We start from the raw sequence: 288,358 nt of genomic DNA on the forward strand, positions 1-288,358 counted from the left end.
AACAATACCTTTCCTACGCAGGCACTTAAGTGTGACAAAAATAAGGGCCTTTTTCCAGAAAATCCATTTTTAATTAACAGGAGGATTAGATGAATGGAGGTTGATGGTTTACCATTTCACCATAGTACTTCCTAAAACCACAGATAAACCACGAACTTAAGTCCTCCACCCCCATCCCGGCATTAAACAGGTAAATACACTACAATACATCTGCTACAAACTTACTGTGACAAGTAAACAAATCAATTGCCTATGGACTTAAATGACTGCAAACTATAGAGAAGTAATGTGGTTTCTGAAAGACATTTATGACAGCCAAACAAGTTTCAGATATCAAATAATATTTTAATTTCTGAATACTTTCAATTTTCCTTGGAATATAACACACAAAGACTCGACCAAACAGTTCAGTTATTATAACTTTTACAGTATACAGAAATGTTGCACTTAAAAAAAAAACCTTCAGTTTTTTTAAACACAAAACTGTAAACTCTAAGATACTGAATCAATCACGTTATCTATAAGTGCCAACAGTGTTATTTTGTCATGCTGATTTCAATGGTATTTTTTAAAAAGGGAAAATATCAACAATTATTATAATACAAAGGGCTTGCAAATATACAAACAGATAGAGGAGTTTAATAACAATTCATGAAGAACTATGTGGAACCCAATTCAAATTACAAAAGTTCACTTTGCTTGTTTGTTTGTTTTTAAATCAAAACCGTAGTGTGTCTTGGACACAATTCCTTCTACCTATAATAAATCCCCACAGTTCATTTTCTGTCTGAAATATCAAAAACCTAGATTTGGGGGTAGTTATATGACACGTGTGGTTCATTCGGGTCTATATAATTATAGCTCTCTCAGCTTCAAGCTAGATTTTGGGTCACCACCTTAAGTGCGCTTCCATCATTGTGTTGTTGAGGGTTTTTTTCTCTTTTCCTTTCTTCCTATGATACTTTCGTGGACTCAGTTTTAATTCTTTCAGAACATATATTTTAAGGATACACAGTTTTTTTTTTAAAGAAGCCAAGATTATATCAAAAATTATTATAGAACCACAGAATAAACTGGTTTGAAACCAGAAAAATACAAAAAAGAACAGCTATAGGTACATAGACACATAGGACAATTAATAATTTGGAAAAAAAAGACTTACTTTCTTCCATTCTGCTAATTTTCTCCAAATTTCCTTTAAATGCACTTTAAGCGAGATTTTTTTTTAAAAAGTTTACCCCAAAAAAGAAAAAAGGAAGAAAAAAGAAAAAAAGAAAAAAAACCACCCTCGTTTCTTTTCTTCTTCTTTCTCTTTTTTCTTTCTTTCTTTCTTTTTTCTTTCTTTCTTTTTAATTTTTTTACAAAAAATGATAAGTAGCAAGTTTTTTTTTCTGAACGACACGGGAGTTTTTAATGCATTCTGTAAAAGTTCATTTGACAGTCTCTTTTTTAATTCACAGTCCATTAATTTTTTCCTGTCTTCTCTTAGCAAACTTGTAACATCCTTTTACATCCTTTCTTAGCAGAAGGAAATTTAAGAAACAACCAGAACCCAAACGTCATTTGCTTTCCTTTCACTCTCTTTCATCTCCCTTCTCAATTTTTAAATTTTTTTTTTTCTCTCTCCAATATTTTATTGAATGGACATATAAGGCCAGTTAAAACTGCTGCCAGACAGTAACATATCCCTGATTAGGGTTTCTATGGGGGTTTTACCTACCAAACGGACGAAAAACAATTGCTCTATGACAGAAGAGGAGACAGTGCGAAGGGAGGGGAGACGTAGTAATAGCTTCCCGAATCGTGTTGGCTGGTTGGGATACTGGCTCCTAACATACTCTTCCAAAGCACACTGTGACTTCTCCTGTAAACTTTCAACATGGGCTACATCAGAGAGACCACAGGCATCTAGAAGAAAGTGTATTAAAAAAAAAAAAAGAAAAAGAAAGAAAAGAAAAAAAGAAAACAATCATCAGATTAAAAAGTTGTTTTTAAATTTAATTTGTTTTTTTTTTTATTATTGCTAGAATTAAGTGTAGAGCGTGCGCCATCACCTTGCCCCCCAGAGTTTAAGTAGGTTTTACCAAAAGGGACAATGTGTGTGTGTGAGTGTGTGTGTGTGCGCGTGTGTGTGTGTTTGTATTTCTCTCTTCCGGAGGGTCTCCTTTAGGACTGAACACAGCTCCAAGATTCGAGATTTCTAATCGCACTACAGACCTGAGGGGTTGACAGCGAGGTGCTGGCCGAGCCTAATTTTGTATATCTATATTTTTAGGGGGAAAGGCTGGCAGGGGGAGGGAAGGCTTGAGTAGAAAGGGGGGATAGGAAGCCACTGTTTCTCCCCCACTTGGAAAATAATTGCGCAGAGCCTAACCATGTGCTGAGAAGGAATACTAATAACAGTGGTAGAAATAATAATAATAAAAAACTGGCCAAGCCAAAGATAATGGCGCCCCGGATCCAGCAACAGATTCTCCCCCAAAGAAGACAACGCGTTTTTCTCCAGTCTTTGAAACTGATTTAAGTGGCCCTTTAAAACTGATCTTGTCAGTTTAGCCTATTCAGAGGCAGCCATGCAAACTGTGATCTCTCTGTTCATTTGAGCTGTTTCTTTTCCCCCCTCTTTTCTTTTCTCTTTCTTTCTTCCCCCCCCTCCACTCCCCCCTCTTTTTTTCCTCTTCTTCTTCTTTTTAAACCTAAAGGCCCTTACAAGAAGAAAACTCCCTGATAGGGTCTGGACATTTTTTTTTTTCTGATACGCTAAAATACAATAAGTTCCCTTTAAATCAGAGACGTCTGTGCTGAAAGAGCACAGGTTGTGACCTGACCTCCCTGTGGCTTTCCTAGGCACAGGGCTAACACATGCATATTCTGCGAGTCATTAGAACCCAGATTTTTTTTTTTCTCTTAAAAGAGGCAGCAGCAAACATCATATGCATCTACGTGTGTCTGCTTTACATCAGTGGCTCTTATTGGGGTGCTGCAGCAGCTGCATGCATAAACCCTGTTTTTTTGCATGTGGCTATCTGCCCCGAATCAGATAACAAGAAACATTTATCTAGTTGGGAGGCAATTTACACGCCAGGCCTCACATTTTGAAAATAGTAATAAATTAAGCGGTTACGACAGGATCGGACGATTGTTTTCTCAGAAGGCTAAAAAGTGATTTGGGAGAGAGGCAGGGTTTGCAATGAGCTCCTCGGTGCGGGTGTGGGTGTGTGTTGGCCAGGGGCTGGGGACGGATGTGCGCGTGTGTGGGATCCTAGCTGAGCACTTGAGCAAGGGAGAGGAAAATGCATCCTAGAAAAACGACAGAAAATAAAATAAGCACCCCTCAGCCACACGGTCCCACTCAGGCTCCCTGTCCCCCTATGGCTAGATGCGCCCTGCTAATTGATCACCTTAGGACTTGAGCACAAGTAATTTGGGGGAGAAAAAAAGAAGGGTTTTTTATGTGTAAAGCAATAATATATAAAAGGAAGTTTAGGTCACGACCCAGAACCTGGACAAAGTCCAGAAAATGACTTCGTTCCCCAGACCCCCTTTAACACAACAAGGAACGGATTGTGAGCCCTTCTTTTCCCACATAAACTACATTTTTTTCCTGTTTCCTGATATCAGGCTTTAAAAAACTCCGATGAGTAATTATTTTACAGGTCCTGCTTCCATTCATATGTTTATCGCGTGGCCACTTTCCCAAGCTTTCAAATGAGTTACAGAATAAATATATATGTATTTAAACTGAATCCCAAAACTTCTAGGGCTCCAGCACAGTGGGCTGTCGATGCAGCCTTAAAGTTAGCAATCTGAGATAACGTATTGCACAAATTGGCAAGCAGATTTTTTTTTTTTTCAGAAAAAAAAATATTTAGCCTCCAGAGTTAATATCAGGTTTATTACTCACTCAGGTTAAACCGTAGTGCAAGCTAATTAGATTTCACAACGCACTCAATTATTGCTTTATAACTCATGCACTATTTCTAGGCAGCAAAAGTTGACACATATATTCCTCCCCCCCACCCCCCCTTTGATTATCTAAGAAACACCTCGAGCTCTTTTCTTCGGGAGAGGCATGGTCGTGCCACCCCGGAACTACACTGCGGAGCAGCAGCTTCAGTGTCCTCTCCGCTTACTTTTTCATACTATCTCTGTCTACTTATGGTAATGATCTTTTCGCACCCGCTACTCGCTTTGGACTATCCAGTTCCTGCTGGGTGCAAATGCAAACTTTCCCCCTTAGCTTAAATGACACAGAACTGCTCACTGCCACATTCTGTTTAAATCAGAGACAGCTCTTTGGGAAGTTGATTTATTTTATTTTACAGGATGGCAGGGAACATATTTTAAACTCAGCTTCGCACATTTAACTTTCTTTTTTAATTCAATTTTTTTAATCCTGCAGGGCTTTTTTTCTCCCCCTTCCTGGCTGCCCATAAAAAAAAAAAAAACCAACAAACTCTTTTTGTTTTTTTTAAGTGGTTCCACTGATAGGACGACTCGTATTTAACACCACCAAAGCGATTTAGCTGCTGCTCGGATGCGTGTCACTAAATGCAACAACCCAGAGCTCTAGTGTTAAATAAAATACATATATATATATTTTTTGGCCGGGGGACGGGGGGGTGGGGGGGCGCAGGCTGGCGTGGCGGAGGGGCGCCCCCGCCGCCCGTGTGCGCGGGGGGGTGGCGGTGTTTGGGGCTTGGCCGTGCCCGCAGCCGGGCGGGCGGGATGCGCAGCCCAGGCCCGACGGGGAGGCCGGGGAGAGGCGGCTGCCGGGGCCGGGGTCGGGGGCGCAGGCACCGACCCTCGCCCCAGCAAAGCAGCGCGCAAAGGGGCCGGGGGTGGGAGGAGAGGAAAAGCAAAGAAAGGTTGCCTACCTGAGGTGAAGAGGACTATGGCCTTTAAACAGCTATACTCTGCGGAGTCGACGTGCAAGGCTTTCAGTTTTTCGACCTGCTCTTGGAAGATTCGTATGTGGTCCATAAAGGCGACCACTCGGTCAGCGGACATGGGCGAGGCGTGGAGACCGGCGGCCGCCAGGAGCGGGGCGACGTGGAGGGGCATGGAGCACTGGGCAGCGTTGAGCACAAACAACTCGCTCCAGGTCAGCCTCAGCAGGGCCACCTGGTCTGTGATCTGGAGGTCTGGGAAGAAGGGGATATTCCTGGCCCACTCCACGGCGCTGAAGAGCATCCGAGCTGCCAGTTCGCAAATGTTCTCGATGCCCATGATGTTGTTGGGTTGCATGCACTGGCTGCCAAAGCGGGAGGTGGGGTAGGGCTCTGCTCTCAGAAGAAGGGAGATATATCCGGATAGGTAGGAATGGCAGTTGAGAGGGTCCCCGTTTGTCAAGGCGAACTGCCCGTGAGTTGGCTGTGTGGGTGGCATTCTGCCCCTCTGGACCGCTGCAGTGAATAAAGAAGAAACTACAGCTATTAATATCTGAATTGCTACGATCCGCTCGAACCAAGCCTGCTTTGTGTGTCTGTGCGTGCGTGTGTGACACCGCAGCCAGGCAGCTTAAGGGGCAACGTGCCTCTCCCGGCCGGAGTTGAGCCCGGCTCTGCTCTCCAGGCTTGCAGCTCCCGGCTCGAGGCAAAGCCACAATAAAAGCCGAGCACTACCGTCCCCCCGGCCAGGGGCTGCTGGAGCAGCCCCAGATCCTCACTTCCCAAACACGCCAGAGTCCAGTTATTTCACCAACTCCCCCCCCCCCCCAACACACATACACCCTCCTTTGGATATGCAGGATACGTCTTTGTATGCCTGGGTATTTTTCTTCATTACAACTAAAAATATATATATATGTATATATATAAACCAACCCCTAAACCCCAGAGTATTGATTCGAGGCCGGGGCAGCGGGATGGGGGGGGAGGGAGGGAAGAAACACTTCAGTTCAAAATCCCCGGCGCCGGTCCCGCACGCCTCGCTGGCCCACTGAAGACATGGTTGCCGCCGTTATTATTTTTTCTCCCCTTTCAGAAAAAAAAAGATCAACTAAAATAAAATAAAAGGAGGCGAGAGGGCCCCACGACAGCGGCGGCGGGTCCCCACGCGAGGGCCGCGGGCTCCTTCGCCGGCCGCCGGGCCGAGCGTGGGCCTGGCATTTTGCTCCTGAATTTCCCCGCTGACAGCGAGAGCAAAGAGGGGCAGAACAAGGGCTGGGAGGCAGAGGGACGCCTCGAAACGCGCTCGGCTTATCGGTGTTATCGCAGGGCGAGTTACTCTTGCAGAGACACAAAGAGGAGCCCGAGGAAGCCGGCGGCGCCCGGCCGCGCTCCCACGCCGCTGCCGGCCGCCGCTCGCCGCTGCCGGCTCCTCCGGCCCCGGCTCGCAGCGCCCGGCGCTGCTCTGCCCCGCGGGGACGAGCAAGCACCCGGAGGAAAAGTGTGCAAGGAGCATAATCGAGAGAGACAGGCACCCTGCGATATATACACACACACACATATTTATGCATATATATATATATTTATATACATATACACATATATATATATATATATATTTTTTTTAAGGAGCACAATCCGGCTGGGAATCCACAGTGGAGTGCTGTGGAGCCTCGGCAGGGTGAGCTTCATTGTAATAGTAATTTGAACCGCCTGTGTAAAATTGCAGTCTAAAGGCAGGGTGTTGGGGGATACATGTGTGTGAGCGTGTCTGTGTGGTGAGGCTCTGTGTGCGTATCCACACGCACACAGAGCTGCTCCAGGCACGGGGGGTAAGGCTGGACAGGCAGGGGGGAAGCAGTGGAAAAGAAGTCAGCACACGTCAGAACCGTCATCTCCCTGCTAAGCGGCGTGAAACTAAAAATCCACTTCCAGCAAACCTCCATCAGCAAAATCAAAACAAACACAAATCAATTAGGAGTGCAGGGGGAAGCATGCAAGAGCCCCTGCCTCCCCTTCCCAGCCCACCCTCTCCAACACCTCTTTCTTTCATTAAGAGAAAGTTTCTCTCTGTTTATTCAGGGAAGGGGGGGGAGGTTCTAGTTGGGTTTGGGGTTCGGGAGGGGGGGGTTGAAAATAATAATGATAGTAATAATTAAAAAAAAAAAACGCAGTGAGTGAGAATTGGAAAACAAATGAAATCCCAATACCTTCCCGTCTCATGCCAACTTTGAGGCATTTTTTGAGGCGGCAGTACTGACACTGATTGCGGTGGTGCTGGTCAATGGGACAGTTCCTGTTGGCACGACAAGTGTAGCTGAGATTCCTCCTGACGCTGCGCTTGAAGAAACTCTTGCACCCCTCGCAGGTAAACTGGCCGTAGTGCTTGCCGCTCGACTTGTCGCCGCAAACCACGCACTCGATGTGCTGCTGCTGCTGTTGCTGTTGCTGCTGTTGCTTGTCGCCCTGGCCCGGTTGGCTGGGGGCGGCGGGCTGCGCGGGTGCGCTGGGGGCGCCGCCGGGTCCCGGCGTCTGCGGCGTGTGCGGCGCCCCGGTCGGCGGCCCCTGGCCCGGCGGCGCGGCGGCGGGCGGCGCGCCCTGCGCTCCGGCCACCTCGTCCTGGGGGTCTCGCCAGGCGCCGACTACCATTGCCATATCTAGGGGACCGCGTCGCGCAAACTTCCTGCTCCCCCTCGGATGCGCCAAGTTTGCCGGGTCGGGGCTGTGCGGAGCAGCTTCGCGGCGCGCTGAGAGTTATTGTGTTGCTCTCCCCTCTCTCTCTCTTTTGTTGTTTTGCCTCTCTCTGCTTTTTTTTTTTTTGGTTGTTGTTGCTGGTTGCTTTTCTCTCTCTCTTTTTTTTTTTCTTTTTTTTTTTTTTTTGGGGGGGGGGAAGGGAGGGTGGGGTGGGGGCCGGCGGAGCGGCGGCCGGGGCTCCGCGGGCGCGGAGGGGGTGGGGGGGAGAGAGAGGGGGAGAGAGGCGAGAGGAGACAAATCTCTTCGGGGATCGGCCGCCCTCGCTCGCTCGCTCGCTCGCTCTCAGCGCCGGGCTGCGGCCGCGGAGTTGCAGGAGGCGAGGCGGGTGTCGGGGGGCCAGGTCCAGGGAAGCTCGCCGTCAGCCATTCAGGAAAGCCATCAAAAATAAGGACGAATAAAAGGTTAAAGATTTACACGCGCGGCGGAAAAAAAGCACGCGGCGCGCGGCAGACTTTTCTCGGCGCCGGGAGCGGACGGTCTCGCCGTAGTTTGGGGAAGTCCAGCTTGCGGCAGCCACATCAACTGCGATCGCTTTGTTTTTGTGGGCTTTTTTTTTTTTTTTCCTCTCTCCTCCTCCTCCTCTCCTCCTTTTTTTTTTTTTTTTGCCTTTCCTCCTCCGCTCGCTCTCTCTCAGTCTCTCCTCCCTCCTTCTCTCGCTTTAATTCTTCCTTTCCGCCGCTTCGCCGGGGCGCTGCTTTTATTATTATTATTTTTATGTGCGTGTGTGTGTGTGTGTGTGCGCGGAGGGGGCAGAGCTCTCTCTCTCTCTCTCTCTCTCTCTCTCCCCGCGTTTCGGGGGTCGCCGCCGCCGCTGTGTCCTCGGCGCTCCCCGCCGCTCCCTGCCCCGCTGGCGGGCTGCTCCGCTGCCGCCGCCGCCGCCGCCGCCGCCGCCGCTCGGGTGCCGCCGCCGCCGCCGCCGCCGCCGCCGCCGCCGCGCGCTGCCTTATGCTGCTTGTGCCGCCTCGCAAGTGGGCTCGCGCCTCCGCGCCGCCGGTGCTCACGGCGCGCGGGGCGGGCGGGCGGGGGGGAGGGGGCCGCGGGAGGGGGGGGGGGGGAGGGAAGGAGTCAACTCGCCAGCGCAGCGCCCAGCCGGCCGGGATGATAAAAGAGGGGGAGCGGGAGGAGGAGGAGGGAGGAGGAGGGAGGAGGAGGGAGGAGGGAGGAGGAGGAGGAGGAGGGAGCGGGAAGGATCACAACCCAGCGCGCAGCATCGCTCCTCAGCCGGGGCGGGGAGAGGGGGGGGGGGATCACCACAGAGGAAGGGGGGGGGGAGCGAGCGCTGCCCCCCGCCCCCCCCCGGCAGCGCCCCCCGAAAGCGCGGGCAGCGGCGGGAGCGCGCGCGCGCGCGCCGGGCGGGCGGGCGGAGGGGGGGGGGGCGGGCGGCGGGGTTGGGGGGGAGGCGGCGGCGGCGGCGCGTTATCGGCGGAGCGGCGCGCGCGCTCCCCGCCAGCAGCCGCTCGCCCCGCTCGCTACGGAGTGAACTTTGACACGAACTGCTGCAACTTAGCACACGTTGCCATGGCGACCGCTCGCCTTATAAGGCAACCGACGGCGTTTGACTGGTCAAAAGCTCGCGGACCGCCCCTCGGCCCTCATTGGGCCGCGCCGCCCTGCGCGGCCTGCTCATGGCCGCCGCCGCCCGCGCGGTCCTAGAGGCAGCGCCGCGCCGCCCCGCGCTCAGGCGGGGGCCAGCCCGGCCCCCCGCCCCGCCGCCGCCTCCGCACCGCTTCGCGGCTTTTTTTCTCTTTTTTTTTTCCCCCTTTCTTAAATTTTTTTGCCCCTTCCCGCGCCCTTCCTCTCCCCCCCCCCCCCCCGCTCAAGCTCCGCGTTGCGGCGGCGGCGGGGCCGCCTCACCTGAGCGCGGGGCCGGGCGGCGGTCGGGGACGCGGGGCCGGCGGGTCGGGTCGGGCCGGGGCCCGGCCTGGCCGCGCCTCAGCGGCCGGTAGCGGCGCGGCGCCGCCGGGCAGGGCCCTGGGCGGGCTCCCGCCGCGCGGGGCTCCTGCCGCCCGGGCGCCGCCGCCTGCCGCAGGCACCTGAGCGCGGCCCGGCGGCAACGGGTGACCGGGAGCCGGCGGGGAGAGGGGGGGGGCGGTCAGGCCGGCCTGGCCCGGCCGGGCCGTGCCCCGGGCCCGCTGCCGGTGACCGCCGTCAGGGCAGCCCCCCCGGACCCCCCCGCCGGCGGGCACAGCCGCTGCCCCAGCCAAGCTTCACGGATCGTGCCGCCCCCCTCCTTCCCCCCACGAACGTCTCGCTGTGACGCCTCAATCCCTTTAACTTTATATACATAAATAAATATACATATACATATATATATTATATATATATATGTATTTGCTTCCCGGGCAGCACCACGTATTGCTAGAGCAGCGCCGCGGCGCGCTAACGAGCGCTGCGCCCTAAGGAGGGCACGGCCGCATCGGTGACCGAGCCCAGCCCAGCCCTGCGCTCCGTTTTATTTCCCGCTGCGTGCAGCTCGCCGGACTATTTTAGTTTAATGCCGAGCGCAAACGGCCAATAGGCGCGGGAGCCGCCGAAGGGACAGAGAGGTGAGAAGGAAAACACGTGAAAAACAGGCGCCGAAACGGCCGGGCTGGTGGCCGGGTCCCGAGCTGGGGGCACGGGCTGCACCGAGCGCCGCGAGCCCCCGCCGCCTCGCACGCACTTCTTCAGGCTGCCACATGCACCCCCCCCCGCCTTCCGCCGCGGAGATTATGTCTCTGACCGAAGCCGCAGGTGCTGCGATGATTGGAAAGTTGGAAAAAAAGCACCTAGACTTGACCCAGGTCCTGTTTTATAAACCTGGTTGTGTTGAGACCCCCGCAAAACGAAGATGCGCTGCTGCTCGGTTTCCAAGACCAGGCTGCAGCCCTTCCCGCTGATCCTAAAGGAGCAAAATAACCTTTCCCTGCAACAAGGACCTGGAGGGGATGGGAAGACAGAAAGGGGTAAAGGAATCTCTCCCCGCCGAAACGTGGGGACCTGCCTTAAGATTTCCAAATAACCCACACGCGAGGAGGTCACGTTTTGGAAGCGGGGGGGTGTTCAAAATGCGGGATAGTCACAGATTGTTGCTGATGTTGAATTTCCTGGGGAAAGATAGCTTTCCTGTCTCAAATCTGACAACGTAAACAGGATTAATTCACCATACGAAAACACATTAATACCTTCTCCACAAATGCAGAAATCAGAACAGAAAGCGGTTTTAACAGTGCCTACAATATTAATAGTTTGAACGTATGATCGTAAAAATGAAAAGCCATTGATATACACTTAAAAGCCGCCGTATACGCTGATTGCTCAAGCATTAATGAAGAATGCCCCAGATTAACTATTTGCTCTTCGAGGGATGCAACTATATAACTATCTATTAGCACCATTAGATGCTTTGCTGTTTATTTCAAAACACCCTTGCGAGTGGGCTGAGGCAGAAGAGATGAATGTAAAAATGCACTGTAGCTAATTTCGCTACATAATATCTGAAACCTGAGCGCCTCGCGAAGAAGGGGGAGATTCTCAACTGTCCTTCCCCGAGCCCAATCACAATGGCATTGCTCTGTTTTAAAAGTAAGGCTGCGTTGGTTTTCCAAATAGAGAAATACATCCCTCCTGCCATTTTACCGCAGATGTAAATTTATTTTAATGAGAGAGAGTGGAAGGATTTATTTTGCTAAAATAGAGTTTAGGATAGAGCCGGTGTAAATCTTCAGGGCTTAAAAAAAAAAAAAAAGGAGGAAGGAAAGGGAAGCTGCTTTCCTGGCAGAAAGCTGCCTAACAGTCCTCTAATTCTTTCTAGATTAAATCGCAATATGAATACAGCATCGAACAAATACCGAGTTTCGCTCTGAACTCAGTGGAAAGCAGTTACGTCTAACAGAATTCAATGAATTCCTCTTCTCCCTCAATGTAGTATGTGTGTGTTTTTCTCTTCCACCACACTGAAGTTCCATGAATAGGGAAAGTGGCTCCTATTGTGTGCCTCTGAACTTCCAAGTCAATGCAATTTTTAACCACTGGCTTGTGGTACTTTGAAAATCACCAGGGGCTGTCAGAGTTGGGTCCTCTGAAAAATTTACAGTGCTAAATCAGAGCATATGCTGTGAGAGAGGAAAAAAAATTGCTTAAGATTGGAGCAAGTACAGTATCTGTCTGCCCCCTAGTGTAAGTCTCTTATCTGCCTAAAATTCAACTTTAAAAGAAAAGGATCTCTTAAAGGGAAACGACTTTTGGCTCACGTATGCATTCGAGAATGAAACTTCTGTACATTTTAATCTGATTAATTCCTAAGGATTTAAAGTTAATTGGCTTGGGCACTCCTAGACCGGACTGTAAGATTTCTGCATCAGGGTTTCTGCGAGCCCTGTGCCTAATAGGTATTTTTAAGGAACAGCGGTAAGGGGGGGGGGGGATCCTGTTCTGTGATTTTTTTTTTTTTTTAATGAGGAGCCGTGCCTCGCATGCTGTTGTCAGAGCAAAACACTTTTGCTGCCTAAAGTCAGATCTACGTCTTTTGCAATAATAATAATTAAATAAAGAGGATAAATAATTGCCTTAAAGCCTCCGCCGAAGTGCCAACCACACCTCCGGAGGGTGAGTATATTCCAGCTTCTTTCCATTGTACTCGCTTCAGCCGGGGAAGGGATGGCAGGGGGAGAGGGGCTCTCGGCGCGATACCTTCCCCACCGACCTCTTTTTTTTTTTTTTTTTATGAAAGAAATGCTACCCGCGGCCGCGGAGAGCCCGGTGCAGCTCTAACACCCATCACCTGAATTACGAGCCGTGCGCTGCCGCGGCTCGGAGCGGCGGCGCGGAGCGGCGGCGCGGCGCTCGGGCAGCGGCAGCGGCAGGAGGCTGCGCCCGGCGCGGCTGGCCGAGGCGCTCCCTGCCCCGCACCGCCGCCCGCCCGCCCGCCGCCGCCGCCGGCTTTGCTCCCCTGTTTGTTTGTTTGCTGATTTCTTTATTTAGCGAAAGGACGTGCTAACTGATGGTGCTGCAATTACACACACTCGGGTCTCTCTCTCTCTCTCGCTCTCTCCCCCCCCCGCCTCCCCTCTTCCCCTCCTTAGAGCAACCCACGTAACCTTAGAAACGATCGTTTAAGACGCACGTTAGCTAACATTTGCTTTTTTGGATTTTTTGTTTTCCTTAAAAGAGAAACACAAGAATCACAACACATTGCCCGAAAAAAATAAAAGTGTCAAAGAAGAAGGAAAAAAACTATAAGTAAACATACCAAAACCATATTTGCCTTGTTCAAGGTCCCAAATCGCTTGCATCTTCCTTTTTCTACCTCTCCTTTAGTTTGGCAGGTGAAACAAACAAACAAAAAAAATAATCAAACCGCTGTTTGCCCCCCAGAAAGATGTGCGTTGGGTGATTAAAGAGAAGTCTCCTTCTTGGTGTTTATCTAAGCGATTGTGCAAACTGATAAAAAAAAAAAAAGTAAAGTTACAGCCTTCGGGAGGGGGGGGGAAGGAGGCAAGGTGAAGGGAATAGATTTCCCACAACCTAAAGGGAAGTGCTTTCGATGTATTATTAGCGATCAGCCTTGGGAGAGAGGAAAAAAAAAATCCTGAACACACTCTAACTTTACACAGACAAGATTTCAGGGGGGGCTTTGTACATAGCTGCTTAGGAATGTGCGCCTCGCCTTTAAGAAAAAATCCCCAAGCCCAAGGTAGGAGATGTCTTTGAGTGATCCTTGTCTCTCATTTCATTCCTTAGAAGGAAGAGCGTCTCGCTACACCTTGTTTGGAGCTGGAAAGGCGAGACTTAAAAAAAAAAAATCACAACCCACCCTTCCAATTGAGGAGGAAAAAAAAAAAGAGGAAAATCTCCTAACTTAATGACTGTGGGGGTAGGATGGATGCGACCGATTTCAGCCCCCCCTCCCCACTTCCCCCCCTTCCCCGGCAAGGGAAAAAAAGAAAAAAAAAAAGCCAACCGCAAACAACTACAGGCTGAACTATCAACACATGCACCGAAGGGGAAAAAATATATAGTGTCCTGTGCAGGGTCGGCAGGGAACGCAAGCACACGCTAAAGCAAGTTGGGAAGGAATCCGAGCTAATCAGCAATCTCTTTCTCTCTCTCTTTCTCTCTCTTTCTCTCCCTCTCTCTCCCTCTCCCTCTCTTTCACTGCCCCTGAGATCCCAGCTAGAAAGAGGTACTCCACATTTTTTCATTACCAAAAATCCGTTGCAATAATCATTTGTTGCTAATTGAAACCCTTAGAGACATTTTCCCCACCCCCTCACAAACATGGCAACTTTTAGGCATGGCAAGCACGTTTATTTTATTTTATTAAAAAACACGGCTAGGAGGAGGCTCAATCTTTTGCCCACAAGAAATATCAGCTCTTCAGTCCCCTTCCCCAGGGGGGTAACGGGACCCCAGTACAGTGAGGGCTTGGGAAAATTTGGAATACATTATACTGCCTTTGGCAGGAGAATACTCTCTAACTAATGGATTCCTGCTTCTTTTTGTGGTGTGTGTGTGTGTGTGGGTGTGTGTGTGTGTCAGTGTGGGGGGTTTCGGGGAAGAGGGGTGGTGGTCGTGGTGGTGGGGAGCCGAGCTTTTCTTGTAAGGGACTGTTATGGTGAGGAGTGTGTCATACTTGACAAATGGAACAAACGCTCTTCCATTTCTTGCTTGTCCTTGCCTTACAGCAGGAATTAAGTTAACCACAGTGCTGCATGTTAATTGCATGTTTACTGGGCTAATGAAAATTACAATGGGGCTTCGCCACCTCGAACCGGGCTGCAAAAGTAGCGAGGCAATTGTCATCCCGGCCTTCGGGGAGGGCCGGCCCGGGCCGGGGGCCGGGGGCTGCCCACCAGCGGTATTGATCAGGAGAAGGATAAATCTTTTAACTGCTCGTTAATACCATAAATATGGTCTACACAAGTTTCCACTCTTGTTAAGACTAATCAGTACATGGAAGATGGAGACATCGCCCAGCTGAATGAATTTTTATTGTTGCCAGAGGGATACTTGCATCTGTGGGCTCCCCCTCTCCTCGCTGAGTGCCCCCTCCCCAAATAGCCCCTAACGGGGGATCGTGAAGGTGTGCAAAAGGCACAGGAGACAAATTGGAGCTTTTCTTCCCTTTTCCAAATGCTCCTTTTCTGTAATGCTGAACGGGTCGTGGTGGTGGTGGGGAAAGCCTAAAGGGGAGAGATGTCCCCCTTTCCCCCTCCTTTATTCTTGAGATCGGTGGATGAAAGGATGACCTAGTAATTCAGTTTGATGATAACCATTTTCATGCTTGAAAACAAACTGCCAAATTAAACATAAATGGAAAGCGCAAGGGGAAAGGTAGCAGGAGCAGGGCTTTTCGAGATTCCCCCCAGCTCTCCAAAAGGTATTATCTGGAAAGAGGAGGAGGGAAATGCAATTTAAATATGATTTAAATCCAAACCAAAAACAATTCCAGGGAGAAGTTAACCCCCCCGGTGTTGCACAGCCCTGCATTTGAAAACTTTGGCCCAACTTGTGGCGATAGCTACAACTTTGCTCTGCAGAGGTCAGAGGTGAGGGCTATTTTAACCCTAAAAGCCTGCGAGTGGCCAGGGCTGAGGCTGGGCTCGCAGCCCTAATAGCCGTAATTACCTCCTCCCATTCCAGGGACATTCCTCGCAGCAGAAATTTTAGATCCCGAATTTAAGAAAATCCTGGCGTTGATCATATCTTGGGGGGAAATAGCAGCAATATGAAGGAATTTCAGAGCTCACCCCTTTGCTGAGGGGGATTGAAGCCCTTCTTTTTTTCCTCCCTTTTTTCCCCCTTGCCAGCATTCCCAAGGCGCTGGGTCTTTGTCTTAGAAGGAATGGAGTGTCTGAATGGTGTGAAAGGGACAGAGAGGGTCGCTTCAAATCGATTTTACTTGTCCTCTCTGTCTTTTCGGATCAACGCCCTTCAATGGACACATAGGTGCTCTTTCAACCAAAAACTTGTGCAACATTTTCTGCCTGTATTGGTGCTAAATACAATAAATGCTGGGCAGATTTTTTTTCTTTCTTTCCAAAGCAGAAAGCACCCTAATTAAATTGTTTTATATGGACAGTCAAGACAGACCAATTAAGTATGCATTAGTATAAAGATATATTCGAGAGATAAGCGCTCTATAGGAGCCCTGCCTAGGCAAGGTGTGTAAAGTGTCCTCTGGAAGAGAGGTTGAAGCAGGTTTTCATATGGATTTTTCCCCTCCATTGCCTCCTATACTCGAGTAACGGACTGAATAAGTTAGCGAAAAGCCATTAGTGAGAGTGGTTTCTAAACAAAGTTAACAGGTGGATGTAGCTGGCTTTAGATTTGAATAACAGTCGCACATCTATAACACACAGCCACATAGTTGCGTACCATGTATGCACGCAACGCACATTTGCAGCAACAAATGCCTTCGCCCTACAGCTTGCGTGCAAAAGCGCACACGGGGAAATGAAATAAAGAGCTGGGCACTTCGGCAGGCTGCAGCGCACGGCGTGTGCCAGCGCACCCGCACAGCGCCGAGGCAGCGAGGCACCTCGTGTGTGCGCGCACCTTGCTCGGCTCCGGGCGCCCGCAGCCGCGCAGCCCCGCGCTGCCGCGCAGCCCCGCGCCGGCGAGCGGCGGGGACGCGCTGCTTAATCCTGGGCTAATTACACCTGGAAATATTTCCTGTTCGAGGCGCAGGCTTTCCCAAGAGTGAAAGAGCAGATCAGGAGAAAGCATCGCACGCACACCCACACACACGCACGAACTTCTCTTTCTGCCCGTGTTAGCACCCTGGCAAAGCTCTCGCGGACGGCTCAGCGCAGGAACCGGGCTTCAAGCTCTTCTCCCTTTCCATTTCTTTCTTCTGCAGAATTTCCATATCGTTAAAAAGCAGGAACAAACAGACAAACAAGCCAACCAAAAAAACCCTACCAACCCTCAGTCTTGACTCAGCCTGAAACTGTTTCAGGCGGAGCTCCAGGGTGCTACGAGGAGAAACAGGGAGAAGTTGCTGGTGCGCCCTGTGGTCCTGGGCACTTTCGTTAACCCCCACGACGAGAAAAGCAGTGTGAGCCCGGCCAGTGCCCAGGGATGCTGCCAAGGGGGGCTGAGCATCAGACCCTCACGGTAATCGCCCCTTTAATGTGACACTGCATCATAGAGGCAGGACGGTTTTGTAACTCGAGGGGCCAGGGACTAGGGAATAGAGGGGTACAGGGAAGCAAAGCAACTGCCTGGTTTGATATCCATTTTCTAGCTGCGTTTTAGAAGTGCTGGAACATCAGAGAGAGATGGGAGAGAGGGAAGAATAAGCCATCCTTCGCGTAGGTGGGTTAATGTCAAAGTAGGCAGGTTAGAAACAGATGTTTTTAAAGGCTCTCTTTCTCTCTTTACGGGTTACCTTCGAGGATAAATCCTAGCAGTCCGTATGGGGGGCAAAGTATTCATCTAAAGGAGATCTCAGCAAGCCACTCCCGGACAATAGTCCACCTCCTGTTGGGTTGCGTATTGATCAGGAGAGGAGCTGAAGATGTCGCCACACTAAATATTTACTGATCACACACAAATAGCCGGGACTTGAACGATTTTCTCCTGTGAGGAGAGCAGAGAGAGAAGGGTAAATCATTTTATTAGTGTGTATAAAGCAAAGAGCACACTCTGGCTTGGAGTGTTTTAAGATGTGTCTTCAGCTGGATGAAAAGAGTTAGGGAAATCGATCTGGAGTGATTAGACGAGCCAGTCGTGTCAAAGAGAGAGGCTGTGAATTTCATGGATTTGGTTATACCGGGAGGGGGAAAATGTATCGAGAGATTAAAGGGAGGAACCCATTGTAGCAGAGCCAATGAAAAAATAATATCTAATCAGATCCGGCAAAGGTAGGGACGGGATAAGACCCACATTTCTAAAGAATCACACCAGCTAGAGGGGAACCAGGGACACACATGACAGAGGCAAACGGGGGGAGAGCAGGCAAGGAGGAGGCTAGAAATGCTACAGAGTAGATACAGGGGAGGCAGGGAAAAATCCGCCTCCCCTGTAGAGCAATGCCTGAGACACTACGAAAATGGGGACAAAAGACATGGGAGCGAGAGGAAGGAGCGGAAGGGGTAAGCGGCCGCCTGACTTTGAGATCAAGTTGAGGGGACTCCAGAGCTGGGTGTCCACCAGGCAGGGATGTCTGTAACAGCAGGAGCGAGGGCAGATGCTCCTCTGACGCGAGGGTTTCAAATCCTTCTCGTCCAAGTTTGTTCTCCCCTCTCCTCCTCCCCCCACCCCGCCCCAAGCAAATGTGGTGAGTAAAATGGATTTTAGCGTTTAACCACCTCATTTTATCCACGTAATGACAAGTCTCGTAATATGTAATCTGCAGATTACTGCCATTCGAGGGAGACCACAAGTGGCATCAAAAATCAGCATTTCTGAAAATGACAAAATAGCTAAACTCAGCCCGTGCTTAAAAGTATTTCGGCTGGGGAGCTGCTGCTACAGGGTCTCGTCCGCAGGGAAACCTTCAGCGGCGTCTCAGGTGCAACAGCCTCCACCGAGGGGTCCGGGCACACTAAAGAAAACTCTCCTTGAGGCACACGAGTGTGTCAGTGCCCAAGGGCACAAGGCTAGGAGCAGGGCAGGGCTCTGCCAATCGACATTAAAATAGGTTCTTTAGGGAAGCTCGGGAAATTTTGCCTCGAAATCATTGCTATCTGGGCCGTGTCCAAACGCTACCTTCTCTGCGCCTATTTCTCTTCCTAAGAAATAGGATGTGACTGCAGAGGACTGAGTTACAGGAGCGAGGGAAAGTTTGAGCCGCAGTTTAAGCGATGCTGTTCGCTGGGAGGGAGGAAAAACATCTAAAGCTAGGAACCGAAGAGGAAAACTGATGTGAAAACAGCTTTTCATTTCTCCTCCAAGTGCTAATTTTGCTACTGTAAACAAACACTGAAGTTAGAAACAGCTGCAAATAGCCTGCCGGTCACTCGGCGAGGGGATGAAGGGGAAAAAATGACTTTTGTTCATTTCTGGGGGTGCATTTCATCCAAACTCTGCTTTCTCCCGAAATCAGTGGCTGCTGCTGTTTTCAGTTGTGGAGAGGGAAAATATAGGCATATTAACCGCATTTCGTGTTAGCCTATAGAGCTCAGGCAGCTCTGCTGGATCACTAATGCAACAGGAAACCTCGGGATAGACACAGCCTAATTAACAGTTTTCCATAGCTGAAGCGATTTTTAAGAATCCCAGTGGATTAGACCAATATGTTCAGGTGTGAGGCTACGAGGGCCTATAACTCCTTTCACTATAATCTTATAACCTCCTTACCTAATTCCTTAGATTGCAGATAGGAAGAGTCTGACCCTGGAGGTCGTAAAGAGCTCGGTTTCATTAACCCTTCCTTCTCCAGCGCAGAGCCAGGGTTAACTGCGCTAATCTAAAGTGTGTGTGTGTGCGTGTGTGCCTGGGGGAGGGAGAGAGAGAGAAAGGGATCTGCAATAGTGGGAGATTCAACGGGGGTGCAAGGTTGAAAATGATTTCTGCTCCCTTCTATTGCATTCCCCTCCCCTGATCCAAAGGAAAATGGAAATGAAAGGGAACTTTTCTTTCCCATGCACCAGGAGGTGCCCAAATATACGGACGTTTGTGAGACAATTCATTCCCTTTACAACATTTCAGATTTTTTTTTTTTCAAATCGTTTTTCAAATGTGGAGGAAATGAAACATTCTAGAAACGTCAGATATCGCAAAAAGCAAAGCAGTCTCCATCTTTAGGACCAGCAGCAATCTCTTTAGCTTCTCGTCCACACTAGAGCTATAATCTTTAAAGAAAAAAAAAAATCTAGAGAAGATTCTCAGCCTGTATTTGTCTGGTAACACACCTGGTTTATATTTTAATAGGTAGTTACATTGTATTGATTCAGGATACCTCTTTGATGTTGAAAGTTAATAACTCTCAAATTATATCTATCTGCCTACATACATAATTGCATACACAGTATAACACTGTAAAAATTTGCATTTTGCTGCACATTCTTTGTTCTTAAATCTTTTAACACATTGAATTGTTCCTTTGAAGAAAATGCTATTGAAACACATGTTTAAGGAAAAGATGCCTCTAAACTATATGTTTAAGCAATGAAATTGTTGAGTGAAATACAGGTTTCTTTGTATTTCACACAAACCTTGCCATACGCCAATCTTAACCTATGCATCTGAACTGCTTTTTTCTTCCAGTCAGAAGGCAGAAACATGTGAGCTGCTGAGAGAGGTGGGTACTTTTTGGTAAGTTTGTTTAGCTATGATCTTCAGATACATTTATTGTACTTTCAAATTCTTTGGATACTAATTGAGCTAGCAAACAATATCCCAGCTGAATGTCTCAACTCCTTCCCTATTTAACAAGCTCTGAATATAGAATTATGTTGTAGCCATCATTCTACTAAATAATATAGCTTAGAATTCAGCACAAATAAAAAGAAAGTTAAAGCCAAATTATACTTGCTGCCTTATATCTGACTCCTTTTCCTTTCAGCAGTTCTAATAATGAACTCTTTAAATTTTTTTTGATTTCTGAGTGACATTATCAAAAATAATTAGCAGAATCAGAAGCAATTAGAAAGTTTGAAATAATGTGTCTAAATATTTCATATTCCTACTTATAATACTAAGTCATTAGTTGTAAAAAGGAACCTTTATTTATTTATTCTGTGATAGTTTAAAAATACAGAAAGATAGATTATTTACGCTAGCAGTTCCTATTTTCCAGGGCCTGCCTGAGATATGACATAAATAGAGACCGAACTACCGGAAAAAAACAAAACAATAGTATTAAAAAAAGCCCCTAAACCCTGGACAGGGATACATTCAGACAGAGAGATATGCAACTGCATCTGAATATTATTACGTATTACATCAGGGGATTGTTAAAAAATTGCATATTTATAACCTCATAATTAAAATACATTCTTATCTCTCTCCTCTGAGAGGTTGCAGCTTTCTTGGAAGTATTTTGAGTGCATATTTTAAACTCCATGTCCTGAATTAAATTAAGATGAGCTGTTTTATCCAATAGTAAACTACTTGCCTGCTTTCAAGGTTTACGTTTAAACTGCCTATCAATCTCTACATCATTTTCTTTATATTTCCCCTCCTTATGTTTGCAGACTATACTTAAAATGCTATGGAAGTAGTTTATATCAAATTCTAATTTCTACCTGTAAGCAATTAATCAACCTTGCCCAAAATAATCCAGTGCATTTGACTGAGGGAAATTTGTACGAAGAATTTTCACATTAAAGAGTTAAAGCTAAACTGAAAACTTAAAAGCAAAGGGATACCAGCAAACAGTGAAAAATGGCACGTCTGCTCTCTCCTGACAAGCTTGCATTATATCACATGTTAGGAAGCAAAAATTTTTGAATCTAAGACCGGTTTTAGTTTTTAATAGGAAATAATTACATAGAATTTTATTTCCAGAGAGAATGTTCCTTCCAGCTACAGTGTTTTGCTTTGATCTAAGTATTAACTGGTAATAAAATAACCGTATTTTGGATCCTAAGCATATTGATGCTTAAAGGAATGTTATGCTTTCAATCAAATTCTAACTTTGGATTATCCAAAGGTATTCATCCTTCTGTCAGAAACCAATTTGTTCTTTTACTCTCGTACTCACTCACTTCTGTTTTGGTATATTTTGTTGTTTTATATCAGAATTTGCACTATCGAGGTGGAAAGCTTTTACATGGACTGAGATCAAGTTCCACTCGTGCAATTTGTGCTATTTGTCATACAGATCCCCAGTTCAGCCACTCTTTACGCTTGTTGTACACCACCAACATCACCCCTCTCTGAGAGTGACTACTGCGAACATCTTCTAAGCAGTATTTTGTTTTATATCTTTTTCTTCTTTTTTTTTTAACCTGGAAATCAATCATTTGGACCCATCCTGAACAACTAACCTCCCCCCACCCCCTTAATATTAGAGACCCAAGCGCAGTACTTCGTAAAGACACGGAAAGGACATCCCAGACACCAGAACCTGAGCCCAAGCTTGTGATGGAGTAAAAAAAGGAGGGAGAAGAGTTTTTATCTCTTCCCCCTGCAAACTCTTAATAGTTCTAAGTTTCAATGTGACAATAAAACAGTTTTGATAACAAAGCTCACGGGTTTCTCTGCCACGTAAAGTTTTCTTAATAATAAAAAAGAAGAAACTTTATCCCTGCTAAATTAAAATAGGGCAGATGTTGGATATGGTTCATATTAGCCAGCCTTTCACCCCTTTGCCCCTGGCACTAAAGTTCTGACTTTTTCTTTATACTATGTCTGTTTCTAACTGAAAGGTATTATTCCTGCCCTAGCTCTCTTCTCGTATTTATTTTTTCAGTGTCTAAAATTAAACCTATTCATTTAGTAACACACATTTTATTTCGGATTGCTAAACCTGGCCAGAGAGGGGAAACATTTTCCAAAAAGTGATGCACCACTGACCTTAAAAGAAAACACAAGGCAGGGAAAGCTGTTCTTAAAAGGTTTATTTCTAGATAGGTTTCTAGCTCTGTTGACATTATAGGGATAATGGCTGTATTGCAACTGGCTTTCAAGGCCCAAGAGGTTTATGTTTTCTTCTGACCATAAGTGTAATAAAATTTTAAAGGCGCACAAAGTCTCATCACTTTAGATATTTAAAGCTAGATTGAAAAAACCCTCAGGAAACATACATTATAGTGGGAAGCCTTGCCGAGAAAGCGGGGGATAGACCAAAAAAAAAAGAAAAACAAGAAAAAAAAAAGCTTTTCCAAACTAGCTATATGAAAATCCTGACTATTAAACTCCTAGGATAGCACAGTTCTTTTTTCTAGGGCTGAGAAGATAGAATTTATTGTCCATTTGGAACGACCAAGTTTAGGCTAATAAAAGGCCCTCTGTAAGCAGAAATGCCAAAGTTGATGTTTGGCGTAGTTTTCCGTGGTAGAGTTTATATAGGATGGGGCTCCGCACTATTTGAAATTACTCATATCTCCGCAGCTGAAGATGATTTGACATACAGAAGTAAACGCTAGTAGGCAACGGCTGAAGGTTAATCAGCATTGCTTTCTGAACTGGACGTTTGAAAGCAGGAAAAAGTGAAAGCTGCTCCCTCTACCCCTTCCCTTTTCTGAGGCACTGCTAACTTTTATGATTTTTTTTTTTTCTCTTCCTCTTTTACTATCTGTCTTTGTGCCTGAGGGCCGGTGAAAGAACACTGCAGATTCTAGGTTGCTTTCAGAGTTTCCCTTTGCTGATGATGGATTACCATGTCAATTTAAACGGCATAGGATTAATTTGTTTCAATGATTTCTCTTTAGGCTGAATGCCAGTCTTTTTTTCTATCTCTCTCCTTGCTCTTCAGAATAATAATAATAATAATAATAATAATAATAATAATAATAATAATAATAATAATAATAAATCCTTAAAAACCCCAAATGCTTTTGAAATCCCACGTTAAAAAGACAATAATAAAAACAGACAAGTTAGGTGTAATGTTGCAACACAGTTACAGGTTTGAGTGTTTTTATCTTATTCTAAGGGGCTGAAGCATACAGTCAGTCACATTAAAATGAAATTGGATCCAACGTTTATTCAATAAATACTTGTCTTGTAGGTAATCCAGAGCAGAGTGCTTTTGACACATAAGGACTTAATTTGTCTTGGATAACAAGTTATTAATATGGCACATTTAAACTTGCCACCTACAATCAGGTCATTTAGATCTATAATATGACTCACAGGAGAACTTCAGGAAGCGAGCAACAAAAGTTTGCAACCGAGTTCTAGAGCGCTGCTCGCCGTGCGGAGGCACAGCTCATTGTTTGCATCTGTTCGGAAGACAGTTCAGAGCAGCAGGAGCCACCCAAACCAAAACGGTATACATGTGCTCTTCCTTTAAAGCAAAACAGAAGATGAGAAAAAGAACCAAACCAAAGATTTTTCAATGAGTAATCTTTAAAGTTGTGCTGCTTCTGCTGGCAAACTCACCCCAGCTCTGAAAGTGAGAAAACAACATTTGGTTCTGAGTGGAAATTCACTTGCTTTTGCACCATACCTCGTCCGTGTGCTTTGCAATTCACTTACTTTTAAAAAGGAAGTTGGAACATAATCCCCCCACGAATGTTTTTGCTGTAATTTGATTGTGCTGTTTGTTCATGCATTAGCTGTATATGTAAAGAGAAGTGGGGATGCGTGGTGGTGATCTGTGCACAGTCTGAACAAACAGGGATGTTTCAGTACATACTGGATTTCAAAAGCAAAAATACTCTGCAATTCTTTCAAAATTTGGAAAGCTGGAGATAGGGCACTTATTTTCAGACCTGTGCTGTCCTGACCTAACCCAGCAGTGCCTGCAAGAGCTGCATCAGGACAGGACATGCTACACAGGACGTATTTTGTGGCTGGCAATTCAGCCTCTACGCTGTACGTGTCAGCTTTACTATGCTGTTTCTATGTACTGAGCTCTTGGTTGCTCTTACCCAGGCAGATATGTCTCTTTAAGCAACTAAATCTCATTTTTAAGCTCTTCCTGGGAAAAGGATGTTATACATGGGTAGAAAAATTCAGGCAAGAGCAGCTAATTGAATGAAAAGGGAGAATTAGGTTAAAAATAGAGTACAATCTAGTATCACATTTTCACTAGTGTAACCTGAAATGAAGGTGTCTCCAAGTCCCTAGTGATGCCAGAGTGTTTAGATGTTGGGCACAGATGGAGACACCTATTGAAATGTGTCTGAAGAAGATTAATAGGACTTGTCAGTGTTGGGAAAGCACTGCTTTGCTGTAAATTTCTACTAGCACAAGATGAATTACCGATGAATGCTCAGTTATCAACCCCATCACTATCATTGGACACTAAATCAAATTGAGCAGTTATCTACAATCAGAAAATTTCTTTTAAAAATAGGCATGCACCTTTAGGCTTAAACTCTTTAGTAAGACAATATCCTCTGTGGTGTGTGTGTGTTCACTAAAGGATATATTTTATAGCTTTTACGCAAAAAGCTTGTTTTCTGTAACAAACTCCAAGTTACGCGAGAAAGTGGGCTTGCCAAACAATAGAAGATATTCAGAAAATACTAGTTGTACAATATAACATTCTGCTGCAGGTCTGATGCAAAACCAATTTTCATTCATTTCATTAGACTTTGGATCAGGCCCTACTTGCGAGAGGTTTATTGTCATCACTCTCTCCCTTTATTTTTGGTGAAAATAATAAACTTCCCCCTACCATAAAGACTGAGCATCCGAATCCCATGTTAATGCAACATAGCTGTCAAGACTGAGGGTATACATATAATAATAATACTCCCCCAAACATATTTAGGAAATGACAGCTTAATATCATGAAATATGCAATGAAAGAATCTATGAATAATATTTTAGGTAACAATATTTCCTTCTCTCCTTTATAAAAGAGCTTGCAAAACTATCACAAGCATTTACCAGCCCAGTGAAAAAAGTGTATTAGCTATATTTACCATGTGCTGATGGCAATGATTTAATATTAAATAAGGACTACGAAATTTTAGTTTCTAAGATTTCTCTCCCTCTCACCCAGGCACCTGCTTCATCTGAGGAGATTTGTTGCGGCATGTTCTTGGAAGTCAGTTGTTCCCTTTTGTTACAGACAGCGCAGTCGTTTATGTTTAGGGAGGGAGACAGGTACAGTGCCTTTATCTAATCCGTATCCTCAGCCACATCCACATTCTTAATCGACGGCAAATTCCCGTTGTCCAGGATCAGGCCCCATCTGGGCTACTTCTCAGCCAAGGGATACATCCTTCCCTTCACCTCCGCATATCTTACCTGTGATTGCGTACTACTTTTAGAGAAAGGAATAATATGCTATTTACCACAACGCACAGCTTCAAAGCCTTTCCGTGTTTCTCATCTCCAGACAAAGCTTATTATTTATCACCCCAAAAAATTAGCTGCGTAAGGGATAGTAGCAGTTACCGCCTTCCTTTCTACATCCTAATATTCAGAAGAAAATATCCTGCGTTAGGGCCAGATTCTCAGTCCGATGGAAGTTATTAACTTGAAGTAGAACTGAGCCGATTTCCGCCAGCCACTGTCCGTGCCCTTCCAGCACAGCTCCTTTACAGCATCCCCTTGTTTATTTTTTTCTTTGGAGGGCATGATTCTGTAAACATGTTTGCTTTACAGACAGCAGCAGCGGATTCTTAACTTTTTCTCTGCAAACATGTAAAGAGAATGTTAATATAGGATATTAATGGAGTTGAGTGCAGCGAAACGCTTGTTATACTGTAGTAGCTGAGAAATATGAACTAGGGAACATAATCCATAAACTCCATTTGGTTACTATAATACTCCAATCTGTATTTATTACAACCCCACTCTGATGCTTATACAACTGGAATTGCTAGATTTATACACTCTAATGGTTTCACAATAGGAAAAACCTGTGTTCTTTATCTTTCTTTTCCTGTCCAAAATAACCCCTTCCACATATACTTCAGGCTTCTCCGGACCTTGTCTGGGTTTAATCACAGCCTGTGGGACAAAATGTGCATTATTAAGAAATATAAATATTTTCAGAAGCAATCAAAGGGTTGAAAGATTGATTCGGCATGTAGATTGGATTTAATTCGAAGCAGCTTTGTTCTAATGAGGACTACTGGGATACAAAGACAGCAGCCGCTTATGGCCACCAGTTGGGAACTTCAATTCATTGCAGCAACCTGTCAAGAATTTCAAGAAACTGCTAGGTATTAAGCAACGGAGTGGTGGGCAAGCTGGCAGTCTTTTGTTTTCTGCCTCCTCCTTCACAGGATAGATTTGTATTCCACACTCCCTGTCTTACCGAAATGACAATTATGGCTAATTTCTTACCACACACAGGGCCAAATTCTGCAGTCCCTCGCTCAGGCAAAACTCCTACCGGCTTCAGTGGGGGCTTTCCCTAAAGGAAAGGTGGCAAAACTTGGCCGAGCCATAACTGGAGTAAAATCCAAGAGATCTGTAGCAATTTGCAGTGCATCCAGACCTGGTACAGTTGCTTTCATGGTGCCTTTCTGTGTTAGACTTTGCTACCTGCACTCACAGATGTGATGAGATTTTTTTGCTCTGGATGGTGTTTTTCAGTGCAAAGACATATAGAGAAATGCAGCTCTGTGTTGGCTGGCAAGGTCTTGTCTTGTTGTCGGATGCCCCAGCAGAACTGCTGGACGCTACCCACTTCACAGGGAAAAACCCGCAACGTCCAATAAAACATCCTCAGCGATGAATCTGAACAAAACAGGACACCTGACTGCTTTCCCTTCAGACTTAGAAAATCTGCTAGCAACACTTCTGTGTGCGCTGGGGGTGGGGGCATCCCAGGTACTTGGGGAACGCAAGACTCCGTCAGCTTTCCTAAACGTCGAGCATACAGTCACAATCACAATATCTGCAGGATCAAACACTGACTAGTTTCTCTGCCCCCTTAGCGCTCTCCCCCCGCCTTGCCTACTTTTGTCCATAAAAGCAAAAGAGAGAAAGCTGGAATTTTCTGAACTGTTTCACCCATCCACAGCTGGAATTCCAAAGTGAAATGAAAATGCCTTTAAAATCAACCCTACATGGGAGCCTGAGAGAACAAGTTTTCCTTTGTTGTAGGGTATAGTATTATTTGCTGTAGGTTTTTGATATACATTCTAAATTAGGCCTGCAAAGGAATGCTTCATCTTTAATTCATCACTCTCAGCTGAAAGAGATTAGCAATGTCTAGCACGCACCCTTCGTATGGTGCTGACCTCATCAAGTATGGCCTGAAATTAATTAGCCTCATTCATTCCAAATGGAAAAGGATAATGGAGCTGCATTTTAGAGATGACCATCACAAATTGTATGCAGCATATTTAAAATCCCCCCCGCCCCACTCCCCTCCCCATTTAAAAACTATGTAGATTAAAATTCTTTCCAGAACTCGCAATATGTCAGAGTTATCAAGGCATTAAGAGCAGAAACCATTCAGTTTTTATTTGTGGAACTGGGAGCCACATTTCGTGTGTGCGGCTGTAAAAGCAGCGAGTCTGTCTTAATGGCAGAACACCTGGAATTAATTTGGTATTTCCAGGTGCTCTGGCATACTGGGGCATCAAGGCACTTGATATTTAAACATTTTTCCGCTCGCTCACTTAAATCAATATGAAAGTGGTGTCCCTTTGTCATTCATACATGCAAAGTGCTAGCACAAACTCCAGCTTGGCTTTAGAGTCCTACATCACTCATAATCTAATTAGAAATCAGAGCAGAGCTGAAGCAGCATTCTTTGTGGATTCTTGGGCAGCAAATAGGGATACTTCTCTTTTGTTTCCCTTCTCGATTGCATCGTTCACAAGCGTTCACGCCAGACCTCTGAAGGTGGTTAGGTGCCTCAAGATGTTGACAGGCATGAAGGACGAGATTATTAAAGGTATTTAGGTGCCTACTCTGGCTGATTTCAAATGGAATTAAGCAACTGGACATTACTAGGGGAAAAAAAAAAAGCTTTCGCTGTGTATGAAAAGGTCTAAGCTGGCATCCCAAACCCTAGCAACACAGCTGATATTTTTCCAGGATAAAACTGTCTGCAGGGTAATTTCACTGAAGTCTGCTAATTTTTACTGATGTCTGTGGGCACTTAGCTCCTCAACTTTGAGCCATGTACTGCAGCCCAGTCCGCCAGGTCAGCGAGCTCATTTGCGGCTGGGAACTGTGGTGGCATGTGCTCTGGTTGTTTCCCTAGAGATAAGGAGAATAATAAAGAACGTGGGATTTCCCAAAGGAATTTGGAAGATACCTATGTTTAAGACAACAGGGAGGATTGGGCCAAAATCCAGATCTGGCCTGGACTCCTCTGTTTGAGTGTTTCAGCCTCAGACTGTGACTGCTGTCACAGTTCATCATAACGACATGGACATTTCTCCCTCCTTGCTCCCCGGCATTAGACAACAAAGAAAGTTTGAGATAATACTTTGAACAAGAGACATGCTTTTCCTCACACCAAATAACTCATCGTGACACTGGATTTTGAAATGACAAGGTCAAGATGGCCTATATCTGTTATTCTAGGGATCGGAGAATATTTGTGTGGTTTTTATGCCCAAGGGTGGATACACAGGGAAAATGTGTTGTGATATCTGCTACAATCACCTGGAAAACTGAAATTTAATTATTTTTCTTGAACCCAAACAAATGTTAGCCCTCCAAAGACTCCACTCACTAAGACTGCCATTGAACCTGGACTGAACACACTATTATTACTAAATGAATTTACATTTGTCTACCATGAGTAAAGCTGCTCACCATCTGATAATCCAAATTTGCTCAGGAAAAAAGAATAAGCAAATGTTAGAAGCAGCGGGTGAACTCATACCATAGCTATTAAGCCTGCTTTCAGGGGAAGCACAGGATAGATTAAATTGTTACGTTAGGCCATGTTGTGAGTCCATATCAATTTTGTTGGAGATCTTATCTTAGCTCATAACTGTTTCCTCCTAAATTAAACTAAATGCTGAAGACACCAGCAGCATATTGACCCAAAGATTCAAAAGTTTGGACTCAGCAGCCTTCTGGTCTTTTGTCCACAGAATATTGATTTATAAAACTTTAGATATTAAAATAATCATGATTATCTTCAGCTTGCCTAAGTTCATTTGTCAGGCCGAAACACTGGCATGGATTTCCCTTATTGTTTTTTTAGAACAAGACCTTGATTCTGCTAGAAAACTGGTTTGAGTTGCCACAAGTCTTACAGACTGTTGTCCTCTACTTATATTGAGTCTCAGGTACTGATCAGATTTGGTCACAAATTCAACCTCTGCTGCTCTTAATCTCTCTTTTCCAAATATCATTGTCCAATAAAAAAACAACCTCCCCTCCCCCCAACCAAAACAATGACAACCAAAAAACTCCCACCAACCAATCAAACACAGAAAAATCCCAAACCCCAAACCTGACAGGCAAAATAACCAAAAAATTCTAGTACTTTGTTCAGTTGTTATCATGCACAAACAGTTCTTGAGATTCAGAAATGCCATGTAATTCACCTGCGATAAGAAATCAAATTTAAAAATGAGCCGAATGGACATTTTTAGGGATAAGTACGTTTCTAAATAGACTAGCTTTTTAATTGCACCTTTTCTATATTAGTACTAAAAAACAACACACACTGCACTTGGAGGAACTCAGATGAGTTTGAATTGTTGTAATTAAATATCACGTTATTTCTTGCAGCAGAGTCAAACATGGAGTTTTACTCCCAACACAAGACTTTTCTCAAGTAGGGACAACTTAGTACAGCAACAATTTTGGCTCCAAGTGGTTCCATAATTTTTTAGAAAAAATGTCATTACCAAAATGCATGGCACAGTTCATTCCTGGTGTCAGAGCACTGAATAAATGGAGCTCTAGAAGAAATAATATTATTTAGTTGCCTTTTAAATACAAATATAATGATCATACATTAAATAATGTGATATATTGAGCCAGACTTCGAATTATCTACGTACCAACTGTACATTCATTCATCACTTCATCCACTCAGCTGTAATGTTGGCTAGTGGTAGATACTGACAATAAGCCATAAGATTTAAATGGGAAGAAAAACAAGGGGAGTGCAAGGCTGTATATTAGCTTAGATGAGCAGGATGTCATTGCCAGCATGAATTTGTTGATGACACCAGGCATTAAGCAAGTAAATCTTTACCCATTCAAGCAACAGTCCACTTACTTTCAGTAAAGACTTCCAGGAGGCAATGCAGCGGAAGATTTACAACGGGAGGTACCTCTGTACTAATACTGGCTGGGAAACCCTAAGCGAAATACAGTGATTCAAAATGGAGGCTCACCTTTTCATTGAAAAATTTAATCTTCTATGTTAGTCTCACTTTAGACAAGGCAAGAGTTTGGGTTTGTTCTTTTTCGGGGTGGGGAAGGATTTTTCTTTCTGTGAAATACCAAGCTCACAGAGTCATTTGGGATAACTTCTGCTGTCATCTAAGAAGAATATGGAGATGTTCAAAGATACAAAGGCAGCATGCAGTTCCCAGTATGGGGGGGCTTCAGTTGAGGGCTGAGGCTTTACAAACTCATGTGTGCGAGGTCTTATCCTCCTCTGGGTTTTGGTGCACTCCCATTCGTACCTGACGCCAATGACCTATAGCGGTTTCTGCTAAATCACTGAACATTGCAGATTCACGCATACCTGGTGAGTACGTGTGCTCAAAAGGCATGTGTGCTGCTAACCACTGCAGGGAGCAGTTCTTTATCCCAGCTAAACTATTTGGCTCCTCTTCTGCAAGACTCTCTTTCCATACATGCTATTGCCACCTTCATTTTCACTTAATAACAATATAAATGAGTGCTGTGTTGGTGTAATTACAATACTACTTCTTTTACTGCAAATACTGGAAGTCCAAAACCTGTAATTCACTTTTTTTGATACCCTTCTGTTCTTTCACTAGACATGTTATTTTAAAATGCCTAGGACCTGAAAGCTAAATTTATATAGTGACGTATAATAGCAATGGAAACTAAGCCTCCCCGTTAGCTCAGGTTTTAGAGCTGTGTTACGTCTCTTTGCCTTGTTTGGTGCCTTGTTCACCGAGAAATATCACACCCACCACTCTCCAAAGGGTTCCAATGTCAGAATCAAACAGGACGAAGCAAGACATGTCCCCATCTGTTTAACTCAAGGTAAGATTCTATGAAAACCTAAGACTTATTGGCCTGGAATAAGTTTGCTTTTGCATTACTCCATGGCAAATTCAAGGGCAAGCAGCCACAATGGACGAATAAAGGCATTCTCTCTCTCAACCATGAAGCTGGCACACCTTTTGTAACACCTGATACTCTTCTTTTCTAGGGATGAACCATCACAAGGCTGCGACAAAGGCTGAAAAGCCTGGGGACCAACAGCACACAGAAACGGCTGATCCAGTTGGGGCTCTAACTGCCGCCAGGTGATGGTTCAGCTACCAGTCACAGCCCAGAATAACAGAGGCTGGAGAAGCACAGGTTAAACTGTTCCTGTTTTTGCCTCTTCAGTGATTTGAGCTGTATGAAGCACTGAGAAACAGGCCAATGTGAGTACAAGACCAAGCATGCTTTTGGTGCTCCCGTGGAATATACCTGAAGTACGAAGTTTCACCCTTCACTTCTGCAGGTAGGAGCATGTTGTGTAGGCTCAGTCTGACTTACACATTTTGTATTAGTGAGGAGCAAGACAATAATGCATGCAACCCATGCAAACCCTCAGCCTCTGCTAGAACTGACATGGTTTCATCATTTTCTCCCTATTTCTGAATGAGTAAGCCAGCATGAGAAGGACATACTGTGGCACATCCCACTTGATAGCTGAAAAGAACAAACTGACAAACGTTTTTAATAAGTTGCAGCAACATCCCAGTGAATAAATGGTGACACTTTCCGTTGGTTATTCATAGACGTACATGGATATGATGATAAACTGCCACTGAGTCCAGAGACTGGATAGAAATAAATCACCAGATAAAATACAATTTTCTTTGTGAAAATCTTTACGGAACGTGTTCCTGTCCCAAAACACTACTGGAATTACATGCAGTAATGCTCCCTGAGACCTGGCAGCCCTTGTAAGTGAGCATATGGTCTGCTCAGCTCTTGCAGTACCATTGCACGGTAAGTAAACACATAGCAATGTCAAAGCAAACAATAGACTACTTAATAGCATGAAATTCTGTGGCTACTTCAAACTTTATCAATACTTCAGAAATGGATTCCCTTTCTCTGCTCACAAGCTGCGCTGTTGGAGCACACAGTTTGCAGGAAAGGTAGGAGAACGTTGAAACAATTTTCTTTGGGGAGTAGAGGGCATTTGTAGCTATCTCCCACAGAAGCTGATGCTACTGTGGAAGGGTCCTGGTATATTAGAAGTTGCATTTCCTGGTGACACTATACCTTCTTTGTTTCTTTGCATGTTCCCTGGTGCAATGCAAACTAGACAGTGACTGGAATAGAGACTGTGCCCTTAAGATAAAAATCCCACTGTTAATCAAGGCTAGCATAGGGCAGAATATTAGCAAGGGTACTTGTATTTCTGAAGGAGTCAACCAAGCTAGGCTAGTTGATGCTAGCAAAATGAGTTGGTCCTGCCTCTTTGCTTCTCTCTCTCTGGCAGAACATTATACTGAAATCACTGGAGCAGGGATCAGGCCAGGAATGAGTGGCTGAGTTGCAAAGCAAATTAATTCCTGCCAAAAAAGTTCAGCTATGCTTAGAAGTATGTAAAGTGTCTGATTTGAGAAGTGTCAAGTAGCATTTGTGACCAATTATCCAAGATGAAGGGGGCAGAGCTATGTTTACATGTACTAATCTTCAGCCAAAGTTTGAAAACTCAAATTCATGGACATGCATCAAATTTCCTTTCCAGGCTTGGCATTTGCCAGCACGCACGCACGCACATTGCTTGGGGATGACAGGAAAACATGATTACAACTTGCAAATAATACAAAGGAAAAAAAAAAAAAGTGAGGGGAGCTACCACGCAGCAGCAGTAGTATGGTAATTAAGCCTATACTGTCATATGCGAAAAAAATCGTGGATCACTGTATGAGTAAAATAGCTTCATCAGCTAAGCTGAAATACTGTGTGTGATGTGTCTGTATTGTTATTTTCCCACAACCTCTGAAGCCCTGGGAAATGATCTACACAAAACAATAAGAAATGAAAGCTGCCTCTGCCATCTTCTGTGTAATTAACACAGGTATACCAATTTAATGCAATTAATCAAGATACTATGGCTTAAACAGTAACTCATAGCTGACAATGACAATGTTATCATTACTATGGCACAAGAAGGCTAGAAAATGATTGTGGTGACTAGAAACACTGTGGACAAGAATAATGTTGCAGGAGTTTTGGGTAGGATTCAGAGGTAGATGCAAATTGATTGAAACTTTGGGGCAGCTGATTTTTCATTTGGCCAAGTGTTTACCTGCTCCTGCCCTCCCCTTTCCCTTCCTAGACCTTCCATAGTAACCCCCAGAACGGCAACAACCTTTAAAGCAATTCTTTCTTCTAACAGGTTCTTGATGCTAAAGGTCTGACCTTAAATTGAGGTCACGAAGAAGACAGCAAGAATGGTTACTGGAGGGAGCTCCTGGCCTTCAACTCTTCCAACCCTTCTATTTGAGTAGCCAGTGCAGTATATCCATGATGGTGAGAGAACAGAGCCTTCCAGCTAAGGACTTTTCAACACATTAACTCTACCAGTGCTGGATGTTGCATCACTATGTAGGCTGCCTGTGTCTGTTTAATAACCTCAGTACAAACTTGCAGAAGCTGGATATCTGCAGCTTCCTGTAACTTCACAGTCATATTTTAGTGCCCACTGCATCTGAAAATCCAACTGTTCTTGGGTATTTACATGAAGATCTGGGGACGACTGTGACCACTCATACCACTTGGAGTAGTTCAGACTTCAGCTTTCTTGCCTGCAGGAGAAGCACGGGCTGATTTGCTGTAATGCAACTGCCCTCATTGACGTACTTCAAGCCCTGATGTACTGGGACCACCATCTATGGGTGAGAAGACGGCTGAGTTTCCTGGGCTCATCCTCTGCCCTTAGCTTAAGAATGTTGAAATTGGGTGATAATGAGTAGTAACTATGTCACTTCTTATGGTGAAGTTGACACTCACCTTCCAGTAAACAGACACAGAGATGACCCTTCTCATTTCACACAGGTCACCAAACAGCCCCTGGGATGGTAAGGGTTATTGGTCATTTACCAAACTCTGTTTGACATGGGTTCATGGGTGAGAGATGAAAGGCATGATATTGCATTACCAATCCCTGGGGCTAGCCAGTCTCCCTAAAGAAGCTTTTCAGTTAGCAAGGCAACTGCTAGCCTATGGGAATCAAAGAGTTAAGGAAAAAAGGCCCCAGTTACAACTGCTAATGCTTCCTTAGGACAGATGTCTTAAAGCCACACTGAAACTCACTGCCACAGTGCTGCAATAGCGACTCCAGGACACTTAATGGCAGGCATATTTTTCCAAAAACTAACCTCGCCTTCCTCCCATCAAAACAGCCATTAGGTTACTTACAATGTTTCTGTCTCTGCCCTGTTCTGCTCTGCTCCATCTCCCTGGCAAAGATGATCTACACTTTGGGGCAAGCCCAATGTAACAGTTATTGTGTGAACTGTTACATTTTCTAATAGCTTAAAAGTCTAGGTACCATGTGCCTTTCCTGGATGAAACAGCCAGCAAGTGCCCTGGCTTGATGGGATACACTGTTTTTCACACCTGAAAGAACAGGATAGACAAGGGGATATTTCATGCAACTTCTGAAGCCCTCCTGTTTGTGAGGAAGGAGGAGCAAGCATTCTGAAAGCTTGTCCCCATTTTTCCCATTGATATAACACCTAGAGCTGTTGGGAGCTCAGGAGGAGGGAGATGTTCTTCTGAGTTAAACTATCCAAACATTTTCAATATCCTAGAGCAGAGATGCTAAGCTGATTTTCTTGGCTCTGAAGGAGAGGTTTTTGGTAATAAAATAGTCAAAGTGCTGCCTTTTTCACAGATGATGGATGCTACGCTTAATGTTATAACAGTTACAGGAAGAAGAACATCTGTTGCTCAGACAAACCAAGAATTTAACCCAAACCCATCCCAGCTTTCTTCTGATCTCAAAATTCAGTGTTGTTCCAAATTCATTGCCACTGGTCAAAAATCCTCTTTCACTTTTCTCCCTCGCTTGTAATGTGAATCATGAGACACTGGGAAGTTTGCATTTGCTATTTGCATGATAAGTTCATATTGTTGTGGTAACAGTGCATCTGCTGAGTCAGCAACTCTATTTTTTTTAATACCCCATTTCCAGCAAGTTTTATTGCCCAGTTCCTGCTCACAACCAGGGAACAGCTGTAAGTCGACAGAGCAAATGAACAACAACTAGAAGGTAAGTGAAAAGAATAGTAAATGCAGGCCATTCACGTGACAGGATCCAATTCATTTTTATGCCAGGGAGATTTTTAAGTGGGACTTCTCCCAGTGGAGAGATCACAGCGCTCAAGGCCTGGTTCACTATAAAGACAATACATAATTTATTCAGAGTTTATTATTATTTTTTATCACTAGTTTACCAGTCACACAGAGTGAGGGCATAGATGAGATCAGGGCCTAGTTTATTGCTACGTATTGTACAGTCTCCAAGTAAGAGCCATAGAAAAAGAGCTATCTGCTTTACAGAGCTGATCCAGGCTGCGAGTTAAAATGACTGGTCCTCAGCAGCAACGCTGGGAACCCAGCTTAGCACTCTTTATCCCAGGATGTGCTGCTTGTTGATTTAAACATCTTTTCTTTTTATATTTATTCTGAATCACTGAAAGGACTAATTGAATAAATGCCATTCCCTTTGGAGCACTCTTAATTGTATTTATGGAGAACAGATTATATATTCTCTCAGTTTAGTGGAGATATTAAGAGTGATACACTCATCAAGAAAAACTGCACGTTGGGTGTGACTGAGAATCTTGTGTTTTATTCTGCAGTGCAATCTTAACCTCTGGTTGTGGTATGACAAACTATGCAGGCGCTGGGACTACCATGCCATCCTATTCTACTCTTTCAGGCTCCAATCAGAAGTTGCATTGGGAAGAAGCAGCTTCCATGGAAAGACATGAATGAACATGAATATTATTCCAGGGTAAGTGGATTTTTGTTCAATTTGGGTTTTATACAATATAAAAGTCTGTCTTTAATTGCAGTCTAGTCATGAAACTGTGCTTGAAGACTGCTTGTGCAATTCAATAAAGCATACATGTACACAACAGCAATACTCATACCACTTATATTTCAAATTATTTTACCAGGTCAGCCTTTTGAGATTTAGCATTTCACTCAAAAGTGATTCAGTAACACGTAATAGTTGTGCTACCTCTCTACCTTTTGATGAACTGGCCAATTAAAAAAAAAAAAAAGACTATTTATATTATAGTGTATTGTAACATTTCTCCATTGTCATATTTGAATAACTGAGGCTTTTACAAAAAAAGTAAGATCTAAAAATAACTCTCAAAAACAGAACAGATGCATGTTGCCATTTTCTCGTTGGTGCTTGTAAGCCTTGGATTATCTTACGCAACCTTTCCACGTTGGCTACAGTTTTACTCTTTGGTAGTTTTGTTGAAATGCAGAAGGTAGTGATAACAGATAATGTGTATTACAGTTTTCTTTAGAGATGAAATCAGAGAAGTATTGAAACTTCCCTGATTGATTTCGAGTTTAGAAACTACTCAATACCAGCAGCATATATGACCCTCTGTGCTAATACTGCTGCTTTAAACCAATTTATTTAGTTATTTTGACTTTAACCACTTAGATGCATGCACTCTGCATGCATTCTGCACGCACTACTGAAACAGCAGTGACACAAGACAGCATGTTTTAGATCATGCAGTCATTTCCATCCTGGATTTCACGAGGGAATTATTCTTGTTTCAGAGAGCAATCATTCAAATATCCTTCTACATTTTCCAGGTGAGATATTAGGTACTTCCAAGAAATACCCAGAAAGGTGCTGAGAAAATGAAAAGTTTCTGCCTAGTCAAAAAGCTCAACAAAAGTATATCTGCATCTCTGAAGGTTTTCTGCCTTCAGAAAAGTGTGACTGAAAGGGATGTAGAGTATTTACTTTACTGACTAACCATCAGCTGCTCTCTGTCCCCAGAAACAGTTTAGAAAATGACTGAAAGAATCTGATGATACTAAAAGGATAATTAAGTTTCATTGTGGAAGTAAGAGGGTAATCTGTCTAGATAGATCTAGGATCTTAGTATTGAAAACTGTAGCATCTGCATGTGAAAAATGAGTAATTTCACTCCAAGATTTCTGTCAGGATTATAAACTCAAGGAGTAAAAAAGTAGCTTTGCTTAAGAGACCTTCTCCCTCTCCATCGTCTTCTAACTCATTTTCTTGTTCTCATTCTTCCTTTTGTGTTACTGGAAAAAAAAATCTTTCATGAAATCTGATACTGAGAATACTTTAGCTTCATCTCAATCTTCTCTTCCGAAATGTTTTTTTCCACTGCGAAGATTCCCCTTATAAGATAACCTTAACTATGTCTCTGCTGAGAGACTCATTTGCTGAGAGAAGAGCTATGTTTTAAGGACTCTGAGGTAGCCAGGTCTCCACTCTTCTGAGGCTCTTAAAGATGGTTTTGAACTGGCATGAAAAATCAGCTGGGACTCAGAGCTGACCACAAGGTACTTAGGACAGCATTTTCTCTGCACCTTTTTCTGCTGAGCAGAACAACTAGCGCACTGTAAACAAATGTGCTTTTTGCCTCATTCTTAGATGCTGTGAGTTACACAGGTCCACTTTAGATGTGATGAATGTATAGATCCTTGTGACCGGATCACAATCTATGAGTAGCTAACGTTTCCTGAAAATGTCTAGGTGAAATAAAGAATGTTTTGCTACTATTACTATATTGGTATCAAGGATTACTGATGAGGCCAATATGATCCTGAGGCTTTGTGCTACTGATATTTAAGTACAATGCAGAACTAACTACAGGGTCTGGTTAGCAAATTCCTTCCCGGATTAGGATATTCAGCGCTTGTACTGCTGGAAACAGAACCTGAAACTATACAGACTTGCCTGTCTCCAGACTTCCCCATAAGCCCCAAACTTAAGTTCACTGACTTACTAGCTTTTATAAAACTTTTCCACTAGGTTCCCCTGATTTTAGCAGCGATATTAATAACAAAATTACACAGGAGCCTTCAGAATGAGTAGGACAGTGATATACCAAGTCCCTATAAAAACTTATGTCTCTTCTTCATTGTCTGTGGAGGAAACCTAAAGATACTACGTCTCTAATGTGAGTGTAGAGGAAATACAGAGAAATCTATACTGATTGAAACCAAATGTATTCCACACACAAAATCTGCTAGGGCTCATGACTTCCTCTATCTCAACAGACAAAAACGAAGCCAGTAGTTTCTAAGAAAGCACACGGCTTCTGTGGATTCAGATTTTAAAAAGATGTCTAGTTTCGGTGCACAGATCACTCAGAACCAGTCAAGTTTTGCATGGCTGAAAGAAGGAGGGAATGAGTTTTACGTATTTTGTGTCAGTGTGACAAGACTGCTTCTGTGTACAGAAAAAATGCACCGAAAATGCTGAGAAACTGCAAAACTTTCTCAGCAAAATATTTGCAGTTTTGTCTAGCACTGTCCTAGGGATTCTTTTGCTCATATTCATTTATATTTGAAGGCCTTAATTTGGTTTATCAGTTCGGTTTCTATGTAGGTTCAATTATTGGTGCAAACTCCAGAAACGGAAGATTTTAGATACAGATTGATTAGGTATGTGAGCATTAAGGACACTTTTAACTAAACTCTCTGTACATATCGCAGTCCCACTGAAGCCAATATATCTATGTATTCAGGTCCCTCTGAAAATCCTGCCTGGAAATGTAGAATTGGAAACTGTTTGTGAAAATTTTGGCTTATGAATTTTACAGGAGACTCAGGAAGTCCTAGCAGTGGTACTCAGGCATCACTGTCATCAGTGATGCTGTTTAGGTTATAACGGCTACTCTCAGCAGAGCCTCATTGCCTTCTAACAACCAAGGTTCAGGTCTTTATTATTTGATAATGGGGTCTCACAAAAATGAGAAGTGAAAATCAGGAGCAGCTGATGCAGGAGACCATGCTGGCCATTGGACAGAGAATGGCAAATCATTTCATGTCTCCTTGCTATGCTTTCCCTGTCAAAGGAGAGCTAGTATTGCCTGTTTCCTCTGCCAAGAGGTTATGAGGGTCATAGGCTGGAAGTGTTCTCTAAGGCCTATGGATTACTGCCACCTCTCTGGACCGTGAGAAGGTTACCTTAAAGGTGATGGCACTTATGACACATGACTTATGATACAAGCCATAGCGTCCACAGATCACAGTCCATGTATTGTTGCTCTAAAACTTAGAGAGGAAGTGACTAGAAAAAGAGGGAGAGAAACACCAGGGAATAAAAGTACTTTTGAAAGAGAAGAAATCTACATTTCAATGAAAATCCTTTCAAGGCATTTCAAATAAGAGTCTGAGAGAAATAATTACAAAGTTTGGAGAGAAAGAACGTTAGCTTTGATATCTTTTTCTTCTATGAAGCAATTAAAATAAGCAATTTTTCAAATACTAAGCAGAAAATTACTAATGGCTGAACCCAAAAGCTTTCATTTCCTTCTTGGGGCCTTTATTCTTCTAAAAAAAGACAAAAAAAATGTGAAGGTGGTTTTCCAGATAGATTAATGCATAAAGCAGTCGCTAGTTGGATGTCATAAAAACTACAGCAGCATAGAATAGCTGAGATTAAGAGCTAGATTTAAATCATGCAACAGTCCAGTTAATATCGATGTCTAATTAAGAAATGCATAAGAAGTCTGTAATGTTGATTTGATGGAGAAAAACTCTAATAGGGTTTCTTTTGGAATTTTCCATTTCAATTGCTGTGTAGACTTTTAATGGATGTCCTATCCAGTCTTTGGTATTAGCAGGAACCATCCTCAAATTAAAATCAAGACCTAAAATGGAACACAGGTAGACAAATTAGCTTGTCTGGAAAGCAGTCTGCATAGAATGACAATGTGAGCTCAAGCCGAAATTTTAGTACAAATAAAAGAACAAATGTCTCAAGTGTGGCATGGAAACCCTATCTGCTTACCGTTTTAAACAGTTTAAAATGCTACAATTTTAAACAATGCAATATTAAATCATTTCTCCACCTCTCTAAGCCTGCTGAAATCCCTTACAATTCATACATAGAAATCTGTAGACCATTAAGCATTATTAATTATTCTTTTTAAACAGAAAAGCTTTCTATAGTTATGTATATTAGTTGTAGGTAGAGGTGGGTTTTTCTTAGCTTGCAATGGGATTTAGAGCACACAGTTCCCTATCACTATCAACAAATTCCATTAATTCCCCACTCCTCTCTGGGTAACTACAGTTCCTAAACACTTTGAGCAAAAGTAAACCTGTGGCAACAACTACGTCGCACAGATCATTAGGGATGTTTGGTCTCCAGGTACAAAAGAGAAATTGGTTTTAAGCTGCACGTCATTGATGCCCTAAAGTTGCTAAACTATGAGCAGTGTAACTGTTGGCATGTATAAATCCACATAGCAAAGACAGAGAAAGCACAGCACAAAATTAAAGCAGCAGTGTATTTGTTACCAGCACTTTGTTGTTGACCCACCAAATCCGGAGGGAATTATCTCAAGAATCCAGGAAGACAGCAAACTCAAACTAACCCCTGTGACCTGGGGAGCAAGCACACTGAGGAGTCATTTTAAAGTTCATTAGAACACACTAAAATACAATGCATTGGCTGTGGTAAAACAAGGCGTATTATTTCATCTGTCTACGTATTTCTTTCCTGTACTAAATCTATCCAGAGACCTTTCAGAATTATATCATTAAGCCTGACACTTCACTTAGCAAACAAAGTGGAAAAGATCTGAGGTAAAATCAGAATAATAGTGAAAGTTCTACGCTGTGAGTCACCATTATTGCCTGAAATGTCATGGTCTAAATTCAAGCCTGGCATTACTCCATTGATCAATTAGGCACAAATACATCATATTAAATAGTGATACCATAGCACTTGGGATGCTCTAAGGATTTTTCTTCTTGGGAGAGAAGGGGATGAGGACATTCTCAGCGAGGCATCCACAGCTCTGAATGATTCTAACAAATACAATGTGGTGACATTCAGGTTATCACATGAGTCTGATTTTTTTTCCTCCTCCTGACTTTATATGACTGAGAACGTATAACAGATAAAGATGCTTCCAGATGATTGCTCAAAATGGAACACTGCTTTAGTAGATTGCTTTGTCTGCAAGCTGTGTTGGATTTATGCAATATTTTGAAAACAAGAGTATGAACAAGACTGCTTTTTGCAATAATATACAACAGACAAAAAATAACAAATCTTAACTTGGTCAATAAACTTGAAAGGAATATATTCTGTTAGCTTTACTAAACGAGAGGAAAATTTCTACTTTACCCCAAAACAGTCTTTTTAGATATTGCTACAGTCATGACTGCACCACAGTTCAGGTATTCCTTCTGAAAAGATTAACATAAACCACTATGCCAGTGATCTCATTACAGCAAATCCAGCATGCAAAGACAGTACTCCTCTCAGTGAATTTCACTGCTATTGACGTTTCACGGAGGAAGAAAACTGATGAAGGGGATGGTAGTACAGTTCAGATAGTGATGGGAAATCACCCATCACTTGGGATGTGTAAGGGACGCATCTTATGGGGGGGAATCAAGAGAACCTCAAGGCTTCACTTGCATGAAAGAGCAGAAAAAGCATCATAGCATCATTGTGGAAAAACAAACTAGACGTACAATGCCAGAGATGCTTTTTTTCCAACTTCTGATAAACTATTTGGATTTGTCCTACCTAATTTGTGCCTGTCACATCTGTCATTCTTTTAGCTGTCTCTGTGTCTGTTCCCTTTCCCTTCTCCCTCTATCTGTACCTTGTCTCTTATGAGCCCTCAATACATGTTTTTCCATATACCTCTGATTATTCTTTGATCCCCCGATCAAAGAATACCCCCCTGATATTCTTCTATACCCCTACTATTCTGAACTGTATGCAAAATACATTTTGCAGAATATATACATACCATCCTGCCTTTACACAAAAGCACACACATGCTTCATCTATAGCTCAGGTTCTTTTGGCTAAAAACTGTTTCCTACATGATTACACAATTCTTCACCAAGGGAGTCCTTACATTATGACAGCTCTGACCTAGATCAGGCCCTTGAACACCATCTAACAGAACTCAGGAGGATGGGTAGGAAGAGATGTTTTCTGTTTTCTTTGGTAGAAGAATCTATAAATTAGTTTTTGTGTAACTGAGAATACCACCACATTTATAATGTTCTTCCACATTCTGAGACGCAAAACAAGAAAATCTCCAGAACACGAGTACAGTGTTGATAATGTAATCTTATCTCCTGAGCATATGGGTATGCCTCAGCTTTGCCTTGAGATCACACAGTTAAGTGATGAGGTGATAAAGCGGTTTCCCAACTCAATCTGAACGTCATGTAACCACCAAGGGACCAGTTTTGATGACGGGAGTGTTTTCTTCCACATCCCCTAACTTTTCAGCGAAAGATGTGTTAGTGCTACCAGAATATGTTCCAATCCGGCAGGCCTCCCGTATGACTTCTGCTCCATAATCCGAGGCAGGCAGGAATGGCTGCCACCTCTTGATCACTGTACACTTGGCAGGAAGAGACGAAACTGCTCATTTCCATCTGTGGCATTTCTCAGCCAGGAAGAAAGCCACAAGGCATCAAACTGTAGGCTGGGAGGCATCAGAGCAGCCACCTGTTAGACACTGACAAAGAAAACTCAAAAAACTACAGAGCAGAGATGAATTCCCAGGATTAAGGAAAACAGACGTATACATTCTGAGGGTATCTTTCTAACCACCAAACATGATTTTTCCTTCTAGATGAGGCAGAGGGCACAAACACGCTCGGCAGATTTGTTTCAGTGAAGATAGCACCGATCAGTGATTAGCACTGTAGGATAATACATGCTGCGGTGTTAGTGGAAGTCCAAATGGCCCAAGCTGCAGTGCAGAGCATCTGTTATCAGTGAGACAATGGTGCGTGAAAGGCTGTTGTAATTTCTGGACTCATGAGCCTATCTGGAAGCACTTCCCAACGCAGAGGGGAGTCAGAGAACACTGGATGTGCAAAAAGATCTCATCTCCCCACAGATTTACCAGGTCAGCTCAGTCCAGGCCAAAGGAGCAGGGACTAGGTCCTCAGTTCTATTTTAAGTTCATTGCTCTATTGATTACGAACAGGTATTTATAGCAGATCAGCATCTTGAACCAAGACTGGCCTATCAGCTAAAGCTGTATGAACTAAATCATATGTTCCCCAACTACAGATAAAACCAATAGCCAATTTTTGCCTAATCATCCCTTCTGCCAAAGAAAAGAGAAACTCTTTGAAGTATGATCCCTTGGAGGCTGTAGCTAATACATATCCGAGTCGTAATGTGGATTTGCACCTTTCCCATTAAATATAGCTGCTTTGTGTCCAGAATATTGCTTCCAGTACTAATGCTCACTTTTATCTTTACAAATTCTACATTAGCTGCAAGTGTGAAATGCCAACTGATTCTCAGGTCTCTTGCTGTCTGTAAGATTAAAATCTTGATACGTGACTCTGCTACTGTCCACAAAACCCAACATAAGGGCATCTCTGCTGCTGACTCTCTTCTGATCTCCTGCTATGAATCTGTGCGGTTTTGGGCTTTATGAATCAAGGGCTCAGGTCCCAAGACTAACATTTTTACTGCAGTCTTTTGGATAGTTAGTTCTTCAAGGCAAAAATCATTCTTGTTCCATGCTTGACTTTGTATAGTATAATGTAACAGAGTAATGCAAAATGCTCAAGCTTGGAGGAGACTTCCCGGCACCAAGACAATACAATAAATACATTACTGGACAATGTTTGGATATAATTTTATAACATAAAAACGTGTGTCACATGACTTCTGCTAAGTGAACTGAAATTATTTGCTCTATATGCAAAATATTTGCTGTTCAACAGGTAGATTTTGCTAGTCTTCATATGTGGGTACCTGTATAGTTTATATTAAAAAGGAAAAAAAGATGTGCTTCTCAATGCTACATCATACAAGAGAAGTCAGGATACCAAAAAGTAAAAAAAAGAGTATAATATGTTCAGCAGCTTCAGAAAGTTGCTTATGTCCAATGTCTCACTGCTTGGACTGTGCAGACATTCATAGTGGAAAAAGCTGTCTAATAAGAGCTCCTGTAGAGGCAGTTCTCCTGGAGCCTGCCTTTCACAAAGTCATCCAGATTTGTTTTTTGGGACCTTCAAAAGAAGAGTTCAAATACTTCTACTTCCTCCTGTTAATATATTTTTTCCCACCTCCAAAAAGTCTTCTGATTGTAATGTGTTCGCACTTGATACCTAGACACTGGTTTCTGTTCAGTGACCTTTAGGACATAGTATTTTGTGCCTCATACATTTTACATGATATAAAACACCGACGTCAGTTTAATGCAGATGCTGGCAAAACTGTTTTCAATTAATATGATTTGATAATCCTATATATGCCTAATAACTTCTGGATTTCTGCTAATCTAAATGTCCCTCAATATCCTGGAATAAAGACTCCCACAGGTAATCGTATATGCTTTTTTTTTTTTTTAAGCTGTCTTCATCTACTGTAAATGCTTGGTCATTTAATGTCATCGTGATCTGGGTTATTCTGGATTTGTAGGCCAATTTAAACAAATGCATCCAAATTTCATTCACCACTATGCATTATAGTGTTCCTCCCTTAATTGACTCTATTTCTAAAATCCTTTTTGGGATAGTGGGACCTTAACACCCAAAATGAGAATACAGGGACTTGGTCATCAGCTATACGTTTGGTTAAATGGAATTTAGACCTACTATCCTCATAGTGATTTGATTTGAAGCAATTAGTTTAAAAACAAGTGATTTCAAAAATCAATTTCATACTGAGCAAGTCATGAGCATAATGCATAGGTCAGAGCGTTTTTCAAGAACATATGAGATCCCAGGCCTGAAACTATGCTGCTTGAAATGTGTATTTCCTTAAAGGAGCTGTTAAAAAAGTGATTTTCACAAGGATCAGAAGAGATGCACTTTTCATGCTGAGGAAAGGAAACGAGGAAACGCTTTTCAAAGAAAAGTAATACTGGAAAAGACTCATTATGCTGGTACGTTAAAGGAACTGCATCTTTGTGGCAGACAGTATAGCTTGTATTGGATTTCCATGGAAATAGCTACTGAATTAAGAGGTGTCCTCCCCTGAAACTTCCACTACAAATTCAGTGTAAAAACTTGTTATGTTTCATCAGACTAATTTCATTACTTACTGACTAATAGAAATTACATTTATTTTCTTGAGCTGCAAAGTATAGACATAATAAACCCATGGACAGAAAGGGGGAAAAAATGAGGTTTTCTTAGGATGAAATAATTTGAAATAATTGGGTCTGAGAAAACAACAGAGTGTAACATGCTCTGTATTTTTAAAGAAAGCTGATTTTCCCCAAATCCATGCCTATTAAAGTTTTATTTTCATTTTTTGTCTCTTTTGATTAAGAGGAACTTAAAAACTACTCATAAGAATTTTAGTTGCCATTGAGAGGTGCCTTTTCCAAGATTATTCTGAACAGTACTACTTTAGCCCCCTGGGGATCATGTAGGCAAGGGGTCTATTATACGCGCGAATATTTCTGTCTACCACATCTTTGCGCTGAGACAATATCAACTTACACTTTCTCTTGTCCTTCGTCCTTATTCCATAGGGGATAGTCTTAATTACTGGCAAGACAATTTACTAATATCATGCAAAGTGGTACACCATCATTGCTATGATGACTTACACCAGCTAAGAATCTGATCGCTGAATTTTAAACCATGATATTTTAAGTGTAGAAGCTACAGAACATTTTTCTGTCTCTAAAGGACCTCTATAGGTACAGCTAGTCTCCTTTAATTTACTGGCACATTTCTTCTAAATGATATGGAGTTTTTGAAAACAAAGACACCATGTTTAAACATTTGTGCTGCCCTGAAAAATTTAGAGCGCACTCCAGTAACGGTTTAAATCAACCCAACTCTAAACATTAATTTCAACACCTGTGCAGCAGGGTCATACTACTGAAATATTTAAAGGAATTCTAAAGAACACAAAACCAAAAATATCTCAGTTGAGGAACAGGATCACTATAATCCAGACTCCATTTTGTGATTACAGGTATTTTTAACCCATGCAGGCTTATTCCAAACTCTGTTGAAATCAATGGGAATTATTCTACCGACTCCAATGCACTCTTCTTTGCCAATATTTGATATTAGCCTTTCTTAGGGAGAAGTTCCTTACTGGATCAGGGAAGACATTTGTGCATCAGGCTTGCTGGAGATGGCTGGCTAATGAAACATGGGCAATTTTATAAACACATCAGGGAGGGGAAACGCCCAATAGAAAAGATGTCATCTAGATATCCAGAAATTACAGTCTACTTGTAATAGAAATATAACATGGAATGTTTACTAATGAGTCATGAATTTCTTTATAATTGTTTCCACGTTTGGGGCAACTTCTTCCTAAATCATCCACCAAAACACTGCAGTTGAACAGAGTTTTGATAGTGGTTATGAGACAGTAAAGTCAGAACCATAACGCTTCTAATATATGCTAAAAATTGCGTATGCTGGGAAGGATTTTTTCGCTGCTCATATTACTTCTCTGAGGCCTCATTTCAATCTTTCTCTTTTTAAAGCTATTTTCTTATCCTACTTCTCATTTTCTAATATAAAAACAGGAGTTCTTATTAATTTAGAAGAGAAATAAAACTAAATAAAATTCAGGCAGCACTGTAAAGCATGATCTATTTTAAAGTTCCAACACAGATAATAAGAAACTCTATTAGACTATTTTGTGCTGTACTTCTCACAGACTCAGCTTTCTATAGCGCATTCAGTGTTGCAATAATGCAAATCAAGTACAAATTTTAATAACTCCTTCCATTAAAATAATCTATTAATGTTTTAAGACTCTAACACTTATGAGCATGATTCTAATTGCATGATTTTGCTGCAGGCAGGTTTTAAACATTTGCCTGATCTTCAGATATTTGCACTTTTAGGATTATTTTAAATAAATTAATTTTTGTAAGAGCTTTAGTCTCTCAGTAACAACAGTTGGGTTTGATGATGGTTGTCCTGTGGATAATTGTAGCATATCTAGTTCAATGTGAGGAAAAACTACATAAACGTAGAACTCCTCAGCTTGGAAAAGAGGTGACTAAGATTTATAAAATGACAGTTGTTATGAAGAATGTTGTAAAGAGAGGAATGTTTATTCGCCACTTTAGAACAAGGACCAAAAAAGGTTTAAAGTGAATAAAATAATGTATTGTTACACCGCACATAATTAAATTGCAGGAATTTCTGTCATAGAATACTGTATATACACAGATTCAAAAAGGATTAGAGATTCATGGAAGATAGTCCTTTGATATCATTAAATATTCGGGTTTTACTTAACTTGTACTATCCACCTTTCTCTAATTCACTGAGTGATGGGAACTGGGAAAATACATCTGGAGAAGAATTACATTGTGTTTGACTTCTTCACGCTTCCCTATATATCTGTTAGGGGTTTCTGGCACAGATCCGATAACGGGCTTGATGGACTTTGGTCTAACCCAGTACAGCTACTCCTACATAAGACGAGTAGTTGTTTTGAAAGGTTGCTCCTCTCTCCAGAAGCCTGTCCAAAAACTCAGGTTTGCTAGACATTCTGCACACTGGGATAGGGAAAGGGACAGGACAAGCTTTGGAAAGAAGAAAAGCAGGGAAGCAACACTTCCCTGCACTGAAAGCATTTGCTGGGTGGCTTGTGAGGACTCTCGCCTTGACACAGTACCCAGGAGTTATCTCTAGTGGTAGCCTCTTGGCCACTGGCACGCTTGCTCTCCTCGTTGTATGAAATCCTCTTTCCCTCGAGCATCATTTGAAATTTATACCAGAAGGTTTCCCTCCTTCAAGATGAACTGAAACTTTAACACCATATCGCACTCCATACGCAACACTTTTCTATAGAGAATTTACTCCAACTTCTCTCCCTGGCAAATGCCTACATAAGCCTTGCACAAATGAACCTTAAAATAATTTTGGTATTTTGTTAGGGGTTAAGGGATTACTATGTACTGAATGTTGCTTATCATATGTTGAGAAGTGATTCCTTGTCTGTAAAAACAACATGTTTTGCAACGAATATGGTTCTACCCACTCTAACAGTGCTAGTTTATTAACAGTTAGCTCAACAACAGCTATTTGGTGTTGAATTCTGTCATTGGCATGACGGAAAATTTCCCCTGAAATAACACTTTTTTTCCTTACAGGATGGAATCTTCCTGGCAGGAAAACTTGATATGGATTTTACACTCTGGCAAAGAAATAGTGCTTAAGTTGTGCAAAGTCTCCTCAGACACATTTTTACATCAATGGAAATATTTTAGTTCAGTCCTATTTGAGAGGAACAAAAATTACAACAGACCATACGTACACAGGCCTCAAGAAACATAAGGTTTTACATCAGTGCACAACAGAATGGATACACAGAAGTATGGATAGTTTTAACAACATGTGAAATTTTGAATGCTAGATTGACTCAGCATACTAAGTTCTCAATTATTTCACCTCAGAAACCATCCCAAATAAAAATACACTGAGGTACTGAACTGATGATACAAATGGATTATGTGGAGAATAGAAGGAAAAAAAAATAGTAGGTCTGGCCTGAGGTTTTTCATTAAAGCCTTGTTTTGGAAAAAGCCAAACAGTCAAAAAAGGTTTACAGGAAACAACTGGTTTTGATGAAGCTTACAATCTAGAAAAAAAAAAAAAAAGGAAAACTTCAAGTGTCCAACCTGACATTTTCTAAATTAACAGTTATATTTATTTACTTTGAAATACACTTTGCTTCCAAATTTTAATTTATAAATGAAACTGAAAAAATGAATTATCTTGAAATCACTGAACTGAAGCATTTCAAATGATCCAGTCTGATCTTTTTTTTTTATAGCTTATCAGTTAGCCAAAGGATTAGTTGCAAAAATGAAATCCTAAAAACACTCAAAGGACAGAAAAAGTACTTCCCTGCCACATATAAAATGAGAGAAAATATAATGGCATTTTCATTAGCACAAGGATTTTGCAAAATACCCACATTTTTGTAGAAATTCCACAAACTTGAACTCGGACACACTTTAAGTTTCTTTCATTCTCAGCGTGATGTTTGTATATGGTAAGTGACAACACTTTTTACTAGGCCTGGTCACATACACTCGGAGATAAATGACTGGAGAACCTGGAAAACTAGGGTTACGTGTAGAAGGTATTCCAGCCTCTACAGGGGTTATAGGTCCTATTTCATACATTGTCATTGGAAGAAGTTCAGGAAGAAGGAACAGGGAATTTCACACAGCTTTAGTCCACAGACCAGTGTGTTTAAACAGCAAATGATGATTAACTCTTAAGTAATTTGAAGCTGATAACTTGGGCTATCCAAGGAGAAAAAGCCCTGGACCCCATCAGGGGCTGAGCTTGGGAGGAGAAGAGAAAAGGGGAAGGCCTATATGGCTACACTATGGTGTAATGGTGTAGGGCAAGAACATCTTTAGATGCCTGCTAAATGTGTCAGGAATTTCTCTTCCGAACTATTACCCCCAGCTTTCTCAGGAACAGCCCTAGTCCTTTTATCTGTGAGCTATCTGGAAGTTTACTATCTGGCTAACACCTCGACTGAACCACGCTAAGAGTCAGCTAATTACACGTGAACGCTCTAATTTGCTTTACGTTTTTCTCAAAAATGTGCATGTGCAGGCATGCAAGTGAGTAAACTTTTACTCATACTGTAAAACTGTAGTACTGTGTAGCATCAGGGTACTAACCAAAGCATTATAAAATATGTTGCGTGCTCTCTGCCCCCTCTGTTGCTTTCCCCCACCAGGCCACCACCAATGCTTGTCATTCCTGATTTGCAACATCACCTGTTGTTCCAATACTAGGCTCCTCTAGACCAGAAATCGGAGCAAAGAATAGAAATACGTGTTTGTCATTGAACTGAACTGAGAAGAAGGAAGAGGAGAATGATAAGATCATAGCCTGCAGCACTTTGTTTATGAGAACATCCTTCCAGTGATATATGTCTGCACCAGGTGAAAGTATTGTGTCACCCCTAACATATTTTAAATGCCAGGGCTGTCATGCAAGAAGACAATGATGAACAAGTTTAAACAGAACATGGTATTGTAGCCATGTACAGAGTGTTACCTTTAAAGGCTTGCACTGGTAGCATTTCTTGGCAAAATGTTTCCTGTGTTATATTTCCCTGTCAAACCTCTTTCTCACAGCAGTTTAGACTAAATGTAACTGTTTCTATTGCAGCTGAACCAACAGGGTGATACAAAAGCAGTGCATTTTCTCACACAGTTTTTCCTGGCTATTTCACATGGCCTCCCTACCATACTCCACGAGCTTCTCAAAACTTCTTGGGTAGGGATCCCACTTCACTTGGTAAATAGGTAAATAAAAGTACGCCTACACTGTGCACTGAAGTGAGTGCAGGAGCCTGTCCCAGGTCACTGCATGTCAGAGGTTTACTTGGACTAGCTCTGATATGCGTCCATGAACTGAAAGCACATTAGCAGCTGGAGCACCCAAAACGACATCTTCCGGTTTAGTTTCACCCAGAAGAATTCAGCTTGCATGCTCCAAGACTGCTTCATGTTGTGGAGTATGGTAAGCAGGGACGATTGGAAGTGTCACTTCAAAAGTGCACTCCTGGGCCAAACTGAAATGCAAATGTTGAAGCACCTATTGTCACAAAGCAAGTATGCACAGAGTTATCATCTAGATGGCAGTTTTCTTCACAGATAATTGTCTCGAGCTCAACTGCACGAACACACTCACTCACTTTATAGTGCTGTTGCACAACACGACTCATTTGCTCAGAGTGACAGCTTAAATTAAGCCTTGGGAAGGCCAACATCCAACACAAGATACTGGATACGGGCGTGACCATATTCACCTTGGATTCAGGTGAAAGAGTTTTAGCCATGTATGTCCGTCCCATGGTAATGAAGGAAACCCTGACACCACAGAGTTTTATACATTTTAAGGCGAGGAACAGCCAGGGTCATTCTACAAACCATCCAGGACACTGTTAATAATAGTTCACAAGAGAAGAAAGGGCATTTCTGATGACCTGAAAAAAGTTCAAAGTGCCAGGATTTTTTTTAAGCACTTACTGAGGTCCAGTGTTGGCTTCCGTAATTTGTTCAGTGTCTCCTCATCAGTTTTCCTTTTTGTAAAATGGAGACACCTTACTTTTCTCACAAGGTTATCAGGAAGCTTTTCAATTAAGGTTCTTTATAAATGGAAGTCCCTTGCAAACACTATTTAATCATCTAACTAAAAATGGTCTCCAACTTCTTTAGGCAGAACATTTGTTTTTATAGGGACTAGTCACAGTGCTCAGCTTCATATATGGCTGCAGGATCATACACTGCATCTTTAAGACATAGTTTACTCCTGAATCAGTAAATGTACTAGACAAAGCAGCCATTATTTATGCATTCCTGCATACATGGCAAGGTGAAAATAATAGAATAAACATCATATACTTCATTATGATATCGGTTTACACTTCCAGGGTACACAAAAAGAGGCCATTTCATCAAGCTAATTGCCTGAAAGTAAAAGAGAGAGAACTTTAGCTATTAGTCTATTATGGGGCTTTTTTCTTAATCACAAATAGGGGCCGTGTGTCCCCAGGGGGATGTGTATTCTAATTTACAATTGAACTACAGATCAGAGCAATCAATCTTGTGCAGCACTTTTACAGTGTAATTGCTGCAACATAACAAATAAAAAAAAAAGCAGCCTAAGTCGAGTTTCAGCTTGAGGTGGAGATATTTACCAGGCATTGGTTCGGGGTGGGAGGGAGGAAGGGAGAGAAGAGAGGCGCCAAAGCCATGAATATGCAATGAGGGCTCATTAGTGCCCCAGTGTTGCCATGACGAATGGCATTATCCCCAGACTGGTGCAGCCTAAACATGAATTTTATAACGACCCATTTATCATGACTTGTCATGGGTTTCTTTACTGTACTTTCTATTGGCTCGCACAACTTCCACCATTATCACCTCCAAATTCCTTTCTTTTATTATTTTCGTATTTTGGGTTAGTTTTTGGTGTCAATTCCCATAAAGAGAAGATGATTGCAAACAGCAGCATCCTGGTATTCAAGACAAGTTCAGAGCTTCCTAAGCTGAAGACCCTGTGCCAAATATGTAGGTGGTCTTCGGTCCACTTACTAATGGATAAGTGTTCTTTTTGTCACAAGTATCTGCAATCTTGTCAGTTGACTCAGCAGAAAGGTCTCAGATTGACCGAACAATCAAGACAACTATCTTTCTATTCTGGCAGATGTGATGGATGAATCTGTTTTGTTGACCTAGGCCTGTCCACAAGTGCTCCTCCTCAGCCCATTCCAGCTATGTGCACAGTACAAAAACACGGCCCTCATCTTTACATTGATAAAGGCACTGAATTGGATAATTAAACAAAAACTGCTGTCCCCCACAACTTCAGTTAAACAACAAATGTACTAGATGTGAAGTCTAAGTAATAAGAAAAGCATTTACGTTCCAGGAGCAAGATATAAGTCAACTGTAAGGGAAAATAAAATTACTGCAAAGTAATTAGTGTGTCTGCCTTTAGCTCATTTTTGGTCACTGCACGCTGCCTCTGTTTTACTGCTGTCCCTTTGGCCTACCCAATTCCACGTTTAATATACCACTGCTTATAAAGAAATCCCTGTGGCTCAGCAGGCTGACTTGCCACTGCCTGGATAAGGCCTGCTCTGTGGTATATAGAGACTTTCATTTCCCAAGTTATGAATCTGACATCTCATGGCCAAATCCATGCCAGTTTATTTCTGAGAAGTCTGTTCCCATTATTTACCCCAAACAGTCTCACTGTCAGTATGCCTTTTTTTTCCCCCCACTATGAAGAGGCTCGCGTATCTGAAGGTATCAAGCCTGTCCTCCCTTTGTTGGATTTTACACTTTTGCTGCTACAAGAATTTGTCTTTGGGGATAGAAAAATCAAGCAACTTATTTCCCGCTATTACTCGGATAGGGCTTCATGTTCTTCAACAAGTTGTGAGCTCCCACGATCTCTGGAAACAACTCTCCCGAGATCTTACAGCTGGATAGTCCTACGGTTCTTTCATTACTCTATTGGATGTTTGAAAATATTAAAAGGCATCTAACATCCCAGTCCAGCAATTTATAGACTCAGAGCCTCATGTTCTAGCCCTCAAAGCCTCTATTTCTTCTGCAAAATCTGCACTTTGCTATTATTGTCGCCAAGACAGCCACGTGTTTCACTAGAGGAGTAGTTTGTCAAAGCAACAGTCCATTGTCCAGAGATTCATCACAGGTTCCTGCTTTGGTATAGGATGGACTAGCATCTGGATGTTAGTGAGGTAAAAGGAAGACTTTTTCTCAAAAAAGTGTATTAGATAAATGGCACACCTTGATTAGGCCAGGCATAGTTGACTAACAAGCTGATGTGTTCTCATCATCTCTTTTTTTGTTAATCTTGTCATATATGTATGTAGCTTTTAAAAGTCATTCACGTACCTTGCACAACAAAGCCCTGACCTTTGTTGGAGAACCTCAGCTCCCACTGCAATATAAACATCACTAACTATCAGGAGACTAAAAAAAGGAAAAAAAAAAACCCTCTTAAAAAAGCAAACAAAAGAAACCAGAAATGAATGCTAGTGTTGCAAAAGGCAGGCAATGCATTCACCACAGGAGCTCAGGACATGGCAAAAAATTAACACTATTCCTAAGAATATATATTGTAGCTATATATTAGTTTGATTGAATGAGTATTCACACTTTTGTAAATTCAAATAAATAACAATTGTTTCCCTTATGACCTAGGTGATCTGGATCATCTATTGAACGGAGGGAAAGGAGAGCCATCAAAAAAGCATGGCATAACTAAATTGTTCTTTAACTCCCATTAGGAGTTCTGAAACTTACTACAGTCAGTCTGTAAGGTCAGATTGATATGCCTGATCGCAGAGCCATTATCTGCAGTTTTTGTGATGGAGTAAGCAAATTCTTGTTTGAGATGGTCTTAGTAGTTCTTCACAGGCCCCATGCAGAGTTGTGTTCTGTATTTTATACAACGACTTGTGGGGCTCTCAGGGAACCAGGCTCTTTTCTTCCACACATCTCAAAGATAGACATTGGAACAAAGATTACTAAAGACCAGCCTATGCAGATGATTTTAGCTCTGTCACTTTCATGTCCAGTATCACTAGAATTGTATCAGAGATTTCTAGACTGAGATGAGCCACATATGAAGGTTGCTTTTATGAAGGGCAGCTAGCTCAGACAGAAAAGCATTCACTGTTCCCTTAGTCAATGGCAATAATTAAATGTATTGGCAATAATTAAAACAAAATAGTTACAATCCTTAAAATATCAAGTCCTTGATTTTAAACCAATAGGCCTGTAGCTATAGGAAGTATACCCAAATTCTACGAGGAAAAGCTTGCATTGTCGTAGGAATCTAGCTTCCAACCAAAAAACAAATCAGTTGTGTGATTGCTTTAAAGATAAATTAGGAAATATCGGAAAGATTTTAAGAGGGAAAAAGGTCACTAAAAAAAACCTACTAAAAGGCACTAGTTGTTCCTCCTGAAGTCGAGGACAGTTTAATGACCTCCTGCAAAAGATGAGAAGTAGGCCAGTAGTAAACTCACTTGAAAATTCTGTTTCAAATATATATTTTAATGCAATTAAATCCTGACTACATAATACAAGTATGCGAATACATGTTCAGTAATTTGCTACATTTACAAATAGAATTCACATACTTAAGATGCAAAAAGAAAACTGGGAAGGAACTGCAGGTGTGATTAACATAACATTGTTCGGTATCTGTTGAATTGTTATTTTTACAAGGAAAAAGTAAAAAAGCAGATACTATTTCTCTGTACAAGATAACTTTCATTTTAGAGCATATGAAAAAATACTCACTCAGAATGAGTTTTTTGTTCAGGTGTAAGTAATACTTAAATATTTGAACACCAAGATAGTGTTTGGAATATACTCAATTGCAGTTGCAAAGACTGCCAGGTGTCCTATATAAATCTAACTAATCTTTGCTCTTTCTTTTTGTAGAGAAATCTATCCCTCCTTCCTTAACTGTATTTCAGAAATGGCCTAAGATTTTTTCAACTGTTCCCCCCAGAAAAACTTATCTTTAATCAATCTAAAAAATTGCTGATCTTTTCCTTTGGATTTCAGTTATCACTTAAAGCTTTCTCCACCTTTCTCCATTTGGAGCCAATGGCTTGCTGCTTTCCACTTTAAAACAAACAAACAAAATACCTTTTCCTCCCTCGTTTCCCTACCCCTGACTTTCTTTAATGACATCTTCAGTCATTAATGAGTTAATAAAAATCTCAAAGTCATCTGGGAATAGATAAGGGGAAAGAAAGAAGAGTATTGTACACATAATGACAGGCTCCCTGCTGGCCCTAAGATGTCATGGGTCAGCCATGTTAAGAATGTGTGTGCCCAATCATCTGCTGATTTTTATCAGCAAGGCCTCAAGCACAATCTGACACGGCCAGTTTGGGAGTTACAATGAATAAACAATGACTTCTTGGATTGTTGGCGGCTGTATGATAGAGTGAGAGGGTTTATATATACTAAAACATGATGACATTAGCAATCAATATACCAATTACTGGACAAGTTATTGGACGAAGAATGCATATGTCTTGAGCTTTGTGCACTTTGAACATACTACCAGTGATGGATACCACAGTCATAATGCTACTTAACCCTTCGCAAGATAGATACGCTAATACCTTAAAATGCCTTGACATTTCTGAGACCACGTGGTAAGGACAAACCTGATCTGATTTGGCACATTAAGTATTCCAAATACAAGATATAAGCCTAAAGAATGTCTCTCTCACTAGGAGTTAAAGGTAGAAAGGAACAGATTTTTCAGGTGAGCAGCTGGATATTGGATCAATAGCTTCTAACAAATTTAAATTGATTTCCTCTGAAACTTTACGGAAAATAGGTTCTTTTTGCCCAAATATCACTAGCATACTACACAAACTTCACCAAGAAGTTAGAACGTATTAACTCTTATAGAACGGTTAAGCAAATATCCCAACAGCTATCACTCTCCTTAAGCCTACTGTACAATAGAGAAAGGAGGACAAAGCATGAACATACTTTTATCTTATTCCTTTGCTACTACAAATAAATCTCCGCATCTGCTCAGTGTCATCCTTTTGTTTCCTTTAGTGAACTCTAAATATTCAGCATTTCTGAGTTTGCCTTCTGTTACTGTGGAATTGATTGTGAAGAATTAGCGTTAGCGTTATAATTCGAGGTAGAATCAAACATGCTAAAATAAATCATCTAAATGCAATTTAAAGCAAAATGCTGAAGACTTAACCGAGCTGGAGACTGTTGCGGCACGTAGGCCTGCTGTATCTGGGGGAGTAACAGAAACACTGTCTAGATTGAAGTTAAACAACGCTGGCTCTCCACTGTCCATTAAGATGGACAAGTCCACAATCTAAGTGGAAAGCTCCTGAGTTTTACCCTGAGATGCATCATTAGAATGATACGGGAAAGACAGTTTTTATGATGATTCTCCATCGTTTTCTGCATAGCCTTATGAATGACAATTTCTACCGAGCTCTGGGAAGCAGAGCTAGGGAAGCAGCAGTCCCATACGCTTTTTGTCTTTTACTCAAGTGAGAGCAAACAGGGCATGGCACAAATATCAAATACACAGATCTAACTTTGTCTTCCAGGACATCAGTGAATGCAGTGGAAATTGTGCAAAAATCAGGAGGTAGAGGAGTCCCGACATCAGACTGGCACTGTGTACTCTATGTGGATCAAAGGCTCAATAAAATCTTAAGATACATCTCTACTACTGATCACTCTTGCAAGGTAAGGACTCAAGTGTAACTCTAAATTACAATCAAGTCTGTTCCTGCTACTCAGAGCACTACAGCACTTCTTGGAGTTTTGTGTTGGATGGTAATGGCAGAGGGACAGATCTCAGACACAGTGGAAAAACAGATGAGACTGCATCTGTTTTTAACTGCAATAGTTATGAAATGTTCAGCTGGATCCTCTCAAATGGCCCTTCCCTTTCCATTAAGAATGTTCTTGAAAAGTTTGGAAATGAATTTGTCCAGCAGGTCTGATAGGAATAACAAAATGCTTTTAAATGTAAATGTTTCATAAAATGGCACCATTACCATACATTACAGTGAATACAGTTAAGAAACAACTCAATAATCTCTCCTCTGTAATTTACAATTAACTTTTTGCCTCAAGGTAACAGCTACGTTCACAAAAATAATGGTAATAGATTGACCCTGTTATGAATGGATAACAAGCTGGAAACAATATAGTTTGTCACAGAGCATTAACTGTTACTGTTGAAACTGTAAATAATGTGCATACAACTTGCAATGTAAATGGCTTCCCTTAAAAATATTAATTATGTCAATTAAACACTTGATACATGATAGATTATTCTGAAGCCTATTTAAGTCCGCGTCAGACTGAATATACCACTTTCTAAGATCCCATTCCCAGACTACTGGAAAAAAATCTATGGCTGCATTCTGACAGTTCATGGTGGGACAAAGGGCTTACAATGGGATATTGCCTTAAATTAAAGATATATGATTGTTTCTTTTCCTTGGATTGCTTGCATTCTTTTTCATTGAATACAGCATCTGAAGGTTACAGAGTGTCTAGAGATACTGGACTCTTCCGAGATGCTTTTAGGCTGCTTTGGAAACTAATGAAAAGCAGCCCTCATCGAACGGTGCTGGCCACTCTCACGGGAGGATCTCTGTGTGATACAGAACACTCGACTGGCTATTATGCCACTTGGTAATCACTGGTAATGGGACAGAAGAATACAGTGAAGTTTTTACACTTGGCTGTTTTCTTACACAAAAGAGATGTAACTCATCATACATAAGCCAGAAAAAGCTATGAGGGATGATGCTGTTCAGCTGATCTCCTCTTAGGACATCCTTTGGAGCCAGGGCTATGCTCATCTGGGAGGAGATTGCTATCACATGACTTTAGGGAGTGATCCAAAATTGGTATCCAACACATGGCACAGAAAAGATTAGGCTTTTCTCCCACTGCCTGGAAAATATTAATTCATAACCAGGAGACCAAACCATATTTTTGCACTCTCCAACCACAGTAACTGCCTAGCTCAAGACCAAACTTAACAGCACAATACTTTAGTGTTCTGGCTAATTACCATGTGTAGACTGTTGCTTTATAAAGGAGGGATTCCCACTAGATTACCCACATAGAGAAAGTGATATTAAAAGGACAAGCCACCAAGAGGTCAAACAACCAGTTGCCAGAAGTTAGAATAACTAGACTGTGGAGCAGCAATATCTGAGGAGCTGGCATGTGTCCCAGGACTGGTTGTCATACAAATGAAAGAAAAGACAGCTGGAATCTTATTGGACTGACTGTTATTTTCTGTGAACACAGTGTAAATCTTTTACTTTGGTCTTTCAACCAAACTCCTGAATTGGGAGTTGAGAAACTGATTCAGTTAAATAGAAGGTCACTTTACGCCTCATTTTTTCCATGTGTTTCATCTACTTTGTTTAGTTTTAACCTTTGGGATCAAGGACTATTCAGACAGTCTGAGCATAAGGAGTCTGACTGTAGTCACAGTTCTTCAAGGCTCCTGTAATCCTAGCAAATATATCATAACTGCTCCTCACAAAAGGTGTGCTCTCCCATCGGGGAAGAAATAAAGTCACTGTATGCCTAAAACCAGGCAAGCTTCTCTTCCCCTGTGACAGGGGCAAAATTCCAACTCATGACTGGTTGTTAAGAAACGCTCATATTTCCCTCCATCCGACACTTTTCTCGGGGCAGCTCTTGTTTCACCTCAGTTAAAGTTTAGCTGCGTTTGCTACACATTTGGTACCATCTCTTTAAAGATGTACATTTGAATGGGCAAGAAAGTGAGGGATTAGCAATGGGCAGAGGTCAAGTCCATCAAGACTTTAAGCATGTCGTTGGTTGTAAAAAAGATTACATTACTGGCAGCTCTTTGCCAGATCAGTACTTCGATGCCAAATGTTAATCCTTGCTGGGGACATGATGGCTTGTAAATGTTACAGGAGAACATAGCTTTTCCTGTAGAAAATAGGCATTTATGGTTAAAACACAGGGATTATTTTCTCATGCTTACGTTTGCATTTCATGCTGACTCACTCTTGCTTGCTATGAGCTTTGCTTCAGTACTTGCGTTTAATCACTTCAGATCTCTATTTGTATAACTAAAGGAAGTACGGTTGAGTTCTTAAAGCATAGGGTAGCAGAAGAGCTAGAGTTCAACTTCAAACTTTGCCAGAGAACTTGCTCCGTGACATTGGGTGAATCCTTTTTGCTTGCTGAACCAGAGTTTTCCCATCTGCAAAGCGGAGAAATATGTAAAAAGGGTCCCACATAGCTTACGTGCAACTGTCAAAAGAACAGTATTACTGGATTTATAAAGCATAGCTACCCTCTTCAGTGTGGCTACCTATAACTGTCTCGTGTGCTTAATATCTGGGAGAAGCAACACTCTTTTCTACATTTGGACAGGTTTGGGTTAGCTAAACTTTTCAGATCAGACATTTATATCAGAATGGCCAACACACAAGTCAATACAAGATATTAAAATAAGAGAAGACTCAGTTGGCCTAAAGTTTATTCTATGTGAACTCAATTCATAATCAGCAGCTGTTTTTAAGTGAGTGTGGGACACTATATGTGAATAAGTACTGTCAGGAATTTAATATTGCTCCAGTAGTCCTCTAGCTGCTTACTATGCTTCCACAGCTATAAGCCAACAGTCCTTCCGCTGTTTATGGGTCTCCATGTGAAAGGGAAGCATGCAAATCCCATCTGCTTTTGGGATCTTGAGACCCTTAGTGTCTCTGTGCCTCAGTTTCTTATCCGTATTTTGAGGGATAATAATAAAACTATGCTAAGCACAAAAAAAATAAACCTGCACTTTAGAGGGTTTGGTGAGGTTAAAAAGACTAGTGCCTGGTGCACTTTGGCTCTAAAGGAAAGGGGACCATATAAGCTCCTAGATATTTTTTTGAACTTTGTTATCAAATGTAAGGAATCAAATTGAACCCGGGAAAACCTGGTCTTCCAGGTTTCATGCCACATATACTTAGGAGCTATAACATTATGATCCTCTAGTGTAAGAGGATTCAATATATTTTTTTCTAGGAGTAAGAAATGGTACACTCCATATTAAGTTTTAAACTGTATTAGTTTGGTTTTGTTACGCACATGCATTTTTTTCCTTCTCTTCTCCTCTTTGAAATGTTTTGAATTAAAATAGCTTACTCAAGGTCACCAAAGGCATATGGTCTTGCTCAAAACTTTAAACAAAACATTAGTTTTTACAACCTTTTGTAATTTGGTATTGTATACAACATGGTTATAGACGAAGTTTCTGTAATCTTTGCAGTGGGTGACAGAAATATGAGAGCCAAATTTATAAGCCATTTAGTGAAGCATTTAATCAATTTCATGCATAGGAAATAACTCTGATTGCTTTGCTTTATCAATCTTGCTTTCTCACAGACCTGCAGTCACCCCAACCTCAAAACACTTAAGTGGGGGGAACCATATGCAAAAGTCTAAAGTTGTACACAAAGTGTCAGGAACTTCTGAGGACTATTTAAACTTAGTTGCCAGCATCAGTGATTCCTTTTAAGGCTTTTAATATTTTTCAGAAGGAAGGAGAAATTCTAATATTTATAGAAAGTTGCAAAGCCTCTTTTTACAGTTATCCATTAAACACTCTTTGTCTAGAAAGAGCCTTTGACACTGCAGAGTTATGCAGATTAAGCTTGTCTTCAATACTAAAATGTTTGCATATGTCACCTTTAATCACTTACAAAAGCTTAAAAACCCTCCCTGCACCACATAATTCCCCATTTCTATGAATGGCATATCATATGACAAAGTTGGAGAGATGCCATTTCAGATACTGCTGCTTACTATGGCCATAAAACAAACAAAAAAAATACATTCAGGTCTAGACTGCCTTCAAGCTCGAGCGTTGAGTCACGCTTACGCATGGCCGTAAGTTGGAGGAAGGTCTGGTGGATTTATCTTACAAGAGGTCAGACTGAATGACTGGAATAGTTCCTCTTCTGATCTTAAAATCAGGGCTCTGGGTGGACTATCTGACCCTTGGATTCAGGTAAACACAAGGGAATTATATTCCTCACCTACTCCCTCCCACACAAGGCAGTTAGTGAACTGGAAGATCCTTGGCTCTGTTCTTTACTTAGTGGCATGTGAACCCATAAGGAGCTGGGACAGGACTAGTCTATTGGCATATGCTAGCCCAAGTTATTGGTCTTTCTGCAGGAAAGAAAGGAAAATATCACCCAGGCCAACCACATTTACTTATCCTGTATCTCAAGTCCCTACCTGGAGTAAGAGGTAGGTCTTAAAAGACTAGCCCAGCGTACACTTTTCTGGCTGACGTGTCACTGCAGCGAGCACAATCCCTAAGCAGAGTACTACACTGACTTTTTTTCCTTGAGTGAAAAATTCCTGAAGGAGCAAAAAGGCAATCTCTCTGATAATCAGCAGCTGCTCAACCATATTAAATTTAGACAAGGCTACAATAGCGTCAGAGTTGTCCCCTGCCCTCTAAAATTAGAACTGAAAGAACAGTGGGCGCAGCGCTAAATATATAACTCATTTAAAACTGATGCGCTCACAGGCTTTCCTAACGCTTGGAAAAGCGATGGCCGTCAATTCCTGAGGACGCGTTTGCGCAGCCAGCGCCCGCACCAGCCCGGGCGCCCCGGGCGCGCTTCGGCAGCACGGGCAGAGGGAAAAGCGGGAAAGGGCGGCGGCACCCAAGTGATCCATTTCTTATTTGCCTTGCCCAGAAAGCAGAAGCTTGACGGGGCCTCCAGTTTGTGTATGAGAGAGGAGGGAAAAAAAGGGGAAAAAAAAAAAAAGAGTTGGTGTCAACTATCTCTCCTCAGTACTAGCTCGGGAGAGGGAGGGGGAAAAAAAGAAGTTGTTCCTTTGAAGTAATCGGAAGTGTAAACTTTAGCCCTTCAAGCTGTAGAAAAAAAGACCTACAGACCAAAAAACCCCCACAAACAAGTCGGGCAACTACGCCTGCCGGTTCCCATTCTCAGGCTTCGCAAAGCGCTGACCAAGACAAGGCCTCACGCCGGCTCAGGGCAGGGCCGAGGGCCCCCAGGCCGCCCGCGAAGGGCTGCCTTCGCAAACTTCCCCTGCCGTTTGCCAGCCATTCCTCTTTTTTTGGCCACTTTGACTACGTGAGCATCCAGAGAGGTTGCTGAGCCTTGGAGAAGAGCGACCCGAGGGCAGGGAAGGGGCCGTTTAGGACGGTCTGCAGGTTGGGAGGCAAAACCCTCCCCTGCTCGGCTGGCTCCGCCCGCGGGGCGGGGAGGGAGCCGGGGCGCCGCAAACCCCCGCCCCTGCTTAAGTGAGGAAACAGGGGCCGGCAGAGCCTGTGTGGGCCTGGGAGGCCTAGGGAGGTGCTGCTTCTTGGCTTCAAAATATGACTAGCGACAGCTGTTTAGGTGCTTTTCTTTCTTTCTTCGCCCACTGTGGGGCTGGCGAGGGCCGGGCTCCGCGTGTGGCCGGTGAAGCGGGGCCTGAGCGGCGCCTGCGCCGCCGAAAGCGGGACTGGACTTGAGCTGCTACAAATATAAAAGCTTGTTAGTGAAGCAAATAGGGCATATTACGCTATTTTTGTGCCTTAAATAAATCAAGAAAGGTGTGAATGTGCTGGTCGTGAGCCGCTTTCTCCCTTGGGCTACTTCCATAAGATGTTTCTCCCCTGCCCCCGGTGTGGATGGCATCAGCTTTTTGGAAGGGTTTCCTGAAAATGGGATTATTAAAAAGGCATGTTTTCTCTTCACTCATCTGGAATATTCTAGGAGGGATTATCTTATTTAATTCTTCACCCCATAAATTTAGGGTTCCCTTTCTAGTTGCGCCTTGCCGAAAGGTTAAGGCAATAAAAGTATAAGTGAAAGAAGCTGCAGGTTTTTTCTAGACAGAGATACTCCTCTTGCAGTCTTAATCAGCAGGTGATCTGCTGATTGGTTAAAAATAACAACTAGAACAAAACCTTTGCTTTTCTGACAGAGAAAGATCGGTCCTACCTGACAAAAAGTTTTTCACAGTATGAATACAGGCTTTTGGGAGGAGATAAGCGCGCCTGCACTTACGATTCAATTCTCAAGGTTCGGCTGGCAAGGGAGCTTTCTGGTGAGTGCGGTGGAGGTGGGCTTTCCTCCAGGGCAGCGTTCCCTAGGGAGGAGCGAAGGGAACGGGATAGCAGGCGCTACCACCCGGCTGTCTCTGTTTGCTCCTTCTCAAGCTTTCAAGGCTGCTTGCCCTGTGTTTGGGTCCTGGGCCAGGTTCAGACGCTGCAACAGTCCCTGGTGTTTTCTGTCAACTTCCAACGTAGGCCTCATTTAGCCTTCAGCTTCTCGTCTCTTTAGACTTTCTAATTTCTTTTATAACAGTCTTAGCGGGCTTCCAGTTTGTGTTCATCCTACAGTTCTTAACAGTTTTTGGAGGTTTGTTTTGCAGCTTTAAGGCTGTCCAGTCCCAAGAAAATTCCTCCTTTCCTCCATCATCTTGGAGGTCTGGCTGTATACCTGCTCACCACTTTTCCCAGGCAGCTTCCACTTCTGCTCAGGTGCAGCTCCCTGTCTGCACTTTGGGAACCTCTCCGCATGTCCTGCTTTTTGGGAAAGTGCAATCTGTTTGCCTCTCAGATGAGTGCCACCAGACTTGATGTACAGCAGCCAGAGCAAGGCAACCTTACTCTGTTCATAAAAATGGAAATGAGGAATGTTTGTTACAAAACACTAACCCAACTTCTGAGGTGGCTGAAGCCTGTAGGCACGTATGTTACTGATGGCAAGTACCAAAAGTTTGTAAGACGTTACAAGTTCTGTTCTGGGTATTGTCAGGAGATCCTGGCTGATGCTCTCAAAGCACTCCTCCCAAAACTCCCCTGTCAGAAGGTTGTCTACCTTTTATCCATTATAAGCCCTAGGGAGTGGAGATCTAGATTTTGTCCCTTCTATGCTCATGAACGTGTGAAAAGCTAAGCCTTACTTTAACTCTCAGTCAATAGGCTGTTTCTGGTGAAGCAGTTGTTTTTGATAACTCTATTCTGAAATGATTAATTCTCTGCTCCTATGAACTACAGTAATACTTTGGCTGTTCTGTGGACCTCTCTGGACTTGGTCTATAGTTGTTCATTTTTTACCAATGAAAGAAAACTAGAATTAAAGAAATGTTATTGTCTGCTCGCTCTCCCAAGTTTTTTTGAACCATAATAGATGCAACAATTTGAAAATGTCAGACAAGTATTTTTTTGTTTTACTGTTTACAAAACACAATGTTTTATGGAGGTAGTTTATTCATGGAAAAGAGGGTTATTCCCAATATTATCTTTATCTTCCAGACATAAATAACAAACTACTCCTGTAATCAAAATTTACTGCAATTGTAATGGGTTTTGGCATCGTTTATGTATCACAGGGAACGTTAACATAATGTTGACTTTCAGGACTGTGGCCAGGTTTTGTTGTTGTTGTTTTTTATCTTTTAGGTTGGATTCATTATAAAAAATATACTGTATTTGTGGCTTTTACAGCATTCAAGAGATTAATTCTCATAAATAACACTGTTTATACCTCCTTCCAATCAGAAAGTTGAAATTATCTGTGACAATGTGAACACTAAAAAGTTGTATGCTATGAAAATATTTCAATAATTAATGCATGCACTATCTAGAGCAATTGACAGTGAGGTCATAAACATAATGGGCCATCTGTGTTTGATTTGTATCTGAAAATGCTTAAAGGGAAAGGCAGGTAATTCAGGCTTCTCTTGCAAATGTAGACAGGCAAGATTTTTTCACCTTCTCAGAAGGTTGTTGAACCATTTCATTGCTTTAAAGAAAAAAAAAATCCTTCCAGGCTACAGCATTTTAACACGCTTGCATTTTGCTCCTGTACTTCTCAGACGAGCAGAGTGCACCAGTGGGACTTTTAGTTTTCTTGCAAAGTACACAGAAGGTTGTCATTCTCCCTAATTTACTTTATATTGTTTGTGCTATAAAAAATGCCACTTCAGGCTCCTGAGCAATCTCTCTAGTTCACTTTGCATTCTGGGACCTGGGTTTAAATAATTTTTCCTTGGACTTTTCCAAGTTCAAATCTGTGCTGGCCTGTTGAAAGACAGTGCAAGTTTTATTCAGGGATCTGGCTTGTTGTGCCTTTATGACCCTTCTCTGGATTTGTCCCAGCTTGCCTCCTGAACCTTCTCTCCGTTGTGAAAGTCAAGGTTCAGGTTACATGCGTATCTTGGATTTAATTTAGCGATAGAGTTCTGTGCTGTAATGTGGAGAAATGGATTGTCCTGCTATCGTTAGGAATAACTCTTTATCTCTGAACTTATATGCATGGGCATAAAGCCAATATCAAGCTGGAATGACTCAATAAATAAACAACCAAATACCCCTCTTGTTTTCACTGGCTGATTTGATGACAGTCAGACTTCTGCTTTTGGCACCGACTGAGGCTCTACTGAAGGAAATGCCATTATCTTTCTCATGCCAGGCAGAGATTAATAAATTCTTCGAAAATGAATCCAGAGAGGACTTCTAAATGAGTTCATGTGACCTCCTGTATATCAGGGCTATTAAGTACTACAAATTACCTATGATAAGACCAGAGATTGCAACCTATTTAAAACTCCGTGCAATTTTTTTCCCTACGCTATGCCCTTCCTTGTTGCCCAAATATTAACTGTAGGTAGAGAATAGGTCACACCAAGGTAGCATCAGGGGCTAGGAAAACTGTCTGGCTGAAATATATCCAGGTAATCCCATGCTGCAGGAATTCCTGGGCTGTCCCTGATATTCTAATTTGGTGTTCATTTCTTTCTTGGATCGGAATCTAGTGGTCAGTGTGATCCTGTGCATGAGAAAGAACATGAGCTGCCACCTGTGAGATTGCCCCATTTTCCTCTTAAAACTTTGACCACATATTCAGTAGCTCATCTATAGCACTGGAAAGTCTTTGATGTAGCCAAGGGAAAAATACCTGAGTAAAGCAAAACCAGAAGTTGAGCTATATCACAAAGGTGTGAAAATTATTCTTGATATTGCCAGGACCTCTGTAATGCTCTGAAGCATAAGCATTTTCTTAATACGGAGCCACAAGGATAATATAAAAAGGCAAGGCCCAGAACGTGTGGAGTAGTAAGAGGAAGGGCTCTGGTCTATGGATGGCTGGAAAGGTATTTCATAGCCATCTGGCTAAACATCCCCCTTCCTTCTCCATGTCCTCTCCAATATGAGTGTGTATAAACTGTTGGGTGTTCCAAGCCAGGCAGTGAGGAAGGTAAAATCTATTTTTTCCAAATTAAAGTGGGTAAATACCATTTACCTATGTTTATCTTCAGCTGTACCATTGCTTATGCAGACTGAAAAATTTCTCTTAAGAGCTAGAGCAGAGCATTTCTTTTTAGAGAGAGCACATTTTGCCTTAAACACTTCAGGCCCACTGGTTATCTCTCTCAAAGTATAACCAGTTACAGTGCTGGGAAATTGCATCTTACTTCATAGTTGAGTTTCTGTAAATTCACTTTCCAGCTTTGCATCTTGTCATGATGTTGGCAGCAAGTGAGAAGCCATATGCTATCCACTATTCTCCCAGTATTCAAGTACCACTGCGCAGTAATCAAGTCCTTTATCCTTCTTTTTGTTAAACTGCAGAAATTGAGTTTGTTATGCTTTGTACAATAATGCTTGCTTCTAGTACCTGAATTATTTTCATCCCCTATGGTTTTCAGTACTTTTGCCTCCATTTTGAACTAGAGTTGGACATTGTTTTCTGGTGGTGATCTTACCAATGTTTTTTTCAGAGACAAGATCATTTCCTTGTTTCTACTTGGATCTTTCTTTTTTAATTCTAGTTCTGGACTCTGGAGAGTTTTAGCCTTTTTATGCCATAGCATAGAACAGAGCTGTGCGCCGAGGTAGAGATTGAACTCTAAATCCTTTTGGTTGAACTGTTTTGAGATAGTTTCCCATTCTATAAAAGTGGCCTTCTTTCCTGACTCTCTCTGTATTTAGCTAAGTTAAAACACATTACATTAACAGAGGATAACAGACTTGCTGCTTTGAATCAGAACCTTGTCCTCTCCCAACACTTGCTACCATAATAATTCTTTGTGTCATCTATAGGCTTTATTAGCACAATTTTATATATCATGAAACTTTCATAATAAAGGTCATTATAATGTAAACTGCCAAGGTAGGTCAAACCAAAGCAACATCTAGCCCAGGAGTACTCTGTGACAGATGCACGCGGAAAGATTCTTAGAAGCCGGGTGCAGTGATTCTTCCCTGGCTGTACTCTCCTGGTTTGATAATCAGCAGTTCAAAGACATCCAAAACTGTTGTTTAACAGCTCTCAATAACTTTTCACAATTTTTAAAACTCATTCATACTTTTGTTCTCTGCAACATCTGAAGAAGTGAATTCCATCATTTAATTTTTGCTGTGAAGAAAAATACTTTCTTCTAAAAGGTGCACCATATCATATTATAAAAAGTAGTGACTAATCATTCTCTACTTACGTTCTCTACTCTAATCCTGATTTTATAGGGCATATATCATGTCCGCTCTTTCTTTTTTCAGATATTCCTTGCTTAAAAAGAAGAACCAAAGTGTTATAATCTTCCATATCAATTTTGAGTTAGAATGACCAAACTACATGTTGTAATCAGACGCACCGTGGATTTATGCTTGGCATAGGGGTATTTTCTGGGTTTTCATTCTCTACAATATCCTATTTTGTATCCTCTTTTCCCTTTTATGGAGCACTGGATTGATCTGAATTATTGTTGGTCACAGATCTTTCTAGCATAAATGGGCCTAGAGCCTGTGGGTGCATTATCTTCCACATAGTGACACTGAATTTGTTCTGTTCTAGTGCTCTGGCACTCAGTATGGTGAGATCTTCTAGTTTTGGTAGTCCTGAATAGTTCTATCGTTTGTCCATACGTGAACAGCATCGTTTGTAACACAGGTTCTTTGGGGAACCCTGCTGGAAAACTCTTTCCAATATGAAGGCTTGAGTATTTATTGTTTTAATCATCTCATCCTATAACAGCTCAATTTCTTTAAGAGCCTTTGCTGTGAAACCTTCTCAAAACCTTTCTGAAAACCCTATGTACCCTCTCTGCATCAGATGGCACCTGTGTTTGCATTTTTTGATTCTTTCAAGAAACTCAAATAGAACTTTTAATAAAGGAGATCTGTGAAGACCAGTGAAGGATGCTTTATATTATTTGTCATTACAAATAGGCCTATTTTACTTGGTTAAATTTAAGATCACTTTATTCAAAAGGAAAGCATGGCTTTCTACTTGGGATCGTGGTCTGGCATTCAGGACATACAGGCTGTACTCCTTGTCTGCCAAAAAATCTGTCTTACTGAGCAAGTTGTTTTATCCTTCTGTGGCTCAGTTGCTCAGGGGTATAATTGCTGTTCATTTCTTCCTTTTTCTTATTTAGCTTATAAGCATTCCAGAACAGGGGCAGAGTATTTATATGCACAGGTCTTTAAACCATTTTGTTTGGTAACTGGATAATGTCGTAATCCAGGTTGATAATGCATTTGTTGAGGTCAAATAGTTTGATAAGGATATTAGGCTCCTGCTTTTAATCCAGCTCAATTTCCTTCTTTCAATTAATATATATTTTTTTCTAATTTTGGTGTTAGCTATTGCTAGGTGAATATCTGTTTTTGGCCACTAAATCAGCCAGTGTGCTTTAAGCAGTATTCAAATTCTACGGTGTTTTCAGTGAAATTATTTTACTGTTATTTTGCTGTTTTAAAAAGCTAGTCGGACTCCAGCATTAAAAATGTCAGCAAAAAGCCAAGGGTGTTTTTTTACTGAGATTTTACTAAGGTGTGATAATTAAGAAATGTGAAGAGAACAAAAAAACACAGTGCCTCTGCTGAAGATGTTGGGCCTTAAGAGTCTGAGTAATAACTGTTGGGTCGGTGATCATAAAAAAGTCCTATAAATGCAGAATATAAGATCTGAATTGGGGCTTTGTCTCACAACAATTATGTCAGCAGCTAATGGTAATATCTAGGGTTACCCATCCTTCCTACTTCACCATTTAAAGTGACACTATCCTTGTTTTCACTCTGCATCTATCATAAAGACACATTGATTTCCTTTCTGAGGAAAACACATATTTCTTCCCTCCTGCTAGGAAGATAAATCTGACAGATTTTAATCATATGTAGTTGTTCACAACTACAGAAATGTTTCCAGTGTCATAGATGAAAACCTTTCTTTTCTTTTTTTGAAAAGGAGAAGGTTTCTGGAAGCCAAGTTTATTTGGAGAGTACACCTGTGCTAAAAATCTAACTATATGCACCAGCAGTTAATGTTTCAGAATGCCCTATGGGCAGGTTTAAGTTTACTGCCCTCCAACATAATGCCTTTCTTGTAGTGGTAACCATGAATACTGCTATAGTTAAGGGTCTGTCAGTGGTTCTATCATAAACTCCCCTGTTTCTAGGGTTTTTATAACTCAGCCATAAAAATTCTCTCCTAGCTAAAGCTTAGCTTACCAAGGCAGACCTGATTCTGATCTTGGAAAGGCAGATGATACATATCCCTCTGTCTCATCTGAAATTAGCTATGGTCCATGAGGAAGGACTCTCACAAACTAAGGGTGCCATATGTGTCCAGCTACATATGATAGATGAAAGAGGAATCGTGTGTTAGAAGGGCTTTCCTCCTCTTAAAATGGCAAATAAATTGGCCTTAATACTTTGAAGTAAGAGGAGTCAAGCAACACAATTCTTTCCAAATTAAATCACGTTTTTACTTTATTTTTTTCTTTCTTAAAGTGCAACTTTGAGTTCATTATTTCTTAGCCTGTGCCATATACCACATTCTGGTATCATTTAGAAAGAGAGAATATCGTTCACCGCTTAAGTAGTGCTCTGGATTTAAGTCAGTGGGGCTGATCATAGAACTGGGTGTCTTGAAGACGGAGATCAATCAAGTCTGAGTAGAGCTGATGTTCAGAGAAACGGATAGAACATAGCTACTGTGACCCTGAAAGAAAGGAAGCTTAGAAATGTAGAATTATTATGCTTTCTGCTTATATGATTGTAGACTTAACCCAGCTTGTTTGTGAGGCTGGCCACAATGAGCTCCAGGAAGTAGACCAAACATTGATATGTGGTAATTATTTTCCATAGGGGCAGCTATTACAGACTTGGAAACAGGTTATAGAGCATGAATGTTCTTCAGTTGTGCTAGAATACGACAGATGGATGCAAGCCATGTAATGGATTTGTAGAGGATATTGCTTGATGCTGTGTCAATGACCACTAGAAATAAAAATGCAGCGAATTTTAGATACTGGAAATGGTCTTCTGGGAGCAGGAGGAAATGTTCAACTGTGTCAGGGGTTTCATTTTCTGGTGGCAGGTATCTACCAAAGTTTGAGGTTCTTCAGTCTTCTTTATTCTGTTCTTGAGTGCCCCCAAAGCTGAACACTCACTAAACATCTTGAATTTGAGGCTGCATGCACATCTGGTGAGCACTAAAGGGAAAATAAGATACCTTAAATGTGACTGTGTAGATCAAAGAACAGCATTCCAGTTCTGAATCCCTAGCAAAGCTAGCATGTCACTAATATTGCCTAATATTTGGCTAATAAAGCTCACCTCTGATCATTTTTAACATTTACTCTGTTATTCTAAGTCAATTAGAGATCTTAAAGAGTTTCAATTTGGTGCAAAAAGCATTTTTGCTTCTCAGTCTGATTTCAGGCAGTCTCCAGTTGGATAAAAAAACAGTAGTCCACATGGCTGTATTTGATGTGGGCAACGGTTGCGTTAGATAACCTCCTAGAAAGGCTAGCATCTCCAGGCATATTTATTTCAAATGCTGGTCTGTGCCTCCAGTATTTAACATCTTACTACATTAAAATTTTGTTCTCTAGGAGCAGCAGAATAATGGCTCAAATTGTCACCTTTCCTAAGGTTGTCCAATGTCTGGGTGCCATGCAAGGCAAGAGGTGTCTGTCTTTCTCTTGTGCATATAAGTGAAAAACAGGCAAACTTGCTTTACCCCATCTTTTGGCTGTCATTTGAGTAAAGCTGGTCTGGCATGAATAGGGGAATGATGTGCGCCATGCAGAGAGCTGGCAGTGCTTGCTCCCTTCAGAGAGCAAGGAAGAATCAGAATCCAAAATGTGGTTTGGTCACAATTCATTCCCTGTTCTGCTCTTCTGGCAGCTGATCTGTTCAGTGCCTGTGATTTCTTCATGCTCTAACCCAGGGGAGCAAATGAGAGGGAGGAAATTACTGATCCAGCTCTTCCAATGAGCAGTTTATAACAGTCTAAGAAGAACTATGGAAAATGAAAACAAATGAAATAGGAAGGAGAAAAGTGCCTTTTATTTGCTATTTCTACACCGATAATGGAACATTAATTTAAACCAGGACCCTTTTTGGAAATGAGTCAGAAGTAAGCACAGGCCAAAGTGATTCGTACTTTTAAACAGTGTTTCTGCTTCTGTCTTGCTCTGAGATTTTATGACTCCTGCACCTAAGCCAGATCACTAAGGCCTTACATTTCTTCAGCTCTAAGCTAGCGAGATGATCATCTGGTGACCAAGCTTTTTCCTAGTACTCCTGCCTTTCTGAATCTTCTTCAAGATCTCAAGGAAGTGTCTCCTTTTAAGGGGTCTCGTTTCCCAGTGATCTTGTGGTGGATTTGCACATTTAACTCCCATCAAATGCTAATAGGAATTCCTCGGTCAAATCCTCTCCCCCATCTCTCTTCATGCCTCACTGGGAGAAAAGAGCCCTTACTGTGTTTGAAAGTAAATTTCAAGGTTTCCTTTTTGTGTGCTCCAACAGCAGAGGTTTATTCCTTTCGTCCTTTTTATTTTATTGTGAGGCACCTTGAGTTATTTGCATGATAAGACACCCTGTAAATGGATTATATTGTAATGTATTGTGTAGGTTTAATGCTGACAACAGCTTGGTTTGGAAGTAAGATAGCAACTTAGATTTTTAGTTTCTGATATGCCATGCAGAGAAATGCCTTTTGAGAAGCATGAGGCAAAGCAGGAGGGATGAGGAGGAGGCAGCGTGAGTTAAGTTGTGTGAATAATGCTAAGGAAGGCTGGCGTTAAAGAGAAGATGAATATATTAACTTCTCAGGCTCCGAACTGGAGAGAACCGATGGTACAAACTTGTATGCCTTCCTTCTCCACCGTAACAATTAATGTATTTATTTTCCCTCCTTTTTCCAAGGAGAGCAAATTAATTGCAATGCTTTCTGGTAACAGTCTTCTATGATGAGCATAGCTTTTGCAGTGACTGTGACCAGAATATTGTCATTATATACCATCTATTTATAAACTGAAGCCAGTCCGCTAGAGAAGCACTGTATCTAGAAGTGGTGGAATGAACAAAAATCTGCTGGGGGGTGGTAGGGGGGAATGGTGGATTGCTCTTAACTCTAACTGGACCATGTAATGAGTGCTAGTGCAGGAAGTTTGGTAGTCTGAGCATAAAGTGTAGAAAACATGCGCTCCCCTGGAACAGAACGTTTAAAACCTGGCAGAGCAGCTTAACTTTTCCTTCCAAGGTAAATACGCAGTTTGCATTAAGTAGGTACTTCAGATAATACCATAAAAATAAAAACTTAGTGTGGACACTAAAGGGCTTGTAGTCATCTCTGAAGTCCTGCACACGACTGCATTTAGTGTTACATACTCGAGGTACTCTGTGGAAGCGTCATAAATATTCCTCTTGCTCCCTGCCTCTTTTGCAATAGTTAAGTTGGCCAGTCCTTTGTTACATGCAATCCAACGCTTGAATAAACTGAATGTAATTAAACTAAGGAGGAATACTCTGTTCCATTTAGATTTTGTTGGCTTGTTTCTGCATGATGTATAGTACCCTTGTGCTGGTCTAACAAAGTTCTTGAGCATGTTGAACTTTCGGCATGCATGTGGTGTCATTTCAAGTTCACAGAACTATTCACATGGTTAACTTCCACTTTGATATGTAATGGTAAATACTTTAACAAACTATTCATTACCTGCAGTGGTTGAATGGTGGAAATTGAACAGTTGTGCTAAACTTATTCCTACCTTAAATTCAAATGAAGTGCTACTTGGAATCACTTTAGGTTTCGGGTTTTTAACTCAAAGTAGTCATGAATACCATGTTTGAAAGCACTTTGATCATTGTTCTCCTAGAAAAAAAGAAAAAAGCGGGAGGAGGGGAGTATTTGTTGGAAAATGGAGGAAGAAGCCTTTGAAATCATAAAGTGTAACTAAACTTAGTCAACGTACTGTGCCCTGTCAGGGAAAAAAACTGATCCTGTTAAAGCTCCACTGCATGTAGTCAAAATACTTTGAAGAGAGTTCTATGGATTTCTGTGTTTACTGATGTCAGCATGGCACAAGATTGGCCGCTATGCTTATTTGTAGAAAAAGAACTGCCTAGAAGAGCCACCAAAGCGCTCCTGATCTGTGCTACTGTGTTGATGACAATGCAGTTTCTGGGACATATTGTAGTTTAATGCAGCCTTCTGAATTTGTAAAGCAAAATCTCCTGTTGTCTGAATGGTCACAAGTCCACTCCTTTTAATTTAAATATATAGAGATTCTTGCTTTCCCACCTCTAAGTTTGGATTGCCTCCTCAGTTTTGAGGAAATAATCGAGCCCTAACTGTCTCTTACAGATGAGTGGCATGTAAATCAGGATGAATTCTAGAGAACGTGAGGATCCATCTCACTCAGGTCAGTGGTCTTTATGTCATAGCATTCCCATATTGATAAAGACTCTTTAGAGTCCTGTAGTTGATAGCAGACCCAAGGTAAGAAATTTTTAGTATTAATTTAAATTGAAACAACTGATGGCTTTAAAAGAGGAAGAGGTTCTTCTTTGTAAGGTAGAAATACTCCAACTCATTCTGTGAAGACGTCACTAACAACTCATTTAAACTCTTCTAATGAAAGAGTGTTTGTGTTCTAACAAGAAGTTTTGCAATCTGCAACAAGATATTGCTGATTAGCAAGATTTGGGTCTCAGCTATTCTTGAATGACTCCAGATTTAATTCCATTCATGTCAGTGTTGCTGTTCCAGATTTACATAAGGGTAATAGAGAAACTGGCATTACTGAATTATTATTTGATTTAAAAAGTAGACTCTTCTGTTGTTCCTAGAAACTGTACTCTTAGGGCCTTTTGCAATAAAAAAGTCTGAAGCAGGTGAAAGCCGAGCTCTGTGAGTGGTATTCTGTTCCATGAAAATATCTGGCATGTGCAGCTTGCTTTCCTTTTGCCAATTCACCTGTTAGCGTGATTTCTGTGTTATGTGGAGTATTGCATCTACAAGACAGCCTAAGAGGCAGCGAATACATTGTAAAATTAATCATCATGCATTTGAAATCAGAATGAAATTTGGGATGATGTACAGAAATACACAGAATGATGTAACATTACTGTTACCCGAAAGAAAAACAGTGATCAAAATTGATAATAAATCTTCCATTAAGTGACAGATACAACTTTAATTAAGACAACCTACTCTAAGCTCATGCTTCATGCATGACTGACTGGCAAAAATATTAATTTTAACAAACATCAGTTAGCAAATTGTTCGTCTGTAGCCTAGAAGATATGTATTGCATGCATGTGTATGGGCTTGTGCGTGTGTGTGCGTGTAGGAGTATATGCACCTGTGGCATCTAGAGAAAAAACAGAAGGGTTTTTACATATCCTGCAACATTTAAATACAAAGTCGTCTTATGTCTAAACAATGCGTCTAAACGCACGCGTGCATGAATTTCTCAGTAAGATAGGGTGCTCATAGCATACATAAACACTGAGAAGTTAGTGGCTACCATGAGCTATTTGTACAGTAAATGACGCACAGAGATTAGCGTCTTTCTGTGGCACAGTGTCTACTGCCATGGACCTTTGTGAAATGCATAAACATGCAGTGCCTCGTAAGAAATTGAGGCAAACGGTTCTTAGGAAGCTTGGTGTATAGGGATCCTATTCATGAAGATGCATTTGGCACATTTCAGTAGTTCAATATGAGGGCACTGATTTGGTGTTTCTCCATTTTTATGTGCCTAACCTGAGGCAAACCAAGTGGAAACCTGGCTCCACTACAGACAGGTGGGCATTAAACTCCTGACAGTCCCAAAAAGAGATTAAGGCACAACTCTGATCTCTTCCCCTCCAACCAAGGCATTTGAGACCATTTCCACTGCCCACAGCCCAGGAGGCCTTCCCCGTGGCTTGTAATCCTAAAGGATTGCATGACTTGCTCTTCCTACAGCCAGATCAGATTGAAGTCAGTGGCATAATTCCCTGTCCAGTTTCTGCGTAGTGCGGTTACACCGCTGATATTTCAGGAGAAGTGCTAAATGGCAGAGTCAGCTGGACATAATGGCTAATTTGGAGTATTTTAGGCCTGTGGCTCGAGCGTTTGGGTTATATTTTAGCAGCTGAGATGACCGTTCTTTACAGATATTACGAATACAGAGCCTTGTGAATAGCGGAAAATCTAACATTTCATGGATATCACAACTTGTGCTCTTTTTCCAGTAATACTAGTATGTGTTGCAATTTTTTTTTGCCCTCTGTTATCCTTCTACCCCTCTACAGAATGTACTTTCATCTTTTGGAAATGACCCTTTAATGTAGTGACTAAAATTTAATTTAGGATATTTTGCTGTAAGAAGTGTAAGTGTTATTCCAGAGGAATAGTACTAGGCCTTCCGTATTTATTGTGCTATTTAGAGCAGAAGGGCAGTTTTTAAATAAAATTATTGTTTTTTTCTGACTTCCCAGTCCTCAAAATCTACTCAAGACCTGCAGAACAGAGACTACTTTTGCTAGAAACGTGAACTTTGCCATCGTATCTTTTTACTCAGTGATAGTTACATGGGATCGTCTGTGCTAAAACAAGCATAAAGTAATTAATACTTAATTTTGTTTGTAAGATGCAGAAAGAAACATGATTCTAAGGCAAACGGGAAAAATCTTTTGAGAAAGAAACTGCTACTTTTCCAGTATAATGCAGAATTTTGAATTTTGCATGAATTCTTAAGTAAACTTCCGTGCAAGTGACATAGACCCTTCTGTGTGAGACCTAAAATGAAAGCTGTTACCCACTCTGATCTCTCAGAAGCTTTCAAACAAATTTTAAATTGAACATGAGGTACAGTCCCTTCAACTGGCCAAAATAATTTCCTAACTTCTTTATTAAAAGAAAAAAAAAAGGCAGGAGTTGATGCTTGTGTCTTCTTATAGTCTTAGCACCAAATTTCTTGACTGTTGTTATGTCTGGCTGATTTTTGCCCATATTACTGTACCTTTAAAAAAATTCACTGCATATCAAAGTTTTCTTCCATTCCAGCTACTGATTTTATTGCCTAATGCTGGCAATACCCACTTATCTTTATATTATCTTGATCTATGCTTTTTATTTGAGATGCAAAAGACCACAGCCACAATTCAGCCTAAGAAGATAAACTAAAGTAATTCAAGCCAAGTGAATGGCTTTATTCTCTTGTATTCATACTTTCATAACTTACTAGTTGTCTGATCCATTTTCAGCCATAATGTACATATAATCAACCTTTTCAGACTGCTCACAAGAAAAGCTTTTGTTCACTGTGCAGTAATCAGTATTAAAGGCCTTTAAAATAGTGAAAGTCAATGACACTGGAGTATTGTCCAGATACATTGTTGTTGATATAGTAGACTGATATTGCTGTGAAAGACCAATTTCATCTCGAAGTTCTTTCATCTGTGGTGATCACAACATTTTTCACATATTGTTCTTCACAATCATATGAGTTGGTACCCACCTCTGATATTTCCTTCTAAGCTGTTTTTCCCTCAGGATGACTACAAAATGATTTGATGATTTTGAAGAGCATCGAATGGCCTGAGTCCATGAATGAAGTCTCTACAATCCATTATATACAGGCTATATAGCACTGAATGCTGTATAGCATTTGAATCAGTGAGGACAGTCTTATAGTAAGGTTTACTAGATTACAAATATGATCAAATCACTACTAGATTTTAAACCTCAAGAAAGATAACTCTTTAAAAAAGACTGAAATTATGAAGTCATTTTTTTTTCTATGAGAGCATTGTATTGCATGTGTAATTATAAATCTGAGAACATTTCCAGAGATTTCATATCCTTTAACATTAAAATTGTGATTAGATGCTTCAGTGTATGGAATCTTTGGGGAGATAATCATGTACTCATCTTCTCCCAATTTTTAAATATTTATTTTGATCGATTCAAATTAGATTTCCGTATGAGATATCAGATCTCTGAAAAATGGAATGCCTTCACAGATAAGATCCTTTAAATTTTACGAGTCATCAGTTAATACACAGCTTATAATGGTCTCCAACGTGTTATAGCCTGTTGTCTCCATTGAAATGTGCAGTCAAAATCTGGTGCTAACTGAGGTGGGGAACATTCTCAATTCACCTAGAGCTGTCCCACGGAGGAAGAAAACACTAACTGGTCTCTCTGGCCCTAATTGGTTTCTGTTCACCCTCAGGGTGTCTAGCTGTTGAGACAAGCCTTTATTAGTTTCACCACTCTGAGGCAGCTTTGAAGACGGTTAATTTTGGGGCACCTTTTTGACTGAGATATACCAAGTGGAAGGGCTTACAGAAGGTGACATTTAACATAAATTGTATCTGACACAGAACAGAGACAGGAATCATACCTTGACATTGTCCTAAAACATTCAGATGGAAGCCTTGCTACTTCACTAGCAATGGTTGGTACCTATGAGAAGAGAATAAAGCAAGAGCTGTTCAGATTTTCCTATTTCTCTTTTAGGTAAATATTTAAAAAACATTTTTTCTTATTTTTCTTTTATTCTTCAAGAAAATAAATGATAGTTTGTTTTTTCCATCCTTTTTTCCCCCTTCCTTTGCACTCCCCATCCTTCTCCTTCCCATTTTTCCTATTTTCAGACCATTTCAAATCTAACTCTGGAGAAGTTACAGGAGGGAACAAAGGAAGACTGCAATTCTTTAAAGTGATTGGGCTAGTTTCATTTCCTTCTGCTGCTATAACTTTTCCAAACCAAACTGTAATTTTGGATATTGTTCACTTTTCAACCTTTTCAAGTAACAAAAAGGAAACATGAAAGAAAGTGGACATGGAACAAAAACAGTTCCAGCACTTGCAAAAAAAATGATGTAAACAGAAAAATTAAAAAAATGATTTTGAACCCTGTGAAGTGGAAACCACTTGAGTTTTGAATTTTCTAATGAAAAAGTTATTCCATTTTTCAGCTGCTTTGAGAAATCCTAAGCTGTTTTCATCACTAGTGTTAATGCATTTCTGCTTGTCTTGGATCTGGCTTTTACAAGATGCTATCGCTTTTATGCTGTGTCTCTTCTGAATTAACTGAGCTTTTCAGCTGCATATTAAGTCTACACAAGTCAAACGTTCATTGGACTCATCAGTCATCAGCCCCATATATCACTAATGCCAACTGTGATACTAAGATGACTCATATCCTAATTATTTTGAATAACAAGTGTGCTCTTGTGATAGGACAATATGATTTTGCTTTGCACAAAATGGATCAATAGAAAGTGGCCATATAATGCAGGCATGCAAAATGATTGTGGAAATGCATCTCGATACAAAATTGTTCACCCTTATTTTCATAGGAATGATTTTTTTTCCTAGTGGGCCCATTTTCCCCACCATCTCCCCCAGCCCTCTGTAGATAACAAGTATTTGAAACTTTAAATCTGACAAAGCATGGACTGTTAAGTTACTTCTATGCAGTTGAATTATTTTGGCTGTTACATGCCATGAAAAATAGCTAGGCAACTGATCCACCAGCGAGGCTGTGGATATCATTTTCTCTTTCTGGTTATAACTTCCATTTTTGATAATTCAGCATCTGTAGTTCAATAGAATATTGATGACACTGCTTTGCTGAATCTTCTACACCTATGTTAACAAACATGAAGAAAAGAAATCTCACGCAGTCTTGGTGAGATGGCCAATATAATAGCTTGTATCATATAGGAGAAACGTGAAGCCTCAGGAGACTACTGCAAATGGATATCCATTTCAGCCTCCTGGAATATGACGGGCTGTAAATCGTAGTGGCTCGAGTGGTGGCATGTCCTGTTCAGAGTGCAGCATACAAAGATGAATGGAAAGAAATGCCTTGGACTGTAACTGACTCTCCTATCCTAGTTTAATCTGCACTTCAGTGATTGAGCACCCCAAGAATTAGCCAAAAAATAGGTGGTGCTAATCTCTGCTCTCCTCTGAATAATCAAAGCCTGATTCCTGAGCTAGCTACTTGAAAGTATCTCTGCGCTGTTCTTTAGTTCACTGAATACTTTGTCTATATTTACAGGATCTAACATGGAATGCCTGCTCTTATTTGGACTCTTTAGATGTTGTCAAAGTCATCGTTATCTTACAGCAATGTCTGTCAGATTCGCATGACCAGAAAAACTGCTGAGCAATTGTTGCCCCCACCTCTGTATCTTGTAGCTACATGTTCATAGGTGGGAATTATTTGGTTGCTGTTTTGTAATCTTACTGTTCCCAAAAGTTTTATTAGTACTTCAAGAAGCAATGAGCAAAGTTTTGTTTCTGAGTTAGAATATTTGGGAATTTCTTTTATTGCTTGAGCTGTGAAGCTGCCCAGACCATCCATATTGTAGGTGGATAACAATGAAAAGCTTGCAAAGTTATGCCCCAAATCTCCAATAGCTGGAAATGAATGGTTTCTAAGACAAGGTTGCCTTTTTTAGTTCAAAGGGAAGACTGAAGATGGTAAAATGTAGAGGTGCATGTGGACCACACGAAATGTAAACAGCTACCTGATCTTTGGCCTAATCCAAACAAACTCTGCTAATATCATTGAAAATACGCCAATTGACTTCTGTGGGATTTGCGGCAGTTTCTACGCTGGCAACTAACCTTTCCAGCAAACAGATCTTGTCTACTTTTACATTTTGGGCTGGTAGTTCATCAAGTTACCGAGACAGAAACGTCTTTGGCATGAACATGTTTCTCTGTTTCTGTTCCCTGCAACTAATAATGTTTCCGCAGAAATTGCTTCTGAAGAACTCAAAGGCCAGTATTTAGATGAACAATATCAAAATGCTTGAGAATTAAGTTGTGATAAGTATTTCCTCCTGTTTGCTGTAAGAAAGGTTTTACACAAACCATGTAGTCTTAACTTTCACCAAGTTTAATAGAGGTTTAGTAAAAGGATTTTGTGCCCTTTTAACCCCCAATAACTAGAGTGCATCCTGTGTGACCATTCATTACATATAAAATGGCTGTAATTTATACCAAATGGAGTAGGTGAATTCAAACAGAAAGATACCGTCGATGATAAAAAGATAACACTTCTCTGTAACAGATGCTTCATTTTATGATGGAAATGGGGAAGCTGAATGCTGCAGGTGCCGGGCTGACACTAGGCCTGTGGAGAATCATTAGAGCCTCCTCAGAGATCTAGGTTTACTCTGTGTTTAATCAGCCACAGTCAGAAGAAATGGCTTCATTTCAGCTTGATGAGAGCCAGATTACAAAAGGAAGATAGATGGCCAATAAGGTTCATCACTATAAGCATATTGTCTTAATTTGAAGAAACAAGCTGGCATTCTGTGCTGAGGAAAAGTGAAGTGCAATATGGCTAGTATCAAAACCCAGTTATTACAAGTCTCTGTGCTCCTCACAGTGAAAATATCCTGGCTGTTCTTCCTTTGACTAAAACATTTAAAAAATAATATTACACATGCTGTAAATGACCACTTTTACTCGTGAGATTCCACTACTTTGGGTTCCAAAATGCTGAAACCTACCAAAGCATTTTTGCTTAGCTTAACAATTCTCCAGCTACTTATTCGCACATATGTATGTAATATTCATAAATATATTTGTGGATATATACAGCTAAAAAGACTTGAATTGACTACTGATGAAAAAAGGTCTCTGGGCATAATATGAACATGCACCTTGTAAAAGGGTCGCGATGTAGCCATCTATCATGACCTCCCATGACAGGCAGTTGGACAACGAGACTGTCAGCCAGCATAGGAGGCTTGCAGTGGTGGGGGGTGGGACTTCTGAAAGAATGGGGACCTAAACCAGGGAATCTGTTCACCCAAAAGGTAAATGTAAGTGGAGATGTCTCTGCTTTCAGAATGAAATGCATGTTTCATTTCTATTGCTTAGCTTTTCCTTAGTGCTGTTTTTTTTTAATTTCTCTTATGCATAGACTAACTTTTTCTATAAGCTATTTCTTCAGTGATCTATAGATGAAAGGTTTCCTTTTCAAACCAAGGGAGCTCTCAGGATGAGAGCAGTGGAGCCTAATAGGATGATGGGAACAATATAATTATTACTATTTATTTTACAGTAAAACCCAGAGGGGTTTATCTAGTCAGAACCTTGTAGTATCAGACAATCTACAAATATCTACAACGGTGGTTTTTGACCTTTTTAGAACTGTGTATCCACGTGATTTTTCTCTTCTGTGGTAAATTTAAACCTCTTAACACTAGACTTAAGTTTCTTAATTACCTTTCACGGACCTCTTAAAGGAAGTCTTTTGCCCCAGGGCTACCCAGATCACTCATGTAGAACTTGATGTGCGAAACTGCTGAGCATCATAACTGTAGTTAGGGAAAACTGGGCACTAAATTCAAAGTAAATTGGGACTGGTAGCACATGAACCCTTGCCTCAGAAGAAATGGTGGGATAAGAGCTTGATGCATAAAGCCTTGGAAATGAGTGTTTTTTCCCTCCTTTTAGTTAATAGATTTTGGATAAGCTCTTAAAGGCTAAGAAAGTGAAATGCACTGAGTAAAAAGGACATGGCAAATTGCAAGCATTAGGAGGATACTTTCATAAATGTTATTGTGTGTATAATTTCATAATTTTAATGAGCTGATCACAAGCAAGGAGCACAAACTATTGCCTATCTAGCTGTGATCAAATGGAGATTTCTTCTGTACTGCAGAATAAGAATGTGGATTATTTTGAGGGATGAAACTACGGTTAATTTATGGAGTTTGAGAAGCCTTGAGACTGATACTGAGAAGTGAATAGTCAGGTTTGATTGATTCAATGCAAAAGAGACAATGAGAGGGTAGAGTGGTTATGGTGGGTCAAACTTGTGAATGTCTTGGGACAAAATCAAGAGTTTTGTGTGTTGATGCAGTGGAGAAAGCATGATGTAGTCAAAAGAGTTGGGCCCTAAGGTGGTCTTAAACAGTATTTTTAACAAAGTCACAGAGGATACTGTGCTTTGTTCAAGACATGATACAGTCAGGTAGAGTTACCATGGCAGAGGAAGCGCACAAAGGATGGCTGGACTAGTTCCTAAAAGCCAGTGATTGACTAACTATTCCCAGGTAAATAGTATATGCTATCCAGAGTAATAATTTTCCTTTGTTTTTGTCCTAACACCAGAAGGACTGCTGCTTTTTTTGGTCTTCCTTAAACTCACTTTATTAAAAAAAAAACTTGTTTATTCTTTCTCACCTTCCTTTGTTCTAACTTCACCCAGCTGTACATGCATGTAAAGATGAAAGTGAAGGAACTCCTACTGCTTTTACAGGTCTGAGGGGAATTAGGAATTGGACTCAAACTATAATCTCTACTCCCACACTTTTCCTAAAACACTGAAGAAACATACTCGTTCATCCCTCGTTCATTTTCCTAACGTCTGAAATAAAAGCAGAATACTTATAAGCAAGAAGCCACTTTTAAGCAGCTCAGAATGCACCACATCTGTGTTTCTACAGTACCTGCTACACTGCTAGTTAAAGACAGCTTAAACTGCCACCTTTATTTTATGGCTGTACTGACACAATCCTGTAGTGAACCATGTGACCCTGAAGTGTTCAGAAAGGCGCATTTGTGTAAGGGAGACTTTTTTTCCTCTGGAGTGAATCAGAGGCTCCTAGATAATCTCACATGAACACATTATTGACTCGTACCTTTCCTTAGACAAGGAAGGCTGCGTTTTTCAGAAAATGATACGCTGAAGCATTCACAAAGTGGAGACTTAGGAAGCTTAACAATTGGTAGAAATATTATCATCAGCTATCACCGTAACATTATCCAGCCATTCCCACCCACAGATACACATGCATGCACATTGGGTTTGGGCTTTAAAAGCCCTGCAAATAACGCATTGTAGGTGTGTGGTCTTCAGAGTGTTTAAATGTTTGAGGATGAAGTGAGCGGGAACATCTTGCATGCACCATCTGAAAGAAGGTTGGGAGAAGCAGGGGGTGGATTTCCCTGGACAGTTGATAGCTCTCTATCCTTCTATGTGCTGCCAAACTGTCTCAGCTAGTGGGGGTTTAGAAACTTTCTTTTCCGCTGAAGAGCAGATCTACTGCTTTTTGGAATGCACCAAATGCACTGCAACTAAACAGGAGAAAAAATATTCCCAAGGCTCTTCATTTCCCTCCTTTCCTCCATCACAATAGTACTTCATTTAAATGTTGCCAAACTTAATAATGAAAGAATCCTTCAGCGAGTCAAAGCTCAGTGCCCAAGCAGAAAAGCATGAGTGGCTTTCTATGTTCTTACCTTGGCTAATTTTAATCCAGAAAAATTTAGAGCAATTTTAGGAATGCTGTAATGAACAGTAATTAAAGTGGTCTCCTCAGGTCATTTTTTTGGCTCAGGATTGCCCAAGAATTCAGCACTTGAACTGTGTATCTTGTTTGCTTGTGCCATCGCACAGTGCCTACAGCATAAGGTTAGAAGAAGTGCCATAAAGTCCAGTATTCCAGGTGTATGCCACCCAGAGATAGCCTATAAAAAGGAACTGCCTTGTAACAACATCTTTCCCTTGTAAAAATTGGTGGAAAGCGGACAGAGTATAGGTCAAAGATACCTAGGGTTTTGTAAATATAACCACCTGGGTTTTGAGGGGGAGGAGGGAAGCGAGTTGTTTTTTGCGAGGTTGCCTGAGAGCTTTTGGGGGGAGGGAGGTGAAAGGAGTGAGGGCAGCCTCGACCTTTTCTCTCTCCTCCGTTTTCCCACAAACCTAAAATGCCACTGAGATGAAGAACAGAAGTAGTAGACCTCAGGTTTTTTTATGCAACTTTTTTCCCTTTTCTAAAAATAGTTGTGTGTATAAATCAAAGGGGAAAGAGCAAGGTAGTGCACAAAGATAAAAGAGCGACTTATTAATTAGTCTGAGCTGTACTCAGTGCTCATGTGTATCAGGAAGGCCCAAACCAGAAAATACCGAGGTAACATTTTTGCTGCTGCTGAGCCTGTGGAACCTTTCTACAATGTACAGACCCTCTTCATCTGGGTAGCTCACTGGTGGGGTCATCAACAAGAAGTGAAGGTTAAGATCTGAGGTTTTTTTGGCACTGAGACTGTACTCACCAACATGATGAGAAGTGGCAGCTCTAAAACAGACATTGGCCTTTGTGCTGGATTCAGGCAAGAAGTGAGAATATTCTCCTAAGAGCACGTCTGCTATGCATCGATGACATTCAGTGGATTTTCCCTTCCCTTTCACTGCCCTTAGCAAACCCGTATGCTGGAGCCTTCTTATGTGCCATAGCATATCGACCTTCTGAGGCTTGCCGGTACAGAGCAAACGCCCTTCCCAAGAGGGCCTCCGTTCTCCCCATTTCTGGCAAGACAATCATGATCCCTACCCAGGAAAGTAAAGATAGAGTGCTACAAGCCACGGTATTCACCTGCTAAAGGTCAAAGTCTGCCTGACTCTAGACTGGCATACCTTAATCACCCCAGCCTAATGGCCTTTTCTTATAACCAGTGGAGCATAACATCATGCGACGTTTATCACTGGCTTCCCCGGTACCCGGTTACAGCTGAGTCACAACACTAAAGCAGAGCCTGCGCTCCTGTTTTTGGGATCTGCTTTAACCACTTCACTGTGCCTCTAATACCAGTGTGTGGAACAAAAGAAACCTGTGACAGCCCAAGCTTCAAGAACGTGGTAACTGAACCAACTCCAGCAACCTCAGGGAGGACCCGTAGCAGTGTTTAAACCCAGTGACCCAAGAGCATTTTGGTTCTGGAAAAGGCTGTTCATCTCCTCAGGCTATGGTTGTAATCTCTGTTCCCCTCCTTCTCCTTTTACTGTGGAAGACACCTTACCCTTTCAAAAAGAGCAGGAAAATATCCCGGAGTATACTTAAGGTGCTAAATTAGATGAACTAGCAAGCACTGCATATACGTAATGAAACAAAAAAGTTTTGTCTCCCTTGTGTTGCAAGTACCAAGAACAGGTTAAATTCATCCCTCCAAGCCAGTCAATGATGTTATGCTAAGGACAGTCCAGTCTGTGTTTGTCTGTAACACCCTTCCCAAAGTAGCTAGTATTGTTTATCAGCTATAATTGCATTATAGTCAGGTTTCATTTTGATGAGATAGCATAATCTGTGTAACAGTGAGGTGGAAAAAAACAATACCAAAAAGAGGGAATTTTATTACCGATTTTGAATGAATTCTGGACCTACTTCTTCTCTTAAATGAGATGAAATTGAGTATGTGTTTTAGAAAGCAGTGAGTGGGCATGCCTGAATTCATCACTTGAATGCCATGTACCTGTTTTCCTGCTGTATGTCCCCTCATTTCTTTGGTAGGGAGAGGGAAGAAAAAAGGCTAGTAATTTATGACATCTATTAATACAGTAGGCTGGATGTGTTGACAATATGTCAATAATTATTTCTGGCAAGACCCTAACAGTACAGTATGGGTCTCTGTAGGATGACTCGTTTTACCAGAAGACAGATATGTGTGAACTGAGTTTTATGACAGATGTCAAATATATCGAAATGTGGTGTGAGGAAGATCATCTTACTGGCAAAGTAATGAGAGGCCAAGGGGAAGATTAATGTTAAGTCTGAATTGTGTGGTGGCTCCTTCAGTCTTTTTTCAATAACTGATACTGGGGAAGAAGAGAGGAGGTTGTCTTCTGCATCGTGTGGGCCAAAAGTGAGAGAAATTAGGGTGAGCAATAATATTAACCGGTGTGACACCTTAATTTTCAGGGAGAGATTAAAAAAGAAAAAGCTTTCTGAAGGGGGGAAAATTGTCAGATGTTTTTGATAAATATGACAGTGCTAGAGGAATGGCCAGCTAACCAGACAGTATGGCCTAAATCTTTCAAGGTGACTGCTGTTGTGACAACTTAAATGGGTCTTATTTTCAGGAAGTGCTAAGCCTCCCACCTTCTGAAAATCAAGCCCTCATGTTTCACGCTGGCTGCTACAGAGCAGAGATCAGCTGCCACCTTGGGAAACGTAGACTTCGAAGGCTTTTCCTTTGGTAACGCCAGCACAGCAGCGCTTTCTTTGCAGAGTTAGGCCCTTTGTTGGTGGAAGGCAGTTCCCCGTCGCAGCTCCCTTGGTCAGGGCCTCCTGTCGCCTTTTGGCACCCGGTGTCACTGGTATTGCAGCTGGATGTCCGTTGGAGAGGAAAGGGGGATACAGAGGTCCTTTTGACCTCCCTTTTGGTGTTCTGGAAGGTGCTCAGACACCACAGTGATGGGCCTGAAGAGGAGAGGAAGGAATAGCCCTGGCAGCCCACTGCACAACCCAGTGGCTTGTGCACTTCGCTCCTCTCCTAGGGCCACCGGCATCCTCGATTTGCACCTAAATGGTGGCTGTAATGGACACACTGCCCTCCTTCACATCCCTTGCCCTTTCACTCCTGCTGATGCCCCAGAGACGGGAGTTGACACACACTTCACCTTAAAATCAAAGCACTGGATTCCCTGCCTTGCCATGGGTGCAGGATGCCACATCTGGCGCTGCACAGCCCTTTTGAGCTGACATATGCAGGGGGGCCCCTTCCAGTGGGTGTGCCTAATAAAAAACATACTGTGTTTGAGTCACAAACCAATATGCAAAAAAGTGGTCATTTGCTAGAGGACTGATTATTCCTCCGTCCTTGCTCCTGATGGAAAGGTGGCGAGGAATTGCCTCCTCAGGCTGTCAGTAACTACTGAACGAATAGGGAATGGCTGAATGATGGGGTAACTCTACTGAACGGCTGATGGGGAGTGGGTTAGGTCTGATGGAAGCAGGAAGGATAGTGGAAAAAACCACTATAGCTGAATCGTTTCTGGACCTGTGAAACCACTGCTAATGCTATAGGGGGAAAGAGTTGTCTATTCCCCAAGATTGTAACGTTATCCAGGGAGCAAGCCTTTGGGAGAGCCTGTGTTGTAATATGCAGATATTTTTTCTTCTCTGTACAGAAAGGCCTCTTTTGTGTGACACAGAGGTGATTCAAAGTAATAACAAGGTCAAACTTGAAAAAAAAGATATACTTCAAATAATTGAACTGTATTTTTAGCCCTCATTTTGTGATCTGTGTCATATATATGTGTGTGTGTGTGTGTGCGTGTGTGTGTGTGGCTCATTTCTCTTTTCACCAGAGACACTTTTACCGTATTCAGGTTTGCTAACTAGAGAAGAGGAACATGGGCACTTGGTGAACTAGAGGCACCTCTTGACTTCTTACAGCACAAAAAGGTGTTGTAGGGTTTTTCTTGCTTTGTCTTTTTCTTGAAAAGGTCATCATTACAATTTCACCACAAATAGGACAATTTTCTCTCATTCAGCTCTAACAGTGGCACAAATTTAACTATATTATGCTAGCAGGCACTGATATATTAATTAAAATATAGTCTAATTATTTACCCTAGTTAGTTCATGCAAATCTCAGTAGTGTAATCAGTAGACTCCCTTAAGGATTTTTGCCATATTCAGTCAGAGAAATGATTTGTCTTTTTTACTCTGCTCAGGAATAGAGTTGGTTTGGGGCTTTTACTTCCAGGTCACTAGTTCAGTGGCAGAGGCAGCTCTTGTTTAAGCAGGAGGATTGTGTAGCTGCAGCCACACTGACTAGTGCTAATATGTGGATAAAGCCTCCTTTCCTATTTCTTGATAACTCTGTGCCTGCCATTCAAATTAGGATCAACTGAATGTCGACTGAATTTAGCAATTATATAGTGATCTCTATGTCCAAAGCACGGTATGAATGTTAACCAGTTACTTTATACGTGGGGATAATGATAGTTATTGTAGGCATGTGGGAACTGAGGCGATGAGGTGAAGTGACTCTTCCAAGACCAGACTTCGAGGAAATTCGTGACCTTACGCTTGCTCCCCTGTGGTACATTTGATCACACTTCCCCAAAACTGTTTCTGTGAAATGGTGCTCTTCAGTGTGAACAGATGCAGAACTGCATTTACATGGGAAAAATGTTCAGCCTGTTTATTTCATACGAACAGGAATGCCGCCAGGCAAAATTGAGGCAGAGAGCTAAAATGATAGGGATCTGAGCCCTTAGCAAAAGGACAAGAGAAGGTGATGTCTAGAGCTCAAACAAAACTTGAGATGCCCAACTTGTGTATACTTAGGCCTTATTTACCGCCATGTGTTTGTTTTAAACACAGGTGGTACTAAGATTGCAGAGGGCTTTGTTGAAAGGGAAGGAAAAAAGTTCAAAGAGGTGGAGGACAGAAAGGATAAGGTCATGCAGAAGAGGACTGAGACTGCCTCAATCTCTAACATGCAACGGTGGGAATTTCAGCAGTGCTATTTCTTCCTCCTGCAAACAGCTGGCAGTCTCCAAATCCTACCTCCAGAACATGGGAAATTGAAAAGAGTGGGTCAACAATTCCTAGTTTTTTCTTCCTTTGTGAAGTTTTCTTTTTCTTTCATTATCAATCCCTCTCCCTCTTATCTCTCCTCCACTTCTTTTTCATCCTCAATCAGAAGATCAAGTAGCACTGAGTAGAGAAAGCTGCATTATTTTGGCTGTTACAATAGAAAGCGATGTGACTCTACACAGTCCTTCATGCATGTGCTGGAAAGGTGATTTAAAAATGTGTCCTTTCCTCCACCTAAGAGAGTTGCTGGACTGATGCAGTCTGGGGCATCAAATACCAAACCTGAGTTGTTTGTTGGGGGTCTGAGTAGCACAGGTAAGAGCACCTGTGAACCAAATTCTCTTTAGGAATACTGATCTTCCTTAATTATATACTTCCTGCAAACAGTCAGTAAAAAGATCAAACAGAAATTTCCATACTAGCTGAAGAATCAGACTTTTCCAGTGAGACAGTGCAAGACTATATAAAAACCTTCTTTAAACAGCAGAGTCGTCAGTGTTCCAGGTAGTGCAGCCTGGAAAGTGAATTTCTTTGAAAATCAGGTACCCTTCAAGCACATTTTCATCATAATATATCCCATATACCTTTTATTACATTTCCTCTCCCTGTTCTACTTCTGGTTTAACCATGTGTGAACCAAGATAACATGATTAGACACCTTGCTTTTCACCAGTCATTTCTGCTTGCAGTCTTCCATAAAGTGCTTCAAATGAATTTTAATATGTTGACGGTGCTTACTGAAGAGATTAATATTCATAATAAATACCCCTTACAAATAATCTTCAACAAATCCTTTTGACAGAGGAGTCAGGGCTGCTAACAACAATAACTACTACAAAATGCAATTTGGTCAATTACTTTAATTAAATTTCACTCTGTAATATCTTCTCATTTATATAGTAAACTAATAGGGGAAAAGTACATCATCCTTATTCGCCTCCACTTAAATGTCCAAAAATGTTTCCTTGTGTTTTATTTTAACATTTCCAGCTCTCCCAGCTTCCCAGAACATTTTAGATAATAATTATGGGTTTTATAAATAAAGCTTATTCTTCACCAAGAAAGGTTGAGACTTTCTTTTGAATATTCTTTCATAGAATAAAAGCCTTTGCTTCATAGATACTAATCTGGTATTTACAGACTAGCTGATTCTGGATGGTGCCAGCATTCCAGCGTAAATGGTAGAAGTGTCTACGTTTCACTGAATCCTTTTTTAATTATATTGTTTGAAATTGGAGTAAAAAGGAACACAGCTGTCTGGAGATTTTAGTAACATACAGGTTATAATGAACTCATGAGAAATAACAGCAGCAATCTTTTTAATGCACTTTACTGCATTGAGCAAGGAATTTTACACTGTGGGCTACATTCTCAGCTGGAGTAAATTGCCATATCTCTCTTTTCCTCACTGTACTACAACCTGATTTTGAGCTCCTTACTTAAAAAAAAAATTGAACTCTTGTTTTCAACAGTTCATATAACAGAAGAGGACCTGGCCGGGGTTTATTATGTTGCAATAGTGTGTAAATATTAAGGTCATCTGTTATCTGGAAAAATGCATGAATTAAGTTAAAATCCGTAACTCTGATCCCACCCTGTATCAGCAAAATCGATAAAGCAGCTTCCATGAGCACTGTAAATATTCACGGGAACAATCATAATAAGGCATATGGGGCTGTAAAGCAAGCATATATGTCAATTTAGTGACTATTTTAGGGATGTCATTGTTTTGGGGAACTCTGCCTTTGCTGGTGGCTTTCTAATGCTATGGCATTAGCAATAAATAGCTTTTCAAGGGGAAAACAGCTCATTTTTATTTTGGGGTAAAAGAAGGGGAGAACTCCTCTTTCTAAGCAAATAGATTAGACAGAGAAGTAGAAACTGCTATTTTTTTCCTGCAATTTCACTGAACCCTTGTAAACTGCAGCAGTTTCTGCAGTGGGCTTCCAACGTCTCTGGCAATGCTATAAATTTAATTGGAAGATGAAGTCCTACAGTGCAATTAACTCCAAAAGTGGTACAAAGCAATAGCATGGAGATACTGGGCTACAGTACTTAGCACTTAACTCTGAAATTCTGATAAGCCCTATCAACTCAGGGTTGTGTTTAATGTTCACTCCTGCTTATATACTGAAGATACAACTTAGCGGTCACAGTGTTAACACTCCCCAATATCTATTACAATTAGTTTTTGATTAAGAGGCCTAGCATGGCTTTTGAAGCCTTTTATGTTGTGTCAAATGGCTAGTGATGGAGTGAGATGCACAGACACCTCCCAGTAACAAAGCATCTTGTAAAAGGTTTCAAGTGAACTATTTTATCATCCTAATGGAAACCAGATGACTCTAACTCCCCCTTTAATTTCAACTATTTACTGAAGAGTCCTTGTTTTGAATTACTTAAAGATTTATTCCAAACCACTATCTCATCCATTAAGAATCACTAATAACAAAGCCATTCAGAGTGGAGCAAAGCTTTTAAAGAATGTGGCTATGCCATTGCATTTATTCTTAAATTTAAACTGGCTTTTTTAATGGCTTTCACATTTTTATATGTTTTACTTTCTTTCTTTTTTTTTCTTTCTTGAAATACTGAACATATTTTTCTTCGAATGTTTCTGGTCTTTTCTGCCGTTTCCTGCCTTGATGACCAGTTTGGAGCTCCGGTGGTGGAGCTAACCGATGAACATGCTCATGGCCTGATCTCCACTTTGTCCCATCCTCTGGAGAGTGTCTATTTTGGACTTCCTATATAGGCTTAGTGGAGGAAGAACTGCAAAATGAGGGCCTGAGGGAAAAGCTTGTCCACCATGCACAGCTTTGTTATTTCAGCTGAGCAGTAAAATTTTCAGAGGACGAAAGTGTCGCTTCATATTAGCTATTGTAGCCTGACGGCTGGAATTAGTTACCCTGGCTCAGGAATTCTCCCTCTGAGAGAGGGGAGGACCAGAGGGTATCTGTTCCCACTGTCCTTGCCCCCTATCTCTTTCAGGCTCATCCCTTCCTCCTATCCACACCGCTCTCTAAGTTGCTGCAGAAGAAACCCTGAAAGAACTCGGATTAACTGGATCAGCGGTGCAAAGCATGTCTCCTTTCTCTGTTGCTTCAGTATCTGCTCTCTCCTGGCCTGGGGTGCAGACCTCGCCATTTCCGCAGAGCCTTGCAGAGACTCAGAAATGGCTCTTAATGAGCAAGACCATGAACTGGTTTTCATCCCAAAACGTGACACTGTTATTTACATGTCAGGGTTTTACCATGCTCTCGCACTCCCTGTGGATGCTACCTTCTAAGATGTTGCAGGCAGCACAACTGCAATATTCTTTTGTTAAAATGCCCTTTTGACTCAGACTCTAAAGTGCTTCAATATATATGTTAGTAGTGTTAGAAGGATTAAAGAGTAGCACAATTAATTAAATAAAGATAGAAATTTTAAAGGAAAATTTACGAGAAAAAAGATACATGTTAGGAAAGAAGAAGGTGAAGAAATACAGCTATCCAAGCATAAGAGTAGGTTATATATTAAAGTGTAACCATTAAATGTCTTGAGAAACCCACGACTGTATTGAATAAGGAATTTAAACAGATAGAAGGTGCTTTATTTCTGAAAACATTAAGCAGACTTTTGTTGCAATGGATATCAATAACTATTGACCTTTTGAGACCATGAATCTTCTGAGTCACAGAAACAAGCAGTTAACAAATCAAACACCCACTCCAAATGGAGAGCTCTTCATCCTTCAGAGAGATTTCTACTGTATGAATATATATTTTAAAAATCTAGATTGAATAGAGGACTTCAGTATCAGCTTTGCATGTGTTGGTTGTTGGACAGAACTAGAGTCCTGGCCGTGGGATGAAGGAGAGAAGGGGTGAAGTGCATCAGGTGGGATCAAGCCTCAGGTCATGCTGAACAGGGTGCCACAAGACCAGGCACAACTGGCATATAGTTGCCCGCATCTTAGAAACTTTAACTAAAAGCAAGGATGTATCTAAAGTCGATGCCCTTTTATCTTGTCATAACAAGACATGTTTTTGGAGTGGTGGGTGTAACAGGTATTAACTAGTAGCTTACTATCGTTAACTAGACTACAGAATCATTAAGTTAAAATGGTAGGTCTTACCTGGCTTTCAGAACAGGGAGCAGGCTCCCCAAAATGAAATGGTCCCATGTGTATGAGGTGGCAGAAGCGTAGTTAATTCTCAGTTCTTTAGTCCAGCTATTAGGCTGAATTACATTCTAAGCCTGAGACTGCTGATAAACTATTTGCAAACATAACTACTTCTGGATTTGCAAAAGGCATATATTCATAGGCAAAGATGATGACTTCTGCGTTTTAATTAAAAATACCTTAATAAATTACATTCTTGTAAGAGTCAGGGAGAAAGACTCTTCTGCCAATGTAACTCAAAAACATTGTTTTATGTGTTACTGGCCACATCTTCAGGTCCACAGAACACTGCTGGTTCTCCGAGCTTGTCATCGGAAACCCTTTCTGTTTCACCAGGAAATATTCCATCTATTACGTCTATTGGCTTTCCTAATACGCCCTCTCTTCTATTACTCTGCTGTCTGACTGTGCCATCTAGATGATTCTGGATGTTGTATTTTTTTCATTGTTTTTATTTTTTATCAGTGTTTTCAAATTTTATTTTAATAATCAAAACCATATGATTTTGTTGTTTTTTTTTCTCTCTGCCATCACACTAGAAAAGTGTAATAGTTCTCTGTAGGAAGATTTTTCTACGCATTCCTTTAGTATATGAGTACTGACATGCTTATTGCTGCAGTACTTCTAAATTCCACTCCCTTCCAATCCACTTCTTAAAATAATTGAAAATAAGAAGCCAACATATTGGTGTCTGTTGAAGCTGGCACTGTGAAAACATGCCAGGAGAGATGCAGGTAGCCTCAGATCTGCCTGCCATTATTTCTTAGCCTCAGTGACCGGGTACCTGTTTACAGTTAGGACTAATTGTTGACCTAAGAATGAGACCTGAGTTTGCGTATTGCTATCCGTAGCAAAACCCTTTATGCACTCACCTGTCATACCTCCCATTGGGTATTAATTTGGGGAAAAAAAGACAAGGCTGCACAGAAAGGCTGCAGCTGAAGGATGGCAAGCAAAACACAATTGAGAAAAAAATCCTCCCTCTTTAGGACTTGAGAGAGAAGTGCTGAGACTTAAATTTTTTAGGAAAAAGGTGTTGATAAAACTTTTACCACTGGCAATTTAAGTATAATTTGCTTATAATCAATAGGCAGCTATCAGGAGCATTGACAGAATGTTAAATCAAAATATTCATACATTTTAATATCTTTCCAGTAATGAACAAAAGGAGGAGCTATATATGGGTTTTTTTTTTTTTTTTGTGAACAGATATATTTGGAGATGAAATCAATTCTGTAAATATTTTATATTCTGCAGAGTTGTCAACAACACAGCACCAGTCTGAGAATCAATTGCGGAATAAACAGCTAGTGCAATATTTTTTTCAGTGATTCAAATAACTTTACTCTCTGTGAAATAAAAAATAATTTATTTGTAAGCTGAGAGAGAGAAGAACGATTGAGAAATGAATGCCTTAAAATTAGGCTCCTCTAGATTTAACTTTTAGATGCCTTTTAAGTATTGGTCCTTGCCCTTTCCAAAGTTATTTCTACCAGCTATTTTCCTAAGCTTGTTGTAAACTGCCGGTTTTCCTCTGTGTTAATTATTAATATGACCTGTTTATGTACCAGTTTTCCAGCTAACCATTAATGTCTGTTTACTCATTGATGACCTTTGCAACTACATGCAAGGCTTTTGGCCACTAAATGTCAACACTTTTTTAATAACAAAAAATACTCTTCATAGCTTAAGATTAGGTACCTAAAATTTTTTTTGACGTGAAAAACAAAAATTAAATGCTGCTTATAATTCAGACTTTTATACTAGGATATTTCAGCCAAATGGCACAGTCAAAGTAAAAATTAAAAAAAATCTTGCTGTGGTATTCTTCACTTGTAGTTTTGTTTTAAACTAAATCAAAACAGGAAAAAAATAGGCCCATGGTATAGTCATGAATAAAATATATAATTCTTTAAACTTACCCTAAGTAAATCTTCAGGATTTTTTCATCAGATATTCAATATTAACTGAACACAAATAAGATATATCTCTTCCGCATATGCTGCTAAAGGCTACACTGGGAACACAACCGGATTAAAAGTGAAACTAGTGACACTGATTTTTAGCCATGTTTACAAACTGTGTGTATTTTTTTAATTTTTGTTCACTAAATGTGCCTAATTTAAATAGACAAGTAGTAGCCCAAGATGAAAGAGAATTTGAGGGCACTTCCCACTCAAATTGATGTGTAGGATGGCCTCATCCAATCTGCACTTAAATAACTGGAACAGGCAGCTTTCTTCTTCCTTGATCCACTAACTTCCTTTTCTAGGAAGAGCCTTGAAATATTATCTTTGTGATTACAATTTGCAGGTCTGAAATTGGCTTTCTATTGAAATATTTTCAAATATTCGCATCGTCCCAGCCATAATTAACACTGAGAGCATTTACAGAGAGTGCCGCTTTGATACATACGTAGGTACATGTTCACATTTTCTCATTCATTGGAGTTCTAACTTCAGAAAAAATTAGGATTTTTTTTTTAGTTACAGCCTTGAACACTGGCTGTGACTGTCACTTCATGTTGAATTTATCATACAGAATGTAAGTAGTAAGGCTGAGGAGCAATCTGTCATAAGCCATTGTATCAATAATCTCTAAAGGGTTTTTTTGGTCCTGGGTGGGAGGTAAGCTTTCTAGCTCTCTACCCTTGGTTGCATAGACCATTTGGGCTTTATAGTATTTTTTCAAAGGGATCTGGCTAGGCTGTAACGCGTTTACTTAACCACTGTGCTTCTGTACAGGATGGTTATACAGTACTTCAAGCATATAAATACCTTTCAGGTTTTCTGTACTGAGTGATAACTCACCTTGTCTTTCTTGGTGAGGTAGGTAATAAATAGAAATCTGGACTGTAACGGAGACATTCTGACTTAGTTAGATCTTCTGATATCCTGAAAAAGACAAGTAGACTCAATTACCATGCCAGCAAGTACATAAAGATTGTCAAATTAAATCCAAAAACCTATATTTAAATAACAGTATGACAAAACCTGCGAAAAGGCAAGAATATCAAGCTCTTCTGACATTTTGACCTGAAGTTACAGTACTGTGAAAAGAAGAAAGATATCCTCTGAAATGTGCATTATTGTCTTAGACTGAGGGGCAGGTCTTGCTCAAATCCATCTCAGCCTAGACACATGGATAAGGCAGTTTGCAGCCATTGATTCATTCTGTGTTCCTGCTTTTTATTGAGATAATCCCACTGTTTATTTCATAAATATGTAGGCATACAATTTAAAGGGAAGAATGAAAATACCCTATGCTTTCTCGAGAGCCTTTCAACTAGCACCTTAATTAAGCCACCAAAACCCTTGCGAGTTGGATAAGTGTTGTACTGAATTAGCATCACCCACCACTGATATGAAGCTATCCCAAGGTTCAAGCACAACAGCTGTTCAATAGCCTATAGTGACACTGCACACCAGGGTAGAAACTGAAGAAGCATACCACATCCGATTGAAACTGCAGGGAGACCTGCAAGGGAAGGTAATTATTTCTGTTGGAACTTCTTCAGAACATTGGGTTAGCACCCCAGTCTTGCAAAACATGCTGTGGAAACTTTAATGAGTTGTCCCGGAGTTGTAAAGGGTAGGCTTTCTTTTATATATATCATTGAAAGACAACAACTCAGCACACCTTAGCATCAAGCAAGGAAATGAATCCGGTGCTGACTCAGAGGACAGTGCATAAACTGGAATCGTCAGCACTGTTCCTTGCAGTAACTAGGTCTTCCTTGGAGGTCTCCCATCTAAGGAGTGACCTAGCTTGACACATTTTAGCTTATGAGATGAGAGATAGGGCTCAAATGTAATATTTCTCTGGGAGGTGGTGTTATATATTCATCTACTTTTAGGTACAAAGCAATGACATATTTAAGCAGAGCTTTTTCCCCCTCCTCAAGATGCTTGTTATTTACAGAGAGCTGTTTAAATTTTACAGATAAATATATATTCAGAGTCTTTGCAGGTTATATAATGTGCTCTATAGATCAGAGCAACTCCATTTAAAATGGTTTTTTTAAAAACACAAATTATAATTTGATGCACTGGAACAGCTCTATTGCTTTCATACATAGCTGGGCATTTATTTTCCACTATAAAGATCATAATATTTACCTAGTGGACCAGAACAGCTCCCTCTTAGCCTTTACTCCCTCTACTATGCCCCAATTATTTAAATACGGATTCCGCTTGCGTTACTTTGCACCCAAGTGGGTGGAGATCACTTGGGCGAGTGAGTAAAAGAAGTAGGAATTGGCTCATGCGGCCCGTCATCTTCTGGAGTTTAAAGATCTAGGTATAATAGGGTGAGGTTAGGAACTGATAGCTTCCATGATAATTTTTACTTATAAGGTAGTCTTCAGTTCTCTGTCTTCTTCAGTGGGAGAATGGGTTATTCAGCCATGTTTTCTGTGCGGTGGGAGGTATTTTAAATGCCTCTGTGCTGACAAGGTGAGTGGTTAGGACGTGATTTTGTTACATATATGTATGTGTACATATATATATTTATATATGTATATATTTGTGAAAGCCCAAAAATAATTTCTGTGATTGTTATGTTCCTGCTTTAGTTTTGTATAACCACAGAAGGCAGGAGCATAAATCCATACCGCGGGGATATGCACTATCGTGTTATTTATTTGTAGAGAGTCAACAGTGTACTTGGTGCCATATGGAACGCAGCAGTGGAGACACATGTTCAGAAGCGCTGTTCATAGTGGTGTAATGGAGGCTTTATTGCTGCAGTGGTTTCTTAACGTGGGGGCCGTGCTAGCTTAGGCTTTCAAAAAATCTGGGGACTGATTTACCCACCAAGGAAAATTAGTAGCTATCATTGTCATCAGTGGGTGTTACCTTGGGGTTCTTTGAGGCTAAATAATGGTCATTTGCATCCATTTTACATGTCCTTTCATAACACTTAATTTGTAATCTCTGTTTCTAGGGTGTCTGCTGTTAAAAGAATCATTTCATTTGGTATCATATTCCCCTATTTGGGAACAGGACTTATTCTTCCTTTAATTTCTTTTCATATTTTCTTTCTATAATAAAATAATACAAAGAGCCAAATGTTAGGATTGTAGAGTTAAGAGCAATGCATATTTGACCCATTTTAACCTGTGGTGAAAAATGGCATCCATCAGCTTATCCCCCTCTCTAATTTATTTCTCTAGACTTTATCTCTTGCATAGCAGGTAAGTCTTCACAGTTGTCAATGACTAGGTACACTCCATGGGTTCTTTCGTTTAAGAGGTTAACCAAGGATCTTGTAGGGTGTGACTGTGTTTTTGGCCTACAAGTGATGATGGCTGAACTGCAGCTTTACATCTGAGGCTTGCTGACTGTTATGATGTGACACAAGCAAAGATGTTGGATTTCTTGTTTTATACATTGTACATTTCATCCAGCTCTGTGACTTCTTTCTTTCACAGCCCCTTTCTTCAAAGGAAACACCCTGTCAGCATGTTTCTAGTCCTCTATCATGTTCTGCTTATGCCTCCCCTTGTCTAGTTGGGCTAATTCCAGCTCCACTACAGGCCTCCAAAAACACAAAATATTTTCTTTCGTTCCTTCCAGAAAGCTCATTCTGATTAACATCCCAGATGAAAAAATCAAAAACCCTATAAACAGCGAAATACAGTTTGGATTTTGAAGTTATACTGAGTTACAAGTACTGAAATTTCCTGAAGTTCAGGGACTATCGAGGGTGAGGTTTGAGCGAAAGGTATTCTCTGAACAAGACTTCTTAAGCAAAAAGTTTTCCGAATTGGAAAAGGAAAGGGTGAATGTCAAATGGTAAATTTCAGTTGCAAAGATGAGAGTCTTATTTCACTCTGGATAGCTATGGTAGTGATTTCATGGTCAGTTTACTGTCCACACAGTACAGTACACAGTTTACAGTCTAACTGTGTGCTACTGATAAAAGGTCGTTCTGGCCTTAGCCAGATATTCTTGCCACCTTTTTTGCGTTTATACTAGTTACAGTTACTCTATGGGCAGATTAATCTGACAGAAAGTTAATCTCTTTTTTCCCCCAGTGTGGTTAGTTTTCAGATGGTTCAGTGAGCTGATCCTGCTGAGTATGCATTTGCACAATTGCTAGAGCTGATGCAGTGGGGACGTTAGGGACATGCAGCCACTGGTGAAGATGAAGGGGAGATGGCCCCTTTTGGTAGCAGCCTAGGAACCAGCAAAAAGCCTCTGACTGGGCTCAGTTTTGGCCAGGACAGCACTACAGTCATGGAAGTTAAGCCTATCCATTAATGTCTGTCTAAACAGGGTCATTGCTGGGTCTGTTAGAGACATCTAATTAGAGGTCTGTTTTTTCTTTAAAAGTCCTTGCCTAGTATTTCCCTTACTTTTCCAAACACCCTGAAGTAGACAATACATCACAATGAGGTCAAAGCAGAGGGAAGGGAAAAAAATGAATCCCAGCAGCCCCAGAACAATGACAGTTTTCATTTATTATCTAGAAGTCATGTGAGTTTTCAAGTCACCAGTCATCATCAAGAGAAGAATGGAGCTAGATGCTTGACGAGGAAGATGCTGTCTGCAGCAGCATAATATTCAATTTACTGCCAAGGCTACTGACTTCTGAAGCAATAGGAGAATAAGTGAAATAATTGATTTCTTACCTCAAAGGTAATATTGCATCAGAATTACACTAGCTATGTTCAATTTTCTTTTCTCTTTTAAGCGACTGATTCTCTTTGAAAAATCAGAAAAATCACACTGTCTGTCTTGGCATCACACCCTGAAAAAAAGTCTCTCTTAATGTATCAGGGATGTGAAGAAAAATCTAAAATATAAGACTACCAAAAAAGCACATTATGTTGACTGCCTGAAATTGCAGACAGCCTGCAACAAAATCTAAACAGCCTCTCTCGTGTATTTTTTGTTCTGTCCCAAAAGCAGCATTTTCTTGGTGAAGTTTTGGCTGTGCGGTCCTTGCAGTGCGAGCAGAGGGCATTGGATTTCCTTAACATGTCCCTGCCCCATTCCTATGCCTATATATTGTCTATTTAGGGAAACATTCCACTGTCCTTGCTCATGCTGAGCAGTCCCATAGATATAAATCATACGGCTGTGGAAGCAGGCACAATTCAGCGTGACTAACGGACCCTTCTATGTTGATGAACATTAATGGATGTAGCATCATACATGCTTATAGAGCTGAAACCAGTGGGGCTGCTCATGGAGTAAAGTGCTACCCAGTGCGAGCAAATGCTGTAATGCCTGACCTACAGATTGTAAACTATATGGGACAGGGATCTGCCAAAGAATAGAAAAGCACTTTACTGAGCTGGATAGTTAAGTAAATCTTCACTTGTATGTATATGTCGATAATCACACTTCACAGCTTGAAGGAGCTGTAGCAATAGTAAGCCAACAAAATATGTAGGTGCAGTGGTATAATCTTACAATGTGGCATTTTTTTCCCTTGAAGTAATGTCAAACATGATCAGTAAGGGGTAGTTTTGAATGCTCAGCAAGTGGTTAAGTTCGACAAACTTAAATATTTTCCAAAACAATTTATATTTATTAATGGCTACTACAAAATCCATTTACCCATAATCAAGTGAAACTTGAAGGTGCTGGCTTTCTTAAGTGCCGAAAGTCAACAATATTAAAGTAAATAGTGGAGGACATTCCAAGATAGTATTAACACAATTGATTTATTGATGATTGCACAATGGGAGGTTATCTTTTGTTAATTGACTCTGTAAATAAGCTCATAGGCGTCTCCAGCAAAGAAAAAAATTATTGCTATTAGAAAGTCTACAGGGTGAGGTAGCTACGTCACACACACAGTGTCCACTCGTGCTGTAAAACTGCTTGTGGTCGAGAGGCTTTTCTAGCAACAAATCCTAGCAGGTGCCACATGTACACGTAGAAAGTAACCCTGAAAATGTTTTTAGCTTGGACTGTGCTGTATGTGAAATAGTTCACCTTCGATTTCACAGAAAAAGCATGAAGCACTGAAAAAGGAGGGATCATCCTGGAGCTCGCAGATACATTTACAAATGCAGTGGTCTCCATACAGCAGCCAGACCTGATATTATTTTGACCATTTGATCCTTCCAGCTGATATCTGGCAGGTGCATTTCTTTACTCTGTCCCACCACCCACCTCTATCACCTCAGACCTAAGGCGAAATGTTTACTGATTCATCAAAGCTATGCTGCTAGATACCTCCCTATGCAATATTTTAAAAATACGTAGATCTTTTTTAGATTATTGTTTCCCTTTCGTGTTTCTTGTCTCTGCTGCATATTCTCCCTTTTGCCCCACTTCTGTGAAATGAAGGGGCACACTTCAACCCCTGGAGTTTTCAGCCAGTCCCAAGCAGACTCAGGCCTGGGCATGACCTAGAGTATCTGAGAGGCTCCCATGGTCAACTGGGGGACATTTTCCAGGACTGAACTACCGGTTGAGCATTGCCCAGGTTAGATAGCACATTTACTGTGGTCTTTTTTGTTTTATTTTTTATTTTATTGATTGCTTCGGTGTAGTCATGGTCATAGCAGGGACTCTGCTTACTCACTGATTGTGGACTGTGTTGTTCACTAATTTCTAGCCCTCAAGCCTGAGCAGCCCGGAGGCAAGAGTCTGGTAGCCTACTTTCCCCGCCTTTGGTTTCCGTTTACCTCCCAGCACTGTTTCTTTCCTTCTTTCTCATCCTTCTTGAGTTCCCTCTGGTAATCTCATTCTCACCCAACTCCCATCCTGTCTTTACCTCAGGACGCAGGCATGATCGGCTTGAATGCGCTATGTCACTTGGTGTGAGATACATGAGGGAGGGGTCCTTTGCTCCTGATTGAACCGGCCTGAACGCTGAATAAACATAATTTCTACTTTTCGGCTGGCAACAACAGATAGACAGGTGGAACAGGAGCCCTTTGGCCGCAGAGCTGCTGTGCAGGGGCAACTTAGTAGTGTATTTTTATTCCTGATCTCTGAAAAGTCATAAACTTTCAAAGAAATTGGCTGCTTCTAGCCCGTGACCCTCATGAATCACCTGCCTTGAGTCATGCTCCTTTCCGTGTCGTATCAAGAACCTCAGTGTACAGAAGCCAAACATTCTGTGCCACTTTTCTGGGAGAGCACCCAGGCGCTGGGAACAAAGGCTCTGCTGTTTCCTAATCTCAATAACAATTAAGACATCAGATTAATAGAATCTTTAAATGCTTTGAGGGATGCACGTGGAATGCTCTGTTTGCATTACTATAAAGCCTATCAGTACCCTTAGCATTAAAGGGCACATGGGAACGTAAAATAGCGGGGTTGCAAACAAGACCAAACATGAAGTCTTGCACTAAAAAAAGAAGAAGAAAAAAAAATTGCACGTGTCATTTCTTGCACGTCTAGCTTCTGGAATTTCTGCTCCTCGTCACAGAAGCCTGAAGTTTACCTCTGAGACGACGCGGAATTCCCTTCCCTTATGAGATGTAGTTTCCTTTTTTATCTCCTTCCCCTTGTTCCTCGACACCAAATTGCATTCAGTGGTTCACTTAATGAATGTAATGCCCTTGGTTAATAGGATTTCACTTCAATTCCTATGCTTTAACTTGGCGTTGGAGCCCAGTGTGCATTTAGTGTTAGCTGGGTATTTTAAAGTGCTGTCTGCCTGGAAACAGCATGACAGCCCATTCTTCCAATATTCTGAGTAGTAATCCTTGGAATTGCCCTAGATCAGACAGAAGTGAAGATCTTGCGCAGAGGACACAGATTTCTCTTCTGGGATTGCAGCTCACGCAAAGATTAAAGGCCAGATCCACAAAGATATTTCGGCACTTCAATAGGAGTGAGGTGCATGAATATCTTTTGTGGGACTGGCCCTGACTGCATTTAGCACACCTATCTGACAGCCAGAAGTCAGAGCATTGACCTCCAAAAATGATGTTCAATCCTCACTGATTCCCTTTAAAACAGCTGCTGAATTTTTGTAAGGATTCTGTAAAAAAATTTTTCCTGGAAAGAAGCAATGACTAAAGGGTACCCTTTTTGGACAGCGTTAGGAGAAGATGGTGAATTTCACAAATTTTTCCTTTGTACAGCTCAGGAGAAGATGAATTTCATACCTATCTTTTCAACCATTTGATCTGTTGTGACCCCTTATGTGCGCATTGTGACACCAAAGCGCTTTTCCATTCTTAGGATCTATAAAAAGAGCAATGGTGTTGAGGGATTTCTGAACAGACTGTTACATTCCTGTCACTGTCCCAGGAGGATTACAGTTTGTGGAAGCTTCGAGGTTGGTTCATACTTCCCTCTTCCAAATAATCAGAGATAATAATAGTCTTTGTTTAGGAAGCCTTAAGTTTTGCATCGGAGTATTTGGGATGATGTGTTTTCGCATTGCCCCTCTCCCTTAATTTGGTACGTTCTTCTTTATATGGTTTCAGCAACTTCCTCATAATCCAAGCCATTATATAGAAGCATCAGAGACTCCCATTTACGTCTTTGCCACCTTTTCTAAGAATGTGTTAATTTCATTGATCGCATGTTTAACGCAGCAGTTGTCCCTGCCATTATCCTTGACCTAATCATAGCATTTAGGGATCTGCCTGTCTCATGGTCACAGATGAGCACATGGACATAAACTGCCTTACAGACCTACCCATATAGCTTGCTTTAGATCCATGAGAACAGCGTGCGAAATTCCTATTAGGTTCAGTTTCTTCTGAGCCTGTGAGGGCCAAGATAGTTGTACTTCATAATCTGCTGGAATGCTTCTTCACTCACTTGGCATAGCCAGTCCCACAGAGAGAAGTGGGGGGAGAGGATGTACTCAAACTTTAAGATCAGATGACGGGCACAGGTGCTAGCAGTGGAGAAGAGCTGTAGCCCCCTGGTATGCACCACAGAAATCACAGGCTGGCCTCATTCTACGGTCCTTCGGAAAACAGCCCAAGATTGTGTGTCATGAGTTATGACTGTGATATAAAACTGAAAGCCTAACTGCATCTGTTAGTTAAAAAATTGCTATGAGAGTTTGGGAAGCTGCTAGCTAAGTGCTTTAGCTAAATCTCAAATTGGGTGGCTACACTTTACCTTCCTAAGTAAACTCTCCCTTAGTTTTGTTACAGAGGTTAATTTTCACTTCCTTTCCCCGTCTTGATCACAAGCTGATGTGGTTTAGAGCTGTCAATTGAAACAGCTATTCACCATGTAAAGTTTGGATCTGGATCTATATCTTGTCCCATTCCCTGAATGTTGGAAATCCTTGGACACAGGGCTACCACCTTCTGTCCCAGGAGCCGCATGTCACAGGAAAGAAGAGACGTCTCTCACAGAAAGCAAAGTTTTAGCTGACCTGAGACACATGCTGAAGCAAAACCTGCATTTTTTCCATGAGCTAAGAGCATGTCTATAGACTGGTGCTCTGCACCCAGTTTTTCTCTTTGCAATTGAAGAAGCAGTTTTGTAGACGGATGCAGAGTGTATCCGATCTTTCACAACTTCCTTTTGATAGTATGTGCTAAGTTTTCTCTCTCAGGGTCTGTCTGTTCATAGGCGTTCTGCTGTGTGCTGTTTTCTCATCTTGTATCGCAAGTGAAGTGTCTGTGCCTGTTCCCATGTAAATGAATGTCAGAAGTCTCCATGGCTTCCAAAGGGCAGTGTCAAACTCAAATGAGGAAAAGGTACAACGGTGCTGGGGTGAGGCATCCCTAAAAGCCTTTTAAGCGATACAGGAAAGAGCATTTGTAAGTGCTACTCTTTCTTCTAAGACACTAACGAGTCACTTCTTAATCTCAAGCTCTCTATGTAAAGCACTGTCTTTCTGACACAAGAGCAAGCTTCACCTCTGCAGACCTTTAAAATAATTTCTCTAGGCTTTTTTTCGTTGTAGGAGATAGCTGGCTCCAGTGACCTCTCTCCTCTCAAGTCAGGTCATTGCATCCTGAATTCGTCCTGCAGATGGAAGGGGATATAGTATTGCTTTTACTTCCTGTCTTAAACCCTGGTCTCATAGTCTTAGTGCAGACTGCTCAAGGGATTGCTATGTGTCTCATCCCTCCTCCTGCACTGGCAACTTTCCAGTAATGGATGAAATGATCCTTTTACGTAGTTTGCGTATCAATTTTCTGTTTTCATGAAACCCTTTGGGTCATTTTGAGATAAAAGGCACTATATAAATGGAAATCCTTATTATTAAATCTAGTAATAGCATTAGCTTCTTGCTGTTAGACAAGCTAATTTTCATCTTGGTTGCCACATGCACAACATGGCATTATTTTTCTATTTCCTTTACACTTTTGATGGCTGAATGCACTATCAGAAATGATTTTCTCAGAAATCTTTATGTCAGCCAAATGTTTTCGGCACAGGAGGGGCCTTGCAGAGTTTAAAAGGGAAACTGTCTTCCTAATAACTCATAGCTGTTGTGGCTACTATGTAAATCTCTTTATCCAATCAATCAGACATGAAATAAAATACACTGACCTGATGCTTGGCTAGCATGTAAATTCCAAGTCACATGAGGCTTGAGGAGTTATAGTGCAGAAGAAGGAGTTTTCATTCCCTATTTGTAAGATGATATCTGCTGTGCTCATTAAGTGAAAATATTTTGGGGCCTGTATCTTACAAGGTAAACTTGCACTATTGTGCAGAAGAACATTCACTGAAATAGCTAACATGGATCATCTGATGACATTAGCTTTGTAAGTAATTTCCATGATGTCAAGGGTACACTGGAGATTAAAGGGGGATTAAGGCCTACTTGCACAGTCAAAGCATCACAGTAAATTGACTTGACTTGGCAGGCTGCACCTAAAGTTGGCAAGTTTTCACTAACTAATCATATAAAATCCAGGTTTGTGGTGTTAGTTAGACTACACTTTCACAGAGGCCAGGAAACGTTAAGCTTTCAAGGTGGGAGGTTTTAGGGGCTAAAGGAGGAAAAGGGAGGGGAGACTGTCAAGGAGAGTTTTGCAATGTCAAGGTGCCAAGAGGTGCTAAGTAAAATAATGATCCAGTTTTACTAGGGAAGGCTCTGTGTTTTAGGAGCAACCTGGTTGGATTTCTACCCAAACGGCTTTTCCTCTAGCAAAGTTTAGTTTTTCCCCTCCCTCTCACTGTCACAAAATGCAATCTCCTCTTAAAGGTTCCTGCACAGGAACTTCACTGAATAAAGATGAGTTTATATTTTAAAAAGGAAACAGCTGGATTGCAAAAGCAAGGGAGGTAGGCAGCTCTTGTTTCATTAGCTAAGGGAAACTCAGGGCCCCAGAGGAGAACAACTGGGAGAGCAGCCATGACAGGGAAAAAAAAAAAAGGAAACAGAAGATCATAAAGAACTAATAATGAAAAATGGAAAGTGAGAATGAGCCAAGAAAAACAGGCAATAAATAGATTTTGAAAAGTGGGAGGGAGAAGAGAAACGTAAAGCGACAAAGCAGGAAAAGAACAGGGCAGAGGGTATGGATTTTCTAGAAATAAAATAAATAACATTGAAATTTCCCAAGAACTTGATGAAAAATGTGAAGTGGCTCAAGGCTGATCTCTGGATCGCCAAACTGGTACCTTCTTCTGTATAAAAATGAAGGCTTGAACACTGTGTATAGTTGCCCAGCAGTTTGCTTGCTGCTTCCTCTGGAAGAACAGAGCGAGTTTGGCTGGGCTGGAGAGTCTAGGCTCCATCCACGCTGATGAATTAGGGTCCTCTAAGAGCAGCTTATAAAAAAATGTATCTCATAATTGTTTAGAAGGATCCAATCAACTGTTTATCTGTACAATAATCACTGGATGATGAGTTGGAGGTAACCTGGGTGTGGGACTGCGCATAGCAGAATCTCTGAATGGTTTCAGATGAAGAAGGAGTAGAGATTGAAGGAAGAGGAGGCTAGGAAGAAAAACAGATACTAGTCTGTCCTTTGTCTTGAAATCTGTTCATTGTGATAAAATACATAAACGTGGCCAAGACTTCATAGTCCAAGAGAGAACAGATTTTTTTCAGCTGCCCTTCAATTAGATCCATAATAATCCTGCAGCTTTATATGGTTTACAGACGACACTTCGCCAGCAGAAATGGTGCTATTCTTTAAATTGTGCTGTGCTCATTAGGTTTTAATAGGAGCAGTTGTTTAAAGGGTGGGTGGGGGTGGGAGGGGGAATGCACTTGGTGATGCATAGTGGAATGTACATTAATCTTGTTAATGACAACACAGTTAATGGCTGGCAAAACATTACTTTTGAATTAACCTTTTTCTTGTGCAAGCTATACTTGAGAAACAGAGCCAGGACACCAAAGATACAAGGAAAGTGCATGAAGACAGGGATACAGGATTTCCTATGATTTTATGTTGTTCTTAATTAGGAAGCGTATTGGCAGCAAATGCTAACATGTGTTGGGATGTTTAGCTGTAGCCAAATAAATGTTTTCTATTACAACTCTGAATTCTTTGCCTAGCCAGAGCCCATGCTGTTCTGTTCATGTCTTACAAAATCCCTTTATAAGTCGTTTTGGGGGCCAATTTTCTGTTGGCTCATACTGCGGAGTTACTTTGAACATATGCATTCAGACTCCAGAAGGGTCGTTGTCCTCACAAAATTTTTTTTAATTCTAATTTTTTTTGGAGTGATAAATGGGGAAGCCCTTCTTATGAAACGCTTCTGTAACCCAACCAAACAATAGCCTATAGTGAGCATGCTCGTTTAAAGCCAAAAAGTAGGGAATGGATATAACTGGTTTTCTACAGTCACATGTTTGCACATAGTTTGAATGAATAATGCATAATGAATCATTTATCTGACATTTAATCTCTTTCTCCTGTTTATGAATGGTCTGCAAATACTTTGCTGGTTGTTTTGGTTTTGTTTTGTCAGCTCAAATTATTAGTTAAATAATTTCTAATCTGGCTTGTAGGTTATTTGAGAACAGTTTGCTATGAGTATTCACAATTTATAACTCCTGTTATTTTCATAATGTGAACAGATCACATAACTAGAGACTGACTTAAGTAATACAAGTCTTTTCTGGTAGAAATGGAAACTTAGGCTTTTTCCTCTGCAAATAGCTTGCTACATTTACTTTAATTATTATATAGATTTTTTTGATGATCTGATCACTTCCAGGTTGCATGGGAAATTTTATCGATTGATGTTTCCCAGTTCTGTGTTTTAATCTTGCATGGTCAGTCTATTCTAGCATAAGTGAAAGCTTCCTGAAACTTGTTATCAGACAAGATGGTTCCCATGTACATACTTATAGTAAGATATAGCTGCTGCCTGCATAAATCAGGTAGAACAATTGAGTCAGAAAGAAAACATAATTCTTTTGAGTTACTGTATTAACCTTCTTCAGGGCCTATGCTTGCCCTAGGGGCAGTTTAAGTGGGCGACCTGGTTCCCTCCGAGAGGGATGGAATATCATTAGTCTGTAGGTGTAGAAACACTTCGATTTCAGTTGAAGAACAAGAACGTCAGAGTGAAATATGCAAAGTTTGATTTACATCCATTTCTTAATATCTTTGTAACCTTCTGTTCCAAATAGCGAAGCTGCAAAGGCAGGGAAAATAAGACATATGTCTTCTTTCTGTGAAGAGCCCCAGTGTGTCACTATTGAGGCACTTCTGCTAATTACAGCCTTCAGCATTGAGGGGAAAGAGAAGGATGGGAGGGAATTCCCTTGTGGTGCAGGCTCTGTGTGGGTTCTGGATGTCTACATCCTTTCTAAAAGAACAGAAACACTCCAGAAAGCTGGAGTGGCTTAATGTGCAAGAGCAGAGCTGCAGAGGCAGACAGTGGGAATAACTAGTGTAGAACATAGATAGTTGAAGTGCCTAGCAGTAAGTGTGGCTAGTAAGGGAAAATTAACAACTAGTAACTAAGATCAGCAGGACCTCCAGACAAGCCCCAGTGTTCTTCATTGGCCAGTAGCAGAAGAGTTGTTCTGCAGTCTAATGGTAAATGGTGCAGGGTTCTGAGCTTTGAAAGAGTATAAATTGGTTTCCCAGATTTCGGGGTAGGAGCTTGAGCTGGTGATTTTTATCTTTTACAGAGGTTATAAGACCAAACTTTTACAGACTGTTCTTTATATTTCTGGTGCGTAATGGAGCTGGTGTCCTGGAGCAGAAGGTAGGGGAGATTTTTCAGTACTAAGAGCCAGGCAGGTGTGAAATGGGGGAACAGGAATATGATTGTAAGGTCAAGGACTACAAACAGTCAAGGCATGCACAGCTATGAAGGGACAAGACAAGAACATAGTCAGAACATGAGCCAACAGTCAAAAAGTCTCCAAATCCAGTAATTAAGTTTGGCTTTTGGGTTAAAGGGAAAGAAAAATTGAAAGAAAACTCGGATGTGGGTAGCAAGACAGCAAGAAGCCAGGGTTGGATGGAAGATGAGAAATAAAACTGGGAACAGAAGCAGTGGAATCCTAACCAAGAATTGAGCAGCGAGGTGAGATGCCTCTTTCTACCCAGGGAATGAGGCCCTGGTAGTTCTATCATCCATGCAGATTCCAATATTGATCTGAATGCATAAAAAGAAGTAACAAATTTGTGATGTCTCTGTAAATTCAGCTAGCTTGCCTAAAGTCTGCCAACTTCTGCAATCTATGTGGCCAGGAGAAGGTTACTTGTAGCTGTCATATAAGCATTATCTTCCCAGCTGCCATATTTGCAGGCATAAAACTAGTGATTTTCAAAGCCAAAAAATGCCCTGAATCTTAAGGGCATTAGAATATGAATTCTGATTTCACTGGACCTATTTATGTTTATATGTCAACCTGTCCTGTACCCATGAATACCCATGTACTACTTCATACACTGGGCTGATGGAAATTTGTTTCCTCAGATCATTCTGTGAACAATTAAAGCTAACTAGCTTCAAACCAAGCACAACAAAGTGAATATGAATGTATGCTTCCTAATGTTTTCCAGTGCATTGTTTGGCTTCCACCACTTTTTGATTCCAGGGCTTAGTTTTGTTTGCATGGACTCATTTCTTCACTGCTAGCGGGGGAAGAAAGGTGCTTAGGGACTGCCCATTAATTAGCATGCATGAAAGAATGAACAACGGAGCTAAAAATAGCTCGCAACCAAATAAGTATAGCAATTGTTGTGTGTTGCTGCAAATATCAATTTTTGGTGAAAGGAAAGTAGACAAGTTGCAGTATTTAATTACTTGTGAATGTGGTTAGCTGCTTGAAAACTTAGGGACCATATCATTTCAAAAATCTTATACCATAAAAAGAAACTTACTTTAAATTTTCTTTTTGAATTGGACCCCATTAATCACTGTAAAAGTTTCAAAACCGTTTGACTGAAAGACTTAGAAAACACAATGCTTGCAGGAGGTCGTGCTCACTGATTGGCATTCTTGACCCTCTGCTGTCTCAGTTCCCCATCTTCTGGCTTCCCTCTAGCTGTAGGAATTGAGTTGTATCCGTGCGAGGCAGCTCTGTTACTAGTTTGAAATTCTATATAAGCCCGTGTTGCATTGGACTGGACTGTTCAATAGAGCATGCAAGAAAGAGAAGTGACACTGACAGTTCAGCTGTACCTTAGAGCTCAGCTTCAAAGAAAGGTAGAGGTTGCAGTGGGATTGTTGTGAAGCTAGCAGAGATTATAAGTAGACCTTTGGAGTCAAGGCTGACATTTGCAGGCTCGAGGCCTGACGTAGAGCAAAGAAATGTCAGTCTTTAATAAAGTGTACTGGGCTGGTTAGCCGAAAGGAATGTCAAAAGAGAGAGTTTATAGGCGTCTCTTGAAGCTGAAGTAAATGTATATCAGTCCTTTGATATGAGCACATTTCTTCTTGATTTACCTATGAATGAACATCACATGAGCTAGAATTGGTTAACTGATTCTTGAAATGACATGAGAGGAAGCGTAGAGATGGGAAGACAGGTTAGCATTTAACTGGAGGCCCACATCTTGTAAGCCTGGCTTATACTGGGGTTAAATCAGCCAATCTGATGTGTTGGGAGTTGGACCTCTGCACTTGTTCTTGTGGCTCAAAGAAACATTCAAACTTGTGAGTGCTTATTCATACCTAACCCTTTTTAAGATCACCCATTATTATTATTAACAACAATGAACATTACCAAGGAGGAAAAAATAATATCATTCTTTCCACTAAAAGGTAAAAACATAATAGTGAATTAAGGTTCTAAATGATAGGACTGTTAACATAATGCCTTTTGTCTAGAATGAACTATAAAACACACATATATACAATGGAGAAACCCCTGTAAATGTGTAATGGACAAAAAAAATATATATATAATAAAACCGTTGAAAGAATGCATTTTCTCAGCACCAAGGCTATCCATAAAATTTTTACAGTTTTCCACTATATAACATTATCCTTCATAAAAAATGATATTTTAAAACAAAAAGGTTGGCCAAAGAAACAATTGGTAGTTAACGGAAGGACGGGATTTCAGCACTGTGCCTTTGCTGTGAACAGTGGAATAGAAAATGAAAAACATTTGGGGCATTATATGAAGCCCAGCAGTCATGCTCCATATGGTTTGAAGAGTTGAGCAGCGCTTGACAAAGGTTTTACGACTTCATTTTCTTAACATTGAATATTATTCCTTCAGCTGAGGCCTCCTACCCCATTCCTTGACTTAAAACTCTCCTGTTTTTCAGACAAAGAAATCTATTTTATTAGTATGTATCATTTATATTGATTTTAGTCCCATCTGTTTTAATATGCTGTTTTGTTGCCTTTCTAAGGAATGTCCTGTAATCAAGGTGTTGAGGCAAAACTGAGGTGATCTGCTCCCCAGATGCCCTAACAACTTCCTATGTGACTTAATGCAAGTTATTTATTTGATCTATTTTGTTTCCTTGACTGTAGAATTGAAAAAATAGTACTTCTGTACATCAGCCCATATAGTGATAAGTTTTAGGATAGATGGCTACAGTCATCCATATAAGATGACAGGTCAATATTTCTGGATAGTTTTGCAGGGCAAAAGGAAATGGTAGGTTTGGAGTACAAACCTTCCTGGCTCCCAAACCTGTGCTCGGATCAAGAAATTAAAATTTTATGTCTTAGTCCTAATCATGACTTTCAAAACCAAATATTGCTCTGCTCTCTCATAAAATAGAGACTGATAGTTATTTGTTCTTCAGTCTGCAATCTGCTGCCATGTGTGCTGCCATCAATAGAAGGAAGTCCATAACCTTCCCCAGAAATGCATGTGGATTATTCTTATTTTTTTTAACCATAGGGCACAACTGAGGATTGAGGCAAGTTCTATGCCTGTAGTAGTGTGCATACTTTTATGGAATTGAGAGTTCTTGCTGCAAAAAGTACACCACGGAAGAAAGGATCCTTGTATTTCACTCTCAAAAAAAGTTACAACATTCATGGAGAACTTAGCATTGATAGACAGTATACTCTGCAAGAGACAAGTAGCATGTTTACTATTACTACAGATGACCTAAACCGAAGAATTCAGACCTAGATCCAAACTTTTTGAGAATCTGAGTATTTGGTTCTACAGTCCTAGCTTAGAAGAATCTCTGAGAAGGAATTACTCTTGTCATTTATTACAGCAATTCACATACTCTCCAATACAAAATAGCTCTTTCCTGAAACATCACTTTTCATTTCATTTATTTTACTTCACTGTGAAAGGCAGCATTCCTCTAACCCTTATCCTGCTATATATGAGTGCTTGCCCTCACATGTGGAGCTCACATGCATTGGTATTTGAAATGGCATGTTCTGTATTAGGTGGATAGAGTATCACTGGTGGTATGTTTTATCCCATAGACTCAGTACACTGGAGAGCACTCAGCTGGTTAATATTTCATTTGGATTCTTTTCTCTTTTCTTTCCAACCATCTATGTAAACTTTTAGACAGCCGGTCTGGTTTTAGGAGGTGATTTCCTTGCTGTGGATTAAGGATCCATTTGTGAGTCACTCTTCAGGCACTTTAGAAGAGTAGATTTCAGACCTGAAAGAATGTATTGTAAACAGAATAATGTGCTTTCAAAATTAGCTCACGTACCAAATTATGTATTTACTTAATACACCTTAATGGCTTTTGAAGAAGCCATTAGGCTCTATTGCGTAAATAGTATATATACCAAAATATGTGTTTAACCTAGATAGGGCAGTTTCCCATTGTTGATTTTCTCTCCTTCTTTACAAAGTTTTATCTTCATGGCCTTTTTAAAGTGTATTATTCTTGAAGAATTTATCCTCCAGGAGATTGTTTTGGACAGTCATAACTGCGAGGGAGGAGGGTCAGGAGGAGAGAAGAGGGGGTTCCTGGGTTTTAATGTGTTCGGTTATGTGTGGTAGGGAGGAAGAGCTGTCAGAAGAGCTAATAGGACTTTTCAGGCTTTGGAGTAGGGGAATGGAGACATTTCTCTCAAAAATTCTTTAGCGTAACAATCCTCTTAAAGGGAAGAATGCCACAAGGCTCTGGGTCCTAGTTCCACTTTAGGGAATAGGAGTGGATTCCTGCATCAAACAGCTTTTACGTTTGACACCTGCCTGGTTGGGGACGACCCCTACATCTCCCTGAGAGAGGTGCACAGCACAGAAAGGGTCCTGGCTGTACCCCCGTTGCTGGGGTGCAGGACCTGCTGATGCTGGAGGCACCCTGCCATGGTGGGACCCACAGAGGGTTCCTTGTGCCTCTAGGCGGTTATATAGTGCCCTGTATAGTCTGATGGTGCCAGCCTGGTAGTTCAAAGGGGACTTAAATTGTGCTGAGACTCTGGGTGAAAAACCTGAGCGTTTTAGTTGGTTCTTCATTATAAATATGAGGAGAGCTGGGATAATGATCCTTGGCAGTGGCTTTGTAAGGATCGGTTGATTAATGTTTGGGATTTGCTTTGAAGATGGAATTCATTGCAAGAATATTAAATGTGAAAGGGCTACTCAAGCAATTGGGACTGGCATGGAAATAAGTATAAACAAGCTGAAGCTGCTGTGTTTCACTGTTCAACTGCTGCCTCCTGTAACTGGCACATCAAGTAAACCATGCATCTGGTAATGTCACAGGTGTACTAAGAGCTAGTTCATAATGGAAAAAGATATCTGTAAGTAACTGCTCAGTTACAGCAAATGCCAAAAATTACAGTGTTGTGCCCAAGTGATTCCACCAGTCCTAGTCACATTAATCAGTTCTGAAATCTAACAAACCCATATCAAAACTCCAGAAAAGGATGTTACCCTGCACAGAAAATGCAATGAGAACGAGTAGCTAAGTGCTAAAAATAGAGGAAGCGTTACATGAAACCTTGTGTCTGCAGCATATAGTCACTCATAAAGTGCAGAAAGAGTGGAAGCCATTCTCAGCACTGCGGAAGAAATAAATGAATGACAGACACACAGACATGGCCTATACAAGGGGACAGGAAAAGTTTGCTAAGTTTTAATGGAACTTACTGTTGAGTAGGAACAGACTTAAGTGGTTTTATGGGCTCTAGAAAGTTCCTATCTATATTAATCAGTCTATTATGACAGATCTTTTTATTTACTAACAGTTCTGATATGAGTCTATAGAAACTTCCTAAGTTGTTTTACCTAGATCAACTTGCACGATGGAAGGGAGTAGACTTGTTGGTGGCCTTAATCTGGTTAAATAGAAGAACAAGCAACATCGTGAGAATATGTTCAATGTTATGAATCTCTTGCATAAATTACCCACCCACAAAATCCCATTTTAACAATCCTCTTTCTTATGTGACTTCAGGCAGATATCTCCAGGTAAAGTAGCTTTTGGATGTAATTAATATTTCCCTGACTTATTTTCTTTTATTTAAAATAGGAAGGATAATAAAATAATAATAATCATGAAGAACTGGACTATTATAGTAGGTCCATTAATGATGCAGTTTTTATCAGTAACCTGTAGGTATGCTTGAATAGCAAAGTATACCAGAAATGACTTTGTTCAAATGTATTCCAAAATGCAAGCAATATTATCACGTGCAGACCGAAAAAGCAATTGGAACTGTATTGTTCTTTTTAATTGACTTTTTGCTGGCTACAGGAAAAACTGGTTTTAAAGTACAACACAGTAACACAGTCTGAAAGAGTGAAAAACTTGTAGAGCCAGTTTGAGTTGTAAAGGCGTGCTAACTGGTGACACAGACATGATGGTGGTTTTAAAATCGAGTGAAAACAAAGAAGTTCTATTGTGCTTTTTGCATGTTCCCCTTAAGAAATCATACCGTCTCCTCCACTCTCCTCCTGCAGATCTTCCTGCCGTCTCTCACCTACTTCTCATCTTCTCACCTACTTCGTCTTCATCTTACCTACTGTGCCCTGCTCACTCCTCTCTATCCTTAGCCTTTGCTCTTTGGTACTTCCCTCTGTAGTGACCATCCCATCCCTTTCAGGGTACCTGGGACTAATGTGACGTATGAAGCCATTTTCTCATTCTCACCTATCTGTATATTTTTCCCATTTTGTCTATTCTTGCTCTGTTTAGCAAAACTGTTTAAAACTGGATTTTTCTGTTTGGAAATGGACTCAATAAATAAATAATTGTCCTTTGTGTCAAAGGACACATTTCCTTTGGCAAAATAATGAAAAACATACCCTATAGAAGGTGAGTCTTACATATTTACAGTGTTTTCTGCTTTATTCAACCTCTTGGTTATTGGCCTGAAAGAGTTTTAGATATATTTCCCAATGATATAGAGTTTCAAAATAACATGTGAAAGGTTTCACTTTGGAAATAACTTCAGGAAACATATTTGGGTTTGATTTTCAAAATTTGACCAGAACTACTGAAAAATATGGCCTCTTATTTTCAGTGGCAGTGGAAGGGAGAGAGAAATTGAGCTGTTCCACAATTTAGATTATACAGCTTTCACAGCATGGAGTTTTGGTGCTTCATAAAGTTTTTACCATAATGAAACATTTTATTAATCTGTAGCTGCTCCCTTAAAACTAGGGAGTTCGCATCTCCCCCCCCCCCCCCCCAGTACTGTGTAATTATTCATTCCTAGTGTTTCATCAAGCATGTCGAAGACAAATATTTCTGTTTGCATCTATATTCGGGCCACCCATCCTGAATCTGTAGTTCAGCTTTTCATGCCAAAGTCTCCTGAGTTAAATTTCATGCTGCATTTTCACTGGTTACCTACGAGTGCTTTTTTTCCTTGTTTTTATTAAAAACCCAAAGCTAGGTTCTACTCCTAATCCAAAGTGTTTATTTAGGAGCAGTTGGCCACTCTAAGACAAACCAATCACATCAGGGAGGAAGTGCAGTTTTGTCTTCACTGAAAGGTTGTGGCTTCTATTGTGAGAAATTTATCTAGAAAGCCTCTATCAGATTGTTGATAACATGATACGTATTCATGTGTTTACAGATGTCTTTACTTCGGCTCACAATAAGGTCTAGAGAGATCATCAGTGATCTCTTTCCATAAATATTCTAAGAAATTAGATGGCTTCTAATCACATGCATATGGCTGTGCACTGTTTAAGAGAACACTGGGCACTATTTGGAATTATTGTTCCTCAACAGTTCATAAAGATGTTGTGAAATGATTAGACTTGTATAACTTTAGTCCAAACTATTTATCCAGCTCTAATTTCAACAGATGTCAGAACAACAGGAGGAAAAAAAAAACCCATTTAAGAAAACATCAGTCTGTTTCCAGACTTTGCATGCTAAAATTTTTATGGTGGTCAGTGGCAACATGTATATATTTTTCTCTCCTGCTTTTGTAAAAACTACCTATCTTGTTTAAAGACTTATTTTTTCCTTATGAAGTTTACTGCTGCTGTCTCTGTAGCGATTGATCTTCATCTGAAGGGTGAAGATGGTTCCTTTCTCACGCTGAAGACTTCTGACTTTGAATTCTTTGTATCAGCTTCAGAAAGCTGGAAACAAATCAAATGCAACATTTGGTTCCATCTGGTTAGACGTGGGACTATTATAATGTCTGGACATCTGGACAAGATGGTAGCCACCATCAATCAGCTTGGCAAATAGTAGATTTGCCATTGCTGTAGCTTTTTCGGCGTGTCCGGAGGTTTTTGTTTGCCTAACGACCTGCCTGGCTTGTCCTCTTGGCAGCTCTGCGTTTGTTCCCACTCTCCCTTCATCTCCACTGGTGGAGATTTTCCTCTCCTCCAGGGCCAGCCACCTCTGCATTGCTCTTGCTGCTGACCGCGCTTCCCTCAAATAGTATCTTTCCATAGGGGATGTGCAAATCCTGTTGTTTTACATCATTGTGTCACCGCAGCCGCAGGCATTTGTCTGCACATGTCCCCCTATCAGGAGGGAGAAATGTGTTTCCTCATGCCTGTGCTTGTAGCCTGTGCTGTTTGCCTCCATCCCCTGTTCTCTCCCAGCTGCATACATCCTGCCTGCGGGGGCTCTGCCTGCTGGGGAAGTTGCACCGAAGTAGCCTCCATCGCGACAATTAGCAAGGGAAGGAAACGGGACTGTGTGATTTGGGATATAAGCTGCCTGGGTGTGTTCCTGAGGAAGGAGGCTGAGAAGCGAAGGGTAGCAAACATGTCTCTGTCTCTGTGCTGACACTGTGTTTAAGTGGAAGGCAGCTAAGCATGAAAGTACCACCTTAGCAAAGGGACCGGGCTGTCTTTGAGGTCACTGATGTTGAAAACACCATGCATTAGGGCTTTAAAAAAGATACCACCTTAGGGTCTGTTTGCCAGTCAAACCCTATTTAGCAGTGCACACAGAGCCAGTTCTTTAGACATCCCATAGCCAGATGAAGATAGGTGCCAAAACCCCACTGAAATCAGTGTATCATATGCTGTGACTGGCAGGCAATGGCTGAAAACCTACTCATTACCTCTTTGCGTTGTTTGGTGCTATATACTTCCATATCCATGCTGAAATTCCTGAGCATGTGCGTAAAGTTAAGTACTTAAATGCTTTGCTGAATAGGAATTGACTGAACATGTGCTTAAGTATCCTGCTGAATTACAGCATTAATCATTTTTACAGCTGACAAAATCACTGCCCCAGAAAAATATCTTCCAATTAGAATGAACTGGATTATTTCTTTCATTTGTGTGAAATAAGTGTGTTCCCAGTTGCACTGAATGTGTTCTGTTTTCTGTGATATTAGAAATCATTTTCCATAAGATTTCATATTGCTCAAGAGAAAACTTGAGAGACTTTGGAGTTGATCTGGTCCCTGGTTTTGGGTTTATATTAAGAAAACATTGTAAGGAAAGACATATTGGGCCAAAAATATGCACTTGTTTTTTTCATTGACTTCACCTAAGGGCAGGACTTGGGCCAGTATGTATATTCATTAATCCTCTCTTGTGGAAGCTACTTCTTTCCAGATCTGATTTAATTTGTTTGTAGACACTGAATGTAGTTTTTCATACAGTATAGTGCCCCTTTTTCTTCCTTATTTCCTTCACAGTCTTTTCATAATAGAGCTCAAAACCAGAAAAAAAAAGCAACAAATCAGGAACTTTCATATGAGGACAGTTAAATGGATAATAATGGTAATTCTTCTGCTCTGTTAATGATGATAATATTGATATTTATCAATAATAAATAGCATGCAAGTGCGTGGATGAATGGAGTATTTTGCACAGTGGGATTTTATGTCTATACATGAAACATTGTGCTCTGAATGCTGCTTGCAGGCAGGTGATGGAAGCTGAGCACAAAATTGCCTCACAGCAGAATGCCTCATAATAGCGGAACGGAAATGTTGTCCAAACCAAGAGCAGAAATAATCTCAGTTAAAAACAATCTCTGATCTCAGCATCCAGACCAACAAAGACCAGGCATCTAGGGTCCAAACGAAGTGAGCCCTCCCTCTAAACTGCATGAGACTCACTGTACTTAATTTGGAAGAATGAAGGTCCAAGGAAATCCTGCTGGTAGTCAAAGCTAAGTCCAGGCAGCCTCGATATTTTGGAAATGCTGTGTAGATTGCTAAGCAGTCCCTTTGGCATTCAGCATGCTTTATTTTACTAAGTTTGCAACAGGGACTTTGAGAGGCATTATCTTCAGTAGATAAATTTACAGCTGCTTTGCTTCCTATATTATGTTTACATTTTGAACCTGTGTGCCTGACTATTACCTGTTGGTAAATCTGACTCTGCAATTATTGATTTTGAGGCTTATGTTTGTTCGCAAGACAAGGGGAAGGGGGAGAAGGAAGGGTGATCATTGAACAACCATCTTCTTTTACAAGACCTTCAGGGGTGAATCCTGCAGAAGCACGTGGCCTGAGTCCCCGGGCAGAGCAAAGTACTGTACTACAGCAGTAGCTGTGGAGCTTGTTTACTTAGGCCAATTTAGGATATAATCTTTGAGTTGTATCACAGCAAAGGACTTGACATGTAGGTAGAAACATTTATTAGGTGTGGAGGCCCAGGCTGTGCTAGAGACTCTGCTGTGGGTGGACTGTTTGAGCATGTCTGGGTGCTAAAGCTTGGCATGAGGGCTGCTGCCAGCTCCCAAAGACATTTCTGGCTGGAGAGAGCTTAGAGGCTTGCTGTTGGCAGCGCCTATCGGTCTGTCTTGGAGCATGGCCTCTAGACAGCTCTTAACATGAGCAAGGCCAGGAACATCCCTTTGAAGGTCCCACAGAAATCAGAGTCACTACTCCTGTCCCAGCCACATTCACCTGGATCCACTGCTCTACTCGCAAGCTCACAGTTTGTTATGCTTACAGTTACTGCCAGATCCAAAGGAGACAATATTACCTTTTTAAACAAAACAATAAAGCAATAAAAAAACAATAAAACCAACACTCCAGATGTTTTTCCTATGTTAGATAACATAAAAATAAAGAACAGCCACATATGTACACATTTTTCTATTTATTGTTTGAGTATCAAATCCAACTGCAAAATGTACCAATACTAGTGTCCATACTAGAAAAAACCCAACTCTTTGAATTAGTCATTTGTAAATTTTATTTTCTTAGGACTGTACGTGTTTCCTAAATAGCATAAACATACTTTTAATTTGTTTCCGTTTTTTATTTTAATTTTCAGCAGCAGCACCAACAGCATGTGCATTCCAGTCCCTATGTACATTTCACTTGACATCTTTCACGTTAAAAAGACTGCAGGAGAGACTTTGAGAGGTGTTATCTTTGTTAGAGGAATTTATGGCCATTTTCCTATCTACTGTATGTTTACATTTTGAATCTGTGTTGAACATTTGTTATACTCACTTGTTGTGCCTTGTCTTAAATTAGATCATAAACATTTTGAGGCAGGGACCATGTCTTCCTGTATATTGCTTGTTTATTTAGGCCCTACTGTTATGCATGTGGAACTGGCTGAGGGTAGACGTAATAATAAAAATAATACTCCCCGAAATTATTTTGTCCTGACAAAGAAATGGGGAACTCCTGTTATCAATTCATATATGAGAGTAGGATGCTCAGAAGGGATTGTACAGTAGCAATCACCCTTGAAAAATGTTTGTACCTTAGTGTTAAGAAAAGGGAAGGGGAGGAGAGTTACTATTTGATTTATGGAAGGCTCTGGCAAGCCTGTTCTCATTCTTTCCCCAGAACTAGTTGCCAATAGCCAAATATTGCTCATAAGACTTGCATGTGCATCTACCAAAGTTTTTGAACAATTACCCCTAACTGCCCTCTTCTAATATTCTGGTGAACAGAAAAATCTTCATTATAAGAACACACGGCTTGTAAATGAAAGGGATGAAAGCTCATGAAAGGACGGAGGCAGACCATACGTCATCCCACACCTAGGCACAACGGGATGCATTAAGGAAGCATTTGTGGAAAGGCAGTCCATCAAGTCAAGGTGTCAGAGGACATATGGTCTCTTTCACCATTAACTCAGTGAATTTCCATACCTTTCCACCAGTCCATATTAATCTCACTTTGTGACCGTCAGCTTTGCTTGATATCATTCAGGCTTTGCTCTGAAAATGTCCGATATGCACATACAAAATTCATGAAAGTAAATAACTAAAACACACCCTTTTGAGCTGCTTTGCCGAAGCAAAATTAAAAAATTGTGGGTCAAACAGCAACATTTTCAGTGACTGAAACAGAAGGTAAGACATACAGGTATGAATATTTAGAACTATGAATACGGATATGTATCTGAGCCTGGTTCCTGACTAGAAAAAAAAGTTAGTGTATGTCTTTGAAACGCAGCGTAGCATAATGGTACAAACTTGGCATGTCTAAGTGTACCCTTCCATTTTAGTCACTAGTGATCCCACAGATAACACTGGGATGCTGGTAATTGATAATAAAAGAGGTTTAAAGAGGTTTCTGACAGGTAGAAGATTTCTGTAGGAGATTGCAGAGCCCTGTCACATGTGAGGAGGTAAAGGTGACAGAATCAAGAGCTGAGACTTTTCACTCTTCTAACATGGATCTACTTCTGTCTTCAAAGTCCTCAGTTGCCCTTGTGGGCCTACGGGAGAGACTGAAGGAGGGAGCCTTCTTCCTTTTTAAATTACCTCTGGACTTCTGTGCACTCTTCCGTGAACATCTATAGGAAGTTTAAATTCATGTAGAGGAGTTGGTGCTAATCCTGAACTCAGAGCTCAATTTCGCTCTCTGTGGATTTATTGTCATTTCAGAAAATATCAAGCAGACATCTTTACTATCAAAAATAATCTGAAAAGTATTTCGTATGTATACGGTCAGACTGTCTAGAAGTTATGCTTTTTTAAGATGGGTTCTGTTTTTATTTTTGGCACCTCTTCAACTAAGCAGTGATTGTAGACCAAAAACTCTGTGACTTCTGTCAAGGAAAACTTGAATGTAATGACATTATGTTTCTCATGTGTAATTGAAATAATGCTAAAAAATCCAAGAAGCCCTAATGTTGCTGGGAGGGAAGGAACCTGTGAAAGTGCTAAGTGGGAATAAGAAAGCTTTTAAGACAATCATTTTAATAACACCATCATAATAATGCCTTTATCTTGAAGAGAAAAAAAAGAAGAAAAAAAAAAGTAAATCATCAGCCAAACAACCACCACCAAAGCTTGGACTAAAACAATCTCTCTGAATTTTCACTTGTCATGAAGCACTGGATTTTGCTGGGGGAAAAAGATAAAAAACAGCTTGTGACAGCTTGTTTTTCACAATACTTTACTTCTGTCTGGGGACTTCACCCAGGGTCTTCAAAAAGTCTTGCTTCTCAGTCAGTCAGAGCACTTTATGCATTTGAATTGAACAAAATATTGTGTTTAATACTTTAAATTCAGGAATCCTTGCATGAATATTTAGAAGTATCGATATAGAGTGGGAAAATTCCCTGCATAGCCCTATTCCATTATGTTCTTCCTGCAGAGAAAGTGCTGGCATGGCATCCTGCTGTATACTTCCTAGCCTTCCAGTATATTTTGTGTATGTATGTACATGTGTGTTTAATATATGCAAAATCCCCCAAATGTTTGCAGAAAGACTACTGTTATTCCCTGTATACTTTATCTGATGTTTACCAGGTACAAAAACCCAGTGGAATGAAATCTGGAACCAAGAGAAAAGTCAAATGAATGTAGACACTAACAAATATATCCTTTTACTTAGTCTAGATGCTAACGACACATTGTTCTGTATTTTAGAATATATACTTTCAGAAGATCAAGCTATTAAAGAAAAATCCTCCATCCTGAGAAACAGGCTTATCACTGAATCAGGAATTGCCTGTAATATCTCCTCTGGGATGCTCATTTTTAAATTGCCTTTTGGGAGGCTTTTATGGCTGCATCTACATCAGTGCTGTGATTCAGAGCAGTGGTGCAGTTTTGAAGCAAATCCTCCAGCCTGTCCCATTTACTGTGCAGTGGTTCACTTCACAGAGTGGTTTTGCAGCATGTAAGTTAGATTCTTTTTGGAGAAAACTAAACTGGAAGCTTGGAATGACACATATGCTGGGATGTTTCAGTTCAGGGGTCCAGGCTAAATTCACGTTCAACGCAGCCCTGTCCCTCTACTTCCCTTTGGTGCAGGTAAAGAAGCCTCAGCACCAACTGTTTCAGCCTATTGATCTGCTCTCGTGGCTGCAACTGACTTGCTGAAGTAGATGTAGCCTATGACATATTGAGTATGTTCCAGATTTTACAAATGTTTTCTGTGTTATGCTAGTTGTTTTCCACTTCTCTGTTGCTTGGATATGGTGCAAATATTCTTAAACGAATGTGAAATGATCTGAGTTTATGCCCATTTTTTGTTGCAAACTTTAAGATCAATCTAGTTTTTTTCCAGAAGTTCATATGATACTATGAAGCCATTTGGGTGATTTCAGGGAATTTTTTTCATCTACACTGAAATGTCTTTTTATGGAGATATTTAAGGCAAGGATATGCATTCCTGGTCTCAAAAAGGTTAGAAGGAAGTTGCAAGAACTATCAGAAATACTTCACAATACTTTTGTCCTCAGGTTTTCAGTCTCTAGTATTGCCTTACGGTTGAAAATAATCAGCTCCCAAATCTACATTATGCCACTGGGCACCAAAGCATACAATCAAGTTTACGCAACTTGTGATATTTCTAGCTTTTGGTAGATTGTTTGCTTTACAGGTTGTTTAAATTGTGATTTTTAATTTAGATATTCATCTCTTTCGTAAGTTTTTCCTCTTGTGCTTGGCCTCATTAACCCAGCCAGTTGACCTGCATCATTCTCGTGTTGACAAAGATAGGCGTTATGAACCTTAAAATGTCATAAACACCTTTAAAATGTGACCCTACTTGCATGCAGTGGTGAAGGTTTGACAGCATTACACCAGTCATCTGATAAGCTCAGGTCAAAAGTCTCCCAATTGCTTGCCTTTTGTTTGGGTGTCAAAGAACCAAAAGCTTTTCATGTTTTTAATAAGCAAATTAACGAAATACTTACAGTACATTGCATACATTAACTCTTAGGTAGCTGGTTTTCTTCTGAGGCCATCTTTCCAAAGGTCAGAGGCCATAAATGCAGTTTCAGTTTTCCAGGAGACAAAGAGGACAGTATGTTTCAGTAATCCTTTCCTGCATGTATTTAAGATTCCCTTTTTTCACTTTGGCTTACTTTCTAGAGGCATAGTAACACTTGCCAACTAAGCCAGATGTAGCATTTCAACCAAAAAAATGCACCGGATGCACGTTCCAAGTTTGCCAATGGCTATGCATGAGGCTGGAATGTCAGCAGCAGCATCGGAGGATTAGGGAAGCTGTGTTAGTGTTACTCAAAGCAGAAGGAGCCCAGAAAACGTCTCCAGAATTTCAGTGTTTCAGCCACTTTTTCTTCATAAATATAACATGTTTGTTTGGTAAGAGTTTAATGCTACTTACCATCACTTGCTATAGTGTGGCTTACGTTTTCAAAGCACTATACAAATATTAACCGATTAGTCCTCATACGTATGCGCCACAGGAGTTTAGAAAGTCTGATTTTTCCCTCTTGAATAAAGAGGAAATGAAGAAAATAGACATGATTACCTAAGGTGACATCAAGACAATGGCAAGCTAGCGTTAGAACATCTCCTACTTTCCTCTCTCCTTCTCTAGACTTATGGTTTCTCAGTATTTCCAAGCTAAATCCTCAACCCTTGTAAAATCAGTATTTTACAAGGTAACTTTGGGCTGCAGTTGATATACCCGTTAATGTAATGATCTGGTGTAACTGTGATGGAAGGAGTTAAGCTCCATTTGAGTTTCCACAGCTGGGTAGCGGTTCTTCTAGTTTGCCTGTGATAATCTTTTAAACTATTATGTGGTGTCTACTGTCTAACTTCTCCCATTTTTCATCCTCAGCCTCAAAAGCATGCTACAAAATGAGGGAACACCTTTAGGCTCCTTTTGCAGTTAGGGAAACCAAAGACGGGAAGTTAACTGAAAAGTCAGGGGAATATACTTCCTATGGGGAACTTTAGTGAGAGACTTTCATTGACTTCCATGGAACGTCTGCTTGGACCTTTTCTGAAAAACAAACTAAACACAGAAACTGGGTTTTCTATCTCCTAAGGCAAATCACAATCTTCATTTTAATGTAACAGCTGTAGTTCCTATATTTACTAAGTTCATATTTCAGTCACATTGTGTTTTAGCAGATGACCAAAACCGTCATCATTTTAAGTATTTATTTCTGCCTGTCTGGAAATGCTTCTTAAATTTTCTCTGGTGCTTTAATTCTAGAATCACAACGTTGTATACTATAAATATAATGTGTTTTACTGAAATTCATTGGATGCTGTGAATTTCTATGAGGTAGGCTGCTGGAAGTAATCAAAGTTACTGTAACAAATTAACTTCTCAGACCTGTGATCAGGATAGAAAATCTTCTCTTCAATTAAGCACAGGACTGATGAGAAGAAAAGGGCAAAGTCTACAGAATATTGAAAGGGAAGAGGAAAGATATATATATTCTTTCGTATAATTAAAAGTCTCTAAGCATCTTCAAGCAATGCTTGTCATCTCATTTCATACAGGATTCACTGTTGGCATCCAAACCAGCAGCCATAGTTGCTCTTGCAACAAGTGCCCACGATGTTAAACATACAACCTCAGAAACCCCACAAAATGAGACAAGTAGATGTAAATCACTGGCTAAAATAACCGCTTCCTGGAATGGGACGTGCAGTCCAGCCTAGACCGAAGCCTACGTTTTAGGAAGGATCTACAACCCCAGTCAGGCTAAAGAGCTTTATTTTCTGTCTAAAGTTCCACCTACAGCTCCATGTGCAAATCTTATATAATTTACTAATGAACAGATATCTAAGTTACATAAAAGACATAAGCAATACAACCATGAGATGATTTTATCCCCTTTGCACTGGTTGGACTACTTTCATTCTAAAATGAAATAAAAAAATGCAGGGAGAACTGCCTTATTAACAAAAGCTATTAAAGCAATCTAAACATCACATTAAGCTTTGCTTGCGCAGCAGTAGACACAATAAGAAACACATATTACAGTCATTTAGATGCAAGATAATTTACTATTTTTAAGATCTTATCGCATTCTTGCTCCAAATCCTCTTCTTCCACTCTTCACTGTTTCTGAATATTTTATTCCTTCACTGGTTCTGATTACTGAAAAGCATAACCACTTTTTAGGCTCAAAAATCTTGCTCAGCGTACTTGCCAATTCTTTGCTATCAACTTTCCCATGTCAATGGGACACTTAAAAAGGGTTTATCCTAAGGCTGGTTTGTTCAATATTCACTAACCTCTAGGACTGTGCAATAGAGCATGCCTTTATCAAGTATACAGATGGCACTGAACTGCTAGGGTGCGAGCCCTTTTAGGAAAAGGATTAGAATTCAGAATGACTCTGTTAAATTGGAGAAATGATCTGAAGTTCAATAAAGAGAAGCTGAAATTACTACAATAAAAAGGGAAAAAATCAAAGTTACTACTGGTGTAGTAGTATCTCTGTAAAGACTGTAGAAAAGAATCAAGGGGTTATAGCTGGAACACAAACTGAATGTAAGTCAGCTATATGATGCTATTGCAGTGCCACCCGGAGATGTCGTATCAGGTGTGCTGCATGTATTCCCTCTTGTCTGGTGATTTTGGCTGCAATTCTGAGTCCAGCATTAGGCACTGCACTTCAAGACGCAGACAAATCAGAGGGAGTCCAGAGGACAGCAACCAAAATGATGAGAGGTTTAGAAAACGTGACCTATGAGGAAAGGTTGAAAGAACTTGGTTTGTTTAGTCTGGAAAAGAGAAGACTGAGGAGATACATGATAACGGACTTCAAATATTTAAACGGTTGTTATGAAGAGGAAGCGGATCAATTATTCATGTCCACTAAGGACTGGACAAGAAATTAGGAATGGGTTTAATTTGCAAGAGGAGAATTAATTCCTGTTAGAAAACTTCCTAACTGTAGGGTTGTTAAGCGCTGGAGTAGATTAGCTGTTTCCACAGCCTCCCTCGGTATTTTAGGTTTCTAAGAATGGGTCAAACAAACTTTGTAAGGGATGGTTTAGACCTGGTTTTGCCTCAGAGCAGGGGTTGAACAAATGACTTCTCAAAGCCTCTCCCAGTAATATCTCTATAATGTGTAATATAGATTTATAATGTACACATCCTTATGTAATTAGGCAAGTGCTAAGTTAATGGGCGAAAGCATGCTCATTCTCTCCTTGCTCCTCCATATATATGATGTAGCGATAGTGAGGAAGTATCTGCGCTTTGCTATTTACTAAAAGAGAGTTGCTAAAGAATTTTAAAGACCATTTCTGTAAATGCAGCAATGGAAAATAAGAGCTCATGTGTGACCTCATCTGACAACGGCTACGGCCCTTATAAAGGGATTAACAACCTGTACATAAAACAAAGGTTATAGCCAGTCATTAAGAGGTGATATCTCTCAGCACAATTAGGCCGCATTACAAGGCTGCATGGGGTTGTGCTTGAGTGGAGAGTTGCAGGGAAAAAGAGTGATTCACTAATCTCTGGGAAGAAACCCTGACACTGTGCTAAAGGGGAGGTTGAGGCAGGGATTTTGAAACGTCCTGAGCAAAACAAGAGTCTGCTAGCACTGGAGGATGAAACTGCGGGCAGTGTGGCACAATAAGGTGCGATACAGCAGCCAGCCACCAAAGCTCTCCCAGCAAAGGCATTCCACTGAACATATGCTTTCTTCTTTTTCCTACTACCTATATTATATCTTTTCTGCCTTAAGTGTGTCTGTACCTTGGTCAGTGAGAAAGAAGCAGAGTCCTGACCCTAACAATGTTTCTGATTCAGAGCATCTCTGATGACACCTCACAGCCCATAGAAGTTCTGCTTTCTCTGCTGAGAAAGCATTTTGGTTCTGCATATCGATATTTGGCAACTTTCACTCTTCAGAAGCACAAGCAAACAGACAAAATGATTATACTACATGATAGGTATAGACTAATAAAACTGTTGTGATCTTACTTGGTGGTTTTCATGGTAATTTAGAGGTGAGGCCATGTGTTTCAATTATAAAGGAATGCGTTGTTCAGTTTACAATATGCTAAGTTCATTTCATTAGTTGATTAATTTTTCACTTAAATTATAAAAAAGTCATTATTTCTTCATGTTTAAGCTTTCACTTCTGCTGCCTTCTTTTGTAGTGCTTTTCTTAATTACCTGCAGTAATTTGCATCAGCAAGAAACTAAGAATGCTTTGCATGTCTTTAGTGTCTTTCCTTCTCTTTATCTATTGATGTAGCTTCATATAGAGAGCTCAGCACTGTAACATCTGGTGCCTCAAATCACTTTTATAAACATTAATTAGATAAACCTCTCAATACTTCTGACAGGTAGGTGAGCGCTATGGTGTCCATTTTACAGGTAGAGAAACTCAGGGTATACGTAGGATTTGCAGATACTTCCAAGCTTCCAGGGTCCAGGTGCATGGCCTGGCCACGTCCCAAATCTGTGCTGGGGCAAAAGTCAGGCTCTTTCTCCCTAGGGATCCTGGTTTCCTTCGGAAGGAGGCCTGAGTGCTCAGACTGGGAGGGGAGGATAGGCCAGCTAGGTGTTGAGTCAGGACTGTGGGTTGTACTGCAAAGCATGTTTTCCCCGCAGTCTAGACATAACTAAGGCAAGTTAATGGATTTGAAGGAGGCTTACGGTGATTTTGCATTAAAGGTGGGAGCAGATAAAAAAAAACATCTTGGCTGCCTTTTCATGCACTTCCTCCTATTATTTAACTGTCGAGATGACCACACCGGTTTTGCACATTTAACGAGTCCAATGCAAACAAGATTCTTTCCCCAGTTTTCATCAACTTCAAAATGTTTTATTTTCAGGGATCTAAAAAAGCAAATGTACAATTTAAATAAAACCACAGCAATGACTACATATAATAATACTCTCACTTCATTTTGGAGCAGAACATGGAAAATATTCTAAACTAGTAGGAAAGTGCAGCACATTCTGTCTCCCTCTTTTTAGCTGTTTTAAGTGAGGGCTGCAGGTAACATAGTCTTTTCATGTCCATCTACTGGCGTGCGGAAGGAATAAGCTGCAAGCTGGCTTTCGAAACTGGAGCTAAGTCATATGGTATCTTGATGTTGCCAGATGCACTTTTTTGCATTACAATCACAGGCATATTTTAGCAATTAAATTCTGTTTTTTTCTGGGATTAAATGTCAGCTTGTCAGTCTGTGGACAATTACAATAGATAGTCATGTGGCACTGTACCAGTTAAGGCACTTCAGTCAAAATGCAAGGGGCTTGCCTTTCAGCTTAAAGGTACGTTTTCCCTGTTAAAGCCAGCAGCTTTTTTTGAGGACTATTTAAGGTGTTAAAAATAACATGTAAGAGGGGATTTATGAAAGGCAAGTTGTTATCAATTAGGAAATGGGCTCTCAGTTTTCAGGAAAAGGTACTATATTCTTTGCCCCTGTCCAGAGGGAAGACAAAAAAGAGAATTAAAAAAAAATATGCAGAACTTGTAGGAAATACTGTCCTAAGTGCAACTGCCATTAGAGGTGAAGAATGTTGTAGAGCCTTGCAAGTAAGTTATTCATTCCTTGACAGCACACCTGCCTTTACATACTCCCTTTAAATTTTTTTTCCATTTGTATAGTATCATGTTTTAGCAGTGGAATACTGCATTGATAGACTGTGAGGGGTCAGATAAGGGACAGATCCAGTGAAATCAAAGAGCATCACTTCACTGCCTCTGTAAAAGTATTGGATCAGTCCTGTTGCCTACAATTTAAGAAGGGATCCCTATCCAGAAAAGCACTTTAGCACGTGATAACTGTTAAGCATGTGCTTAAGTGCTTTTCTGAATCAGGGCCCATATAAGGAAGCACTTCTAGCAAATGTTTCCAGTTAATTCTAATAGTGTATAACTTTTCCAGATATTAAATTGATTCTACAATATATAAGCAGAACTCCTTCCAATATTGAAATGCTTCACTGAATTCTTCCCTTCAAACAATTGTTTGGAGGATTGCTCCTTTATTGATATAAGGAGTTGATTCAAGTTGTAGAAGAAAAAATGTGTTTATGCAAATATTAAGTGCCTGAAAACTACACCACAGCTGTTTAGTTTTTGGATGAAAGTCTTGGCTTGTTGTATAAAATGTATCAGCATCCACGAGACTTAGAAAACATCTTTCATTCCATGGTTATTTCAGTGGAAATACTCTCTTGAAAACCTTTTCCAGAATAAATTCAGATTTCTCTGCCTTTAACTTTATAAAAGTATGAAAAACTTTTTGGTGTAGATATTCCTTGTCAGAATGAAACTAGAATGAGATATTAGTGACAGCGATGAACAAAAGTTTTGGGATAACTTCTTCCCATGAAATTTTACAACATGAGCTAGTGTCCTAGCTGGAGGAAAACTGCAACTGCAGTGAATGACTTCAGTCTGTCCACAGGAGGTGGTTATCTAGCACAACAAGTAGAACAGGACAATTTCATTTCATATGTAAACATTGTAGATAAGAGAAAGAAGCCTCATATTTGCTTTTTTTCTTTTGTTGCGTTAACTTCAGACCATGCATCATCTCTAATGAGCTTGATAAAGCATAGCAAAGAAAATGTGCCATAATTCATCATGATTTCCATTTCAAAAGTGACAGCCAGCTAAAGAAAATAGTCCATTTTGCAACATCAGAAAACCGACAAATGATAATGATTACATTGGAAACAATATCCTCAAATGAAAACTTACAGTCCCCTCAGCTCCGACCCCCGTTACAGAAAGGAGGGCTTGGTTTTGTTAGCAGTACCTACAGATCCTCTCTTGTTCATCTTGTAAATAGAATATTTAATTTTTCAATTTTGTTCCCTCCCCCCACAAAAAACAGCCCCCCAAAATTTAATGGAGTCATAAAAGCTAGTGGATGGAGAAAGACAGGAACAGCATTTTAAATTATTGGAAAATATAACATTAGATTTAATTCTTTCCCGTTAAAAAGCTATGGCCCATGCTGCAATGGAAGGTATAAATAAACTGCTTTCACTAACGATAAAGGAGCAATCTGTATACTTTGGGGAGTTTCTGATCTGAAGAATTTTTATTTTTCTGAATGAATATCCAGATTACTGATTTTCAGGTTTTTTTGGTGGCCTCAATCCTCTTTCATAAATCAGACCATGTTCTTCCCCTGCATATCTGGGTATCTCATATGCCACAGACTTCGTCATTTATATGGCCTACCTTTAATCTTTAGTGCTTGAAGTAATTTAGTTTTATCAAGACGTAAGAAGGAGGGAACAGGGCTTGGGCTGGCCTGTGTAAAATCAAATGTTAGTTCCTGAAATGAGGGAAACTAGAGGCAGAGGTTTCCAGAGCTGGGGTTGGTATTTGAGTCCAGTGCTCTGACTCCATCTCTTCCAGAAGCTGAGTTGGAGTCCTAAGGACATTGCAGATTTGTCTAGTGATGGCAGATCTATAATGTCAATTTTCACTGAAGCTCTTTTCGGTATACACGTGCTGTTTAAGAGATGTGATGACTAAGGAATATTGTCTTGTAATTTGGGAGTGAATGATCACCACCCAAGTAAGGTGGATTGGTTTAAGATAACTGAAGAGACATCCCTTTGCTAGGTGGAAGATAGATGAGCATCCTGTCAGGGATGATCTCCTGGGCTAGGCTGTTGTATCCCGAACGGGAGGCTAAATTTTGCCACTAGGAGCTCAAAAGGAACTGGGAGATGCTGCCTTGCAAAAAAGCAAGATGCTGCTCTCTTGGGGCACCGTGTGCGAAGGAACGGAGAAATCACACCCTATCTTAAACAGGCTCCCAGGTCATATTTGTGTTTCTGTGCCTGAAACAGATAACAGTAATTCTGGTCTCTGATGATGTCTCTGCTGAAGGCATACCAGACGTTCATTTTCTGTGAATACTTTAGAATACCCAATTAAGATTAACTGTTTGGAAAACACTAGTTTTTTGTAGTTGATTGATGAACTAGGATATCATTAGAAAAATAGAAGGAACAGCAGCTACCAGGGTCAACATGAATTTATTTTCTAAGGAAAATTTCTCCAAAAATTATACTCAGGATCATTCTTATGCAGTAGCTAATTAACATGTGGAACTCACTGCCACAAAATGCAGTATCTTTGAAGCATGAATTTAGCGGGATTAAAGGGATTTATTAAACACTTATATGGATAATGAGACCATCCGCAGTTACATTACACAGGATGAAACCATACATTAGGGATATAAACAATTATGCTTCAGGACAGAAGCCAACTACTGACTAATAGAATTAAGGAGGAAATTCATTCCATAATTATCCAGGACTTTATGCACCTTTTCTAAAAGTTCTAGTACTGACACTATGAATGGGCTACTGCCTTACAGGAAATGTTGGAATACAGGAAAAATAATGAAACTATGATTTCATTTATGTCTACAGATAATCTTATTTTTTTCCCTCCTTAAAAGGAATAACCTCAGTCTTTAAAAAAAAAAGGGGGGGAATAGGAGAGGAAAAATTAATCCAAAAATTACTGAGGCTAATCCAACAGATCCCTTGCTTCCATCCGTGTGTTAGGGAATATCATCAGTTCTCTGTGTCTTTTTAAAACGAGGAAAAAAACCAAAGGGCACTGCTTTAGCTGATGTTACATCATATATTTATATCACAATATTATAATATGTGCAGCACTAGTTTCTGAAATTTTATTTATGCCTCTGCTGTTAGCACGCTGCTGTTTTAATGGTGCTACGAGCATAAACTTGGACTAAGCTGGCTAAAAGGCTGCCTGGTATGTATTAACCAAACTTAACTAGGAATTTTAATACATTTTCTGGAAAGGAGTTTACAGTAATTTGATCCTCTGATATCTTCTGATGTTGCTAATACATCCAGCTAGTGCTTTTATTCTCTGTAGACCCAAGATGCTATGTATTTCATGCAGGCACTTTTGCTGAGGGTAGTGCAGAGGACACATTGCCTTGTGCTCCCATTTTCTGCTAGAGGCTAGACTTCATCCACAAGGAGCTGTGGCCTCCTCTTCTCATTCAAGGAGGATACTATAGCATCATATAAGATGCAGAACGTCCTGTAGAAGAGAAAGAATACTTCGGGCAGGACCAAACTGCCTTTGACCTATATTAGGACCAAAATATTTTGAACATCAAATTTCCTTTAAAAAAAAAGGACGCCTATTTTTTCTATATAAGAAAAACATCCCAATATTCTCTATTCACTGGGAACATATACAGGAACTCCTCTGTAGAGCTCTGGGGGTGACAGCGAGGACAGTGTCGTGTCCCTTCCCGACTCTCCCTTGTAAGGGCTCCTTGCTGGTAAGGCAAAAAGAAATCTTTGCACATTGGGCTCTTATATTTTTGTCTGTGACTTCTCTGGGCAGCCGTAGACAGACTCTTGAGAAGCACTTGCTCACAGATTCCTATGCACATGTGCTGACAGAAGACCTCAGCACGTGCAGTAAATCTGATGCATTCAAAGTGTATCAGATTTGCTGTGCATGCACAGACCATTGCTGGACCCCATGTATATTGGCCATGTCTGGGTCTTCCAGGCACTGTAGAACTGCAAGATTCGTGGAAATCCTAACTAAATATCCAGGGCCCTCAATTTCTGGCTAGACAAAAGTTTTCGGTGGAAAAAGAGGACATGTCTGGGTTAACTCAGCCTCATAGCAACGGGTGGTTACTTCTCAGCTGCTTCCTCCACCACCTTTTGTTCCTCGAGGGGGATTCATGGGCTCTGACTCTTTGCTGCTTGTGTTACAAGGGGGGATCATAATCCCGCAAACTGCATACCAGTACGTATAGGCAGAGGACTGTGCAAATGATACACAGCTAAAGAAGTCTATGTACCTAAATCTCTGGGGCCGGAATCAAAATTACTGAAGTCAGTGGAAAGACTCCAGAGAGCTCTGCATCTAGCAATCAGAAAGCACAACTATGACTTGAATTAACAACAAAAAGCAGTAATAGAAAGGAAAACAATGACAGTAGCAGGTGTTTAGCATCTTTGAAAGGCAGAAAAGCAAACTTTTATGTTGTATCACTGATTCTCTGCTATGAAACTGAAGTCTGTCAACATCCAGATAGGTTTCACACTGAATGTTTGGCATCACAACAGGTGTTTACTGCCAGATACACCAATGAAGAATATTCCACATTTGTTAGCTGTTGCACAAAGTCTTTCCACCAGATGAATTGGCTGTACTTGGCAGCAGTCAGTTAGTAAATAAAAAATGATCTAGAGTTCATAACTATTGTAGCCTTAAAAAGCCAGCTAAATAACATTGTTTTTCACCAGTGACATTCCTCACCCAGAAGGGAAGTCCCAGGGAAAAAAGAAAAGGAAGAAAGCTCTGACAGTCAATAAATCTGCGCAACGCTGAATGAAATGGTTAAATAAGTAGGGAACTCATTATTAAAAATGCCCTGCTAACAACCTATTTACATTTAAAGAAGAGGACTGAGAAATGAGGTAGAACTTCAGTACAAACATAAATGTGGTAAACGTTCTGTGTTCGTGTCTGTGCAATAGATGTGGGTACTCTAGGGCTGATTTTTTTGTTTTCTACTCATTTTGGTCTTTAACCTTCTGATTTTCCAGTATGTTGCACAGCCCCAATAGACAACTTCAGGCTGTTTTTACCTACTGATATAGCTTTGGCTAAGAACATGATTTCAAGCTGTAATCTGCTGGGAATTTTTAAACAAAATTCCTTATTTGCTGGAAATTTGCTGACTGCTTGAAAATGGAAACTGTTTGAGGAAAGATCAGTTTGGATGGTTTTCCCACTTCGATAAGAATCTGAAAAGAAAAAATTTTGAAATTGCCAGCACATTCCTTTCTGCCATTTTCAAAAGAAAAGCAGTCCAGTGCTCATACTGACACAAACAGCTCCAAATGATCAGAACAGCTGTTTCAATGCACCGTTTCCTGTTTGTCTCCCATTACAAACCCACAATTTGCTCTTTTCGTATTATAATTGCAGGCCCATTTTCCTCCTAACAGACTTACCCTTACCTGTGTTTCACGGCCAAAATTCAGGCTCTGCTCTATGCAACTGGAGATATATTTGTAGTGTATTTTTGTCCTTGGAATCATCTATTGTGTTGTTTTTAAAAAAACTATTTAAATTTACCAGGCTGAGCTAATGATTCTCATTTGATAGCACTTATTTATAAAGCTGTTATGTACCATTAAAAGTAAGATTATACAGAACCAATTTCTGCTGATAATTTTCCAGCCATATAAATCTGAGGAAGGAAGCAGTCACATGACGCACGCAGCATATACGTTTTTTCCATTTTAAGGCCTAGTTTTAAGGGAAACTCCTTGTTTTTTCTAGACTACAGCTTCCCCCAATGCTACAACTGATGGAATTGCAGTAGTGGAGCCTTACTGGTGTTTATTTCAAGCATTAAGTAACCTTGGGGAAGTCTTTTTTCTTCCTTCGGCTGTTCTTTCGTCCGCTCACAAAGCAGGTTTCAGGTTTGGGCCTGCTGGTTGAGGGGAATGCTTAGCTTGCCTATTTAAAACACAACTGGATTTTCCTATTCAAATGTAGGAAACCTAATTACACATTGGTAAATTCTCTTCAGTCTACCAAACACAGAAAAAAAACAGTGACAGAAACTGAAAGGCCAAAAAAGAGAAAAGAGTCCCTAAGACCTAATGAATCCAAACTAAACACCTCTCCACAGAAATGTCAAACATTTCTCTTAGCACAAAACAAGGCTTAAAGAATTCCCTGCTTTTGTCTCTGGGCTAATTCCTTAAGCAGAGAGGGGGATTTTCTTCTGGGAGTGTTATTTCACAAAGAACTAAACAGCAAATAAACAAAAGACTCTCAAAGAGTGAGAGAGTATAAATGAAATTCATGACTCCTTAAAGAGTTTACACTGAAAGAATGTGGGGGATTATTTACAATTAAAGCATAGTCTGTGGAATACAGTTATTATTAGAAAAATGAATAAGAGGGCATTTCATTTAGCTCACAATAAGAGTGCACCTGGGTCTTCTCCATTTGTTAAAAATGGAGAAAACTCACTTGCCCTCAGAATCATCTATTTTGTTGCTTTTAGCAAACTCGTTTTAATACACCAGGCTGGGTAATCCAATTGAAAAACTTGTTTATGAAGTTACAAATTATGCATGTTGTAGCCTCAGAAAGTGCCAAAAGAAAGGGCAAAAAAAAAAAAAAAGAGAGGGTGCAAAACAGGAAAGCTGAAAATTTCCCTCATTTAAGAGAAAAAAGCGAGCGAAAGTTTCTTCTGCTTTCATGTGAAAAGTATCTTCAAATGCCTGCCCCCTCAGCCAGTTCTGCAGAAATGAAGAAAAACCTTTCAACAAAAGAAAGCATTTTTATATTTCAGGTCCAGCAGAAAACAACAAAGTGAAAAGTAACAAAAAAGGAGGAAAAAGTTTGAGGGAATCTACCTTCTTGCTTGCCAAACTGAAGATGAAACAATGGCGTAGGTTAATAATGGAGACAAGGTTAGCTGAGGGATAAGATGAACGTGGAACAAATACAAGATTTCTCTTCCAATAAATTAGGCAGACACAAATGAATGGTTATTAAGATAAAGAAGCATAGGTTGAAGAAGTCACTTGATTATAAATTATAGAGCAATTAGTCCTCTTTTCAGTGCTTTTTTTTGTACCAGGCATTTTGTATGCTACAGCAAATGTGTCATAAAACAATGCTGATAATGATGTTGTTGAAAGCCAAGGTACAGCAGCCAAAAACCATATATATGTGCACGTATTACTATGGTTGTGAATGATATATGGGTGTGTATATCCATATGGGTGTATATATCTCTATATATGTGCATCTGTGTGGGTGTACATGCATGTCTGCCTTCAGCATAAATATCACTAGGCACATCCATGTGCAGCCCTATTAATTCTTAAGAGATGTGATATATTAATATAAATTAAAAAAGAAATTTGTGTGTTGTGGAATGTACTTTATATATCCATCTGTCTATATTATGTCTCTCTGTCATATTATAAAGAAGGTCTTATAAGAGAGGTTAGGCCTTAGAGACTTATTTCATGTGCCTGAGTGACAGAGGCAGAATTTAAAGCTTTGCTGAATTTGCAGCAAAGTTTTGATTGAGTCTTATCCTGCCAGGCCTGTCTCGGCAAAATATCTGAAACATTTGGCTACACAAGATTAAATGAACAGTATTTATTTTTAGCATCTGCTGCCCCGGACTCAAACTTTGCTACTAAGAAAATTCAGCTCTATGGAAAAGAATTTGAATTCCAGCTGGGCAGTTTTCAAAATAAGATGAAAAGTTAAGCAGGCAATTGGTGTGTATTTAGGGCTCAAAACACCTTGCCTCCTAAGAAGTCTTGAAGGAGTTAATCCCTTCTCAAGATAATCCACTAAAGAGCATCCTTCATTATGATGTTAAAAGCAAGGATCAGTGCTGGGGGAGTCTAACAATAGGACAGGGGTGCTTTTCAATCCCCATCACATTCTTCCCAGGTTAGAAACAGAAACTGCTGTTATTTCAGCCGAAAAACAGGACGGGGTTCTCTCTTGGTGTTAAATATTCAGATTTAAAAAGGGAGGGGAAGAAGAAAACCCCAGCAATCGCTAATCCACTGCATTAACTAAACTTCTCTCTTATTGGGTATTTTTCTGCCAATCTTTCTAACTTTTATGACAAGGTGGTGCATGCGGAAGGGCTGTATCAAAATAACTCACAACTCTTGTAGACATCAAAAGAACTTTTGATAAGAGGCTTGTAAATAGTTTCCTGGCAGTAACACGTGAATAGAAAAAACCTGGAGCAAGTCGGTCTAACTCTGTTGAATGAAAGGACGCTACACCGCTTTACTCTGGTCAGGAATCTGACTTCTAGTAAAACGCGGGGAAAAAAACTGCACATACCAAACTGCTTTGTATTACTTATGTGGCTAATGTTCTTGATACTTGGTTTTCATTTTGTTCAATACTGAATATCCTGTTTTTAATTAATGGAAAGATGGCAAAGTGTAAAAATATTGGTTTTATTTGGAAAGCTTCTTATAAACCTATTCAAGGATTACTTATACATAAGGAAACATATGCACTCACACACTGTTTATGTTATAAATGCTCAAATTCAAGAAGTTTTGCTAATCTATTGAAATAAAAAATAAAAAAAATCTTCATAAATTCAGAGATTATATTATTTTTAAGAGAATAAAGGAGGAAGATTCAGCTTATAAAGTGTGTAGTCAGAAAATGAAAGAAAAAGCTATTATTTTGATAGCTGGCCATATAGCTAATTTAGGAAATGATCCAATTCCCGTGGATCCCCAATACCACAATGGGCATTTGGATCATCTCCTCAGAGTGCAATAACAAGTTGTAGCATGCATAATTGATGGGTTTTAAGGAATCTCTTGTAAAACATGTTTCATTTTGCCTTGGAAATGTCACCTTAAGGAATTCTAGCCCCTATATCAAGGCCAAGAGAGACAACAATAATATTTCAGTCATGGTAATTAAATGCTGTAAGCACCGTTATTTTCCTATTTGTTGTAATTCCAACTAAGAAGAGCTCTGATTGAGACCTGGCAAGAAATGGTTGAAAAATTTCTCTTCCAAAGGGGGAAGCTAAAAGAGCACATGACTCAGCTGTAGATAGTAATTTTGATTCTTTTGTCCAATATAATCAGCAGGCGGATAGTAGCTCCAATTCACTATTAAAGTCTGCAGCGATGGTAGCGGAAGACTTCCTGACATAGGGCTACTACTTTTCTGTGCCACGGGACATAGAGCTACTTTTTCTTCTGCGTTTCATCATGCAGCTCTTGATAGAGGATGGACTGGGCCCTCTCCTGCTGTCCATACTCATCACTGCACTTTAAGAGAAACTGATCTGGGCAGTATGAAAGCACCTCTGTGTTCAGAGCCTGGATGTTCCCATAACGCAGCGCTTTGCAGGAGTAAGATCATGGCTGCGTAGGAGAAGAAGTAAATCCTGTCTCTACTGTAGGTCAAGACTTCCATTTCTCTGTGGAGCTGGAGCCCAGTGCAGTTCTTTTCTTCTTTCCGTCATCTCCACATAGGAGAATGAGATGGCCTTACGCTTACTTAATTTGGCAGATGCGATAATTAAAGGGGAAGCATTTCAGTATATATGAGTACATTGGACCTTTTATGCCTGTATCTTCTTGATGCTTTCTAGACGTGGTCTGTCTCTGATCCAACTAAACTGAAAGTATGCAAAGCTATATCTTCTGCAAAGAAGCAGAAGATATTTACTCTGCATGGCATGGCTTAAGAGGCTTGCAAGGCTTTGCAGATGTGTTGCACAGGGAGAGTAAAGTCTCAGCCGTTCAAAGTGCAGGCACATGAAACTCTTGAGGTACTGCAAAATGCTATATGCACATGTCCTAACTTGACAAGTGGGTCTAGAAGCTGCTGTGATTTCATCTCTTCTTGCTAGCCATTTTTATTCCTGTATGGAGGGATTTTACAGCTGTCCTACTTCATGCTAACAGTCTCAGAAATGAGGGTTGTACTGGGAATTCCCTTCTTCCTGAAGCAATAGGAACTCTCTCCACTTTTCCTTCTGATCTTCACTACGTACCTACTCCTTGACATAGGTGATCGAGGCCATCATTCTTCTGTCTGCAGCCATAACTTCATTACTAGTGAATGCTTCTTGTGCCGTAGCTTTAACTAGTGTCACCCAAATCAATGCCTAAGGAAAGGAGTTACTTTCCTTACAGATACTCTTCAGAGGAGGTGATGAGCACTGGATCTTATAGGTATCATTTTTTAATTATAACATTTCCAAATAAGTCACAGTTGTTAGGAAAAAGGTTACAGCTCTCATAAATCCTTGGGAGCATAGCACAGATATTGTCTGGCTTTCTGACAAAAGCAGATGATTTTGGCACCTTAAATATGTGTAAAAGTTGTAGTACGTTTGAGATCAAAGACTTGGATCAAAACGAGTTCCTTGGTTAAAACCAGGCACTAAATAAACAATGTGAAAGACCCAAGCTGAGCCCTTAAAGGAGCTTGCTTTGGGAGCAGAGTCCATTCCAGGATAATAGGAATGGCTGATCCAATTCCTGCCCTTCAACTGCATTCACTTTCTGGAATTAATTTATCAAGCTACATTTAAGGATTAAAAGATGGCGCCTGACATTATAGAACAAACCAGAAAAACCCAAAAACCCAAACAAAAAAACCTGTCACAATTCAGTAAAATTTGCAAAAGAAAAGAGGCTGTATGGGATAAAGGAAGCCAGCCCAAAGTCCTCTTAGGTTGATGATCTCTTCAGGTCACGGTTCAAGTTATCTTGATTTTCAATTGTACCCACCCAAGTCTGTACTGCTTCTCCTTAGCTTTTTTTTTTTTTTTTAAGATTTTAAGTTGCTGCCTAAATGCTCCTCTTCTTAATGAGAATGAGACTGACTGCCTTTTATTAATGAATCCCATCTTTTGTGCATAGGTTTTAGTTTCTCTTTAACATCTTGGAAAGTCATTAATTTATTGCTAATTTAAAATAAAAAGAGAGAGCGATCCTGTTGGTTCGAATGAATACTTTTCCTTTGGTTGAACCAATAATTCAAGCTCCTGATTATACCAATTAAAGACCAATTTGAGGAAAGGCCTCCAGCACTGAGCTGCAGCTGCCATTTAGCCACAAATTATGGGCCTTATATGTGGGTGGACATGAAACTCTTTCAGAGAGAAATAGATTGAGAAATAGGGAAACTATTGTAGGGATTTCGGCAGAAGGGGGACATTAATTGGATACATTGCTTGAAGTCAATCAGAGATTCAGCTACTCTGTGGGCCTTTTGACTTCAGGACCCTTCTCTTTTTGTTCATATACCTTCAGCTAGATTAATCACAGTGACTAAACGAGCAGAGATATTTTTCAGGGTGTTTTTTTTTTCAGTGGCTGTGAAGAAGGGGCAGCCTATTCTACAGCGAAATGAACGCTGCGGATGCTGCAAATAAGTGTGATGGTTTCGGTCTTGAAATTAATTCTTTAGATACTTTTAATTAAGGACATACAAAAGTGCCCCCAGGATAAAGGCTTTTATTTGTTAATTTGATATTAGCAGCTCCATTTTATTTATTGAATATGTTGATAAAAATGCAATGAAATGATAAGCTTTCAGTAGTGTTTTTCTGCTAAAAGGGAAAGAAGACAATGCTATTGTGAAAATGTTTCTCAAATTTTGGACTTGAATTAATCAAAAAGTGGAAAAAATATGACCAGCAACAACAGTAAGTCATTGACAAAATCGATAGTGTCAGTGCTCATAATCCAAATGATTTAAAAGCATTGTGTATTAGTTGTCAACACTGTATGTTCTCTGAGTTTTGTTGTTCTAGGTTCCATTTTTCCAGTCTGTAGGAAAAAATGCCAGTAGTGGGATTAGCATTGAATTGCACTTGGTCTCCAGTCTTGTGCTAGATTGTTTAATTCTTTTAGAATGCTAGAGACAAGGTACAAACAAATACCTGGTATGGAATTTTTGGTAAGGTAATGTAATAATGATTAAAGAACTGTAATAACAACTAGGCATGTGTATGTGTGTATATATACGTAAACGTATTTATCATTCCAGCTGCAGTGGTTTATAAGAAATCCCACTGTTCATGATTTCTTGTAAACAACTCTTTTACATATTCATTGCTGGAAAATCAGTAATCTTTCCTATAGTTCATCCTGGGCATATACATTACCTGTGTGGACTCCAGAATTCTGGATCCACTATTTTTCTTGATATTCAGTTTTTCTAGCATCCTTGAATTGGTTTTATTTGATTCATGTTGTCATGCGCCTGGATTAAGCCAATTAAAATTCTCGGAGAGGGTGGTCTGATCCCAAGAAGTCAAAATCTATTTCTCAGTTGTTTCTTGAGAAGTGTAATGAACTCTTCTCAACTCTTTGGCAGTTAAACTGAGATTTGCAACCTAAATGAGTCAAGACGGCTGCTACAGTGTCTGCTAACAGATATTTAAAAAGACTACTTGCATCTGTATATCTGATATAGTACCTATTCAGTTGGTTTGCAGATCATTAAATATGTAGACATTTATTTTGAATGGAATTAAGAATTGACCCATGTTTCATAGTTTAGATTAGTTGGACCTCAAACAATCCTTGGTGCTTTTTCTGACTTGAAATTTTTAGTTAAATGATAGGAAGGATTTCTGTTCTAAATTCCCATATTTCATTCAAATTTTTTAGTTTTGTTCTGGTTAGGAAGTAGGATTAATGAACGCTACCTTTGATCCACCCAAAACAGGAAGCTGTGGAAATGCTGCAGGAGAGTTTTGTGCTCATGTGGTTAGAACTGCCCGAGCTTCTGAATCTGTAGGGGCTTTATAGTACAGATGTTACTCTGGTGATTTTACAGGTGTTCTGGTGATTATTTAATATGAAAGCAGTGTTGCTTTTTCATCTCCACAATAACCAGATACTAGTTTTTCTCCATCTAATTTCTATTCCTAGGCCCTGAACCAAAATTCGCGAGAGATTTTCCATTTGCTTTGTAGCCTTTGAACGAGGAGTCTCTCTTAATGTTTACTGATGAAACACGAGATGTTAAAAGAAACTGCGTGTTTCATTTTTACAGTTAGTCAATTTTGCCTCCTTGATGCCCCACACTCCCCAAATTAGGCAGCACTGGTTAAATCAAAACAATCTAGAGTCCTACAGGTGAAGCCAGAGACCTGAGAGGATCTGCCACCCAAAATATTTGGCTGTGCTCTCTCAGCTTTTGATCTGAAATCAGCATTTACTTCACAGAATGGAAAAGTGGTTTGGTACTGCATATCTGACGCACCTGCATTTATGGGTCGCAAAGCAAGTTAACGCATCTTCTGATTCCTGCCACAATATCTAAGTAAGTAACCCCTTTAGGGACTGCTTTGGAAAAAGAATATTTTTCCCCAAGAAAATGCACAATGCACATAGTTAAGGAACAACTTTTCAAGCATCTTATTTTATACTAATTAATCTCTAAGTGTTAACATTTATCTCTCCAGTACACAGCACACATATCACTATGAGTTTCAGTTCTGAAATCTGATAAAACTAATAAACCAAAACTGCCAGAGGTGGCACATTAAACTGGTAAAATGGTTTTCATCTTAATTGGATATGAGCACTGTTATCTCTAATAACCCCAGGATACTTCTAATTGGAGTTTTCTTTTTTCTTTATTTTTTCCTTCCCTTTTTCTTTCTCTCTTTTTCTTTCTTTTTTTAACGCTAATGTCATTGACCAGTGTTAATATCCAAATGCCCCCTCTTCCAAAACCCCCTACTTGACTGTGATGTTTTCTGAAGCATGAGTTAGCCTAATTTCAGCACTGGGAGGAAGGCATATTTGTATTCCATTAACAAAAGGTGATTTTACGTGTGCTATCATTGAAGACTTTAATAAGATAGAGTTATTGATGTTATCTAATAATGTTTTGAAAGTTGGTTGTGTTTGCTGCCCTGAGATTCACCTCAGGCCAGCAACTTCTCAATTTTCAGATGTTATTGGAAGACAATGGCTGTCATTGTTTGGGCTCAGATTGTAATTTTAGCGTAAACCTTGCCTCATTTTTTTAATGTGGCAAAACCACTCTTGTCACTTCCTGCTAATTTTTAGACCCTTGTGAGAAGTATGCATATTAATGGGTAATAATGAAGTACAGCATATAATTAAAAGGCATCAGAGCTTTCTGCAACTAGTATTCTTTTGTTTTATTTCACTGGGATTACTAAGAAATCCTTACGTGGATGAGGAGCTATTTACTCCATTGAAGTTAGCTTCTCATAGTGGAGAAGCTTTACAGTCGAGATCTATGTGGTCTGTAGGGGAGACTGCATAACTGCTGGTTGTAGGAAACAGTTTTTGTAAACTTGTATTGTTCACTCTTTTTCTGGATTTTCTTTCCCCATTTGCACATATAATCTTGAATTAGCTATTCCACTACATAAATTTGATGTTAAATCTTTGTCATACAAAATCAGCCTCAGTTTCGCTTTATGCTACTGTTGTCTGACAAGACAGGTATGCTATTGGCTCCAAAAGAAATAAGATGAAAAAGAATTAAAAGAAATGAAAGGACAGGAGGTCTAGGAAAAAGAATTGTATCGATAGCATAAACTATCTCATTTTTTCAGCAGGGATTAAAACTTGAAGGCTGCATGTGTTTTAAATGTGAGAAATTTTACTCTTGAGACGTAGTCAGGAAGATATAATTCATTTTTCTTCAGAACACACGTGCACATATACACACCCCCGACTGCATGTATTTATGAGCCTCAACTATGAAGTCAGTACTGTTTCCTCCATTGCATGTGTTTCAGAGTAAATGTTATCAAGTTCACGAGGGTTACTACTTTTTCTGGATAATTAAAAGTATTTATTCAGGGCTCATTAAAATATTATAGAAATGCAACAAGAATTGAGTTGAAAAAGCCTATAAAAATATTTGCAATAAACAAAATTAGCACAAAAATCTGTTCATTAATTTATATTTACGTTTCAGGCAATTAAATCAGCAATACCTGGAGTGTGGATTAGTAAGGATCAAAGGCGTTTCACAAAAAGAGCCTTTTATAGTATCAAAGATCCTGTGACATCATGTTTGCCTTTTATGCTGAATTAGATAATTGCAAATAATTGTAACTCTGAAAGACATATGGTGTTATGGGAGATTTTTTTTTTCCCTTCTGTAGGTCAGTGTGCAACCCTTTGACCCATCATTGTAGGACTAAAATCTTTGCTAGAAAGACAAAGAATATTACTTTTTCAATTAACAACATACAGGATTAGTTTTGTCCATAAATACAGAGAGCAGGACAAAAATCTTATGAAACACCAGCCCTTAGAAGATATGTTTCAATTTTTTTTTTAGGAATAAAGTAACCAAACACATTTTTTTTCCTTAGCTCTCTCCATTCCCACATTCTCTCATCAAATGCTAACAGAGATAAGAATTCTAAAAATATTAGGAATGATACTGAGTTCTTCATTCCTGTGACTGGATCTTTCTTCCTCACCTTTGCATCCTTGCATTGTGTTTCAGCTCTTGGTAGGAGACGAATCTAGTGTTTGTTGTACTTTCGGTGGTTGCTTACAGGACCAAGGCAATGGTGAAGAGACAAAGTGCAATATGCTTAATTTTGGTGTATTATGTTGTAAAAGTCAGCAATACATTTCAGCAGCAGACCTCTGAACCTATCAACTAAAACATTAGAGATGGTCAGAACTGATGCTTAAACCATTTAATACCCCAGTCTACTGGCCTGAGAGACCTCATTGCACAGGATACCTGTAGGGTTAGCTAATAGACAATTTAAAACCACTTTATGGGACTCTGGTGATAGATTTTTCACTTTTGGCCAGTTATAAGTAGTAGTATAAGTAGGAGCGGCAGGATGAGAGGAACCAGACTCCAGCATCTTCTGGAGGGTATAATGGAATAGTTATGCCTGGCTCCCTCTTCTGAAATAAAAGATTTCCTGAAGCATACTTGATGAATAGAAATTCTGGCTCTGTGGTTTATCAGGCTAATGAACTGCTACCGGTTTTGCTGTCAAAAGGCCTAAATTTGTCACCCGTTCTGATTTAAGGGAGCAGCTGGCTTGAATAGCATTGCCCCAGTTTCCATAGGTGGAGTGGAGGTCTGGCATGGAAGCTATTTTATAACCTTGTAGGAGTAGCGCAGGTTAAGGGGAAAGCCTGGGACTTGTCAATCCGTCCTACTGGTGTGGGATTCATGGAAGCCAAATCTTTTACTTGTACTTTAGAAGAAAATGATTTGCAGAAATGTATATCAAATTTATTTTTCACTGAAGAAAGCAAGAAAGGGAAGGGACAAAAGTAAGGAAACAAAGACTATAGAACTGTGAAAAGAACCAGATTATGGTTACCTTTCAAAGTGTTGTTGTACTTAGTGCCATCACAAGCTACAGCCTGCCAAGTGGGTAGGAGACCAAACCAAGATATATATCTTAGATGGTCAGCCGTCTCAGACTTGGAGATTTGTTAAGGAGTGAAATCATCCCAGGAATACCAAAACACCAGAAGGGGATAAAGATGATATAGGTAATGCATTCTGATTTCTCCTCACATTAACTCCTTTAAAAAGCAGTATTAGATAGAAAAGCAGTCTTTTATAAGATTGCAGAATGCCAAACAAAATACAGAAAGGCATATCAATACTGGATATTGTTTGCCTGCAAAGAAAGCCAAGAGGACAGTAGTTTGTTTAGCTTAGCATGACTCTAGGACAACGAGGAAGAGACATTTAGATGGACCCCAGGTGGCACTGGATTGATCAGTGCATGTAGACTTGACATCAGAGCAAACTGTACATTAACCATTATCTAGGTGAATGGTTAATATATTTCCTTAGGTTGGTAGCTGCAGAGTCGGCAGGTAGTGAACATGGGCCTCAGCATTAAGAGTGTGCTGGGATAACCACGGGTGTCCTGCGGTTATATCTCCAGCTGTTGGGGATGTCTTAACTTGAGTAGCTGTAGTCTTCGTTTTTTTAACTGTTTTAAACCCTCATTTTTTAGTTTAATTGAAATTAATGTGCTAGTTTTAAGCAGCTGTGTAAACAGTCACAGTTATAATATATCTGACTTAGATAAGTAAAAGACTGTATTAACAAGACAAAAATATAGGGCCTTTCTTAATAGATACTGCTTCCGGAAACATTTTAATAAACGCTGTGGCTAGATACTGAATATAGATGGGCAGAAATTTCAGATAGGTACCAGAGCGTGGCATTTTGGATGTAGCTTGGGAGCTGGTCCAACTTGGAGCGAGGGAGTTGCACCACATAACCTCCAGAGAGCCTTTCCAACCAAAAATATTCTATGATTCTATGATTTTCTGTTTAGCTATTAAATGAAGTAGTTCAGAAAAAAGATGAGGCTATGTCTATATACAGGCAAGCTCTAAAGCATGCAGACAGGCATTTTTATTCTAAACCTACTTCTAAAGGGAAAGATTATCCTCTCTGAAATAATCTTAACTCAGAGTTGTGTCAGCCTAAAACTTGTTGACATGTTGATAGTCTTGTCTCAGTCTGTCTTTGAACCAGGACTACTTAGCTTTTGTGATCCTGAAGACATCAGGTAAAACCATTAAAGGTTTGAAGTTTAAAAGCACATATATTTCAGTCAACCTATTCTAATACACATGCTCTTGGACTTTAAGGAAAGAGGTAGTCTGCAGTTCTAAATTTGGGACTGGCCAAGCTATCCCTCACTACATGCTCAGACTGATCTGAGACAAGGGGAGTTCCACAAACACTTACTCAGGAAATGAAGACGTATTTCCTCTGTTTGCAGTTACTCATATTGGAGTCCCAAAACTATCTTTGCAGGATCGCTGATACTATCTGGAGCATCACCATGGCATGAGGGTAAGCCCTCTGCTCAGAGAACCTTGGATGGGAAACTACTCTTTCAAAGCTCAGATGAGATGCACATATTGGTTCTCCGGCATGCTTCTTCTCTGTCCATCTGCTGTGGTGCCTCATGCCAGTCAAGGATGGCTTTAGAAGATGAGTGAGGGGAAAGCAGAAAGTCCTATCTTATTAACAAGTTTTTTTCAATTGCCGAACAGCCCTTCAGTGGAAGCATATGCTCAATAGCAAGTCATCTTTAGTAGTAGTGCTTGCACATACCTATGTTTTCAGACGCTCTCCTCTGTGTTTGTTTGTACCCAAAGTAGGCAGCCCATTTATCACATCTCATCTTTGAATTCAAATACAGTCATAGCTGAATAGAATCAGCAATGCTGGAAATTGTAGCTGGAATTTCAGCAAACACTTAGATCACGTCACCTCCTTGATAGCCTGCTTCATTTCCGGTAATTCTGTAGGCACTAAAACTTTGATATTCCATTTAAGTTGCAGTCCTTTCTGACTTAGTTTTTTTTTAAATTCTCTCCTCAGAAAGCCTTCCTGATGGAAAATACTGTCCATTTATAGGAAAGAAAGCCTTGACAGGAGACAGATGATGTGATAATTTTTGATACTTGCGTGCAGATTACATGTCAAGGGAACTAAAATATAATACAGTTTTTACCTCCTTGGTGGCTCTGGTGAACGTGGTGATTCTCATGGGTATCTTGATTTTGAGGGTATTCAAAATAAACAGTTCTCTAAATTCATTCATCTCTTGTTTAATCATTTCCTATGAAAAAATTTCTGATAAATGGAACAAATCCTAATTTTTACAAATATCACCATTACCAAGGAAGCACATGAAAGCAGGTCTCAGAAGGACTTAAGGAATTAAGTTCCCGTAAACTTAAATGGCAGTTAGGCCCCTATATAAGACTAAGTTCCTTAATATCTTTATGGACCTGCTGCTTTCTGTTTAGACAATGTAACTGAACTGGTTCCCCTTTCCTCTTCTGGCCTTATAGCTACATAAATGAAATTCACTGATTTGCTTTCCCCTTTGTCCCTTCCTTACAAAAGGGTTTAATATTTTTTTTTGGTGTTTACCATCAAGAATATTATATTTCATGCAGCTGCAGTCAAAAGTGTGCTGAAAAATTCCACTTTATTTGAAGGATGTTTGAAAATATCTGTGCTTAAATGGCAGTACTAACAGTATTGCTGCTGCTTCTTCTGCCCTGACTACAATGCTTAAGGCGTATAGATTGCCATACTAGAAATCAGTATTGGTCTATTTACCCTGGTAACCTGCTTCTATTAATGTTCAATTCTTCTCTGGAACTTGTCAAGCTTTAAAATATTGTGATAATTTTCCAATGTTATACCACTGGGTGTAGTAGAATTTCTCCTGGGCTGCAATTAGCCAACAGCTTATGTTAATTTTAATTAATTAACTTAGGTTGATAGCAATGCCATGTAATAAAACATTTTGCTCAGTGTGAAACTTATCCGTCACATTTGTTTGTGACCTAAGTTAGTAATTATATATGCTTAAGTCAGTGGTAAATGGAAATAAAATGATGCATCAAAGCCAGAATGAGGTAATTTGTGTCAACTCAGTTGGTTGATAGTGTTATAAAGGTAAAAGACACAGGAGTGCTGGTTAGAAACTGGTCATTATTTTGTAATCCGAGGAATCTCTCATGATGCACATTCAGTACTAATCAAGATCCCATTTTCTCGTGTGAAAAGACTAGCTTGTAGCGCAATAAATCTAACTAAAACTCCAGCTAATGTACAAGGTTCAGTAAGAAGGTTGACATTTGAATTAAGATGAAACTGCTGTAGTTTGGGTCCTCCTCAACCTTTGAAATCTAAATGATCAGCAAAAGTGAATATCAAATGTGTGACTAATTGTTGAATGATTGAATTAATTACAAGGAAAATTGTTCACAGTATGATTTTTAATGCCTGTGTTTTACAGGACAGTATGGAACATGAGAACATATTAACTTGCTCAATATTTACACAATATGGAGTTTTTCCCATTCTAAGTGTCTTTTGGAAACAGTGGTCTTTGCTGTACATTTGCCTCCACTGCTCTAGCAAGCTGGAAGGCAGCGAGGGTGTCGGCTCTGCAAGCGTAGATCGAGAAACGAGTGAACGCTGAGATAGCCCTTGTCTCACACCGCATGAAAAGGTGCAAAGCTCAGAGTGGTGCCTTTGATTCAAAATACTTTCTAATTCAACAGTGTAGATTTAGAAACAGTAAGAACAGATAGTTATTCCTCTTCTGGAGGAGAAAATAGGTGTTAAAGCGTGTTAGGGCTCTGTTGGCACCTGGGGACTTTCCCACTCTGGCACGTCCCATGAGTGTGAAGAAGATGATGGTGCAGAGAGATCTGCTGCTGGACATCTACAGCATGGTATCAGCCTAGGTGACTCTCTTGTTTAATTCCCTGTTCCTCCAAGGCACAAACACACTTTGAAGTGACAGGAAACTTTGTATGACCAGAAATATGCACAGGATTGAAGTCAAGGTGACATGTCTTTTTCTTCTGCACCAGTAGTACAGCAGTGTTAGTAGCAGCATCATGTCCTGAGCTGTAGGTAACATACAGTAAACTCCCTTGAGAGCTGCTTCCTATTTAGCTTTATCAGTGTCACTCGCCACTAACTGACCACATCAGACCCTCTCTAACTTTTTTGGCTTAGTCTGTGACCCTGCAAGATCCAGCTCACCCTGAGCCCTAGGTGGTACAAGGAAGCAGGAACAATAGGATAAAATTAGGCAAGGAAAAATGAAGCTGAACAGAAGGAAAAAAATTCTTAATGATGCGATCTACAAGACCAAGGACTTGACTGCCAAGATAAATGCTGGAAGCTTTGTCATTCAGATTGCTTAAAACTAGGTTTGATACAGTGCTGTGAATCACAAAGTAAGGAATGATACTGCAATGGCAGGAAGATGGACCAGATGACCCTTACAGGGCTTTCTCATCTGTAATTCTGATGTTCCTCTGCAGCTGAAACCAACAAATAATTCTGTATTTCTCTCCTTTCTTCTGAAGCACAAAGCAGTTGCTTAAAAATTTTGCTGTGGCATCCCACCCTGTTAATAATTTAGAAGATTGCTTTTTCCTTTGGAACATGCATTTTAATTTAAAGACTAACATCCTGTCTGCTTTATTTCAATTGAGCGCTCATGTTTTTCAATGTTACCTTTGGTATCAGGTATAAGAAATTTTTTGTCTATGTTTTTGCAACTTAGACCAAAACTAATCTAATTAGTTAAGTGTTTGACTATTCTGGCTTGCTTTTGATGTGAAAGTTGCCCATATAAAAAATCCACAATACAGCAAACAAAAACAACAACAACAAAAACTCAGAATAAATCCACCTTGTGAATATCTGCATTTTCTTTTTCAGAGTTCAGCTCTATTTTTCTCTTCCTGGAAAAAATACTCATTAAAGAAACTGAGGATGTTCAGGCAGCATAACAAGCCCAGCAGTACAGGCTTAGGTGTATAAGCTTTTTTTCTTCCCCTGGAACTTCTTGTAAAGAAAAATAATTTATTTGCATATGCATACTTGTATCTGATTGTCCTGCTCCTTATTCTATATATGTCTTGTTGATATCAACAGGTAAAAGATGTCAACTGGTAAAAGCGTCCGTGTTAAAGATCCTTTCAATACAATCAATATTAATTCACTTGATGCCAGAAAGAAGCTACTAGTGAAAACCAGAAACTGTCATGGAAATTTTATGTCCAATTCTGGTGTGAACATGGGAACCAAATAATAGCAAATAGAGTAATCATCTTCATCTTTATGCGTTAGAATCACCATAAGATGGTTTTGTTTTATTTCCTGGCAAGCTGAAATTTTCATTTTGCATCAGTGCTAAAAAGTTACCTTAATCTGAAACTAGGCAGTCCTCTGAAAGCTTGGGTTATTTAGTTCTTTCTGAGTGGAAGTGACATCTAAAAGAAAAATGCTATTTGGAAATGAAATATGGAAACAATTCATGCAGAAAATATAATTTTTGATGCAGAAAATGGAATTTCTGATTTTTGCATTTTTCACATTAAATAAACTAGTCTTTTCCAAAAGGGCATATGTTCATATTAAATCTCTTTATCATAGAATGATATTTCTTGAATTTTATGCCTTAGAGACATTTCAATGACTTCAGCAAATTCATCAACTTTTTTTCAGAACAAACAAACTCAACAGGAATTCTTGTCTTCAGATTGTCCAAATGCAAAAATAGCAATTTGAGACTCTCTCTCTCTCTCTATTTTTTTTTTTTCATTTCAGTACCCTGATTGTTAAGAAACTGAATTTCCTGTCGGAAAACCATTCTATGATTCTGTGATTCTGTGAAAATCATCAAATGGAATTTTCTTAATGGACTCTGCTTATTGTAAAGTGGGAAACATGTATGAGTTTGTGCTGGAGAGTGGAAACCTGCAGCGCGGGATCTCTTGTGTAGGTTTTATAAGAGGAGCTATGCCTGATTATTATGCTAATATTAACTTCCAATTTTTAATGAACCTTTCATCTTGAAGGTTCCCAAAGCAATGTAGAGACCACTGCGATCCCTTCCACTCCTAGTGAAATGTAGCCAGCTCTTCTGGCCATTCTTTGTTACTTGCTATTGCTCAATAGCAGAAAATAACCTCTGCCTGCCACTACATTGGGACTGTTTAGAAATGCAAAAAGTAATTACCAAGTTGGATTTCAGCCAAGGCACCAGTTCTAACACTCTTATTCTTGTGAGTGAAAAGTGCTACAGTATCTTTAAGTGGCCATAAGTCAGAGCTTTGGTTCAGCGTCTTATCAGAAACAGAGAGACATTGGTACAACACAGATCCTCAGGGTAGAATGGGAGCTGCTGCCTCACCACCAGCGTGATTTCTTGTAGCAGCTCCAAGTTTTACTTGGAGAGTCTCCCATTGGAAATTGAGCTGATGTAACCCTGTCCATCTGGTAAAATTAAATCTGATTATGACCCGATTTGCTGATGGCCACTACTCTGTTGTTGGCAATGGATTAAACTTAAGTTAGCCGTGTGCACAGATGATACTTTTCTCTTTTAAGTGAGCCTTTCGTTTCTGGAGATCAGTGATGATTTTCAATGCTGTTAAGAGATTTGGGCCTTTTTTTGCATGCATGCTGGAAGCTTACCTCAAATATGTAGATATTTGCATCTACCACATATTTCCAACTGTATGTGGAACACAGCTACATTCCTCTTGTTCCTAACGGTATATTTTATGAAAAAAGGTCAAACGAACTGATGCTCTTAGCTTTAAAAAGATTCAATTTCTAATAGCCTAGCTGAGACAATAAAAGGAGCTGAGATTTCTTAAGCAAGGTACGTTCTTCCTGATTGATACTCATTTAAATTAACTTATGTTTACTGTAAACGTCCTTGCTGCATGAAATGCACTTCTACTACAGAAGCAGCGATGGTTTAGTGACAAAAGGAAATGCTGCCTTTTCAGTACTTTTATTTGGAGTTTGAAGTCCATTAAAGTGACTTCATAAATTCAAAAATAAATCCATTGATTTCTATGAAGGTCTATAGTTAATGAACATGTGGAATTTGATTTGGAATTAAAGAGGCATTATCACATTGCTTTAAAGGCCTTAAATTTAAGCTTCGTTAGCAAAAAGATAGGAAAGAGAAGTGTTTGAATTTTAACTGTTCTGGAGTGCTGGAAACTGTAGTGCAGTAACATAATGCTAGGTATTGTCGGCATCTGAAAAAACCACTTTCAGGGTGTGAGTAGGACCAAATCCTGCTGGTACAAAGGCAGTCGAGGCCGACATCTGACTGAGGGTGATGGACTGTGCTGTCTTTTTTAGGCGTTGATTTGGTAGAGAGCTTAAGCATCTGTTTAATTTTCACCAGACAAGGAGATCTAGTAGACTATTTACACGTCTAAAGTTTATCACCTGGTAGATCTTGGGCTTTACGGTTCCAAGGGGGAATTTGACCTGCACAAGGACTTCAGGAATGGGCTCCAGGATTTCAGTTTAGCCCTGGGTTGTAAGAAGCCCACTGCCAAAGAGAGGAGCTGTTAATGGCAAACATATTAATTTAAGAGCAGGCTGTAAACAAAACTCTTACAGCGGAGAGAGTCCTGCAAAGCAACTTATTTCAGCGTGACATGGAGAAGATGGCGAGAGATCGTTGAAATCATTCGGTGGGCTGCAGTGTCACCGTGGGATCTTTTCCCCCTGCATTTGCAGATCCTTTCTGTCCTGAGCTGCTTTTTCCAAAGCAAAACAAGAGGGAGGTCGTCCTCCCGAACCTTTGACTGACCCCAGTCCCGGCCGGCGGTGGTGTGTGTGCGTGCCCATGTCATGGCAGTGCAGGCACGGCTGGCTTGACAGAGTTACTGCTTTCTGGCTTATTTTAAGTACTGTTGGAATCTCCTGCGTCCTTTAGAAAACTAGGACAGGCTGACCTCTAAGCCACCTAATCTGAGCATAAGTTAAAAAAGAAGCCCAGAATTTCCCCTTTCAGAGCGGTACCGCTGCCGCCGCCGATCTCCAATCCAGCCAGGGCAGCTTTAATGTTTAATTGGATGACTAGGTTTTAAACAGAGGCATTCTTTAACCCGGCTGACTCCGGCTGCCCCCATCCCCCTGCCCAACAGCAGCCTCACTCCAGTTATCAAAGTGTCATTAGTAGAGACAGCTGCCTGTAAACAACAGGAATGTCAACACAACTGTCTCGGTCAACAGGAATTTAACTTTAATCTGTTCATTACTTAAAGATACATCATCCTCTTTCTGTGCTGTTATCTACATCACTTTCAGACAAAGGCAGAAAACAAATTGACAGCGGGGAGGGGGGGAACCCGCCAATGCCCCAGCGGTCCTGCCTCACCCAAGCTGGTTCTGTTCATAATTTCCAACCGTCCCCCCCAATCCCCCTCCCATATATGTATATATATTTGCTGGATTGCGGGTGAGGGGGGTCAGGAGTTCCTTGTTTAGCTGGAAACAGATACTACATATTTATAAATGTAAACTTGGAGAGCTGCCAAACTCCTGCATTTAAGTGATTAACAAATGTTTCCCTTCAAGTGGACACCTCTTGTTCTAAATATATTTGACAAGAATGTAAAGAGTCAACTGGAGGGTAGAAAGGGCATACCGCAAGCATTTTCTGCAGAGGCTGCCAGCATTAGTAGGCCTGGGCTCAGGCCGGCATGTCTACGTTCGCCTGGTGCCAGCTGAGTTCACGTTGCTGGTGGGCAGGCTGCCAGCACCATGCAGCCTCCCTGCTGTTTAACGACAATGGATTTACTGCTTCTCTGCATATTGGTGTTATTTTGTGTAAACAAGGTTAACACTCCTTTTAAATTAAATACACCACCTGGTGACTGAATGTGTGACCTTGGCAACCGTCTTTCACCTGGTCTCCAAAATGGGTGGGTACTCCGGCTGTGCCGTCAGCCTTTCCGACCCGCTATCTTTCTTTAATGCGTTGTCCCGTAGAAGCCTATAATGCTGTGCAGGGTAATGTTTTTTTGTGTCTGCTCCCACCTCCACATGCACATAATATTCAGGAATAGAAAGCTATTATTTCTGAGGGACCGTGTTATTCTTCCTTAACCTTGCGCTTCGCGTATTATTCCTCTCCCCTCCGAACCTGCCATTTCCCTCCTGCTTTCCCACAAATAGTTCTCTTACTTAATCAAAATGAATCTGATGTTCCTTAGTTTTAATGTTTTGCTTGCTTCTGAGCGGAAAATTTCTGATCCCCGATCCTCTCGTGTCCCTCGAGAAATGGTGGGTAAACACAGACAGATCTCTACCTCCGCTTTCCAAGTGGTCTTTTGGAAAATAGGCGTTGTTACACTTGCCAAAAATGTCTACACTTTTTTGCTTCTACAACATCATCTTTCAAATAAGTTTGACTAAGATGTTCTAAGAGTCACTGATTGTGCCACTTTAGATATCTGGACAAGTGCCCCCTCATTAAGGCTGAAGTGATTCATCACGGTATTTTAAAAATTAAGAAAATCCCATACTGGATAAAAAATCTGAACTTTATGCATTGAAATTGAGAGTCTACAGCTAACCACATAGCAACTATTTGGTTAAGAAAACCTTGGTCCTTGGAGACCTCAGTCAAACCTGCAGCGTTTACTTCAGGTGACACAGAGCTCTGCTGGAGCTTTGGCAGACTGTATATAAAGCCTACCGGTTCCACAAATGAAATGTATATTGGAGTGTGTAAACTCTGCAGGAGAAGAGCGACCCTCTGGGTCCAGCGTAACATGTAGCGCTTATAAATTTCACTCGAGGCCAAAAGCCCCACTGGTGTTACAGAGCCTGTAAGGTCTGCAGTTCTCCTGTCTCAGGGTCGCCTCGATCTGACCTTCAGTGGGTCTCTCAGAGCAAGAAGGGTTTGGGAATTTGGAAGGACCAGAGGGGGCTGCAAGGTTGACACTGAGGCCCTGCTTGAAGCCAATTCCAAGATTTTTGGAAAGGACCTGTATCATTTCAGTTAACATAGCTCATCCCTCACAGTCCGATTTAGTGTTACCAAGGCCTATACCTTTCAACTGTCCAGCTTAAATGGAGATATGTGACTTTGTGTTCTGAGGGTTACATCAGTACTGGTGCTTGCTTAGTTGCGGGTAGATCAGTATGTATTCATTCCTCATCCTGAATCCCTGGAGGATGCCCACTCCTATTTGAATTTCTCTTAAGTGTTGGACCTCAGGGATATCCTTTGACAGTAAAATTGCCAAACTGGTTGAATGAAAAGTATTTCTTTTTATCAGTTTTACATGTGCCACTTTCAGTCTTAATGACTACCATCTTGTTCTTGTGCAATGAGAAATTGGAATTAGGACTATTCTATTTTTTTCCCTGGAAACTTTACAGAGAAATGTTAATAATTTTAAACAAACATTTAATATCTAGATAAGAACACTCAGTTGGATTCTGAAAATACAGATGATGGGAAGTAGTCTGAGAGGCTTTATTTAGACTAGTAGTGATAACACATTGTTAAAATTATCCAGATGGATAGGTACAAAATATGTAAAATAATAATGCTATAAATACATGGTCTAAATACAGCCTTTCTTCCTAAGAATTTTTAGAAAGAATTCCCTTATTCAGTGACTGACTTGCTTATGTTTTATATTAAAAAAAAAAGCTGCTAATTTAGAGGAGAATGCTGTAAATTTTGGTGCATGGATATTGTCCAGTTTGTTGGCAGAGCGCCTTTTTCTAGGCAAAGGCTAGTCCTGTGCTGAGGAAAGTGATAGAGTGTGAAGTAAGTAGCAAAACACAGAGTTTTTGCAGAGGGCTGTCACATTTGTTGTACAGATAAGGCTAGTTTAATTAAACTATTATTACAAAGTCCCCAGATTCCCCAGCTCTTCGTTTGCTCTTAGCTGGAGTTTGGATTTGGTACTCCAAGAAAAGGCAGCCTCTTTGAACTGTTTCCTTTTTGTGTTTCAAGGATTGTTCTCATCTGCTCTATAAAGAGCCCCTGTTATCTGTAAGCGAGTGCAGTAGCATCTCTTCTGTCTGGACCATGCAGTGATTGATGGAGGAGCTCTGGACGATAGCTCATATCCATTTGCTCTCTCCTGTCTGATTTCTCTCATATAAAGTCCTTTCTATATAGTCTTAAAGAACTGAATTCCTTTCAATTGCCTCCTTTTAATGAGGAAAATCTCCAGGTTTGTGATAAGTTTCTGCTGTCCTTTTCTTGCTTCTAGAAGCTGGTTACTAAAGGACTCACCTTTTGTTTCTCTGACAGCTGGAACCAAAACCAGTTCTGTAAATCAGAAAGTTTTGGGACTATTGTAGAAACAGTAAGCTCGTAAGACCACACTGAATTTGGCCAGGTGTCACAGTTTCCTAGAATCCTTTCCCCTGACAGTGACCTGTGCCAGAACCTTCAGAAAAAAACTCCATGTTGATCAGCTGTGAAGTAACTTGCCTACATGAAAAGTTTCTTCCAGAGGTCTGCCAGTTTATGTTTGGTCTGTAATGGCTGCACCTGAACTGATATATAGGTACATGAATTTTGTTCCTTAGGATGCAAAGCAGACATCAAACATTATGCGAATTTTATCTATGTCGTAAGCTGGACAATTAGTACTGCAGAATATGGGATAGGATGCTTTTTGTAAGTGGACCAGAGAAGTAAACAAGTGAGGAAAAAAGGGTTATTTAAATTAGTAAACAGTACTGGTACAAGAACGAATGGGATAAACTGACCATGAATAAATCTAAGTTAGAAATTAGAAGAAGAATTTCTCATCAGTGGAGGATGACACTTTTGAACAGCCTTGTAATAGGTGCAGTGAAGGCAAATAATGAAACTGATTTTAACTTGGAGCTCAATACATTTATAAATGGGATTATACAATGTAGTTGTGTAGCAGAGAACTGGGTTAGATGACCTTGGAAGTTTTTTTTCGGTCTTATGCCACATTATTCCCCCTAATTACTATCTGGCACTAACCTTCAGCAGAATCTTTTTTCAGTTACATCTAACTTTCCTAAACTTCAGAGTATTCAGATTGAAATTTTCCATTTCAGGCATGGAAATTGGCATTTTTTTCCTCTTGAAATTCTTTAGAATGAAATGGTCCAGGCGTGTCTGAGAATGTTACAGGAAAACATGCTGTTCTGCTCATGCATTATAGACTAGTTCAATGGAGAAGATTTAGTGCTTCCATCTCTGGAGGGTGGAAATGAAACTTGGCAGGGTGGCTTCCTTTGTACTTGAGATGTGCAGTTTGCCACCCTGTGGAAAATTTGCCCCAATTTTCATCCAGTTTCTAAGCTTCTGAAAAAAAGCAGTTCACACATGGTCGGTAGAAACTTGCTGGAGTCTGGTAGCCAAATTTTAAGATACCACACACACTGAATATGCACCAGCTTCTTATGTATGTATAACCAGATTGTGTACGTACTATGACCAAGAAGAGGGTGAGAGTTTTCTTCTCTGAGATACGAGGGACTGAGCTGGACTGCAGCTCAAATTTACTCCTCCTCTTTGCTGAGAGCTGCTGTGATGCCAGAACGTAGAGCAGAGATAATTTTCTTGCCTCTTAATTCTTCCCAGCTGGAGCTCATGCTGTGTGAAGGACAATGAGGAATGGACGCCCATAATTTTGACATTTCCTAAATTTTATCTTGGAATCATCAGAATTGACTTAGGAAGGGACCTCTGGAGATTATCTCGTCCTTTTCTGTGCTAAGGCAGGATAAGCAATGATCTGGAAAAAGCTTATCTGTTCTTAACAGCCTCCGATGCCTGAGGTCCCTGAATGGTCTATTCTAGCACTCAACTATATTTAATTTCCTAAAATGTTTGTTGATATCTCCCCTAAATCTTCTTAGCTGCAATTTAAGCATCCTACTTCTTCCCTTTGCAAAAGTAGACATGAAGAACAATTTATTCTTTTTACCCTTATATCTAGTTTCTATATTTTTGAAGATTGCTGTCATTTCTTCTTTTTTATCTTCTTGAGAATGTACAACTTTTAAGTAATCAGTTTTTTCCATGTTGGTCTTGGTTTCTGGACCTCTTGTCTCTTTTGCTGTTGTCCAGGGGACTCTTTCTACTTGGTGCAAATCTTTCCCGGATTGCAGTATAAAAAAGAGACCCCAGTCCTCCAGCTGGTGCCTTGCTAACAGAAGGGTTACGTCAGATGTTTGTCATTCCGGTAGGACATTAACTTTCTTTTGTAATATCCTAACATGGTTGATTCAGGTTTAATCTGTCTCCAACTATAACTCCTGGATCCTCTTCTGCAGAAATGCTACCCATCTTTCTGGTAGAATGGGGAACTTTACATAGCCCCTCTTGAATTACAGCTTAGTTTATTTAAGACCATTTCTCCAAATAATCAAGGACATTTTGCATTTAATCTTAGCCTCCAATTTGTTTGCAAGGCCTACTGATGTGGTAGCTTCTTCTAGCTGAATAAACTTATTCCATTAAAAAAGTGATTTGTGAAGGTTTGGGGACTTGGCAAGCATTACGAACACAATATAAAATTGCAAAAGATTTGTTGAGATTTGTAAACAAGCAAATAAACATGGTCACTGAAGTCCCTGACGTCGGAAATTCATAAACTCTCTCACACGCGCAGACACGTACACACAGCACTTCTTGGCAAAAGAATGGCAAAGTGACTTTTAAACACGCACAGAGCATGTTGGAATCAAGGCAGTGCTTCTCTCATTCAACTTTTCTTATCTTCTGGGCTTCTCTGAGGTGGAATCACGCCAGTTAGCAAGGCCTGGGAAAACAAGAAAACTTGAATAAAATGTAGTGGGTCTGTTGGGATTTCTCATCATGTACTGTGTTTCAGTTTCACTCCCTCTTCCTCTTTCCTTAATTCTTCAGATCTTGTGTTACTTGATGTGCATATGTATCTATATGTGTATGTCCATGCCAGCTAGATGCCAGCAGAACCGAAATAAAAAATTGTTAATTTAGTCAGTCTTTCACTGTCTGTGTTTCTCTCTGAAGTTTCTATTGTTTCTGATAGTTCTGTTGTTGTGAGGGCTGGTTTTTTGCCAGCTGGGTGCCAAAAGCCAGGGAAAATAAATGAATACATACTACGGATTGTAGAGATTAAAATACCTACCATTCTGAATTACCCAAGGGTAATTTAGAAATACCAGTTTGTTAAAGGTGCGTGAACCACTTTTATGATACACAGGGTTACTGACGAGTGACCCAAAGGAGAGTTACTCTTTTAAATCTTTGACTAACAGTATACGTCTCTCTTTAGCACCGCTTTTTTGGAAAGATGGAACTGGGACAAACAGACTCAGTGTGACTCACCAGAGAGGAAAAAAAATCAAAAGGGCAATTAGTACCTCTGTTCCTTGTAAACCAGGTCATTACCTTTCTTAAAAAAACAGCTCCCCGGCAAAAGCAGCAAATTTTGCCTTGAAGTTGGACTGTGCCATCTTACACTGTACTTGCTTGTTAGCAGGTTGACCACATGTCTCTGTGAGACCAGTCTATCCTTGCATAAGCACTCTCTCTCTTCCATATCCCCGGGCAAAACCAATATTCTGGAGCTAAGATTTTGCACTTAACTATAAGATAGTTGAGTGGATTTTGCTTTAATAAGATTAAACGAAGCATGCCTTTATCTGATCCAGGTAATGTGTGAAGAGAGGAGACAAAAAAAGTTATAGGGAAGAGGGTAGGTTGAAGCTAAGGAATTGGTAAACACTGGAGGTTAGCCTTTTGGTACTTTTGCTGTTTATTCATCTCTGTCTTGATTATGCTGATTATTTGGGAAAAATATCAGTAAGATGCCCTCTTATAAAGGCAATAAAATAAAAAACCCAGTGGTCAGAAGCACAATGAAAGACAACAGTGTTACATCTATTACTGCATTATAAGGCTAACTTTGTCTTGCCAGCAATTACAGTAATGTAAGTTTATGTAATTTACAAAAGTCTCCATCTTTCAATAACTTTTTTTTTTTTTAATCAATAGATGAATGAAGTCACACAGACTGTTTTTCATAGACTTTCAGTATAAACAGGTGTATTGGACTAAAGTTAAAATACATATTGATGACAAAAACGTGGACTCCTGGGAAGGAGGTTTATTCCTTGACTAAGCGAAGGATGCTGTGGAAACCTCTTTTGCTAGAAGCTGACACAGCACTACAAAAGGAGTCATACAGCATCATCTTGCCCTGGGCAAAAGAGGGGCTTCATGACTAAATGGATTTTTAATTTCTTACTTCTATCACTCCTTTCTCTGTTGCCTATTAGTAAGGTCCTTTCAAAGATTTCTCCCACAGAAAAATGTCTCCAAGGCAAACTGTCCTTGGGAAGAGTAATGGTTAGCCTAATCAGATTCTCCTTTGTATTTCTTATGAGGACCACAGGTTCCCAAGGATTATAGGGTGAGAGCAGAATAGCAGAACAATGGGCAAGTTTGAGATCAGATGCTTCCTCTATTGTTTCCAAAGCAAACAGTTACCGGAAGCATGCTGTTCTCTGCATTAGAACTCCGTAGAAAGACCTTATTACACTAAGTATACTACAGGAGATACAGAAGCAGATCAATATGTGGCTAAGTGTTTTAGCCTCACTTTTATTATGTTTGACAGCGATGACAACACTGTATGTATGTCCCGTATAAGATGACTAATGCATGTACATGTGTGAAGTCCCCTGCACAAACAAGTTTTCCCATAAACTTTTAGGGGAAGAGCACACCCCCTGAGAACAGGTCAGAATAAGGATTGAATCTGAAAAAGAGAAAGAATCAAACACACCCCAAACTCATTTCAGGTCTTATGAGAATTTGCAATGGCACTGATGCCTGAAAACATCTACCACAAATGATTTCAATCCGGAATGATTTCCGGGAAATGCTTGTCTTGAGTTGTGCTACAAAATGTGTCATCAGGATGTTTTCTGTTTTCCTGATATGAAGTAGGGGGAAGAGCACTGCAAGGCAATATGAGAAAGTAAGGAAACGAAACAAGAACTTTTTGTGTGAGTTGACGGTTTTCTCTTGGGTGAAGATTCCCTCCAACACACCAGAAGTGAACCAACCGACATGAGCCATTTTTTGTACATAGCTCAGTCTCTGTAGTAGGCCAGCAGCCAGATGAGGGGTTTAAAGAAGAGTTATGGTGGTTATAAAGAGGGAAAAAATTTGCAAACACTGATAATAATACTCCTACACAGGAAGGTTTGAGCCAGTCACACTACTCCCCCCTTCTCCAGTGAGATTCAGAGTTACATAGGAACAGGAGATTGTTTTGGCTGGGATTAAATAGCACAGATGGTACCAAAATGCGTAACACCTACCACAAGTTCTTTAGTTTCATATCATCTGCACAACAGTTCTTCTTGGCCTTTTAACAGTTCATTGAGTGGAAGAAGAGGAGAAAAAGACATAGGACAATTGCTGGAAATGTGCAGCAAGTACTGGTTTATTTTATCTTACTGTGGAATCCATATAGGAGCATTTAGAGGGGCTCATACAAAATCTTGCATGTATCTCCTTTGAGAGGGTGTGAAACTTCACTTGGCTCTTCTCGTTTGAGAATCCCCAAAACTTGGCAAGTAAATCTCCCAACACGTTTGAGAATTACGTCAGTAGTCATTTTGCAATATGTATAGCAAAGTAAGGAATTTTAACCAGTTTTCCCAGAGTCACCAAGGAGTTTGTAGTATAAGCTGCTCTCATCTCCATGGAGCTTCTCAGGAATTCCATGTACTTGGTTTTCTGCTCTGGCATAAATAGCATCAATCTTTCATTTTCTTGTCTGACTTGGTAGGTTTTCTATACAATCTTCAGTAAGACTTTCCTCTTCCTTTCCTAACTTTTCAAATATGTGCTATTGTAGAAATTCATCTACAGCTTCTGATCCCAGGAATATTACTACCACTTCAAATATCATGCTTTGTACGATTCCTGTAGTTGTCACCTGCCCCTACAAAAGACACTCAATTTGTGTGCTTTTAATAGGTTTTCCAGGGATCTAGAAGAAAGTGAATACAAAGAGGTACAAAATGTACCTCTTTCTTAGAGAGAAACATAAAATTTCTAAACATGGGCGCTGAAGTATGAGGGTGATGGACACACTAGAATTAAGACTTGCAGGTTGAGATTCTCCAGGTTGCCTGTTTGATTTGATTGCAGCAGGCACTCAACATTCCTAGATAGCTTTGAAATATTAATTATTACGTTATTTGATTTAAGAATTAGGCCGAAAGCATGGCGTGTTCTCTGAGAACTAACTAGGAAGAGCTGATGGCCTAAATCCTCTAACTTTCAATACTCAATCAGATGATTTAAAACATTTGAGAATTTTTTTCACCTCACTAATGAGAAATCTTGTGCTACACAGAGTAAAGGAAGGAAGTGGGTCTGCAGATGAAAAGGAGAACTAGCTGCCTTAGGACTTGTAAGGTGGCTAACGTTCAGGGGAGGATTCCTCTGACCACATTGACAGTGGGCTCCCTATAGAGACACGCAGCGAGCACTGTGGATGTCACTCCAGTGCCTTCGGTGTCATGCCACTGCAGGTGGACGTGGGCTGCTGGCTCATTCTCTTGTGGGCGTCTGAAGAACTTACATTTAGGAGAAAGATGAACCTTTAGTCAATGAATTAGGCTTGGAGATGTATAAGTGCAGAGGAAAACGTAATTTGTAATATGTCAGGAATCTAGAGTTTAGCAGAGGCAAATGCAAGGTGCAATTCAAAATCATTATATCGTTTGCTGTAAATACTGTTTTCATAAAGCCAGCCTACACATATTCTCAGATAACCCATCCGATTATTTCGACAGCTACAGGACTCCCGAATCACACCTACTTGAACCTGAGGGATTAGAGGTTTGGCTGTTCAAATAGCATAGGTGCTGGGCTGGCCGTGTTTTCCAGACCTCTTTGGAGCAGAATTGATTAAAAACAAAAAAAAAAAAACAAAAAAATCATTCAGGGCCCAAAATAGACATCAGCATGTCTCCTCCTTTTGTAATTGTGTTTCTGAAAATCAAGACACGTCAAAGCTTTTGTAGCTGGAGGCTCGAAACTCTCTTTTGTGGAAACCCTGGCGCGCTGTAATTGGCCGAGTGCTACTCTGGGCTGAGAGGGTGACCTTTCGCACTCGGCCCTAAAAGAACACTATAGAGGGAGAGGTGGCGTAATCTGGGTTAAAGGCTTCTTACTAACATGTTGAGAGCTTGTTTCACACACACACAAACAGTAGCACGAAAGCCCCGGCCCGATGATAACTTAGCACTTTAGCATGGTTGCTCTTGAGACAGCCCTCTCCTGCGAAAAGAAAGAAGGGCCCCTTAGTTGAAATGCAGGACTGAAGCTCTTCATAACCACTGGGCAACTGTTATGAGGGAAAAAAGAAAGTTAAAAGAGAGGAGAACAAAAGGGGCTATCCCTGTTGCAAGGCGCTGGTTCTAGACCTGAGAAACTCCTCTCCGTTAATCTTTTTATTATTATTATTTTTCTCTACAGCTCCAGATTTTGGCAGTGCAATCTCTTGTGTTTCTGTGCAAGCATTTTCAGTGCTGTTTAAAAAATTCCTCTGGATCTGCCTTTTTCATGGTTTCTTCCTACACAGAGGAAAAAGGAAGAAAGAAGATGAACTTCAGTGCTTATTTGGTTAAGAACTGAAAAGAAGAATGGGATGTTTCTAGAGTTAGGGAATTAGACAGAGGGAGCCAACATGTAGCTTAAACCGTACAAAGACTCTAAAACTTACTGCGGTGTTATATTTAGCCCGTAGGAACAGATGACGATGTGCTTGTTTAGGTTGTGTGTAGCCCTGAGACTTTTACATTGGACTTGAGCAGGACAGAAATCACAGGCAGCTATTTCAAGTCACTGGCAAGGGTGAAGGTCCTAGGTGCCCCGAATGCAATATGATCCCATAGCTTGCACCAGCCTCCCCGGGGGGCCGGCCACGTGCCCTGGGCTGGCTGGTCACGGGGATGATGCCTTGCGTCTTGCAGTAGTCCTCTCACCTCTCTGATTTTGGACACTTATTTCAATGTTGATTAAAATTTGTAACCGTTTTCATGTAAATAGAGAAGTACAGGGAGGGACTTTTAACCCTGCTATTTTGTCCATTTTTATTATGGTACCTGAGGCTGCTCTTGCCTGGGTAGTTCTGCCCTTTCCGTGTTGCCAGCTTCCCAGCTATATTGCTTCCTATGTTACATGTATCTGCTGCAGCTTATCACTCTACATTTCATTTTCCACCGTATTCCTTTTCTAGGCTTTCTGTTCCATTTGTACTGATTTTATCACACAAATTCCCACATATTCAACAGTTGCCTATTCCAAATGATCTCTGTGTTACTATCGTATCTATGGTTAGTAAATTATTACACAATTTTAGTGATGCCAGGTAGAAAAAATAAAGGATTTATAGGAATTACTTTAGTTTGGTTTCTTATCTACTTATATCCCATATTATCTGCACAAGGTGAAATGTGATGATGAAGGTCTATATTTATCACAATATTAGACTCCCTCAGATAGGATTTTCTTTTGGTTAACAATAAATAGGACCAAAAATGCCAGGGAGCCCTGAAGCCAGTGCAGGAAGATTGGAAACTATGGTGCCTGATGGCTAACAATCCTCCTTTGCTTCATGACGTAGTGCGTTAAGTAGTGCAAATGTGCCTGAACTCTTATCCTCTTTAGTGTTTCTGTTAGCTGATAGTGTTAGCTAAAAGCTCTTTGTGTTCTCTGTAAAAGAGTTAAGCTTTGCTAGCCATGTCTATATTTCTGATGATGGTGATTCATGTCTCCAGTCTTATTAATTACTCTTTCGATACTTTTTACTTCAAAATCTTTCATGTTTGGCAACTAAACTTAAAACAGAAGGAAGCTCCGGTGGTAAAACGAAGATTGAAAACACCAGATAACCGTGTTTCATCACAAAACAGCCCCAGCAGTTGTTATCAAGGGTGGTGGATCAGACCTGAAGAGGACCAGCAGAATATCTTGCCACTCAGTCGTGAAGCCTGACTCTGAGCAAAGCAAGTTCAGCACTGTTAAGTTAGTCCCTTGTGAGTTAAAACTTGACCTTTTTGCCTTTGGAGACCTAGGTTAAAGTTACATTAATTTACAAGAAAGAATTAATTTGACGAGTTCATCATAGTCTGTGGTGGGCATATTTTTCCACAGCACAAAATCACTGCACAATACAGCATGATTGGCAGCTGCTTCCTAAGAGAGGCCCGTGGCTGCGGCAGGGAAGGTTGCAGCTGTTTGTGACTGAATGTCATTGGCAGTCGTGCAAGGGGTACTTGCCTACAACGGCCCTTTGAACCACACAGAGCATTCATTAGCAGTGTAGATCCCACACTTTGGGGGAACACCTGATTCTTTGCTGCACACCTACAATTTGGGAAATAAGTTGCTTTACTGCTGACAGATAAACTAGTGTACATATAGGAACAATTTGGTATCCAAAATGTATTTAGAGATACATCTGAAAAAAACAATTGAAGGAGAACTGCACGGAGAAACCTGATCTTAAAAAAAAAAAAAAAAAGAGAAACCGCAAATTTTATTTCTAAACCCTTCCACCAGGAAAGGTTACAAAATTTAGGGAAATGAGCTGCAGCTGACATGCCTGACAACTCTCATGGAATCTATAAAGTGAGTTTATTTGTGCCATCTTTTACAGGAAGGGCTGTGTGCGAGTTTTGTAGCATTGCCACTGGGGTTGCTGAAACACCCGGCTGGTGATCAACATTTTGGATGCTCATGAATAACCGGAATATGAGCACCTTAAGCACAAATTCAACAAAGGTTTTTTCAAGTTCATCATCACATATGAGATTGCATCATTCAGAGTGGCATTTATAGCCATCAGTACTATACAACCCATGGTAACAGATGACATTGCATGCTGAAAGAGGCCGTGAAAGGTCTTTCATACTGTTTCCTGCTCCTAATGACAGCTTTTACTGCCAGTTAGGACAGAATCCAAACACATGAAGTCAGGATGGCTGTAGGTGTTGATCTGGATATGAAATGTATAACTTAGGTTATGCAGCACTGATTACCAGAGACACATTTTTCAACGCACGTGTTGTATGCAAATACTAGAGAAAACAATGGGTAAAGTGGCAGAGAGAATGGGCCTGAGACAGGATATTACCCAGTTAGGAAACAATTTGACCTATAGAATTATTTTGTATTAAAGATGTTACATGCGCATATGCATGCACATCCCTCCACATAATCATTTGGACATCATGCCTTTAGAGTCTATCTGAATTTACCATAAGAGAACATACATATCTGTAGGTCCAACTAGTAGGTTTCTAAGCTGGATGGGAATGACATTTGTACCTTTTTGTATATGTGGTTTTGTTTATATTCATATATACATATGCATATATTCAGCACGTGTATGTTTGTGTTTAGCCAAAGCTTCCATCTCTATAGAAAGCTCATGAATATTTTATAGCTTTTGTTCATGAATTCATTCGTAAGTTTTAAAAGTAGTGATAATCTGAAAAAATAATATGTCTGAAAGGCAATACCACTTTACCTAGGAATGACCTCTCTCTCACTTCTTTTTGGGAGTTTGAATATGTTTTTCTGAACAGTCTGTGCAACAGTTTACAGGCACATTCACTTTTACTAAGACTTGGACAGTACAAAAGTGAACATCTACATCTATATATACCCACTATATATAGTTACATCTTTTTCAACCTATAGCTAACAGGAGGCCTTCGACTGACCTGAAACACGATCTCTGCAAGGCGAATGTGTTGGTCAGTGCGAATCTCAGGCCGGAGCGTGCTGAATGGGCCCTGCATTGCCTGGGGGTTTGCTGCTCTCCAGGCCTAGCCTGGCGTTGATAGCTCAGGGCTGGGCGGTCTCACATTCCTTTTTGGAGTATAAAACCTGTGTGTGTGTGTGTCTGTGTGTGTGTGTGTCTGTGTAATAAGTAATATAGGGTAATCCCTTTCTGATGACAGAAGCTTCAAGTGGTTACAAGTAGCAGACCTGTTTTCAGATGCCTGAGGTAACTGTCTATAAGGTGTGAGGTAAAGAAATAATTAATTACACTTACCGGGTAAAATGCGGGAAATGATATATGATAGCATGCTTTTATTGCAAGTGCTTTGGTTCAACACGAGGCAAGGTTTTTGGTGAAAGAACTGTCAAGACGTAGAGTATTTTTCTGCAGTCAAAGGTTGAATTTAAGTAATCATCCAGTGCAATTTTACCCATATCAGATGTTCACAACTAGAATGCATTGAAGGGGGAGGGAAAAAGTGACAGATGGAAACAGAAGAGAAAAAACATCCCCTAAATTCTGAACATGCACTCTTGCTGAGCAACCACGTTCGTAACAGAGTGGGAGTGATTTACTCTGACAGCACAAGGCTACTAATTTTCCTGAATTAACAGCACTGCTAGTGGTGGGTGGAGAGGAAGAGAACAAAACGGAGATGCTATGGACAGTTTCAGGATTATTAGTTACCACGTGGTTTCAAAGATGCTGGTCCTAAAGTATCGCAAAAACTTGGGTTGCATCTTTTGTGCGTGTTCCTTAAGCAGCTAAATACCACCAGCAGAACATTTAATAAACTGATCTTCTGGCAAGAAGTGTATTTTTACTCTAAAGCTAAAGCAGTCTTACACTGTATATACAGTGCTAGGACACAAGGTAGAAGATTTGTCTGGATTCCTTCTTCGCTGTAAAACAGAGGGCATTTCACTAAGGATCTTCAGATTAACGTAAACTTTTTTTATTCCTCGCATTTGGAAAGACATGAATCTAAGATTATTCTCAGCTGGAAAGATTAATATTTTCAGTGCAAACTTTGGAATCCGCTTGGACAGCCCAGAGCTTCCAGCTGTTGTTTATGCTATTAGTTAGAAAATCCCAGTGCCATTCTCTTAAAACAAAATTAATAAAAAAAGCCCTATTGAGTTAATTTTGTGGAATTATGTTAATAAGGATGATTTGCACCGTGCAGGTTTACTCTGTGGTTTGTGGTGAGTTTGTAGAGGTTTTGTGAGCAAACCCAAATGTGGTGACAGCAAAACATTTCCAAAGCACAGGCTTTTATGCCCTAAGCACAGAATTTCCTTTTGTGGTCATGTGTGACGTGGTTTTTGGATAATAAATATGTGTAATAAGGTTTCCTTAGGTTGGCTCAAAGGGCCTGTGCCTCTGTTTTTAGTGGCTGTATTTGGAGCAGTTTAGGTTACATATATTTTCTTAGAATTTGAGCACTTCTTACAGACAGCACTTAATTACCTGGAGGCTGATCCAGAGATGTATTGCTCGCTCACCGCTTCAGACCACGAGCGTTAACAGTACACCTCTGTATTACCTTGGCTAGCCATTAGGACGTAGTTTTATCCAGCGGAGACATTTGAGAAAGGTAGCTGAAAGCGAACCAGGTGGTTTGATTGCCCCTTGCATGTGCAGTTCTGAGCTTCCCTAATCTTTCCCCTCCCGTAACAGAAATCCCTTAAAGGACTGCGAGGGGATGGAGCTGCTTTCCTTTCCCCTTAGACGGCAGCAGGGCGGGAGCAGAGGAAGGCTGGGAACGCAGCCTCCAGGATGCAGATATTCTGCACCAGGAGCATATGTACAGCAGAAGTTTTCTAACTTCATATTTCATAATTTCATTCTCCTCAAATCTAAGCTGGTGAAAGAATAAATATCTCCCTTGTGACAGTCTGATATTATTGATCTAAACTGATACTATTTTTGTGGTGGAAGGGAGGGCAGAGGAAGGAACCACGTTTGCTATAGAAACTGGTTTCTATTCATACATAATAAAAAAGCAGATGAGGTACTTAATTTAAAAAAATAAAACCGAAAGAGGAACCAACATGTTGCCAAATACAAACCTACTTAAAAGAAAAAAAAAACCCAACAAAAAGCCCAACGACCGAAAAAACATGTCTTTTGTAAGGGCGTCTTTGTAACAAATCAGTAAAAGTCGATTCCTGTAATGAATTAAAATATTCCAAAAGCTTAAAGCTTCTATCACAGTTGACCTTTAAGGCATGTAGCAGCAAAGAAGTTAATACACTTTGCACATGTTGCAGAGCAACAGGTGGTAGAAAAACCCATACGAGCTCCTTGCATTCCTTACTTTTCAAACTGGTGGCCCCTGGTATTCTGGGATTTACACTACCTCCCCCAGGCTCTGACTGACAAGCTAATCGGTGTGCTGGGAAGCCCTAAGCTATTGATTCCACTGTAACAGAACACCTCCCAGTCAATGAAACTGCAATGAAATGCTTCAACAACGAAGAAAGGGAGGCATTAGACTGTTGAGCAACTGGAAGAAATTTGCTTGTAGGTAGTGCGGCAGAAATGAAAAGGCTCTCGGGGGCACAAGCTTGAAAAGCCAGGTTATTAAAAAAGCCACAAAGCTGGAGTCTGGCTGAGTGGAGAAAAATAGTTATGGCTCAGTTAGGCGTATCTAAAAGGAGGAGGGAGGGGAACGCAGCTTTCAAAATTGCGTTAATCCCCCATGTACTTAATTTCTTTTCTTTTATGGCAGCTTGTAGTATAGCAACAAGTATTCAAGCAGTTAATAATTTTAAACAGTTTAGCTTTCCGTAGGCAATATATCTTTAGCCTTAATTAAAATTTTATTTTAGTAGGGGGAAAATATTAAAATGACATTCTGATCATCCTCTAAGATGGAAAATATATGATAATATGAATATTTTATTAGACAAACTATTATTAAACAGCTGGTGCAAAATCTTAGCCACTGCTTAGCTGGGCTGCTTTGAAATGCAGGTCACTATTTCTTAATAACGGCCCAACAGCCTTCTGCTCATAATAATGACCGCAGACACACGAACGGCAAACACAAAGGAGCCCTAATATCTAGTAGTGGAATCCTGATATCCTGCAAGCAGAACTGGATACCTGCAATGCCAGCCCTGTGAATGCTTCCACTTTTTGGGTAAAAAACACCTTTTTATTTTTGTGGATTCCCATACAGTAAAGCCTGTTTTATTTTTCCTTTTGCCACCCGATAAGGAGGTCACAATGCCTCTTCTCACTGTATATCCTGATGCTGTTATTTAGGCCTGTGTCACCTCCGGCCTGTAAAGCTGTCTCCACAAAGCTGGCCTGGAAGAGTAGCTGTAATCTGGCTGCCAGCGCAAAATATAGCTGCCTACTTTGTGGGCAATGCTTCTGCTGCGGAGAGTACGTCACCTGGACCTGTGACTGTCAGGTCCCGCGTCTGTATTGAGTTGGATTACAAGAGGCACGTTCTTCGGCTCGGGATATCTGCAGGAACGAGTTTCAGAAGGTGAACCAGCTTAGCTGTTTTAATTTTGGTGGGAGCCAGTGGTGAGCTGTCAAAGCAAACCTCTGAGCGTGGAATTTGCATCTCCCGTTAATTCCGACGCCTGAGTTTGCCGACCTTCAGGCAATGCGCAATCCTGTCTATTTACTCAGTTGGTTCCCGAGTAAGCTGTCAGTTTTTCTTTTGGAAAGTTCTCCGCTTCCCACCCCCATCATACGGGACTCTGAGTACAATAAAAAATATGTAGGCCTTGAGTGCACACAAGGCAAACTGTTACTCACTTAGGCAGCCAGATTAATTTTTCAGTGACAGTAAAATGGCTGACATTGTACATAAAGTGCAACAGACAAAACTGGCCTTTTTGGAAATTTCCCATCCCATCAATTACCACCTGCTGTAGGTTCAAGAATTTTGCCTTGAACAAACAAAGGAGACGGCGTTTTTGTACTCTTTTTTTTTCTGTTGAAGGTGGTGGTGTCATCTATCTGAGTCTATATCTGAATATAAATGTATATACAAGCTGTCTTGAGGTAATGGAGTGCTCTGAGTATAGAGAGGATGAGGAATGTTAAAGGTTAGGTTTAATTTGCTTAGTCTTTGAGACATACGCGGCCCGGTTCTGCCACCTTTGCTCGCCTGGAGCTGTACTTACTTAGCAATCCCACGACTGCAATCAGCAGAACGGGATTAAGAATGCCCAGCCAGTTCCACACTCATTATAACAAAGAGAATATTCACAAATTAAGAAAGGAATCAAGGAGGCAGAGAAAGTATCAAAAGAAAACATCTCTAAAAGCTTAAAATCACAGAAACCCAACTCTTACCCTTCCTGCAGCCAATCAGAATATTGACTTTGATTTTCATTTGACTTTTATTTAAAAAGGGCCCTTCTACTAAAAAAAAAAAAAAAAGTGGCTGATGAAGGGTGGTGTATACACATATAATGGCTCCTTCCTAAAGCTGACCCATATCTGTTTGCCTTAATCCTGCTCTTGTCCTTGGACAAAATTCCACTGGGGTTGATGGACACTCATCACAAACTTGGATTTGTGTCAGCAATATTAATTAAGCTGATTCCAGACATACGCAGCTCAACACAGAGGAGTCCTGTTTTACATCTGTGTAGTCCAGGCCAAACTCTCATGGACTTTCCACTCATCAAAATGAAATGCCCCTGCCATGAAATGTATATGAGGCATATACAGCTCAACTGAATAGCAGGCTAACAGCTGTACACCCAACTAATAAATTCCCTGAATACCATGTTATCAATGTTTGGGATGTTCTGCTAACCCCAGATTTTCTTACTAGTAAGAGCATTAAGGAGAGCTATTTTTCTAGGTCACTTGTTCTTTTTGATCTGATACATCTTCAAACCTTAGTGACTTATGTGGTTATCTGATCATGTGAAAAAACACTGAGCAATATAGTGTGGCCGTTTTTAGTGTGAGAATGTTGCAAATTTTTACAGCATTTGTATTTTGTGCTGGGAATATTACCTATGAGAAAAAGCAATTCTAGGTTCTTTTTTTGTTTAACCAGTTAGAAACCAATGCTTTGCAAGTAAAGTTTCCTATCTAAATGCTTTAGTTTTGTTTTTCCTTTAATGGTCTTTAATTCATGTTTTTCCTGAAGTCCAAGAAATTGAAATATTAAAAGCTTTGAGTTTTTTCCCAGTCTATATATATGTGCTTGTGTAGGTTCTAAAACTGGACAAAACAGATCTCTCAGGTCTAGTTCACAGCAGCTGCTGATGTGGAATCTCTTTTCTTTCTGCTACTTTGCTTTACTATGAGCATATTTTACAGATTATTATAAACAGCAGTGGCAGAGGATGGAGGCCTGGAGATAGAGAATTCTTCTCTACTATTCACACAGAGAAATAGAAAAGTGATAATTTCTCAAAGATGATCTAAGTGACAAAGTTTATAAATAAACAAAAATGGCTGGAACATTTTGGAGATAGTAATCAAATACGTTTATTCTAGATCATTACTGATAAGCCTGCAATTATTATCTGTTATTAGTGACACTGTAAAAACAACTAACAGTTTCTTAAAAAAAATAGAGGAGGTAAAAACCTCAGAGATTTAATGCAAATGGGGTTGATTCCTCTTCAATCAGTGGGCTTTTAAACTTACTCTAGGCTTTAGATTAGCAGTGAAGTCAGCGCTGGCATGGCTTATAGTGGCTGTTAATGCAACACATGCCTATCATTTGCTGTTGACAGGCATTAATAAAAACCTAATCTGAGGAAATTATGAAAAACCTCCATATTATGCAATCTGGTTTATGTTTTGGCATGTGGCAAGCAGTGATCTAACACAAAGGAAACCATCATGTATAAACTTTACTGCCATTGTTTCCACTGTAAGGGCAATTACCTCCCCCCCTCCCCCCGCTTTTTTTTTTAAATATGTTTGATCCTTTAATTGCCTCAAGACTCAGACAGGTTTGCTTTGTGGTACCATGGGTGTTACTTTAAATCTTTCTTTTGCAGAAGCAGGAATCCTGAACAGCAGTTACTGATTCCAGGTCAGCAATAGGGAAGTTCAACTTCTATATATCCCTTTTCTTCTGGACTCTGCTCCTCTTTACCCCAACACTGGCTTCCCTGACGTTTTTCCAGAAGTCCCATTCCCTTAGACCCTGAGATCTTTTCAGAAACCTCTCCCTTATTTTTCTTCCCAGCTTCTCTTTTCACTAGCATAATCAGGGTGAACCTACCAGTGCACTAGTTTCACCTTTAGCTTACTCCTTTTTCCGTTGGTTGCTTCTCTGGTGCTGATGGTGATAATTCATGTCTGGTTGTGTGCAGTGACACCTTCTCTTGAGTTTATCTGGAGCTGCACAGAATTCATTGGGTTTCCCTGCATTCCCACTGGCACGTTAAACCTTATTTACTAGTTTTATCCTATACACTAGACAACACGTGCTCTCTCTTAAGACACCATAAACTTCAGTTATACTTGTAATTTTGGGTGTGATTCTTCCTTTCTTACTTGTTTGCTTGCCTGCTTGCTCTGTCTGTCTGTCTGTCTGTCTGTCTGTCTGTCTGTCTGTCTGTCTCTTTCTTAGGATTTTTTTCTTTTTTGGTTTTTGTAAGCTCCCTGACGAAGTATTACTATCCTAATAAATTTTAGTCACTGGCTGACTTATTGTACTGCTAAACTCTTTAAAATATCCTAAAATATAAATGCATAAGGGAACTTCAAAAAAGACATGGAAGACAATCAATAATAAAAGGGTGAGAAACGGGGTAAAACAATTCTGTAGATATTCAGACCTGGAATGTGAGTGCTAGGAGCAATCTTTGGATAAATTCAACCCAGATTTGGCCTGCAGCTCTAAGGTAGCAATTCCAGTGTAAGAGCAGACCTCTACCCCGTGGTAAAGAGGTACAGAGTAGTGCCTCTTTGAATTAGTTTCAAAATGTTGCTGTGATGCAGGCGAATGGCTTCTAGATGCCGGAGTGCAGTGCACCAACATAATAGCATATTGTTAAGTCACACTGCCATTAAAGGATATAGTTATTAATCAAATTAAGTCAAAACACAAAGCAAGTACAAATTAGTATCAGATGACATGTCTCACTATGAACAGAGAAGAAGGAATGGAGGGAACCTGCCATTTTAAAAGAAAACAATCTTTCATAAAACTAAAACAGAAGGTGAGGGAGTATTGTACTACATAGTAACTGGCAGCTGGTATGTGCTATCTAGACAGTATTTGTCTTTTAATTCACATGACAGTCTTGGATCACTGCAGTATAATCGGTATCTTTCAAAAGCTTGGGGTGAACTATAAATAGTGTTTGTATTTGGAGATGTGGATGAAGTTTACCAAGAAAGACAAAAACACTCGAAACTTAAGGGGTTTAAAATTTTGTTATTTCTTCTGTCTTGGTACACATCTAGTCAGTGTAATTTTTTAGCTCCAGAAGGAATCTTAATTCTCAGTGAAAGATGCTTTGGGGATGGGGGGATTTAAATTGCCGTGTCATTAAATTCTGTAGATACATGTCATTTGTGGGTTGCGAAATTGGTCCAAATGTGATTTGTGCATGTTTGTATAGATAAACTTTCAAAACAATACACAGTTCACTAGTTTGGTGCAACTGTGATAACTAATCACATATGAGCACATATATTTACCCATAATTATATGGGCATAAGTGTGTACGTGTGTGCTCCTCAGTAGCATATAAGCCTCAAACCCCCAAATTCTTTCAGTTATGGTAAAACTTTGCTTGTGAGTAGTTTGCTGAAAACAGTTATGCCTACAGCGCCTAGAGGTAGCATAATCATATTCAGTAGTGTTGTAGGATTAGGATTATGTATTATTATGTGCATACTTGCAGTACATTTAGTTCATTTGTGGATCATCAGAAGCAAATATAAAATGGAAGCACAATCTTCTGCACAGGGGGAAAAGAGGCCTTTTCCCTCTCTGTTTTGAAGCCGCTGTGTCTGCTTGGGCATTATATACATGACTATTATGGGGTTCCTCTAGCTTAAAAATGAGCCTAAATTCTGTTTACAGAAAGATTTGGATTTTTTTTAAGTGTTGGTTCGGTTTGAAACATGACTGGGAGGTGGCTTTGTGAGTTACCTGTCAACATTTGGAGTGTGTTTACTTCATTAATGGTTCCTGAGTGTGAAAATTTGTTTCACTTCTGCTCTCACTTCCTGAGTCTATGGTTTCCTCATCACTGTGACATTTCTGAGACATGGTGCTAACGTACTACTTCTGCGAAAGAGAATGTCATGGAATGGAATTACAACCTTAAACAAAAGTCACAACAGCAAGGCAGGGAGTCTCAGGTGAATTGCTTAAACAGTGCTTGTTTGTATTAGCTCAAATGTTAATATGGGCTGCTCTCTGCCATTATGTATTTGTTATGGGTGACAACACCTGCAGAATATATCTTTCAGAGCTGGAGAAAGAACAAACATGGGCCATGACTCAGTTCCTTACTAATAAATGCGCTGAGATGTCACGTAGTTTGTTATTTCTCTTCTTGTAAAGTATTTCTATATTAAATGGAGGAGACCTACAGGAACTGGAAATGGGAATCTTCAGGGATAAAAAAAGTCCTGAAGGGGTATTTGTAGACAATAATAACTATCCTACTGAATTCAGTAGAATTAGGATCATGTTGAGCTGCTAATGAATGGCAAATGAACTCTTTTTTTAAATCAGAGTTTCTTGGCGGTGACAGGCTTATAGGGTATCTCAAGGCTGTATGTGTATGCATCATGATGAATAGAAACAAAGGAAGAGGATGGATTTTCAGGAAGGTCCACCTGAAATCTTGGGAAGATACAATCCTAATAAACTAAGCTGTAGTAGTTTTTAACCATGATGGTGTTTTATGCCCTTGGAAGGCTGGTTTATAATATGGCAAAAATATAATGTGATGAAAATGTCTAGAAAGAGATTTCAAGGGCGGTATGCTGTGTAACACCGAAGAGTTTGGAAAAGTGAAGAAACAAAGGGTGGAAGGCCTCTACTAGATACATGCTGACTTCTCAGTGTTAGAGAGGCTGCTAGGCCTCTTTAAAACAGACTAAAACCCAACATGTGTGCTTCAGTGTTTGCTCAAAAGGAGTGAGCTTAAGCAGCACGTTAAATTATTTGCTCATTTTGAGGCCTGGATGGGAGGGGAATATAGCAATCATTCTAATGTGTTAAAAACAAATCAGCTCTCGTGTAATTGGGCACAGCTTCCCTGGAGTGGAACGCCTGGAGTGGGGTTGCACCTGTTGGAGGCAGGGCTTCATCTGGTCTGCTGAAGGTGAGTTTGGGGCCCACCAACACCTTTCAGATGGATCTACCATAAGTCAACAACTGATGATAACAACCTTCAACCCCAACGGAAAACAATCCTCGTTCCAGGAGAAATGTTCAGAGCCGCAGGGGAATACTGGGAAATAAACCTGCTTTGAGAAAGAATGGGCTTCCCATAAATAGCTGCAAGTAGTTCACTCCTTCAGAGAGCAAAGTAATGCAGCCATCTTTTTCTGTCCTGTCTACAGAGATACAGGGGAGATATGGGAAGCTTGTACAAATTGAAGTGAATGCATGTGTGGTCACATATTAAGCACTAATAAATTGGGAGAGCTGTTCCTGGCTGTGCCTAGATTAAGCAATCCCGATGATGAACCTTAGTTAAAAACAGTTATCCAGATACAATCAGCTTTTCAGATTTAATATTCCAACCCCAAAAAGGAAACAAAACAAAACAAAATCAAAGCTTCTAATCAGTTTATGATCCAGAGATTTTGCCAGCCAAACTTATTGGAAGAAGCAATGTAAACAGAAAGATGCAAGCAAAGTCAGTTAAGTGGAATTTAAGCTGTCAAGCTACAGTGTAGAACTCCATTACCATATCTCCTTGTGTTTTTTTAATAGTATTCTCTGAAAAGCACTAGATGTAATAAAGTCAATTTAAAATTTGTTCTACCAATCTTTTGCATCTGTAATTTTCCCATTAAATGTAAATGCCCATGAGGCATGCTATTTGCATTACATTGCATTTGCAGTCTTTAAAACAAACTATAAATCCCCTCCTTGTTTCATGTGATTGATGCTGTGTGTATAAATACCACCATAAACCTCAAAGGGGGCTAACAGTGACAGTAAATTAAAGTTTTCAAGTCTGGCAGCATCTTAGCACTTCAGCCCTTGATCTTAAGCAGCGTTGTTAACCCCCGCCTCATTGCCCTCCTGAACTCACCTTTTTTTTTTTTTCTCCCCTACTCTGCCCCTATTCTGATTTCCTTGGGAAACACCTTTCCATCGATACACGCTAGACCAAGTCAGGAATATGCTGTTAATTAAAAAGAGGCTGCAGCTGTTTGCCAGATAGGATCAGGCCTTAACTTCACTGTCTTGAAGTATCTGAGTTCAAGACTGTCAGGCCATCCTGGCTCTGTAAACTAGGCAGCCACAGCTCTCTTGATTTTCCTGCAACAATCCAATGATTAGCTGGCTTTTTGGCTCCTCCCCCCCCTCCCTTTTTTTCTTTTTGATTGCCTTTCTCTGATGCACTTTCAGGCCATATCCAGAAGAAAAGAGAATTAAGTTAGTCCAAGGTTAAGGAAATGCATCGTTGTGTTACTATTCAATTTGTCGGTTATTAGGTAGCCCCATTCTGCTTTATCAAGTTTTGTTATAAAACCCACCTTGGTTTGATCCTACTGAATCTTGGCTCTAAGAGATATCAGCTACTCCTGCAATGTCTACCTTTGTTTAAGTAGAGAGAGACATGATTTATACCAAAAGTATCCAAAAGGTTGCTTTGTGGGCCAAACGCAGCCTCATCATAGGCTAAAGTGTAGTGAAGACAAGAGGGTTGTGCTTACCACCACTAGGGACTGAGTCCTCTCTATTTTGCATCAGAACCAAGCTCCACTAGCTCAGCTCTCCATCTTGTAGCCAGGAAAAAAAAACAGTATTTTTTTGGTTTTTTTTTTCCTTAGGAAGAAATAAAAAATACTTATGGGAGAAAACTGAAGCTTTCATATAACATGCACTTAAATCTGTGGGGCAGAGGGAACTTCTTGGAACTGGAAATGCTTGTAGGTATGATTTTTAAAGATAGTGGTCAAAGGTGGAAAGAAAAGGAGAGGAAAGAAAAGGAGAAAAAAAAAAAGGTGAAATCAGAGTGCAGATGAGGCTAATTAATTAATTCAGGCTCCTAATCTCCATCAGAGGTCCTGTGAGAATCTGGGACTGGGTAAAGTGTCCCAGGTGGAGGCTGCCTGGGCCTTGTGTAGACCTCAGGGGAAGGGAAGTCTGTCGCAGCTTTCCTATCACTTTTTCCTCTGACCCTTCATGCTCAAGGGGGTCTTCTTCTGCCTAGGAATGAGATTTCTTTCCTCCCTGATGCTTTACAAGTCGCTATCTTCTGTAAGCGTCTCGACTGCAATAACCTTTAGAAGTCAGTGGTGTCTGAAGTCCTATCGGTCTTCTTTATGACATGGAGAGTGTAACAAATGAAATGCTTTTCCTGCAGGCTTTTTGAAGGATGTCAGTTCTTGGTAAAAATTAGGAATCTACATGATCATTTATTTCCTGAAAGTGGCTGAGATACATGAATACAAAAAGAATAGGAAATAAAGTGGAAGTTTTAACTGACAAATTGGAGTCTTGAAATAAAACAAGCAATGCCGTTAAGGCCTAATTCACTTTAACCTGGATTTAACAACTGCAGAGGCTGTAAGGCATTAGCATTTTTCCTGAGGACGTGTGTGTTATGTATGTTGTTGTTGAACACTGCTAACTGGATGCAACAATTTGAATCGAACTGTGCGGAATGACAAATCAATAGGCGAATTTTGATGGTTCTTCAACTTCACTTCCTACAGAAAGGTTCCCTATGGGTTTTATCTTGGCATAGAGTTACCAGCATGTCTAAAGTAGCCCAGGAAACCACAGTCTTTCATCTGTTTTGACAATGCGTTTTAGAGGTGCCCAGATCACCTCCAGCCAAACCCAGGTTTATGCATGCTTTTGACTGATATTGGGTAACATTTCACCAAACCTTGCCAATCGCAGGTTTTGTAATAAACCACCAAGCCATGCTTGGCTGTCGCAGCAGGAGAGCAGTATCTTCTCATCATAGTCTTAGGCATGATGATTAATTGTTTTGGTTTCTCTACACTTTTGCAGTGAAGGAATTCCCATTAGTAGTCTCATCAGCTACTGGGGCAAGTGACTCTGCACCAGTATGAGTTAAGCGTGTAACACCCTGGCGCAGAATAGCAGCTACTAACACGGACACAGAGAGAGAGAGGGTCAGTCTGTGGGGCATTTTACATATAATCCTTAAAAAGGACATTGATATTGCAAGACTCTTGTGACCAAGTTTCTCTTTGAAAAGGTTAAACTGCAGATAATAAAAGCTGCTAAAAACCCCACTGTTTTTATTCTGAAGCATCCCCCTCTTAACTCTTTGTCACCTGTCCCACTGCCCTCGCCATCAGTTCTGCCCTTTGACATGGATTTGAGGTACGTGGATGCTCTGCTCTTCCTAGGTGTTCGTAGCAATTTGACTGCAGTCAGCTGCGTGACACTTCGAGCAGTGCTCTGGGAACGTGATCCCTAATCTTATAAAGAAGTCACTGAATGATTCTTTTAAACATCCCTTGATTTCCTTATTAGAGGAAGTTCACTCAAAACCAGAACCTCTGTGTGTCTTGCAGGTCAGTGAAATAACTCAGGACTTTCCTTCTCCTAGAACTGAATCTCCTGAGATCCAAGTTTACTGCAATCCGATTCAAATTTACAAACTGAAATGAATAAAACTCAATTTTGATAGTGCTAATATATACACACACACATGCATCTATATATTTTAAATACACTTAAATTTCATTAGCAATGATTGTTTAGAGAAACATCATTACATTCCTGGGCTTGGGAGCCTTCTCCAGGGTTGTGAACAATCAAAGATTTATTTGAGCTTTCTGCACACTGGGAAATGAAGACACAGAATCTCATTATCATGTCTATTAAAAGGCAGAATCTGGGGTACATCTAAGAAAAGATGTATTACTTTTTAAACTGCGCTGCAAACTGTGAAGTACTACAGGGACTTGAACTATTTAAAAATACTCTGGGCTTATGAGTAAGAAAAAATAGGGTCTCTTTCCCAAACAGTATAAAAATATCACACCATTAAGTTCTGCTGTTATTACAGTCTTGGAAATATGATTGTATCTACTTTTCCTTCAAGCTGGTTGATCCCTGGGTTTGATACTGGGGTCGAGGGACCATGGAGGGCTACCGGAGTGAGTTACTTAGGGGACAATGCAGTGGGGGGTATGAACAATGACCAGTTAAATTCTAGTTAACCCCAATTATAAACCTTCACCTTTGTTAATTGGATTAATTCATCAGCAAGCACTATGCTTACAGTGTGTTGGAGGCACACGATCCAACATTTTCACCATTTATTAAAAGTTAAAATCTTTTATGTCATCAGTCTGTTGCGCACAAATGGCCATGCAATATATTACAGTAAAGGTAAAATCAGGTTAAGTTTACCTATAAATTAGAAGATAACATTTATTATAAGAATCCTTCTTGGAAGTGAAAAATTTGCCTCGCAAGCACTTTCTGTAGTTATTAAAGATCTCTAAGCTATGAATCTCAGAGCTTAATTAAAAGCAACAGAGATATGTCCAAGGAAGGAAAGAAAAGGTCTGAACATCAGTATAGGCAGTTTCCTTAGATTTGCTTTCTTCCCTTGATCAGTATCTGAAATGTTGCGTGCATTGGTGCAATGTCTTAATGCACTGACCTCTGGAGACCTGAGTCCAGTCAATGCCCAGCTGGGGTCACAAGTGGTGGTAAATTGGTTTCCTTCTAGAGCTGAAAGGTTGGTTATATCTTTTGGTACCCTGGTGGTCACAGTCCTATGTGGACTTCCCATCAGAGAAGCAAAGGTGATTTTACTCCAGGTGTAGAAGGCAGAGAGCTTGTTTCAACAGCACCTGCTCAGTCTGGGCCACTTTGAATAATCCCTCAGTTTCGCAAACGCCAGAATGACACCGTTTTTCATGCTAGCGAAAATCATACAAGTACTTTGCATAAATAGGGACAAGTTTTGCTCTCAATCCCATATGTGCAGTAAATCTAAACTAATCCCTCTAAATTGAAAGGGGTAATTTCTAATTTATATTGGTGGGAGTGGCACATTTTGCCCATGATAACCTTTCAGCAGAACCACTCAAAGCAATTTGCATGCATTAGTAAGTTCCACAACATCCCAGTGGTACAGGTGAATACTGTATATATCAAATATATAAAATATTATATACATATACATACACACATACAAACACCCCCCCACCCACCCACCCACCCACACACGCATGTATACATACATATATATATATATGTATAAATGTGCGAACACAAATCATAAGAATGCTTTTTTTACTCTCCAGCAATATTGAAACACTTTTGTATACCTACAAGTCAGGACCTTCTGTTAACTCATGTTCTTCTTTCCTAGGTGCGTGGGTCATCATTTGATGAAGGTTTGCCTTTGCAGGGAAGATCAGTTGCTGACTAACCATTTGGGTAAAATAATGCAGGAATCTTTTTGAAATTTGTTCAAAAAGTCACATTTTTACTCTGAAAGAGGTTTTTAAATGTAAAATGTTTTGGGATCTGTCTCTGAAAAGGTATATTTTTTTAAGAGATTAGTGCAATATATTTCTGGCACTGTATTTCTGTACATTTCAACATGCTACGTGGTTGGGAGGTTTGGACTAAAGAGAAACTTAAAGGAGAGCATAATCATGTTTGCGACACTGAAGGGGCAGGGAGCAGCTGACCTCTAATAAATGCAGGAAGAACATCATTTTAGAGTTGTTACTAAAGGCAAATAGGAGTTGGGCTTAGTCTTAATTAAGAACTGCGTGTTTGTAGCTCTTGCAATCAGACTGGATCAAATATCCAGAACACTGCCCCCATTTTCACACACTAAGGAGTGACATTGTCATGCTAGCCTCTCCTTGAAAACCAAAAGATCTTAAAAGGCAAGCAAACAAAAATTCCAGATTATGGAAATTAATTAGAGCACACAATGCTGCCTTTCTCAATGTTCAGACTCAACTAATTAGGGATTAGATTATTCAAGAGCAGGAGATCAATTAGGATTGCTTTCTGTAAAATTCCATGGTGAAATATAGTTACCTGTTGAAATATGAAAGAAATCATGCCCGTGTACAATGGACGGATCAAGGCACAATACTGCACGTTGACAAAATAAATTATGAAAACAATAATCATGTTTATCTAATCTCTTTGTTGAAAACTGTTATTTTGATTCCAGTGCCAGCTGTCTGAAACTTTAATTTAAGTGCTTGCTTGAGGCAAGACATTTGGGATACTAGTTTAGAATGTTTTATAGCCTAAGCAATATGTTTTACTAACCTCAAATACTATGATGATTTTAATGGTAACTGTCATATGTTCGAGGAGGTTTCAGGGTGATCTTTGATTTTATCAGGTGCTTGCACGCCTGATGAACCCCAATATTTTTTAAACTTCATTAGCTACCAGCTCCCCAGGAGTAGTGGTTAACTTCTCTACAGGAGGTGGGGAGAAATATCAGGTAACTTACTTCACTGCCTCTGTTCTAGTGTCAAATTAGTGTGTATGTGTGTGCAGCTGTAATCTGGGGAAGCAGTAAAAAAAATCCATCTATATTTCAGCAGTAATGCAAAAAAGGCTGATAAAACTAAGTGTTTTGTAATAAATATTATTTATTAGGAATAATTAACATGAGCACTAAACTATTAATTTCAATGACCAGTGCCTGCTAGTACACTTAAGAAGAGTACGTCATCACTTCTCTCATGGTCTGAATCTCCTCTCCTTCAAAAAGTGAGGGTCTTGCCACTTGCTCCTGAAGGCAGCAGGGCGACATTGCAAGGGGGAAGGAAAGCAACTGAACCCGACACGTCCTCAGGCTTCAGTCACTTGTTTTGGAAGTGGGGACTGTGAGGTGTTAGTGGTGGGACGTGGAGCAGTCGAGAAAGCCAAGGTTTTAATTGTTGCTCCTGAACCCGTGGCTCTTTTTGTTCCCGCAGAACTCACTCACCGTCGTGGTGCCTCAGTGTCCAAGCTGAACCCCAGGGCTGGCAGCGCTCGCAGGGGACTGCAAAGCCCCTTCCACCGAGCGCAATGCTCGGTGGCCCTCGGAGCAGCGAGTGCACATCTGGTTCGATGTGCGTCAAGGTTTAGCAGGATGTGTCTTGCTTTCGGTAGGTTTTCTGGATTCACTAAAGTGAGTGGAAATATTTTCAGTGGTTCTGTTTACTCTTCTGAAATGCAGCACGTAAGATAAAACACATGAATGTACAGCTTTTAACTTAAGGGATTCCAAGTAAGTGTTCTAAAGATTTCTTCAGGCAAAAGGTAGGGTTTTTTTTTGCTAAGTTTATTTGTTTTGAATGAAATATATCATCCTTTTCAATGTGTTTTTTGGCACTTTAACACATAGTCCAAACCAGAAGTTAATGGCTGATTGAAATAACAACTTTGAAAGGGATTTTTTTCAAAGCATGAGAAGGATTTCTTTGCTAGGTTCTGGCACACTTAGATTCATTCATCCTTTAGCAGGACAAATATTTCTTTTCCTAGTTACCATTCAACTTATGTTTTCTAGTCATACCTCCAGTATTGTTCTTTAATTATCTTCACCTGATTTTAGTCAGAATTTTTTGCCTCAAACAGTTTCCATCCAAAAAATTATTTACTTGAAATGTGATAACTTCAATTTCAACAGTTTTCATTTTCTCATTAGGAAAAGGACATAACAGTAATGGTAAAGCTAAGAATATATTTCATTAATGATTGTAGTGATGATTATTTATATTAATGCATACGATATCTATTACTAGATAGCACATAATATTTTTAATTTTTTCTGATAGGTCACATCATTTCACTTCATCAAAGATATTCACTGAAAATAATCAGTCCTGCCTTCTTAATTTTTTGTTTTGAAATTCGTATTCAGATTTAAAAACTATACTCTTAAACCATTTCAAAGACATTGTGTTTCTGAAGTAATTACTCATAAAGGGAAAATTTGGGCCTAGATCTGTTGGGTCTGGTGCGTTAACTGCAAGTGTAGCCTTCATGAAGCCATTAAGTCCTAAACTAATCCTGGGGTCCCCAACCAACAGCCTTTGGACCGTTTGCAATATGCTGGGATGATTTATCTGACCTGTGGCTTGCACTGTTCCTCCGTTTTTCCTGATGGCTCTTCACAGCTGGGCTAAGGGCTATGTGAGTTGTTCAGTCACAATTAGCAAAATCAGCTCCTCTGCTCCTCATTGCTTTTTTTCTGTTAAGCTTCTGTTCTCAATTGTCAGTCTAAGTTTTTATTTACCAGTTCTTCTCTGTTACTGTCTTTGAAACCAATTACGCACTCCAAAGCATCGTATGCGTCTTTGTCTTTTAGATATACAAGATCTGATGCGTTATTTGCTCACTGTGTTTTCTTCCTACAGGTGGGCATCCTTCCAGAAAGAAGTTAAAATGCAAACTGCATGAAACGTGTTATGTGACTGCAGCAGACTACTACTAATACTGAGTTAGTTCATATAACTGCCTCTTTTTAAAAAAAAAATTATTTATTCCCCTTTGTGTGTTTGAAGAATGAACCTGAAAAATGCTCACATAGTCTTATGATTTCAATTCAGAGTAAGCTGGGAAGATGTTTTGCACTATTTATTTATTTATTTTTATCACTGATGACAAAAAATATAGAATATAATGAGAGGTTATTTCATTCAGCTAGTTTATTTTCTCTGGTGCACACTGAATGGTTCTAACTCATCCTGGACTTCACTAAGTTTGACATCTGTCAGACAACTCAGGTCATTTTTATTCCATTAGCAAGAATTTCCATTACAACAAATCCTTTTCCTGCTCAAATTTATGTCAGAAATAATCATCTGGATCTTGTCAGTTTTCACTATTAATGAGCTGAACCAGTTTGGGTATTAGTAAACATTGTGTTTTCTTGTATGAACAACAAAGAAATAGTTTATTGTATTTTCGTCTAACGCTATGGGATGTGATGTGCTTTTGAAAGTTTACTTTAAATGAATCAACATGACTTTTTATAGCTGTAACTCCCAATTCATGGTGTATAGTGAAGAATAAAACTAGGAGGCCACCAGAAAATCACTGCAATTCTGTCTAGATTTTTTTCCACTTCTAAAGCAAAGATGCTACTTATCTTGCAAAGATACTGGAGAAGTGTTTGCGGAATATTTTCAATATGCAGAGTGATAGTCAGGTAGAAAGCATCAGTATCATTTTCCAAAGAGTGATTATAATAAATTATATCCGATTCTAATACCGAATAGATCTTTCCGAGTCCCATGTACAAACACACAGTCCTGTTTAAGAACATATGATCTCCATCTCAAATAGTTGGCTATATACCTTGAGACAGACAGAGCAAAGTAGTTTGATAGACTAGTAAGAGACAGATTGGAAAAGATATGAATAAAGATAATAAGATCATGCATTTATTGTACATATGCCAGCTTCAACACAACTTGGTAGTTTAAAGTTGTCTGAAATGGGGTTTGTGTAGCTGTTTGTACACATGTATCATCACCGAAAATGCTGGCTATCCCACTTGCTCTCCGGCACAAGAAAGACTAGTATCCTAATCCTGAGGAATTAATGTAGTCTAATCTGCTTGCTGGGGAAAAATAGAATATTGTAAAGATTTGAACGAGGACCAGAGATCACTGAAGTCTAATTCAAGAATACAAGAAAAGGCACCTAGAAATTCCATTGCATTTTTATCTGGTTTTCACCATGTGCTGAGTAAGACTTTGAAACTTAAATGAGTGCTGGTTGGGAAAGCCTTGCAGCACAGACATTATTAATAATGCTCAAATCCACATACCGTGTTTCCTATTGGATCGCAATTACTGGATTTAATTAGCATCCAGTAGCCAGAAAAAGCACAGCAATAACATTTGACATGAAGTAAGGTGCAGATGTACTGGGAAATCCACACAGTCCAGTTGTGATGTGAGATACAAGACCACCCATGAGCGATAGTGTGTTATATCCATCAGTATGGTGCATGTTCCTCATTAGCCAATAAGATTGCTTCTTTTCATCATACTCCTACAGATTCAATAGCTTTGCCTTTATAATTTGTTTCATTGAACAATGAAAATAGATGAGTAGATTATTGCAAAAACATATATCTTAATATGTATTTTATTCTTTTGCCTCTATATACTTCTGCTAAAGATCTGTAACAGATCCACCAAGAACATTCCTTAAATAAAAACAGCACATCTTAAAGGCAACCTATGAGTGCAATTAGAAACATTTCCCATCATACAGCAAAGATAATGTTTCCTAAATGCTCTTAATTTCATACATCTGTTATGCTCTGTCATGAATTTTTTTCTCCTCCCAAGACAATTTTTGAAGGTTTCTGCCGATGTAATTCAATTTAAAGCTTTTAATGTCAGCTGAATGGGTCATGCCACTTTCTCCACATTTGTATTAGCTTCTCTTCTTAGACGAGGCAGAAATATGATGAATACTTTTCATCAGTAGCCTATATTCATGACAAATGGCCATTGCATTTTGTTCCATTATTTGTAGACTATAGTTTGCAAACATTGCTAATTTTCCATGTCTTTAACATATGCAGACATGCACACATGTAGGTACACACATATACAGAATGTTTTTTCAACGCATTTTCTTGGGCCAGAAGTTATTTGTGTTGCTTTTAAAATTGCAAAGTGTCTTCCTCATCCACTTGTTTCCAAAATGTGTCTATAGCTATTCTTGGATAGTTTACTGAGCAATAACATACACTAATTTTTGACATTGTCTTGAACCTACGTTAAAGGGACCTGACTTGACATTACATTTCGTTTTTAAGAGCTACCAGTTCTGCTTGCTAAACAATCCCCAAGTTCTAGAGCAAGTTAGCTAGTGTACTGTTATATATATTAGAAAACCGTAATATCCTGACTGTGATTGTATTCAGTTTTATTACTAATACAGTGTCTGTTACTACAAAATTTGAGCTCCTTCATTCTATATTAGTTACTACATCAGTAAAGTTGTACTTTGACTGAACACCAGGAAAACACCAAAAAAAGCATTTTTACTTATGCGTGGGAGGAGTGGAAGGATGTAGGGGGCATGTATATGTGAGAAAAAAATTGCCATATTTCTAAATAGGGGTTACTATCACCTTGACTTTTTTTGACAGAAATTGTGTGGAACTCAAGATTTTATTTGAAATGCAGATTTCCTGTGGGACGACATATTTAAAGACGCTGCATTCTGGTGGACCAGATTCTGACTGTAGATACAGAAGGGAGTAGTACTGAGACATGCCATCCCTGGGGAGAAAAGTTTGGTGTAGAACAGTTGTGGTTCAGCATTCCCTGTTGCTAAGGAGCCAGGTTTCCTGAAAGTGGTCACTGCTGGCTGCCAAGCTAAGGGAACTCCAGGACTGCTCCATGGGAAGCTCTTGGCAGCCTTTACCCGTGGAAATCCCACAGACACAAGCAGCGAGTTTTGCTAAGCCTGTGGCTAAGAATGACCATTCAACTACTGTGAATCCTCAAATTATTCTCCCTTGTATGATTAGAGCCAGCCTGTCCCATTCAAACTCCTGTGTTACTTTGCTCTCATGACCACAGTGCCAGTGGTGATAGCTGTTCAGGGTCTAGGTTCATTATCAGAAATGCCTGTTACCATTTTTAAGGTATTTGCAGTCATATGGGAACACAGTGCCTCAGCTTTTGAGTGTGTCATTCAAAAGAACTTCCCCAGATTGATATGGATGCTTCCTGCAAGAGCCAAGCTTAAGTACATCCCACAGCAGACCAGCTTTGCTAAAGATGGCACCATCATACTCTCATGAATCTAAGCTCAACCTCATGAGCACATTCACAGACCTCTCAGCAACTACTTGTCAGCCTCTCAGTTGGGTTTTATTTGCATCAACATTCAAAATGAGATCATAGTTCACTAATAATAAGGTACCGCTAATGGAGGCCTCTAGCGGTGGGAAAATGTGGATGACTGAGTTAGCAGAACAGACTTGTGGAGCTGATGTTCCACATCTCAACAGTTGTTTTCCTCCCCAGTTGGACTGGAAAGTCCTTGCTGCCTGAATGACAGTTTGAAAAGCTGTGGAAATATTTTGTTTCAGCATTTTCAATTGGAACAAAATATTTTGACATAGTTGAAACAGAAATGCCTAGTTTACTTCACCGAGGTGGCCCTAATCACTTCATCTTGTGACAATAAAGTTTTACACTGCAGTTTTTCCTGGCAGTAAATTGCCTCCTACGATTTGTAGGCAAGAGGCTTGAGGCTCCATCCATCCCAAAGAACTAAGCGAAGTGGCTCAACTACCTGTCCCGCAGTGCCCCCAGAGCTGCGTGACATCCGTAACACGGACTGTGACATGGCTTGGTGGGAAGTCCCTACTGCATTAGGGAACGATGCAAGAAGCCAACTCAACAGGGAGAGCTATACCTCCTAAAAGGCCACAGACTGTTGTTTTGTGAAGCCCATTAAAAATGAAGTGCTTTAGGTTAATTCAAAAGACTAATATTCTGGATGGGCCAAACCAACTTGCAATGAAATACGTAGATATTTATGTTCAAAAATATTCTCCATCCTCCCCAAATCCGTATGTCCTTGCCCACACATGTTTTAATTCTATGGAGAAATGAAAGCAATTTTCCAAAAGGGAATTGCAAAGCAGGTTTCATTATAAATTGCTTCACTGTCACCCTTCCTGGTATGAAGACACTGAAAACATCAAGATCTGCTAGAGAGATAAGCAGTAATTCTGTTTTCCCAAGGGAATTAATGGCCAGGGGAATAAAACGAAGGGGAGATTTCCTCTCAGTCTCAGAAATAGTTAATACCATTGACAGAGCCTGGCCTGATAGTACAGGGAGACGCTCCCTTGCCTCATGAGTGCACATCAGCTCTAGTGCTGAAAGAATCGATTAGGAAAGCAGATTTTAAAAATCAGCCTAAAGTTTTTCTAATCATCTTAGAATAATCATTAACCATGTGAAACTAGCAGAGCCACAAAACAAACCTTCCAAGCTGCTCACCACGCAGTAACAGCTACAGACTGATAACCCCAGAGAACAAGTCAGCTCTCCTGATGCAGCATCATCTGCTCTCAAAGACTAAAGTGACGTGTCCTCTGCTCTCCACGTGCTCCACAGACCGGGAATGAAGTCATGTCACTTTAAACAGGATCCTGAAAATGACACCTGTTCTGCACAGACACCACTGAGGGACTTTTAGAGTCAGTCCCTCACAGCTATGCAATCAAAGATCAGTTTTCAATGAAATATTACTTACTTGAATCAATGTTGTCTTGATCTTTGTGAAGGGTGCAGCAGGCATAAAATGTGATATTGATTTCTGAGATGGAGCCTGGTCCTTTCTTCATGGCCGTTTCAAAAAATGCAAAGTATTTCTTTTCTTTCACACCAGAGATCATGTCACCTTTGCAAACTGGAGGTCAAGGCCCTTTTCTGTTACCTCATATTTATCACCTGTCCTTTTTTTCTCGTGCTCTTCTCTTCGTCTCTCAGTTTTTCTTTCTCCTCTTTGAGTTTTTATTGCCTCTTCGGCTCTCCTCTTAGCTCCTGTTCTAATTTCTGCCTTTTCCCTTGCTCTCCTGAGTGCTTTTACATTCTGATCTAATTTCTCATGTCTTCTCCCAGTGCTACTCCCTCTCCTTTCTATCTTTCTGACCCTCACCTGTTCTTCTTTCCGTGTCTCTGACTCCAACTCGGCTTTCTCCCCTTACGAGGTACTGGCTTTGGATTTTCTTCCTTTCCGTTTCCCACATTGCTCTTGGGCTGTTTTTAGCAGTTATCTCAATAAAGTTTTCCCCGTTGTACATATAAATACAACGTCCCAGCCTCTCATAACAATACGTCTTTCTTCTAGGTTGCCTCCCATTTCCATGATTAGTGTGCATATCTTTTTAATGAAACTGTAGAAACAACCAGGAGCAAAGCTTCCAAAATCTGTAATCTGTTGCTGCCAGCCTCCCATGATATATAAGGTTTACTTTTTTTTCCTGAAGCCAATGAGAATTTAAGTCTATCTTGCTGGTTTGGTTTAATTAATTTAGGAGATAGAGAGGGGTCCAGATCAGAAATCATAATCCTGAAACCTTCTCTCGGTAGTTTAGGACATGCAATAGGGAAGAATTAATATATTTTCCAGTTATATTTCATTTTATAGAGGAAAACTACAATTTCCTGAATGCACTGCTGGCTAGCTCACTGAAATGAATATTTTAACTGTGAAAAGTGGCACGGAGGCTTAAACAACAGTTCAAAGAGGCTATGTCTGAAAACTACAGTACATCTAACAGCAAGACTTCCATAATACAACGTGTGGTCTCAGAGGAAGGTACCTTATATCCTGAATATACAAGTTATGTTGTGCATATACAAACTGTGTTAACAAGCAGCTAGTCTGGTTTGCCGAGATTTGCAAACTATTCTTGCTCATTTTGTAAGAGTGGGCAAGACCACAATGTATAATGACATGCTTACAAATACTCGGGAGGATGTGTTGACTGTCATTCCACACCCTTTGTGCTGATCATATATATGGTAACAATTTGATACCATAATTGGATGAACCCAAAGCTTAGAATTAGGTCTACACTTCAAATTCTTGTGGTTGCAAGCTTGAAATTCTCTTTCAAGTACTCTGTGTTTTATTTACTTAAGATGTACTCTGAAAATACTTACCAGTAAACCCTTTCATTAAGGTCAACCTTAAAAAAGACTTGTACACACTGTCAGCATGATTATTTTTTAGATTTAAAAGCAAATAAAGTAAAGCAACGTGTGGTACACCATGTAAAATATCTCTATATATTTATTTACATATGGGACCTCTAAAAATGACCTTAACTAATTTTCGTTGTATGCATATTTCAATGAAATCATCCTACTTATTTCCCTTTTTATGACAGCAATTGCAGAGCAGCCCAAGGAGTTTTGACTTTCCCATTTCCTTCTGACTCCTTTCCTCTTGGTTATGGTAGCAGATAGCAGTATTTTCTGCCAGCTTACAGAAAGTCCACCTTCATCTTTGTGCTGTTCCGACACAGTTAAGACTGTGGACATGGTTCTCCTGTGCTGCGAAAAAGTCCTCAGGCAGGCAGTAATCCAGGGTACCCCAGCTGGAGAGTCTGATCCAAAGCCAATTAAAAGTCTCGTATAGGGTCCAATTACCTTCTACTCAGCTTTGACCCAGGGACATGCCCTTCTTTGAGCAGGAAATCAAATTTTGGAAACCAGCAAGAAGAGGATGACAAATGCCTATAGCCTGTGCTAACTTCCATTTTGTGCAAGTTCTGTGGAAGTCAGTAGATCAGCGCCTAATCTCAGTCACAGTACTATAAACCTCACATAGTTCTCCTGGAGTTATCTGGATTTAGAGTGATGGGGCCTGATGGTTTGCTTTTTATTTTGTTTCAGTGAGTTACAGCAGTACTTAGCCCAAATTAGTATATCCTGCAAGACGAAGTGCAAAGACGCTGCACAACACAGGCACATTTCTCTTTCAGAGCTGTGTTTGGAAGGACTTAAGAACTTTGAAGACTTTAAAGCTATTATATGGTCAGCTTCTGAGTTAAATATGCCTCAGTACTGACACTGATCTCACAGGAATGCAACAGTCTTCACCATAAATCCTGCGCTAAGGCTTTTTCTCTGCACTTCCATGATGTGCATGTCTAGGTAACAATTCACTGAGCTCTGTGTCAAAGAACTGGAAGTTGTCTTCAGGAAGGTTTTGCTGAAAGCAATGTCACTTTTCAAAGAGTCTTCAATGGAAAATATTTTATTTCACTATAAATGCCTCAGAGGAAGAATTTAAATTCGGTAGAATCTAATATAACATGTCATTTTATATTCTAGCATTCCACCAGGCAGAGGTAACACAGATCAACTAAAGCACACTTTCCTTCCAACGTGCTGCTTAGCTGAAATGGGTGCGTACATTTTGTATATTTTTTTCTTCGATTTCTGTCTTTAAATAATTTTTCAATTTGCAAGTTTTAATTTTTTATAAGTGTAACCACTTGTGCTTGGCAAATAGAAGGCTGGATGAAGTTTGCTGCAAGCATATTCCTAACTGACTCACAATAAATTATATAACTCAGAAAATAGTTTTTGGACCTGCTGTTGTTTGAACTAATTGCTGGGATTAGTCATTAGTATCAGCTTGATAGTGTTGTGTATTTTAGATACCTGGAATTATTTCTACACCTTGATAGGCTAGCTGAGAGATCTGAACCTAATATGTGCCTGTAAACACATTGAACTTAAGATAACAGGGAATATCAATCCAGGTTTCAGGTGTGGCTGTATGTGAATCAGATGGTTCCTATGTGTTTAGTCGAAATAAATCTCTGAGTCTGTACAAACTCATTCTATGAGCAGTCTGGAGATAGGCCATATTTAAATACTTTATAGAGCATTGTGTACACTAATTAATAAATACAATTTTCTAAGAGCTTTCTGAACCTTGAAAAAACATTGCTTAAGCAAATGTATGCAAATTATTAATAGAAACTGTAATCTCTCTTCCTGTCTACTATTCTTATTTGGCCCTAACTATTTTGATATCCGAAGACCGGAAGAACCAAACAGGTCAGTTTTGCCAAAAAGGAAAATAAGGTGTTCCAAAGCATGAAAGAAATAATTTTAAAAATTAAGTTCCATACAAATCAAAGAATAATAAATCTTGGATCGCCCAAACCCTGCTGTTTAACTTTTCATGATAAAATCTGTGCCTCCCACTAACTCCTAGACATTCTTCTGTGACTGCTGTATTGTTTTATGTATGTGAACCAACCTTGCAATATAAGGTGACAAACAAAAAAGATGGAAAAATATATAAAACAGGGGGAAAAAAAAGGTCTACTTGCTACCTCAGGCTTTAAAACTCTTCTTATACACTTCAGCACGAAGTCTATTAAAGCGGAATATAGTGGAAATACAATATACAGCAATGAATGTCTCCAAACCAGCAATTTAGCGCTAAAGCTGAGGGCAGTTCTTATGCACCGACTTTTAATACCGAGACGATTTGTGGTCTCACAAAGTTCCTGCCTTGGGCAAGAATTGTGCCGCCTTCTAATGGCTCTAGTTTGTTGACTGTCAGAATAATGGAGAAATTGGTAGCAGAGGGCCCGAGCGCCGTAAACAGCTGAGATAATTAGGAGGTCTGTCAGGAGGAGAACGAGGCTAAAGCAGTTCACGCTCTGTCACGGGGCGCAAAGCGTTCATTCAGCAGACTGCTGGATAACACGGGATATATCGTCCTAGCGAGCTTGTTTGGAGGTGGGGAGAGAGCGTTTATTGTCAAGTGAGCCGACTTCCCCTGCTTTCCTTCCCACAGTGGGCTTGCAAGAGGTGGAATTTATTATTAATAAAATAATACATCTTGCAAGCAAAATGCTGACTTGTTTTTTTCTGTCAAGCCACTTGGTTAACAGAAAGGTTGGAGTCAGGCGAGGCAGCACAGAGAGGCTGAGGAAGCTGCGAGGGGTGGATTAAACCTCTCTTGTAGAGCTGATGGTAAGAGGGGTCTCCCGAGAAAGGAAGCTGAGCGCGTGGGTCCGTGGACGATGGACCCGTATTGCCGAAGCAGCGTTCCAGAAGTTGTTAATGCAAAAGAAGTCTGGTGCCTTAGCCAAGAAACTAGGAAGTAGGAAGTGTAGTAATCTAGAAATTGCTGTGACTAAGTCATTTATAGGCCACGGCACACCTAGGGGTGAAGTAAGCCAAAGTTTTCAAGGCTGATGTGTGTTTTTGGATCTTAATTTAAGGTTTGGCTTTTGGAAAAAGCAGCTTACCCGTCTTCTGCATATCAAGTCTTTTTAGAGTTTCTGAATTGCGTAGCCAAAAATGCAGTCACTTGAAATCACTAGGATTTCAGAAAAATATAGATCTAACATGATTGTTCAGGAATCAGTAAGGTGTAAAGTTATGTTAAGGTCAAGGTATGTTAATGCTTAATAACAAGCAAATATTAATAGTTTTGAGTTATAGAGAGACAGGGCAGGATAGGTGGACCAGGCAAGTGGCCAAGAGACCTTTGTCCTTCTAGCTCTGCCTTTAACACAAGTCACACATTAACTTTGCTTCCACTTCGGAAAATGAGGCCGTCTAGCTTGCCAAAGTGGTCTGGGGATCTCTAGGTGTCAGATGATTTTCACGTTGTCGTTTATGAATGCTGCCATTGCTTGCATCTCACAGAGTTGGACCGTACAAAACGTATTCTCGTGCACTGATTTATTTAACGTGAATCTCTGAGCGTTACCTACGTTCTCCTGGATCGGTGGGGACGAGAGCAGCTAGAGACTCAGGCTAAGACTGAATATTTTTAAAACTCTGGAAAGACTCGGATAGTCTGAGGCCATGTCAATGAGGAATAAAAGGGACTAATTCAACTGAAATATTTAGTAACCTCAATCAGACAGCAGTATTGTTTGGCCTTTTTTCCCCTCTGCTACTCACGTCCCTCCTACCCCACTGTCATTTAGCATAAGCAGCAGATCAGTCATTTACTGCAGTTCCTGTCCCTGCTTCACTCGGTCCCTCTGAACACCTGAATGGCTGTTGCTTTAATAATTCGGTTGTCTTTTTGACAGGACTAGAGGAGTCTTTTTTAAGCTCTTGCAGCACTGTGCAGCAGCAGGCAGCAGACAGTGCATGATTGCACTGGGACTTAAGAGCAAACTCCAGCTCCCTGTCAATGGCTGTGTGCCAGACAGCTCAGCCTGCAGAGAGCAAAACCCTTCAAAAGGCTGAGCCTTTAAAAGGGAGACTGTCAACATCCGTCTGAACCGTTAGTGGGGGGATCGCCACAGGAAAAGGGAGCACGCCGGAAAATTGAGGGGAATGGGAGCAAGTGGCATAAAAGGGCTAATTATCTTCCTATTCCCTTTGCATGCCTATTAAAGACCACCAAAAATAGTGTCTACTTAAGGATGGAGATTTTTTCTTTCCCTGTAAAGTTAAATGGACATCACACCTGTCATTCTGTGAAGTGGAATCACTCCTGGAAGATGGACTTGGCTGGCAGCCACCTCCTGACAGTGAGAGGCAGGTCTGAACAGCAAAGTTTGGATCGAGATCTGAACTTCTCTCACGTCCAAATGTGCTTGGATCCAGGACATTGGCTGACACCCATCTCCGCTACATCTATACTGTGATTATGTGTGAATGGTCCTATCACTTCACACTGCCGTCGATGTAATCACTTCCATTTGGGCATCCTTCTGAAAGAAAATCTGCTGTCATGATGGCCAATGTGTGATGCTTTGCTGCATGAAGATTACCTCCTAGCCCCTACAAGACATCAGTTTTTATCTGAAAACATGCATGCTAGCTGACCTTTACTGATGACAACTTCTGTATTTACAGTTCTCACTATTAAGGCAGCTTTAACTCCACATTTCTGTGGGGGATTCTTTCCCAGATGCGTATCAAAATGCAATATTCTTGGGAGACTTGTATACATGCAGTGGGCCTGATTCTGCTGCTTCTTCCACTCACATCTGTTATATGCTTGTGTAACCCCGTTGACTTCGGTGGAATTGTTTCTGATTGGAGTTAGATGAATACCATATTTTCCTACATATCACCCATGGATTATCTGTAAAAACCATGATTCATCAGCACTGCGGTTTATACGCACATGTAAGTAATGTGAGGGGAAGTTTACTCTGGGACCCCCCTCTTTCCCAGTAGCCCCGTGGCTCTAATTCCTCTCGCATTTGCTTCCTTTGCCCCAGTATCCCCCTGCTTCGGATCCCTCCTTCCTTTGGGTTCCACCCTGCCCTCTTCCCCTCTGGTTCTGGGTGGTTTACAAGAAACTACCTGGGGATGCATCTTCAAGTGCTAGCAGGAATACTGGTGTTCAGAGATAGCCAGTGTATGCAAAAAATATGGTAACTGATTTTTTTTCTGTTTGCTCTTTGAAAAGTAGAAGCAAAAGAAATTGGTTGGGTCAGCCTGAAGGGAAATTTGAGTTTTCTGGATGAAATTAAATTTGATAAAAAAAAAAAAAAAAGACTTCCAATAGGTGAAACATTTCATTTAGTTGCCAGGTATTCTTTTTTTAGACTTTAAAAAAGTAATTAAGTTTGGCTAAATTTATTCTAAAGATGTCATTCTGAAAGAAAAAAATGAAATGATTTCTTTCAAGAACATTAAAACAAAACATTCTGACTTTTTCATTCCATGCCTCCCAATAAGCTATTCACGGAGTTCAAGGTGATAGTCTGTAAATACATTTCTGAGAAAAAAAAATGCCTTTACAAATCTAATCTTGATTAACAGGAGCAAAGAGGTGAATCAGATCCTGCATATACTCACCCTTAAGGTGGGGAAAGCGAACAGAGGTGAAGGCCAATAAAATGGGTAATAATTTTTGGCACTTAAACTCTTTTTTGGAAGTCAGGTACTCAGCTGTGATGAACTGCAGATGAAGTCATGCATCTAACCCAGACTCATATAGGAAATCACTGGCAGAAACAGGAGTACAACATACTACATTTGACTCCTTGCATTGTGTGGTAACCACTTGAAAATAGTTATTTTATCATGTATATAGCTATTAACCGAAACTATAATTTTCACTTTACATTGTGATCTTTCCAAATTTTTTTTAGGGAGATTGCATGGAGCATTTATACTTGGATACCCTGTGCTGAGCTTCCACCAAAAATGTCGTCTCATTTTGTAAAAAAATATCCAGTGACTTTTCACCTCACATACACTTCAGCTACTGTCAGAAGAAAAATGCAATAAATAGTGCTATGTGAAGAAAACAAAATGATTATCCTTGCAACCTAATAAGCAATTACAAAGGGCAAATTACTTGCACCCTCTGTAATTTTTTGTCATTAGATAATTAACATCAGAGGTATTAATGATCATTTTAACAAATTACCATATAATTATAATGTGTTTCTTCATTTAGTCATACATATAGTACAAACCCTTCTAAGATTTGTGTATTAATTGAAAATACGTTATTTATTGGCTTAGCTGAGTAACAACCCACAGTGGTAACTAAACCTATTAAGGAAATGCTGGGCTGATCATAACTAGCTGTCAATCTGTTGTTACCAGAGCAATTCTTAGTGGATGCAAGTGTCACTGACCAAACCCAAATTAAGGATCAAATGAAAAAATATAAGAAGTCCTAGTATTCACTAGGATCAAAGACCTAGAAATGCCACATTTCTGACTCGTGTTAACTTCATCAGGAATGAAAGCTAAGAGTGGAACAAATGCACGCGTGAGTTTACAGGGCCAGCACATGCTGGTGGCAATGCTGCTTCTTAGATTAATTAATTTCATAACATTTCCATAATAGAGTTTTACTTAGTGTACTTTTCATAATCTAATTTTAGTTCAATTGCTTTGCACAATCTGCTCAAAATGTGTTTACGATTCAGAATTGTCAGAGTCCCCTTTTCATTTTGTGCTTTGCTGCCTTTATAAAATCTGCCTAAATTGGTGAAATAAATTAGAGGAATGCTGCCAAAAACATTTTTCCTACTATCCTAACATTTAAACTACTGCACTTGGGCCAGGTTTGCAGCACTTCCTGTGAATCGTCTCCTAGAGGTATGCGGACGCGAGCGTGGCTGGAAGAGTGAACTTCAGGAGAATGCTGCCGATTTTTGGGAAGAGGATTTTTGGATTTGTTATTATGAGGAGGGGGGCTGGAAAGCTGATTCCAAATTACCCGTTTCCAATTTGGGAATAGATATGGCCCATGTGACCTAAGCATCTTGTCAAGACAGCTTGAATTTGAAATTGTGAATATGCATGTGGATGAGCTGCAGACCCAAAATGATTCACACAATGATATGGCATATCTTTCTGAATAGGCTGAAATTCACCCCTGGGCAAAAGACCGGGAGAAAGCTCTCAACATGTGGCTCAAGCGAGATTTAAGAAGCCTCACGGCTTCACAGTGACCCCCTTGAACAGGATCAATTGCACATACAACATATATATTGAGAAAATCAAGATCCACTTGCTGACAATTCATGAAGGGGGAAACTGTTTGGAATAAATTATTCATTACAGAACTACTCAGCTTTGGCAATAAATACGAAGGTTGAAGGAGAATGGGAGCTATTCTAGCTGTAATGGTGTTTTACAGCCATTTTCAAATCTGGAGGCTTTAAGTTGATAACCAGTTGATAATAACCTGCCATTTTCTTCATTTATGTGCCTCCTGCGGGACTCCGGCTGGATTCTGCCTTCTGAGAACCCCCACGTTCACAGGATTCGATACTCAGAGGAATGAGGTAGGCAGATTGCTCCCTTTTAAGATCAGTGTCTCCTTTCCTAGGAACACTTGTGGTTCTAGCTCAGGCTTCCTCCTACCTTGACAACCACTTATACTGATGCAAGTTGCTACCCAAAGTACATCATACCTGCAGGGCTGATGTTCTGCGTTTAGGTAAAAGTAAAGACAAATGAGCATCCAAAGGCTTTTCAGCATCACCGAAATGTTAATTTCAAAAAAAAAAAATCTCAAGGACTGGCTATCTGCCTAGTTGTGTAAAACACTTAACCCCCTCCCTTGCTTATGGTTATTTATGCAGTAGGGATCTGAGGGAAGGAGCTCACAGCTGAATACATTACAGAGGAGGTGGAGTTAAAACTTTTGTCCCAGTGAAGTCAGTGGCTCAACTTACACCTTCCAGGGAGGGTAGAGCTGTACTCCAGATAGCACTGGCCATTCATTTTGCATGGATATTGAACTGCTTTTTTAATTAAAGAGAAGGATATTTTTTTTCTGCCACTGCCATTTCCAGCTGCCTGAGCAGCTATGATGACACCTTACAAAGCTGCCATTACATTGGTGATATTAGTATTAATCATGCGTTGCTTGATACTGTAATTGAATAGTTTTTACATAGATAATATTAACTGATAAAATATGGCATCCTCATGAGAAAACATTACCTTGAAATATTAGCGTTATAATATGTTAATTTCTATGGAGGATACGACTACGGATATATGAGGAGATGTAAATTTCCCAGCACTTCTACTGACAATTTCCATGTCAACATAATTCTTAGGAATTTGTACTCACTATTTTGTGATGACTTATATGATGATGTATAACAACATAAGGGGTTTTTAAAATGCAGTATTTTGACTAATGCAGTTTAGTAAATAGCATACAGGACTGTTTCTTGCTTTTGGTTCCTGGAATATTAACACAAGCTCTTGATACCACTAGGAAGTCACCAGCCTCAGTGCAAAATGCAAAAGTGAGTACTCGGGCTGCTCTGAGCACTTTGCAGCTCAGTCCTCAACCTCTTCCGCATGTTGTTAGTGAGAGAAAAGGTTCTGATACAAGGCAGCAGAATCCCTCCCTAAGTATTACAATTTGAGGCTAGAACTGAAAAAAGAGAAAAAAACAAGAAGTGGGATAGATGGCTACATGGAAGCTCTGCATTTCTCGTGAAGCTGTTTGCAAATGAGCTCCAGTTAGAAATTCATGACCAGTAAAACTTAGTACAGACAGTTCTTCCCATCTATAGACTCTTAATTCTGGTCTCCCATATGTTTTCCTCATGCCGTGGGTTGAGTGGGTGTCCCCCACAAAAAGTAGAGTCTGATTCCCTATTGCATGTATTGAAATGAACTGTGTCAGGGCCCGCGTTAACCTTGAACCCTTGGACACCAAAACACAGGGTCCACAGCATACTGCCTCATTTCTTGTGCTTATTCTTAGTGAATGGTTTACACCAATACAACTCCGTGGGCTTTGATGGCTTCTGGCTTATGCCTGTGTTCCCTGTGATTTCCTTTAGAAAAACCTAGACTCACAAGATAAAACCAGAGCCTAAGAGAACAGAATGGCACCTTGAAGGCAGAAGAGATGATAGCAGTTGGGGCACTGAATCTGTAAACAGGCAGCTAACCTGGCTGTCTCTTGTGGGCTAATCTGAATTAATTGGTGTTATTTGTGTCTTTGATACTCAAATACAGACCCTGGGGGTGGGAGTTCTCATGAAACAAGTGGCCACTTGGGAGAGCCGTCCCAGGTCCAATCATGTCATGGACTCATTTGTCTCCCACAGTAATTCACTACTCACTTCAGTCACTTTAAATGTAAAACAGCTGCTCCTGCTTAGCCCTCTTTCAAGGTACCTACCAGCAGCTTCAAACCAAGCCTGAATGGGTCCCATCCCATAATAGTCTCCCACACAGTGGTCATTTGGAAACAATTAACCCTTGATTCAAGATCCTCTTAAAGAATCCTTTTTGAGGTTTTTCTCTCTTCTGTTGCAACCCATTTCTTTATTCCCTCTCCCCTCAGATGGGAACAGTTTTATCCTTCAGGGCTGTTGTGGATCCTGCAGCTCCCTGTAAGCGGTAAGCATGCATATGGTGCTTGGGGGAGTTACAGAATTGGAATGGGGGTATTGAATTATAGGGTTATTATGTATGTTTTTGTTCCCCTCATCCATCCACACTGAAGAAACTTGCAGCTACCAAATCAAAACAGACCGGTGCTATGTCGAAAAAAGACCATTTCCTCTCTCTCTCTGCCCCCCTGCAGTACCTGGGGGTCCTATTCACTTCACGCGTGTTTGGCACCACTGCTACCCCTTGCCTCCCTTGGTCTCTGGTGATATGATGAACTGGAGATTAATCTATCTTAAGGAGAAGCACCTGGCTTTGAGCTAATAAAATATCAATTTGTAACAGGGAGGAAAAGGCTCAGTGAGAGGTCTGCATGCTTGGGGCTTTGAGACCCAGTTTGACTTGGACGTTTAATGCCGCTTGTGAATTTTAGAGCGTTCTCTGAGCACTTCAAAACCTTTCCGTGCCGTGGTCTCAACCTTCTCCAAAGTGCTGTGTTTTAGACCTGTGGCCTTTACTCTTGTCAGTGGTATTGCCCAGCCCCAAACTCTGTGGGGCCTGCCCCCTCGCAGGCACCCCCCCCCTCACCTTTCCCTTTCCTCAGGGCTTGCTGGCCAGATGTGGTGGCCCCTTGCTGTGATGTTAAACTGGCAACACCCTTGATCCAGGCAGACAGACACTCAATAGCCAACTTCTGGAAAGCCTCCCCCTGCACTGGACGGCTCTGACACAAACCAGCTGAAGACATTGCAATGCCAGAAAGTGTTACAGCTGGACTGCCTGACAGATTGGCAGCACACACGCTGATTTGGGGACCGTATTTGGGGGCCTGCAAAGTACTCACTGTCCAGGCACCGAGCCACTAATCACAGTTTACATTAGGCAATCAGATACTTTTCCACTACTGAATGATCTTTTTTTTCCCCCCCCCGCCCCTCCACCTTATGGGACCCTGTGTGTGTATAGGCGCTACCTACACTCCGTGCTTCACATCTGCACTGTATTTTAAACCATATCTAAATGATAACTATTAACGTCTGCTCAGGCAAGGACAAGGTGCCCAAATCACTGCTGTTCTGATTCCTCCTACCCATTCCCCAGCCTGACTTTTGCCTGCTTCTGTGCTGAACCACTTGATTAATTTAACCTGTGGGTTATTGAGTATAAGTAGAAATAGTTATGGAGGAGTACTATAGAGTTTCATAAAGAAAGAAAGCCTAGATGTTTAATGTCACTCTATAGGAGTGGAGAGTCTGTCCTCTTATGAAATGTTATGAGTGGTTGTAATGAAGATTTGTTCTCCGGAGTTATATTTAAGAACCATAGATTTTAGAATAATTTCTCTAGCACGTGGCTAGCTTAATCCTTTTTATATAGGAATGCTTTATTAGGAATGAATCTATGTCATCCCCATATGTCAGGTCTGAATTTTAGATTGGTCCAGCCATGATGCTGTAGCTAGATATACATTCATGTAAGATAAGTGTGCCATGGCTGGATGTCTAATGGATATAGCTTCATTTATAATCAGAAGGGCTTAGATCTGGCTTTGACCCAGAGTTTCTAATTCCAAAGGAATGCTGACATTTTGTAAAACCGGTGTCTCTGTCAGAATGAATAGCTGAAATTTTGATATTTTCCAAGCCAAAAAAGGTACTCTTAAAAATGTATACTATATTAAAACATTAGATAGCAGTTAGGTGCCAATTTAAGGAAAATATATGAACACAGAATATGAAAATTCATATTTTAATGTAAACATTGAGCTGATATTAACAAATATTTTGATGTTGGCAAAATGAAATATCATAATTTTTTCTCACCAATGTTTTTTACCACAATTTATCCTATAAAATGTTTTGATTTTAATGGAACTGTGTTTTCTGATGCATAATTATTTTTGTCCAAAAAATTACACCGTGTAAGAGGGTCCCACATTTATCCTCCTGTGGTGGGTGCTATCACAGCTGACCCAAATGAACTCCCAAGACATCCTGCGCTTGCTGGGGGTGGGAAGAGTCGACCCTGGAAGCTCAAGCAGAGCAAGGAGCAAAAAGTTAACAGAATTTGAACTGTAATTTGTGGGGTTAGTATTGCACCTTTCACTTCTCACAGATATCACTACCAGATATAACTTTGGAAGTCGTGGCTCAATTTCCCTATCTGAAAAGTGGCAACCCTGCTGCTAATTTACCCTTAAGGTCTCTGCTTAGGTAAAGCACTTGTAAGTACCAGTTAACTTTATTGCCCAATTCCTTTGCGTAAACTCATGGCTGATATGAAGAAATGGGCACACCTACTGTTATGCAGATACAAAATAAGGGTTTATTTTGGGCCCAGATTGTAGTTTCACGGTTCCTGGGGCAGAGCTGAAGCTTGCACACTCTTTATTTCCTTCCCCGGAGGACCTGGGATGCAACGACAAATAAACAACCCTGATGACAAAATGTGAGCTTTGCGAGAGTAAAAGGACATTTATTAGGTAAATATACTGTGTAGCTCTAGCAAAGGCATGCGTGCATGCACACACACTTAGCGTCTGAGTGAGAACGGAGTGGACTTGAGAAATGTATTATGCATTCAGGCAACTTCGATGTGCCACTAATAAAATTAAGTGTTGGAACATAAATGTTTTAATTTTAGTGCAAATGCTCCAAGCAATCCCCCCTCCTGTACCCTTCTTTCCCACCCCCAACGCAGACTAATCCATTTAGAGACAAATTTACATTTTATTTCTCCAAACCCTATTAGCATTAATATAAAGGTCAGCACTGAAAAGGCAGCTTCAGAAGCTAATGTGCCAGTATGCTGTGCACTGTGACCAGACGAGGGCACGTGGGTCTCTCACCCACTGAGTCTGACAAGAATTTTTAATTTAGGAGGGAGGTCTCACTCTCCAAACATTCCCATAGCTCCTGGAGGTGATCAGGCCGCCCTCCGGAAACCAAATGGGACTTCTTTTCTTCATATCCAAGGGTGGAGAGGGGAAGAAATCTCTTTGTGAAAAGCTCTGGATGCTGTGGAAAAGCTGCTGACAACATTCAGGGACTTTCAGGAAAAAAACATTCTGCTTTGCAACAGTTCTGTTCAGACAGTAACGTGCCTCGGGCTTCCCTTTTCCCATGCTTTATTAACAGGTTAGGTGGGGGGCAAACACGAGCCTCATTGCCGAGAGTTTCAGCACCTCTCGTCTCATTGTTGGCTTCAAACTCAAAGTCAGAAATCTCTATCAGGAGTATCCCCACTGCCGAGTGATGATTACAGAGCCATGAAGAGAAAATTACTCTGGTTTCAGAAGTGCGAAACGTTTGTACTAGAGCTGTATGAACTTGATGTGGTTTGTGGTTTGGTTCCAACTGAGAACCCTGCTCTGGGAAAAAGCTTACCCAGAATAATCCTGTCGAATGTACTGTGTCTTCTTATGTGTATAAAATTACGTGCACGCTAATTTTTTTGAGGATCAGAGCCAGGGATCTTGACCATGTATGCTGGACATCTAATTGACTCAGGGCTTTGTGTCTAAATCATGTGAATTTCATCTCAAGTTTCAAACAGATGTTTGGTCTGAAATCCTATGTCTTAAAATGGAATGAAGTCAGCTTCATCTCCTGGATCAAGATCCTGTGAAATTCCTGATTTTTTGTATAATCACAAAGCAGATGCCCAGGGAAAACTAAATGCTCCAAATTAGCGTCATTCCTTCAGGCAAGCTGCATCGTGCGTTGCACTGATTTCTTTTCCTTAAACGTCATGGGGTACTACCATCACCACCACTAATCCAACACAAAGAAGCCAAAGATTTATTCAAAAAAAATAACAAAACAACAAAAAACCCCTCTTAAAAACATCAAGATCCCAACAAGCACCCAAGCCACTCTGCTCTGAACTGTCTAATTCAAGAACAGACTGATAGAGCAGGTGGACATGCCAAATGTCGTTAAGTCTGCCAGAGCCCAGCCCTGAGGAACATGAAGGTGAGAAGTATATTCCACAACAAATGACCCCTGACCGAGAACTCCCCGCTACCAGTCCCCCTTGCTTTTAAATTAAACCAGTAAGCCTACTTGAGTGTCTAGCTTGAGTGTTTCATTTGATTCCACTCCAGGGGAAACACAGGCTCTCAATTAACCATTTAGTTTCATACACTGAGCCAAAGCATGGAGGCTCTTGGAGCTAATGTAGAGAATTGAGACAGGAGGTCTGAGTTCAATTCCTGTCTCCGCTACATGCTATAGCAGAATTGTTTCACGCTGTGCCTCAGTTTCCTTCTCTTATAAATAGGCATATCTGAAAATCACTTTAAAAACTCTAGGTGGAGGTAATGCGTACTGCATCTTAGTTGTATGTTCTCCCAGTATTTCTACATCTTCTTGCGTTGAGCTTCTTGCGTTTATAGTACTAAAGATTTTCATTTGATTCCCTTTTCAATGTGCTTCAACAGAAACCCATAAATAAAGAATCATCCAGCAAAGAGTAAATGAATAAAAAAGCCCAGATGTGCCTTGATAGGTAAGGGCTGAAGGAATGCCATAGTTTTCATACCATTGCATAGGCCGACATTTGAAAGATTAGGGACTGCTGAATGCATCACTGCGGATCAGCACAAAGTTATTTGCAGTTGTTTCTGTAATCATGTTGCTCGAGGAGAAAATTCACAGTATGTCTTGCTGTCTCCCTGCCTCCCAAAACATGCACCCTGCCACCTGTGTGCAATGCTGGGCAGTGTTAATGCCCTGTGTTGTGGTGGAAGCCATATAAATTAATTGACTGGCTAAACACCTGCTCTCTTTTTACTCCTTCCTTTTTTGCTTACAGTTCTCTATTTAGCTGGATGGACTTGCCTTTTTTTTTTTTTTTTAATCTATTCAGACTTTCTTAAGAGGTCGTAGATATGTTTGGTCCGTACGAAATGTAGAGCTAGACATCTGGGTTTGAAAGACAATTTTCTGTTGACTTAGCATGAGCTGGAACTGAAAAATCGGGGCCTCTAATCCACGCTGTTTGAATCAACTAAAGTAAAAAGCTCACTTCCAGTCTACATAAGTGAACCCTTAGCAGTATGCAAACATTGCCATAGCCTTCAAGAAGGAATGGTTCTGTCGTTCCTTCTCTCACTGCCATGGTCCGCTGTATGACTTCTTTTCCTTTGATTTTTGGAGTATGAGTGCCTGAGAAAATTGACAGTTTAATATTCATTCTTAGCTTGGTTTCATAATGAAGTGATGTTTGCTTGATTTCTCTTTATGTAGATGTATGCATAGAAATTCCTGCTATCCCCCCTTGGTAATTCTGAATCTTCTGGGAGATTTCAAACAGCCCCAAAACAGCAGTATTAAATTCCTGCAAGTTTGATGAAAACAGGTGGGCAGAGATGAGAGGAACTATTAATGCACCCGTTCAGGGAAAGACCATCCCTTGAGTTCAGTCCTCATTAGCTACCAAAGAATTCACGTTAGGGAAGCCCTGCAAATGCTTTACCCACAGGAGAAGTTTCAGCTGATATTTTCAACTTTCTAGACACCAGAGACTTGAAGTACAGCCTCTGATGCATGTGAAACCAAAGCACCCTACTTCTGTTAGTGGCCTATTTTCTACTTGGAAGGACAATTTCACTAAGTAAGAAAAAATTGGGAAAGCTTACTCCAGATAAAGAGCCCTAGTTTTCCCAGCACCTTGAGGGATGGGATGCAACTCCATGAACATCAATGGTTGGTGGCCTTCCTAATCCATACTGTCATTAATAAGACAAGCAGGCCTTGTGAGAGAGTATATCTCTGTACTGTACATCATCATACAGTTGGCTTCACGTGAAGGCTGTAGGAAGATGGATTTTAAGTCTTACATCTCAAAGCTTTGTTGATATTCCTGGTAGAGTTGAAAGAGAAGTTTGCAATATTGGTGGATAAATCTTAAGGAGGTTCATGTAGGAGCACTTAATATGATTAGGGAGATAGCTCTTTTGGTGCTCAGCCAAAATGATCAGAGCTTCTTTAATATTTGAAATGTTCAAGATTTTGGATAGGAAATCTCAAGAAATATGGATTTTCTTTGGAGATCACTGTTAATTGTTGTTTTCTCTTGGGCAGGCCCCAGGAAAGCAGCCTCCTCATGGATATTTTTGCTCAATGTTTTGTCTAAGATTAATTGAGCCCAAGCCCCCTAGAGCAAGGTACCTGACAGTCAGTTTTACTGACTTGGCAAGGTATGGGCCAAGTCTTCCAAAGGTGTAGTTCTGTTGTAGCTCCATTGACTTCTGTAGAGCTAAATAAAGTCAGTGGAGCTACAAAAAATAGGGGACAACAATGTGTCCCCTAGTGCTCACTGTAGCTCTCAAAGTCTGGACCAGCTTCACTAAATGCCAAAGTAGGAACTAGCTTTTTTTAGGCACTGGTTTATTAGCTGGTGGTTTAAATCCTCTTTGGGAATTTGGAGGGGAGGTCCCTGGGCCCTTAAGATTAGGACGTTTGGAGGTATCTAAAGGACTTCTTGTTTCTGACAGAGGTTTGGGTTACTCTTCACTATAATTGAAGCACATAGATGTGGCTTTACATCTAATTTAGATCAGATGGGGAGGAGGGAAGGAACAACCCTCAGCAGTTAATTCCAGACAAGGTGATTTTTGATTCACTAAACTGAAACATATATATTTTAGTTTAATAGTGACCTACCCTTTGTAAACATATGTACAGGAGAATGTGGGCCCCCTAATGACATCTGAACGGGGGTAGCATGGCACTATAGAAATAAACAAAACCAGGCACCCAGCAGTGAGGAAGACGTCAAATTAAAACTCCTTAAAGAAAACTCTCACTTCCCATTTGCTAAATCACTCATTCTGTAAATGTCCCTGCTGTTGGTGCTACCACATATAATGTGATCAATAGTATTATTCTCTAGTGTTCCCCCAATTGACTGGTGGAAGAAGATGCCTGGTGGAAGAGGAAGGGGGTGGGATGTGGAGCGAGGGGGCTGGGAGGAGGAAACTGTACTTGATCCTTATGGAAGTCAGTTAAAATTAATTGGAAAAAGCTTTTAAAGACCTAAGATGAAGACCAAATGTATCTCAGACCTGCGGCCTCATCCCCGACACTGAATGCGAAGGTCATTGCAAAGCTGTAGATTTATGCGGAAGGCTTGGGTGATGGAAAATGAGACAAAAGCATTTGGATTTTATTATTCCATTTACTCTGACCCTGGGCCATAAAGGGTTTGGAGAGCCTGTTTTATGTATTCAGCTGGTTGCCACACTGACAAGCATTTGGAGCCACTTAAATAAACCACCCCAACCCACAGCTGCAACAACACCATATCAAATACAGGTTAGAGTTGAAATGTAGAGCCAGCAGCACAGCGTCTCCAGCAGGTGCATGCAGAGTGTTTTTTAACCCCCTTGGTTTTGGAATAGTTCCCTTATTTATCTATTGGCTTTGATTTAAAGACCATTTAATCACTGGTATAGATTCCATGTTAAATCGCACGCAGGCACACACTCACAAACACATGTACTGGCTGAGCAAGCCACTTTCTTCTGTGCCTCCTATTTCCTGATTTTTCAGGGGACTAATATAGAGTTTAAAAACCTCACGTTTTGGGCCAAAGCAGGGCAATTTTGTCCCATCTGCCCCTTTCCCAGGCTGCTCCTGTACACCCACTGAATCTTTTGGATTCCTGGCAGCACTACTGCTTCGAAGCAGTGAGAGACAGGAAAGAATGATGTATTGAGAAGGGGGAGCGGGAGTAAGAGTTTAGCTTAGAAAGAGGGGAAAATAGAGCATGTGTTTGGACTGATGACAGCAAAACTAGGTATCCAGGCGTGCTGGGAAAAGGGAAAAAGGCGGACAGTCAACCATGCATCCGCTCACTCAGAAATCGGTGGGAAACCTAATATTGAGTTTCTTAATGTGTCTTGCACACTGTATGTGTAATGTGCAGTGTTGTGTAGACATGTTGAGAGTCTCCAATGGGTCTAGGGTGTATTGCTCCTACGTAAAGGTGGATATTAAGCATAAGGAATTCACAGACGTTCAGGTTTTGCAAAGAATTCACTTTTACACTTTTGTTCCCATTTTCCATTGATTTTGTGTGATTGCTCATGCTCCTGATTTCAAATGCCAGTATTACCACCGTGGGTGCAAGTTCTTGTGCAAACTGCTGCGTTTGTTCACGCAGGCCAAGTTGCTCATTTATTAGATTTAAGGAAAGCAATTCACCTTGAAATAGGGATCACAACTATCCAGGGCAAAACATTTAATAGCCAAGAGAGCTTAAAAAATGGCAAAAGTGTATGTCAAATACATTTGAGTAACAAAGCAATTGCAATCTCCTCTCAATATCCCACTAGCTGGTGAAAGGGGCTAATTTATGTGCTGTGAATTTTGCACTCAGCCCTCTTCCTAGAGGCTATTCTTTCAGTAGAGAGTCGAAACACATGACGGCTGAGATGAAATGTTGGAAGAGATTGCATTGCACTAGTCTGTATTTTCTAATCGTGGCTAGATAAGCAGAAGACAAGGGTTTCTAGGACTTTTAATTCCAAAATTCACAATTGTTAATAGTTTGTTTTTCTCCCTAGCACTTTTCCATGGGGATCAAAGCAAATTCTCTTAATGAGCACCTCTAGTCATGTAATGCTAGGAGTATTACAATAAAAGCTAGAGTAGCCAGGACATCTTGCAGTGTTTTAATTCTTTTCATATTTTTGTGCTTTTTGTATTTTGTTTTGAGTGCCAGGCATTGGACAATCTACATAATAATCTAGAATAAAATAGAGACTGGTAACATTTAACAAAATTCAAGGGCTCCTTCTGAATTAAGCATCTCTCATTAGAGTGAAAGGACAATAATAGTAATTCTCACTTTCATAAAGAAGAGAATGCAGTCAGTCCCATCTTAGCCTTGAAGATAACACTGTGTAACAGACAGCTGTTCTCTGCAGTAGGTGCAGGCTCAAACTTTAAATCCCAGGCAATATGCTCCTGCAGTGGGAGAGGATGATAGTCTGAAACTTTGTTTGGTTAAACCAGTAGGAATCCTTAATGACCTGAAATCTGACTTTCTTTTGAGCTTGGGGCATGAACATGCAAGGTGGGATGTTCTCACCTGACTCTCGGGTATCTATATCGTAGCTGTCCACAGCTGAGGCGGTCACCCTTCAGCGGGCAGAAATGGGCCCCTACATCTCATCCTGAAGTAGACAGAGCAGATGAACTGTGCACTACAAATGCCCTTTCTCTCTGCTGACTACAGTGGAGTACCTGCTTGATGAGATCAGATGTAGACATCTACCTTATAGACATGTAAAATTACATGAGGCGAATCCCAAGCGGAGTCACCTTATCAGCTCTTTGCTGTTGTGAAGGCCTGGTGTCTCTCTTGTCTGTCCTGCTCTCTGCCTGGAGTGTGCAACAATCTGTCTCCTGATTTCTGAAATGCTCTCATTTAATTAATGTCACTGGGCTCAGCTTAGAAATATATGAGTGAAATATAATTGCGTGGGACAGAAAGAGAGTTGAAGGAGATGAACTGAAGGTCTATCCTGGCCTTAGACTCAAAGAAACTGAACCTGAGCCAAAGGTTGTGCATAGCTGTTACCCGTAACGTAATCTGAACGAACTCCTGATCCAAACCATTCAAGGGAGTCCAAAGCCCAGTGCTCAGCTTTTTATTCAGTAGTTATTGATGTACTCTCAATATTCACATTTGGGGCAAACCAAAATTCTTAGACCTAGTTTTCTAACATCTGGAAATCAATTAAAAAGGATTCTTATTTGCTTTCATATGTTAATTAATCTTACTGGATTGGGTGGACTTGATGCCGTGACCACTTCACTCAGGAGATTCCTCCATGTTTTACAGACATTTCACAATAGAAATGAGTGGAAGCTTGAGTTTTCTCTGAATAGAAATTGTTTAAATGTTTGTTGAAAAATGATCTGACAAACAAAAATAGTATATTATTTTGGACAAAAACCACCCCAAACTGAATCACAGTTTTGTCTGAGGTCTTCTCGCTGAAATATTGAAAACTTAAAACAAATACCTGTTGCATGTGAGTGTATGAATGCAGTGTTCTACCAGATAGTATCATCTACACTTATATGATTGCTAGCAATAAATGCTTACTGAGTAAAACTTACTGAGGCTAATACCCTACGTAGCCAGTCCTATGACGCCAGTTGCTAGAGAAAGAGAACTAGGAAAGCCTCACATTTTCTTATATTGTTAAAACTTGAAATCTTCCATAAGACACTTACATGTTCCAAAGCAAAGAACGATTAGGTCGGATGAAATGATAATCAAATCTGTCTAGTTCCTCGCATCCAGAACTGGTTCCTTTCTGTCTAGCTTAATCCCCTTTCGGCTGCGCTGATAGGGAAAGTGCTGGTAACAAAACTGGCAATTCCATACTGTGCGTCTGCAGCCAAATATGGCAGAGCTTCGCTGTGTTATCCATAATGGTCACAGAAGCAGGTGAGAAAGACAGGATGAATGAGCCGAATCCCCAAATTGCCACTTTGTTGTGTGGAAAACTGGGGTCATTTGGCTCCTACAGTCACTGCTGACTGTCCAGTGTTACGTGAGTCATAAAGCAAGACAGCTTTATATTATCAGCTTACTAATCTAGTATAGACCTGTTTAAAACAAATGAAAAAGGAAAAAAAATACCATATAGCCGCGTGTACAGTGGTTCCTGCTGATCAGTGACTTTCCCTGAAATTGGGACAGTTGCATTTTAATTGACTTTTTCCCCTACAGCATTGCATTGGGAAATCAACTCTGATATACTTGCAGCAAGGTGGAAAACAGTTGAACTCTTGTCAGGTTTCTGTAGAGATCAGATGGTATTTATTTGCTGTGGTGCTCTCTTGGGCTAGATTCAAACTCAAGTTCTGCAGATTACAGGGAAAATCTTTGGAGCCTCAGATGGATTTTGCACTGACTAAATTTAGAAATATTAGCAATTAAACCTGAAGCTGAGTTCCTTTTTCTTGGCATTCCTGTGAAATGTTGCATTAAGGAGAGAACAGGGCAAAAGTAAGAGCTGGTGGACTAGGCAGAAGGATAAAAGATTCATGAATATTTCTGCTAATAAAAAGTGCTGAGCTTGGCCTATTTGATTCATGGGGTCATATTATGCATTATTTTTGAGTATTCAGATGACCTTCAGGAATCTGTAAAACTTTAATGAAAGTAGAGAAATCTTTGATTTTTTTAACCCAAACTATGCTTTGAAAGAGCACCCATCACATTCAGACACAATTTAATCTCAATTCTAGAGAAAATACGGTTTCTTGCAGTATTTCTGTTAAAAATATAGGCCACATTGATAGACTAGATACTTTTTTTTAATTATTATTCTTTCCTAAAAGAAATTGCAGCCACTTCATTTGTTTTGGTAATATGATGTTCACTATTTATTATCCGTCATTCATTAAAAAATTAGTTGTAGGCATCTAATCAGAAGGTAGAAAAAATGCCACATCACTGCAGTCACATCACTGACGTGACCGATAGACAAAAAGGTTTTGAATGTCCCATCACCTGCACGTTATTTCTGCCAAGTTTTCAACAAATATTTCTGAATAACAAAAACATTAGTAGGAATCAGTATCCATTTTCAAGCTATGATGCAGTGAAAATTAAAGAGGGACAATTCATCACAGGTTATTACTGAAAAAAAATAACACAAGGCGGATGAGAATCCCAGCCCAGTTGCCTATCATGTAACCTTATGAAATACTTTTGCTGTTTATAGGTCCTCTAGCCAAATGCAGGCTCTGAACAAAACGCAGCCCTGCCGAGCAAACTGCTTCCTAGCTGCAAGCATGGCGACCATTCCTGCAAACAAAGAGAGAAGAAAATATGTAAATTTAAACAAATTCACAGCTCTTTTTATTCAGGAAAAAAGCTTTCATGTTATTTGAAATATCCAGACTGCTAGAGTAATGTTCTTACATATAAATGGAAATCCTTTTTGATATTTACACTACTGATTTCTGCACTTTCTTTAATCTCTGCTTTCAAATTAATAGACAATAACATCAGATTCCTTCCTTGGCTCACTCAGCACTTGTGCATATTTACCCAAGTGTCTAGAGTGGAGATTGTACACATATCTCTAATCCACCTGCCTATGTTAGTTAAAAGCCCAGATAAAATCAGCAGCACTTAAATCTTAACCTTTTAAGTCTGAAATGTTTTTAAAGTCTGGGCTCATGGCAACTCCACTGAAGAGGGGGAGAGAGGTGGAAGTTGAATGTAAAACATTTCACAGCTTGAACTATTGTTTCTTTCCAGTGGAAACTCAGCTCGGGAGTCCCGTAAGAGTGTTACTCTGAGAACATTAGTAAAGCTGACCGGCTCGTAAAGTTTGTGCTCGTGTTGAGTGCTCCTAGCCTCCGCGAGTCAGCTTCGTTTTCCTTCCCATCGATAGACTGCTCCTGGAAATCCTAGCAAGGGCAGGAGCTAATGCAGGGAGCGAGAGCCGGGGGAACTGGTGCTCTCCTTCCTCCTCTTTGCCTTTCGCTTCAGTGTTTGGCTCGGGACTCTTTCAAGGCCACTGGCTGATTTAACACCTGATTGGCCCCAGGACGGCAAAGACCCTCTCGCAGCATGTTGCGCTCCCGTCCTCCTTCAGTGCTGGTAGGTCTCTTGTTGGCTTCCCATGGGAGCTGGGCCTGAGCGAAGGTACGCACCTATTCCTGGAGAATGAATGGCCGGTTTATGCGGGGGAGATGAATGGGGCAGTAAGGCAGTCTAGGTCAGTTATTTAGCATAAAAAAAGCAGTATTGCCTAAGGAAGTGTGGAGCAAAGGAGTACAAAGGTGTATATACATCCTCCTCATACAGTGCTCCTCAGGGAGTGCTTTAATTAGCAAGGAGGGCAAATTACTTGAGACATTGTATGTGGAGTTATGGGGACAGCTACATCTCCCTGGAGCCTGTGCTGCTCTCTGAGCGGAACAGAGGCCGGCACTGTATTCACTGGGTATTTGCTGGGCATTTCTTCAGTCCGCTGCAGTTCACCCCGAGTCATACATCCCTTGTGGGCCCAAGCACTAAGGGTTGTTGTTGTTGGGGTTTTTTTTTTTTTTAATTTACTCCAAAGCTGACACTGGGGGAAAGGGCTAGCTGGGGAGCAAGGATGGGGAAAGTATGTATGCATCTTTCTTTTGCCCGTCTCTTTTTCTCTCAATCTACCCTCAACAAGGCTGTCTATAGAATATAGCATAATGCTGTATTGTTTGGTTAGAGATTTAATTTCACTCCATCACAAGCTACCATCGGAGCCCCTGTCATTGCAATTTGTCACAGTTTTTTGTGTGCTATATCTCACTGAAGTCACATCTCCTCCTCAGCCCATTGCATAATCTCCTAGTCTGGAACAAAGCTCTCCAACATAATGAAAGAGGTGAAATCAGGAAAGGGAAAGTCAATGGTTACCGTTATCACTATAGAGCTCACTCCCACTGGCTCTGCAGGTTCAGTCACACCAAGCAAAGCAGAGTAAGAAGGACATGCTGTGTGTGTGTGTGTTTTTTTTTCTAAGCCCATTTATTGAACCTACAGGCAACACCATTGGCTGCTGAGAGATGTAATCCTATTCCCTCCTGCAGACCACCAGCCATAAAGAGGCTGTGGGATGTCCCACTGGCCCACCAGGGAGTTGAGAGCCTCCAAAATAGATATCACAGGGAAAGGAGTGGAGAAATCAGTTTACTTTAAAGGAGAGGATTGACTCACGTCTCAGGCTAATACGTTATGCTCAGGAAAAAACCCTAAACTGTCTGAAACAAGATAGAATAGCATAGTTTAAAGGAAAAATGAACATCTGCCAAAATAAGCAGGATTTTATTTTTTATAGAAGGGTGGTCAGGGACTCACTTACGTGTTGAAGGCTGAATTTCAAAATGTAGCTTAACAGAGAACTGCTTAAATCTCATGAGGAATCGTATGCTCGTTCATAAGGCTGCCCGTGTGCTCAGAACTGCACACCTTGCTGCACTGCCCCGGTGAGGACCTCAGCTTCCACCCTGCATTGCTCCTGGGGCACGAGAGCAACATCTCAATGTTCTTGCTTGATTAAAAAATTAAAAACTTTGTTTTTTTTTTTTGAGATTCACTTACCACAATATCACCCTAAACAACATGTTGACTCTCAAAAGGCAACATATACTGGAGAAAGAGGCTTCATAAAGTCCACTGTGGGCTTTGTTATTGCTATTGATTTCCTGCAAAAGGTGTTTGTATGGAAGAGAGGGTAGGTAGTGGAGTGAGACAGGTAACTAATTCATAGGATAATACTATTTTTGTTCCTTAGATGTGTCATTGTGGCTCTGTTTGCTCAGAACTTGTGTTAAATCTGGCCACTCTTTCTCAGTGGTTGATAAGTAGATGTAGGCACCCAAATTGGAAATATCAGGAAAAGCACTTTACCAGGCTGGAGTTCACAGGCAAAATGCATTGATTTGTATGTGCAGCGTACCAGATCTGGCACCAGAATTCTGCTGAAAATTCATTTTGAGGGCTTCTTAAGAAATGTAAATAGTATCCCCTATGAGGGTTTTCAATTTCTCCAAGAGAAACAAGACAAAAGAAAAATCTGAAACATGAAATGTTTGTGGCCTTGGGTGAACTCTTTAATGTTATAATTTCTGCTAAAGGTTACTTTTTTTCCAATAGAAAAACTGCATTTCAGTTGAAACTTTGCACTGAGAAATCACCAAGTTTTGATCTTTTCTGAACACTGTCCTTTGACATTATATAAAGAGAAAATATAAGGTATTCACAAGACATGTATCAATTTGACATCAGTGTAACATTTCTTAAGTGGCTCATTCAGGAGTGAAGCCCATGACTAACAGGCAAATGGCAGTAAGATACAAGGAAAGATGGTTTTACAAAGGAGAGCAATAAGAAAGGAAAATGTTACACTGTTTCCACCGTGTGTTTTATAAGGAAGATCAGGGTAACAATGAGTCACTATGGAAAGGATTTATGGGGCTACGGAGCTAAAAGTCTGTAAAGATTAAAATTCTGATGGGGTTTGGATTTGGAATTGTTTCTGAGTTTAGTTTTATCCAGCACACTATCCAAGTTATTAATCCTCTTGTGTTTTCTAAGCTGGGTAACTCATTGTCAATATGCTCCCTGGGCCAATTTCAGGCATGCCGGCCCGCAGCCTGGTGTAATATTTCTTCAGGCGAATCACTGGGTGGTCTTGTCTTGTCTTGTGAAGAGTGAGAAGCAGATAGCAGGAGACTTTCAAGATTGCTGTTGCAGGCATCAGTCTTTGAGTGGAAAATAATCCACCTGGAAGGACCCTGCCTTTCCAAAGAGGGGCAGCCAGAGCTCCGATTGGGAGATAAGTTACACTCTGAAATGTTTGCAGGGAAGGTGCAATTTGTCAGTGAGAGGCAAGGCTTGTGATTCGGGCTCTCTGGTGTCTGTTAGCAGCATCTGCCACTCGCATCCACTTGCAGCTTCTCTGGAATCTCTGCACTAGAAAGCAGCGCACTTCACTGCTCTGGGAGAGCAGGTGACTGGCATCAGCCGGCAGTTAACCCCCCTGACAAAACCCAGAGACGTGTTGACTAGCTGCAGAAAGTGTCTAGTGTCCGGCTTTCCTCAGTGATGGCCGTATGATCTTTTGCAGCGTAGGACACAAAGGGAGCCAAATTGGGACAATCCCAAGTCAAAATAAAGTAGGCAGGGTAAGTGCTCTGTGATAGTCTCAGCTCCGGAGCTGCTATCAACCACTTTTTCCTCACATCATGAATGCTGAGATGCTCTTGGAGGAAGAAGATATGGCTTGAAAGAGAATCAAATAGTTTAGTTTGGGCTGTTTGCTCTTATGGGCAGCATTTACCCCCTGTGGATGCTGTCAGAGAGGGCAAGACGCCGGTGGACTGCAATGCCTGTGGTGAAGAGCACGGACCCAGTGTTTTGAGCGTGGAAGCCAGGGGTATTCCTCCCTGTTAATCCCGTGGTATCTCTGAACTGCTGATGAGGCTGATCTCAGACCTTGCCCCTAAGGACAAGAACTCTAGGTCAGATTCACTGTAGCTGTAAGTTTTTGCAAGCATCTTCTCCCCTAGAGCTTTGAACATCAGGAGAGGATATCATGTTTCATGGAAAAGAGCATGATATTGTGCCTAGGCATTTGATTTTACAAAGGAAGTTGGTGAATTTGTCACTTGCCTGCGTAGCTCCTGTTTTTGCTTTTGTTTTAGCAGTTTACACAGGCTAATGCGATCAGATGGAGCCAAGATCCCTTTTCTTTCGATGCTGAAATATTTTTACAAAGAGAAGGGTCAAGCTGTTCACAGCTCAAGCTCGACTGGCGTAAAGTAGCCCAATTGAATTTATCCAAATTATCTATACTTGTGTTAGAACAATGAGTCATGAGATTTATGACACTGCTATTTCTTGTCCCAGCTGGAACTACCACTAGAACATTTTTGTGTGCTGGTCTGGCATTCTCAGCTCTGATCCCATCTGGAGCAAGTGAGTAAAATGCACCTGAATGGGAAACATTTAGCTGAACATTTCAGAACGTTAAACCACAACATCGGAGATTGAGACCTCAAAGGTCATGTCACGGGGCCCAGACTTGAAGAACAATTTGTATTTGTTCCAATAAAGGCAGTACTAGACTATCAGGAAAAAGACATAAGCAGAGAGATTATCTGATGCCCTAGAACTCAAATGCCGGAGACAATTTCTGAAGTTTTGTATGTGAATGACCACGTGCCCCAGAATGTTTATTGCTTCAATTCGCTCCTTGTTTTTGGTATAACTTACAGAAGGAACGCAAGGATCTTTCGTAGTAAAAGTGACTTTTATTATTCTCATTATGCATGTACATTAACTTCAATCTACTGGCATAAATTAGGAAGTTTAGGGGCTGCTCAAACATAGTCTCTTTAGCTAGAGATCTTTGAAGACTACACGTGAGTCGTAAATTGGAGTACTATAGGTTGTCGTACCATGCTCATCTCTGATAAACCTAAGCTCTGTTAAGAACTCTCCTCACATGGGAGGATTTTCCATTAGCTTGTTAAGGCCAAACACCATGATTTTGTATTGCCTGGGTAGTGCTTAGTGACTTGAAATGATGGAAGAAAATCTGGGCCTTTACAGTCTCCAGGAGCAGATTCTAAAAGCACAGAAACTGAGGCAAGGACTTCAGGGCCTGGTTTTAGGGTTGTATGTGTGCAGGAAGCATCCCCTAACAGCAGTTTTGTTCAGTTTCCTTGTATCTTCAGAAAGATATTCTTCCAAAACAATGCTAAAGACACGCTACTTACAAAATGTGTCTGAATGACTGCTTGTGAAAGGTGCCTACGTGACAAAATGAATGAGGTTATTTTCATTATTTTTACACTTTTAAATATATCATTATATTTATTTTTGTATTATACTTTTGTATTAGTATGCATCAGCTACGTATCTTGCAAAGTGATCTCCAAAACAGTCTGAAAAATCATGTTGAAGAGAGAGGCTGAGGCCTGATTAAGAAACACCTAGTAATGGATGTCGTATAGCTTTGAAAACATCTCTCTACTTCCGTGTTACAGCATCACTTTACTTGTAGCTGAGTGGGCAAGGGAAAAGATGTTGAACTGACTTTTGTGTAAGATACACTTCATGAAATGAAAGAGGGCAGAAAACTTTATTGCCAATCAGTAGGTCTTCACAATGCCATAATCTGTTCCTATTTCTAGACATTTTATGTAAGATAATGATGAGAATTTGTTTGAGGTTTTGCTCAGGAGCTTGGCTGGGTCCTAATGGCACTAAATTCCTATCATAGGATTTTAGTACATGGATTCCCGCTCTGTGAAGGTAGCCCGTGTGACCCTAGGCAAATCACTTGTGATCAGTTTTTCAGTAGTTCTTCAGCAAGTTCTTATAAGTGCTTAAGGAGGTTAAGTGCCAGAATCCTATTAATTTAGTTTTGAAAAGCTGGCCTTTAGTCTCTCTGGCCCATATTTTCATAGGCATTTATGATCCCAACTGCCTTTGCAGATTTGCCCCTCTGTGCCCTCAGTAAAAGATGGATAATAGCGCTTCCCTATCTACCAGAGATGCTGGGAGGATAAGTACATTAAAGATTACGCAGAAGTCACTTAGACTGGCTGATCGCACAGGTGTATTTACATGGCCTGATGCTCTTCCCATTAACTCATTTGAAATAAATGGAAATGCAGTGGTAATAAAACTCATGTCATCAAAGGATCAGTCTTAAAATGTAACGTCCTGTTCAGAGACTGAATGAGTGTAAAACCTGAGCGGAGAGGACTTGTCCTACTGAGATACATATAGGATGGAAGACTTTCATCTTGTCATCTCTTACCATGATTGCGGGGGCAAACTGAAGACACTAGCTTTTACAGAAGCACTTTTGCTTCTAAAGCCGCTGTCTAAATTAGCCGAAATATCAGAACTGGTCTGATATTCACATTACCTACTGATTTACTTTTGAGGTGAAATGAGCACAAACACTTTGGTAGGGAAGGATGGGAATTTACACTCCAGCAAATAGCTGAACATAAATGACATTCAGCCTATATGGAAGCATACATTTTATAGGAAACTGCATTGGTTATGCTTGAGAAATCTTTCTAGGACACCCGTTGCCCTGAGACTTATGTATCTGCATAAAGCCTACACCATTAGAAACTGAACAGAACGGGCTATCTCTCCCACGGTCTTAAGTGAACACTTTTCCTTTTGTCTGGGGCACCCTTTTCGAAACTTGAAATCCAATTGGCCAACAATTAAAGCCAATTAGCACGTGAGGAAAATAAACCGCAGGTTCCACTTCTGTGTATTTCCTGGGCTGTTAGAAAGCCTAGTTAGCTCAAGGCATTAGCATAGTTCAGAATCGGTCAAGGCACACAGCAGAGACTAGTTGGCTTAAAGTATTAGAAGGCTCTGATAGGGGCCTGGCTGCACGGCAGTGTTATTCGGAGCTCACAGCTGCCAAGCATTCTTGACAGGAGATGAGGCAGATGTCCAAGGACAATCAAAGAGAGAAGAAAGTTTAAGCCAACGTTTGCCTATCTCATATTCTCTACTTGATCCTCTCCTCAAAGACAAGGCACAGCTGTTGCACTTCAAGGTCTATCTGGCTGAACCCACCAGCTCCTCCCTTTCTCCCTCCTGGCCTGCCTCAGCTTTCTGTGTGTTGGACTTTGGCAACCTACCAGACCTCATTAACTCCTAACAGGACAATTCATGACATTAAATGGGCCTTATTTAATCTTTTTGTATGTGTATGAGTATTTGAGTACAGTTCTGCCGCATACTAATTGCATGAAAATGTGGCGAGTTATCGTGATGCAAGTGGTGCCCACCAGCCTGCAAGGGATCAGCTTAGGCCACGGGAACAAGCACTGTAACATTAACAAGGTGATTTGTTATAGCTGTGATGGCAAAGGTGATACAAAAACAGCAGACAAAAGTGTTTCGTAGACAAAGGCATCAAGAGGCTCGGTCGTTTCGCTCTCACTGATGAATAAAAATACAGGAACTGTTGTGGTAATGAATGCTGTGAATGATGGCAGGTGTATTAGTAAGAAGAGGAGTGTCATATCTGTAGCTCCCAGCCCGTCACAACAATTGATCCCACTTACAGCCTGCTCTCTGTGGCCCTCTTTTCTCATTGATAGTTTGGTTTTGGCAGGGAGGGATTTGATGATGCACAGGCCAATTCTTGCTGCTTTTCTTCCTAGAGTCCCACAGCATCTCCTCTCTGCCGTAAGATAGTACGTGTGCCTGCTGTATGGCCATATGAGATGGGATGCCTCCATTTCGGTGCCACATTAACCATGTGATAAAGGAAGGGTCAGGGTGAAGAGCCTTCAAAGGCCTCCTGAAGGGAATATATAGCCTATTATGCCCCCAAAATTGGACCTCACTGACCTGGAGGAACAGACTAGGTCAAAGAAACTTGGGCTCTGCCACTGGTTTGCTCTATAACCTTGAGCAAATCACTTCCTTTCTTCATATTTTACTCTGAGTCACTGCATGGGAATAATAACATTTAGCTACATTTCAAAAGCACTGTGAGACTGGCAGAGAAAAGGAATTGGCTAACTTCAAAGTAGTACTATTATTAACTGCATATAGAGCTGTGGAAAAGATGTAGCTGGCCTGTTTAATTCAAGTAACTAGCTGAGTTTCCCGGTCCAAAAAAATATGGAGAGTTTGTTTTAGGTTTTCCAAATGTTAGATTAAACAACACAAGTTTCTCAAAGAGGGAGATAACTTCATGTTTGAAGCTTTTTGAATATTTTACATACAGAGATTTTTTGTGCAGGCAAATTTGCAACCATGTGCAAATAGAGGCTAAGATTAGGCATCTGTCATTTTGCCCCTAAAAATAAAGCTGCAATGAGGCTGAATGAGCAATCCTACAGTAACAAACATTTGTATGTCCATAATGAAGCAATTCTCCCTTTCTCCCAAGTTTAGTAAAGAATCACAATCTGGACTTCCAGCAGTTGTAGAAAATGTGTTACTTACCTATTATCCGTTTCATTCATCCTTTATATTTTGTCTTCAGCATTATAAACCCTACATGCCGGCACAGCAGCAAACACACTGAGGCCACCACATGCTTGAAGCTTAGAAGTGCTATTATAATATAAACAATATATCATTGCCATGGAGTACAGGCATGTGACCGAAATGGTTGAATTACTACTGCTCAATGAGTTACCGCCCATCAGCTGAGCCACTGTAACTATCTGCATGCATGTTCTTAAAGTACCACAACTATTAAGTTAACACATTGGCTCAGACTATGAAAGGGATTCCCACGCCTCATCTGGCAGGCAGTAACTGGTTAAACTGTGCTAAATGGATCACTTTCAATTGTGTGCCTATATCCATAACATAATCTGGGATTTCAAAGGAGCCTTGGGCAATCAGCACTTTACAGTGGGCTTTGCTTGTCTCCATCCCTTAGGATCTCAGTTATAATTCCAAGAATAAAATATTGTCAAAAACTATTTTGACCGACTCCTAAATGTAATAAAAATTTATCCCTGAAGAGTCATCAGTGCCCTTTCTTTGTGTGCCAGATTTAATTTTCTGTGCTGGGAGGAGGGGAATAAAAACAAACAACCCCTCAAACAATGACATTGGGATGTGAATGTGCTGTGCTTCCCAAGCCATCCAAAATCAAACACAAAAGCATGCAAAGCATTCCCAAATGCCTTCTCTTCACTTCTCTTCTCACAGCAACTCTGATGGACTAAAACTTTCGGCTGAGAACGAGCTTGTGACCACAACAGCGATTTAGTGACTATTTCTTACTCTGCATCTCTCCAAGCCCTGGGCTTGCAGCATTTTGAATTTTTGGTGGCTGGACATCTCAGAGAGAGCAGTGCAGTTTCTGCCTCTCTCTTTATCATGGTGCTAGTGGGCTATTTCAAGCTCCTCATGAGTTTAACAGACAAATGGAAGGAATCGCCAGTCTGAAGAAGGGCCTTGTTTGTCAGGGTTTGCAGGAATGGATTGTGTTCCTGGCTGCGGTGTGCTCCTATGGTACAGGTGACTGAGAGAAGATATCAGACACCTGTGCCATCTCCCTGGGAAGCAGTCAAGACTTTTACATTTTCAGGACTCCAGGAGCAAAATGGAAATGCGTTCTCAAAGCTCATGAACCCAGGGCTCAAGAGCAATGCTGCAATAAAAATAATGCGTGTGCAACCCCGGCAAACAGGCCGGGATAATTTAGGTGTAGCATTTTTGCCTGACTCAGCTGGGTAAGGGAGCACTGGTTTCACAGCTATTGCCACTCTTTGCGCCAGGCTAAGAGGAATTTGGCATCTGAAGCCCCATCCTCTCACATTCACTAAAAGCCCCATTTATTCCATGTGATTTAGTGCAATGAGACACATTAGGAAGCAGGATCTAACTGGTACTTGAAAAGTTGCTTAGGTCTACGCTGTTAAAGATATTTAGGCACCTAAGTTGCTTCAGAAAGATTTTTCAAAAATGCCAGGATGATTAATTCCTATTAATTTCAGTAAGAAGCAGTTAAATGGGGCATTTATTTGTTAGTGCCTAACTGCTTAAAAATGGGATGGGGCTGACTTTGAAGATTTAGAAGCCGTGGTTCTTCACCATAGCCAAAATCCCATGAAGCAATGATCATTTTTCCTGCTCAAAGCTCTCTGTGTTTTTGGGTCCATTTCCTGTGCCTATCCAGATCCATATTCTTGTTACTGCTGTTTTAAAGGTGACTATTTTTGAGGGCCTGGAGACTGATTTGCTTTTTACATATGGCCAGATCATACTTAAGGCCTTTTAAATGTTTAAGAAAGGGTAAGGCTCAAATCACCCATGGCTCCATATCCACCATCCCCTAAAATAGGCCTGAATCCCTATCAGCCCCTACAGTAAGGGTGGCTAGACAGGGGTAGGATCTTGACCATGTAAATTTAAAGAAGTAAAAATGAAACACTGTCACTATAGCTCTGCTTTTTACATTCAGATTGTGTTCCTGTGTCTACCCGGATCCCTCTGCGTTTTCTGATGCTTTTCCTGTGTTATGGACTATGCCTTTGGGGCACAAGCAAGTGCCTAGTTTGCAGGGTCTGCTCTGGAAAGGACAGGGCTCTCCGTATATCGTGGGGTAAAACGGAAAAACGGAAAGACTAGAAAGAAATCTCAGCTGTTGGCTTGGCTGGAAAACATTAGTTTTGGGCTGCAGGTCCCTCTCTAGAGAGTGTCTCGGGGCTGGGAGCCAGCAGGCCAGGGTGAGGAGCCGGTAAGTTGTGCCACTCTTCCCTTGTGAGGGCATGACATCACATCAATACTTTCCACCCTCTAAGAGGAGGAAAACTTGGTCGCGGCCACTGCAGCCGGGCGTGCGGTCCGCTCCACAAGCAGCAATGCTGTCTCACGTGTCCCCTTTCTCAGCAGCGCCGGTGAGGGACGCCAGCCAAGGGTGGAACAGGTCTGCATGGAGTCGGTCAACCAGAGAGAAACACAAGGAAAATCTTTCTTCAAGTCCCCAGCTGAGTTTGCCCTGACACTACCCCACCTTGTTTGAGGGAGGGAAGAGTCTGGTTACTACGAGCACTTTTTGTTCATTAAACTGGAGCTGCAAGAACTAATTTGCCTTTTGGGCAAGCTTGCTGAATACAAAGCTGTCTGTTGTCCCTCCGTCCCGGGGCCGGCTCGCGCGACCTATCTGCGCAAGCACTCGCACAATGCGGCAGGCACCGCAGGCATTTCTAGCACTTCACATCAGAGGTGGCAAAGACAGAGCTTTAGCTAGTGAGCAAAGAGATTTCCTGATATTCCTGGCCCAGCGCGAGAGCTTTTCTTTGAAACGCGGCAGGACTTTGCATTTGCATCACTTTCATTTCCCTCACCTGAGTTTTGCTGGTGCCAATGTGGGTTGCAAGGAAGCACGTTGCGTTTTATCACGTAAATTCTGCTGGGTAAACTCTTGCGAAGGGTAAGCCTCGAGGTGACCCTTCGTTGGCGGAGCGAGGAGAGGACGAGGCGCCCTTCAGCAACTCCTCCGTAGGGGCTTTCACTTTCCAGGAGGGTCAGTCCCCAGAAGCAAAAGACAGCTTTTTGCTGCTGAGTCCAATATCAGGCACGGCAGGCCTGTTTAAACCCAGATGGCAATAACTTTGGAGAATGCGATCTCTCGCTGCCCCCTGAAGAAAGAGCAAAGGGAAGTTTACAAAAGCCCCATATGTGGCTGAGTCATTTTAAGCTGCTCAGGTACAGACACACCTCTTCCTTATCCAGAAAGCTCCTCAGGGAAAGAAGGAAAGACATATGTTTGGCCTCCGCAGCAAGCTCTTATCTTGGCAGGAGAAAGCTATTGATGTTCATGTTTCACATTTCTGGCGCCCAAAACAGGTTCTGATGTTTAAAATGAGGCAGCGGTGGAACCTGTTTTAAATATGTAGCAGTCTCGGAAAGGAACAGTCTAATCACTTCATTATCCAACACAGCAGAAAATGGTTTGAAAACCGAATTTGGAAGGGGCGGGGGGGCTTAGAGGAACCTTCTGCAACAAGACATTGCCAGTATTAACCCTGGTATTTATTGCTCATTTTAACTATGGTGCACAGCAAGCATTTTCTCAGCCTCGCATTGCAAGAATATATAATTCATATGCTTAATATTTAGCCTCAGCTCTCCTTGCATATGTTACAGTGCTGGAGACTGTTTGTGTGTTTGCTATATATCAGTTGACACCTCTGTAAAATCTTTATATTGAATGCCTTTGGCAACTATATGCCAAATAATAGCATTACCATTTGTAATTTTCTTAGCTGCAGCTTTCCTGTAAGCTTTGCTCTATGCATTACAAGTAGGAAGGATTTAAAGAGCTTTATGGGTTCTCAAGTCTTCCTAATGACCTTTCCTTGCTTTTGTAAGTCAAAATAACTTTTTTCTTTTCTCCTTGTGCATTTTCAAGTAAGGCTGCAAGAGCGCCTAAGCAAATAAGTAAGAGAACTAGATAATCGGTGCCTCTGCCCCTGCTTTAACTCTCTCCGTTCCTCCTCTTTCTCTCTTGCTTCCTGATCAGGGTTCTCTGGTGTCGCCTTCATATTTTGTTGACTCTTTTTGTGCAAATGCCTTTCTTCCCTCCCTCCCGTCTTTGGATCCACTCATTATTTTAGCTGTGCTGGAAGAAGAAATAGTAAAGACCCCTGTGAAAGATCGGGGCCTAGCCGTGCTAAGTGCTGTACAAATAACACAAAAGCTGTCCTTGCTTCCGAACTCGCAGTGTAGGATTTAGACAATATGCCACTGAGGAGTAAATCGATAAATGGGAAGGAGAGGAGTGTTTCAGAAGGAGATATGTTTATACCTATTAATGATTATGTGGAGTTTCAATAGTCACATTATTTGCTTCTTTTATAAATTCTGCCTGTTTTCACCTAGAACCTCTCAATACCTCCCTGAATCGAGGATAGCCTTTTGTTTTGTCCGTCCTCTGCATTGTCTGAGCCACGTTAGGCTGTGAACTTCTCAGGACTAGGACTGAATGTTATCCTTGTGTAGGTAGCGCTAGGTACATTTACAGAGTTGTATATTTGCTTAATAAAAATAAATAACCGGCAGAAGTTCCAAGCTCAGAATTACTCCAGACACAGCATTTTCCTTATTGCTTTGTCTTGTGGAAAACAAAGTACATTTTATCCTACGTTTATCATGTAGCTTATGTGGTACTTTTCATTTTGATGTATGGCACGCTTTCTGATGTGTCTCCCCTCATGTCTCTTTATTACTAAAGTGTTTCAGTGGAAAAGTATATTACAAACAAATAAATAACTTTCAACTACTGTGACTAGACTAGCTAGTGAACCACAAGCACAAGCTATTTGAGTCTGTTCATTACGAGTGTTATTCCAGACTTTCTGATTATCTTTTTATTTTAATGAATGCCCCTCCCAGCTTCACCCTAAAGAAATATCCAGCTCTTGTTCTCTTATATCGCTCCAAAGGGCTGTTGGAGCTGGTTCAAGGCATCTTGCAAGAAAAAACAAAACTCTGTTTCATTTCCCCCAAAATGAAGAGCTGGAACGTGGGAAGGGGAGAGGAAAGGAGAAGGAGCAGAGAGGCAGAGGGTGGGCAAGGTCTCTTGCTTGTCTTGGGAGAGGGAAGGGAGCGGGGACACTGCTGGTGCGACGGGCCACCTTCCCCTGCCGGCATCTGTCAGCCCAGGCACCCGATATCTCCTCGGCTGCAACTGCAGCCGCAGAGAGCCTGGCTTGCTAGGGCTGCGAAGGCAAAACAGGCAAAACATCAGTCCCAGCTGCTTTGCTCTGCTGGACGGCTCGGCATCTTGGCCCGGGCTCAGTCTGTGCTGGGTAACAGCTCTGTCTGCGCTGCTGCAGGTTCAGCCTGCATTTTGTGACAACCTAAACTAAGAAGCAGGAGTTTGGAAATGGTTGAAACTGTGGAGCAAGGCTTACTGGGGTGTGGGGGCAGGATGAACGACCCTGGCTGGTGTTGCGTGAGGCCTGATCAGGAAGTGAGGATGAGCCAGCTGCTGAACGTCACCAGCTAGGAGACCAGAGAGAGCGAGTTTAAACGCACGAAACATTCTTTGTCCATTTAGGAAGGAGAGAGAGGCAAAAACCTGGCCTAAAAATAGCAGTTTGGGAAGCACCTGCAAACCGTCATTAGTACCACAAACCTCTTGGTAACTTTATGAAGGAGCACGGGCAGGAGGGTGCAGGCTGCCAGCGCTGCCGCAAACACAAGCGAGCCCTGTGCTCAATAAGGACAGGATCCCGCCCCCCCTTCCCTCCACCATCACCTTCCTTCTCTACAGCAACAAATGCGCCTGAGGTTGTTTTACACGAGCTGGGTTGTACATGCAAAACTCTGTGACAAGCCCATTAAAAGTGTGTTAAATTACAATACTCCTGTTTAGGCTCCTTCACCAAGATGTGGCTTCTAATTTATGGCAGCTGCTGGATGACAAACGTACAGATGAATTGAGGAAGCAAAGAAACTGCACAAAGGGAAACGGATAGCACGGCATGTTTTTCCTTCAGGCAGGCCTGAAGCCTAGGCATGTTTGTTTGTTTTTAAGCACTTTCTATGAAAATACCGTTGTAAAAGAATTCTTTTAGCCACATCCTTTCTGCTCTCCTGCCCCAGCCTGATTGTGTGAAAAAGCAGCTTTGCCATAAACAGATTTTACTATATCAGAGTCAAATTTTACTACATCATTATAAGAGCGTTCCACTGGGTAACGTGATTGGCTGCCCTATCCGAGCACTCGTGCTAACGCTGTAGTGAAAACATGCCATCGCACTTCCCCAATAAAAAGTTTTATTGTATCCCAGTGCACATTAAAAACAACACTAACTGCATTAATACATTGTAATTTACTTTTGTGTTATGGAGCAAATGACAAACCTGGTGCTAATGAGGTCATATTTTCCGTTACCCCAATGCAAACTCTTGGTTAATCCAGTCCTCCGAGGTTTCCAGTTGGAACTCCGACACCCCTGTGTGCGCACCCGCGCGCGCACCGTGCATGCGCTGGCAAGGGATGTTTCCATTATCGTTTTGCCAAATGGGGTGATATAATATGATTTTATTGCAAACTGCTGCATTTGAAACAATTTTTTTTTTATCACTGTGGCATTCGCATTTTGTTCACAAGGCATTCTTTAACGAAAAAATATACAAGCATTCGCATCACCAGTGTTGACCCTTTCCTGCGAAGTCCCTTTCACGCTGTATTAAACAGACATGCAGTTCTTCTGTGCTGCAGAAGATGAGGCTGCATGGATCCTTTAGGGATTGCTTATATTTCAAGTGCAATTATTTAAGAAGCTGTAAGCTTTCCATTTTATTTTGTCATGAGCTGAATGTTAGAAAACTCATTTCTCAGGAGACATGGATGATTCTTTATTTCTAAACTTCCTGTGGTGTTTTCTTAATGATGCTATTAAATGATTAAGCTTTGCTTTTATAAATTAAATCGCCAAAATGAAATCATTAAGGCTCTCTCAGTTTTATTAAGCATAGTTATTTGCCATCATGTGTAAATTCACTTAAGTAATCATCTACACTATCTGCTTTAAAATTGTGTTGGCAGCATGACTGGGAAGTCAGTTCGGAGCGGTGGATGGAGCTACCTGTTTCTCTTCCATTTCAGAAGAAATACTCCAAATGCGCTAATGAGAGAGAGCGAAGGATGTGTTTGAGGAAGGCAGGCCAACCCCGAGCGCTTAGTGGGCGACAGATCCACAGCTTTGCCCTGCATCTGCTCTCGGGTAGGCGGTGACTGTCACTCCAGGGCTTAATGCTTTGCAAATGGCAACAAGGGCTTGCACCCAGCCTTCTCCGTCCCGTGTGAAACACAACCGGGGCTCCATCAGGTTGCATTAGTTAGCAAATGACTTTGTCTTTATTTTCCCTCCAGTTCCTTCCCATTCTCTCTTTTGGTATCTCTCCTCTGCTCCATGCTATTTTTTCTTGCCACATTTTAGTCTCTACTCTGCTGATGAATTAGTTTGTTGCTCAGGGAGAAAATTGATCTTCACTCTTACAGAAGTTGCAAGACAAGTTATGCTTAGTTCAGGCTGTGGTATTTTGCTCACCCATGCTAGGATAAGAAATAGGTGGTACTAAATATATAGAATTGAACTGCAGCTGCAGAATCTAAACTAGAGACGCTCACTGATATTTACATTTAAGGCCATTCCCTTTAGCTCTTAAAACCACTGTACATTTTTAATAATGTTTTATCGGAGAGGTTTTCTTTGTGGAAAGATTAAAGTGAGACAGGATGGGTGTCTAGTGACTCAGGAACTAGGGTGAGTTGGGAAATCCTTGGTTTGCCGTGTATTGCCTGTAACGTATGGATAGTGTGAGGAGAGCGATGGGGAGGCAGCCTGATATGCTAATGCAAGTATCTGCAGGAATTGTGCATATAGGTTCATAAGACAGGTAGGAATTAAGCAAAGCAAAGCAACTGAGGAAGCTGTGGTTTCCTCTGCTGCGAGGGGATAGCTAACTTGCCCTCCCCTGGTGTCACGAAGGGCTTGCTGGTGGCTCTCACTTTCTTCTCCTGTCACTGGCGAAGATGGAGATAATGGGGAGGCTCCATAACCGAGTTTGGCTTGTGGTCAGAAACCGCGTGGTCACCGGGAGAACATGCCTCTGGAGCAGTGCACACCTCTCTGAACCACTAGCAAAGCCGCAGTGCTTTTTCTCTCTCTTTCTCTCTCTCTTTTTTTTGTTCACTATGTGAAATATAAAAACAGGGAGTAATTGATGATAGTTTTTTCTTGTGTTGCAAGCAATGTTTAATGCCATTCACTTTCAAACTTTAGCAAGTAAATATTGCCAAACTTGACACTGCCTGTTACTATTTTACAAGCTTGCTGGCAAATAAATGAATAAGCAAATATTTCCTATTATCTTTTAAAAATATTTTCAGAAAACTGTGAGTAACCACAGTTCTCCAAAAACATCCCTAAGCTGATCACAACAGTTTGCTTAAGTTTTGAGTGGCAGAAGTTAATTAAGTCGAAGGAATTTCAGAATAAAAAAATCATTCTAGACAAAAAAAAGTGTTTCAAAACTAGTGAGATGCAACTTTTCATATCCTCACTTTTTTTTCTGTGACTTCTTGTTCTCTAAACTGAAAGTTTAGCAAATCTGAGAGAAATTTGTGCAGTTGGCTGGTACTGAGAAACCTGACTATTTTTTTGTTAGTACTGCTGAATCCTTTCTCTTACTTCTGATGAATAAATTTTGGGTGTAACATGGATGTAAAATTTAAGATTCTACATCTGAGTTTTGTCTGTTTCCATTCTTAAAGGTACTTATTTAGTCAGACTTTTCTGGAAATCAAATATGCAGAAGTCATGAAACATCTCTGATGATGGTAATGTTAATGCAAAACAATTTGCATTATATACACATGCGCATATATATTTATATATATAGAAATATATTTGCTACTTTTATGTGGTTAACATATATCTGCTGTAATTTTAAGATACTCTGAAATATATGAAGTGCTTTTAAATTTGATCTGGAAGCATATTAAAACAAATGAAAGTCAGCAGTAAATCTGGGACAGTATTATTGAAAACCTAATGCAGATATCTGCGCTGTTTGCAGAGAGGCCTTTCCGTCAGACTTAGAATAGTTTTGGCTGAATTTTCAATGAAAGAGTTTAAACCATAGGAACAATAAATTTTTTGACTTGACAGAAAACATTGTTATATAGACAAATAACTGGCACGCCAGTAAATAAATGGAGTGCATTTTCCAAACATCAGTAGATGCCTGGGCAAAATCCATTTTAACAGGAACAGATTTTTGTGTGTGTGCAGTGGCTCCTATATAGTGTTTGGAAAATGTACCCATATGTCTACTCACAAATAATGTTCACCTGTAAGGAAATGCACACCGGGTTTATGGACGCTATTGAGTATTCCCAGTCCTACTACTATGAATAATGATGCTTACACGCCCTCAAACATGAAAACGGCTCATCTGAATGACTGAAGTAGCCTGACATACAGATTGTTGACGTTATTTTTTAAAGAAGTATTCACATGTGGAGTCGGCAGCGTTATCTCTGCCACGCTCCAGGAGAAAGAAGGGGTCTTGGGACTTAGCGGAAAACCAGTTATTGGTGTTAGCTGATCCAGGGAGTTTGCTCCAAAGCTGAAGATTTGGATTCCCCAGGGTGGGCAATTGCTCTCTGCTCGTGCGTCAGGCCTAAGACGGACGGCCTGGCCTTCAGCAAATAACTTTGCTGCCTGTTGCCTCTTTTCTCCGTTTGTCATAGCTGAATAGGTATAATTACGTATCTGTTGCTTTAGAAGATAAAATTAGTTCATATTTTGCAAAGCAGGTGGAAGAAAAAAGAGCTAGTTACCTCTGGTCTTGTCATTCTTCTTTTTATTAACTGCCCATTGGAATTATTTGCCTTTGCTAAGAAAAGGCTATTAAAAGAATAAGAAATGCAAGCTGGCGTTTCTTCCTGACGTACCAGGTTCTGGTCCTGAGCATTAAAATGCCGCCAACCCCTTTAGCAAGCTTGACCCGGCTAGGCCAGAGCAATACAAGAGAGGCAGCAAGACTGTTCTGCAGCAGCTACAACAGGTAGCAATTTGGCTCGCTGTGCCTGCATCCACATTTCGTCTGTGGATCTGAGCCTTGAATCGCATGTTGCTAGGCGGATACTATTTTCAAACGTTTAAGGAAAGCTTTTGAGCGTAATGTGCACTTCTCTCCTTCAACATTTAAAGATTGTAGCAGTGGGAGAGGCATGCAGCATATCTGTAAAAGCCTGAAAGCTGATGAAATCTCAGTTAGATCTGTTATCTCCCAATGCTTTAAAGGTCTTCAGCTGGGAGATTAAAGAACAAGGTTACTGTGACAATTTGTTTACACGCAGGGAGAGATTAAGATCTCGTTGAAAAGGAATAAAAATAACATCATCTTGAGCTGTCACAGCATGAGACCCATTGTAATCAACACTGGTCTGATTTCAGGGATAATTTAAGACCAATTTATTATCTTAATTAAAAAAAAGAAGAAGAGAGAATTCAGTGTTTCAAATGCCAGTTGGACTGCTAAAAATGATGCCTCTGGAGTATCTACGTTTCACACAGTTAGGAACTTTAGAGGTGTTCTGAAGGGGATGCCAAAACCAGATGATACAAACATTTGAATCTGTCTTGATGAACATTGGGTTAATTATAGAGTTAACCACAGAAAAACGACACCAACATTCCCAGATTCCCAAACTCACTGAGAAAATGAACACAGAAAGCATCATTTCCCAAAGTCTCCTTTGTCCCTATCTGGCAGGCAGGTGAAAATGAAATAAATATACATGCAGAACTCCCTTTGACTATGTTTCATGCATTTGACTGTGAAATGTTTTAACTATTTAGTTACTCACAATAATAATAAGAAGAGGTCATGCTGAATATTCATCATATCCGGCATTCTTGAAATTTAAACTCCTCGAGTAGCAGGTATCCCAACAAACGCAGAAGCACTTTACACAGTTCAGAGCAGGGCTTGCCATGTTTCACAGGCATTTGACGTCAGCCAGTACTTAAAAAGAGACCATTTCTTCCTCCTAATTCATGTGAAATAGAGAACTCTGTAGCTCTTCAAATAAAATGGAGTGAAAAATGAAGACTATGTGAATTTGCCTTGCCTGTTTTTGTGGTGCTTTTGCACTTGTTTTTAGCAAATGTTCAAATGGTTATTTCTATCTCTCATGCTTGCAAGAAGAAATTTTAAATTTGTTCCTCATGATCATTCACCCTTGGAAGCTGCTGATACAAGTTACTATATGCTCATCCAGCTGGTGGAAGAATATCAGGTGACTCATACGACAGAGCAGTTGGCACAAATAACAAATTTTAAAAGTAACTAGGGAAAAAGAAGGAAATTCACCACAAGTATATTTTTTAAACAAATTTGAATCAAATTTGGCCAACTGGAAGAGTGTTTTCAGACATTTGCCTCAGAGAAAAAGGTGGGATGAGACAGATGAATTACTCACTGCGATTTGCCCAGGTCTCATGTCTCTGCAGCTCTATTTTACAGGACCACCCTTGGAGATTTTCTGTTCAGCTTTGAACCATTCCAGACCTTTGAAATAGACTCAAATGTGGGTTAAATGAAATGGGTTAAGTGAATCCATGAGCACCACAACCAGAAGAAGAGTTGATCAATGAATTCTCACCTATATATAAAATGCAAAGGACCAGAGGGAGTCTGGGTGGACATCGACTGGATCCAAGTGCTCCAAAGCGACCATACCCACGGCACTCCTGAGGACTTCCAAACACCAAGACTTTATTACATCCTCAAGCAAACTGTTCCAGTGTTTCACTGCCCTTAGCGTTAACAAGTTTTACCTACAGAGCCTTAAGAAGTTTTACCTACAGAGTGACTGAGATGCCTGAACATAGGTCTCTACTGCCTTTTAAAATGTCTTATGGCATCTTGCCTTGCCTACAGCTTCATCACAAAGTTACAAAGCTCCCATAGGTCCTTTATCACGTCTGCCAGCCTGTTTTGGACCCCCGGCTACCTAAATCGACACTAAATACTTGTGTATAGGCGCCTGAATTGTTCCCTTAACCTGACTGCTTCTTGCTGTAATGTAACATCTTTACTTTTTGGCCTAGCCAGCATGGCTAGGGAATATAGACTGTGTCCTTCTGTCCTTGTTTACTTTCCTGAAGACTCTCAGTTAAAACAATTGTGTTTATTCAGTCTTTTTTCAGAGTCTGGTTTCCTTAAATCGCTGATCGTTTGGGCTGCTTTCCCTGGACCCTCTCTGAACACTCCACATCTTTTATAAAGTGCAGCACCCAAGAGAAACCCAGCACTCCACCTCTGCTGGCCCCAACCAGTGCTGCCTGAAATGGAGGTCATTCAGGAGTCTCGCCAACAATGCTCCTGCTTATATGTGCTAATACGCTGTTTGCCCTTTCCACCACACCACGACAGTGTTCCCCCCTCTTCAGCATGAGATTTGATCATCTCTTCATATGCTTCAATGCAGAGTCACCTCCTTGCCAGCCTCTCCATAGTTTTCATGTCCCTTGTTCCTGTCTAGACGTAGGACTCAGAACTGGCCCTTAGGAGGTGGTATCCTATTTTTTCCAGACCATTTTTTCCATTTTGTCAAGTTCTCTTTGCATTGCCTTCCTTCCTTTCAGTGAGCTAGTTAACTCTCCCAGCTCAGTGCGCTCTGAAGATTTAATACACATATTCCTTATTTAATGAACATGTTGAACAGAACTGGTCTGACCCTGAGGGATCTCATTCAGTATAGCTTTCCGTTTCGACTTCTGATAACTTACCTCTGGAGTCCCCGTGGTTCAGATAGGCTTTTCTACATGGTTCTTTTATTCACTTGCCCCTCTCAGAGAGTCATTTTCCTGGAGATTTGGTGTCAAGGCACTGATTTCAAAGCAGTGTGTCATTTTACCCCAGCAGAGGATCTGCCTGTTTATTTCCCCTTTCTATTGAATTCCTTTGTCCTGTTGCCCTGTATATAGAGGCAATACGAATAACCCTGGGCCATGTGCGTTTGTGCCGGGGGAGGTTATTGTGACTCACACTACCATGCTTTTTTGTTCCCCCGTTGGTGCTGTATTGCCTAGTGCATGTCTTCACTCCTGGCTCTCACCACAAAAGGCAGTAACAATCAGGCAAACCTCCGAATGAGTAATCTGCTCACAAAGAGCCCTTTGAGCGCACAGAGTAGTTGCAGGGAGGAAACGTCCCACTGGGGAACCAGGTGGACAGCAAACATTCGCTTTCCATTACAAATGAGTTCAAGGGAAATGGAGTCGCCCCAGCATGGGATGCCAAATCCGTATCCAAAGCTACTTCCCACCATCCCAGCCAAACATGCTTCCCCTTTCTCTCCCTCCCCACCTCCCCTCCTTGTTTACAAACACGTTTACAAGTACTTGATAGGTGACCTTATTTACTTAGTAACCTGTGGATTCATTTATCTTGAAATTAGCAGGTAATGAACTGGAAACCCTCAACAACCCTCCCACTAATTAACATGATAATAAGATTGTTTTGCTACAGAGGTACAATTAGCATGTATGAGCTAGAGGGGGAGAAAGATCAATAAAATGTCTGAAGGGTACTAGGAACCAGTCTCAAGAATAGAACAAAAGAAGAGAGCTTTATGGGGTTACAACAGCAGCAGCAACTTGCAGGGCCTGTCCCTTTAAAGATATCTGAAATAGTGGATATTCTTTCCATTAGATTGCCTATAAGCAGGCTGGAAGGAGCTACCTATACCATACACTGTTTCTTGCCATTCAGAGCAGATTAAGGATGTATGAAGGGTATTCATAGCCAGTATGTTCTACAGTGTGAGGAAAAAAAAAAAAAGACTGGGTTATATGGCATAAAGTTGGGAAATATATAGGGCATCTGTCCATAAAAACAATGCAGGTATTAGATTGTGAAAGGAGATGATGTAGAGTCATTTACTGCCCATAATCATACAAGGACTTCAGTGTGTGCATTCAGAAACCCCTCTTCACTGTTCAATTGACTCTAAGGAGATTACTTGGGTAAGTAAAGTAATGCTTAAACATAAATCTTTGCAGGATCATGCCTTTACATAGGGAACTGAACAGGAAATAATCAGGATAAAATTGCATAAGAGTTTTAATAGCCACTCTTTGCTAAGCCAGATCAGTTTGGCTGAAGGGTGTTAGGGAGCACTCCCAGGAGGGAGTGATATACAGCTGGAGAGAGCTAACTTTGCCTAACAGGTATGTCTGTCTCCTCAAAGCTGCTGATCACTTGGAAGAAAGCCACTCTAAAACAAGGATGAAAGAGCAGAATTCCTCCCCAGAGCAAGGAATCTGCAGGAAATGGGAGGATTTTTCTTTTGCACATTCATAGTTCCTTCTCTATTAATACAATATTTCCGTATACATGGATTGGATCCAACACATCCAAGGGTGTGTTAGGGATGAGAGGAGAGATGCACAGCTGAGATCTGTTATAGAGCTAGAAGCAAACACAGCATAGTAATTAGTGCTAATGGGAGAGAGAAAGGGGACAAGGCTACAGCCCCGTGGGCTTCTCTGTGTCCTTCTGCAGGTAGAACACCTCATTATTGAAGATGAACTATAAAGTAGCAATCTTGCACTTGCTGCACTGTTTGATGTTGACTTGAAGGGCCAGTGAACTCTAATACTACCCTTCTTTGCAGTTACTGCTGGATAAATCAAGAACTCTAGCCCAGTTTTTGGAAGAAGAGCTCAGATTAAATCCCTGTAGGTCTCAGTGAGCCTCAATTGGATTTTTTTAATTTTTTTGTAAGTCCCCGTAAGCATTTGCTCCTCTGCACAAAGCCAGATTTTGCCCTAGCTGACTTGGGAAATTAGATCATTCACAGTTGCTTGACGTACGTGGTGGGTGCTGAAGGCTTGAATCTGGCCCTAAGCTCTTTCCCTCACATCTGGCTTAACCCCACATCTGTCCTTCCCATCTGCACCGGTGCCTTCTGTCACCTCTGAAATTTTACATTGCATTTACATTTACAGTGCATTTCAGCACAGAGACTGCTGAGGAATTTGGGATTGTCGTGTGCTTGGAGTACGGTCTTTAGGAAGCATTGACAACTCCTGTGAATATTTTACCATGCATCTGATTTTCAAATGAATGTTATTCCTCAATTGTTTAAGCTACCAGAATATTGTCTCCTGGCATTCTTTAGAGTGTGAAGGAGGAAGGCAAACTATTAATTACTTTTGATTGACATTTTCCATTTGTGTATGTATGTGTGGGGGGTTGTTGTGCATTTTTTTAAATCGAACCTCAGGTTTGAATTGGGTAAACTGACACCTTGCAATCTGATCTGACAGCCCTGCTTTGTGTGGGAGGTTGTATGACTCCAAAATTTCAGCTGTGAGACTTTCTGCGTGAGCAGTCATTTTATTAGAAGTTTTGACACCTCTCTTAGCAGGGATCAGTGCCCGCTGTGTGAACGGAAACACCAAAAAGAACATTGTGTGATGCAGAGTGGGAAGGGAATAAAAGAAGTTCTTCACCAAATAACTCAAATTAGCTCAAACAAAGATCTTTGGAGACCTTACCTCACAATAACAATACTAGTGGGCTACTGGGGGTCATCCCACTATAGTTACTGTCATGGATTTACATTATCATTTAAAGCTCACAGGTGCCCACATGGTTCTGTTATATTTTTATTTCTGCCTCTGAATCTGCCTGATTTCTGTTATTTTGGGTTTATGAATTTCTCTCATAAGAAGGTGGCAGCATCTTTTGTTTGTTCCATCTTTGTGGCTTGAAATTTGTAACCGGTTTGTTGGCGCAGGGGCTCTGAAACTGTTGTGTTTATCTCCGAGGGGTACACCAACTCCATCAAATGGCACAGAGATGCACTGGTGCAACAAATAGTGCCCACTTCTGCTGCCACTGATGGGCCTCTGAGGAAAGAGAAGAGTTTAAAATCCGCTATTTAGTGTGTGATTTTGCATTCCTCCAATAGCCAAACCCAGGCAGGACTCACTGGAAGTGTCTGCCTGCATGTGGAGTGCAGCTGGTTAAGGCACTTGGCCAAGGCAAAAATATGTCAAGCAGAGACTGATAGCAGTAAGCAACCTGAAATTCAGATGTCTAACTCAGGAAGAGACCTGGGTATGGGCTGCACCTCTGAGGACTGATCCAGTCCTGTGTGTAATGCACAGACAGACCCAGTGAACTCAAGGGGAGTCATGTTTTCAGGATGGCTCCACATAGCTAAAAGGGTCTTTTTGTGTCAATCCATTCATTGCCTGATTGTGATCTTGATGGGAATGTTACGAGAATAAAAATTTGCCATATTTCTATCATGTGCCTGGACGTACCTTTCCTATTAACTGGGGGGCTTCTTGTACAGGTTTTGGAATGGGGAGACGGAAAACAAAACCCAATCAATTGTAGAAACTGGGTTGAGGATTCTGCTGGGAAAAAGCATGCTGGGTTTTTTCTGATCCCACTCACCTGCCCTCAGCTAGGTTGATAAATACCTGTGAAGCATTTGCTAGAAAAGTTCCTAGGAGTTCATTGTAATGAGCAATCCTTCTGGCCTAGATTTGTATCTTCCTTGAGAATAGGTGTAATTTTAGATCTGCTTTGCAAGCTCTTTTTTTCTTTTCCCCCCTTTCTTTCCAATACTCCTCAGTACAATAGGAATCTTGTCCCATGGTGTGAAGCCCCTGCAGAGTTATAAAATTGTGTCACCTTCCCTGCCTCCCTTATAAGTTACTCTATGTGACATTATTAAAAAGAAAAACCACAGGATCTCCTGGGATCAAAACAATGTCCTGTTGTTATCTTAACACCACTCCGTTTGGCTTTTTTGGCTTTTACCTTTCATTTCCTACAGCTCTATGCAAGCAGAGCTTGCCTTGCATTGTGCTTCATTCTGTGCATGCATTTTCTCAGAGAAGATGCTTTTATTTCTGAAGGATATGCTGGGTGGCCAAAGGTTTCAGATTTCTTCAGCAGGGAATCATCTCTTCCAGGAAGGGGGAGGTTGGAGGGAACAGGCCAACTAAGAAACTTTCATCTCTGTGCGAGAAGGGAGGAGAGACTTAGACGCTCATCACTTCCTCAGATGAAGATTTAAACTCAAGTATTAACTAATAAACTCCCTATCCCATGGGAGCTCAGGCTGAGTGTGTGGGGGAGGGAATGGATTGAACATGTGTGAGTTTCCCACTTGGAGCAGGAGTTTTGGCGGCCTGGAAAATGTAATGTATTTTTCCTTGCAGACTCTCTGGAGTGTGACTCATAAGCCTTTGCAATTCAGACAGTTTTGCAGAATGAGCTACTAGCAACCTCTTTGTCCTTCATACGATATTATTGAATAAACTCAAGGTATCTCATACCTTAGAGCAACCTGCTATTGTAAGTAAGTTGCTGCAATTGGTGTTTTTACACTTGTTTCACATTTGCTAACGGTAACAGAGGTTGCCTATGTAAGAGGAATAGAAATATCCCTGTGTAAGTGCACAGGTCCAGAATAGATCTATATGTTATACACCCTTAAGTCTATTTGAATGGTGCGTCCAGTTGAATTTTCTGTGTTATACAATTCTGCAATGGGATTTTATTTGTAACTCGAAGATCTGGCTATTTTATAGTATAACTTAAGGATGAAAGTCTTCATAATGTTACTTTGCACTTATTGTTTTTGACCCAAAAACCCACAAAGTGCCTGGCAAATGCTAAATGGCTTTACCAGAGACCCTTGAAGTCATTAATTATAGTTATATCCATTTTACACATGCAAAGTGAGAGTTTCAGTAGTTTATACTAGATTATGCAGTGAGTTGGTACAGTGTGTGGCATCAAGTGAAGCCAAGAGCCAAAGTTTTCTGCCAATCTACAAAATTTACATCATGATCTGGATTTTAAATATCCAGAATTTTAAGTGTTTGGGTCAGTAATATTGAGAGACAGGTCCACACTGCTCACTTACAGCAGCTCAGGGTCTGTAAAGGACTGTAAAGCCAGCTGAACTGGCCATAACTGCAGACTTAACAACCTAATGTCATCCTTCCAGCTTGTGCCTTCTGGGACTGGGCACAGAGCCCATCGGTTTTCCTGGGAGAGACCTGCAATTACACAGCCGACAGCTTTTCAACATGCTAGGACTGTACTATCCAATGGCACAGAGTTCTCTGAACACCCCACACTGAAAGCTGGCTTTCTCTGCTTGGTCTGTAAGTCTCATACCATAGCTGGTGTCCAGCACTGGTCTTTTTGAGAGGCAGGCACAGAACTGGAGCCAGGGCAGCTGCAAAGCTCACATGCAGAAGGGCCTTGGAGCCCGCATGATGCTGCAGACCCAACACTACGCACTCTGGGTGCTGCGTCTCTGTTTTTAACCCTTCTCTAATGGCTCTAGAAATGCAGCATCCCCTGTCTTCTCAGGCATGTTAGCCAGTCCCCCTGGGAATTGATGCCAGCTCTCCTTATGGACTGGAAGACTTGCTGGGCTGGAGAAGAAGTGTTGCCGTTCTTGAAGGTCTCGCTAGCAATGACAGAAGTATCTTACAGAGACTGTACAATCCTAACTCATCTTGATTACAGTATCAGGATAGTGACAGTGCATTGATGAGATGCTTTGCCAAACTGCTCTTCTGTCAAGGAACCCCTGTGGCCCTGTTCACCTCAATACATAACCCCCTTTTTGCCATCAGCAGACTTCCGCAGCAAGGGCTGTTTACCCGCAGCCGTACAGAAAGTGATGTGGTCGTAGGTAGAAACTGAGCCAGAACTGCTGCATCCCCATGCTGGACTCTGTCCATTAAATAAGTCATTCTTAGCTTTAACTTTTTGAACAATTAACGTTCAGAACTGTCTTAGTAAATCAATTAGGTACTTGCTTAATTAATATGAAAAGGTAACATTCTGAAGAAGTAATTTGTTGAAGGCAACCTCCTCTCTTCCTGTGAGAGCTTTTGATTTCCTGCAGCTACTTCTAACATTGGCAGATCCTGCAGTCACTGTGCAGTTCCCAGCTCATGGCTTCCAGACCACTGCATTGGCCCAGCCCACCTAGTAGTCAAGGCAGAGAGGTGAGCGCAGCCTGACCCCATGGTTTTACACAAAGCCTTATTTTGATATGCCTTTCTACCATCGTCCCTTTTACCTTTGTGTGACATTTCTGAATGTTTTGAGGTTTTTTTTTTGTTTATTTTAATTAAACATGACTAAACAATGATTCTCTGGGTGGGAATCATTCTTCCTAATAACCGCACTGTGCATACTAACTATACTAAAAATAAATCTTGCCTCTGACTAGTTAAAAATTGCAGTGATTTGTTGATGCTTTTTACCTGTCACTACTAAGATATAAATATAAATAAGTAGAATTACATTTAAAATATCCATCACTTCACATATGGAGTGTGGCAATGAGTGGGCTGTAATAATAAAATATACTTTATAAGTGTCATAATCATTCAGACACCAGGAACTCATAAGCCGCAGATCTGACATTCAAATGATGAATTGTGATTTTGTTTTAAAAGCCAGACATGTCAACTCCATGTGCATATTGGGAATTGTAGTTCAAGTGACCTCTGCTAAAACACTGACCTTAACAATGACTTTGTTTTACATTTCCCCGCAACTTTTTTAGTATATGTGATACTATCCAAATGCAGTTGTTGCACTAATACTAATACAGAGTCATTTAAAATATTTTTGACAGCCTTGTCGTGGTCATACATTATATGACACAGAAAATGAGATTCAGTGAATGGCTTAAAATTAATTCTATTTTGGGGTCTTGGTAACATCATAAACCCCTTGAGATTCACCTGTGTGATATATGGAATCACTGGGTAAGATGATTTTCTTCTAAAACTCTACAGCTCATCCATTCTTGCATGCAATAAATAAATACATTAAATATACATATGGAGGAGTGTTTGTATTTGTACATATGAAAGAAGATTAGATAACACTCAAGGGAGAGTCCATGAACTGTAGGGATCTTAAATCTGATGGAGAAAGGTTGATTCAGTGTACTTCAGAGACCTGGGTTGTGTTCCCCTCTCTGCTGCAAGTTCCTCCTGTGTGACCTTGGACAAGCCATTTAAACCCAGATCTAAAAAGTATTTAGGCTCCTGATTCCTGTCGAGATGCCTGAATCATACTGACTGCAGTGCGAATTAGAGGCTTGGAAAGGAACCGAGGACTAAAATCCCTTGAAATGTCAGCGCTGTGTTTCCTTCTGCCTCAGTTCCCTGTTTTTAAGGTGGAGATAACGCTATTTCAGAGGGACTTTGCTTGGGTGAGTGCATGAGAGACTGTAAGGCAGCATGGTCCTGAGAGCTGTATGGATGTGTGAAGTCCTGTCTCTGATTCCCTATGAATAGCTGCATGCGCTATATAGATATAGTTATGCTCATATTGAATGAAAACACAATTAAGTTCCAGAATTGAAGCTGATTGGCATAACAAAGCTGAGATTTACTACTTCCTTTACCAGTCCAGTGCAGGTTCTAACACAAATCATGCCTCTTAGCCTTCAATTTGATAAACTTTCAGCTATTTTGACATGTAGAGCCAACTGCAGCCTACTCCATCCTGACAAAAAGAGCCTAACAAATGGATTTTCAGTCACCCACTGAACAGAGCTAGATGACAGATCTACATGAAATCCTTTTTGGAGGGAAGGCAGCCTTTTAACTTGATTGATGAAATTATATCTAAATCTGGTAGATTTGGGACTTCAAAGGCATTTTTGCCTACTTAGGGCATCCCAGATGAAGGGAGTATGCTATTTGTACCAAACTCCCATGCTCAAGTGGTTTGCAAATTGACCCCTTTGTAATAGGTTAAAGGTTCCGCGCTAGATAACGGTGGTTCATTTTGATTAATTATGTCAGGGAATTAATGTATGATTACTAACTTTTAGCAGACCCTGCTCTTTCTGACCTCGAGCTGCTTGTTTGTGTGGCTGGTTGTAATTTTCGACCAATGGGTTACGAGAGGTCACTGTGTGGTCAGCAGATTTTAAACAAAGAAAAGGGCAGTGGGGAAGGGGGAATAGAGAAACAGCAATCTCAGATCAGAGCAGACGGGCTACAGTTTACTGGCCTGACAGGGGAGATTTGTTAAGTGTTTTAACAGTAGATTTTTATACATTTACCCTTTCCAATAAAATATTCTTCTGAAGAGCTAAGAGTTGCCTGCAAAGATGTCGGGAGGATAATTTAACAGTTGAATGTTAAGCCCATAAATTGCACGTCATACTGGTTTCAATAGGAGAGAACCTTGTTAAAAAATAAATTGGGCAGAGTTCTGCTTAGCACTGGAATTGGCTGAGAGTGAGAATGAAAGCTGCTTATCAAGCCAATGCCTGGGAAATGCTGCTTACAGATTTCTTAACCAATCACTAAGGAGGTAGCAAAGGTTGATAAAACAAGATTTGTTGGGGTTTTAGTTCCACTTCACATTTAAAACTCTTCGATAGGTATGTGAAACCATCCAAGATTTTCTAAAGAATAGAAACTGAAATATGGGAGGCCCCAATCCTGTAAAAACCTTTGCACATTGAGTCAGCTGTATTCACGGTGTTCAATATCATTTTTAGTAGAATTGCTCATGCTGAAAGTGAAGACTGTGCTTAAGTCTTTACAGGACATTAGCTATACTAGGAAAAAGCACAGTAACAGTAGTAGTAGTGTAGATCAAGAGACTAGGAATCAGGACTTCTAAGTTCCTCCAGTCCTTATATGAACTTGCGATTTGACTTTCTGGCAGAAATTTTGAAACAGAGGCAACTAACCGCATACTTTTAAGGCAACTGAAGCAGGACTTGAGTCTTAGAGATGCTAAATGCTAAGAGCCATTGGAACCGGGGATATTTAGCACTTCCGAAAATCAGGCAATACTGATTGTTGGGTCTAAATGTACATAGACTTAAGTGACCGACTGCAAGTATAAAAAAAATGCTATTGTCTTCTCCAGGCTTCACTCTTCCTGTAAAATAGGGGCCTGAAATATCTCCATGGTTTATAGGAGCACTGTGAGGCTTAGTTCATTAATGTTTGCACAGTGCTTTACGGTCCTTAGATGAAAGGCACTACTGATGCTTAAAGAATGATTATTATTATAATACTGATTATAAGAACAATAGACACATTTGTTTTATTTTCCACTGAGTCCCTTCAAACACCAGGGTGTCCAATTAAGCTGTAATCAGAGTAAGGCTTAGGAGTCTGCTGAAACGTTTCCAGCTTTCTTTGGAAACCCCCAATTCTGCTGTGCTCTTGGGTGTACCTTGGGACTCTTTAGTTGGCTTTGGATCCTCCTAATTGGATCCTCCTTGCAAAAATGTGTTCTTACCAAACTATTTGGTAAGAATATTTGAAGTGAGAACCTTGTAACAGAGTTCTGTAAGAGGTTTTGGGAATGATAGAGCTTGTTGGACAAAAAAAGGTGTGGTGTTAGTAGGGTCAGGGAGAGGACACTTAGAACTAAAAAGATCTTGAGAAATTTGTGAAGTGAGAGAAAGTCCTGGAAGGAAGAAAGAGCTGGGAAAGGTAAGAGAATAAGAAGAGAAGACCACGTATGGGGACAGAGACAGCAGTGGTGCCAAGGAAACAGAGAAGCAAAAGGAAAGAGAAAAGAAGTATTTGGAGTTGTATAGATATATATACACACATGCACACACATCTGTTATGGTTTGCTAAAATTGCCTGGCTCTGCTGAAAAGTCACCTCATACAAAAAGAAGATAAGCAAGGAGATTTAAGGTTTGTTTTAGTGGCACTGGGAAAAGCAAATCTCAGACAGAACTGAAGGCTGAGCTCTTATAATCAGCTGGCACACTGCTGATCACTGCTGACTGCCCTGTGGCTTTTATAGGCCAACTTGCAATAATATAATTCAAACAAGTGTCTTTTGCCACTTAGTACAGGAAAGACTTGTATCAGACTGAGAACTTCTTAGGCTAGTGTCCCATTTACAGAGGTAGCTAGGAACAGATAACCTCAGGGAGAAGTAATCTGCAAGGCATCCTGACCTTGCTCGGTGAGTAAGAACTAGAAAATCAGTTTCCTAGTCCCTGCTATAACTATTAGACACAACTATTAGCTCTCTTGAGCTTTTCATTTAATGGAAAGTCTCATGTCTGCTGTCAGACCACGAATGTCACCATTATTTACTTAATTAGTCATTTTATAGTAATGTTAGGCATCTCAAGCAGGTCATTGTATGTGCATTTAATAAATTGCAATCTTGCCTCAAATGATTTACAATCAAAACTGTTGGTTCGGGAAAGTGCTTACACATACATGCTTGACAAGTAATCACAAAAGCATAAGCTAATGTGCTTGCATACATCAAATGAAAACTTTCCTATATGCTATCTCTCCAGAACCAGGGCCCAAGCTGAAAATGTAACAGGCTGAGAGGAAAATAGAGTTGTAGGGGAAGAAAGGATCTTAGGATGTTCTAGCAGTGTTACAAGGTTTTCAGCTGGGTTTTATAAGAAAATGAGATCTATGCACTCATGTTGTCAGTCTGTCTAGCTCTCATGCTGTGTTAAACATAGGCCTGTGGGCACAAAGTCTGCAGTTTAAAAAGTCTCCAAAGGTAGCTGGATCTGCTCACTTTGAAGGTGCAGTTGCTCTGAGCACGTGTGAACTGTCTACGGTCCAGGACTGTGGATGTCCTCGGCCAGAGACTGATGTGTTAGGCCAAATATGTAAGAAGGCCCTGGAGCAGAGGCTCATAGGTATTTAGTTCCTCAAAGTCTGGCGGCATTTAGGCCGTAGGATAAAACAAGACAAGCACAACCGTGCTGTTAGCCACATGAGAATCTACCCTGCAGAAAGCTCAAAACAATGGGCTTTAGAATTTCCACTTCTCAGGGACCCACTGACTTATTTGTTTTTGAGCGTAAGGGGATGAATTTCTGAGCCCTTTGAAGGCAAAGGGGATTTGCTGTTGCTTCCTATGGAGCTAGGCTCAGACCCTATGTACACAGCCTGTAAGGACAGAGAATATTTGTTTCCTTTGTTACTCGGGAAAAACAAAGCAGATGAGGAGCAACCGTCTTTGGTGTTGGTAGAAAGTGCATCAGGCATTGGTTGCTTTTTACACGTCTGTGCCTCAGAGGCTCGCACTTTCATGCTTTCATGTGTGCCCAGGTTTTGGGTGCTTGCGCATGCCCCAGTTCTCAAGCAGCTCTGAACAATGCTATTTAATTTAATGATCTTAATAAGCGCATTGGGGGAGGAGTGTCTTTACTGTAGAGACACAAACAATGCTACATGCTTCAACATGAAACATAATTAGGGTATGCAGTAAAATAAAGGAGTTGGGGGGGAAGGGGACATTTTTTTTTTTTTTAAATGAGAACAGAGGTGACTTCCAACAAAACTTCAAAACCAGCTTGGCTAACAATGAACATAGCCCCATTCTTTTTAATCATCAACAAAATCTATCGCACATGTTCTTTCAAGTAAAGTTTATTAGAAAGAAATTGCTACTAGAGAACCACATGTGAGCTCTGACTTGGCAAGGTCAGGCCAGGGCAATAAACCCCTGAACTTTACAAATATGCAAAGCTGACATAAATAACAAATTAAACCCAGCCAGGTGTAGAGCTGCAGTGAGCTGCTTGCCAGAAAGATTCAAACTCTGGCCAGCATGACCTCTCTTAGCTTGTGTGGAAAGCGGGGGCTTATCTCCTCGGTTTGTTGTCCATTAGGGTCCATACCTGTGGGTTCAGGTTACCTTCTTCTCATTAGCTTAGAAAAATTATATCACTTTGTTAGAGTTGTTTGTCCAGCTTCTGAGTGCCCTCAGGCATTTGGATGGGTTGCCAGGTGAGTGCTGTTTTTGTCAGGTCTGGGGCTGTTTGCCCTGGTGCTCTGGTGGAATATTTGGTGCGATGGGACAGCGAAGAGAGGACTGGGAGTCTTTGGCCACTGTAGAGGATGACAAATACCCCAGATATCAGAAGCCTGGAAACTGGTAAACAGAAATGTGCTAAAAGCTGGCTCTCTGAGCCCTATGAGAGTTGCTGTTCACATAGCTCATAGAATTGCACGTTACCCAAGCACTCTTCTTGGTCCAATGTCCAAGGGCAGCTTTAGAAATAGGAGGCAATCCTTGCACCAATTTTAGCCGTACCTGTTGCAAATTCTCTATGTCGTCAGGACTTCATTAGAGGTGTAATTCTAGGTGTACTCAATCACTGTATCATTCTGAGCCTTACCGCCAGATTTCCAGAGGCGTTCAGCTGCAGATACGCCATCTCAGTGGGATTTTCAAATGTCTCCTAAGTGCATTAAGCACCTAACTTGTGCTGAATGCTCAAGAGGTTTTTAAAATCCCACTATGTGTCTCTCTACATCTTGCCCTTAAACAAGTGCTTAATTTTAAGTGCAGGTAGTTTCATTGATGTATATAGTACTACTTGTGTGGTTAAAGTTAAACATGCGCTTAAATATGCTGTTAAACCATGGCTCTAGTGGGTGGAGGAGGAATCTGATGAAAACATACAATGCTTTAAATACAAATGTTTCGATATAGCACCTTAATTTTTGGATATTGGTTTGAGGTGCAGCAGTAAAAAGAGATATGTCTCTTTAGATTTGAAATTTGAGGAAATTTGCGCTCAGAATCACAAAAAGGGAATGATACGGCACCCTGAGACGTCATGTTCTACACAATCCCTTCAGAACTGCAACCAGACTTTACAATATTTTTGCCGTGAGAAATGGTTTGGCATTTTTTCTTTTCCTTTTAGGCAAAGGCAAACGCCTTCCAAAACCGCTTACCTGGAGAGGCAGTACCCTGTAGTGACTACTGAGCTATTGTGTCATCCTGAGCAGCACGTTTCACCTCTCTGTGCTTCTATTTTTCCCTCCCTCTGACTTTACTATTTATATTATAAGAGCTCTGGGGCAGGGACTGTTTCTATGTTTGTATAGCTCTGTCCATAATGGTGTTGTCTCTCTGCTGGGACTGCTCAGTGCTGCCATTAGTAAAATCTAGTGGCTTTCTTACGCAAACTAGGAAAAAGGGTAGGACTAAGCAATGGAAAGAACTTTTTTTTTTGCTACTTTAAATTTTCGTTTTGCCTCTGAGTCACAAGTTAGGGCTCTTCAACATATGAGGTTTGTTGTGGACTTGTTAGAGATCTATCCTGATAAATAGGTTGGATGCTTTTTTATAGAGTTCTCCACTGGGTCTACTCCATCATAATGAAGCTTCAACATGGGCCTCCACGGAGCTCTGAGAGAGAAGTCGGGGAAGGAGAAAGTGAAGGGAGATTGGGTGAGTTTACACTGTGCGTTAAGTGGAAGAGCTGCAAAGAGGTTGGGAGACTTGTCATGCCACGTAATTAAAGGCTCCTCTGGGAGTGTCTGTATAAACTCTGCACATAACAGAAAGAAAACAGACAGCTGACAGTTGTGCTATGAAGTCTTAGAAGAATACACTGTGTTCACTGCTCACTCTCAAAGGTAGTTTTGTCTAGTTCTGTGATGTATAAAATTTTTTATTTAGAGTTAAGTACAATTCCTATCAAGAGCTTGAATTTCTAGCTGTTGTGAATTAACTGACAGAAACCTCTCTTGAACTGAACCTGACATACACTTTGTTTGTTTTAATTAATGGCGAAGCTCCTTGCTAGCACTTTTTGCCATGAGTAATAATTGCAACTGGAGTGTGTGACGTGTATCCCATCTGTCTACATTCCTTTTGAGAGCACATTCTGTGATTTTTTGGGTCAGGTTTTGTTGCGTGTCTCATGGATTTTATAGCAGGTGCGGGGGGACACATCCAGAGATGCAAATGGGGAGGGATGGGGAAGGGACATGTTGTGCTGGACTTTGAGTGCTAGTGAACAAAGAAATCTTGCATAGAAGGATCCAGTCCTTAATACCTTGAGAATGGTGTTGATGACTGAGGCTGCCAAATGGGAGAGGAAGGATGAGAGAAAAACCTCTGATCCATCAACTTCTTTAGTCCTCTTTTCCTTTTTAGCATTCAGAAACCTGAATTAGGGTCTAAGTTGGTTTGAGGTTCTGTGACTACTTGGATGCATTTAATTAGAAGGGAAAATTGGAGTGGACATCAGGCTCAGAAGAGAGTGAATTCACAGCTGAAATTCCCTACTGGGTATTTTCCTTCTCAGTTTAACAGAGGAAGAATTTTCACTTCCAGTTTTACAATGAACAACTTCATCAATTCAAAGATGCTCCAAACGTCATAAACGTTTCTTTTGAGATTCTTCAAATGGACTGTTTTTTCAGGAAATGAATATAGAAGAACTGAATGTTTTTTTTTTTCCATGAAAGGATTAAATTTTTGTCAGAATGTCAATTCACTGAACCAGAACTTTTAAGATTTATCAAAACTTTCATTAAGAAAACTCTTGGGGTCTACCATGGAATTTGTGGTCAAAATGAAAAATAGCTTGACATAGTCTATAGAGACATAGGTCCAAGCCCGTATCAATCTCATTCAAAGCAAGATGTTAACCTATCTCTCTCTTAGTGACCTAGATGAGGTCCCCAAACAACAGGCTATTGGCTATTTTTGGTTAAGGGCCACATGAAGGATAACATTTCAATGGGTCAGCATTGCAGGGTGGCTTCTGTTTACTCCATGGAAAAGCTCCATTTGGTCTCAGGGAGTTTGTTATTACTCTTATTTCTGTAGTTACCAGAACAGAAAGGAGGAGGTCAGTAGGTTAAAGAACCAGAGAGAAAACTCATCCTTTCTTTAAATTCTTCTAGTATTCCGTGTGCGGGTTCTCAAAGGAAGAAAATAAGGTGTAGAGAACCTAGTGGTATTTCACATCCTCAGAAACATTGCCATAAAAATATTCTGGATACTTATTTTTAGGGTGTCATGAGTTTACAAAGTCTGCAGAAGTCCTGCAACAGGAACTCAAGCAGATTTTTATCTTCCCTAGACAGAGGGAAATGGAAAATGAGGAAAAAACACCCTAGAATCTACTGGAGAATTTGAAGTGCAAATTTAATTTATATGGGAATACTGTGGTGATGAGAACTATAGAAAACTCTAAGTTTTGATTATTGGACCAGGCTCAGAGCCTAAAGGCATGTATCACTGAGTAGTATTAATATTTAAAAGAAGGTTTATTTAGAGTCCTGGAAACTGACAGGATCTTAAATACAAGCTCATATGGCAAGAAAGCTCAACATCATTCTTGTCAGGGTGAATTAACTGTGGAGTGTAGCCCTGTGTAAATAAGCAGCTATGGAACTTCCCAGCTTCTTTTGAAGTCCTGAAAAGCAACATCATCTTCAGTTATAAGACAAAAGGATATTATCACTATCAGTGTGTTGGTCGTTCTAGTGTAAAGAACCTGAGAATCCCCCCGCCCCAGAGAGGCCACGGTAGGAAGAAGAAGGATAGACCCAACCTCTCTACGTAGCCCATGTTGTTTGGGTAACTCCTGATGTGGTCAGTTATGAAGAAGCATCCACTGTTTGTTGTCCAGTGCAACTGTCATTGGTTCAAATGAATGACATTTATAGTGCGTTTCATGAACTAAGTTTTCAACATATTTTAGGTGTTTCTTTGAGCTTTTGGGGAATGCTACTCCTCAGGGAAGGAAGCTGCTACTCCTCAGGGAAGGAAGCTGCTGTTATTATTGGAAGGATAGCTAGGTTGTACATGAAGACTCACTGAGTGCATTCATTTGTGTCTTCTGCTCTTAATACTTCTCGCCACTGCATCCTTTCCTGCCTCTGAAAATGGATCCTCATGTTTAGGCTGCTGAAATTGAGGCGACCCAGAAAGTAGTCTGGCCTAGTAGTTTTAAATTATTATTAATATCAATTTTTTGCTCATTCTGGTGTAAAGAACATTAGAATTCCTCCCCAAAATTATGGACTCTGGAAAGGAGCACTGGCCAAGTACCACAGCAGTGTACCTGCTATGTTATGTTAATGTTGACCTCCTCGAGCATTGTTCATGCATCACAAGGTCTTGGAATGGTTTTAAAGATCTTTGCTATGCCAAAAGGTTATAGCTTCCTAAGCTATAACAGAGAGCTGCCAACGTGGTATTTGTAGTACTGTGGAAGCCTTTCTCCGGAAGGTCAGTGGGGGAGTGTAATCCGTTTAGAACTGGATGTTGTAACTTACTTGAATGAAAGATTTTTCTAAAGGTGACATTAAGATGAAATATTTAAGATAAACCAGAAGATTTGACTGGAAATTCACAATGTCCCTCTGAAACAGTCCACGCTGATTTACTGATCTTCCATTTTCAATTTATGAGCTGAGACCAGAGTATACCACTGGAGGATGAGAATAGAGTAGTCATATTAGAGCCAGCTCATATATCCTACAGACAGACTTTGGAAGAATTAGAAAGTATAATAAAGTGCTTGTCCCTTTAAGACACTGTTTGGATCCTTGCCAATTTAGATCCTGAAGCATTAGATATTTTAAAAGCCCTTAAAACTGTCTCTCTTTTTTTCTTTTCTTTTTTTTTTCATTGTCTGAGGTTTTCACCTTTTACCAATGAAGATACAATGGCAGAAGCATCCTTTGCTTTACAGTTTTCTCCCCTTACAGCTTACTGTAGGGTGAATTCTGTTCTCCATTTTAAATATAGGAACCTTTTGAAGCAAAGGAATTGGCTTATATTTACACATGTGTAAGAGAGAGCAAATGTATCCTGTTTTAAAAAGCAACTTCTTGTTTTCACGTGAAGCAGCAACACTGGGGCACAAGAAGGTACCCAGGTAGTTTTCAGGCATCCAGATACTGCCAGGGCATCCCAGTGACCTTTGGTCTCCCATGTTTTCATCTAATATCACTGCATGTGGCAAAGAGCCATCCCTGTGCACGCGTGTGGGACCTGGCTTGAGCTCTGGGACATCCCTCGGCAGCAGCCACCTTGTCCCTCAGCTCTGGCGTCCCAAGAGTCAAGTGCGCAAGCACCATTGTGGGCTCTGCTGCAGCACCCTGGTAATGCATTCAAAGTGGCCACTCTGCTCTGCGAAGGTCAGGAGATTTTAAAGAAATGACAGTCATCCCTGGAAATATTTCCCAAGTGAAGTTTTGTTCAAAGTCAGACCTTCTGCTGTGGGCTTAAATGTCTTGATAGTTTTTTATTTGAAGATACTGCCCTAGAAATTCTTTCCAAGTGTTTCATTTTGACTGAGCTCTGCAACATAGTTTAATGCAAGATAGAAGGAATTTGGTGGGGAAAGAGTGGAGAGGTGGGCTGCGGAGAAAATAAGCAAATTGACAAATACTAGGCCATGAACCTGGGGTCATTTGCTGAATGGTACAAAGTAAAGGAGGGTCCCAGGGATCTTCTTGTGTCACAGCAAACTGATGGAAAGTTGCGATTCACTCCACTGTTTGTGTCTCTGCTGCTGCTTCTTAAGACCTAACTTTTACTCAGGTCATGACTCGGGCAGAGATCCCCTTTGGTTTTGGGCAGCAGTTTCTTCCCATGCAGTGGAGAGATTAAGCCTGCTGAAAGACCTCTTTAAGGGAGGATTCTATGTTCCTTTCCCCTCTTCCTGGAGATTAGAAGATAATGCATCTGGAACAACATTAGCTCATTCAGGTTTGTGGTTTTATTTCTGATTATCAAATCCCAGCAATCTCATTCTCCATCTGCCTGAACATATTTTTGGGTAAGGGGTTGATATCTACTAGCACACATGGCTGTGGTCAGATGTTGTGAGATCTTCTAAACATGAACAGAAAATTTCCGTCCTCTAAGTTATATCTAAACATTCCTTTTTCTCTTGTGCTGTATTTTCTTTCTGCAGCTGAGAGAGTTATGGTAATTCAGGCCAACAGCACATGTTTATTTCTCCTTTGGTAGTGTTTACACAGCAGACTCCCAAACTTGGGCTCAGACTGCATTTACTCTCAAATGAGAATTATTTTGATGCCTTCAGCCTTATTCGATATAGTGCAGTATCTATTTGTGTCAAGAGCTAGCATTAAGTCATTGTCTGCCTGGATTAAGTATTAAGGGTACAATAAAGAGTCTGCGGACATCTTGTTAGGAGACATCTGGCCAAATGAAAGCAAGTTTCCTTCTGAATCTCAGCAACATCTGCATTTTTAAACAACAAGAGTATTTCTTATAAAACCAAGTGGGTTTTCTGTCAAGTTTAGCCTAGAAGTGAGATAATTGTAGGAAAAAGCTGAAACACATCTTAGGAGCTTTTAGGAGCTTGTGACACTTTGACCAGTCATGGAAGCTATTAGTCATTTAGCCCCTTTCAACACCAGAACCCTGGCATACAACATCTGTGCTCTACTTCACCTTAGAGCTTCCTCAGGATCACTGGAACAGCGATGGAGTAGGTCTTCCTCCTGCTAACATTAGCTTTCTGTCTTGGGCGTAAAGTCTCGATGCTTGTACCCTATCTGACTCACGCCGACTCAGGAAGTTTTGTATTTTGCCAATGAGGACATCGTATCTTTGGTGAATTATGTGAAAGTCACTTTCATAGTCTGTCATACAATGTTAAATCTTTCTAATCTTAGAGCACCTCTAATTATTAAACATAAAAATAATAAACAAATCTGTACAGGGCAGTAATATCATTAATACATAATTCATGAAGAAAACCTAAGATTTGTGCTTTTTGATCAGTCATGATTATGAGGAGCTTGTTGTCAATGAGACTTGTTTAAAAATCAGGGTCCTTTACTCAGAAAACTCTTGAAGATTAGTCAGTCCTATATGGAATGTTCTCAGTATGGTTACCGTGCTCCTCAAACAGTTGTATTTGTATTTCAGAGCTATAAGCGAGCCCAAAATCCCCCCTCCCTTTTTTTTTCATAGCTGAATTTGGTAATGTTCAAGGATTGCGGCAAAAAATAATAGTATCTTCTTTAGTAATTTAGTAAATCAACTGAATTTCAATGTCTTATTTTCATCTTCAGGAAATATTTGTACTTTCATTCCAAATTTTGTTACAATGCAGATTATTTAACATGCATTTTCAGAATTGCTTGGATTTGCTGTATTGTTAAGAAGCATGTAAGCTTCTTTTGTTCAACTTTTTTTCTTCTACTAAGATTGTGCATATCCATGAGATGATGATAAGCAGACTGGTGAGGGATCTGAACAAATTGCCCTGCATTTTAGCCCTCAATTATACAAGCTGATCTTATGAAAACAAGAAGTGAAGTTTTGAAGGGTCCCTGAATAGCAAAGAGAAATAATTCATGCCAGATTGTTCTTTGTTGGTACCGAAGAGAGACTTTTATAAATTGGTTAATACAGAGAATTCATCCACTTCTTTTATGCTTAAAAAATAGTTCAGAAAAACCAAGAAGCTAGTCAAAACATTCAGGTGACTTAGGAGCCTAAATTCCAGTGAAAGTCAATGAGGCATAAAACACCTGAGTCACTTAAGGTACATTTGAAAATGTCCTGATGCTGTGTTGGAGTCTGACTATGTGGCAATGGGTAGCAAGGCCATCAGCCACACAACGGAAAGCCCTTCCAAATTATGAAGTGCGTTATCATTCAGAAGGGGAAGTGAAAGACATCAGAGTGGCTCCATGGCAATTCATCTGATAGTCCCATTGTCAAAATAACTGCTTCATAAAACACAGGAAGGTGTGTGTCAGGGCCTCTGCCATCTCAGATCTGTAGATGGATGGAAAGATATTATAGTAAGTTATCATAATAGCATTCCTCATTCACAAAGTTTTCCAGCAAGTTTATAGATGTAGCAAAGTGAAAAATGCAAAGTGCTTGGTCAGATGCGCTGATACCTATCTGTGCAAGTAAAGACTAGTGGTGAGGTGACTTACTCCATTTAAAGGCAACCACCAGGTTGACTTTAGACTTCTGTCAGGCTGGCCTTGCACTCTGTGAAGACACCTGGCTGCTGCTGGGTGGTCAGGTCAGTTCAGGTACCTGGACAAATGAAGCATTTTGCAAATCGGTGCCTGCTCACAAACAGCATTACAAATAGTGTGAAAACTGAATCTGAAAAGCAAGTGAAAATAGTGATCTCCAGATATTCCTTGAGAGAAGCTCTTGCAAGCAATTGTATGCTGCCACTTGGTCGTATAGGCTGTTAGCAAATATTTACAGTTAACAAAGATGTTCGTAGGATGCAGGATTGATTCACACTTTCTGGCATAGGAAAAAAAAAGCCAAATATTCAGTGAGTAATATTTGAAGAGAGTAAGTGGAACTGCTCTGTATATAAACTACATCTACAAAACACTTCTCAGCCCAGGCACTGAGAAGAAAGTGTCTTTGGAAGTGCAATGAGGTGTTCAGTTTTACCTGAAGCAGTACAAGTACTATGAAATTAAAAAAAAAAAGTGAAACAAAACAGAAGAATAATTTAAACAATTCAAGCTGATTAAGATATAAAAATGTGAATTTGATTTTGTTCAGGATATTTAAATGAGGGCTGCACAATATTTCACTAGAAGTTCTCAAGTACGGCACAGGATCTCAAAGAATGAATAAATGCGGGGGGACTTCTTGCTTTTTCCTTTTCTCGTATGTAAGGTTACTGCTCTATCAGCACAGTTCCTGCTCTGCTAGCTCATTCCTGCCTCAGGGGGAAGAACATTACTTACTAAATCTGTTTTGGGTTTTAAATAGGAGGTTTTCCATTGAAATACGTAGCTGAGCCAACCCAGCAGAGCTTGTGAGATCTGACAGGAGCAAAGGAGAGGCAGTGGTAGACCAGAATGGCTGCCCTCAAAAAATAGGAGATAAATATTGCAGCTGAAAGGAAACCTCACTTCCTGCATTTGTGGGCTTTGTTTAATATGTAACATGCATGTATTATAACTACGTGGTGACAGACTCAAAACCCCCTCCGGCTTTGGGATTGTGTTCACTATTTTTAATCATAATTTAGGTGTGAGGGCTGGGATTAACAGCAGGCAAACATTAACTATGGCTGTTGGACATCAGTGAGCCTACCAAAACTGGAGAGAGGGTTAGCCAAGAGAATAGTCACTGGGGAAACATGAACTCAGAGTGATTGAAAAGGTAAAGGAAAATTGCAAGCAGCACAGGGAAGGAAGTCGGTTGGGGAAAAAAGGGAACCCTTGCTGGTCTAGATAGAAAAGGTGAAATTCAGTGAGAAAAAACAATAGAAAGAAGGAATTGAAGAAAAAATACAGAATAATGACATGTTGAAGACATGTTTATCCTTTGCAGAGAAGGGTCTGAACCTATGAAACCAAAGGAAAGAATTCCTGTTACCTTCGTCTGGCTTTTGATTGGTGTCTTACACTGTGGTGGTACAGTAAGATCCAGGGATACACGGGAAAGCTGTGCTGATGTAGTGTGGGTAGGTCTAATGCTGGGAGAACAGGAGGAACATAGGAGAACTGTGTCTTATTTCTTAAGGAAAAGAAGTTATGGCTGCTTTGCCAGGTGGGTTAAAGCAGAAACCTCATACCTCTGAAAGTAATACCAGATCCCAAGGGCTGGCTACATGGAAATCTCCTCTATCCACTGTGTTCATTAGGCCATTTGCCTCTATAAAGATCAGACAAATTTATGTTGAGCTAGGTCACAGGAGGCCAAAAACTCACCTGCTTCAGGCTTTCAGGACCGTACTTAAATGACAATTTAGGACCTAATGGAAGGCTAGGAAAAGGGTCATTTTATATCTGGAATATACTAGTATCTAATGCTCAAATGATGTAATACATCTGATTGCACGTTATGTATGAATCAGGATAGCTCTTAGCGGAAGGACCATATGTTCTCAGTGCCAGCAGAGATTTACACAGATTCCTGGGACTACCTGGCCGGGATGAGGCAGTGTGACTGCTTTTCCCCCTTTGCGAGGAGCTTGGCCACAAAGCTGCAGTCAAGCTAGCCTTAAAAAACAACCAACAGTAACAACAACAACAGGAAAAAAAAAACCCAAGCCAAAGCCAACAAGCCCGTAGTCAGGCCCTGCTGCCATAAAGCCATGGGCTGGCATTCTTTAGGACCGGGGGGAGTTGTTGTGTTGCACTGGAATGCGGCGAATGGCTTGTAAATTAGAGTCCCTAATGAAAACGCGCTGGTGTCCAACTGCAGCAATCATCTGGTTAAAATCAGGCAGTAATTCCACTAATTTTACTGCCCTTCTCCCAGCCCTCAACGCCTCATTTAGGAAAAAATGTTTATGTTCCCCTCAAAACACCTGCGTTTTAACTTGGGTCCCCAAAGCAATTATTTTTATTTTATTTTATTTTTTAAGACTTTTTTCTGTTGTGAAATGCAGCATCCCTTCCCTTTCTGAACGGAAGCACACGAATGCCCTGGGATTCCCAGTCTTCAGACATGTTTAACTAGCACTGTTTTTCTTGCACACTTCACAAGCTTCACCATCCTATATATTTTCTGCCCACAGCTGCTGTCCAGAAGTGTTTAGGATATATATTTTTTCCCCTCTCGGTAAATGATGAAATAAAACCACGCAGAGCTGTTTACATTGTGACTAAGGAAGTTAAGGTTGATGGAGGTGATAGTGACTGACACTTATCCAATTTCAGGCCTTCCAAAATGTCTATGGCTCTTATCATGATTTAGTCTCTACCAGACCTTGTAGACATTAAACAGCAAGAATGAGCACTATTCTCACTTGGAAAAAGACACATTATATAGTGGATGCTGAAACACTACCATGATGTGCTGTGAGATCTTACCATCTGCTATTCCATTAGGATGAGTTATTCATTTTGTCTCCTTGGTTTCACGTTCATTTAAAGCTTTGATAGAATGTGACTAAAGATCTCCTTCAAAAGTTCTTAGCAGGTATTCCCACCCCGTGATAAAACAATTTCTTAAACACAGGAATCCCAGACAGAAGGCATAGGGTTCCGATAAATGCATTCAGACATCTTCATTTCTCTTCAGACCTCACAATCCTGTAATATTTGGCCTGCTAGCACCTTCTGGAATCACCTTCTGCAATTATAACAGGATAAAGTGGGAATTTCCCAGTGAAGCAAATTTAGGGTTGGGGGGGACAATATTAACTTGTTAAAACTAAAAATTCAGTTGGGTTTTCTCTGGCCAGAAATGAAACTGCTAGCCAAAGTGATTTCAAGAGAGGGAATTCAGAGCAGAGATTAAGCTGTGGGTTAAAGCATTCAACTTGAGTGTGGGACACCACCTCCAAATCCCCCGTCTTGCATTCACACCGCTATTAGCGATCCTGGAGTGAAACGTTCCTAAAAAAGCAGGGAAAGGGAGAGTTGTTCATTTTGGTTGTTGGGTCAGTTGGGGAATGGTGAAATCTTTGATCTTATCCTAGGAGAGGACAGGAAGATACCTTGAAATCTCTGCTGCCCACAATACCAGAAAACTGTTTTCTTCCTTGCGCCGCTGCTGGTTAGATACTCGAGTTACTCTAGACACATAGCAAAAATTTTAAGTGGGAAGATAGTGTGCTGATTGGAACTATGGGCTGATGGAAACCCAGAGATCTCTGAAAGCCACGTTTCTTCCAGCACCCTACAAGAGCACAGAGAAGCTCTGCCCCTCATCAGAGAGGCACCTTGCCCTTTGCTTGCTGGGCTGCAAGATAAGAGCAGAAGCTGTTTGTATCTACTCAGGGCCCAAGCCCACAATAAGTTGAGCGAAGGACAGCAAACCTGACTCCTTTGCACCCTGGTCACAAAAAGAGATTAAAGAAAAATAAAGTAGCCTGTTGACAGCACCCAGAAACACTGTGGGGGGGGAGGGGGGGAGGCAGTAGCTCAAACAAGCCAGCAAAACCAGGCCCATGCTTAATCTCAGACTTCAAAGAAGAAAATTCCTTAGAGCTAATAGGTCCCAAACCAAAATATGGTAAGGTATGGAACATGTGGTCACCACAGCATCCTGAAGGCTGCGAGAGGTGAACGCTTACAAAAGCAACTGTGATTCTTCCTCTCTCTCTCTCTCTCTCTCTCTCTCTCTCTCTCTCTTTTTTTTTTTTTAATTTTTGCTTGCCTGCTTTATTTTAGCCTTTGTTTTGGCCTCACTGTGTCTGAGCTCCTTCATACTTGATGGTGCAGGTCTACAGCTGAACAGAATATACAAATGTAATCCCAGTAATAAACAGGAATGAAGGAAATATCACATCAAGCACTGTATCACATTCAGTTTTAATTACAATTATCACAAGCAGATTTATGTTCAGTATAACTTTTCCTGCTGTTTCCAGGTTGTATTTATCTTCTAATTTGATTGCTTTTCAGTGCCTTTTACGAAAGCTGCCTCCCAACTAGAGATAATGCAGCATTTTAACACTTTAGTTGAGTTTACACTTTCAATGAGCTTTCTGCTTTTGGAATTTTTACTTGATTTGACGTCTTTCTGAGTGCTGGCAGAAGCAGTATGCAGCATGATGGTTTAAAATACGCAGTCTTTGGAACGGAGGGAAGCAGCTTTTCTTCAGCTGACTCTTACTATGAACTTGCTGCTGGGGCTGAGACTGGAAGTCACCAAACAGCATCCCCTTAAGGTCAAAAGCCTGTTGAAGAGTGTGTTGTCTTTATGAGGAAAGAGAAAGTAGGGGAGCTTCCCATCTAAGGTATTAAAGAAAACCTATTTGAAGGCCTATTCTTTAAATTTCTTTGGGGAATATCATTCTTCTTCTTTTAATTTGAATGAACTCAAAGCTTCAAACTCCTGGTATTCCAATGTTTAGCTAAAATATACCAGAAGTGATAATGGTTCCCTTTTACCTCTGAGATTCATACTTGATTGAGTCATTAATAATCTCCTAATTTCTATGTTTTCCTTTCTTTCTGTCCTTGGGGATCTCTGGAAGCTAAATAAGAAAAAGGGCTTTTACTGGAAACTTTTTACAGTTTGACAGGTGAGAAATAGAGAAATAAGCTCCTTTTCATAAAGTAGCAGGATAGCTAAAACTAAAAGTAGGACCTGGTCCTAAGTCTAAATTACTAGACAACTTGAAACCCACATTTCATTGCTTGGCTTTTTACTTTGAGAAGTCAAGCCAGAGTCCCAGACGCATCCATTCTCAAACCTTGGGAGGTTTCACATCCTGGACTGAGCTTTGCAGCATGCTCCCATTTCTGATTAATGCATACCAATCCTACTCTGTTATAAAGTCAAATCAATGCCAAATGTGGTGGTGATTTTTTGATAGGGAGCAAGCAACATCCACCAATATATTTAACACAGGTCAGTAGACAGCCTACAGTCATGACAGTCTTGAACTAGTGACCTAGGAATGAAAGACTCCTTAATCCCTTCACCAAATCCTAAACCACTCAATTCCTGCCCCACCTCAGCAACCAAGTTCTTTTATAGATGTGCTGGAGGGTAATATGCAAGCCAACAGAGTGTAAATTAAAGAGAAAAAAAAGAACTCCACTTACAATAACATAGTAATTGTGGAATTTGAGAAAATAAGGGACTCAGGAGAGGTCTTCAGTTAGCTTGTCTCAAATTCAGTGCAAATTTATTCGGAGAATATTTTGGCACCTGCAAACAGCCTGAAACTTTTATAAGCATCATAGCAGGGGAAAAGTGATGCAAGTGAAAGACTGAAGATAGACTCACAAAAAGGTCTTGATTGTTCATCTGACCTGTTGTCTTCCTCTATCACTGTGTCACTCTACTTTTATGACTGTCTAACTCCACTGATTACCAGAATGACATCATGAAGTCACACTGGCATACAACTGGAGTGGTTAATTAGATCCCTTATTTCAGCTCCTCAGGGATGAAACTCATGTCTTGGAACAGAAGAACAGCAGCCACAGCCTATTCATCTCTTAAATCCCATTTCGTTTAATCTGATATCACTTGAACCTACAACTTTGTCCTGGGATTGTCATGTGAAGAGGTTCGCTTCTGAGATTTCTTAGTCTTTCTCATAGGTCCTGACAAGGTGTATCATGAGAAAGCTTATTCATTTCAGAAGCTGTTTCCTATAACATAACAGAACCTTAAAAAAGGAGTGGGTTTGAATTCTAATTGAATTCAAAGCTACACAGCACAGAGCAACAACAGCAAATTCTGTGCCTGTACAGTTGGAATTTTGCTGCCAAATGTGGTTAAACAGTTTTTCACTTTTCCCCAAAACATGAACATTGTCTAAGTAGAAAAGTATTTCCATTTGTAGAAGGGACTTTTTTCATTTTGTACATCTGCAGGCATAAAAGGACCATAACAGACCACAAATTAGATCCGGGAACTGAAACAAGCTCAGCTTGTAACTCAGACCACAGGTCTGTAAAAAAAAACTATAGCATCATTTTGGGGTGAGTTCTTTTTTTTTTCTTGTTTGTTTGTATTTTTTTTTCTTTTATGGCAAAGCAAATGAAAACTCATTTCATATTCAAATATGACACCATCTGTTCCCTGAGTTAGAAAAACTGGGTGAACCGATCCAATATACGTTGAGCTAGAAGGAGGGGAACAAATGCAGAAAGATCTTTCTTTCTCTCATGTCTCTCCTGTTTTGTGTCCCACTGTTCCATGACTTCCCCACAAAGGAGTTGCAGATGGCACATGAGCATTTTTCCTCTGTTTGATCTAGTCCTCTCCATTCTTCTGGGCAAGAATTTTCCCTTCCCTAGCGTGATCTGCTCCCTGTCTCCTCATTCCTATGATGATCTTCCTTCGGAGAAGATGGAGACCAAATCATGCTAGACCAAGAGGTAGTAGAGGTAGTAGAGCCCTGTGGCACGCTTAGGCATATAATGGTGACGGTGCAGCTAGGCCTGAATGAGAGGAAGTTTAGCATAGGTGACACAACTGCTAGCGTCCTCCACAGGTGATGCTAGCCTTGCTGCTATTTCTGTTTAGCTCTTCTGCTTCTTGGCTGATTCCCGCAGGAGCGGAGGAAGCTACACTGCGGCCATAGCCTTGGCCAGCGTCCAGGTGGATGCTGAGGACTGCATCTCCAAGAGCTGAGATTCTCAAACCCAGCTTCTGGATCAGTTCTGTAAAAGTCCGTTTTTATTCTTGACCTCAGCTGTTTGGAACCAGAAACAGAATAAAATAGATCCCTTGCAATCATCTGAAGCACTGAATGATCACTGAACGTACTGGTAATGAAAAGTAAATGAAGGAAGTAAATGAAAAGGAGGAAGGGAGCAACTAAAAGCCCACTGTGTATGTAACTCTCTGGGAATGTGAAAAATACATAACTTTTATATACAACTATATAAATTCTAAAATCATCAGTTTAAATAGCATAACAAAAAATTCTTGCAGCAACTGTCTCCCCCCCACTAAAACCCCAGCAGTCACAACGCTAGCCTGTGCGCTGACAATGGCTGGTTGTGAGGCATATGTTAAACAGTTTTCAGTTAACATGGGCAAAGGAAATCAACTATGAAACTGTATGAAGGAAATATGAGAATACCGTAATCTGCATAAAAATAAACTTGGGTGTATTCCCAACACACTATCGCATGGTGGAATTGCAGGAAGTGGGGTAATGGGAGGGAAGCTTTACTTTCCCTAAAGAAAACCTGCTCAGGATTATTTTTTACAAAAGTAAAACTACTTTCATATTCTTCTTATATTGCCTTTGTCCTTTGTCTGGAGTTGAGTGAATACTTTGTGTTAAATAATTTCCTTGGTGAAATGAACCCTATATTATTATTGCTCGTGGACTGTTGATAACATGCTGGGGTTTCCCGCATTTCTTTCTTGCTTCTAATTGTTCAACAGCTTGAAATCATATATGCATATTCTTCTAAGGTTCGATCCAGATTTGCATCATCAAGCGTCTGATATCTTTGCAGTGTTGGAGCTGTGTCAGTTATTATGTCTGGCTGCTTTGCTTTTCAGCTTTTCCATGTCCCCTTTGAGTGGGATGGGTAGCTGTGGACCTCAGAAGTGGAGCAAATCCGAGAGTACTTGCTGGTGAGGTGGACTGTGGAGAAGGCAGTACAAAGAGGAAAAGGCTCTGTGAGCTTCCTCCTCACTCTGGGTGCTCACTGGAGAGAGGGGATGTGGTGAAGCCCATGTCATCAGGGACTAGGGCCCGAGGGGACCCTTTGTTCTTCTGCAGCGTCATCCCAAGGCTGAAAGGGAGCAGGCTGCTACAACTGGCCACAATACACGTTTTCCAGTTTGCAGGAAACAGGTTTGCTTTTTGTTATCCATTTGGCTTGACTCCCAATTGAACAGAAACCAGCATTTTTCAAAACTTTCAGTGAGGCAAGGCCTCTTGCATTTCCGTCCGGGAAATCCTATGGGCTAATGGGGCACACATGCAGTGTGCCACTGCAGCCCGGGCTGGCCAGCACACGTGGGTGTTGACTAAGCAGCACATCCGCAGGGCCTTGGCGCAGTCCCTCTGGGTACTGTGCTGTTTCAGCTGGGCTTCCCACAGCCTGGGGGAAGACAAAATTTCTAGCTGTTAAAAGAGGACATGTCCATGGAGCTCAAGATGTTCAGTAGCTCAATGATAAATCAGATGCTCAATAAAATTGAGGTCCTTTGTGGCTAAAAGCAAGACTGTTTGACTGAGCAGTTCCTGCATGCTCCTTTGGGTGCACCCCCAGCCCCACCAAGGACCAGGCAGAGCTCCCTGATATTTCACCTTGAAAGGGACAAAAGTGCCTAACATGTTCCCCGTGGTGCTCTATAGAACCATTTGTGAACCCAATGCTGTCCCTGCTGCACTTCTGTTTTTTTTTTTCCAATTGGCAAAAATCAAATCTGAACTTTTTCAGTTGCAAATTTTAAGGAAGGAATGCAGTCCCCTCCTTCCTTCCCCACCGTTCACATGCACAAAACAACCTGAAACTTGTTGTTAAGAAAATAAACTGCAGTGAAAGCCCCTGAAGGGCCTTGGCAGCAAACATTTCTCACTAAATTGGGAATCTGCACACTCATAGCCTGAAATACATTAAGATGCTAGGGGTGGGGGGAGAGAGAAAGAGAGGGGGAGAAGACAGGGGAAAATCAACAGCTCTGGGGTGAAACACAGGTTGATGCTGCCTCATCATTTTTAAAACTAAAATAAAACAAGCAAATTTTCTTTAAGTGCAGGTCAAAATAAAAGGAGGAAAAAAATCTTCTCTCATCTGTTCATGGTAATTACTAACAGAAAGCAGCCCCTGCCAGCTGCAGAGTTCATGGATAAATGGAGGGACACATTATTCTCTCTCTCTGGGATCAAAAACTCAAACTTCGTATCTCAATTTGCCTGTGGTATGTCTTTCATATACTCTTGCAAAGTCATTTCACTGAGCTGCTCAGTCGGGACTTTTTCATCAGACAAAAATGGTGATGTTTTCAGGCTTTCAAGTTTATTTTAGGTTTGCTTCTGAATGAGAAACTTGACTCCTGCAATTTCCCAAACTTTTACTATGTCATTACAGTATATTTATTATTGGATCTACCCACTTTCCTTGTTAGCAGCCAGTCAGAACAGAGCAAGTGAGTACTCTAACCTTTGTACGCTGGCTGATCTTGATGCAGTGATGTGTAGAAGTTCTCTGGAGGTATAATTGCAAAGCACGTGAATATCTGAAGATTAGCACTTATTCCCCAGAATATCCCAACTTGTTACTCTGTGATGCCAATGCAAAGTAGCTACTGATTTGTCTCAGGAAGTCACTGGCAATGTCTCATTGGTATGGCAATTGTTGACTCATGTGCTGGTGTCGATGTGACTGTGACTGACCTCACTGAGCATAGCTTAACTAGATGGAAAGGAAGCAGGGGTGGCCTATCCCTGATATTTGCCATCTGCTGATTTTGAAGGCAACTGAGGAGCTTAGGCCAGCACTAACACATGGAACAGCCTTGAGGTTTCTCTAATTTGGCCTGAAAATTGAACCGGTAACAGAAAAAATAGTCAAGGGAAATAAAAGGTAGCTTAAAAGCCCTTGTGATTAAATAACCTTATTGGTCTGAAGAAGCCACCCCGTAATATTGCTGAACATCTCTAAAGATCAAAGAATCCTTCCAGCAGAGGTATCAGCAGAGATAGTAACGGACAATTATGAGCCAGGGACTATACGAACGGTGTCTATGCATCTGTGGGCTTGTATGCACTGCTTCACCCAGTGCAATGATGGGGACGGTATTTGTGTTGTTAAAAGATCAGCACTGTTCTCTGCAGCTTGACCGACAAGATCTAGAAAGCATGTGATTTCATCATGATTTGCTGATCACAGGTAAAACTGATAATTTGCTGTATCTGTTGAACTTCTTTGGCGGTGAACATGGAGACCATTACCTTTTCTGCTGCAGGAAGAGCGGGGAGTGATTAATGAGAATTATGAGAATTTTTGAGAACGCTATTGTGCCATTTTTCAGAGTACAAGACAGAGGAAGAGAAGGGAGGAATAAACACAGAAACAGAAATCAGGAGATCTAACTATTATCTTCCTCATGCTTGCTATGTGACCTTGGTCAAGGCCCTGTGTATCGGTTTCGCTAGCCATAAAACAGGCAGAGTTATCTTCTTTCACTACCTTTCAGGGCCCTGGGAGGTTTAATTCATGCCTCTTTGCAACACGCTTTGAGATCCTGGGGCTGAAGTATAAAGTCTTATTTTTATGATTCAGGGTTTTATTCATTTTAATGTGGGGATTTTGTCTGTGACACATAGGAAAGATATGACACTGTAGCTGAAAAGTTAACCAGTTCTGTACAGCACTCTGTCCCAGGAAGTCAGCCTGGTGGCCTGCAGTATTTCATTGATGCATTTTAATGTATACCTTTTATACCTGCGCTACTCTAGAGTGGAAAACCGACATTATCTGGGCTGATCTCCTGCTTTCTCACTGGCTGATTACACAACAGAAGAGGCTAGGCCTAGGGCAGCTCTATTTTCTACACCTATTATGCTGTTGCATGGTTGAAGTTCAGTTGTTAGCTGCTTTTAAAAACGACAAATGTGCTCTAATTTTAGAGCATCATAGCAATCATTGTTTTTATTTCAGTAGAGAGGAAAAGTGGAGGAAAAAAACAGCTTGGGACTTAATAAACACCTTAGCCTGAAGCCTTCAACTTTATTCATGAGGTTTTTTATCTTCTCTTCCACTCTCCATGCACTCACTGCATCTTCTTTACTGCACGGTCTTAAATTACCATTGCAAAGGTTATATGTTTATTTACAAAGAGCTGGCTATGAATGGTGATCCTAAAGGCGAGGAGGGTGTCTCATGGCAATAAACATCTCTTGCTCTCTTAAACACCAAGGCCAAATGAATAAGGTGATGTTTAGTGCCTCAGACATATTATGGTTTATGGCTTCATTAACTACCTGACCTGTATTGTTTGCAAATTTCATCAAAGTGAGATGCATATTTATTCCCTGAGGTGGGCTGGCTGATAATGTTCTTATTCTTAAAGGAGCAGTGCAAGTAATTACTTACAATTAGTGTTGCGAAAGTAAGGGAATTTTGTGAGGCAAGGTAATTTCACGTTCCCAAAATTTCACTTAACAGAAAAAACGTGGTGCAATGAATATTTATGATTGGGTGAAATTTAAAATACATGAGTATGGCTTTTCTTGAACCTTTGTAACATATGGGATAGTTTTAGCTGTTTAAGGAATTTGAAAAAAAAAAAAAACCCTTTTGGCCAAATTCGTGCCTGGTGCAATATAGTTCCCTTGACCAGTGCAGAATTTGGACTTTTAGATCAATTGAATGTGAAACATAAATCATTTAAATTTCTCTCTCTCTCCCTTGTTCTCCCCCCTTTCCTTTTTGCTCCATATAGTCTAACTTAGTTATTGTTAGGATCTGTGATTGATTTCCCAACAGGGTGCTGTGAATATGACCATCATTGTGGGTTTTTTATTATAATTGCACACACAGACCCTCACCAGACTGGGACTACACTGAAAACTTGAATTTTCCGTACAGTGTCTGACTGTAGACAGCTGTTCTGGAGCAAGAAGCATGTCTTGGACTGGTTTCATATAGAGCTGTTGTAAAGAGGGTTCCACTGTTGTAAAGAGGGTTTATTACTGCTGAGACAACTGCAGCCAACGCAAGGGGATTTCCATGGCTCAGAAGTGAACTTTGCCTTCTATGCACATACCTTCCCATCTGCAAGACACCTCATGGCCACAGTAGTGTTTATTGTAGGGCTCATAAAAACACATTTGTAAACACAGCTCTGTATTCAACTGTCTTTAACATAATGGAGGTGTTTCTTTAAGCCCTGAAGGATGCTTCTGCTTCAAAAATATCAGGCATCAATCAGAGAGCTTGTGTTTGCAATGATCAGCTTTGAATTTGCTGCAAGGCAAGGGTAGCTTAAGTGCATGTGGCCCTTCCACCCCAGTGGAAGCAGCATGCACTGTCTGTCTTGTAACATGATCATGGCTCTCCAGTGCTTGCATTTCCATCAGGGCTGAACCTGCTTCTCTAGTTGTTCCAAGTACTTACATTTCTAATTCTGTCAGAGCAGGAAAAAAGATGCCGGCAACACCTGTGTTCACATGCTTAAAGGATGAATTAGTAGCTGGCTGCTGGAGATAGCACCAGAAAGTCTTGTAGAAAGGACTTTTGGAGAATTGCATTTAAAGTTTAACCATAAGTATATGATCTATTTTGCCATGTGCACTAACTTAACCAGAGAATGTCATGGAGCTAATTTGGAGCAATTGGATGTCTGTGGTCTAACCACCGGCAATAGCTACAACGCATGATGAATGGCCTATGGTCAAAGTACATATCCTGAACACGGATAAGCATAGCTTAAGCTGTTGTTCCTCTGTGGTAATGTTGTTCTGTGGTGTGAGGATGTTTTCTTATTCTGTGACTGTTTGCTTTTCAGCTACTGTAAAAACAGAACTTTAGCAATTAACTAGGAAAAAAAAAAAAAGGGAAGGAAGGAAGGAAAAAGCAAGTGATCTTTCTCAAGTGCTCAAATCTCTCAGGCGGCAAGTCTCATCAGTTGCTACAACTGGATGCTGAGTCCTGCAGGCCAGGAAGCCCTTTCATAATGTGGCTTAGCCCCCTTCCAGATAGAGGGGACACACTTCTGCTACGAGGGCAGACCCAGCTTTTTGGTAAAGCTAGGAGAGAAATTCCTGTAGACATTCACTGCAAGTGAGTTGGGGCTCCAATGACTACGTGTGCTAGATGCTTGGGTTGCTTTGTATTTGACGTTCTTTGACAGTTTTCCAAGGGTCAAGCCCAGAGTGTGCTCAGCCTTGCATCTCCCTATGGTCTCTTGGTAGTTCATCCTTCCCAGTAACAAGCTCTGGACTCAGGTAGGAGAGGTTTAAGGCAGAATTTTAAGACTTCACTTTGGGAAACTCTCTGATGTTTTGCTGGTGTTACCTTAACTTCATCTTTGTTCATTTTTCTGTGTAAGTGGCTCTAATTTCTGCCTTCATATAAAAATAAAACTAAGTAGGTCAGCTGCAGGATATATAAAAAATATAGAAATAATTCAGAACTCTCCCATAGCCTTTATGCTCTGGAATTCATGTTTTTTTCCATTTTATTAAAAAATAAACAGAGATACAACAACAAAAACAAACAGAGCCACGTGGAGGGCAAAATGGCTCCCTATTTAGGTGAAAAGTGATAGTATTCTCTCTCAGTTAACATACAGAAAAGGAAATGCTTGCTCCATTTCTTTTTATTGAAAGTCAGTACACTTTGTGTTATTGTAGCATCTCCCAGCATTGGTAGACTGGGACGCCAGTATGCCACATGCTACGTAGCCTCTAGTATTTACACGCATAGCTCACACATATATACAAGGCAAAGACAAACAGAGAAGAAAAATCCCAAACGAAGAACAACCAAACAAGAGAAGGGAAGTGGGCATGCCCTAAGTAAAAAGATAAAGCTTTACAAGGGCAAAGACCAAATAGAAACCCAGTGAAACAAAAAATATGTGACTGTCAAAAACGTAATGTTAGCTCTGATTTGGCCAAGTAAGCAGGAAACAACTGCTAGTGAGTACTTGAGAAGTCCCAAACCTGTTAAACTTCTTCCTTGAAAATTGAAATCCTTTTCTTTCAAGTTATTCAACCTTTCACCTATCGGGCTTCTGCCCTCACCCTTGACCTCCTGCTATTTGTGTAGCATGGTAGCAGCAGGGTTTAGAAATCTGAAAAACAGTAAGTAAATGTAGAAGAACAGCAACTCTAGAAGTCTGAAAAAATTTGAAAACTTGAAATACATGCAGCTTTTATTAATCTGTAGGAAAGAAAAATGCTGGTAGTGCCTTAGCAGCTTTGTTCCATCTGGTTTAACAGTTTGTTAGTTAATAAAAGTGGGCTAGGCATGAGATTTGGGGAAAATAAATAAAGCAGACCTTGAGGACGGTGATGCAAAGAGCAACTCCAAGGAAAAAGCAGGCACAAAATCTGAAATCATGTCACAGTAAGAAATAATAAAGATGGGAAGATTCTGATTTCCCAAGACTGATTTGTGACGTGGGAAGGATGCAACGGATGGGAACCTCAGCTGGTTTAAATCGTCACATGTAGAGGAACTCCTGTGCTCAGTCCACTGACTTGGGCGTAATTCTCAGAGTTGTGGTTCACACCATTTTTGTCTGATGGAGCAAATTTGTAGACCATTTTATCAGGCTGTGTTCATAAATTACGTCTTTTCCACAACTTAGTGTCATGCTGCCTTGTGCATGTTATATTATTTATCATGTAGCATGTCTCTCCTGTTTGTGCAGGCGAACATGGCAGATGCAGAATGTGTCAGGTGGCTATTAGGAGGGAGAGATGCACAAAAGATTGCATCACAAGCTCTGGAGGAAGAGAGCAACTTCACTGAATTCACTGTAGGGAATCACCTAGGACAAAATGGCCCACTTGTGTAATGAGTTCCTTACAGCTTCATATATCAGGAAAAGTACTTAGAAGCCTGATTGCCGAATCTAAATAAAAAATGTAATTGCACTGGAGCTGGTTGGAGGTTTGTCATCAAATCCTCTTCCATTGAACAATGCTCTTTCCCTGAGATGACAAACTGACACCCAAAAAGAAGTGTGGATGAAACTGGTAAATATTCCACTTCAACGCTTTCTAAAAATTCTTTATTGCCTGGACCAAAACCTGTTTGCAATGTAAGTTAAGTTAAGGAAATAGATCTGAAAGAAAATATAGAATTGGAGAAGAAATGCAACCATTTGGAAAAAAAAAAAGGTTTCAACCAGTCAAATCCCTTTTTCTTTGGGGGGGGCGGTGTCTGTGTGTGGAATATCTGTGTCTAAAAATATTGGTCATTTTGTCTTTTCATCTTGATTTGAGATGGGAACATTCTTTGAAATGTCAGATGTACACATGGGATGGGAAAACCATTTCCTGTCTTGATCTACATTGTGAGTTATGCACATGGAAATGTTGTGGGTACTTTTGTGGATTCTCTCTCCATTATGGCTGTATGCATGATTTCTACATTACATCATGCTAGACCCAGCACAGACCAAACCAGTTCTAGGAAAGCAAATTCTACTAGATTGTCTGAAGAATTTATAATGTGATAAAATGTCCCTGGAGGGCTAATGAGACTTGGGAAATTCATTTCTACTTTGGAACGACGATTTCAAATTCAGACTACCAGAAAATAATCTCCAGTACATAAAACCCCTAGACTTCCATTCTACTTCTGATATTTATGCAGATACATTATTTTTGACTATGCCGAGACCTAATTTTGCCCTAGTCTGCTTCCCCTTATTGCTAATTTTATTTCTCTATTTACAATGAATGGGGAAGATCAGAAGTACAAATCATTTGCTGATCTAATGTGTGATGATGGGTTCTTTATTAGATGGTTTACATATAAGCATAGCACCTATCTGGACAAAACAGGGATGTCGCAGGGAGGGCCATCAGAGCTTGCATATCAGCAGAGAGCAGTCTAGGGTCAATCTACTTTTCAGAGGCACCCACAGCAAATGTAATCTCCTGTAGTAGAGAGGACAAATACATTGCTGAATTCTACTCAAGTTGGAAGATGCAGAAAAGAACTTTGCTATGCCCTGAAGAGAAATAATTACAGTAACTGAGCTTCTGATTTGTGCAGATGTATATTGTTCTTACAAGGCCACTACATGGTAAATGAAAACAAATGATATTGCTGAGGAAAAATATTGTGTATGCCTAGCAGCTCAGGAGGATGGAATTGGAGTTTCCAGCCATCTGAGCAAGGCTTCTCTCTGGTAACCAAGAGGCTGGATGAAAAGCTTTCAAATAAGGTCCTTCTTTCCTGTCAGAGTCTTAGACTTTGTTTTGACTAGGATTTGAAAGTATTGTTTGAACATGCTGGCTCACACTTTTTGATTAAAAGCTTTGAGGTGAAGCATTAGTTCCATTTAAAGTTAATGGCAAAATTCTCACTGACTTTTCTGGAACCAGGATGCAATGTCTTTGTGTGAACAAAACCACATTTCTTGCTTGTCCACACTAGATGATAGACTTTTAAATCAAGACTGTGCTTTACTGAATACATCACCCAGCCACACCAATATATTTTTAAATTTTCAGCTCCTTTCTACATTCAAGGTATGCAGGTCACATCCCTTCTCAAACCCCCTACCCTAATACACATGTACAACAATAAAAATAACAATAGATCAATAACATAGGTAGACCCTCTGCAACGCGAGCAAAAAATCTTGTTCATCTCCCACACCTTAAAATGGCTGAGACAGGTATATGAGAAATGATGCCTTATTGTAACTGTGCTCCATGTGATCATTGGTATTCAGCGGGCCAACAAAACCAGTACAGTAAGTGAGTGGAGGAAAAGGCAGACTGTGCCCCAAAGAACAGGGAGCTGTAATGGCACCCACTTGACTAAAGAGACCAACAATAAATACAGGATTTTACTCTGGGAAGTAAAGAGATGTCCTAGATGGTGCCACATCCATATCTCAGTCATGAGGCGATCAAAAGTATGATGGAGAAAACTTGAAGCTAGGTTTGTTATTGACACACAGATACCCCCTCCGAGATTTTCAGGGTAACCCCCCACATGTTCTTTTAACATGTACAACCTATTAAAGCGATCACCACAACAGCTACAGGCAGAACAACTGAGTGTGTTTAAAATACGGAGGAACAGAAAGTGAGGTTGAGGTAAATCCCAAACTGCAGTGGAGGCAGCGAGCTCCCTTCCGCTCTCTGCGGACTAGGACTGTATTCTGAAGAAGGGACACTCACGGTTTAAATCTTTCTGGTGCTAATAAAAGCAGAAGCATGTTGTTTTATGTGGTGTTGTAATCAAATAACTGTGTGGGAGCGAGAAAAGGCCGGGTGAAAGCGTAGTCGGGGGTGGTGCGCGACGCGCACCCCCGGGCGGCGGTGGGGAGGTAGGTGCCGCTGGGCCCCTTGCACAGGCAGCGTCTTCCCAAGCCGCCGCGTTAGTCAGGCGCAAAGTCACCCGCCGCAGTTAGAGCTGAACGGTGTCCGGAGAGGGGACGCGAACGGTACCAGAGGCGGGGAATTCCCCGCTTCGAATCAAAGGTGGGCGCGATGCCTGCGCGGTTTTCACAAAGGTGACGAGGAGGAAACAGAAAGCAGCGGTGGCGAGGGAGCGTTAACGCACCCCTCCGCCTGCGGTCGCCAGCTGCTCCGGGGCCCGAGTCACACGCGCCGAGGTGGCTACGCCGGGAAGCCGCAGCTGTGTCTCGGCAGAGCTGGAAGGTGCCTGGGTTTGGTTTCCGCCATTCCTGCAGCTAATTCAGAGCGAGACAGTCCCTCCTCGGTAGCAATGTGACACAGGCCAGAACCGAAGCTTTTTTGTTGTTGTTGTTGTTGTTTTGGCAAGTGAAGGCTGCAGGTCTGCAGTGGCTCATCCGGCGGAAGGAGAGGTAAGATGTTACAGGCAAAAATCCACCGCCACCTGGGGCTGAGCGGAGGGAGAAGGAGAAAGGGCGGCAGCTCGGGCTGCCCCAGTGAGCGGGGCCGTGCCCAGAGCTGCCTTAGCCACCTGGTTCGGTGGGCCCAGACCTTCCTGGGAAAGCTTTCCTTCCTCCCCCTCTTTCCTGGCGCTGCCTGGGTTCGAGAGGGGTGCCTTTTGCATTGAGCCCCGCTACCATTAGCGCCCCCTTCAAAACGAACAAACAAAACACCGCTTGCTACGCGGCCCCGAGCGCCGGCGCCCGGACCCGGCGCGCCGGTTTTCGTGGCTCGGCCGGCGAACGCCTTTCAGCCCCGCTGGCCCTTCCCCCTTCACTTTTTGTTGCCCTTCCCAGAAAGGAAAGCGAATTTTGTAAGTGTCAGAATAGTGTAAATGCTGATATATAGGCCACAGTTGTTTGAAGGCCCTTTTGAGAGACAGACTCCTCCCCTCTCCTCTGTTCCCTTCGAGTTGGGAATGATTCATCAGCTGGCCTTTGGCAAGAAAAGAGCCCTGCCCTGGGTCTAGGGCCTTTGACCCTGGTGAAGAGAGGGGTCAGACCGCGAGCAACTGTGCAAGCGCCGCCCGGCAGCTCCAGGTCTCCAAGACACAAGGGAAAGGGGCCTGAAAGAAAAGAGTGGGACGGTGGGAAAAAGTGGGAATTTATAAAAGTTAAGAGTATATTTCTAAGAGTGTCAGTGGATCAGCTGACAACTGGGGTCAGGGGTCGTGTTTATGCTTGATTCCCTGACCATGTTACAGTAACATCTGCTTGTTAAGGGTCTGTAGGGACCAAATGTTTCTGACCTCTGCCTGCAGAAGGGGACAAACTGGGAGATGAGGGGTGTTCATATTAACATTTGTGTTTGGCTTTAAGGTTTCTCCTTCCTGAGCTGGGTTTGTCAGTTTTGCCTGAAGTCTTTTATACTCTACCCAAATAGACGGGTCAGCCATGCCAACTCTTTGCCCAGCGTTTGAAGTCACAAGGTGTTGAATGTCACTTGGACGTTTCACCTAGGAAAGAGAATAGGAAGAGTGAAAACAGTTGTCCTTGGAGATGGGGCTTGGCCACCACCCCTGTCTGAGCGCACCATCAACCATAAAATCCTGGGGCAGGTTACCCAGTCTGTGTTTACATCCATATTTAGCAATGAAAGAACTAACGCCAAGATGTAACTAGAAGCTTACAATAAGGGTACAACCTCACTCTAAAGTCTGTGGTAGATTTTGTGACTGCTAACTGTTCCAGAAAGCTCCACATATGGAAATTCCTTATTATAGACAGAAGGAGTTAATGTCCCCTCACAGCGGTATCTGAAATTTGTTGAGAGAAGCTGTAACTAGAAATGACATAGCTTTATGAACAATAATCCCAGAGCTGGAGAGATCTACTTCCAACTATTTGGAACCGGAGAAAGGTATTTTAAAGACTTTTCACTTAAAAACATCTCTTTCCTTTTTTTCCTACTGACTAGAAGGATGTTAGCTTGGTTCTTGTGTAACAGGACATGGTGTTGATGAAAGAAAGATGAATAAACAGCTGTGGGTGTTTGTCCTGCTCCCAGAAGCTTTGGCAGACTAGACTATGGTTAAATATTCTGTTCTCATGTTGATCTCTTTGAATAAGATGCAAGAATTTACTACTCCATTTAATGGGAGAAGAAGAGCACCTGAGAGGTGACGTGAAGCATTTTCAATCCATTAGGAAGTTCCTTTAAGTACTTGGATTTATCTTACTCACTTATGAGGATCAATCCTTGACTATGAGTATCTGTGAACATACAGCATGTGGCTACTCTTTGGGACCTGGGAAAATAGAACTGTTGATTTTTAGCTTGTTTATGGACACTTTTTGATACACTTGTGGTGTTTCACTTCTGTCCATAGTTAACGTCTCAGCTGAAACCCCAGAGACCACATAAAGTTTTATTTCAGCTAAAAATAGCTTCATCACGGGAAACTTTTTGTTTGAAGGCGTGTATTTTGGTTATTTTTATCCAGCAGCAGCTACAAGTTATCTCACATTATGCTATCACTTACGTTGCCCTACCCTTGGATCCAAAGTAAACAGCAGTTAAATTTATATTGTGCAATCCAGTTTTAACTCTGTGAAAGAAAAACACTGACTGGTACGCAGCAGAGAACATGGCTAAGGCCCAGGAGCTGGAGGAGAACGGAAGCAAACTGGATGTAGGGATTCGGGGTGGTTTAAAGTTGGGGTCTTGGAGTGAGGAGGCTGGTGAAGGAGAGGAATGTAGACCATTCAGATCCACCTTTGTGATTATAAATAATAAAAAATTTCATTCGGAAGTGCATTCTGCCAGACTTCACAATAAACCTCCTAGCAGGTCATTGAAATTCTCTTAATCAGGGTCAGAACCCACAAGCTGGGGTCTGCCCTGTGAGTTCAGTGGGAAAAATATTCTCCTTTCCAAATAGTTTTTTTTTTTCCTCTTTCCTTTTCTCTTTCATCTGGAAGGGACCCCCACATAAACATGCAGAGCAATTTTCCAGTACATTAACCCGAGAGGGGGGAATCCTGACTAGCTACACAACGGATGGCCTAAAAAAAAAAAAAAAAAAAAAAGTGGAGCAACCGGGTGAGCTGAAGATGGATGAGCCTGGGATATAAGACAGGGTAGTTTTTCCACTGTCCTGCCCTATACACCTAGGACAAAGGCTTCATTGAGTGAGATGCTTGACATCAGCCTCATAAACTAGTAGTTGGGCACAAAAGGTCTGACACTTGAAAGTACCAGTCCTTGCCCTCTTTGCATTGCAGCTGCACAGAGGGGCTGGGCCTAACAGTTGAGGCCCTTTGTCGTCCTATAGGACAAGAGGTGAAGATAAATAGTGTTGATTTTAATGCAGTCACACAATTTTGCGTTTTCCCAAAAGACAACATTTCCTCCGAGGCCTTACTTTATTACGTCAGGCAGCTAGAACCATCTTCCTTCTTTTGGGGGTGGGGATGAGCTAGAGGTAGTTGAGGACAAAGGGAGGAGAGGTGAAACCTAAGCCTTGGTCGCTCTTCCCCGGCAACGAGGTGGGCTGTGGTTTTCTCCTGCTTTGTTATGGTGTGTTTCTTTTCTTTCTCATGGGAAAGCTGGAAGTGATCTGAAAAGCTTGGAATGAAGCTGAAAAATGTAGAAATTTCTATGAGCTGAAAAATCAACTCTAAAAAGAATTAAATGCTCCCACAAGATCAACACCAGGAAGAAGAATTGAATTTTCTGTGGAAGTTTCCTGGAGAAAAGCTTGCTAGAATGTGTTTGCAACTGATTCCTTGCAGACTGGTCATCCATGAATGCCACCAGTTTCAAAGTCTTAGAACTAAAACATATGACTATTTCATCTGTAAAAGTATATAGAATCAAAACATGTATGGGAGATAGCATGGAAATAGTCACATCTTTACTGATGTAAACAGTAGGGAAGGAAATAAAGGAATGGTGGGACTTCTGATCACAGCTGAACTTGGTGGGCCATAGCCAAGTTACACTGCCTAGAAAATGCTTTGTGTAGTACTATGTTCCTTGGCTGCAGAGCTCCTCTCTGGATCTGTCCATGTCATCCTGTATAGTGAGTGACTTATTGGACAATGAAGATGACATCCCAAGTCATTAGTATTTGTCCAGTTTGATCCTTCTTTTCCCTTCTTCGGAGCGGACTTATGGTAGTGATTGCACAGAGGATGTATAAGCTAATTAAAAATTTGTATTAAATTAAAAATGAATGAAATTGTGTACCTGTGGGAAGAATAAATGTTAGAGCTGGGCCCTAAAGACTTTGGAGAAACAGGATAAACTAGACTATAATGGGTGCTGCTGCAGCTAGATTGCTTCTGATATTCAGGTTAGTCTGTTTAAAGCTGGACTGAGTATCTCTTCAGTGCTCAACAGTCAGAAGGACTGTAGCTGCTTTTTTAAACAGAGGTATGTTGACACCTACAGCTATTTTTTTGTACAGAGGTATATTGGGGGAAGAAATCATAGCCAAGGTCTTGCCCAATGATGACTACTTTCATTTCTCAAGTTAACAATATTCTTAATTTTTCAGACCTTATAGTCCAGTAGTTTGTTTCTTGGCTTCTCACTGACCTGTGATCTTGGACAAACTTGAAAGGATGCCTTGTATGCTTAAAGAGCGCAGTTTGTATCTATTTGATAAGCTGTCGGCACATGTAAGAAAATAAAGACAGGCAAGTTCTCTCAGGCTGTTTTCAGTCCTTCAGCCCTTAGGACTTGGCACCTAAACAGGAGATGAGAAATTATGTATTTGAAAAATAAATTCAGTTCTATGAGATATCAGAAAGAGTCAGGAAAAGAGGACTTTTTGCCTCACCATTCTTCTCCACAAACGGTGTAACTGTCTATCCCATCACTATGTTGTGCATTTCAATAGAAAGAAAAACTGGCCCAATGGATTTGACAGCTGTCTGGCAGCAAAAAGAGTCCTGGGTAAAATTACTAACTCCATAAAGTCAATGACAAAGTCCAATTGACTGTGATGGGGCAGAACCTATTCCCTGGGAACAGTCCTGGCCAGTTTGGCCATGGACGAACGTCGTGCTTTCCCAAGCCACCCCAGCAAACACTACCCACTTCTTTCTTATCTGCATCGCTATGGGAGCAAGTATCTGTAAAAGTCTGGCTCCAACACCTTATATTTAGCATTTAATTTTTCTTTTGGAGTGCCCGTAATCTCATAACTTCACTGAAAGGAGAGGCACTAAAACTATATGGCAGATCTTATACATACACTGACACAGTGCATTGTACGGAAATGCACTTTTCAGGTCAGGAAGGAGGCCGAATCTTTCAAAGGGGTGAGGACCAAACAGGTACTGGTGTGCATGAAGGATTTGGAGCAGTGGGAAGACCATGTGGGTGAGGCATTGAATTATTTAGGGGCCTTACTGCACCTCTCCTTCCAGTAGCACTGAGTGGTGGTGTGTGCACGCCTGCTTCACTTGGTTCCTGGTGTGTGGTTGCACAGCTCCTCTGTACAGACTGAAGTGGAGTGGGCCTCTTGGCTGGGGTACCCTTTAATATGATGGGATTAGTTGATCTGCACAGTAGCGTAGACAGAAAGTTGGAGATATGATCTTACTTTCATCCTTCCCTAACTCATCTCTGCAACTCCTGTGGAGAAGTGCTGCCTGATGGGCAGAGAGCTCTGCTGCTCTAAATCACAGTAAGATAAGAAAGGTTTACTTTATTCTGCCCCTTTTCTCTCCCTGCTCTCCAAATACTGACTGTTATTGTTTTTCTGAACATTTTGAGGAATGTTCAGTAGCAAAATTGAAGGAGTTGGGCAGAGCCCTCCTTTGAGCAGAGTAAAATGGTCACAAGCAGCCAAAACAAGAGACCTCTCTCACAGAGATGTCTTTGTGTGGTATAAAATGAGCAGAGCTGGGACCGTGCCACGTTTTCCTTGCCCCAGAAAGAGTGGAAGGCCGAGAGCATGGCTGAAAAAGGCTCAGGACGTTCTCACAGTCAGGGCTGGCAGGCCTCGGAGGGAGGCTGTTCCAGCTGGCCGAAATCAGAGCATCCCCAGGGGTGTGACAGATTCCCCCAAGAATGAGCAAGCAGGCTGAAGAACATGAAGATGTGTCTCCATTCTCCCACCCGCTGCTCTGATCCCAAACTCAGGTCAAAACCAGCTCATTCCAGGCCAAAAAAAGAGTCCTCTGATTCCCTTTCCCCAGCCAGTCTCTCTATAGTAACTATTTAAAATGCTACAAGTTTCTGCTATCAAGATTTTCATTCCATTTGCCTGGGGAAAATCATTGATACAAAGCTTAAATAGGCATCCTCCTCCATGCAGTTCTTTTCTCTAAACAAATTAGCATATGTTGGAAAACTGTCTTGGAAATGAGACAAACAATGACTCGAGCTGAACTGTTTATGTTGGCTGAACATTATGACACTGGGAAAGTCCAATGCTGGTCAATATTCTTTTTCTTGGGAATTGACAGTAATAGCTTACTCAGAAGAAGTGGGGCATCTTGCACATTACCAATACCAAGACTGGAATTGCTGGCAAATTTTTTTGTTATTTTAAGGATGCTTAAGCATAATTTTTCATTTTGAGAACTTGCTTGATTGCATTATTTCCAGTAGATGTTTTATTCCAAAGAAGCGGCTAGGATTCTTACCAGTACACAGCTGTCTTGGCACCGCAAATGCTTTTCCTGAATTGTTGCCTTGTAAAAACTCCCATTGATTTTGAAGTTCTCTGACTTACATTTAAGTCTTAACTGTCTGAGGGCCAACATACCTAACCAATTTTCTTTTACTTCATATTATATGCTCAGCTATCAAACAGAATTGACTATACTGGTTGTAATACTGTGACATATGGGGAGAATGGTCAAATGCCGTGTGCGGAATAGTTCAGACAGTCCTGTCCTTCCACCGTAGCCAGATATCCGCCACATGTGAGCGAGCACTTGCTAGGAGCCGACATCTGTAACACACAGACAAGGAACAGCAAATATCTTGGAAAAAAATGCAAATGGCTTCTGATGAGTATTTTGAATGATGAAATGTTTTGACTACCTCATAAATTGGCTGAAAAGGGAAAGACAAAAATAGTTAATGGAGATTTTGCAGTTTTGTTTTTTTCATCCACCTTACCTATAAAAAGATGCTTTTGAAAGCTTTCATGTAGGAATTTTTAAATCTGTAGAGTTCAAAACATTTCACAGAAAGGTGATAGCGTTTCTATCCCAGTTTTACAGACAGTTTGACTGAGGCTTAGAGGAGATGAAACAAAAATATTCCTAACACTCAGCCTAAAACACATGGTTTTAGGCTTAACAAATTCTGCAGCTTAACAAATTCTAACTCCAGTAAGACCACTGCTGACTTCAGTAAGACTCGCTCATAAGACCCAAGCCATATAAGCCGTTAGGAACTTATGGCTTTTAGTTCATTTTCCACAGCAATGAGTGGAAGGGAGTTGACATAATCTCTTTGAATGGTGAGTGATTGTTTACTGAAACATTTTTAATAACAAGTCTAGTAAATGCTGGATTTTCATTGCTTTTTATGGAGGACTTCACAGAAGAAAAAAAAAACCCAGGAAAATGTTTACATTCTTCAGTCAACTGAGTTGAAATGTTAACATGTAATGACTTGAATAGTCCTGAATGATTTCAGGAAAAAAAACCCTAGTCTGTGCTTTAGGTTAGGTGCATATTTAAATGGGTAGCTAAATCAAGATGTTACTAAGTTCCTTTGTCAAGATAAGCAATGTTGTAAAAGCACTACCTCCAGCTTGGAATAAGATGTATTTTGTAGAACTACACACAGAAAAAAGTCTCTTAAAATTACCTTTCCTGTTGAAGCTAGAAAGAAAAATATCCTAATTTTATGGGCTTGTGAAAAAATAAAGTATTTTTGATTTGAAACTTGATTTTTTTCTAAGTAGATAAAAAATAGCAGCCGTCTTTAAAGCAAACTTATTGGATCAAAAAGAGTAAAAAAAAAGAAGAAAGAATAAAATGTCTGGAGCCATATTGATCCTTAGGAAAAAGTTGGATTGGACCATAGCTCAATTTAAAAGCTGCCAACATGTGAAGAAAATACATTTTCATCCTGAAAGCTTGTGTGTGTTATTTCTAAACTATTTGTTAGTCCAATAAAAGGTTGCACTTTAACTGTCCTGACTCACTTGAGAGTAATTGGCATTTCTTTCATTTTATGGCACCATTTAAGTTTTAGAATGGATTATTTGCTTGCATATTCCCGCCTTTGCTGCCTCTGATAGATGCATTCCCACTCAGTAGGAACTCTCCAGTTTCTCTTTTTGAGCTATATACTGTGCAGCTACTGTGAAATCTTCTATTAGGCTGAAACCCAGTCCCATGCAGTGGGCTGGAGGAAGTGCCTTGCCCATGACTCCTGTCCTATAGCAAGTGCTGCAGGAGGGCTGAAACGTTGGCTTACGAGTTAAAGACAAGGTTGTGTTCCCCATGGAATTAAAGTGGGCCAAAACAGGAAGGAGGCAAGGCAATGCGGGGAGAATGTATGTTGCTCCAATGGTGGAGGCAAAAGAAATGTGTTCTCTATATGTGCATGTGTGTATTCTGACTTGCTAATCACTGATATCAACGGATTAACCCCTCCAGGACTTCAGTATCCTCTGGATTAGCCTTGGGGAGCATCAGTGTTTGCTATCGCTGCCTGTACTCTAGAGGAATAGCTGAGAAAGGGCTGTCTTGCAGCCCTATGCATCCACTGGCTAAATTTAGCGTATGAGTTCCATCTTCCTCCTACAGAGTCCAGAGCTGGTCTTTATATGAAAAGGTAGGAATTTTGCCCATAGTGAATCCTTGCTGGCTGCACGCAAAATGTTCTGTGTGAGGGAATTCACTCTATCAAAGAAGAGCCATTTTCATCCTGATTTGTGTCTGAAACATGAAAACAACATAACAGCTGCATGCTGCATTGAATAAAGAACATACACATGCATTTAAATCACTTATATCTTACTTTTTTATGATGCAATTGTGAATTATGTTCTTTTTGCATCTGTAATTAGAGGGCAGAACAGATGGTGAAGGCTTCGTTTAAAGTGATGTGTCCATTAAAATAACCTATGCTGCCAAATGATTGTTCACTATAACAGGGTATTCATTCACTAGAGCAGGCTTTCTGCTCTGTTGAGATACACTGGGAAGGCCTTTGGACTTGACAAAATCCTTATTATTTTTAGGCTTCCCTATAAAAAGATTGACTGTACAGGGTTAGCACTAAACCCCCAAAGCATATATTTTACAGTATCTTTGTAATTTTAAGATGACCTTATTTATAATGAAAGAATGACTGTAAACAGGTTATACTGGAGAACACCTTTTGGAGAACAATGAAGCCCTTTTCTTCCTCTTCCTATCAAAAAGAAAAAGAAAAAGAAAATGCATTAATTTGTCTTAAAACATAGGTACAGTTGTTCTATGCACCTTAATTTCCAGGGCCTTTCAGCCATTCTGCCCAATCTGGAGCAAAGAGAGGTGGCTTCCTCTGGAAAGAGAGAAGCCACTACTGCTCAGTGTAGCCGAAATTGATGTCCACGGCTAAAGTGCCTAGAAATATTTGCCCTGACCATAGCGCTCACATATGATGGTTACATGAGAAATATTATTTCTGAGTCTGATGATGTGGAAGAACCCTGAATCATGTCCCTTTCTCTTCGTGTCCCTGTCCTTGGGAGATCATTCACTGTCAAGACAGTTCTCCCATGTCAAGAGAAAGAAAATATTAAATTTGCTTTTGCTCGGTTTACTTTTGGGTAAGCAAATAAATAAAGAAGTGGGGCATTCACTAGTAAAAAATTTTTTTCTTAGGATATAAAACCATTGAATACTGAGGTGAAGCCAACTTTGCCCAGGTTTGATTGTAGTGCAATGCCAAAATCAGCTGGGTAGCCTATGAAAAATCAGATGTCAATCTCAGTCCAAGTCCTTACTCCAGATGAATCTTAATAATGTAAATCGGTTTTGTGTGTGCATGTGTGTGTTTTCAACAGGGAGGTCAATGATGGAGTGAAAAATGAGAAGTCTTTTTACAGATATTCCTCCAGTTCAGCATAACACTATAACACGATAATAGTAATAACAAGTTATCTGTAGGGCTTCTGCTTTCTGCTCTGGGAGGGAGAACATTCTTCAGGAGTGTTTGATGGATGCTAGAACTTACCCATGGTGTGTGGATGCAACATATAATAAAAGGTCCATTTACTCAAGCTTCATTAAGAATACCTGAGTAATACATGGACTGCTTAGCTTAAGCTGGTTTGGGATAATGTATTGTGGGAAAAGCAAATCAAATTCTTTGGTGCTTCAACTGAATAAAAAGATCCGTGAAATAAAAGAAGGCTGCTTCCATTTAGAATGTGAAGACAGCTGAATTCTTTGCATATTGACGTGTGAATTTCATTTATGGACAACAGTCGAGAGATTTTCGTGTTAAACTATTTCATGGCGTTGTGAGACAGCAACACTTCCTTGGGCAGATAAGTTAGAATTTATAAAATTGCCTGGCTTAGGTAATTCAGGACAACTTTCTGTGACACATTCATTACTGATATGATACATAGGTCCATAATGTAAGGAACATCTAACAGATGAACAGATTACATCACAGGCTGAGAAGAAAATAAAATGTGGTGGCTAAATGCAATCTTTTAAATTGGCATTTGCATTATATTCTATATAAATGTATTCTTGAGGGGAGGGAACTCTACCATCACTTGAATAGTTTCATACGCTGCCTATTTGCGCTCTCTTGGCTGCAAACCAGCTCTTCAGTGATCGAGTAGATTTCACTGGGCGGATCTATTATTCCGAGCAGTATTTGGACATGCTCCTTTTTTCAGCATGCCTGTGACTATTGTGTTTCCATACCTGCCACTGATCATCATTTCTCAGTTATTGTAACGTGAGAGGCACACATGGTTTCCAGACTGCACTTCTGATCTCCTCCAGTCCACAGCTGTTTGCTTAATGAATGTTTGTGGTTTGTTTCCCCTTCCCCTGAATTAAAAAAAAAAAAAAAAAGAGAGAGAGAGAGAGAGAGAGGCGGGGGAAGGAGGGGAAGGGAGGGCAGAGATCAGAAAATAATTTACTAATTTAAATGTTGGCTGTAGCATTGTTAGAAGCCTATATGGACTCCTTGTTCGTCCAGGATAGTGCCCGTGAATACAGGCTTCACTCCATTAAGGTCAAAAGAAGGGTTACTAGTGTGGTCACTCCAGACTGTATGAGTGTTCATGTGGGAGATGAGACCATTAGCACAGTTAAATAAGACTGTACGAGGATGTGGTGAGTGACATGCTTTCAGGGAGGACAGTTTTCAAGTCTAGAAGAAACCTTTTTGGAATAAACACATCCCAGATAATAGCATCAAGGCAGGACAAAGATAATACCAGTGTAAAAATGCCAGCGGTCTGAAACGTTCTGCTGGGGCAGCCAGCAGACAATGGGCGCAAACTGTCTAATGCAGTGCGTTAAGATAGCAATAACCCTTAATGGCAACTGAAAAATGAAGCATTATATTTGCCAACAGAAAGGAAAATGCAAATTGATTCTTTACGTTTAAATTTAAGTGCTTATCCAGGTCTATGGGTAGACTTACAGGTGTGCTCATCTGTCAGACCAAAAGAATCTATTTTTTTCTCATAAACGTAAGAGTTTCTTCTTATTTTGGGTGTGTATGTGTGGTTTTTTGTTTTTGTTTTTTGCTTCTTCCCCTTCCCCCCTCCTTTTAATCCCCTGGATTGCTTTCCAATGCAGACAGAGTTTTAAAGTCTGGTCTCTTCATATTCCCCTGTTGACACACCTCTGAGCCAAGCTGATGGACAAAACAAGTTTCTGAGCTGAAGCCTTTCAGAAACAATATACAGGAATTAGTGGTGATACGGGCTGATGCGGGGCTCTACTTTTGTTTCTTGAATGAGTGGGGAAGCTGATCTAGGCCAAACTTTGGAATCTTTTACAGCCATCTGATGCAAAGTGATTTCTAGCTTTCTCTCACCTTTGACACAGGAACACTGGCATAATTTTTGTACTACTGTGGTCTTTGCCAGGGGCAGTTCATCAGATAGCAGGGATTAGGGACAAGTGAGCTAGTTCAGCTGGAATTCCTGCCCAGCTCCCCTTTCACCTCTGTGGCCTGTTCTGTGATATGTACTAAATCTGAACCCTATACATTACTTTCTACTATCACCATCCTGTGTAACTCCTCTTTAATCTCTTTCTGCCACTGAATAGCATGGAGCCAGTAGTTCTAAATTTCATGACGCCATTGAATTCCATGGGGGAACTCTGGGCTCTATTCAAGTCAGCAGTGAAACCCTCATGGGTGGTCAGGTTTTTACTTAGAGCCGCAGCGTCCAGATTTCTCAACAGGAGGAGAAAGCCTAATTTCAGACTAGCTCGAATTTTTTGTTGAGGTAACTCTTGAGAGTGAAAATGCCACTTTTGACAAAATCATCTCGTTCTGAGCAAAGCATCTGGTTCAGTGACGTTTGATTTTGTAAAACAGTGAAATGAAGTATTTCGGTAATGTAGAAATATCATGTGTTGATAATGAAGCATTAGTTTTTTGATTTCAAATGACTTTTCTGAAAGAGAAGTCAGTATTTATTGTGCAACTGTTTTAAGTTTAAAAGGTCACTGTGGGAATGAATACTCTGATGTTATGCAGATGAAATGTTTTGTTTTGACTCATAACAAAAGTTTGTTTTGAAATTTCAGTTCATGTTAAAACTGCTTTGAAATAGGAAAAAACCCCCATAAAATAGTAGTGCTATCTACAGTATGGGAAATCTTCCTGCTGAAATCTACAGATTTTTTACCTTTTTACTGAAAAAATTAAGCTCTCTGTTCAAATTGGCTCCCATCAACTTGGGACTCCATGGGAAAGGGTCAACAACTGCTGTGGAGATTATTTTCTTGACAGTATAAAGTAAGATCATAATGCTGGGGAAGTATCTCCAATATTACAGCTCCATGTATTTTCTTATTTCTACCCCTGAGCCACTGCTCTTTCTGAACACTGCCTTCCAAAGAGATGTGTCTTAAAGAATAAAAGTGATTCATGTACCTACTGACAATGGTGAAGATAACTAATAAGCATTGTTTCATAAGCTGTTATGCAGATGCAAACGGTCACTCTACTGACATAAAAAATCAGATAAAATGGACTTGACTGAAGCATGTTGGACAAAATACATAAATTACCTTTTACAAACTCCTCCACTCATTTGCTGAACTGAGGAATATGAAGTGTTGCTTGTAACAGGAAATAGGTATCTTTAATCAAAAGTTCATTGATCTGTATATCACATTTTTCTTAGATTCTTCTGCTCCTTCTCTAACTTCAGACAATTATGTATCAATTTTTCAACATGTCTTGCTAGTTCTTGGAACAGAACATCTAGGCCAGATCCTCAGCAGAGGTTCATTGGTATAAATTTGAAGTAACTCCATTAACTTCAAGAGGGAATTTAGCCTGCTGCATCTGGCTCACATCTTTCCCTTTCATTCAATTAGTGTTTGGCACAAACATACAGCTACTTAAAAGCTTTCGATCTGGTTGGGAAAAATCCTTATGGCAAAAGACAACAGAAAGAGCAATCCAATGACCTGCAAGCCTAGGTGACTGAAGCCAGATGTGTTCAGCTGCTTAGCAGTCTTAAAGTCACTTGTTAGAAAAGGCAGAAGCAGAACAGCATCTAACATTGCAGAAACCTTTTATGTTGCTTTGATGGCAACACTTCAGTATGAATCTTAAAACAAAACTTCTTCTCATGTCCCCAGGAGAAATGACCCGGGACAGTCAGTCAATTACGGTACAGCATTTGTTATATGTGTTCTTAGAAAAATGTCTCAGAAGAGAAGGTTCTTATAAATGTTACTGTTTCAAATTGCAGGATTCTAGGCAAAAGCTTATTTGGCTTGGGGATAAGAAAGTTAAATAAATAGGAAAATTTTTCACTGTGACAAACTTGGGGAAAGTTCAACATTCTGTTCACTATCACAGCAAGGGGTTAACAGGACTTGATGGGAATTAGAATAGGAATTGGATCTGGCCCAGAATGGGAAAAAAAAAATTGTGGTCATTTCAGTGACCACAATTCCAGATGGACATTCTTAGATAATGAACAGAACAGGGCAGGTAATATAGAGCACATCCAACACAAATGTCTGCCAACGTGCCATAACCCTGACCTAGAAAGACCATTTTTATGAGTTAGAAGTTGGCTTGGGTTTCAAGATTGCTGTGCAGTCCTTGGACTTTCTGATAGGATTGCCAGGTAATGGCATTTTTAGAAGTGGTTTCTCACTGTGTTTGCAGAATTACAGATGTTATTTTACCTAAGCTTACTGTTGATATAGACCAGCTTCAGATTAGCGACCAAGTGATAAAGAGCTTTATAGCCCGCATCCAGTTTTGCAGGTCGTCCAGCCCTGGTCAGAACATGCTGCAGTTTAAGGAGAAATGGTAACTTTATCATTAATGCCGTTTGGGATGAAGAAGAGTGATGTAACCTGTAACATACCCTCTTTTCACAACACATGCACCAAACAAAAACAAAAATACAAAACTCGGCAAGTTATAAATGGCATAGGAAATGAAAAGTCCCAGCCAGTGTAGAAGGGAAATGGAGAAAACACAGAGATAAGCAATCATTATAGTGCAGACTTTTTCTGCTCAATAATATTCAGTGCAGGCGAAACTAGTTGGCCCCGCTTCCTCAGACAAGGAAAAATGTTTTTTCACCCCTTTAAATTCAATCTTTATTTCTTTTATTCATATTTATTTGACTTCTGATGTGAGACATTATGTTCATGGAGGTGCTAAGCTCTCATTGGGCCTGAAGTGGAATTAACTTGGGACATGGGAAGCTGGAAACTGTGAGCAAAGCAAACCCTTGCATCAACCCCTATGAAACTAAATTAAGTACTTAGCTCATCTCTGCTCACAGTGTTTTACTCTGCAATAGAACAAAGGGCCAAATTTAATCTTGCTGTAAGAGGTCAAAACAGTTAAGAATTAAACCAATAGGAAAATTTCTCTTTATTTGACTAGCAAGAGAAAGCCTTCTGTATAAACAGGCATCCTTCTCCTCCTCCTAGTAATCTCTTAAACATCCGGCCAGGATTAGGGTCCTATTGCACTAACTGCTATATAAACTCAGAAGACAGAGCAGTTCTTCTGCAAAGGCTCTTTATTTTAAATGGACACAAGGAAAAGGATGGAGAGAAAGGGATACCATGCTCAAAAAAGAATTAAGTTGGTGAGGAATCCAGTCAGATCCTGACATCAGAGAAACAGATATAATAAAAGTATTTCCAGGCAAAGAATGGCACTCACATCCAAAAACACTAACCCGTCCTAGTGTTTATGCTATAGAGAAAAATAAATGAATATAAGTACCACCTTTGCCTCAAAGCTTTACTTTCTGTTACAGGTCAAACTTTATCAAAATAGACGTCTGCTAATCCTTGCCTGGCGAGACGTGGATGCAACTGTTTTATTAGGGGATTGTTTCACAGGATTAATCTGATCGCCAAATTTGAGAGTGGGAAAGACTTTTGGAGGTTTATCATTCTCTTGCCTTCTGACATATGGATAGTATATTAGGGTCCCCTGATATCAATTTCTTGTGGCTTCAGGATACCAGCCAACACAGACCTCAGCGCTTCCTATCTTTTATCTTGTGTCTGCGGTGACTTTTCTCCTGCAGCAAGGCATTAGATCAGCTCCGTCGTCAGCTTAGGGGAAATCCATCAGTTTGCATCAGCAGAGGAATGAAGAAGAATCACCTGGCAAGAAGCAAAGTAACCTTGATCTTGAGCCAAGAGATTGTCAGAGAGCATAACTGCATCGCCCAGTTTTCTCTGGGTGATGAGAGAAAAACTACTGAGGGTGACTGCCACAGCAAGGAGGATCCACACCCTCTCTGCAAACAAACACCGGCT

At 40.8% G+C, this 288,358-nt stretch overlaps 1 protein-coding gene and 1 long non-coding RNA gene across 7 annotated transcripts; one reads left to right on the forward strand and one right to left on the reverse strand.

Moving 5' to 3' along the window:
• Positions 1-324: 324 nt before the first annotated feature.
• Positions 325-8,541, reverse strand: NR2F2 (nuclear receptor subfamily 2 group F member 2). 2 transcript variants are annotated; one of them, XM_068958170.1, is made up of 3 exons: positions 7,100-8,541; positions 4,878-5,405; positions 325-1,908 (listed from the first exon to the last, which is right to left on the reverse strand). In XM_068958170.1, exons 1-3 carry the CDS (start codon positions 7,542-7,544, stop codon positions 1,634-1,636), a joined length of 1,248 nt encoding a protein of 415 aa, XP_068814271.1. In that variant the 5' UTR covers positions 7,545-8,541; the 3' UTR covers positions 325-1,633. The 2 variants fall into 2 exon arrangements, with proteins under 2 accessions (XP_068814271.1, XP_068814269.1); XM_068958168.1 differs by having other exon boundaries at positions 4,878-5,426.
• Positions 8,542-10,304: 1,763 nt separating this feature from the next.
• Positions 10,305-229,818, forward strand: LOC104148176 (uncharacterized). 5 transcript variants are annotated; one of them, XR_011143681.1, is made up of 19 exons: positions 10,305-12,230; positions 19,839-19,872; positions 31,486-31,582; positions 31,668-31,785; positions 32,066-32,279; positions 32,371-32,431; positions 33,031-33,161; positions 33,685-34,183; positions 35,485-35,562; positions 36,155-36,309; positions 45,315-45,433; positions 57,166-57,307; positions 74,257-74,314; positions 184,095-184,268; positions 185,523-185,605; positions 193,002-193,075; positions 195,743-196,793; positions 197,768-199,423; positions 229,114-229,818. It is a non-coding gene; the product is annotated as an uncharacterized lncRNA (long non-coding RNA). The 5 variants fall into 5 exon arrangements; XR_695036.2 differs by lacking the exons at positions 57,166-57,307; positions 74,257-74,314; positions 184,095-184,268; ... (3 more) ...; positions 197,768-199,423; positions 229,114-229,818 and adding an exon at positions 48,632-54,134 and having other exon boundaries at positions 10,322-12,230; XR_695046.2 differs by lacking the exons at positions 45,315-45,433; positions 57,166-57,307; positions 74,257-74,314; ... (4 more) ...; positions 197,768-199,423; positions 229,114-229,818 and adding an exon at positions 48,632-54,134 and having other exon boundaries at positions 10,321-12,230.
• Positions 229,819-288,358: the final 58,540 nt, after the last annotated feature.

The sequence above is a fragment of the Struthio camelus genome, chromosome 12, assembly GCF_040807025.1.
Source record: "Struthio camelus isolate bStrCam1 chromosome 12, bStrCam1.hap1, whole genome shotgun sequence".
Taxonomy (NCBI): Eukaryota; Metazoa; Chordata; class Aves; order Struthioniformes; family Struthionidae; genus Struthio; species Struthio camelus.

Excerpts from the sequence above, each read along its gene's own strand:
- NR2F2 (XM_068958168.1), bottom strand. The coding sequence starts at position 7,544 with ATGGCAATGGTAGTCGGCGCCTGGCGAGACCCCCAGGACGAGGTGGCC. Across the intron at positions 5,427-7,099 it reads AGTTGGCATGAGACGGGAAG|TTTCTTCTTTATTCACTGCA; the intron begins GTATTGGGATTT and ends TAATAGCTGTAG. Across the intron at positions 1,909-4,877 it reads CATAGTCCTCTTCACCTCAG|ATGCCTGTGGTCTCTCTGAT; the intron begins GTAGGCAACCTT and ends ACTTTCTTCTAG.